Source organism: Ceratotherium simum, chromosome 19 (genome assembly GCF_057802395.1).
Source record: "Ceratotherium simum simum isolate JZ-2026a chromosome 19, ASM5780239v1, whole genome shotgun sequence".
Classification (NCBI taxonomy): Eukaryota; Metazoa; Chordata; class Mammalia; order Perissodactyla; family Rhinocerotidae; genus Ceratotherium; species Ceratotherium simum.
In genome coordinates, this window is record NC_141918.1 from 10,753,767 (window position 1) to 11,015,000 (window position 261,234).

Consider the following 261,234-nt stretch of genomic DNA (forward strand, 5'->3'; position numbering starts at 1 on the left):
AGCATGGTACTGGCACAAAAACAGACACACAGATCAATGGAATAGAATTGAAAGCCCAGAAATAAACCCACACATCTATGGACAGCTAATCTTTGACAAAGGAGCCAAGAACATACAATGGAGAAAAGAAAGTCTCTTCAACAAATGGTGTTGGGAAAACTGGATAGCCACGTGCAAAAAAATGAAAGTAAACCCTTACACAAAAATTAACTCAAAATGGGTTAAAGACTTGAATGTAAGACCTGAAACTATGAAACTTCTAGAAGAAAACATAGGCAGTACACTCTTTGACATCAGTCTTAGCAACATATTTTCAAGCACCATGTGTGACCGGGCAAGAGAAACAATAGAAAAAATAAACAAATGGGACTACATCAAACTAAAAAGCTTCTGCACAGCAAAGGAAACCATCAACAAAACGAAAAGACAAGCTAACAATTGGGAGATGTTTTCAAACCATACATCTGATAAGGGCTTAATCTCCAAAATATATAAAGAACTCATGCATCTCAACAACAACAAAACTACCAACCCAATTAAAAAATGGGCAAAAGACCTGAACAGACATTTCTCCAAAGAAGATATACAGATGGCCAACAGACACATGAAAAGATGTTCAAAATCATTAACTATCAGGAAATGCAAATCAAAACTACAATGAGATATCACCTCACGCCCGTCAGAATGGCTATAATTAACAAGACAGGAAACAGCATGTGTTGGAGAGGATGTGGAGAGAAGGGAACTCTCATACACTGCTGGTGGGAGTGCAAACTGATGCAGCCACTGTGGAAAACAGTATGGAGATTCCTCAAAAAATCAAGGATAGAACTACCATATGATCCAGCTATTCCACTGCTGGGTATTTATCCAAAGAAGGTGAAAACACCAATGCGTAAAGATACATGCACCCCTGTGTTCAGTGCCGCGTTATTCACAATAGCCAAGACTTGGAAGCAACCTAAGTGCCCATCAAGGGACGAATGGATAAAGAAGATGTGGTATATATACACGATGGAATGCTACTCAGCCATAAGAAATGATGAAATCCAGCCACTTGTGACAACATGGATGGACATTGAGGGTATTATGCAAAGTGAAATAAGTCAGAGGGAGAAGGTCAAATACTGTATGATTTCCTTCATTAAGTAGTGGATAATAACAACAATGAACGAACACATAGAGACAGAGATTGAATTGGTGGTTACCAGAGGGGACGGGAGGGAGGGAGGATGGCGAAAGGGATAATCTGGCCCATGTGTGTGGTGATGTGTTGTAATTGGTATTTGAGTGGTGAACATGATGTAATCTATGCAGAAATAGAAGTATAACGATGTACACCTGAAATTTATACAATGTTATAAACTAATGTTACTGCAATAAACAAAAATAAAAATAAAAAAAAGACCATCCCCCAATAGCTATGGAGTCAAAGCCAAGACCCCAAGCAGGCGCGTAAAGCCCTGCCTCCACCCTCTGGCCCCAGCGGGCTCCAAACACTCCTCCACCATTTGGTCTTCCAACCACAACCAACTGGCTGCTGCTCCCCAGGGCTCAGTACCCTCTCACTTCCCCAGCCTTGGCATCCACCCTTCTCCCTGCTTGTCACACCCCTCCCATCTGGTCTGCCTGACCTTCTTATCCCTTAAAACACAAGCATCAGATCCAGCAATTCCACTTCTGACTATATAACCAAAAGAACTGAAAGCAGGGACTGGAAGAGATATAAGTACACCCTTTTTCATAGCAATATTATTCTCAATAATCAAAAGGTCAAAGCAATCCAAGTGTCCATCAACAGATGAATGGGTAAACCAAATGTGGGGTATACATCCAATGGAATATTATTCAGCCTTAAAAAGGAAGGAAATTCTGACACATGCTACAACCTGGATAAACATTGAGGACATTATGCTAAGTGAAATGAGCCAATTGCAAAAAATCAAATACAGTATGATTCCAATTACATGAGATATCTAGAGGAGTCAAATTCAGAGACAGAAAGTAGAGTGGTGGTTAGGGGCTGAGTGGAAGAGGGAATGGGGAGATCTTGTTTATTGGGTACAGAGGTTCACTTTTGCAAGATGAAAAGAGTTCTGTGGATGGATGGTGGTGAGGTAGCACAATAATGTGAATGTACTTAGTGCCGCTCTACGCTTAAAAATGGTGAAGTTGTTAAGGTGTTGTGTTATGTTTATGTTATGTGTATTTTATGACAACTTTTCTAAAAATTTAAAAATCAGAAAATTTAAAAATAAAAATTTTTAAATCTCAAGCATCAGCATCTCTGAAAACTTTCCCCACCTCCCAGCACCAACAGAATTAGTCCTCTTCCTCTGAGCTCCTACTGCACTTAGTACCCACTTAAAATGATTTGTCTCAATGCCATTCCTCCCTCCAGACTGGGCGCTCCTTCAAGTCAAGACCATGCCCTTTTCATCTTCATCTTGTGTGGTTGTCATTAGGACGGTTCACAGAGAGTGTGACTCTCTCATTCCTGGCACATGGTAGGATGGCACTTCCCAATTGTGAATTTCTTTGGCCAGTTAATCAATATGCATTTGCCACGTACTCTTCTTTCCCCTTTGCCAGATTGTGGCCACTCCATTACCATGGGTCCCTGAGTGAAGACATAGATTGAGACCAAGAAATAAACTTCTGTTGTTTTAGGCTACCACAATTTTACAATTGTTTGTTACCACAGCTTAGCCTTACCCATCCAGACTGATAAATCCCTGATGCTTAGGACAGTGCTTATGATATGGCAATTACTTGAAAAAATGTCTGTAAAAGGAATGACTAATGGAATTAGTAAATTAATGAATAATAACAAACTATCCCTACAAGATAAAATCAAATATATAGAATTTACATCCATTGGTAATTCGTTTAAACTTAATTTGTAAATTGTGATCACATTGGCAACCAAGAGCAATAACGTGATATAGAATCTGCAATTCTATCTCCAGCCGGTTATATCATTATTTTTAATAATAATAATGGCTACCGTGTATTGAGTTCCTGTCACTGTTAGAGATTATGATGTGAGCTTTAGGTGTATTATTTTATTTAATAACTGCAACAATTTTACAAATTGCAAAACTGAAAACTAGAAAAGTGAACTAACTTTCCCAAGACCACACAGCTAGGAATTGGCAGAGCCAGGATCTAAACCAGGTCTATCACATTCCAAAGGCTGTGCTTGGAACTAGAGCCCAGGAGATTCTTTCTTTCTAAAGCCCAGGAAAGTTCTTTAGGCCCACAAATGAGAAAAACAAATGAAATTAGCAAGGGGAAAACATCATTCATCCCTCTATTGGCAAAAATTAAAGAGTGGTATCATCCAGTGCTGGCAAGGTTGTCAGAAACAGACATTCTTGCACCGTGGATAGGAGTGAGAAACGCAGTCATGGTTTTGGAAAGTAAACTGGAAATATCCATTAAAACACACATACCCTTCTGCCCAGGGATCCCACTTTGGGAAATCTTATGCTACAAAAGCTAAGGACATCAATATGTACAGATGTAGGTACAAGGATATTTTTAGTCTCAAAAATTTGGAGGGGAAACAAGTGTCTATTCATAAGGAAGTGATTGCGTAAAGTTCAATAAGTCCATACAATGGGATGTTACGTAACTCTTGAACAGAGTGAATGAGATCCACATCCATGTTGCCTGGAGAGATGTCCATGATGTAAGATTGAGTAAGCAAAAGCAAGTTTCATGAAATGTGTATAGTATACTCTATTGTTGTAAAAACAAACCAAAAGATATCATCAGTAAAAAAAAAAACCCAAATGTGTATATATGTTTATGTGAGATGTGGAAGGATATTCACCAGCTGTTGATTGGTTAGTTACCTTGAGGGGGTGAGAAAGGAGAGAACAGGGAAATATTCTTCACTTTTTGTTTATGCAGATTTACAGTGTTTCATTATTTCTGAGATCTAAAAAGTTAATCCAGACTTTTTTAAAAAGACATGGATGACTAATTTTTTAGATCTCAAAAGTATGTGAAACACTGTAAATCCACATAAAGAAAAAAAGTGAAAGACATATTGGTCATTCCTTTTTATTCCTCTCCTGATACAACTGACGCTGAGTGACTGGCCCAATGTAGCTCTCCTCACCTTCACTCTGAGTCCTCAGCGTCAGACCAACTCTCTGACCGTGAGATTCACCTCCCAGTCAGTACAGCTGGACCCAGTGCCCACTCTCCTCCACCTGCCTCAATTCCTTAAAACTGGACCCTGCTCCTCTTTACCTTTACCTCAGTTCATTGACTGACACCCCCTATCCCAAGGCCAGTGCCACTCTGGCTCTCCAGTAGACCAACCCAAGCACATCAAACACACTGCAGCATTCTGATGAAACTCCTTGGTTTTTAAAGATGAAGCATTAAGGATCATTCCAACCTTTCAGGGGCTGGAAATAAGGCAGGTAACAAATTAAAACTATTCTCTTAAAATGCCAATGTTCCTGGGTTATGAGAAAGTCAAGCATTCATCTATTAATGTAAATTAGAAGTAATCTGATTAACCACATCCTAGAAAAGATAAACTGCACAGGGAATAGACTTTGTTTGGGGGGGGGGGAGTGTTGCTGATAGTAGCAATTTTAGAGCATAGGGTCCTCTCCGGAGTAGGGTAGGGTTAGGGGTTAGGCACATGAGGAAATCGTGTGCCAAGTAGACTAAGGAGTCAACAAGAGGGAGGAGGATGTTGAACAATCTTTATCTATTTAAAAAAAAAATTGGCCTAGTTGGTTCTGTGTCCTAGAAAGGGGAAATAACTTCTCTTTTCCTCTGTTCTGCACCAAAGAACTAATCCAGAACCCAGGGCACTGCTGTGAGGTGTGCTGTGTTACGAGTTAAATAAGCCCTTGTGAAAATATTTCTTGACTCACAAACTTTAGGAATACCATGCACGCGTGTGTATTTTAAATGAATAAATAAGTGAATGAATGACTACCTTAAGAATGTAGTCACTATATTTTCATTAGTAATCTATTGGAAAATGTAGCCAATTTGTTCAATAGAAGACCCCCTGTATTGAATGAAGTAAATGAGTTGTGAGCTAAAGAAAAATTTAGGGAGAAATACCAAGACATATCACCCTCTGTGTGAGTTTCCACAGAAAAACTCACTGCTGGCTGCTCCAACAAATTACTACAAACTTGGTGGCTTAAAATGACAAAAATTTATTCCCTCAATCTGAAGGCCAGAAGTCTGAAATTGAGGTGTCAGCAGTGCCACACGCCCTCTGAAGGCTCTAAGGAAGAATCGTTCCTTGCCTCTTCCAGCTTCGGGTGGCTGCCAGCACTCCTTGGTGTTCTTTGCCTTGTAGCTGCATGGCTCCAAGCTCTGCCTCCGTCTTCACATGGCCGTCTTCTCTGTGTCTCTCCTCTGTCCATATCCCCCTCTTCTTTCTTCTATAAAGACACCAATTATTGGATTTAGGGCCCACCCTAAATCCAGAAAGATTTCATCTCCAGATCCTTAACTTATTTTTTCTGCCAAAACCCTATTTCCAAATAACATCACATTCTGAGGTTCCAGATGGACATGAATTTTGGGGAGACGCTATTTAACTCACTAGTCCCTCCAAATGTGAAGCCAGTAAATGTGAACATAAAAACAAAATGAGTCATCTACAGGAGAACCCCATTAATACCACTGGGAATGAGATGCTTCTCACATCTCACAGAGGGAGAAGAATAGCTTCCAAATCTCAGCAAGGAAACCATAACGTAAGCTGCAGAATATCAATTATTTTTATCATTTAGACTTGAAGAAACAGAAAGATAGAGATGCTCAAGGAGAGCAGAGAAGGGAGATTCTGGTACTTTTGGTACCGTCTAAGAAAGAGAATATTCTGATTACAACTACCATTATTAGTTACCTAGACCACAATTTCTCAAACTGATTTTCACAAAAAACTAATTCCGTGGGATGTTAATAGAATTAACATTGTACACGCACACAACACACACATACACACACACAGAGTTTTGTGCTCAACGCTCACAAAATTTCATTTGTGTGAGCAAAGCTAAGGACCTGTCTTTGTCCCATGTGACTCACCACAGGGCAGTGGTTTGGGAGCTGCACTGTCTGTCTCCAACCCCACCCTCTTTCTGTAGCCCTCTACTCCTGCAAGGTGTGCACACATTCCACATGTTTACACACTCTTAATGACGGATTGAAAATATCCAAGTGTTTAGTCTCTCTCCATCAGTGAACTGGAGGGAGCAGCTGTTCTCCTAAGTAAGAGAACATTCTTCATCCTAATATATAATTAAATTGCAGAGTATACTTCAAATCACACAATGAACTTCTTAAATAACTTAAAAATCCTGAGCCAGCCCTAATGGCCTAGAGGTCAAAGTTCAGTACTCTCACTGCTTCGGCAGCCTGGGTCCATTTCCCAGTCATGGAACCACACCACCCATCTGTCAGTTGCGATGCTGTGGCAGCAGCTCACATAGAACTAGAACGACTTACAACTAGGATTTACAATCATGCACTGGAGGGGAAAAAAAAAGAAGATTGGCAACAGATGTTAGTTCAGGGCAAATCTTTCCCTGCAAAAAAAAAAAAAATCCTAAACATGGCATTTGATAATGTGGGTACACTCTGAAGCATTCTGAACTTCCACCTCTCTGAAGATTCATTAAAGGTCAAAGAGATTTCTATATGTAGCTCATATAAAAGTTGGAACTCTGGGCTTCTTGCACACATACACATGTGCACTCACACGCATGCATGCACACATGCCATACACTCCTGGCCTGGTTCCACACCCACCTCCCCACTGCCAGGCACACCTGTTTACAAGCAGGAAGACACAAACAGTGCATCAGAACAGAAACCAACGAAGCCAGGTTGCAAGAACAGAGCAATAGGAATGGGGCAGGAGTGAAACATGGTCAAAGCCTGCCACTACTGAGCAAAAGTCCATTACATTTGGGTGCACTACTGTGTTTCCACAGAGTGTTCTCACCTATCATAACAAACTAAATCCATTCTCATCACTGACCGTAAAACAGGCCCCAGCCCCTTGAAGCCGTCTGCATCAGGCAGAGTAACAGCAGGGACAAACTCACCATTAGTGGTTAGTTTGATCAAGTAAGCTGATGTCTGGGTGGGATGTGTTTCAGCAAAAAGGTTGTCAGCTCCAGGGGCGGGAGGGAGATTGACATACTAGGCACTAAATAAATGTTTGTTGGATGAATGGAAGGACAAAGGGAGGGAGGGGCTTGTGTAAACAATCCCAGGCAGACAGAGGAAGGTTGTTTAAACTTTCAGTGACATCATAAAGTGGTTAATGAGCTCTGCGTTGGACAGTGACCTACACGTGTTTACTTTTTAGAAAATTAGAATAGGCTTAACGCTATTAATTACTAAAATCATCAGCTAACTGGAACAGTATGTCTTCCATTTCAACAAGTCACTGTGTGTGTGTGGACTCAGGACCTAGATCTATTTCTAAGTATATTACTATTCCTTAGAAGGTGATTAAGATCCAGGATGTTCCCAAATTGCAGAAAGTTACCTCTAACTTGATGCCCCCTAAGAATATTTCGATAGCTGGTTCCCTCGCTATTAACTAAGCTTAGAATATTTTTAACCTCACACTCACGTAAACTCAAAAAGACGCTGAGAACTACACTTTCTGTGCTTTAGGTAAATGGGATAACAGATTTCAAGGTCACAAAGCCAAGGTTGGGCCCTGGGGGTTTGGTCCTGACTCTGGGCCTGTGATTTTGGGCAAATGGCTTTAGTCTATCTGGATCTTAGTCTCCTCACTAGTAGAATACAGTGTGGTAGCATAGAACAACTTCTTAAATTATATTAAGAAATATTTCTATACAGTGAAATAAAAAGTAATATAATAATTATCATGTACCTAAGAAACCAAGCTTCACAAATGTATTGGTAGCCCTGTGAACTGGGCTCACTGAAAAAGGCCCAGACTTATAACAGGAGGCCCAGAGGTGAAACCAGCCCTGAGGAGCAAAGATGCACAGGCCGAGGGCTGGCAATTACAGATACAGGATTCTAGACAGAGGTCTGCCACTTGCAATTAGGTTTTTGAAATGGCACAGACACCTAGCCAAGACGTGACTAAGCGGTTGTTCAAATGGGAGCGTGAACTTCGGCTGAGAACAGAGTATTAGGTGCCCACCCATTCTAAGCAGAAGTACAGGGTCATAGAGACAAGGCTTACTGAGAGTGTCCCAAAACATGTTCTGCCATCTTAATCCCATCAACCTCCAGGTGATAAGAGAAAGAGCTAAAATTTCCTTCAGATTGGTAGAGAGGATCCCTGTGGAAAGAGATGTGGGAGGGCTGAGCTTCCTCCTCTAGCCATGGGTGCTAGGTGTCCCCCCGCCCCCAGAGCCGGCAGGTTCAGCTTCCACAGACAGCTTGGCACGAGCCCCTGAAGTCTAGAGGATATGCAGACTGGTAAGGCGACAGGGTGTCTGTGCTGCCCCTGAGGTCGAGGGAGGAGAGAGAAACTCCATGAGGCAGAAGGAGGTGACAATAGGGAGGTATGTTTTCTGTAGCGGGAGGGACCTTGCGGAAGATAGCAAGACTTTCGGCGTCTGGAAACCACCCATCCAAGAGATCTGTCCGCCTGGCTGGGTGACCCCAACAGAAAGGCTCTGTGCAGGTGCACGAGCAGAGGACAGGGCCAGAGAAAGGTACAGGGGGAGGTTCCCTCACGGAGGAGAAGTCTCCAAACAGCCCAGGAAGTGCCCCCACATCATACCGGCATCTGCCACAACCAGAGGGCACCAACCCAGAGCGCAGACTGAGCCCGGCGGGTCCGGTTTTTCTGCTCTGACCTCTTCTTCCTGCCCCTGCCCCTGCTTCCTGCTTCGTGTGTGTGTGTGTGTGTGTGTGTGTGTGTGTGTGTGTGTGTGTGTGTGCGCGCGCGCAGCAGTCTGTGCCGTCCCTGTGATGGAGGGAGAGAGTAAGGAAGAGAAGAGGCTGACACCACAAGGTCCAGAGACCAGGTACAGTGGCGTATGCTTGAAGGAGAGAATAAAGCCTTTGTTTAGAACAGACTGGGCTTTTTAGGAACTTTTAAAGGAGACTATGCACCTAAAAGTGACAGCAAAAGCTCTGGAATCTGCCCAAAATATCATCCAGGGTTGGGTAAGGGAGGTTTCCACAGGCACATGTAAAAAAAGTGGCGTGAGAACATAAAATTATTTTGTGATATCTACCCCACCAAGCCCAGATGTTAAATAAATATTTTGCCATATTGTCCTCAGATCCTTCCTTTTAATAAATAAAACTTTATAGGTACAGAGTCCCCCCTTTCCAATACCATTTACCTACCTCCCTCTCTTCCCGGGAGCAACCTCGATCCTGAAGTTGGGATGTGTCCTTCCTGCCTGTGTTTTTATATTCTTACAATGTAATTATGTATTTGAAAACAGTTAACTTGTAATTATTTGAAATTTTTGGCATGCTCTCTAAGGTCCCTTGTAACTATAATTTTATAGTATAAAAATTTGGCTTTTGTATTTTAATGAAATAGAAGTGAAGGGACTTTTTAAATTCCTTCTCTACGCTTATGTCTCATTGATCATGAATGAAATACTGCAGTTCATGACATGATAAGACGGAGGAGCTCGGCCTGAGCAAGAGGCTGCTAATTAAATGAAGCACAGCAACGCGCGCGCGTACGGGGAGAGGCAAGAAATGACAGTGCAGATACAAAGGCGTCCAGGAGAGGGCGATATCATCTAACAAAAAGAGCGCGCGCCAGCGTGGCTGCTGTGGATAATTAATCTGGATAATTAGCCCTAGGCCTCTAACAGAACGTCTACGAACGAGAAGGTAAAATTAGAAAACACAAGCCTGAGCATGTGAATTATTTGCCAAGGTCACAAAGCTGGTTAAGCTACTTCTGCTTTCCAGCCCACCACTGGGATGTCTGTTAGCCCTGCAAACGATCCAGCAGACACAAGAAATCAGAATAGTCCAAATCAGATCACGGATGGTATTTGTACTTCTTATTGAATTTCTTATGATCCCTCGCGCCAGTTTCAAGCTCTCATGGTGTTCAATGGGGCACTCATCATCAAGATATTAGGGCTTGAGGAAAGGACCTGAGATGAAGAATTTGCAAACTGGTAAAATTATAAAAACATGCAGAAGCAGGGGTATTTTTAACCCAAAAAAGAAACTTTAGGCTCTCATTCATTACATTTGTTCTAAGCACATGTTGATAATGTTTCACGTGAAACTTTTAGAATGATATCTAAGGAACATTCTACTGACCACCCAGTTGGGATAGAGCATTAGTCAGATTAGGACAGTTTATGCCGGAGTCACAAGAAAGCCCACACGGCAGGAGCTAACCTTATAAAGCTGGGCTCAGCAAACAGGCCCAGAGCCTATTTTCATAAATAGTTTTCTTGGAAGACAGCCATGCACGTTTGTTTACATGTCATCTGTGGCTGCTTTAGAGCATTGAGTAGTTATCACAGAGACACATGACATCTTCAGTTTGCCCTCTAGCCTGCAAAGCCTAAAATATATACTACTTGGTCTTTTATAAGAAACATCTGCCGACCCTTCCCATAAAGCAATGCTGACCAATAAAACTTCCTATGATGATGAAAATGCTCTATCTCTGTGCTGTCCGTATAGTAGCCACCAACCACCTGTGACTATTGAGCACTTGGAAGAAATGTAACTAGTGGTTCTCGTAGTGGACAGCAAGTGAAGAACAGAATTTTTTATTTTAATTTCAATTAATTGAAATTGAAACAGCCACATGTGGCCAGGAGTTTGAGGGGCTAATAGTCTAACGGCATTAATCAATCTCTTGCCTTCCCGCAGTGCTGGGAGTGTGTTATTTACAGAAACCGGCTGTGGGACAGGTAGGCCTGAGGGAAGTCGTTCACTGACCCTGGCTTTATCCCCAGTGTAAGGAACTGGGATGTTGGGCTTTCTTTGTGACTTCAGCATCAACTATCTTATCCTGCTTAACTTTCCCACAACACTTCCTTCAGAAAGACCACCACTCAAAAGCTCTTCTGAGGAAGACACAGGGAAAGCATGTAAAGTGGCTCCTCGTTTCTTTGTCTTATATTTAGCACTGATACGTTTGTATCAGTGTATCATTCAGGAATACCTTGGCTGCAGGTAACACAGTACCTAACAGTGGCTTAAGCAATCAGAGTTTATTTTTTCACGTAACAAGCAGTCTGGAAGCAGACAGTTTCTGGCACTGGTGCAGCAATTCGACAGTGTCAGAACCGGTGTCTCTACAATGCTCTTGAACTTTCTCTCTTGGTTGTAAGATGGCTGCTGACACATTTAAGGAAAAAGAAGTGGGAATGGGTGTTGCACCCAAGACATCTGTCCCTTTTATCAGGAAAGTCCAAGATTTCCCAGAAGATATAAACCCTTACCTTACTGGTGTCTGGGAATAAACAGCCCTGGGTCCTACACCTCCCAGAGCTCTGAGACAGGCTGAGGAAGCAGGAAAACAGCATTGTCCTGGTTGGCTTAGCCAGTAATGGTTGTCAGCTAGGGCTGGGCACCCTGGTCCCAGGAAGAGGGGAATGAATATTAAGTAGATGACTAGCGGAGTCTCCCAACTGTAGTATGGCTTAGGCCCCAGGGGTGTCCTCTGATGTTAGTTTTCCAGGATTTCATGAATAGGTATGTGTTCTTTGTACCCATTCCTTAGTTCAAGAACTATTTGTTGACTCTTTGTTGGATGTCAGGCATCAAGCCAGAGGGCAGGAAGGGACAGAAGATGAGGTTGGACAATACTGGCTCAGAATATGGAGGATCTGTGTAAAAGTATAAATGGGAGATTTTGTGAAATAATATAAAGATCTATGCCAAATAAGCCACAGATTCACATGTTTACTTAAGGGTCTCAGTATATCTAACCTGCAAGTGGTTCCCGAGTGACTTGGCTCACTATGACATTTCGCTGCATCTCCCTAGACACAGGTCTGCTGGGTGATTATTTTGATTGTTTTTCAATCTTCTAGTAGATACAAATCTCAGTGACTCCATGTGTAAGAAATGTGCTAGGGTTTTGTTATTTTTCTGTGTAAATCCTCCATTCTGCTGGGGTGGCAGAAACTTTCTCTCAGTGAAGTTGTGGTTCTCTAGGGTTGTACATAAGCCTAGGGAGGGGGGGCACCTTTGGAGGGAGAGAAACAGTCTGGTTGTTGACCGCATCTGACACACCAGCGACAATTAACATGGGATCCCATCAGCCATCTGCTTGTTGAAGACACATCCTTCATTCCAGCCTCGTGGTCCCTTCAGGGATGATGCATGGCTTGTTCTGTCCCTCTGTCTAGTGAGGTCATTCTGCCACTCCTCCCCCCACAGTGCAGTGCAGGTGACTCTGTGAGGCTGCTAAGGCCCCTCCAGGCTCAACGGTCAATGTGGTCATTTCTGCTCTGAAGTCATGAGGCCTCCATAGGCTCTAGTAGGAGAATGAGGTACAGCCTCCGCCCCATGTTCTTGAATCCTACAGTTCAAACTGAGGACTTTGTTGCCCCCTGGGACTCAGGCCAGAGGGTGGGCATGGGGCCACTTTCTGTGAACCCACTTATGCCTGTGTTCTTGAGGCATCCTTCCCTCTTCCTCTCCCTTGGAAACATTCAGCCAATTATTTGCTGCTGTTAGTTTTTCTATATCTATTTATAGTAATATATTTTGTCCTCAAGTATTTTCCATCCTAAATCATTCAAATTTCCCAAGCCACCCTATTCCCAAAAGAGGCAGAAGAAACTACAGAAGTGTGTGGGAATTTATCCAAAAAGGAAGAAGAGGAGAAGAAGGCTCCCTTGTCAACCTGTCCCTCTCCTCCCCAGGAGACCTGCCTCTCCGCCACAGCAAAGCCATAAGATTGCCCCTCCCCCCACATTAGCTCCACCCACACGTCTGAGATTATGTTTCCCCTTGAAATTATCCTTCAACTTCCTATGAAAATAATTCATGTGAATATTGACAACGAGTTGTGGGTGAGGCACACTCTCAGTGAAGGGAGGAATGAGTTAATGAATTATGCCTTGAAAGATGAAAAGGGACTGGCAGATTGAGGACCTGAAAGAAAGCTGCCAGACGGACAGATGAAAGAGGATAGCCACAGGCAGATACAAGCTGGCACTTGGCGTATTTAAAGAATTTCATGTACTTCACACACAGTCAATTCTCGTTATTTGCAGCAGTTGTGCTCTGTGAAGTCTCTGAGAACACTGAATTAGCAGATACAAAACCATTGCTCCTAGGAGAAAATCCAGGGGTAGGTTCCTGCGAGCTTGTGGACCTTAAGTTTCTTTTATCTATGTTTCTCTTTAAAGACACTTTATTTAATATTCATTATTGATTCAGAAGTGTTGAACTCACAGCCAACAGCACTATAACTCACACCTGAACGAAGCTTATCTAACACGTGTATTTTCTCCATAAGGCACTTCTTGCACTTAGGAACACCTTCTTCTTACACCTGGGTGCTGTTTTAAACAGTGAAATCACCAACAAAAAGTGCAGAAATGCAGAAAACATGGCACCAAATAACCCATGAAAAGGACACTTGTTTACAATACAAGCACTGAAACAAGAAGGCAGAGGGTCACCTTGTTGGCCCTCAGCTGGGAACAAGCACATGGAGCAATTCAGATTTTTCAGTGCTTTGCACATGTGCATGTCTGCACCGACCACCAAAGCACAGCAAGTATTGATTTGGGGGCTAACAATTAATATTATCCAGTAGGCAAATTTGCAAATATGGAATCCACGAATAGGGAGGGTTGACTGGAGCTGGGGCAAAGGGTGGGTGCTAGCATGTGCAATTGCTTTGGGATATGAGGCCAAAGAGGCCAGAACACAGGTCGCCAAGGGTCTTGTGTGTCAAACTACTGAGCATGCTCACTCTCAGGATGGGGTGTGTGGAAGAAGCAGGCGAGACAGTGAAGTGAGTCACTGACCTCAAGGAAGGAATTCCCTGGTGTGGGGAAACTGGACGCTGCTGGTGGCTGGTGGGGAGACATTATTGTGAGTTTACCCTAATGCATGCCATTCAACTATGCCCTGACTTCAAGATCCTAGGGGAGAAAGCTAAAAGAAGTATCAAGATACCTTTATATGAGGCATTAAAAACTGGTGAGTTCTGCATTTGTGAGGGGAATGCTGAGTGCAGCAGGACAAGCAGAAGTAGCAACAGCTCATTTGGGCCACAGTGTGAAACAGTTAACATGAGGCAGGAAAACATTAGCAGCTGCCCAGAGTGAGGCCGCCTTGGAAGCCTACCAGTGGACCAGAGATGGGTTGTGACCTCACCAATTCCTGTGAGTTCAGACGTAAGGGTTATCTGATGTCCTGTGACTGTGACCCCATCCTTGATTGTGCTTCCTAGACTTAAGCTTGGGGACACAAGGATACTTCCTGTAAACCATCATAAATCATTTAGTAACTCCTGCAAGACTTCTTTTGGAGTTTCCATTTGACGACTGATGTTACAATACAGATATTTTAAAGGGTTTTAATTCCCAAAGTTAGTTTTCCTGGAAAACAACTGTTGAATGTGGATATTTTCCTGCAAGACTCATTATGTTTTAATTCTGAGCTAAAAAACAAAATGCCAAAGAAAGCTATATCATTTTTGGAAACCGCTTTTGGGAAACTTTTTTTTTTTTAATCTCCTTGGCACTATTAGTAGTTGCTAGAATTACAAATTTTATTCACCTCATTTCTGCAGCACACACATCTCTTCCCTTTTCTAGAAAGTAAGGAAAACTGCTCATGCTTGAAATAACTCCCTTAAAGTATAAATCACTTTCATTGACCAAATGACTGATGAGTCCTTCATTTTACATCTGATTCCTCTGGCTAGTTAAGAGCTATTCAGACAGCACGGCCACCGCTCTAAAGCAATCAGGGTCTAAGTCATCTTCCCAACCCCACTTTGGGCATCACTCTCTCCCATTTTAAATACCAACCTCAATTCTCAACTTGCTCAGCAAATATGAATTACCTGACCTCTGAGAGCCTGAGACTGTTCCAGGCTTTGAGGATACAAATTGGTATGACCTTTCACATCCATGAGGACAGCTTTTGAGCACATAAAAGGTTTTTTATAACCTGGTTACTCTGTCCTTCTTAAAAATTAACATTAAATTTATTAAAACTACAAATTCAAAAAACAGTTTTTTCTTAAGCTTTTGTATTCAATTTCAAAATCCTATTGTTCTACTTATAATTTGGTAAATTTTAATATTAACTAAGGGGAATTTTGATTCATGCTTGGTCCCATTCATAAATATAATTTATTAACACTCAAATATTTTAAACTGAATTTACAAAAGTAATATATTCAAATTTTTAAGCTCTTCAAATGTCTACTAAGCAAATGCTTCCCAAGTACTGAAACAATTTTAGTAAAATCTAATAATCATGAATGTATGAATATAATTCATCTTACGTTCTTTTAAACACTGCCATGCTGTTTGTAAACTTAGTAAAATTAACAAAAAATTATAAATCAAAAATCAAGTACATGCTTTAAATTGGAATTAGAAAGCTAATCTGATAGAATGCTAATACACTGAATTCTCTTAAACATTAACAACACGTTAAATACCAGATATACACAGATTTTTCTATTTATTTTTCTGCAACTAGAAGAACAAACTGAGCCGCTTTCGAGCCTCTTTTGCAATGGGAATTCCACACTGGTGTCTCAGCAACCCTGCACCCTGGTGGTTTATCCATGTGATTCAGTATTCATAGGAATAGGCTTGGCGTCTGTCAGGCTCTCCTACGGATGGAAATGTTATATGATTGGACTCTGCCCACCTCGGCCCCAGGACCACAACCTCTGCCAAGCTAATGACAGAGAGACCTACACCCCAACCCAGAGAAGCTCAGAATACCACCTGGGGCCAAGGAGAGATAAACCCAGTGCCTCTAATGCCCCCAACTACTGGTCCTCTCAGCCCCAGAGCCCAGGCCCTCCACTGGCTACCACCCCCTGCCTGCTCCTCTAAAGCCCCATCCACACCCCCATTCCCAAGCTGTCCTGTCCGCATACAGGTGGGATCAACTATTTCCTCATCTCATAATGCTGAGACTGGTAAAATGACCTCAACATGTGGTCTCTTTCAAGGGCTTGAGTCTCTTAGCTGGTTGTTCCTAAACAGACTTTGCAAACTGACAGCTCACAAGGCCGCTTAGGTCAAAGACATATTTGTTTGACCCAAATAATGCTGATCCAAACATCTGATGACACAGAAAATCAGAATATCCAGCACCTCTTGAAAACTTAGACAATCCGGTAACCCTAAACCCACATTCCAGCATAACAAAAACTGGCTGGGGGTGAGCAACAGTTCCCTCCTTTGAAAAGGACATTGCTCTCCTCTGTTTACCCAGATCCATCCCCACCCCACCCCCAACTCTCCTCTGTTCACATTTCCCTCCTGAGCTGGGAAGTCCATTTGAGTTTTCTCATCTTTCTGAATAAAGGCAAGGTCAATGGTGGAAATTTCAGGCACCACAGATATTTTTGGTAGAGTTTTCACAGCTCTTGGGAAGCATACCCTTGTTGCTTATTATGCTGACATGGGACCAGCCTGCATCACGGATTCCAAGAGCCACTGCAATTTATGACTGTCACTTTAAGAATGACAGATGTTGTTGCTCAAAATATCGTATGGACTGCAAATATTCTTTGAAGCAGAAGATTAAAGCTGGAAGAGACTTGGGGATCATCTAATCCAGCTCCCCTTTTTTAATCAATGTTTGAATCAAGGCCCAGAAAGACAAAGCAAATTTCCCAAAGTAACTTACTTTTGTACTTCCTATATTTTACTGGGTTTATTCACTTATTCTTAGGTTGCTTCAAAGAATCCACAGTAACTAGTACTTGAGAAATTAAAAATATGTTGAAAAAATAATTTTTCTTTGTCTGAATGTAGAATAAAAGATAGGCAAGAAAGAAGAAACTCACCAGAGGTAGACATTCGTGAGACCTCCAGCTCTAGCCTACCTAAAAAATTTTTAAATGCAAGTAAGAACTGACATCAAAGGAAAAATTAAAACAGCAACATTACCATTGTTTTTGGCTTGATTCTGAAATACCAGTAAATGAATTCTCTATGTTTAAGCCTCCAAGCCCCAATTTACCAACTCAGTCAACAGACTTATTTAAAGGTAAGATTTTATTTTGATTGGTTCACTCTCAGTCACAAACCTGTAGTCTGAACGCATTCCTGCCCGCTTCACATATAATCTACCCACTAATTTAATTCACTGTCCTTAAACCATGCCACAGTTCTCCTGCGATTAGTGTCTTATGTTGACACTAGTTTACTGATCAGTTTGCCAGTTAATTACTTGGATGCCAAACTCACACAGAATTTCCTGCTGTTACTTTTCCCTCAGTTCCATCACCTCTCGTTTCTGGATTCCTCAACTTTCCCTCTTAGAGAGATGTCTCTCTTGACATCAGTTCAACTCACCCACCCAGGGAAAGCTTTGCTATGGGCTACCCAGTTGTAGTGACCTCAGTTTTGAAAGAATGTGGAGAAAGGAGGTTCCAGATGCATAAACAAATATGTATTAAGGATTTATTACGTGTCAGGCATTAGGCCATGCACTGCCACGTATTATCTCATTTAATCTCTCAGTAGAGAATTAAAAGGAATGAAAAATATATCCTGTTAGGAAGGGGCAATAAACTTGGTGCTATGCAACCTAGAAAAGAAAATGGTTTCTCATTTCAAGAGGGAAGGACATCATGACTCCTAAAGGAGACGGAATCCGTAGTCCCCATGCACACTATCTATAACACTCAGCTCACTCAACCATGGGCAACCTGTCGTTGTATTGTCTCCCTAGGCTGGTCATCTAAATGTGGTGTATCTTCCCGCTTTTCTTATGCCTGTGGCTTGTCTCCAGACTCTCTTAAAACTCTTTGAGGGCTGGAACTGTGCTCTAATCCCTGCTCCCTCCCATAGCACTAAGTAGATACCCTGATCCCAGTAGCAGCTCAATCAACACTCACTGGAAGAAACTGCAAAGGAGGTGCAAGGAGACTCGAGAGGAGAAGGTGGGACTAGCAGTCCTTGGGAAGCACTCTACACAATTACCTCAGCAATAATTGCTTAATTGGAGCAATGGGGACTTAACAATTTAATTGGGCTATTTAAATATACTCTATGAGACTGTTGTAGCATCTTTCCTTGCTACAAAGCTAAAATAACTTCTTATGACCTAATTTCCAACATGTTCCTCAACTCAGGAGCTGCTTTTGTGCAGCTCTGAATCTAAATTCAACTCACGAGTTCTACCAGGGGTTAATCTAGGCCTGTTGAATCTGTGGCTTTATTTTTCCAAAGGCTTGTGGAGCCACATAAGGATATGCTCAGACTTGTCCATGTTTTTATTTGTGAGCTAGATCTGAACTAATCCCTCTACCCTCACTCCTTTCTATCTCTGAGAGGGCAGCTAACTTCAACCTACAATAAGTTAGCCACTCCTCAATTCAGGTGTTGGGGAGCTGGAGGCTGTTAGATTTGAATTACACGTAATTCTCTTAAGCACTACAATTAAACCTACTTATAAAATATGTTGATAATACAATGTCATAAACATTGCCTAGTTCTTTCACAATTGTCAAAGATTTAAAAACAGAAATTCTAAATGTGGGCTTAGATTTACTGACATTGAGTTTTATTCATTTATCTTAGCCCTTGACATTTAGGATATTTCTTTTCCTAGGAATGATAAGTGGGGGTAGGTGGAACTGTGATAAACGAGACCTGATTTTTTTTCTAATATACATTTTCTTCTGATTGCAAAAGCAAACTATTCATTTGTCCATTCATTCATTCAACAAACATTTATTGAGTGCCAACTGTGTGTTAGGCATTGTGCTAGTGGAGGATACTATGGTGAGCAACAACAGACATGTCCCTGATCTTCTGGAGCTTGGAGTCAGTTATGCTTGAACTGTAATCTCAAGGAGAGGAGGAAGTAACTGGGGGATGGGGAAGGGGTATATGGAAGGGACAAGAAGGACATTTCAGGGAAAGTAAACAACATAATGAAAAGTCCTGTGGCACTTCTTCAAGATGGCAGTTGATTAGATGCAGGAATCGCCACTCTTTTTCAAAATACAAAGGAAATATATATAGTCATTGTTCCATGTTAAAGACACAGCTGAGCTCAAAAGAAATGGACATCTTCATAAGCCAGAAATGAAGAGGGAACACATAACTATGAAGATAAGCAGTTTTTAAAACCACACAGTCCTTGGGAAAAAGTGGACCAGTTATATATCTTAAGGGCTGGCACATTCATACCTTTGTGAGAAAGAATTTAAGCCTCACACCCTACATGCATCCAAGAGTAAAAATGGGCATTCTGCTTGGCACTGATTGTCAAAAAATGAGCTGAAAAGCTCAAAAAATTACCTAAAAATCTCCTCCAGCATACTCAGAGTTGCAGGAAAAAGTGAGCCAACTTTCTCAGGCTCTCAATAACAGAGGTTTCAACAGCCACTCACACACACACTGAGAGGTTTGAAGCTTGAGCCTGTACCATGTACCGGAGCAGAACCAACCACGTTTCCACTACCAGTGCAAGAAGGGCATCTGGAGCTGGGAACCCAGCATGAAAGCTGCTTTGGAAGCAGTGAACTCAGTAGGACGTGGGCAATGGCAATGGTGAACTTCTGTCATTAAGAGGCCTCTACAACCAAAAGCATGGACGGGACTGCCCCCAAATAGAACTCCTCCTGAAAATGAACTTGTAGACATAAATTATAAAACACATGAAAAAATACAAAGCAAAAATGGAAAGTCAAAAGACCCTAAGTTAGGAGAATTTATTCTTAATAATGAGTATTGTTAAATATATTTTTAAATGAGTAATTCACTAGAGATAGCAAAGACAGAAGAAAATCTTACTTTTTTATATATCTAAGTACATACAACCATTATATTCATGTTTTCAAGATAAAATTGTGAAGTTTATCATATCTTTATGATTGGAAATAAGGTTTGCCATTTGGAGTCAGGGGACAGCTGAAGTCAGGCCCATCTTCTCCAGGTTACCAGAACCTGGGGACCAGAGGCATTTTTGTCTTTGAAGGCCTTTCTGATCACCCCAAAACCATACCTTAAAGTGATTAGCCTCTCCCATTATTCAAAAAGCCATTCAAGTTTAAATGTTCAAATTAGTATGTTCAACTTGTATGTTCAAAGCATTTTAGACTAGTAATCAGGAGATTATCGTCCTTGTCCTGGCTGTGTCACTAACAAGCCGTGAGAACTCCAGCAAGCTATTTCATCTCTGATCTGAATGCAAATTACAGAGTTCCCAGGTGTCTCAGCTCCCAGTCTGCATGCCTCTATTTAGGATGCAGTTCCATTTGGCTGTGTGTGATAGACTCCTATTTCTGTTCTTGAAGAGCTTTAGAGTACTTCCATCCTGGAGAACAGGGCTCCTTTCAGTCCAAATGCAAATAATAAACATGAGAGCGAAAATAAATGAGCAGCTGCCGCCTATTCACCCCACTGGGTTGTGGCAAAGCACTGAGAAGGCAAGATCATAGACTCTAGTTTGATTCCAGAATAAGACATTGAGGTTTGCACAGAGAAAAACCATCAGTGCATCAAACCCCAAAAGTTAGTGTCTTAAGACAACAATCATCTTATTTGCTCACAATTCCATGAGTCTACATTTGGCCTAGATTTAGCTAGAAGTTCCATCAGCTGGTCTTGCCTGGAGTCACTCACACAGCTGCAGTCATCTAAGAGCTCACTTGGGCTGGACAGTATAAGATAGCATAAGTCACATATGTAAAAGTTGGTATTGTCTGCTGGACAGTCCGTGTGTTCCCAAGAGGCTAATCAATGCTTATTCATTTGGCAGCAGCATTCCTGGATGGTGAGGGGGTATAAACTCGTTTGCAGAGCCTCTTGAGGCATAGCCTTGAATGTTGAATGTTGCACATCATTCCCTTGCATTCTATCCATCAAGCAAACCAGGAGCCCAGCCCAGATTCAAGAGGAGGAGAAACAGACTCCACTAATGGACAGAAGGAGTGGCAGAGTCCCATTGCAAGGGGGAGTGAGAGAGGGAATGGGAGGTATTTTGTAATCAGCTTTGTAAACAAGCAACCACATTCATCACAGGCAGCATCTCTAGCCCAACATGAATCAGGCACCCAGTAAACACTTGTCTAAAGGATGTATGTCCTTAGTTGCAAAGGCTTCTGGGTCCTTCCCTCTCCTAGGAGAAAGCAACAGTGATACAGATTAGATGTCTTACTGGTGGAGAATCAGCTGAGTCACTGTTGAGTAAAAATTCTGGTGCACACCACTGGGGGAGTGGGTATTTTTTTCTTTGGTTTGCAGTGAGATTGTTATTTCCCTTTGCTCTGTGGATATAAAACATACTGACATAGAATGTTGACCCCATAACACCTTTATAATGATGGTTACATTTCTATAAGAGAAATACCACAGGTGAGATTTGATTACCATAGATTCAACCAGGGTAATGAAGATTAATGCAAATAAGATATGTATTGCAAGATGGCAGCGTAAGCAGACTCGGAACTCACCTCCTCCCGTGGACACAGCCAATTTACAACTACTCATGGAAAAATTACCCCTGAGACAGAACTGAAAACTGGATAAGAGGAACTCCTGCAACAACGGACAATCCTAACTGAGGTGGAAGAGACAGAGACTCCCTTCTGGAGAGGAAAAGCGCCGCCTTCACAAGCCGCCAGCTTCACGGCCGCCGGGAGCAGCTCACAGGTACGCAGCCTCCCTGGAGGCGCGGGGCCCTGAGCCGGGGAGCGCCCCCGCAGCGGGCATATTGTGGACCCAACACAATCGAGACCAGTGGCATAATATCTGACTGTACCTGCTACTAAAACACTGGGGAGCACCCCCAGAAAACCCGGTTCACAAAGAAACTAAAACTGGCTCTTAAAGGGCCCGCACGAAAACTCACCCGTTTCAGGAAGCACCCTAAAATCACCAGAAAGAAAGGTGTACAGTGCTTTGGTGACAAGAGACTCACCTAATAGGCCCTGAGTGCATCTCGGTGAGGGGTGAGACCTCTCCAGGGACTGGGACATTGGCGGCGGCCATTGTTGTGGCCTGGTGTGAGCGTGCTGACACAGATGCCATTCGAGTTCTCTCTGAGGCCTGCTAGCCCAGGGTCTGCCCCAGCCACTAGAGCACCGATTTAATCCAGCTCAACCAGGGCAGGCAGCCCACCCTAGAGACTGGCCCCACCCAACAACAAGCCCTCAGGCAACTTGTGGGCCTGCATAGATTGCTGACTGGATTCTCTGCAGCCTGGCAACTGAGCCTACTTGAGCAGGGCAGGGTGTGCACAAGGAGTGGGTGGAGAGTGTGGGGCGGTGGCAGAGTGTGTGGGGCTCCCGCTGTGGAGAGTCTGGGTCCGCTTGGGGAGGTCGGGGCACTCACACGGGGCAGGACTGTGTTGACTGTGTGTGTGGACCTGTGGGCGGCAGGGCTTCTCAGCCGCAGAAGACTTGTGCTTCTCAAAGACCCACATAGGAGGTTTGCCCCACCTTCCAAAGCCTGAAACAATTGGGTGCTCCTGTGCCTGAGGCCAGCCCCACCCAGCTGCAATCCTCAGAGAGCTGACAAGAGACCTAATAGGCTAGAGGCTTACAGCAATTGTAAGGCCCTGAGCCTAACAACCTGCCACGCTGGGGGCCTACTGACTTAAAAGAAATACTGAAACACAAATGTGGTATTAGAACTTGCAGCCAACTGTGCTAGGGATCCCCACACCTGATAAAGAGACTGAAGGGCCCACAACAACTACAAGCAGCTGAGCATTATAACAGCTGGCCAGGAGCATAACTCAGCCTCCCTGGGCACCTACAGGGAGAGCAAACAGGCCACAGCGGAAGGATACACGTAGCCCACATAGGGGCCACCCCTGGAACATTGAGAACTGAGGGAAGCACACTGGAAGCCTCCTAAGCCATCACTTACATAAGGTCACCTATCCAAGAGCAGGAGACATAGCTGACCTACCTAATACGTAGACACAAGCACAGGGAAAGAGGCAAAATGAAGAGGCAAAAGAATACATTCCAAGTAAGGGAACAGGACAAAACCCCAGAAAAGGAACTAAGTGAAACAGAAATGAGCAACCTACCCGACAGAGAGTTCAAACTAAGAGTGTTAAGGATGCTCACTGATCTGGGGAGAAGAATAGATGAACTCAGTGAGAATGTCAACAAAGAAATGGAAGATATAAAAAAGAACCAATCAGAAATGAAGAATACAATACTGGAAATGAAAAATTCATTAGAGGGACTCAAAAGCAGAGTAGAGGATACAGAAGAACGGATCTGTGAGCTGGACGAAAGACTAGAAGAAATTACCCGAGGTGAACAGGTAAAAGAGAAAAGAATTAAAAAGACTGAGGACAGTCTAAGGGACCTCTGGGACAACATCAAGCGCACTAACATCCGTGTTATAGGTGTCCCGGAAGGAGAAGAGTGAGACAAGGGGTCAGAGAAGCTATTTCACGAAATAACAGATGAAAACTTCCCTAACCTAAGGAAGGAAACAGACATCCAGGTACAGGAGGCACAGAGAGCCCCAAACAAGATAAACCCAAAGAGGCCCACACCAAGACACATCATAATCAAAATGTCCAGAATTAAAGATAAAGAGAGAATCCTAAAAGCCGCAAGAGAATGTCAAGTTACATACAAAGGAAACCCCATAAGGCTATCAGCTGACTTCTCTGCAGAAACCTTACAGGCTAGAAGAGAATGGCACGATATATTTAAAGTGCTAAAAGGAAAAAACTTACAGCCAAGAATACTCTACCCAGCAAGGTTATCATTCAAAATGGAAGGAGAGATCAAAATTTTCCCAGATAAGCAAAAATTAAAGGAGTTTGTCACCAAGAAACCAGTGCAACAAGAAATGTTAAAGGGACTGATTTAAGGGGAAAAGAAAAGACCACAAATAGGAAAAATTATCTATTTCCATGATTAGAACGTAATGGATACAAATGCACAACAAAGAGGTTAGATATGATATCAAAAACATGAGGGAGGAGGGGAGGGAAAGAGTAGAGGTTTCAGACAGAGGTCAAACTAAAGTGACCATCAATTCTGTATAGAAGAAGAAAGGAACAGAGAAGGACTACTAAAACACTGAGAAAAAAAAAAAAAGTTAAAAATGTCAGTAAGTACATACTTATCAATAGCTACTTTAAACGTCAATGGACTAAATGCTCCAATTAAAAGGCATAGGGTGGCTGACTGGATAAAAACAAGACCCATATATATGCTGCATACAAGAGACACACTTCAGACCTAAAGACACTCACAAACTGAAAGTGAAGGGATGGAAAAAGATACTCCACAAATGGCAATGAAAAGAAAGCTGGGGTAGCAGTACTCATATCAGATAAAATAGACTTTAAAACAAAAACTGTAAAAAGAGACAAAGAAGGGCATTACATAATGATCAAGGGAACAATCCAACAAGAGGATATAACACTTGTAAATATCTACGCACCCAATGTAGGTGCACCTAAATATATAAAGCAATTATTAACAGACATAAAAACAGAAATAGACAGTAACACAATAATAGTAGGGGACTTTAACACTCCACTTACACCAACGGATAGATCATCCAAACAGAAGATCAATAAGGAAACATTGGCCTTAAACGACACACTAGAACAGATGGACCTAGGAGATATATACAGAGCATTCCATCCAAAAACCGAAGAATACATGTTCTTTTCAAATGCACATGGAACATTCTCCAGGATTGATCACATATTAGGCCACAAAACAAGTCTCCATAAATTTAAGAAGATTGAAATAATACCAAGCATCTTTTCTGACCACAACGGTATGAAACTAGAAATCAACTATAGGAAGAAAATCAGAAAAGCCACAAATACGTGGAGATTAAACAAAATGCTACTGAACAACGACTGGGTTAACGAAGAAATCAAAGAAGAAATCAAAAAATACCTGGAGACAAATGAAAATGAAAATACGACATGCCAGAATTTATGGGATACAGCAAAAGCAGTTCTAAGAGGGAAGTTTATAGCGATACAGGCCTATCTCAACAAACAAGAAAAATCTCAAATAAACAATCTAACAATGCACCTGAAGGAACTGGAAAAAGAAGAACAAACCAAGCCCAAAATCAGTAGAAGAAGGGAAATAATAAAAATCAGAGCAGAAATAAATGAAATAGAGACCAAAAAAAAAATAGAAAAATATAATAAAACCAAGAGCTGGTTCTTTGAAAAGATCAACAAAATTGACAAACCTTTAGCTAGACTCACCAAGAAAAAAAGAGAGAAGGCACAAATAAGTAAAATCAGAAATGAAAGAGGAGAGGTTACAACAGACACCTCAGAAATACAAAAGATTATAAGAGAATACTATGAAAAGCTATATGCCAACCAATTCGACAATCTGGAAGAAATGGATAAATTCTTAGAATCATACAACCTTCCAAAACTGGATCAAGAAGAAGTAGAGAATTTGAATAGACCAATCACCAGTAAGGAGATCGAAACAGTAATCACAAACCTCCCCAAAAATAAAAGTCCAGGACCAGATGGCTTCCCTGGGGAATTCTACCAAACATTCAAAGACTTAATACCTATCCTTCTCAAACTCTTCCAAAAAATTGAGGAGGGTGGGAAGCTCCCTAACTCATTCTACGAAGCTGACATTACCCTGATACCAAAACCAGACAAGGACAACACAAAAAAAGAAAATTACAGGCCAATATCACTGATGAACATCGATGCAAAAATCCTCAACAAAATACTAGCAAATCGCATACAACAATACATTAAAAAGATTATACACCATGATCAAGTGGGATTTATTCCAGGTACGCCGGGATGGTTTAACATTCGCAAATCAATCAACGTGATACAGCACATTAATAAAATGAAGAATAAAAATCACATGATCATCTCAATAGATACAGAGAAAGCATTTGACAAGATACAGCATCCATTTATGATAAAAACTCTGAATAAAATGGGTCTAGAAGGAAAGTACCTCAACATAATAAAGACCATATATGAGAAACCCACAGCTAATATCATCCTCAATGGTGAAAAACTGAAAGCCATCCCTCTAAGAACAGGAACCAGACAAGGATGCCCACTGTCACCACTCCTATTTAACATAGTACTGGAAGTCCTAGCCAGAGCAATCAGGCAAGAAAAAGAAATAAAAGGGATCCAAATTGGAAAGGAAGAAGTGAAACTGTCACTATTTGCAGATGACATGATTTTATATATAGAAAACCCCAAAGAATCCACCAGAAAACTTTTAGAAGTAATAAACGAATATGGTAAAGTTGCAGGATACAAAATCAACATACAAAAATCAGTTGCATTTCTGTACACTAACAACGAAGTAGCAGATAGAGAAATTAAGAAAACCATCCCATTTACAATTGCAACAAAAAGAATAAAATACCTAGGAATAAACTTAACCAAAGAGGTGAAAGATCTGTACACTGAAAACTATAAAACATTTCTGAAAGAAATTGAAGAAGACACAAAGAAATGGAAAGATATTCCGTGCTCTTGGATTGGAAGAATTAACATAGTTAAGATGTCCATACTTCCTAAAGCCATCTATAGATTCAATGCAATCCCTATCAAAGTTCCAACAACATTTTTCACAGAAATAGAACAAAGAATCCTAAAATTTATATGGAACAACAAAAGACCCCAAATAGCTAAAGGAATCCTGAGAAAAAAGAACAAAGCTGGAGGTATCACACTCCCTGATTTCAAAATATACTACAAAGCTGTAGTAACCAAAACAGCATGGTACTGGCACAAAAACAGACACACAGATCAATGGAATAGAATCGAAAGCCCAGAAATAAACCCACACATCTATGGACAGCTAATCTTTGACAAAGGAGCCAAGAACATACAATGGGGAAAAGAAAGTCTCTTCAACAAATGGTGTTGGGAAAACTGGATAGCCATATGCAATCAAATGAAAGTAGATCCTTACCTTACACCATACACAAAAATTAACTCCAAATGGATTAAAGACTTGAATGTAAGACCTGAAACTGTGAAACTTCTAGAAGAAAACATAGGCAGTACGCTCTTCGACATCAGTCTTAGCAACATCTTCTCAAACACCAAGTCTGACCGGGCAAGAGAAACAATAGAAAAAATAAACAAATGGGACTACATCAAGCTAAAAAGCTTCTGCACAGCAAAGGAAACCATCAACAAAACGAAAAGACAACCTAACAATTGGGAGAAGATGTTTGCAAACCATATTTTCTGATAAGGGCTTAATCTCCAAAATATATAAAGAACTCATGCATCTTACCACCAAAAAAACTACCAACCCAATTAAAAAATGGGCAAAGGACCTGAACAGACATTTCTCCAAAGAAGATATACAGATGGCCAACAGACACATGAAAAGATGTTCAAAATCATTAACTATCAGGGAAATGCAAATCAAAACTACAATGAGATATCACCTCACGCCCGTCAGAATGGCTATAATTAACAAGACAGGAAACAACATGTGTTGGAGAGGATATGGAGAGAAGGGAACTCTCAAACACTGCTGGTGGGAGTGCAAACTGGTGCAGCCACTGTGGAAAACAGTATGGAGATTCCTCAAAAAATCAAGGATAGAACTACCATATGATCCAGCCATCCCACTGCTGGGTATTTATCCAAAGAACTTGAAAACACCAATTTGTAAAGGTACATGCACCCATGTGTTCATTGCAGCGTTATTCACAATAGCGAAGACTTGCAAGCAACCTAAGTGCCCATCAAGGGACGAATGGATAAAGAAGCTGTGGTATATATACACAATGGAATACTACTCAGCCATAAGAAACGATGAAATCCAGCCATTTGTGACAACATGGATGGACATTGAGGGTATAATGCAAAGTGAAATAAGTCAGAGGGAGAAGGTCAAATACCACATGATTTCCTTCATTAAGTAGTAGATAATAACAACAATAAACAAACACATAGGGACAGAGATTGGATTGGTGGTTACCAGAGGGGAAGGGGGGAGGGAGGAGGGTGAAAGGGATAATTCGGTACATGTGTGTGGTGATGGGTTGTAATTAGTATTTTCGTGGTGAACATGATGTAATCTATGCAGAAATAGAAGTACAATGATGTACACCTGAAATTTTTGCAATGTTATAAACCAATGTTACTGCAATAAACAAATAAGCTAAACCGAAAAAAAAAAAAAAAAAAGAGATCTTAGGTTCTTCAGTTCTGTAGCTCTTTGTAGAGTTCCCAGGTTCCTAGGCAGGGAATCCATAGCTAATTCCTGTCATATAGGTACCCAGGGAACGGGTATGTTTCCAATCCCTGTGCCCTCTTTGGGCTGTGATCGGGAACTGCACTTCTCTGATATCCTTACTCTAGCACAGGGCCAGGCACATAGTAGGTGTTCAATAAATATTCATTGAATTAATTAATGGCCCAAACAATCAAATCTATCAGTCCCAAGAGCTCTCCTAGTGAGTCTGGTACAACTCCTCCCTCTCCAGGGCCCTAGATTCTTTCCAGAAGCAGTTTTGCCTTACTGAAATGTCCCAGAAGAGGACACATAAGGTAGTGTTGGGGAAATGTAATTAAAAACAAAACCTTCTCCCAACCTAGAAAACCTCTGCACAAGGTAAAAGAGAAAGAAAACAATTTTATTATTGAATAAACATTAAACCAGAATGTGATGCTCATTACAGGCAATTAGCTAAAGAGATTGCAAAGACAGAAGAAAATCTCTCATATAGCTAGGTGGATACAGTCCATTCCCTTCATGTTTTCAACATAAAATTACTAATTCTATCATATCTTTATGACTGGAGGCAGGGTTTGTCATTTAGAGTCAGGAGACAGTTGAAATTAGGCCCACCTTCTCCCAGGAAACTAGGAGATAAGGCCTTATCTTCTTTGATGATTACATTTCAAAGACATGGGCTCTCAGGCCCATGAGGGAACATTCCTGAGCTGTAAGACTGGCAAGAGGTTTATTTGGCATTTGAACTTGTAGTAACAAGGCGACTCAGTCCTCCCAGAAGCCCATGCCCATCAGAGTGTCCTTTGGACTGGCCTGCCCATGAGCACACGGAGCAGCCCCTGGGATTGCAGGTGTTCTGTTAACCAGGCCATGGAACTGCAGCCTAAGCCCAACTCTTAAGACGGAAAGGTGAGGAGTCAGCCCAGTGGTGTGGTGGTTAAGTTCATATGCTTCGTTTTGGTGGCCCGGGGTTCACAGGTTCGGATCCCAGGCATGGACTGGCACACCACTCCTCAGGCCACGCTGTGGCAGGCATCCCACATATAAAAAGTAGAGAAGGATTGGCAACAGATGTTAGCTCAGGGCTAATCTTCCTCACCAAAAGAAAAAGACAGAAAGGTGAAACCACTTTCTGAAAAACTACTTGGTAACATCTTTTGACCTTGAACATTATGCAGCATAGTACTTAAAGCCCAGATATTGAAATTAAACAGACTTACGCTAAAATCCATGTGCCATCATCTATGTTGTCTGATCTTGAGCTAATTGATCAATTAATTTTTCCAAAACTCAATATCCTTGTCTGCAAAATGGAGACAATACCTTTCACAGAGAGCACATAAGAAGAGTTATTGATACCGGATCAACACAAGGTTGATGTAAGGGAAGCCATATTGTAGAAAAGAAACCCTGTTGTAACTTTGAATGACCTCTGATTAACTAACCCAGACATGCTCTGTAGATTTTATGGCCCCTCTCAGCTGCTATAAGTTGATAACTTTGTTCTTTTGAGTTCCTTAGGAATGTGATCACCCCCTAGGCAGAGAGTCTATGCTGATAGCCATCAATGACAACTGAAAGATCAGGGTATAGGGCCTTGCTCTGGTCTCTGATGAATATCCAGTAAAACAAAAGATTACCAGCAACTAAGACCAGATGTCTGCTCCCACTCAGAGGTCAGATGGATGCCTTCATCCAAAGACCGGCTGCCTCCCCAACCTGGAGACCAGCCCTCTATATAAATGGCCTGTAGTCTTTGTTCTGGAAAATGGTTCTTTTGGACATTAGTCGGCCATCTTCCCCCTTGCTAGCCAGCTGCAATAAAAAGTCCTTTCTTTCCTATCACCATGCCTCTTGACTCTTGGCATGTCTTGCGGCAGGCAGACGACCTCACTTTGGGGGGTAACATTATTAACTACTCGTATTACTATTATTGAAGCCAGAGAGTGTAGAAGTTTAGAGCATGCAATCTGAACCTGAATGCCTGGCTTTCATCCCAGTTCCACTTTAGGCAAAATCACTTATCTTGTTCCTCAGTTTCCCTGTAAGTAAAGTAATGAGAAGAGTGGCTAGCCTGTATAAGAATGTAATAGATGTTAGCTATTACTTTTTTAATTCTCACTGGTGTTTCCAAGGTGCTAAAGCAAACCTCCTATATCACTCCTTTGTCTTTATCTTCTACTTCTCTCTTCATCTTCATCTCCCTTCTGCCATTGGGGATTGGAGAAAGAGTGTTATATCATATTCCACCACTCTTTCAAGTTGTTTCTTTCATTTTTAATTAGGTAGAACTGTTTGAATTGCATTATCTCTAGATAAATAATTATCCAGATTAAACCCATTTAAAAGCAAATGGAAATAATTTGAAAACCTAAAGAAGCACAAAATTCCAAATTGCAGTAGAGAGAAGGCCTCTGGCTTTCGTCCTTATTTAATACTTATTGCCTTCCCTCTTTATCTTTTTCTTTTCTTGGCAGTTTCTGAATTAAAAGAGAAAAACTTAGCCTTTCATGCCTATTTAATACCTATTTAACAATTTACATCACTTTTAACAGAGCCAACTATATCTCCAGCAGGAGAATTACTGCTAAGTGCTCTTCAAATAGGTAACAGTCATAATTCTCTTCTATTACTAGGTTAAGATCGGATCTGGAGGCAAAGTTTAGTTAAATAAACAACCCTAATCAAGTCTACCAATAAACTACAGTATTAAGTGAAGAATATTTTTAAATATCTACATTAACTGACTAGATGCAAGCCATTTATTCTAACTGAAACTAAATAAAAATCAAAGCCTTAATGCCTTTTGTACTGTCTATTGAGATGGGAATTAACTGTCTCTCCATCTAAAAAATAACGTAGTGTCCTGGAACTGGTAGTGTTAACTCCCAGGTCTTAGACTTTTCATCTGTTGAGTAATCATGACTAAAATTGCCTATCAAGTTTGATTTGGTCAAATAATAAGCCAGAAAATGGGGGACAGGGTAAATAGTGAATATCATTTTTGGCACTATAGTCCAATGGAACACTGTTTAATTTAATCTTTCACTTTTCAACCAGCTGTGTTGGCATCTACCTTCCAAGACTGGTGCCATATAGATTTGGATTCTATATCTTCTGTTTACTGTCTGTGTCACCTTGAGCCAACCAATTAAACTCTCTCAGCCTCAAATTTCTGTTTTATAAACTATGGATAATGATACTGCAATGGACTGAATGTTTGTGTCCCCTCAAAATAAGTATGTTGAAACCCTAATCCTGGAGTGATGATATTTGGAGGTGGGGACTCTGGCCAGGAGGTCATAATGAGGTCACGAAGGTGGGTCCTCATGAATGGGATTAGTGCCCTTATAAGAAGAGACCAGAGAGCTAGCTCTCTCTCTGCTGTGTTAGGATACAAGTAGTCAGCAGTCTGCAACCCAGAAGAGAACCTCACCGGAACCCAACCATGCTGGCACCCTGATCTCTGGCTTTCAACCTCTAGAACTGTGAGAATAAATTTCTGTTGTTTATAAGCCATCTGGTCTACAGTACTTTGTTATAGCAGCGCAAGTTGACTACAGCAGATATCTTCGTCATATGGTTATTTCAGGGAATAAATGCGATAGTGTATGTAAAATCTGTGTTCCTAATCACTGTGCCCCTTTAGCCTGTGACTCATAGCCTACACTCAATAAATGTTAGTTCCCTTCCCTTTCCTGTCCCCTCTGGTCAAAAGGTCTATTTCTCAGGCCCAGACCACAGGTTCAATGCCACACTCCCAAACCTGTAGGAAAATAATTTAATTCTGACTCATTCTTCAAGTCCTAACTTTATCCTGCTTCCTCTACAGTCCTGTTTATCCCACACTGAAACTCTCTCTCCTTCTCTGACTTCCTCTGTGGCTGTTACTTTTGTACCATTCATAGTACGTAGGCACGTTCTGCTGGTGAAGCATTTTTGCTTAGTCCTTTCTCTGTCTCCATTACCAGATCTTTGAGAGTGTCTCTGTTCTAACATGGTGCCTTAGTCACCTTAGTCACAACATGTGCTTGTCTACCTCTGGATTCCTTTGAAAGGAAACCCTGAGGCAATCCTGGGTTAGGCAGTTTATTGGAAAGATGATCCCAAGAAACGAAAGTAGGAGAAGCAAGGCAGGGGAGGGAGGAGTGCCAATAAAGTGTGCATCAGAGAGCTGATTGCCACTGTGGGAAGCTAGAGCTCTGTCTTACTGAGGACCCTCTGAGAAGCATCCTTCAGAATTATCCCACCAATGGGTGGCAAAGCAGAGTATTTATTCACTGATTCTCATCCCTCATTGCTTACAAGTTGACCCTGGAGCATTAATTTTCAGCACTTCTAGCAGCCTTGCACATGAGCTGAACAAACTCTTTTGGTTGCAAGAAGAGAAGCAAAGAGACACGGATGCTTAAGGTAGGAAGTTTCCAGTGTGCACAGGAGCTGTTCACTGTGGCTGCAGGTGAGGTCAGAGATGGGACATCCACACCATCTGCTATAGTGCTCAACAAAAATCTAGCTGGTATTGAATGAATGGAAAAATAAATATTGCATAAACATTGCCTATATCTTAATATAAAATCATCTATCTAGAAAAGTTACACCTATTTTTTTAATCCACTACTCTATTTAACCCATTTAACATATAATGTTCTAATTTCTAATTCTGGAGTGTTCTAGAATAGAGATCATGGGTATTTTGCTCTGATTCTGCTTGGGGAACTGTCAAAGTCCCCGAGGATTATAAAAGACAAAGAGGAATGTGGGAGCTAATGGCTATCAAGAAAGTTTCTCAACCATTTCTCAAATATTCTTTATGAAATGTACAGTGACTTGTCCAGATCCAAACAGTAAGTCAGCTCTCAGGCTAGAAAAACAACTTGGAATTTCTCAAGTTTTCCAAAAGCCCAATCAAATGAGACAAGTAATTATCCACCCACCCAACCCACATCCTTGACTCTCCACCTAGCTAACCATTCCATTCATGTTTCCATCGTATTTTCTTTCCTCCTACAAATACCATGACTTTATGTTTCCACAGAGCCACTGTTCCAGGAAGACCACAGGATGGTACAAACAACTCCATGATTCTCAAAAGCTTCTCTTTTTCCCTCACTACTTTCCCCAAATATTGTGGGTGGTAAAAGCAGAGGCTCATAATTTTAGAGCCAACATGTTTAATCAGGCTGCACGATTCACACAGGAATTTCTTGGAGAAATGTCAACCGTTACATCTTATGTTTTTCCACATTAATAATGATAAGTATGCCAAAATCAACTAATAAATAAATGTAAAAGCAGTACAAAACCTAGAGTTGCTTATTAATTTTTATCAATTCCAGTCCTCTTGTTTTGTAGTATCTCCAATTTGATACCTTAAATCAGAGCAAAGATTCTCAGATCAGGCTCAGAGTCTTCGAAGATGCATTAAAACTTGACCAGAGCTTAGCACAGACACTTGCTCAGAATAAGGCCTTGAATAAATATAAGCAACTCGGAAAATTGTGCATATCCTCAAAACTGAGCTCCTTACCAAAGATGACCATCTTTATGAGCTACCATTCTGTGGCAAAATAGAAATGTGAAAAGTTTCTTCAGAATTTAACTTTTAAATTATTCCTGTTTGAGCTATTTCTTTCTTTATTATTTTTTAACTTTATTATGGTGCTGAGCTAAGAGGAGGTCATTTTATTCAGATAAGCTGTGCTCTCCTACCAGTTTTATTCACAAATATAAAACTGCCTAATTAATGCCAAATATTCTCAGTACCTATGTTTTACAACTACCGTCAAAGAACAGAATTTTCAAAGTCACATGAAAACCAGGAAGCCTTGGGCAAAGAGCTTTCTAACTGCACCTTTTCCCTGGCTACATTTTTAAGAAACAGAAGAGAAAGGGAGGGACCTGAGAGCACGAAAGAAGAAAAACAAAAACAAAAAATTGTCTATGTACCAGGGGCAGACTCAGGAAGACCCGAGTGTGATTAAATCAGGAATATGGATTGATCCTCAGCAACCATGAGGATCTTTCGAAGTGCTTAAAAATAGAAGTTGTGGCCACTAGTAAGCAATGTGTTCATAGCCACTGAGGGGAGCAAATAGCAAATATTGCATTGAATAGACTCTAACACTTACACATGTAGATTTCTACCCCATGGCATCTCTCTCTGTTTCCTCCTGACCGTACCAACACCCAGTACTGCCTATTTAGAAATCAATAATTCAACCACCCCTAAGTATGTATTGCCTCTTTTCAAAACACCAAGTTAGTATCTGGGGAGGCAAAGAAGTTGAAGCTCCTGTTCTTGCTCTCAAAGCAGTTCTAGCCTGGCTGGCGACTTGATTGATACATTCAGAAGGAGAAAATGAACACCTCCAAGCAATTCCACCTGCTGAACTTCCAGACTGAAGGTAGCCTGGGGCCAAGGGGAGGGTCAGCTGCCCACGAGACTTTTTCCAACCTCTGGGGGAAGACTGGCTGCCGCTTATTTATCATTTACCTTCTCCGAGCTTCCATTTCCTTACAGTGAGGAACCTAGTGTCTCATGAGACGTTTGTTTTATAAAGCTGATAGTGCAGTGTAAGTACTAAATAAATAGCTACTTTTATTATTATTATTATTATTATTATTATTATTATTATTATTAAGTAATGTCTTCTAGAAAAAGAGCTTCCTGGAGGGTAGGACAATGTCTTGGAAGTCCCACCTTGGAACTGAAATGCACTTTCCTACTCTTGTCAACAGATACTAAATACTCCATGAATTAAACAGAAGTTTATTATTTACCATCGGGCTATGCATACCACAGATAACATTCTTGGAGACTCTGAAGCCGAGTTCCCGATGAAGCCAATGTTACTCATGGTTGGCAGACAAACAAGCAGACATTTGGAAGTCACCCCATGTATAGCTAGTGTCCATCAGTGGGATAGGAAGCAGACTAATGAAATAAGCAACGTGTGCTCAGATCAGTCACCAGCAAGTGGAGGGGGTTTGCATTATGTGGGCCCCACACCACTCCCGAGACAAGATTCTGGCTCTGTGATTACAAGAGCAGCCTTATTTTTCTTTGCTTGAAGGAGCTTCTGAGAGAGAAGCCCGTTGTCCAAGGGGCTATGCTGCCTGCAGGGGGAAACTTGCTCTAATTCCTCTGCCCTGAGAAGGCACCTTCTCATAAGCTTCACAAAGAAGGGAAATTGCTTCCACTAGTTCATCAATGTTATTTTTTTTGAAAGGTAAGAAGAGAGAATTTCAGTGATGTAGATGCTCATAACTTTGCTAGCAAAATGTCAGTGATAATGCCTTATAAATGTTTGAGAGTGTTTCAAATATGTGAATTATCTTCATGAAAAAGTTGTAAAAATAGTGAACAATAAATTGCTGTGGAAACCTCAAAACAAAATTCTAATTCCTCTGCCCTGGGAAGGCACCTTCTTTTAATTAGCACAAAAACTAGCAGCCACTTGGTTTGATGAGCAAATACTCTGGGGTTCAGAGGAGGGTGGGATCCCAGAGAGGGCTGGGGGTCCAGGAAGGTCATAAAAGGCATAGGATTTGAACTTAGCCTTGAGAAATGGTTTGTATTCAGCCACATGAGAAGAGGAGGGGCCTGCCTGAGAGAAGGGATGAGCAGGATGGAAGTTCTGCTGCCTTAACCAAAGATTTCCCAAAAAACCATCATTTCTGTTGAGGATTAATTAAGCCATGTACCTTAGTAGTACAGTTCAGTCCGAATATCTGATATACACCTGGCTGTTTACATCTGTCTGCAATATTCGTCTATCTCAAGGAAGTACTGAGAGAGAAGAGAACTTGTCTAACTAATCCTTGATGATAATCCAGAGCTATGAAACACTAGGAGTACATGAGTACTTACTAAAAACTTCTGTCTCTCAGGGCAGAAAGATACACAGCCAATATGAACCACTTGACCCAAGTCTAAAAATGATTCCTATGATCTTGTTATATCTCTCATAATTGAGGTAAAAATGTTCAGGCCTATCAATTTCCCACTTTGTCTTCCAAACCCTCAGCAGGATCTCCAAACTCAGGCTCTTTACACGGTGTGGGTGATGGATCTCCAGCCTCTAAATGTTGGAATAACAAAACCCTAGGACTGCCCAGTGCTCTAAGTTGTCTCTACACGTCTCCTCCCATTTCTATTCTACTTCTTCCTCAAAAGCAACACCAGCCCCGAGAATTCTGTCAACCCCGCTAATCCTCCCCTGACCCCCCCAGAAGCCTCCATCAGGTATCTGAGCCATGCTGGGACTTGCTAGAGCCATTCCCAACATCCCACTCCCTTCCTCCTTGTGAGCACAGGGCCTTGGCCACCCACTCCTCATCTTTATGATGATGGATCCTCCAAATGATTTCACTCCAAAGGTATGGACTATGTAGCATTTTTACCTCATTCCTCTCTATTGCTCCCACCATTGGCCCAATTTTATTTATTCATCCCATCACACATTAGCATTTACTACATGCAAGCCACTCTGCTTGGCATCCAGGGAAATATGAGGCAATCTAGGACTCAGAAACATTGTCCTTAAGGAGTTCCCACCCTAGCGGGATTTGAGAAAACATTTAAAGATGACAAGAATCTAAAAAGACAGAGCAGGGGCAGAGAGGGTAGGAACATAAGCACAGGGAGAGGAGAGCAGAGTGGACACTCAGGGAACAGCTATTTCAGCCACCCGTCTGTAATGCTGAACTGGGGAGGTATCCTGCCAAGGAGCACTGGTCCTTATGTCAAAGGAAAGCTTCGGAATTTCTAACCAGGAGGGTCTTAGGTGTAGCTACTGACTGGGGGCTTGCTTGAAGCTGCTGCACACACCATTGGACTTAGGTTGTAACTGATTTTAAGACACTTAACGGAGATGCGAGGAGCAGGCTGAGGTCCCACCACAAGCCGCCCTGTGCGGCCTCAACAAAATACCTGGATATGAAGAAACTTTCTGAAAAAAAAAACGCCCTCTACATTGATGTTTTTCTAACGTTTCTTGGGACAAGAAGCATCATATCCCAATAATTTTAAGTCCAAATACTTCCCCAACTCTGAGTTGGCAGATGGAATTTAGGTTTGGTAAAATTCGAAGCTTTCTTTAAATGGGAGTTCAAAATGGCATTTGGGCTGATCTCCAAAGACTCAAGTGACCATCACAATAGAAAAATATGTGGCCATTAAAATAAATACAAGGACTTTTATTACATATACAGAAGAATGGTAAGTGAAAAGCAACAACAAACCAGAAGGCAAAAGAGTGTATACTTATCAACTAGAGTCCTGGGGCAAAAGCATGCCCTGAGTTGGATTAAGAGTCATATAATCAGCTGGCATTTTAAGCTTATGGATTTTTTTTCCTCTGTGAAGCAGTTAATAATAATATGCAACTCATAAGCTTCATGAGCCAAACCCTTACCCCAATATAAAGGGATACCAGCTTAAAGAAAAGAAGCCAGAGGACGGTGGGCTGCCTGAGAGAATGAACTCCACTAGAAACTTGATTCAAATGATCATATCAGACTCCAAACTGAATTGACATTTGGTTAAGTTTTTCCCCACTATCTAGTGGGTAGGGCATGGGCAGAAAAGAAGATCACTTATAGTCAAAGAAATTAAATCTCTGCACATCCCAGTTGTATTGTGAGTTGACAGTTTGTGACCTCTTAGATCTTAATGATGAAAAATGGAAACTAACACCTGTGATGTACTTCTGCCCAAACTCTGGGAGCTATATTTTGGGCCAGGTTGCTGCCTGTGTCCCTTCAGGTTACAGTGAACGCAGCCATGCCTCCTTGGCCGGTCCTCCCACCTTGGTGGTGGCCCCTTGTGTCAACTGCTGCCATGGGTCTCTCTTGCTTCAGGACCCCATCACCCTCATTGCCACTAGTGAGCCCGGCTCTGTGACCACCTCTCCTAGTCAGCGCCAGACTGCAGAGGAGACAACTACTGAAATTCCAGGGAAGTGGGTGCCCCTCTCACCAGCACGTTCTCTGATGACCTTCCAGAATGGATGTCCTGTGGGCCCTCCCATAGAACCTGTGTGGGTCTTCAGGCCTCATATAACATATCCATTTCAGCATGCCCACTTTCCTCACCTTCTGATCCCTTTCTCTACTAACTGCCATAGCAACTCAAGCATTTCAACTTCACTCAACATAGACCATTGCTTTCCTCAGGCCTCTAGAACTACTCTAGAAGTGAGCTTGCCCCATCCCCAGGGGGCCTCACAAGGATGTTAAATCACTTGTCCTGAGAGAGTGCCCCCCAAGTCAACGAACTCTTGCTTATCAAGTTTTACATACCAACTCCTTGATCAAGTGCCCCCAAAATCCAATCCAATGAGTACTCCCCTGCTACTTATTGGTGCATGCTAATTCCTAAAGCTCCTCTAGAGTGTAATCTCCTCCCTTAGAAGGGCCAGCAAATGCCAGTTGGGCTATGCTGGTATTAACCCTACTTATTGGCTTTGGAGCCGGGAGCGGGGCAGGGGGCAGCTCCTGAGGAAGCACCTGTGTGCTCGCTGGGGAGAGGCCTCAGCAACGTCTTCCACATGGGGAAAGTGCTTGGTCCTAATAGGAAGGTACAGAGTCACAATTCTCAGGGTGACCAACCAAATGTCCTCATTCCATGCCCCAGGGTCTCAGGTTTTCCCCTCTCAGGCCCTGATCTTAATATAACAACAGACCTGCCTTGGCTGAGCATTCAGTGGTCTGAGTTTGCTCCTCAGCTATGTCAACTCCCTCCCTGCGGGAGATAAGGATTTTTTTGTAAGCTACTAAGGAGACCCTCTGGCTCTCATACTTAGTTTTTAACTGTCTTTTGACTAGTCTTGGTTTCTTATTACCCCGATGTAGAGCATCAATACAACTTAGTAATAACTCACCAATTCCACTGTTCTTGTGCGTCTTGTTTCCCCCATACCTTTCAAATGCTGAATCATGGTATTTCAAGGGCATTTTTCTCCACCAAGATGTTTTTCCAAGTCAAAACAGGCCGCCACCTTGGGCCAGAAATCACCTGTACCCCACACACCACTCAGGATAGGGTCCTTCTGGTCAGTTGAATGATTCAGTCTCCAAACCCATCTTGCTACCAGATTTCTCAGACTGTTACTGGTACCAACCATGTCAATTCAGGCCCTCTGGCAAGCAGCTGCAAGACAGAGCTGGAGAGACAAGACATTTGTTGGGAGTGAAGCCTGGAATCTATAAAGAGGAGCAGTAGCAGGAGTAGTCAGGAAAGGCCTCTGACCACAACGCAGGTCTGACACTTGTGAAAGGAGAGGAAGAAGGAAGGAAGAATTGTGTACAAAGAGCCTGAGACTGAGGGGCAGCTGCAGGAGAGTCTTGGCCAGTCCAGTGATGAGACTGGCTCTGGAACAAAGATTGCCTGTTAGAGGAGTCCCTGTTGGGCAAAAATCACCAGGCCCTGGTACTTCCACTGTGCTAGTCATTAGTGGGAGCTTCTCAGGGAGAGCATGGCTTCAAACAGCAGTGGATCCCACAAGCACTGCAACTGGAGGCTGTCAGCTAAGTGCACTTCTTCTAGCAGCTTCTCTCTTGAAAAGAGATCTGAGTGGTATGTCTTCATGGCTACCACAGAGGAAATCCACAAAACTTACCCATGAGTTTCCCACATGGATTCTCACTCCAGGAATCTTTGTGAGGTTGCATTTCACAGCTGGTTGTGGCCTTACTCCTTAAATTTGCACTCATAGCCCTACTGAATTTTATCAAAAGGCTCTGTTTTTGTACTTGCTGTCACCTCCACCTGGAACAGCAGTTTCCCTCTCTTTACCACCTGTCAGGTGTCTTAGCAATTTATCCCCCAACTCAGATGCCACCTTCTCCATGAGCCCTTCTCAGAGCCCTTCAGATATTTAGCTGCTTCTCCTTGGGAGTTGTAGTATTTTCATAACAAATAGTATGTAACATTAAGCTTTTTCGTTTATGTGTCTTTCTATCCAGTTAGAGTGTGAAAGTTCATGATGGTATGGGGCTATAACTTGTATCAAAACTTGTTGAAACTCAGAAGATGTCCCTTAAGGATTTCTTTGCCCCCAGAAAAACCAGATGAACCTGACTCAAGCCTCCCAATTGCACCATCTTGAATGAGTCTCACGTCCTCCCCATGAGAGCTGTGACATCTGACGCTGTTTCCTTGAAACATCCTTGGCTCTGCTCCTACCTCTGTATAGGTAGTTCCACCCCTAGGCCAATCTAGAAGCAAAATCCATGCCTTTCATTTTTCCCAAAAAGAAACCCAGTCACACTGAGCATATCAGAATTATGACTGTTGGGTTGAAGATTAGTGGAACCCTAGGAGTGGAGGTACTTGTCATAGTACAACAGAGACCCAGCCCCACCTCCTCTCTTTCTCAATAGCCAACCCACGCCCATGCCCTGGTCTCCAGAAGCCCTGGCTCCAGCCTCCATCCTGCCACCTGTATACTGAGCTCTGGGAAGTCCAGTCCAGCCCTGTCCTCCTCTGCCTGCTTCTCTCCTGGAGGCCAACCCATCATTCCCAGTCCCTCCCAAAATCCCAGTCAATAAAATGTATCTACATAAATGAATAATTGAGTGAGCATTTGGCACATAGCTGACACTTAATAAATATTGGTGGCATATGGAGGGAGTGAACAAATAAATGAAGGAAGGAAATCTTGTCATGTGTGACTCTAAATTAAGCTGAATTCCAGGTTGAGGTAGAATCAAGCATTCTTGAAGAACACATCAAAATGGACAAGGCATCTGTCTCCCATCAAACTTCCTGATCAGAGGAAATAAAAGCCTATATGGCTCAGAGGTGACCTGCGGACTAGAATGCTTTCTGAACAGAAGAATATAGATATCCTGCCTGAGAAGGAAAAGCAAAGCTGGAGCCAGGAGCCAGGGAAGATTCCTTGATAAAGAAGACCAGAGCACTATGCCTGTTACAAGAAAGGAGACAACGAAAAGACTGGATTCCTGTCACGGAGTAGGCCCCCTTCCCTGTTTCACTAGCCTTGGAGCAAGGCACAGAAATGCAGCATTAGCTGTTAATCCTCACTGTCAGGACACATATGTCCCCAATTCCAGAAAGGGGACCTATCTTCACCAAACAGAAAATCCCTCTTTTCTCAGAAATGAAGAAATGAAGCTGGTTTGGTTGACTCACTGGGTTGATGCAGCTGTAACCAAATACTTGAAGCCCTGAAACACGTATGCTCTGTTAGCAACTCGAGATGGGTCACATTGGTGCCAGGTCTTTGTCCAGGCAAAAGGCAGGCCGGCTTAACTTAGAGCCCGTACTCAGTGGGGTTACGCGTTTACCTGAGTAAATGAAGCAAGCCGGAGCAGTCGGGGAATCCAGCTTCAGGGAGAGCATGGCTAAAGCTACCCTTAAACCATTCTCCCTTCAAAAGAATGATATTAGGGAGCTACCAAAGAGAGGCTGTGTATCTTTAGAGCATCTTTTATCAATGCACCAGAAAAATTAAAGAGATTTAGACTCTGAGTCCAGAGATAACTCTGAAAGAAAGAACAATACAATCCTTTATGTCCGCACAATTTACCCCTGTAATCCAGCCTTGATAGAGTAAATGGGCATTACTGGGGGAGATGAGTCAAGCTGGTGACAGTTCAGGAAATTGGGTGAGGCCTGTCTGTGCTATGCAAATAAATAATACTCCCAGACACAAGTGGCATTTTCGTTTATTTCCCAAAATTGGAATGAACTCTTAGATCTAAAAATGATGGGCTGCGAAGTGTAGTCACAGTAAGATCTGAGGCAGATGACCTAAACCCAGTTACTTCCTCCGGTCTTTTGTTTGTCACAGCCAAAAGAGATATGACTGCAAACGTGAGTGAAGGGGTGGCAGGCAACAGAACACAGGTGAGAGCTCCTTAGCGCCCCCTAATGGATGGAAGGGAATCACAGGTGTCAGTCCTTACTGGGCACAGAAAACCCTCATGCGAAGTTACAAGAGAAAATTTCTTTCTCTAAGCTAAAACAATACATCCCTCCAGACCACACTCCCCTAAATTTCATTCCAATCCATATCCTTTTAGTCTAGTTCAAGCTGTGGCTAGAAACTCAAAAAAAACTGCTGATTTTGAAAGCCACACAGTTTTGCACAGAAAAAAGAGAGCCAGTTGTTATTGTTAGGGAAAAACAACACACATTTTTGACTCAAACCAGAGGAAGGATGGGACTAAAAGCCAAGTGGTGTAAAATGTGAAAACTTCATCTTTCTAAGGGCAGCCATGGTCGTCTTAGTAAATTAATGCCTGATAAGCCTGTGCAAAGTCCAGAGTGGATGGCTGCCCCAGCTCTAACCAAATCAAGTCAGCCTTGACTCTGACTTGGGAAAATCTGTGACCTGGGTGGACCCTGCTCTTTCGAGACAACCCCCAACATCCCTCCTGTTTTCTGGTCTTTCTCCATTTGAACCACCCACTCTAATGCTCCTTTATCCACCTGTTCTCTCTTCAACAAGATGCTCCCTTACAGGAAAACCACCAGCCTTTTCCCCTTGTGTGAGATATGAAAACGTACCTCACAGCCCGACTGGCAGATGGCACCTCTGAGGGGCAGGGGGCAGCCCCTTGGAAAGCCATGCAGTGCTCCCCTCGCCCCCGGAGGGGCACAGGCTAGCACAGATACACGCCCCATGGTGCTGTCCGCATGCTCCTCCTCAGCTCTAACTCACAACCACTGTGGGAACCACCTTAAGCCGTGTCCCAGATCATCAGGAGCTTTGTCACTTCCAAAGAGCCTCAGGTGACAATTTCCTAACCTCATCAGTTTTAGAATGCTCATTGAAAGTGGCTAAGAAGAAAGCCTTAATCAGGGCTCTCCTTTCTCAGACATTGTTTTTTGTGTGGTTTGTTTACAATTTTAAAGCAATATCAGTTTATTGTAGAAAGTACAAGAACCGATTCTACTCTTTTTTTATTTTCTGTGAATTATTGAAAAGAAATTTTGGGCTTTTTTGCAGAATAAATCATACTTGTTTTCCTATGCCATTAAAAATTTTTTTGAAACATGGTAATGGATGCATAATATTCCCTTGCATGGAAGTACCTTTTATTTTCTTTCAGCTTTATTGAAGTATAATTGACAAATAAAGTTGTAAGCTCTACATTTTTACACCCCTCCTCATATTTTATGCTTTTGATGTCACAGTTTGCATCTTTTTACACATGTACCCATTAACAAATTATTATAGTTATTTGTAATACTTTTGTCTTTTAATCTTCATACTAGAGTTATGTCATTTACCTACCACCATTACAATATTAGAATATTCTGAATTTAACTATGTATTGACTGTTACCAGTGAGTTTTATATTTTCATGTTTTCCTGTTAATAATTAGTGTCCTTTCATTTCAGTTTAAAGAAATCCCTTGAACATTTCTTGTAAGGCCAGTCTAGTGGTGATGAACTCCTTCAGCTTTTGTTTGTCTGGAAAATTCCTTATGTCTCCTTCAATTCTGAAGGACAACTTTGCCAGGTAGAGTATTTTTGGTTGGCCATTTTTTTTCTTTCAGTACTTTGAATATATCATCCCATTAGCTTCTGGCCTGCAAGGTTTCTGCTGAAAATTCTGATGATAGCCTTATGAGGGTTCCCTTGTATGTAACAAAAATTGCTTTTTTCTTACCACTTTAAGATTCTCTCACTGTCTTTCACTTTTGACAATTTAATTATAATGTGTCTCAGTGTGAATCTCTTTGGTTCATCTTATTTGATACTCTCTGGGCTTCCTGGATCTTAATGTCTGTTTCTTTCCCCAAGTTAGGGAAGTTTTCAGCCATTATTTCTTTGAAAAACTTTCTGGCTCTTTCTCTCTGGGACCCTTATAATGCATGTACTGATCTGTTTAATGGTGTCCCATAAGTCCCTTAAGCTATCTTTTCCCTTTTTTGTTCTTTTTTCTTTTTGTTCCTCTGATTGGATGAATTCCTCTGCCATGCCTTCAAGTTCATTGATCCTTTCTTACACTTGATTTAGACCCCTCTATTGAATTTTTCTGTTCAGTTATTATATTCTTTAGCTCTGTGATTTCCATTTTGTAATTTTTAATATTTTCTATCTTTTTGCTGAAATTCTCACTTTGTTCACACATTGCTCTCCTGACCTCAGTGAACATCTTTATAACTGTTATTTTGAACTCTCTATCAAGTAAATCACTTATCTCTGTTTCATTAAAATCTGTCTCTTGAGATTTACCTTGTTCATTTGTTTGGAACATATTGCTTTGTTTCTTCATTTTCCGTAACTCTCTGTATTGGTTTCTGCACATTAGATAAAACAGCCGCCTCCCCCAGTCTTGACAGTGTGGGCTCGTGTAGGAGGTGAACCTCATCAATCAGTCCTGTTTGAGCTCCTGATTGTGTCTCAAACCTTTGTGACTGTCCAAGCCATCTTCTTTGTTCTTAGAGGCTCCCAGTGGTTGAGGGTGTGCCAAGACCCATCAGTGTCCTGAAGGGGAGGATGGCATTCAGCACCTAGATGCAGGCTGATTGGAAGCTGGACCCTCAGGCAGCAGCTGGGATACTATGTAGTTAAACCCCTTTCAGAAAAAAACTGGGAGATAAGTGTTTTTGCCTGCTCCCTTTGTGCTGGATCTGGGTTTATAGGCACAGGAGAGTGCTCTTGTAACTATTAAGAACTACTGTTTTGTTTGCTACAGCACTGTAGGACTTGTGAATACAAGCCCTGTTGGCTATCAGAGCCAGGTGATCTGGCGTGCCAAAGCTGTGGTGCCAGATGTGTGTACAAGCTCCTTCCAGGGGGATACTGGCAAGTTGGAGCAGGCGAGAGGGAGAAGGCAGAGGAGGTGTCTGCCAGTTCCCCAGTCTCTGGAGAGGATCACAGCCAGCAGCTAGATGTGTTCTAAATTAGAAGCCTGACCGTCAGGCAGAAGCTTTCAAAGTATGAAGATGGACCCCTTTCAGGGAAAGACGAAGGTGGGCGTATTTGTCTGCTCCCACAGCTTTGAATCCTTCAGAGGATATCTGGTTAAGAACTGTTTGCTTCAGTCTTTGGTACTCATGAATGGAAACCCCACTGACTATCACAGCCAGGTGATCTGGGTACCTGTCCCTCAGGTGGCTATGCAAAAACTGGGGCACATATGTGTGTACAAGCTCCTTCCAGGGAGATACTGGCAACTTAGAGTGGGCTAGAAGGAGAAGGCAGGGGAGGTGTCTGCTAGTTTCCTAGGTCCCCAGGAAGGATTGCAGGCAGCCAGTAGGTATGTGCTAAATTAGAAACCTGACCCACAGGCAGCAGCTTTCAAAGTATGAAGATGGACCCCTTTCAAGGAAATACTGGGAGGTGGCTGTTTTTTGCCTGCTCTCTCTGTGCTGAGCTCTCGGGAGATAGCTGCCGTGAGTGATCATGTGCCAGTTAAAAACTGCTTCTTTGTTTGCTATAGTATTGTGGATCTCCTGGATGCAAGCCTCTTTTGCTTTCAGAGCTAGGTGTTTTGGGGGCCCATCCCTTGGGTGGAAGTCTTAAAAGCTGGGGCACTCGATGTTGGATCCAAACCCTTCACACTCAAGGAGAAGCTGTGAGTTGTGAATTTCCACCCCATTGTATAGTGCTATGCTGGTGGTGTGGTTTATGGCAAGAGTATGTTCAGCCTCTCCTACCTGTTTCACTGTGGATATTTTCTCATTTGCCTGATGTGTAGGAGTCACTCAGCTAATTTCTACATTTCTTCCAGAGATAGTTGCTCCCTGTGTAGGTGTATATTCAGTGTGTCCATGGAAGGAGAGGAGTTCAGGAGCCTCCTATATTGCCACCTTGGTCGACCCCCTCTGGAAGCGTTACTGCATACAAACACAGGTTCTTTACCTGCCACACAAGAGGGGCCAAATAAAAACTGGAATGCCAGGCTTATGGTAGGGAAAGGGTTTTTACTTGGGGTGACATCAGCCGGGAGATGAGAGTGAGCCCTCAAATTTGTCTTGTCTCCCCAAAAGATGGGAGGCAAGTGGTTTTAAAGGTTGTAAGGACTGCAGCTGCTTGTAGGGAGGGGGAACCTGTGGCCTTGCTGGTCAGCGCCCTCCCACCAGTCTGCATTTGGCCTCATGAGGCTGCTTGAAGGGAGGGTGATGGTGAGATAAGGGAGTCCACAGGTGAGTGTCCTTGGTTGTCTGCCTCCATGGTGGATGGTAAAGTCTGGCACCAGGAAGCCAAGGAGTTGGGGTCTGGGAAGCTTTAGCTTCTTGGTATTCTCTGGATATCAGTTTCTCTGTAATAAAACTTCAAAAGACCCAAAACTAGTCAAAACTTCAGTGTAAGCCCAGTGTGAGGCTACCCAGGCTTTTAACAATTTGTAACTTCTATTTACCTTGTGAAGTTCAGGGATACAAAAGTTTTTTAAAAAACAATATTTACATATGAATGCAACTTAGAAAAGCAGGGAAAGGGGATGAGTGTTTTTGGTTTTAACCTTATATATGCTGGGTTTAATGTAGGGGAAATGATATCAGGGCTGGCATCAATTCCCCCCCATTTTTATGTTCTTTCCTCAATCTTGAGGGATTCAGGGCAACAACTGATTTAGCTACTTCCTGCTGAATCGGAGCATAGATCTGGGTTAGAGAAACGAGACCGCTTCGCACTTATTTGGAAATAATTTCTTGTTCCTGGCTTTAGGTTGACATTTGTATTATTAGAATTTTTGTACCTTGTTCAACAGTTTTGGAACATCTAAAGGCACAGGAAGTATCTGACCAGAATGATAAGTATAGACAACCCAAATTTTAATAGTCCCTGAAAACTAGACTTTATCCCTTGAGGAATCCAAGAAAACAGTCCTGAAAACCAGTCTGGACCTGGTAACTCTGGGGATACCAGCTGAAAGGGGCATAGGTTGATCTATCTCATTGAACCAGTCTCTTAGTAAGGCGGTGAGGCAGGTGGGCTCCCAAAGTTAGGCCTATATTTTGTAAGCAAGTAACCAGGTATTTAATAAGTATTTCTAGAGAAACAAAAAGATAAACAAGGTTAATGATTGGAGCAAATTATAAACCAGTTCCTGAGCCCAGGGGGCAGCCAAGCAAGATTTCTAGAAGTCATGGTCACAGCATCTTTTGCAGTTTGAAATGTCTCTGATGGTGTTATTGGGTGTTCAGGTATCTTTCTGAATGGCTTACACAGCAACAGGCATGAATCTTTCTTAAGTACATATCAAGATGTCCAGCTTCAGCTTGCAGGGCTTTAGGAAAAAGGGTAATCTCAGTTTTCATTGATTCCAAATGAAAATGATGGAGGGCCGGCCCCGTGGCTTAGCAGTTAAGTGCGTGTCCTCTGCTACTGGCGGCCCAGGTTCAGATCCCGGGGGCGCACCGATGCACTGCTTCTCTGGCCATGCTGAGGCCATGTCCCACATACAGCAACTAGAAGGATGTGCAGCTATGACATACAACTATCTACTGGAGCTTTGGGGGAAAAATAAATAAATAAAAATAAAAAATTATAAAAAAAAAAAGAAAATGATGGAAAATGTTATTTTGGAGATTTGTAGCCAGATATTTCAGGAGACTAGAAGAATTTGTGATCCAGTCCAGTTAACAAAAACCTCAAGACAATTAACAGAACCAGAATTCAACATCCACAAACGTGTATTATAGTTTCTATTGAAACATAATTTTTTTCTCTAAAATTATCCTCATTTTCACTAAAGATATCCAAATTAAGACTAACTAGTTTGTAAAATAAGTCTAGTTTTAATAAACTTGGCTCAATTATTTACATAAGTACAGCAAGAATAAGAACTGATCATATAGGCTCTTTTAAATCTTCTTTGCTGGAACTTTTTATAAGGAATTTTAGATTGAACTTTAAAGGGCTCTCAAGGCCAGGAAAGCCAAGCCAAGGACTTTGTCATCAGACTTGCCTATCATACCTACAGATTTAGATGAATTCCTCTCTTTTTTTGAGGTTCCCCAAAATATTGAGGTTCCAGGCACCTGCCAGATAAGTGACTTTCCTTACTTACCCAGTAAGGTTGCTGTTCAGAATGCTGTAAACAAGGTACCAAGCCAATATTTCTAAGTGGCTTTATTCCATAAAGTCCAATCTTTGTCTCTCAAAAGATGTCTGGTCGTATCTGAGTCTATGTACGTTTTTCTCAAATATATTCCAGTCAAAGCTTTGGTAATATAACCAATGTTTCCAACTGTGTCCTGTTATAAGGAGAACAGATTCTTATTGAACTTATGTAAATAAGTATATTGCCATGAAATAGATTTACTTACTAAGAGTTTCCAAATTCTGGAGGGATCAGGTAGAGAGAAAAAAATAAATGTTTCAATTCTGCTTACAAATGTATAATTTACCAAATTGTTATTAAGTCATAATTAGTTTAAGATAAAAGAGAAAAAGGTTTTCTTAAATCTGAAAAAAAAACACCAAAAAAATCAGCAATATTTCAAACAAAAAGTCATAAAAATTATAATCATTCTTGTCAGTTTACTTAGTTTCATGTAACCAACTCTTGATCTTCTGTTAGCAGTTTCGTGAGGCCATCAGTTTTTCAGTTATAGTTGTATAATTTCTTATCCAGCTCAATTTCATAATCTGAAAGTTTATCAGAAACCTGTATTCTAGAGTAAGTGTCAGAGTTCTTTCCCTGAATCTCTCTGAAGATGAAACATATTTGCAAAAACATCATAATAAAACAACTGTCTGGGGGGCTGGCCCCGTGGCATAGCCAGTTAAGTATGCACGCTCTGTTGCTGGGGGCCCAGGTTCGGATTCCAGGCGCTCACCGACACACCTTGTCAGGCCATGCTGTGGCGGCGTCCCACGTAAAGTGGAGGAAGATTGGCATGGATGTTAGCTCAGGGCTGATCTTCCTCACAAAAAAAAGAAAAAAAACTGTCTGCAAATAGTAAAAGACTTTAAAATGGCAATTGACAAAGAAATTTGGCCATTTTGGTAACATACAACACTTTGAGATAATAACTAGAATTATGACTGATAACCAGGTCAGATCAGAATTTTAGGAATATTATATAATTTTAAAACATTTATATCAATAACATTTAACCATATAATATCATAGGTCTCTACGAAATAATGCTTAGTTATCCATCCAATCAAAGTGACAACAGGAACAGTCAAGGGCAGACAAATTATGCCCAATAATTAATTTTTAATATTATATCTTGGTAAATGACCTACATACTCAATAAATTTCTATCATTTAACTTAAGTTAGCAAAACTCTAAAGTTTTAAGTTACCAAAAAGATTTTGAAAGTTATTTTTTAAGTTTTATATACCATAAAACATAATATTGCACCCAAAAATTCTTACTCATTTTTATTTATCTAAATTATTTATTTGTTTTCAGAAATTATGTTTAGGTTACTCTCAAAAACTTTGTGTGACATTAAAGCAGTAGCCATCATCTTAAGTTGTTTTAAGTACATACACCATAACACATAATTATTGTTAAAAAGTTCTCCAAGAACCTTTATCTATTCTACATTTATTTAGTTTACTTGTCCTCAATAATTATATTTAAGTCATCTACAAAAACCTCATGAGACATCAAACAAAATCAGCTATTATTTTAAGTTATTATTTTTGCCAACAAACTTTGTAACAGAGATAACACGTCTGCATCATAGCCAATGTTGATAACTCTGAAAACATATTTATTTTAACTAAACCAACAAACTTAAACAGGCTTTCATTTACCAAAGATCATTTTATACCATGTTAAATAACTTTGTCTTTTAGAAGTTTCTGCATATTAATCAAAGACTGCATTCCATCCTGAGAGGTTTTGAATCCTCTCTTTTAAGGGTGACCCTTAATGTGGACTCATCTGAAACAGAAGTTCCCCAGAATGGCCATTACAATTCCAAATTATCTCAAAAGTTTACTTACTTCTACTTGCTTAATTTTAGATCAGGACCTTCAGAGGAGGTGAAGTGGGGAAGCTCAGCAAGAGAGGAGAAAAGAGCAGCAGATTTGGCTCAGCGGCTAGAATGTTTAATTATTTAATTATTTTCTTTTAAAGAGGCAGTAAAGTATTCTTGATTTCATTTAGAAGGCTCAAAAGATTAAAATAAGGTTTCTGATGGTTGTTCAACTTTGTAGCTGCCTTTTTCCAATTGTATATGTAAGAACACCAGTTTAGGTAAACTGAAATTGCCCCATTTTGGCTACTTTAAAATCTCCTTTAGCATGTTTAATTAATATTGCCTGAAGGGTGGATTTATATGCTTTTACAATATCGGGCAGGGAAACGTTCCACAGTGAGACATAATGTTTATTCCCATAACATAGTCTATAATCCAATCAGAAAAAGGAGATGCAATCATTTTTGTTAAAGCCCATTTAAATATACTAATTTTTACAAAACTTTATCTTAATTTTATCAACCCTCATACCTCTAGTTACATCTTATATTAGAATTCCATTAACGAGTTTTGCTTTTACAATACTGTGTAGGGGAAGCATTCCCAGGCAGACATAACATCCATTTCCAAAAAAAAACATTCAGGCAAAGTTGATATAACATCTTCATATATTACCTTGAACATTTTAATCTTTATAGTCTTATCAACCTGAGCAGCCTAACTGTTGCCCCAAACAATTGTTGGTCAGATTTCTCATTATGATCTCTGCCTTCTGGCTTTTTAAATTTTTCAAGCTGGAGTGAATAGAACAGGCTTGTCTGAGGTCTTTTAAGGTGGGGAGCAGTAGGGGGTCCCTTTAGCCCACCCAACCTTAGGCAGTGTTTTATTAAAACCTGTGTTTTAACTTCATTTGTGTCTGTTCCAATCATCCCATTTTTCATTTTAATACCTAAAGATCTCCATTCTGCTGAGATGAGTCCTGTGACTCCTCCCCTTCTGACTTTTCTTTGTTTTTCCCCCTTCAATATTTGTCTTATTTAATCCACTGTCTTATTTACCTTATTATTATTTTTTAACTCCTCTAAAAATTTCCACCTTGTTGAGAGGAGTCCCTTTTTTCTCTCCCAGCTCCCTTTCACTCCTCTGTTAACTCAATGCCTTCATTAGCATCTGTAAGACCATGAAAGAAAGCTGAAACCCCAAGTTTAATTAAGTATTTAAGACCAGTCATTATATTTTCCTTTTAATTTAATCTTTTCACAGGTACCAATAAAACAGCTATTTATGATGAGAGTTCTCTAAGACTTTTCCAACTTAAGGATCCACTTTTTGGCCATTTTTTTCTCTGGAGTCTAAAGAATATTGTGGCCATGTGGTGTTACAAAAGAAAATCATCCCATTTTAGACATTGGCTTAATAACTATAATTAGACCATCTACTCAGAATCAGCCCCACTGGGCTCTGCTTGGGGACAGACAGCACATTCCCCATTCCAATACACAGAGATGGACAGACACACAGATCCAGACACAGAAAAACCAGACACCGGTGAACTGGTTCCCAGATTTAGGGTAGAAAGTCCTACAACTGTTCTTACTCTGAATGTGTGCCCAGATGGCCCCTCTGCAAGTGGAAAGGACCCCAGATGGAGGGGAAGGGAGTTCACAAGCATCCTCGAGGTGATTTACCCTATTCCAGATTGAGTCACCAGAAGAAAAAACAAACAAACAAACAAATCTAGAGCCTGTTTCCTTGCCATAAGAAAATGTGCCTAGGGCCAGCAATGCCAGGTCAGACAGAAAGTGTTGGGGACAGTCCCTAGGTTAAATCACCTAGGCAGCTGATGGACTGTTTCCCAGGAAATCCTAGTCAGCCCAGGGCTACAGAGCCACACACAAAGAGCCTGCTGGCTGGCTCACCAAATTGTTACCAGATACAAACACAGGTTCTTTACCTGCCGGACAAGAAAGGCCAAGTAAAAACTGGAATGCCAGGCCTATGACAGGGAAAGGGTTTTTATTTCAGGTGATGTGAGCCAGAAGACAAGAGCGAGCCCTCAAATTTGCCTCATATCCCCAAAAGTTGGGAGGCAAGGTGTTTTAAATGTTGTGAGGAACGCAGCTGCTTGTAGGGAGGGGGAGCCTGTGGCCTTGCTGGTGGGCGCTTTCCCACCAGTCTGCATTTGGCCTCATGAGGCTGCTTGAAGGGAGGGTGATGGTGAGATAAGGGAATCCACAGGTGGGTGTCCTTGGTTGTCTGCCTCCATGGTGGATGGTAGAGTCTGGCACCAGGAAGCCAAGGAGTTGGGGTCTGGGAAGCTTTAGCTTCTTGGTATTCTCTGGATATCAGTTTCCCTGTAATAAAACTTCAAAAGACCCATAACTAGCCAAAACTTCAGTGTAAGCCCAGTGCAAGGCCACCTGGGCTTTTAACAATTTGTAACTTCTATTTGCCTTGTGAAGTTCAATGATACAAAGGTTTTAAAAAAACAATATTTACGTATGAATGCAACTTAGAGAAGCAGGGAAAGGGGATGAGTGTTTTAGGCTTTAACCCCATATATGCTGGGTTTAATGTAGGGGAACTGATATCAGGGCCGGCATCAGAAGTACCTTAAATGTCCCATTGGGCCTGATTGTGATATGTTCACTTATGTATTACCCATTATTGCTTGTGTGGTTTGGGTTCTTAGCCATTGTGGGAAAAGACAAGGTGTGTATAAACAAACAAAATGGGCTTATCCCCTCTCTACCCCTGATACCAGCTCAACACAAGGTTGACATAAGGAAGCTATATTATAGAAAGGAAGCCATATTGTAACTTTGAATGACCTCTGATTAACTAACCCAGCTGAATGTGTACCATCCAGGAAATACACATGCTCTGTAGATTTTATGACCCTTGCTTGCATATGTACCTCCCAGCTGTGATAAGAGGATAACTTTGTTCTTTTGAGTTCCTTAGGAATGTAATGACGCCCAGACAGAGATTCTACACTGGTGTCTATCATCAATGACAGCTGAAAGGCCTGGTGTTGTGACTCCCAGTCTGTAACACCAGGGGGTCATGATTCCTGACCCCCTCCTCTATAGTCCACTAGTCCTACATACCTGCTTCAAGATTCTGTACCCCTTTAAGATGGTTTTTTAGGATGCTAGTCCACTGCCTTCTGATCAGCTAGTTCATTATTTAATAAAAGTCCTTTCTCTGCCACCATCTTGCCTTTTGACAGATTGGCTTTTGTCTTGCAGCGAGCAGATCATGCCCTTTGTGTGGTAACACCCCGAGACATAGTTTAATAGGCTCTTTTGGAGATGACTAAATTTTCCAGACAAGTCAGGAGATTGTCACTTGTCCTGACAGGCCAATGAGGAAGGCAGTGTGCTGAGACCACCTGTCAGCACCTCCAAATCCCCTCTCCCTTCTCTTCTCCTTCTCTTCCCAGGGGGCTAGGTGATGGGCCATATCAAAGGGCCGCCTTTCCCTCTAGCTATTAGAGGACTTGGTGAATGGGGATGGCAAGAGATCAGAAAGAGGAGGACAGGGAAGTACAGGTATTTATTTCCCTGGCTTCCTTCCTGCAAGGTGGCCTCCATCAAAGAGCAAAGCTCCTCAGGTCCCAGCTCCTCTCAATGCAGCCTCTCCATATGACTCTCTCCCCTGATACCCTCTCTCCCTCCCTGGCCCCTTCAGGCATAGGCTATTTCTAGCCCCATACTGAATTCCCCAGTAGTTCCACCAAACCCTGCCCACAGCTTTGTAAATAGTCCCTTAACTAAAACCTTCTTAAGTTATCCTATTCTGTTTCCTTCTGGGGCCTTGACTTATATAGCAGGGATGACAAATGCTCCTTTAACTACAATGGGGCTGTGTAATGCACCTACAAGTAGAGCCAGCCCCAGGTTTCATAGACCATTTTTCTTTTTCAGGTCCTTAAGGTCCCTATCATGAAAGAGAAGGGGGAAAACTGGCAAAACAAGTAATAAATTGTTTCAGCCCATGATATGTGCTGTGCAGATGGGGAAAAAGTGTTCTACAACACACGTGAGAAGGACCCACTCAGGACAGATCCCTGAGCACGGGGAGGATTTTATTGGGGTGAGATAGCCCTCACCTGGATCAGAGAGCCTCCCCACCTATATCAAACTATGCCAGACACTGCCTGCAACTCAAAGCTTGTTCTGGTTCCAAAGCAACTCATGTCAAGGGGAGGCATATGAGACCCAGCACCTCATTCATTTATTTTTTATTTATTTTGTGTGTGTGTGTGAGGAAGATTAGCCCTAAGCTCACATCTAATGCCAATCCTCTTCTTTTTGTTGAGGAAGATGGGCCCTGGGCTAACATCCGTGCCCATCTTCTTCTGCTTTCTATGGGACACCACCACAGCATGGCTTGACAAGCGGTGTGTCAGCGCGTGCTCAGGATCCAAACCTGCGAACCCCGGGCCACCAAAGCAGAGCACCCTCACTTAACTGCTACGCCACTGGGCCAGCCCCTCATTTATTAATTGAGTGCCTGTATTTGCCAGTTTGTGTTCTAAGAGATGATCTCACTTGCAAGCATGTCTTTTACTCCTATATTCTCCGGTCACGAAACTAAAGGCAAGTCACTCATCAACATCATCATCATCATCATTATCATCATCATCATCTCTTAGCTGCCATTAGACTTTGTTTTCTCATCTTCAGAACCACATCTCCAATCTTCCATCATCGAGGACTCTTCTTCCTCTCAAGTTTTACATAAGGTACCCCAATATCCTACTCTCTAACAAACCCCTAACTTTCAGCTGGCTAATATTCTCATTCCCATAGGGTCTTCTCTTCCACCTCATAGAGATATCTAGGACTTTAACCTTCCATTTGCTTCCATTCATCTTTTGCCTCTTGGATCCCCTGCCTTCCTTACCATTGCCCCAAGTTGCTAACTGGAATCCCTGCTTTTAGTGTCTCCGTCATTCAAATCATTCTCCACCTTGCCATTAGGGGGATGTTTCTAAAATTACCTCTGCTCGTGCCAATCCCCAAAATCTTAGCAAGGTGTAACAAGCCTGAACTATTTCCCCTTCTTTAAACATCACATGATCTCTTTGGCCTCGGATACTTTGGCTCATGTTGTATTTTCCAACTCAGGATGTTTTTTCCTCTTCCTGCCTCAGTGTAACCACAGAATTCCAGTCTGTCATCACCTCCTCACCCTGGTGGGTGAAGCTGAGGAAGAACTGAGAAGAAACAAAATATACAGCGGAGATTTCATGTTTTTGCAGTAAGATGATTAATGAAACCCTCTTTTACAGATCACTACCTTGTCTAATATGCTTCTGTGAGCACAGAGTATTCCAGGAATAACTGTGATGGGTCCAGGGTTCTGCCTCTGAGCTGGCACAGGCTGACATGGCATATTCCCAGGGATAGAGGACAAGTGATCTCTGTTGCCTCTGCTACATTCCTACTCTCATTGCCCTGGTTCATAAGCCCACCATCACTTGCTATGTACTAGGGCAGCCACTCTACCTGAAAATCCTTTATGTATTTGTTTGCTTACTTATCATTGGCTTTCCCCACTAGAGCAGGGATTTTGTCTGTCATTTAATTATTTACAGCACCTAGAACATTTCCAGGAACTTAATAGTTCAATAAATATTATCTAAATGAAGGCAGGAAGAAAGCCTCCTAACCCTTCTTATAATCACTAAGTCATGTATGCCTCCAGGTCAGAAAGGCAAGGGAAATTTGGGTTACATAGCTAAAGCTCAAATTTGCCTATGTCACTTTGCTTCTCAGAAGTTTCAAATGCTTCTTTGCTTCTAATTGGGTATGGTATAAATGCTATAAAATTCAACCTCTTATCATGGCAGGGGTGAAGTGTCTTTGATCTGGCCCCTACTTGCATGCTGATCTCATCTTTCACCATTCCTGCTGTCATATTTTACCCTTCATAAGCAATTAGGAGCTTGTTGCTTTCCCCACACATCATGATGTCCCTCCCTCCATGCCTCTGCTCACACTGTCCCCTCTGCACATTTCCCCATTCTCTTCATCAATCTGAGATCTACTTGCCCTTTGAATATTTACTCAGCTCTTATGTCTCCTATCAATTCTCCCTTCTCACCCCAGCCCCATCAGATTCGGGAACATGCCCCAGGCCTTGGGACATGTCTGGGAAACTTAAACAACTGGGTAGGTTGTAAGAGTAGAGATTCACATATGAAAAATAAGGTAGCCTTAATCACTGAGGAAAGGTGGAATCCCAGTGCAAGTGGTCAAAGAGATCTCAATAGCAGAGTTGGTTTTATCTTCACTGTTAACATTTATTGAGCACTTATATGACACACTCTTTGCAAAACACTTTATGTATTTCAGTTAACTTAATCTTCACAATGATGCTATGAAGTGGGGACTATTATTGTTTTTATTTTATAGATGAGGAAGCTGAGCCACAGAGAAGTTTCAGGACCTAAGTTTCATAACCTCTCTTAGGTCCCTCAACATGTAAGTGGTGAAACCACTCTCTGGTGTCAAAGTCAAGCATCTAGCCAAGCCTCATAGCTTCCTGCACCATGGTTTACAATCATGGAACTGGTCAAGTTGAACATGACAGCACCTAGACTCATCAGCTCAGCCAAGAGATGGGCTTGCTCCTGAAAGTTGTCTCTATCCCATAAGACCATGAACTTTTCTTTGCTCTGACATCCAAACTCATCAAGCAACCTTTTAATTAATGCTGATACCAGAAAATACCAGGACTGGGAGGAGGCCTGGATCGCAGATATAAATATTCATGTAAAAAAAAATTATACCATACTGTAAATAGATAAAGTGGCTTTCTGATTTACAGATAGTCTCTCTTGTATCTGATCAGGGTGACTCAGCTCAAGATCAAGTCTGAGTTCACTAACATTCACCAAGATAGACCATATTCTGAGCCATAAAACATACCTTACCAAATTTAAAAGAATATAAATATGTTCTCAAATCACAATGGAATTAAACCAGAAATCAAAAACAGAAAGATAGCTGGAAAATCCCAAAATACTTGAAGATTAACAATACACTTCTAAATAACACATAGGCCAAATAAGAAATCTTAAGAGAAATTTAAAAATATTTTTAACTAAATGAAAATACAACTTATCAAAATTTGTGAGATGCAGTGAAAACAGCGCTTAGAGGGAAATTTTTAGTATTAAGTGTGTATATTATAAAAGAAGAAAGATCCAAAATCAATCATGTAAGCTTCCACCTTAGGAAACTGGAAAAAGAAGAGCAAATTAAATCTAAAGTAAACAGAAGAAAATAAATAATAAAAATTACAGCAGAAATCAGTCAAATTGAAAACAGGAAATCAATATATAAAAATCAATGAAACCAAAAGTCAGTTTTTTGAAAGGTCAACAAAATCAGTAAGCCTCTAGCCAGGCTAACTAGGGAAAAAAAAGAGGACACAAATTACTAATATCAGAAATGAAAGAAGGGACATCACTACAGATCTCATGAACATTGAAAGGACAATAAAGGAATACCATGAACAATTCTATGCCAACAAATTTGACAACCTAGATGAAATGGAACATTTCTTTGAAGGACACAATCTGCCAAAACTCACACAACAAGAAATAGATGATCTGAATAGACCTATATCTGCTAAAGAAATTGAATCAATAATTAATAATATTCCAAAACAGAAAGCACCAGACCCAGATGGGTTCACTGGTGAATTCTACCAAATATTTAAGGAAGAAATTATACCCATTCTCTATAATCTCTTTTAGAAAATAGAATCAGAGGGAATACTTCCTAACCCAATCTGTGAGACCAGCATTACCCTAATACCAAAACCAAAGACATTACAAGAAAAGAAAACTACATACTGATATCTCTCATGAACATAGATGCAAAAATTCTCAACAAAATATTAGCAAATCAAATCCAACAACGTATAAAAAGAATTATGCACCACAACGAAGTGGGACTTATCCCAGGTATGCAAGATTGGTTCAACACTATAAAATCAATTAATGTAATGCATCACATCACCAGGCTAAAGAAGAAAAATCACATGATCCTATCAATAGATGCAGAAAAAGCATTTGACAAAATCCAACACCCATGCACAAGAGAAACACCTAGTAAACTAGGAATAGAGGGAAACTTCCTCTACTTGATAAAGAATATCAACAAAAACCCTAAAGCTAACATCATACTTAATGATGAGAAACTTGAAGCTTTCCCACTAAGATCAGGAACAAGGCAAGGATGTCGCCTCTCACCACTGCTTTTCAGCATTAAACTCAAAGTCATAGCTACTGCAATAAGACAAGAAAAGGAAATGAATAGTATACATATTGGGAAAGAAGAAATAAAACTAACTTTGTTCACAGATGGCATGATTGTCTATGTAGAAAATCTGAAAGAATTGACAAAAACACTCCTGGAACTAATATGCAATTATAGCAAGGTTGCAGGATACAAAGTTAATATTCAAAAGTCAGTTGCATTCCAATATACCAGCAATGAACAATTGGAATTTGAAATTCAGAACACAATACCATTTACATTAGCACCTCCATAAATGAAATACTCGGGTACAAATCTAACAAAATATGTACAAGATCTATGTGAGGAAAATGACAACACTCTGATGAAAGAAATCAAAGAAGAGCTAAATAAGTGGAGAGATATTGCATGTTCATGGAGAGGAAAACTCAATATTGTTCAGATGTCAGTTCTTCCCAACTTAATCTATGATGCAATGCAATCCCAATCAAAATCCTAACAGGTTATACTGTGGATATTGACTAACTGATTCTACAGTATATACGGAGAGGCAAAGACCTAGAACAGCCAACACAATATTGAAGGAGAAGAAGAAAGTCAAAGGACTGATATTACCCAACTTCAAGACTTACTGTAAAGCAACAGTAATCAAGAAAGTGAGGTGTTGATGAAATAGACATATATATCACTGGAACAGAATAGAGAGCCCAGAAATAGACCCACATGAATATAGTCAATTGATCTTTGACAAAGGAGCAAATGCAACACAATGGAGAAAAGACAGTCTTTTCAATAAATGGTTCTGAAACAACTGGACATCCACATGCAAAAAAAGGAATCTAGACACAGACCTTACACCCTTCATAAAAATTAACTCAAAATGGATCACAGACCTAAATGTAAAACATAAAACTATAAAACGCTGAGAAGATAAGACAGGAGAAAACTCAATGATGTAGGGTTTGGCGATGACTTTGTAGATACAAAGCCAAAGGCAAGATCCATGAAAGAAATAGTTAATAAGCTGGACTTCATGAAAATTAAAATTTTCTGCTCTGTGAAAGACACTTGCAAGGAGAATAAAAAAAAAGGAGCCAGGGCGAGCTTGGTGGCATGGTTAAGTTTGGCATGCTCCACTTTGGCAGCCCGGATTTGGGTTTGGATCCCGGGCGTGGACCTACACCACTCGTCAAGCCATGCTGTGACAGTGACCCACATACAAAGTAGAGGAGGATGGGCATGGATGTTAGCTCAGGGCCACTCTTTCTAAAGAAATAAAAAAAGGAAGATTGGCAACAGGTGTTAGCTCAGGGCCAATCTTCCTCACCAAAAAAAAAGAAAAAAAAGGGAGCCACAGACTGAAAGAAAATATTTGCAAAAGACATATCTGATAAAGGACTGTTATCCAAAATATACAAAGAACTCTTAAAACTCAACAATAAGAAAACAAACAACTTGATTTAAAAATGGGCTAAAGATCTTAATGGGCACCATACCAGATATACAGATGGCAAATAAGCACACGAAAAGTTGCTCCATATTATATATTATTAGGGAAATGCAAATTAAAACAGCAAGGAGATACCAGTACATACCTATCAAAATGGCCAAAATCCAGAACCCTGACAACAGCAAATGTTGGTGAGGATGTAAAGCAACAGGTACTTTCATCCACTGTTGGCGGGAATGTAAAATGGTACAGCCACTGTGGAAGATAGTTTAGTGACTTCTTACAAAATTAAACATACACTCACCATACAATCCAGCAATCACACTCCTTAGTATTTACCCAAATGACTTGAAAACTTATGTCCACACAAACACCTGCACACAGATGTTTACAGTAGCTTTATTCATAGTTGCCAAAACTAGGAAGCAACCAAAATGTCCTTCAGTAGCTGAATAGATAAATAAACTGTGGTACATCCAGACAATGGAACATTATTCAGCACTGAAAAGAAATGAGGTATCAAGCTATTAAAAGACATGAAGGATGTTATCAAGTGAAGAAGCCAATCTAAAAAAGGTTACACACTTTATGATTCTAACTATATGACATTCTGGAAAAGGCAAAACTATGGAGACAGTAAAAAGATCAGTTGTTGCCAGGGGTTGCAGGGAGGAAGGCAGGGATGAACAGGCAGAGCACAGAGGGATTTTAGGACAGTGAAACTACTCTGTATGACACTATAATGATGGATAAATATCATTATTCATTTATCCAAGCCCAAAGAATGTACAACACCAAGAGTGAACCCCAATGTAAACTATGGACTTTGGGTGATAAAAATGTGTCAATGTAGCAAACGTACCACTCTAGTGGGGGAGAGTTAAGCATGTGTGGGGACAGGGAGTATACGGGAAATCTCTGCGCTTTCTGCTTAATTTTGCTGTGAACCTAAAACTGCTCTGAAAAAATAGTCTATTTAAAAATATCTAGGTTCTGCATCTGCTACGTTGAGGAACAGATCTGAACCCCAGGGACTCTATCCCTCTGACATCCCTTGGGGTCATACCATCTGGCCTTTCCCTCTAATATTTTGACATGACTCTTTAACCTAATCAAATTTACTGAGAATGAGTTTTACTTCACCTTAGCTACTGACATTGAGTGTCTTAAAATACCACTCCCTCCTTCCACCCCCCACCACGTCCATATGCCTGGGGTAGAAGCAGCCCCAGCTTAGGAGACTGGAGGGTTACTGGGCAGAGTCCAGGCAGAGGAATTACATCTGCATCTCTGCAACTCTTCATCTTGTCAGCATTTATCTAACATACTTCTGAACGTTTAGGGGAACACCAGAAAATGGCAGGCAGAGCTTATGTTTCAATAAACTAATCTAATCGTCAAGGCAAGTCACTCTCTGGAGGCAATGTACAAATATGTTTGCAAACCAACATACAAGCAACTGCAAATAAACCAAGCAATAAAGCTTGTGTGGCAAGGTTAGAAAGGGTCAGTCCCAACAAATGGAGAATGTTGTTGCTTCTGAAGTGAAATTAGGCATATCCAGAATGTTCACGATAACAGAGGATGGGGTAGATAAAGTTGTGTTTCCATACCTACCATTCAATGAGTTATGAAAGTGCCTGGGAAAAAAACGCTGAGAATTGAAAACAGGCAACAGAGAATCGAAAAACAAAAACAAAAACAAAACCCTCTTTTATCAGAGCAGAAAGGTCTATTTCTTACATGGTGCTGTGGACTGAATATTTATGTCCTCCCCAAATTTGTATATTCAAACCTTAATCTCCAATGTGATGATATTTAGAGATGGGGCCTTTGGGAGGTAATTAGGACATGAGGGTAGAGCCCTCCTGATGAGACTAGCACCCTTATAAGAAGAAAGCTTTCCTCCTCTCCCTCTCTCCAGTGTGTGAGGATAGAGCAAGAAGGCACTGCAAAACAGGAAGAGGGCTCTCACCACAACCTAACCATGCTGACACCCTGATCTCGGACCTCCCAGCCTCCAGAACTGTGGGAAATAAATGTCTGTTGTTTAAGCCACCCAGTTTATGGTGGTCTGTTACCGCAGCCCAAACTGACCAATGGCATTTATAAAATATCAAACTGTTACACACACAAAGTTAAAAATTAAAAGCAAGACTAAAAGCTATAGCATGATGTGGCCATATGCCCAGCTCCAGCCCTCAGAGTCCGTGTCTGGGCAAGCCATGGGTCTCGGCAAGGGCCATGATGACAACTTATTCCAAGGAGCAGTGCAACCTGCTGGAAACTCTGGAGTCCATCCTCTCCTACTTTTTTACGGCTTGATTCCACAGTGATCCCTCCCTTCTAACAACTAGCCTTCCAAAACATAAACGGACTTTCCAGATTCCACATTCTCTTTCAGTGATGCCTCACACGACAAGATCTTGCTAAGTATTATCAGAAGATCTGATCAGTTTCACCATTCTTTAACATCTAAGGCTAGAGAAAATGGCAAACTGTCCAGTGATGCTCAAGTTTACATCCAGTAAAAAATTTCCCACATATGAAGTATTATTCCAGAAAAAATAAGATTTCTCAGACATTTTTAAATTATTAGTGTTACAAGTAGATGAAATCCTTGATATGATAATGATCTTTGCTGAAGTGTTGGCTGTGCAAGACAAAGTAAATGAAACAGAACAAATAAAAACTGTAACAGAGAAAAAAAGAAAAAAGAAAGGAAGGAAAGCAAAAGAAGCCAAAGAATGACTAATCCGTGGCATTTCTGTTACTACTGAGAATTTCTTAAGTTGGAAGGCAAAATTTGCTACAGAACTCTTGGGAATTAAGAAGAAATAGACAAACAAAGAAGAACAACTGGGAAAAAATAAATTAGTCAGGGGGAAGCTACTTGAAGCAGATAATTGCCAAAATCTGGAAACAACTGATATCCAATTCTTGACACACCTAAAATCCTAATCTTAGAGGATGGTGGAGACACAGATGAATCTTTGCTTCAGGAACTGAATGGCTTCAAGCTGAGAACGAAGAGGATGATCCAGAGAGACCCAGACAGCAACTTGACTGGTGTTGTCCTCAGGCTCACGTCTCCATCTGAAGGCAGGGTTGAAAGCCTCAGCAGCTGTGGCTATGCTGAGACAATTTTCGTTTTCTTTTCTTTTTTTCCTAAGAATAAATAATTTTCAGGAGAATATTCTTCTGATGACTTTCATTATTGAACTTAATAAACTGACTTTATAAGTAAAAAAGAAAAAAAGATTATAACAACAGCAATAAAAACCATTTTACTGGGGCCAGCCCAGTGGCATAGTGGTTAAGTTCTTGTGCTCCACTTCAGCGGCCCTGGGGTTCACTGGTTGGGTTCCCTGGAGGTGGACCTACACCACTCATCAAGCCATGCTGTGGCAGCATCCCACATACAAAATAGAAGAGGATTGGCACAGATGTTAGCTCAGGGCCAATCTTCCTCACCAAAAAAAAAAAAAAATCACCTATCCTTCCCTTCCCTATCCCAAATAGATTCATGTTACCACCATCTCAACTAGTATACAGGACAGTTCCATCACTAACCAAAACTCCCTCGTGCTATCTTTTTATAGTCACACCTTCCCCCAACGTTTACCCTCTAATAATCACTGATCTGTTCTCCACACTGTAGTTTTGTCTTTTCAAGAATGTCATATAAATGAAGTCATCTGACATGTAATCTTTTAAGACTATCATCTTTAGTTCAACATAATGCCTTTCAGACCCATCCAAATTGTTACATGTGTCAATAGTTCGTTACTTAGTATTGCTGAGTAGTATTCCAGTATATGTACATACTACAGTTTATCCATTCACCCATTGAAGGACACTGGAGTTGTTTCCAGATTTGGGCAATTATAAATAGAGCTGCTATACATATTTGTGTACAATTACTTCTCTCTAGACTAAATACCCAAGAGGAGGATTATTGGGTCATAAGTGTATGTTCAACTTTATGAGAAATGGCCAAACCCAGTTTCTGCCCTCGCTGTATAAGAGTTCCAGTTGCTCCACATCTTTGTCAGTACTTGATATATCAGTACTTTTTATTTTAGCCATTATAAGGGGTGTATAGTGGTATCTGTCATAGCTTAATTTGCTAATGAGGTTGAACATCTTTCATGTGTTTAATTCTATCCTTATATTTTCTTTAGTGAAATACCTATAGGTCAATTTGGAGAGAATTAAAATCTTTACGATGTTGAGTCTTCCAATTTATGAACACGTTATGTGTCTTCCTTTTTTTTTTTTTAAGAGAACATACCTAGAATTTTAATTCTTTTAAAATTGTTAAGGTTTGATTTATGACCCAGGATATGGTCTCTCTTGAAGAATATTCTGTGTGCACTTAAAAAGAATGTGTGTTCTGTGCTTGGATGGAGTGTTCCATAAATGTCAGTTAGACTCCATTGGTAAATGATGTTCAGCTCTACATACTCGCTGATTTTTTGTCTATTGGTTCTACCTATTACTGAGAGAGGAGTGTTGATCTCTCCAACCATAATTTTTTATTTGTCTGTTTCTCTTTTTAGTTCTATCAGTTTTTGCTTCAAGTATTCTGAAGCTCTGTTGTAAGGCACATACACATTTAGAACTTCTGTCTTCCCGGTGAATTGGCCTTTTTATCCTTATGTAATCAATATGTAATGTGCCTTTTCATCCCTGGTAATTTTCTTTCCTCTGAAATATACTTTGACATTAATATAACCATTCCAGCTTCCTTTTTATTAGTTTTTGCATGGTATGTCTTTTCCCATCCTTTAACTTTTAACCTACCCATATCATTATATTTGAAGTAAATTTCTTACCTACAGCATATACTTAAGACTTTTTTATCCATTCTAACAATCTCTGTTTATTAATTGGTATATTGAAAGGACTTACATTTAGTGAAATTATTGATATGTTTAGATTTATGTTTACCATTTTATTATTGTTTTCTGTTTGTTTTCTGTTTCTCATTTCTCTGTTTCCCCTTTCTTGCCTTTTATTGGGGAGGTGGGGTATATTTGAGCACGTTTTATTCTATTCTAATTTATCTGTTATGATTTTGACAGTATCTCTTTGTATAATTTTTTTAATAGTTTCTCTAGGGATTACAAATACATACTTAACTTTTTACAATCTATTTAGAATCAATATTTCATGACTTCACTTGAAATATAGAAGCCTTAATGCCATAAAGTTTCCCTTACCCTGCCCCTCCTTATGTTAAAGGTGCTGTCTTAAATATCACGTCTACATATACTGAAAACTTCCTCAATGTCATACTTTTGCTTTCAACCATAAAACATATTCTAAAGAACTCAAGAGGAGAAGAATAGTGTATTATATTTACCCAAATATTTACCAATTCTATTGCTCTTACTCATTCTTGATGTTTCAGGTTTCTTTCTGATACTGTTTCCCTTCCATCTGTAGAATTCCCTTTAGCAATTCTTTTAAAGCAGGTCTTCTGGGTACAAATTCCCTTAGTTTTTCTTCATCTGAGGATGCCTTTATATTACTTTCACTCCTGAAGGATAGTTTTGCTGTACCCAGAATTCTGGGCTGACCATTCTTTTCCTTCAGCACTTGAAAAATGTTGTGCCATTTCCTCTTAACCTCTGTGGTTTCTGATGAGAGAATCATTGTCATCGAATCATGGTTCTCCTGTAGATGAAGGATTGTTTCTCTCTAGCTGTTTCAAGAATTTTTCTTTGTCTTTGATGTTTCAGAAATTTGCATATGATTTGTTTGGCGTGGATTTCTTTGATTTTATCCTATTTGGGTTTGCTCCACTTCTTAAATTTGTAGGTATGTGTCTTTCTCCAAACATGTGAAGTTTTCAGCCATTATTTCTTCAAACCTTTTTTCAGCACCACATTCTCTCTTCTCTCCTTCTGGGAGTCTGATGACACAAATATTAGATCTTTTGTCGTTGTCTCACAGGACCCCAAGGTTCTGGTCTATATTTTTTTCAATCTTTTTTCTCTTTATTGTTCAGATTGGATAATTTCTATTGATCTGGCATCAAGTTCACTATTTCTTTCCTCTATCATCTTCATTCTACTATTGAGTCCTTCCAGTGAATTTTTAAATTTTGGTACTGTGTTTTTCAGTTTTAAAATTTCCACTTGGTTCTTCTTTATATCTTCTATTTCTATTCTAACTTTCTATTTTTGCTTTGTTTTAAAAGTGTTCATAATTTCTCCTTTGAGCATTTTTATAACAACTGTTTTAAAGTCTTTGTCAAATAATTCTGATATCTGTGTCATGGCATCACTGACATCTGTTGATTGTCTTTTCCCAAGCAAATTGAGAATTTCATAGTTCTTCATATGCCAAGTAATTTTAGATTGTATCCTGGACATTTTAAATATTACTTTATGAGACACTGGGTCTTGTTTAAATCCTATGAGAGAATGTTGATGTTTTTGCTTTAGCAGGCACTTAACCTTTTTTATTTTTTTTTTTTTTTTTATTTTTTTTGGTGAGGAGGACCAGCCCTGAGCTAACATCCAATGCCAATCCTCCTCCTTTTGCCGAGGAAGATTGGCCCTGGGAGCAGGCACTTAACCTTGTTAGGTTCAAATCATAAGTTCCAGCCACCCTCTGCATGCTGTGGTTACAATGTCAGTTCAAGTTTCAAAGGCTTTAAGTGCTATTCAGATCTATCCTGTGAGTGTGTCACCCAGTGATTAATCAGGGACCTGGGAAGAGGTCTATCTCTTAGCTAAGTTCTCATAGCCTCTGGAATGCTAATTAGGAGCAGATCCACATGCACAGGTTGGAGATCAGCCCAGGTATTCACAGTTTTATGGGATCCATTTCCTGAGCTCTTCCTTCCCCGCTATCTCCTCAGTACTTTCTGGCTCTTTGAGCCTCCATTTTTCAGTCCATTTTCCAAGAATCACTCACTTCTGTGATTGAGTCACATCTGGGGTCCAAATGGTAATAGGACAGAGAAAGGTTAAAAAAAATAAATGTGTTCTGGGCATAGCTCCTCCAGGATTCTGACTGGTCTGTGTGGCCGGGGACTTACAAAAGGAAGCCTGGGTTTGACCCTGCCTCTTGGAACTGAAGCTCCATGAATGGAAAATGAAGGCTCCCTCCCTCAGAATTTTGGCTCCTGAGTTTTCCACACTGGCTGTTTTGCTGCCACCACTCCCCTTCCTCTAAGATTGCCTAGAGTCTGGGGCGAAAGTGAATGGAGAAAAAGGAGAAGGAAAAAAAAAAAAACAGTTGTGATTCCCTCAATCTCTGACCTTTAAGAATTCTCTTTTCTCAGAGGAAGACTGGCACATGTTAGCTTAGGGCCAATCTTCCTCAGCAAAAAAGAGGAGGATTGCTCACAGATGTGAGCTCAAGGCTAATCTTCCTCAAAAAAACAAAGGGAGTTCCCTTTTCTGCTCTTCAAGCCAGAATTAAAGGGATTTGCCTGGGTCTCTGTCTGTTCCATAATGCTTACTTCTGAATTTTGACTTTGTGGACATCAGGCTGGAGATACCAGAGGAAAAAAATATGGCAAACTCACTGCTAGTCTGGTGGTCCTTCAAGTTCTGATGTCCTTTCCCAATCTGCCTACTACTGCAGGTGGATGTGAAGGGCAGTAGTGCCGTCCTTTGAAGAGACTAACCAGCCACTTGTTGGCAAGTGACTTTATTCCACCCCTTCAACCCTCAAAGGAGCAGCGAATCATCCTGACAGGTAACCTTTATTTTGGAAGTTTCCCAGGAACACAGACCAATCAGAATCCTGGAGGAGCTATTCCCAGAACATATCATACAAAGAGAGTGGATCCACATGGACCAAGAGATGAAACATAATGAAATGTAATGCTGCGGTGTGTGGCCAGACCCCCCCACTGCAGGACTGAAACACCCCTGCCCCACTTGTTAGGACTATTGGAAATTTATGGTCTCAGCTGCATTCCTCTCTAGGAATTTCCCTGAAAAGACAAGCCAAAGAAATCCACCCTACCCAAGGCCACACAATATTCCTGGAGTCAGCTCACACCCAGTGATGGGTCAAGGCGAAAGTATAAAGCTGAGGCAGGCTTAATGCAAGGAAGACAGCACTGAAGGGCCGTCTCAGCTGGAGAGGTCCCCACGGTATGGACAGTTTTTTGACTCCTTCCTTTGCCCAATCCTACTTCAAGGGTTGACAGGAGGGCACTCTCCAATAAAGCTCTTGTACACAAATTGTCTCCAAGTTTGCTTCCGGGGAAACCTAAGATACCAGGTCTAAGCATAATGCTCTTCTTGTGACAGGAATTGGTTCAGAAATGGGCACATGACTCAAATCAAGTTAATGTGATGTGAGGGGATTTGCTCTGGGATCTTCTGGGAAATTTTCCCAGCACTAGAGAGAACCATAGGAAAAGATGATCTCTCTGTAGAACTAAACCTGAACAAGGACTTGTATGGCTCCAATTGCTACTGACAAGCATATTTTGATCCCAAGAACATTCAGCCTTTTCAACAAAATACTAGCAAATCGCATACAACAATACATTAAAAAGATTATACACCATGATCAAGTGGGATTTATTCCAGGGATGCAGGGATGGTTCAGCATTCGCAAATCAATCAACGTAATACACCACATTAATAAAATGAAGAATAAAAATCACATGATCATCTCAATAGATGCAGAGAAAGCATTTGACAAGATACAGCATCCATTTATGATAAAAACTCTGAATAAAATGGGTATAGAAGGAAAGTACCTCAACACAATAAAGGCCATATATGACAAACGCACAGCTAATATCATCCTCAATGGTGAAAACCAAAAGCTATCCCTCTAAGAACGGGAACCAGACAAGGATGCCCACTCTCATGACTCCTATTTAACATAGTACTGGAAGTCCTAGCCAGAGCAATCAGGCAAGAAAAAGAAATAAAAGGGATCCAAACTGGAAAGGAAGAAGTGAAACTCTCACTATTTGCAGATGACATGATTTTATACATAGGAAACCCTAAAGAATCCACCAAAAAACTTTTAGAAGTAATAAACGAATGCGGTAAAGTTGCAGGATACAAAATCAACATACAAAAATCAGTTGCATTTCTAGACACTAACAATGAAGTAGCAGAAAGAGAAATTAAGAATACCATCCCATTTACAATGGCAACAAAAAGAATAAAATACCTAGGAATAAACTTAACCAAAGAGGTGAAAGATCTGTACACCGAAAACTATAAACCATTGCTGAAAGAAATTGAAGAAGACACACAGAAATGGAAAGATATTCTGTGCTCTTGGATTGGAAGAATTAACATAGTTAAGATGTCCATACTTCCTAAAGCAATCTATAGATTCAATGCAATCCCTATCAAAGTTCCAACAACATTTTTCACAGAAATAGAACAAAGAATCATAAAATTTATACGGAACAACAAAAGACCCGGAATAGCTAAAGGAATCCTGAGAAAAAAGAACAAAGCTGGAGGTATCACACTCCCTGATTTCAAAATATACTACAAAGCTATAGTAACCAAAACAGCATGGTACTGGCACAAAAACAGACACACAGATCAATGGAATAGAATCGAAAGCCCAGAAATAAAGCCACACATCTATGGACAGCTAATCTTCGACAAAGGAGCCAAGAGCATACAATGGAGAAAAGAAACTCTCCTCAATAAATGGTGTTGGGAAAACTGGATAGTCACCTGCGAAAAAATGAAAGTAGACCCTTACCTTACACCATCCACAAAAATTAACTCAAAATGGATTAAAGACTTGAATGTAAGACCTATGAAACTTCTAGAAGAAAACATAGGCAGTACGCTCTTCGACATCGGTCTTAGCAACATATTTTCAAGCACCATGTCTGAGCGGGCAAGAGAAACAATAGAAAAAATAAACAAATGGGACTAATCAAACTAAAAAGCTTCTGCACAGCAAAGGAAACCATCAACAAAACGAAAAGACAAGCTAACAATTGGGAGATGTTTTCAAACCATACATCTGATAAGGGGTTAATCTCCAAAATATATAAAGAACTCATGCATCTCAACAACAAAAAAATTAACAACCCAATTAAAAAATGGGCAAAAGACCTGAACAGACATTTCTCCAAAGAAGATATACAGATGGCCAACAGACACATGAAAAGATGTTCAAAATCATTAACTATCAGGGAAATGCAAATCAAAACTACAGTGAGGTATCACCTCATGCCCATCAGAATGGCTGTAATTAACAAGACAGGAAACAACAAGTGTTGGAGAGGACGTGGAGAGAAGGGAACTCTCATACACTGCTGGTGGGAGTGCAAACTGGTGCAACCACTATGGAAAACAGTATGGAGACTCCTCAAAAAATTAAGGATAGAACTACCATATGATCCAGCTATTCCACTGCTGGGTATTTATCCAAAGAACTTGAAAACACCAATGCGTAAAGATACATGCACCCCTGAAGATACATTCTTTTAAAAAATGAAAAAAGGAGACCTAGTTGAAAAAATATATTTTACATACAAAAAATAAAACAACAGCAATATTTGCAACTTGGTTGAGAAAAATTACCTTACATTCTATTTTTAAGATCAAAGTACAATCTAGGCCATGATCTGAAATCTGGTATATAATTGGAATTTCTGAAAACTACCTCTGTAATAGACAGGTGAAGACAGACACCTGGAAATTGCAAAGGGTATTTATATGACTGTGGAGGAGGAAGAGAGAGATTTTTGCAAAATTACTTCAGAAGGAAAATGCCTGTAAAAAAGACCACAGTTCCAAAAGTGATTCAGTTTGCATTTTAAAAGACAAACAATCCATTAGGACAACCCAAAAGAAAGTTACTTACTGCCACACATGTAGTATCTTGACTCAAACTCTGCAGGTCAAAAAACTACAATTTTGGCAGACCAGAACGGAACAAGTTTTCAAGAAGCAAAGCACTCTGCCCTTTCACAGAGAATGCCACATTTGCCATGTTTCAAGATTCAAGGATACGGCAGCAGAACACTGATGTGATTTTAACTACTACGCGAGTCTCTCGTGTCTGCTGAATTACTCATGTTCTCTTCTTCCCTAGCACTTGCCATTTCAGGACTGTTTCCTCAGGCATCTAAACACAAAATCTAATAACTCCACCACTGTGGATGGCAGACAAAGCACAGAGCTGGACTTGGGAGACAGGTTTTAATCCCAGATCTGCCCACCAGCAAGCTGAGAAGCACTGGGCAAATCACTTTTCTCTCTCTGGGTCTCCGTTGCCTCATCTGCAAAATGATCCTTCACGCCTCCATGACTAGGCAAGTGAGAGGAGCTGCATGAATGCTGGAGTGGCTTGTGGCAGAGATAACCCATTTTTCCACCCACTCCACCTACCTGACATTTCACAACACAAAGTCTTAGCCCAGTTTTCAGCCTACAGTATGTCAGTCTGTTATGGGCAAGCTGGAGAGAGAGAAGATTTCTTCGCAAACACCCAAGACGAAAACAACAAATCTTCTTCTTCCAAATCTGCCTTCAAGCTCCACTTTACTTCTGCTGCCTTGAGAGTGAGCCCACATCATCACTGCAGAGGAAAATTAAAACACCCTTGGCCCTTTTCTGCTTCACATTTTAGAAATGACTCCAGAGGTCATGGTATAGTGAGAATGACTGATTTTGTGATAAACATAGGTTAAGGTGGTGATGAGTAGGGATTGAATGAACCTGGAGTCCTTCAGAGGCATTTTAATGAGGTTAGACCTTCAAATGTTTACAAAGATTTACTCTAGTTCTGTAAATGCTTACCCCAAACATCTAGCAAGGCCCTCAGGCTACAACATCAAAGCTAACCCCATGACTCATAAGACCAGGCCTAGAAGGGCTGGCTCAGAAATACAACCCAACAAGGGAAAAGTGCCAGGACCCCATGGAGTGCTTTGCAGGACATCTGGCCTGGACACTTCAAAGATTCAATAAGAAAGAACAGAGGAAGCAGGGGAGGTGGCTCTGGTCTGAAGTCTACTAAAGAAACATAGCAGGCAAATGCAATGCATTAACCTTGACTCTAATGACATTCTGGAAACAATTTAGGAAATCGGATTATTGACTGTGTTGGATATTATTGAATTAATTTTTCCTTAGATATGGAAATGATATTATGATTATTGAATAGGAAAGTGAAAGTGTCTTTGTTTATGGGAAATGCACTATTTAGAATCATATAGGAAGGAAGCATGACAATGCCTGCATACTACTTTCGGATGGCTTACAAAAGGAAGGTGTGTGTGTGTGGCAAGATGCTAATAGCTGGTAAATCTACGAGGGCCATGTATGGGTGTTTGTTAATTATTCTGTTCTTTCCATTTTTCTGGGATTTGAAACTTTTTTTAATTTAAGGAAGGTATACAACCTAACCAAATTTGATCAGAGAGCATGTGGGGTTGCAGGGGGTCTCACGGCTGCAGGCCCCCAGGATGTTTCCCTTTGCCAGGGGCCACTTTGCTTCCCAGACTCCTAGCAGAAATCATTACTGACTCTTGTCATGGCCAAACATATAACTTACAATTGCTAAGAAAAGGTATAGGGGGAAATATTATAATTCCCACTTTACAGATGAGAAAACTGAAGCACATTCAAGTCAGCTAACTTGCAAGAAGTAGCTGCAGCAGCCACACTGCTGTTGTACCCAGACCCCTGGCGTCTCTTTGCCAGTTCTATGTCCCCAACTCCTAGCTCTGTTTCTTTCACTCCCAACAGCTCTCACCTGCAACCTTCTTCAAAAGATTAACCTTGGGCTACTGGAGCCACTGCACTTGAACTCCAATTTCTGGAGGGCCAGAAGAGCTAGGAAGTTTATGTCTGGAGTGACCCATAGCAATGGCAGCCTCATCGTTTCAGGAGACTAGGAATTCCTCCCATTTCAGTTTAGTCCCAGCAAAATCCTCCCTTCATTGTTGTCCTTCTACTTACGAAGCTCAACTGCTTATTCCCGAAATCAAGCCACTGTCCTCCCAAACATCCTGATATCCCACACATATGCTTGTCATTTCATCCCACGTTGTTGTGGTTGCCTTGGGGGAGCAGTGCTCCAGGATGAAGTCCCATAATTACAGGCTTGCTCTGTGTTCAGTTGACTCTTGCAGTCACCACATGTCAAAACCCAGGACAGGCAAACAGAGGCCTTACGGTAGCACCTGGCTCTTTACCTGCTTAGCTCTTATGAAGCTCAGGTAACATACTAGGTATGCACTTTGTGGAAGAATTTGCAATGTTCACTATTTTTTAAATATAATTTGCTTGGAAGGGGCCTTGGAGGTTGTTCAAGTTGCTTCTAGTGACAGGATTTCAACAAGATAGCTGGGTCTGTATAGTGACCATCTAGGTTGTCACAAAGGTCTTCCTTATGAGGAAAGTGTGTGATCATCAGTGCCTGGACTTTGTGGACTCTATGCTCACTGCTCAGGGATTTCTTGCGCTTCCTTTACAAATCTTGTCTGAATTCCAGAACTAAGATTGGCTGAATAGCCATGTACTCCTGGGTTAAGCACTGTTATTTTCAGGAGGTGATAACCAATATGTAATAACTGGTACAGCACAGAAGACACCAACTAGGCAGAGTGGGTGCAGGCAGGGGTTCACTGAAGCAGGATCCCAGAGGACTCCCCAAGCTATGCCAGGTATGGACCCTCCAGTAACTGGATTGTGGGGAGGCCTAGGGGCTCAGTTGGCAGCAGAGGAGCACTCAGGTGGGGTTTGTAGCAACTGTTGCTTGCCATTGGGTAGAGAAGTATGTCCATCTTTGATAACAATGACAGCCATGACACTGTGGACCACCCAACCAGTTCTGGTTGCGTTTTAATGGCAGGAGTAATAGAAAAAAATATTGAAACCATGTAAAAGAGAGCGAGTGAGAACGAATGAATGAATGAATGAATGCAAATAGTGCATAAAAGCCAGACCCTACACACGGTCACATACAGACTCTCTCTCTCTCTCTCTCTCTCTCTCTCTCTCACACACACACACACACATAAAATCAGAAAAACAAGTGAAGCTCCACATCCGTGGGAACAAGAATTTGTGGTCAGCCTGTGTGGGCACTCAGCTTTAAAACCTCGATCCCCTCAGGTTCCGTTTTGAGGACTTTTAATGAAAAGACTGTTCTGCTGCTGAGGTTTCTGGCCAGTCAGCCAGGCATTGACCTCAGGAAAATGTGAAACATTATTCAACAAACAGGGAAGAAACTGGTCAGAGCCGGGAGAAGAACAATAAAGACAGTGATAGTATTATTCAGGAGAACTCAAAACGGGAAAAAGTAACATGGGCAAGATACGCGAGGAGGAACACAGAGGTTCAGAGAACAGGGCTGTCCCTCCCAGGCTATCTAGAAAACTTTCCAAGTCCTTGGGCCCTGAAATCACCTCAGTCAGCAGAGTCTACACTGACCAACATTAACAAGTTACCCCTTCATCAGCAGCTGCCAGAAAAAAGCAGCACCGAGGGACCAAACGGAATAAGAACGTTGGCTTCAAGAGACAAATTTAATCATGTTTCCCAATTCAAATTAATAAGGAGTTTTACTTTGTTACTCACCCTTGGACAATTTAAAATCCACACCCAGTGAGAGATGAGGTTAACTAAACAGAGAATGATCTATCTGACCTCGAGGGAGAAAATTGCTGAAAATTCCATGTGGGGATTTCCAACCACCGGGTCAACACAGAATGCAAATCCACACAGAGAGCTCAAAAACTGCCCAGAGGTGAGAAATTTAATATTTATCTTTTGTGACTCTCCATCACACCATCTATTCACAGGGATCTAAGATTTATCTCCAACAGAACTTGTCACCAGAAAGGATTTCTTGATTTAATTACGATGCTAGCATGATAAGAAAAATGAAATGACGGCTACAAGAGATGTTTGTTTTTCTTGATGACCTCAGAGACAGGATAATACCAAGTGCAGATATCAAAATGTGTAGTTAGGGTGACTACCTTAACAGAGAGTAACCTGCACAACTTCAATGGTGCCGGTAGTTGTGTGCGTCAGTAATTAGACAACCTGGAAATGACAAGTGTAGGAAAAAGAGCTATGACCCCATGATGAAAAATGGGAGTCTTTGACCGTCTAGCCTTCTTCTCTTCCTTTCAGGAAAGTGAAGTGAGGTTCATACCTGAGGAAGAAAATCAGTTGTTAAAGAGAAAGCCATAGAATCCAGGGTCAGAAGAAGAAAGGGCAAGGAGAAGAAAGGCTTTCAAATTTGACTCCAACTTCTGAGATACAGAGGCCATGCCAACACTTACACAGAAAGGCAAAAGCTGAGCATTGACTTTGGGGAAAACTCTTCACAGCCCTGGTGATAATGAGATAATTGCAGTGGAGCCTCCCCCCCACACACGCACACAATATTTACCCTTGTTTCTGGGGGGTTCTTACAGGAGAACAAAACTGCTCTGATTTGACAGTAGGTCCAAGTCCTAATAGGAAGATTAGGTACATAATCATTTCCAATATTTTAATTTAATATAACCAAGTACTCACAACTTCAAGACATTTTGTTTAGATTTAGATAAGAGGGAACAGTAGGGTCAATTACACAACTAACTTGGACTTTAGAGAGGATGCTTCCAACGTGGGCCAATGTGAGAAATTCAAGCGAATTAACATATGCTTGAAATTTAAGTTAGATACTCAATTTGCCATGAAAATTACTAATGCTTATAGATAGCATTTTCAAGAATATTTATCCTGTAGACAGTATGTTCATAAAAATTCTAAACATAATCAAAATCTGTTCCAGAAATCCAATATTTCACTTTGGACTGTGAAGACCTTTAAAAAAGTATAGATCCAGGAAGAACTAGTCCAGGGCTCAACAACATTTCTTGTTTTTCTTTAAGAGACATCAACAGGGCTATCTTATCTATTGATTCCTCATTATTCTTCAAGTTTCACCTACCCTGGAAAGTCTTTTCCCCTGACCATCCGGACAATGGTGATCTCTCCGTATTCTGAATTTATTCTATAGTATATATATTTGTAGCATAGTATGTGTGAGATCATCTTTATGTGTGTATATGCTTGTTTCTCTAGCCAAGGTGCAAGTTCATCAAGGACAGATATATGTTCATCTTTGTATTCTCCACAGTGCCTAGCATCATGCCTGGTGCATAGTAGCTGTCTTTGGATAAGTGATTGATTAATGCTACTGGGGCTCCACAGCATAGGCCAAGGAGGAATAAAAAGTACAACAAGAGGTGGAAGACAAGAGAGGGAAAGAAGAAAGAAAAGGGGAGAGAGGAGGAGGAAAGCTGTATGTGGCAGGGCCTGATGTAATATCCGGAATGCTGTCTCAGGCATCCGTTTAGTGACATCAATGGTACAGGAGGCTTAATCCAGTCCAAGGCAATCCCCTGATTCCAGGAAGGTGTGACTGTAAAACAACCCAAGAAACACCTATCTAGTTGATAAGAACTTAAAGGAGTTAAATTAGTCAAAACCTGTTCTCGGAACTTTTCAGATGTCTATGGAACAAGGCATTGCCAATTTCTCAAATACATGCCAATCGAGTAGATTTTTCATGCCCAGCTTTATCAATATGAGAATTCAGGCTCATCTACACTAGTGATTAGACCAAGAATCAGCATTTTTTTTCCCTGAGATAGGCGAGGTTTACACTTTGCTGAAGTGCTCCTGATCTGTACACGATTAAGCTGCCTGATCAGGTAACTTGACAGGCCCTGCAAGAATGGGCAGGCTGCTGTGGTCCATCCACTCCCTGCTTGGCTTGAAATTCTCCACTGCCAGAGATATCCCCAAAGTTGTTAGTTATACAAAAAGGAAACGCAACAGCTAGGAAACCTAGAATACTTGCCAGGTTTTTAAATGTTAGGCAATTCCCTTAAGAAAGGTCCTTGTGGCCTGCTGTGATGAGAGTGTAACAAATTCTGATGAATCACATCTGAAAAGCCCTAATTCCTAAAATGCCTAGTACACTGCTGGCTTGACTTGTGCCCAGTCCTCACCCTGTGAGCTCCTCAGTGGCTACCAGGTTGCTGGCAGCCCTCCACTTCCTAAGGTTTTCCTGGGGTCACTGGGCTGCAAGAGAGAAAGAATGTACGGCTTGTTTCTTTCCGTCGTTGCTCTGCACGACGTCTGGCACTGCTGCCTGGTGGCTTGAGCTCAATCCTGAGCTTCACAGAAAAACATGCAGAAAAAAATATTGTTATTACACTTGATTTTGCAGTCCAGTGGGAGTGTGACTGTGTCTCCCAGGTCTGCAGAGCCAAAATCCTTGTGTTCTAATCAGTTTCGGAGCAGTAGGAGGGAGGATGAGGGAGGAAGGGGGTAAGGAAGAAAGGATGATATCAGAAGCCAACCCCAGCTATAATCATATCCTCAGAAAAGTGGCAGCAATTTTACACCATATTCAGTGTCTTATAAAACTTACTTTTTGTTAGATTTTCATAAAAGATTCAATTGACTTAAAAAGGGAAACATTAATAAATAACATAGGATTTGGAGAATGATCATAACTAAACTAAATGTTATAATTTAAAGTATGAAATTCTCTAGAATTTTAATGTGCACATGGATGACCAGTGGATCTTGTTAAAATGCAGATTCTGATTCAGTCAGTCTGGGATGGGGCTGGGATTCTGCAGTTCTGATGAGCTTCCTTGCCAGGACAGTGCTGCTGGTCTTGGAAACCACACTTTTAAGCAAGACTGCAAGACTCTAGACTACATTGGTTAAGAAAGAGTATAGACTTAAAAGAATGTGGCCTGCTCCCAAAAGCATTTAGCATTTAATGCCAAAAAGGAATATCCTTCAGCAAAGAGTTTAAATCATTTGCTCCCGAAATATTTACAAAAATCAGTCCTATAATGGCCACAGATAAAAGTTCAATAAGTTCCAAAAGTAGAAACAGTACAGATAACATTCTCTAATATCAATGTAACAAAATTGTAAACTAAAAGCACAAATACACACAATTAAGGAGAAAGTGAAAATAACTACCAGGAGTGAGGCAATTTAAATTCCTTGTTAATAAGTTTGAAAATCCAGAAGAAATTCACGACTTTTGTGAAAGATACAAATTACCAAAAATAACTCAAGAGACAATCTAAAGAAACTTACATAACCCTGGAAAATATTTTTAAAGTTGCCAAGGACTAAATTTCCCCCAAAACACAAAAACTAGAGAGTTTTAAAGATGAAGTCTTTCCAATCTTCAGGGAATAAATATTTAAATGTTTGTTAAATTTTCCAGAGGAAAAAATGTAAAGCTTTCCAATTTTTTGTACAAAGCTATGTAACATTGATTCCAAAATTTAACATAAAACTATATCCTAATCTCTCTTGTAAATATTGATACAAAAATGCTAAATAAAATATTAGAAAATAAAATCAAACAAGATTTTAAAAGACCACAACCCCATGATCCAGGGCAGTTCAGTCTGGGAATGCAAAGTTGGTTCAATATCAGCAAATCATCATGTTTAAAGGTCAAAAGAGAAAAACAGTTAATTGCCTCAATAAATGATGAAAAAATATTTGTAAAATCCAACATTGATTGTGGGGTTTTTTAATTAGAAAAGTAAAAATAAAAGGATTTCTTAACATAAGCAAATACCTTCTTCAAAAGAAGGTAACACCATGCATGAGACCGACATTCTAGGAGGATTTACGTTGAAGCAATGATGCTTATCACCATTATTATTTAACATTCCTCAAGAATATTAACCAATTTAATTAGACAAATTGATTACTAATATTATTAAATATGATTAGTAATATTGGAAAGGAGGGGACAAAATTTCATTAGTTTCAGATATTAAGATTTTATGCATGGAAAACCAAGAGAATCAACCGGGAAAAAAAAAAAACATTAGGAATACTAATATTTACCATAAGATTGTCAGTGCAAAACTAAGATACAAACATCAATAGCTTGAACAACAATCAAAAAATATAATGGGGGGTGCTGGCCCGGTGGTGCAAGTGGTTGAGTGCGCGCACTCCACTGTGGCGGCCCAGGGTTCACCAGTTCAGATCCCGGGCATGCACCGATGCACTGCTTGTTAAGCCATGCTGTGGTGGCATCCCATATAAACTAGAGGAAGATGGGCATGGATGTTAGCCCAGGGCCAGTCTTCCTTCAGCAAAAAAAAAAAAGAGGAGGATTGGCATCAGATGTTAGCTCAGGGCTGGTCTTCCTCACAAAAAAACTATATATATATATAACAGGGGGCCTGCCTGGTGGCGTAGTGGTTAAGTTCGAGTGCTCCGCTTCGGCGGCCCAGGGTTCACAGGTTCAGATCCCAGGCACAGACATACGCACTGCTTATCAAGCCATGCTGCAGCAGGCATCCCACCTATAAAATAGAGGAAGATGGGCACAGATGTTAGCTCAGGGCCAATCTTCCTCAGCAAAAAGAGGAAGATTGGCAACAGATGTTAGCTCAGGGCTAACCTTTCTCACTAAAAAAAAAATATGTATATATAATGGAAAAATATCCCATTCCCATTAGCAACAAAAAAATGAAAATAATACTTGGGAAAATATAAGTTTTTTTGTTAAACTATAATCCAATCATTACCAATTATGTCAGATAGCGATTATCTCTCAGGTCCAAATTCATTCTTCATTGACTGCTCATCAAAAATGGATCTGGGCTCTTTAAATATTTTTTCTTTGCCGGCTATTACTGTGTTTAAGCTTATCAGTAGAGGGCACTTTGCAAAAGACATACTGCGTGAGGAAAAGAGTTCTTGCTTCCTGGTTCCCATGTTGCTTACTCTCCAGACTCCTGCAATGTGTACAGCTTCTCCAAAACCTGGATCCTGCAGTGCACCACAGGCAAAACTTTCCCCCGTACCACCCCTCTCAGGAGTCTCTGGTTCACCTCCCAATGAACAGTTTTCGTTGGCACCCATCAGTGCATATTTCCAGCAAGTTCCACCAGCTCAGCATCAAAGCAACTTCTCTGCCATCCAGTGAGCCAGTGGTCCCTACCAAGGTCTGGATCCTAGCCTGGAGGTTCTTCCTTGGGCATCTATCTTAGCCATAGGAGTAGCGGCCACTCCTTATGTCTGCTATTCCTATATTCCTTAGAGTTCCGTTTACGTCTTACTAGCCAACGCCTTGTTGTTCTAATCCTCTATTGTAGTTAATAATCATTTATATTAAACTTTCCCTGTTCAAATTACTGTGTGGTTTCTCTCCTTTGACTGATACACTAATCAAAATAACAAATAAGATTTTTGTGAATTGGATAAAATTATTCTTAAGCTCTCCTGAAGCAATAAACAAATGAGAACAGCTTAGAGATTTATGGAAAAGGAGAGTAATGTACAGAGATAGATTTGCTATGAAGCTAACAAAGCTTAAGCTTCAGGGCCCCACACTTGCATGGACCACTTTCAAGGCCCTGGGAGGGGTCTAGCAATGTACTCATGTGGTCATTTCTTTTCGTAAAACTTTCACATGTAAGGTGTCTTAACCACAATTGCTTAAGACCTTTGACTCTTTTCATTCCAACTTCCTCTTCATCACACTTTCCCATGGCATATTGGGAACCAGCTAAGGGGAAGTTGACTTGAAGATTCATTTAGTTTAGATTTAGCTGTATATAGTTATGTGGTATTCAGTCACTCCAATGTATAGTTAATGTATATGTTAGCCATCCCAGTACAGGAATGGCTGCTAAAAATATTGCTACTGTCTATTATGCCAACTCCCTCAGATTCAGGATATGAAGGTACAAGATGACTATGATGATGATATCCACAACAAATTTGTTAATGAGTGCCACCATTTCAAAGAATATATAGGATTAGTCACTGAAAAAAAAGAAAAAAACTTAAAATGCCCTGAGATCTTACAGCTTATATATTAAAGAAACTTCATAGAAATTTATAGAGGTTGAGAGGCCAAACTGGACTTTTTCCCTAATTTAGATGACATTATCAATGACAAGCTGTGAAGCTGAGAGAAATTTTCTCAAAATTATAAACTTCAATTATAAAAATGTTTCAATTATAAATAAATTTCAACAAACCATAATAGAAAAAACGCTGAATTATTTTTCCCTTCTCTCTATAGAAAATTATATTATAAAATTGTTTGATATCAAGAGACAACCAAAGAGTGCACAGCCAAAAAAATAGGGGAAATTTTTATAGAGAGGTGAGAGGCAATAAATAAATATGTTGATTTTTCCCAGATATTATGATGTTTGCAATATTTAATCATCTTTTAAAACTCTGTAATTTGTGATGGTTTTTTTCTCTTTCTAAAACAATAGTCCCTTTTGTACTAATTTTGTTTTCACAACTTTGTATTCTTTTTCTTAAAACTATATCAGCTTCAGGTCACACAAAACCTGGATTCACCTTGGTAATGAACTGATAGATCCACTAGATTTTACCAGCAACGGTAATTGACACCTCTATCAAAATAGACAGGCTGATAGATGAAACATAACCAAGACTACATATAGAAATGTCTTTTGATAAAAAGTTGCATTATTTATAGATTGGGGAAAAGATAAAACTATTCAATGATAGAATTGAGTTGCCTGGCAAATCATTTGGGAAAACAATAAAAGTGAATTCCTACCTCCCTCCTTAGACCAAAATAAATTCTAGTTAGATCAATTATTAAAAATGAAACTATAAAGACTCTGGAAGAAAGTACAGGAGAAAAACTTGATTTTTTTTCTAAGTATAACATGAAACCCAGAGAGCAAAATGGAAAAAGAGGTAAACTTGACTATGTAAAAATATAAACTTTTGTATGCCTAAAATCACCAGAAACAAAGTCAAAAGATAAGAACAAACATGTAAAAAAATATTTTCAACACACATTCTTTAATAAACAAATAATACTAGATAAAGCACACAAATAGCCAGCTCACAGAAGATGAACAAAACACCAACAAATCTATGAAAGAGGCCTCATCTCCCTAATAATTAAAAGAAATATAAATTAAACCACAATGAGATATTGTTTTCTCATTATAAAGTTGGAAAAGATTTTCTAGCATTTGGCTAAGATAGGAAAATACAGTTTCTCTCTCACACAGTCAGTAATAGTGTAAATTGATATAAAATGGTGTGGGAGGCTGGGACTTGGAGTAAACTGAAAAACAGAATCTGTTTTAACCCAGATGCATAGATATGCATGTGCAGGTTGTTTAGGTTGACGGAAACATTGTTTGCAAAAGTGAAAAATTGTAAACAGCCCAAGGATCTATTAAGAGAAGTAAATTAAGATGCTTTTATACTATGGAATGCTAAACAGCTGTTTTGGTTTTTTTATTAAGCTAGAATCTCTATGTATTTATATGGAAAGAGGATCAGGATACAAGTTAAGTCAAAAATGTAATCTGATGTATGATATATATATTATATATGGAGAAAGTCAAGAGGAGTATACACGAAAATGCTAACAGTGGTTATCTCCAAGAGGTGGGATGACAGGGTACATTTCATCATCTGTGTTATATGTTTCTGAACTTCACACCTAACATAGTCCTGTGAAGTCAATACCTCCTGATTCATTCATGTTGGCCCTCTGTTCATTGGGTCTGATCACTCTTGGCTTTAGAGGACAGGTGAATCCTCCATCCAGTTCCAGTTTCTGTCTTTAACCATCCTGTTACCTATATGCATGCAATTTTGAAATGTAAGGGTCCCTCTTTTTGAAACCATGGCAAACTTCTTGTTGCCCCAGAATTGTTTTCTGACTGTGTATGCTGTGTGTGTTCATTGTCTCTTTCAACTGGAAGGAGAATTTTTTCTAATAGCTCTTAAGTTTTGGGATTTTGGTTTGGGTTAGAAGAAAACAATTTCCAGACTGAATATAGTTTGAGCAAGACTCATAATCCAGGAGTCATCAGCTCTAGGACATTTCCTATGTATCATTGTCAGATACTTTCTACTCTAACTCCCCCATATTTTACAACAATTTCATGTTCTCCAAGAAACATGCTTAGTGCAGTGGAGAAGACAGAGAAGAGTAAGACAACGCCCAGAGGTTATGCTGTCAGATCTGGGTGTGTAATTTAGGGAAGTTCTCCAAATCTTGGACAATTTCTATAGTCTAGGACAGGCTGGGGAGAAAGGGAAGAAAAGAGAAAGGAATGAATTCAGAGGAAGGCTCAGAGCTGAAAAATGCCAACATAGTAAATAAGAGTATAAAAGAACTTACAATACTCTAATGCTTGGTCTAACACAGACTTGGTCAACATCTTGACTGCTCCTTCACCGTGAGTTTTCAATTCAGATTTTTTTTTCAATTAAAACATAAATCTAATGGTTAAAAAGAAGTAAAGAACAAAGAATTCATTATGCTGAAAGTTCCTCCCTTGGTCCACTCTGCTGTAAGACACCTATTCATCAAAGCAAGTGATAAGTGTATTAACTTGTTCTGTGCAATGGTTACATATTAATAAACTTAGGAAGGAGGAGTTAAATTTAAAAGTTTTATCAAAAATTAATGATATACAATAATCCTCTAAAATCGAAACTGAAGTCATGGAAAATTTATTAAAATCCTTAATTATCAAACCTAAGGGGACATTGACACTGAAACTCCTTTCTCTTTAAGAGTTAAGTGATTCAATGGAGGATCAGAAAACCATGCGACTCCTTTCAAAGACAGTTATTGTGATCAAAATTGAACAACAGACATGGTGGGCAGGGAGATGAATAGGAAGTAGAGAATTTCTGTTTCTCTGCTTGACAAATTTCAGTATAATTGATTTTTTACTGCAAAAAATAGATCTGGAAAAGCACTTCCAAAATGGCAGAAAATGATCTCCCAAATCCACTTCTCCATAAAAATAATAAGACCACTGGCAAAAATTGTCAAAATAAACTTTTTCAGAATTCTGGAAGTTAAACAAAGGCTTGCAACAATCCAATTACTTGTTTCCTCAAGAAAAAATGGCTGAATTTCTGTAAGAAAAGAAAGCATTGTGGAATTTTAATTTGCCCTATTCCCATCCCCATGGTAGCCTTGAAACCCAATGGTCTTGCAATCACATCACCTATTAATACCAGCAGCCTAGAAGTCACTGGCAGTGGCAGAACAGTTTTGGCAATCCCTAACAATTGTTATTTGATCTCTCTGGCAGCTCCCCAGAAACTTCTGCTCACAGGGCTTGTCTTTATTTGACCTAACGCAGCACTTACTAGCTTTTTCCACAGTGCTTGTCAAAAACAAGCCGTGGCAATTATTTAACATTACAACTGCCTAAGAGAGCAATAACAGTTGGGAAAACAAGAGGCGGACCAAAAATATTTAAAAGGAAAAGTTGATGAATAAAAAGTCCATAAGAGGCTTTGAAAAGCTCAACATACTCCTGGGAATTTAAAAGGCCTCATGCATGTATAGGGCTATGAGTATGCCTCGGAAAGATCTGAGAAGGTCCTAATTTTTTACTTCTGGCTATCCTTGAGATTCTGCACAAGCAGAAAGTGAAGGCTAAGGTAGAGTTGTAAACTGCCTGTCAAAGCACTGAAATCATGACCCAACATGCACAGAGAATCCCCTTGGCAAAGGCTAGGAGACAAACTGGCTCAAGGCATTTAAGGACATGTCTTTCCAATCATTAGCTGATCAGTAAGTTAACTGAACAAAGACTTCAGTGGCCATACACAACAAAGAATATTGACTTTATAGAATTAGTTCAGGAAAGTCACTAAGCAAATAAACAGCAACAATGAGTAACACAATCACAAACAGCAACAACAACAAACCCTGGTGGGAGAGGGTGGTCTGATTTTCAGAGTTCCAACATCATACTATTTTAAATGTAGCATTTAACTAAAAAATTATAAGACGTGCAAAGAAACAGGAAAGTATGATTCATACCCAGAGGATAAAAAACAGTTCATGGAAACTGCCCCTGAGGGGGATCCAATGTTGAACTTATTAGATAAAGACTTCAAATCAGCTATTGTAAATACATTCATAGAAGCAAAGGAAATTATGTCTAAGAAGTTAAAGGAACATATGAAAACAATGTCCCATCAGATAAATAATACCAGTACAGAGAAATTATTTAAAATAAGTAAATAAAAGAACCAAATAGAGGGACCAGTCCAGTGGCCTAGTGGTTAAGTTCAGCACACTCCACTTTGGCGGCCCAGGTTCAGTTCCTAGGCACAGACCTAACCACTCGTCAGCAGCCATGCCGTGGCAGCGACCCACATACAAAATAGAGGAAGATTGGCAACAGATGTTAGCTCAGGGCCAATCTTCCTCAAGCAAAAAGAGGAAGATTGGCAATAGATGTTGGCTCAGGGTGAATTTTCCTCAGCCAAAAAAAAAAGAACCAATAGAAATCCTGAAGTCAAAAAGGACAATAACTGAAATGAAAAATCAATAGAGGGGCTCAACAACAGGTTTGAGCTGGTTGAACAAAGAATCAACAAACTTGAAGATAGTTTAAGAGAGATTATCCAGTCTGAGGAACAGAAAGAAAAAAGAATGAAGAAAAATTAACTGTTCCTCAAAGACCTGTGAGACATGGTTAAGTGTAACAACATTTGCACAATAGGAGCCCCAGAAAGAAAAGAAAGAATATTTGTAGAAGCAATAGCCAAAAACTTCCCAAATTTGATGAAAACCAAAAATCTACACATCCAAGAAGCTCAATGAACTCCAAGTAGGAAAACTCAAAGAGATCCACAAACTATTATAGCCAAACTATCAAAAGACAAAAACAAAGAGAGAGTCTTAAAAGCACAAAAGGAGTGATTCATCACATACAAGGGAGCTACAATAAGATTAACAGCTGACTCCTCATCAGAAAATATGGAGGCCGGAAGACAGTGGGATAACATATTCAAAGTGTTGAAGGAAAAAGACTTTCAACCAAGGATTTTATATTCAACACTCTATCTTTCAAAAATAAAGAAGTTAAGGCATCCCCAGATAAACAAAAACTGAGAGAATATGGCACTAGCAGACTGTCCTATAAGAAATACTGAAGACAGTCCTTCAGGCTGAAATAAAAGGACACTAAACAGTAATTAAAATCCACATAAAGAAATAAAGAGAACCAGAAGAAGTAACTACATAGACAAACATAAAAGATAGTATAAATATATTTTTGGTTTGTAAAAGACAACTGCATAAAGCAATACTTAGATTGGCCTATAATGTATAAAGATGTAATTGTATGATAATAATAGCATAAAAGATAGGTGCTGGAACAAACTTATATTAGAGCAAAGTTTTTGCATACTATTTAAATTAAATTGTATTAATCCAAACAGATTGTTATAAGTTCTTCACATAATTCCCGTAGCAACCACTAAGAAAATAACTCAAAAAGTGTAGTTAAAGAAAAAGGGGAGATTAAAATGGTACACTAGAAAATATCTACTTAACAAAAAAGAAGGTAGTTATGGAGGGATAGAGGAAGAACAAAGACATAATAAATATATAAAACAAAGAGCAAAATGGCAGATATGAATCCTACCATTTCATTTATTATAAATGTAAATGGATTAAACATTCCAATTAAAAGGCATAGATTGAAGAATGGATTTTAAAAAAATGTGATCCAACTATATGCTATTTACAAGAGACATACTTTAGATTCAAAGATAAAAATAATTTGAAAATTAAAAAATGAGAAAAGAGATGTAATGCATAGAGTAACCAAAAGAGCTGGAGTGGCTGTACTAATATCAGACAAAACAGACTTTAAGACAAAAGAACATTTTATAATGATAAAAAGGTAAATCTATCAGAAAGAAATGACTTTCTTTTTATAATTTCAGAAAGAAATTATAAACATGTATGCACATAACAACAAAACCTAAATATTCATGAACTAAAAACTGACAGAATTGCCAGGAAAAATGGTCACTTCAACAATAACAATTAGAGACTTCTATACTTCACTTTAAATAATGGGTAGAACAACTAGGTAGAAGATCAAAAGGAAATAGAAGACCTGAACACACTATAAACCAACTAGACATAAAAGACATCTAAATAACACTCCATCCAACAACAACAGAATACACATTCTTTTCAAGTGTACACAAGACATTCTCCAGGATAGACCATAAGCTAAGCCATAAAACAAGCCTTCATAAATTAATGAAGATCTAAATCATACAAAGGATGTCCTCCAACCATAATAGAATAAAGTTAGAAATAAATAAATGAAGGAAATTTGGGAAATTCACAAATATGTCAAAATTAAGTCCTGTATAACCAATGGGTCAAAGAATAAATTTCAAGAGAAATTAGAAAGTACTCTGAGATGAATGAAAATGAAATATACCAAAAATGGGATGCAGTGAAGGCAGTGTTTAAAGGGAAATTTAAGCTATAAATTCCTGTATCAAAAATGTAGAAAGATCTCAAATCAATAACCTAATATTTTGGGGCTGGCCCTGTGGCTTAGCGATGAAGTGCGCGTGCTCCGCTGCTGGGGGCCCGGGTTCGGATCCCGGGCGCGCACCGATGCACCGCTTCTCCGGCCATGATGAGGCCGCATCCCACATACAGCAACTAGAAGGATGTGCAGCTATGACATACAACTATCTACTGGGGCTTTGGGGGAAAAAATAAATAAATAAATAAAATTATTAAAAAAAATAATAATAATAACCTAATATTTTAACTTAACTAGAAAAAAATAGCAAACTAAGCCTAAAGAAAGCATAAAGAAGAAAATAATGAAGGGTAGAGTAGAAATAAATGAAATAGAGAATAGAAAAACAATTTTTTTCTTGATTCTTCTACAAGATCCACAAAATTGACAAACATTATCCAGACTGACCAAGGAAAAAAAAGAAGACTCAAATTAATTACTTAAATCTAGAATGAAAGAGAGGACATTACTACCCACCTTATAAAAATAAAAGAATTATAAAAAAATACTATGACAATTGTATGCTAACAAATTAGATAACCTAGATGAAATGACAAATTCCTAGAAAGGCACAAACTACTGAAACTAACTTAAGAAAAAAATAGAAAATCTAAATAGACCTATTAGAAGTAAAGAGATTGAATTAATAATCAAAAATCTTCCCACAAAGAAAAACCCAGACCCAGATGGCTTCACTGGTGAATTATCCCAAATGTTTAAAGAGAAATTAACACCAATCTTTCACAAACTCTTCTAAAAAATAGAAGAGGGAAGAAAACTTCCCAATTCAATCTAAAAGGCCAATAATACCCTAATAACTCAACCAAAGACATGACAAGACAAAACTACAAACCAATATCCCTTATGAATATAGACACAAAAATTCTCAACAAAATACCATCAAACAGAATTCAAAAAGAATTATATGCCATCACCATGTGGGATTTATCACACTCTTTTTAAGGCCTGAGTTGACAGGCACAATGGAAATATACCTCTCTGGAGACTGGTTCTGGAACAGATTAGCGGTTAAAGGACTAAGACAATAAAAGGTTAATCCAGGTTAATCCTGTATTAGTAACTCTGATGAAAATGGGATTAAGTTCCTCAGAGAATTCCTGACCTATTTTAAAGCTTCTCAACCAGAAAGCCTCTCAGCTCAAGGATTCACAATTTTATAAAAACACACAAAAGCCTATGGAAGTTGTATAAAGGAGTTAGTAATTAAAGGCAGGTATATGTCTTTACCTACTAGCTCTGGGATCTTAAGCAAGACACTGACACTCTCAAATCCTCAGTTGCCCATTCTGTAAAACAGAGACAACGATGTATTTACTTTGTAGGATTATTGTGATAATTAAACGAGATTTAAGAGGTAGGTATACAATGCTCGGCACATAGAAAGGATTTTTTGGGCATCGGCTGCTGCTGGCTGCCCTCAAATATCTTATTAATTATTCTGCAAAGGGAAGGGGGAGCTCAGGCATGCTAATGTCAGTCTTCCCTACATAGCAGCCTGGTGTCCTTTAATGGAAGTGCTGGGGCCTCAGCTCCCCACAGAAATGTCCCTTGAGTTCCAGTTACTGCCTACCACTTCCTCTACCACCTCACTGTCAATCATTCTAGGGGTAGAGTGTTGGCTGCCCAGCTCTCCCACTGTCCTGCAAGGAAGTCCTGCTCCCAGGCCTGCATCACCCACCACAGTATCACCATATGGCAATCTCTCTGGAATCTGCTTTGCAAGCTTTGAAGAGTGGATTATTACATCATTTTCTTCTTACATAAAATGAGAAATTATACCACAGGGGAACCAAGTGTCTTGCCCAAGTTCTCAGATAATGTGCTCTTTTCAAACCATGCTGCCTCCCATTCAAAAGAGATAAAAATGTGTTCACTTTTAAGTCAACAAGGCTAGATAGCCAGATAGACCCAGCTATGCTGAACTAAACAAATTGTTTCATCTCTCTATGCATTATTATCCTCAGCTTTGAAAAGGCTGCTGTGAGAATTCAATAAAATAGCAAAGATAAAGTGTCAGTCAACCACAGGGCTTGCCACATAGAAGGCCTTCCCTAAATGCTTACCTCCCCTCATTTTTCCTATGGTTTAACAACTATGTATTATTTGTCTTTTTTTCTTTAAAACATAGCTACAAATATATAGCTATGTTTTTCAAACAAACGGTTATACTTTTCAAAATTTCAGGTTTTCTGATGAAAAAAGGGCATTACAGAGTAAAAGCCAACTTCACTTAGACATGAGTTGGAATATTCATAATTATTAACATAATAACATGATAAAAACTGCAGAGGTGTCGTGAAGACAACCTTCAGTCTGACAAAATCCCCAGGAAACTCACCCTGGTGGAAAGCAAGGGAGTGACCCAAAGGTAATAGCAAAAATGCAACAGCATTTGGTCCACATTGGTGTGGGAATCCCAAGGTGTAGGAGCAGGTGCTGAGCCAGGAGGTGGCCTGGCCTATCCTTGGAGCACTGGATCCCTGATGACTATCTCCAGAACAAATGGAATCATAGTTTTTCCACCATGGCTTTGGGGCAGCTTAACTTGTAAATTTATTTTCAAATAATTGTTTGAAACAAAGAGTTTTACATTTGCTGGGCAGCGTGGCCCACGTACCTATCCTTGGGATAGGAGAGCAAGCTGTGAGTGGCCTCTAAAGCTCTCATACGACGTCCCAACACAGTGAAATAAGGTTTCTGAAATCTTTCCATTTCTACTGAGGAAAAGGCTAGAAACAGTTCTGTCAAATATGTGATGTTTGAGAAATGACATTTCTTTTTGACATCTTGAAGCATATCATTGAAGAATTAGTAACCTTGAGGTTCCCCTTCAGCATGTGACCAGTGGAAACTCCAGGCCATCTCCTTAAGAGAGCCATCTCCTTGTTCTGTTCACTATGTGCTTGCTGGTGCCATCAAAGAAAAATTCCTTTTTTTTTTTTTTTTAGTTCTTTTTAGAAATTACAAAGATCATGAATGTTTGGAAATGATTTTTTTTTAAAGGAAAGAAAAGAAAAAGAAGAAAAATTGCCAAGTAAAACTCTGTCAGAAAAGAAACACTTCATGTTCTTTGCACAGAGGAACTCCTGCCATGCTTAGTTGTACATCTTGTCCTGCTACTTTCCTGAAAAAGGAACCTCTTGGGTCATCAGCACTCATTGCTCACCACACAGACAGGCATTGATAACAGACACTCCTCCTGTTTCCCTGAAGGAGTTTTTCTACAGCCATAGAGGCAACGCCCCTTTCAGAAGCAGATCTCTGAATCATGGCATTTTTAAACGATTTAGTCAAGAAATGGGAACATCACGGAGAGCACTTCTCTACCACTCAGAAGAGGGGAAACCTTTAAAAGCACTTGGAACTATGAGCAGAAGTTTCACTTCTTCTAAGAGAAATAAAAACTCATTCTTGGTTTACTTTGGAAAAAATATATATATCCTTTTATTGTATTACCTGCCAGTTATGCATACTTACATGGATAAAATAAATCTGTCTATTAAAAATCCTACAGTTGCCATTGTGGATACTATTGAAAAGTAACATGCTTTCTTCTTGGCTAAGCTGCCAAGATGAGAATAGAGAACAGGACTGGCATCCTCCTAACTTTTTTTTAAAAAAAACAGGCTTCATTTTTTCAAGCAGTTTTAGGTTCACAGCAAAATTGAGCAGAAGATACAGAGATTTTTCCATATGCCCTTGCCTCCACACGTGCACAGTCTCCCCCACTATTAACATCACATATGAGAGTGGTACACTAGTTATAATCAACAAACCTACATTGACACATCATTATCACCCAAAGTCCATACTCTCTATTAGGGTTCACTCTTGGGGTTGTACATTCTACGGATTTTGACAAATGTATAATAACATATGTCCACTGTTATAGTATCATACAGAGTAGTTTCACTGCCCTAAAAATCCTCTGTCTTCGGGCAGGCCCCGTGGCACAAGTGGTTAAGTGCCGTGCACTCCACTGCAGGGGCCCAGGGTTCGCAGGTTCGGATCCCGGGCGCACACTGATACACCGCTTGTCAAGCCATGCTGTGGCGGCATCCCATATAAAGTAGAGGAAGATGGGCATAGATGTTGGCCCAGGGCCAGTCTTCCTCAGCACAAAAAAAAAAAAAGAGGAGAATTGGTAGATGTTAGCTCAGGGCTGATCATCCTCCCCAAAAAAAATAATCCTCTGTCTCCACCTATTCATTCCTCCCTCCCCACTCAACCGTCACAACCACTAATCCTTTTACTGTCTCCATAGTTTCGCCTTTTCCAGAATGTCATATAGTTGGAATCATACAGTGTGTCGCCTTTTCAGATTAGCTTCTTTCACTTTGTAAGATGCATTAAATTTCCCTCCATGTCTTTTCATGGTTTCATAGCTCATTTCTTTTTAGCACTGAATAATATTCCATTGTCTGAATGTACCACAATTTATTTAACAATTCATGTACCAAAGGACATCTTAGTTGCTTCCAAGTTTTGGCAATCATGAATAAAACTGCTATAAATATTCATGTGCAGGGTTTTGTGTGGACATAGGTTTTCAGCTTGTTTGGGTAAATACCAAGTAACAAAATTGTTGGATTGTATGGTAAATTTATGTTTACTTTTGTAAGAAACTCCCTGTCTTCCAAAGTGACTTTACCATTTTACATCCTCACTAGCAGTGAATGAGAGTTCCTGTTGCTACACATCCTCATCAGCATTTGCTGTTGTCAGAGTTCTGGATTTTGGCCATTCTAATAGGTGTGTATGGCATCTCATTGTCATTTTAATTTGCATTTCCCTAGTGACATATTATGTGGAGCATCATTTCATAAGCTTATTTGCTATCTGTGTGTCTTTTTTAGTGAGGTATCTGTTCAGATCTTTTGCCCTTTTTTTTTTTTTTATACCAAGGCTGTTTTTTTTTTTTTTTTTTTTTTTGAGGAAGATCAGCCCTGGGCTAACATCCGTGCTAATCCTCCTCTTTTTGCTGAGGAAGACCGGCTCTGAGCTAACATCTATTGCCAATCTTCCTCCTTTTTTTCCCCAAAGCCCCAGTAGATAGTTGTATGTCATAGTTGCACATCCTTCTAGTTGCTGTATGTGGGACATGGCCTCAGCATGGCCGGAGAAGCAGTGCATCGGTGTGTGCCGGGGATCCGAACCTGGGCCGCCAGCAGCGGAGCGCACACACTTAACCGCTAAGCCACGGGGCCAGCCCTCTTTTGCCCATTTTTTAATCAAGTTGTTTTCTTACTGTTGAATTTTAAGAGTTCTTTATATATTTTGGATAACAGTCCTTTATCAGATATGTCTTTTGCAAATATTTTCTCCCAGTCTATAGTGTGTCTACTTATTCTCTTGAGAGTGTTTCACAGAGTAGAAATTTTTAATTTTAATGAAGTCGAGCTTATAAATTATTTTTCTCATAAATCATGTCTTTGGCATTGTATCTAAAAAAGGCATCACCATACCCAAAGTCATCTAGATTTTTCTCCTGTGTCATCTTCTGGGAGTTTTGTAGTTTTGTGTTTTACAGTTGTGTCTATGACTCATTGTGAGGTAATTTTTGTGAAGGGAGCAAGGTCTGTGTCTAGATTTTTTTTTTTATGTGGATGTCCAGTTGTTCCACCACAATTTGTTGAAAACACTACCTTTTTTTTTCTCCATTGTAGTGTCTTTGCTCTTTTGTCAATGATCAGTTGACTATTTATATGTGGGTCTCTTTCTGGGCTCTATTTTCTCTTCCATTGTTTCATTAAGACCACACTGTCTTAATTACTGTAGCTTTACAGTAAGTCTTGAAGTTGGGTACTGTCAGTCCTCTGACTTTCTTCTTCTCCTTCAATATCGTGTTGGCTGTTCTAGGTCTTTGCCTCTCCACATATTCTCTAGAATCAGTTTGTCAACATCCACAAAATAACTTGCTGGGATTTTGATTGAGATTGCATTGCATCCATAGATCAAGCTGTGAAGAACTGACATCTGAACAATATTGAGTTTTCCTTTCCATGAACAGGCATATCTCTCCGTTTATTTAGTTCTTCTTTGATTTCTTTCATCAGAGTTGTGTCATCTTCCTCATATAGATCTTGTACATATTTTATTAGATTTATACCTGAGTATTTCATTTATGGAGGTGCTAATGTAAATAGTATTGTGTTTTGAATTTCAAATTCCACTAGTTCATTGCTGGTATATAGGAAAGCAATTGACTCTTGGATATTAACCTTGTATCCTGCAACCTTGCTATAATTGCATATTTGTGTTTTTGTCAGTTCTTTCAGATTTTCTACATAGACAATCATGTTATCTGTGGACAAAGATGGTTTTATTTCTTCCTCCCTAAGCTGTATACTCTTTATTTCCTTTTCTTGCCTTATCGCAGTAGCTATGACTTTGAGTTTAATGCTGAAAAGCAATTGTGAGAGGGGACATCCTTGCCTTATTCCTGATCTTAGTAGGAAAGCTTCAAGTTTTTCATCATTAAGTATGATGTTAGCATTAGGGTTTTTGTAGATGTTCTATATCAAGTTGAGGAAGTTCTCCTCTCCTCCTAGTTTACTGAGAGTTTCTATCATAAATGAGTGTTGGATTTTGTCACATGCTTTTCCTGCACCTATTGATAGGATCATGTGATTTTTCTTCTTTAGCCTGTTGCTGCGATGAATTACATTAATTGATTTTGTGTGTGTGTGTGTTTGTGAGGAAGATCAGCCCAGAGCTAACATCCATGCCAATCCTCCTCTTTTTGCTGAGGAAGACTGGCCCTGAGCTAACATCTATTGCCAATCCTCCTCCTTTTTTTCCCTTTTTCTCCCAAAGGCCCCAGTAGATAGTTGTATGTCATAGTTGCACATCCTGCTAGTTGCTGTATGTGAGATGCAGCCTCAGCATGGTTGGACAAGCAGTGCATCAGTGCACGCCCGGGATCCAAACCTGGGCCGCCAGCAGCGGAGCCCGTGCACTTAACCGCTAAGCCACGGGGCTGGCCCCCATTAATCGATTTTTAATGTTGAACCAGCCATGTGTACCTGGGATAAATCCCACTTGGTCATAGTGTATAATTCTTTTTATGTATTGTTAGATTTGATTTGCTAATATTTTTTTGATCCTTTTAACTTTTAAATGCTGAAGGTTACAGGTTATATCAGAAAAGAAAGGATCGTGAATCCATGGTTCAACTTTAATGTCATCTAGACAGATATAACCTTTGATAGATCTTTGAAATTTTCTGGGGGTTCTCAGATTTCTCTTTTCAAAGAAATTAACATGATCAAAACCTCTCAGCAAACTGAAAATAGAAAGGAGCTTCCTTAATCTGATAAAAGTACATTAAAAAACCCTCAATAACATCATACTTTATGGTGAAAATAGTGAATGCTTTCCATCTAAGTTTGGGAACAACATAAACATGCCTATTATCATCATTTCTATTCAATATTGTACTGGAGATCTTCTGTGGAAAAAATATTTCCTATCCCAGTGGCTATTCCAGGTCATCTACAGGACACAAAAAGTGCTAAATATAAAAGAAATATTGAGAAACTACATTGAAAATAACGACCTAGCCAAAGATGAACTCATTGATATTTGGACAAAAATTTGACTACAACTGGCATTTATCTAAAAAATTGTGGTGTTGTTTGGAAGAAGTCTGCTTTCTTGGCCTTGTAAAGAGAGCAATGGCAGTTTTAATTCCATTCAAAGCAATATATTTTGAGAGCTGTGATTTTCTTTTTTTTTTTTTTTAGGAAGATCAGCCCTGAGCTAACATCCATGACAATCCTCCTCTTTTTGCTGAGGCAGACTGGGCCTGAGCTAACATCTATTGCCAACCCTCCTCCTTTTTTTTTTCCCCTTTTTCTCCCCAAAGCCCCACTAGATAGTTGTATGTCATAGTTGCACATCCTTCTAGTTGCTGTATATGGGACGCGGCCTCAGCATGGCCAGACGAGCGGTGGGTCAGTGCGCGCCCAGGATCCGAACCTAGGCCACCAGTAGCGGAGCGCGCGCACTTAACCACTAAGCCACGGGGCCAGACCCGAGAACTGGGATTTTCAACATCTGTGACCATCCAAACAAAAGATAAAAGTCGATTGGATATCCAACATTTTATGCTTGTTGCCTTGTCAAAGGCCACCCCATAGTTTAAGTCTCTTAAGCTAAGCAACTACTGCCTTCACGTTAATGTCTTTAAAAAATAAAATTTAACTTACTTTGCCAATATTTTAAATGATTTTTGTTATTTAATGTGTTAATAAAGGATATATTTTGATAACTGTATTTCACTTTCTAGTTTCCTTTGTAACCCAATTTATTTTATTTTATGCATTTAAAAACATTGTTCTGAGAAGAGTCCATAGTCTTCCCCAGACTGGCAAGAGGTCCATTGCACAGAAAACCTTAAGAACATCTGAACTGGAAAAGGTGTGGAAAAAAGAGTAGCCTGGAAGCTCATAGTTTTTCTGAAAAGGAAGTTGGAATAGAACTGTCTTTGATGAAGACAGCGATATGCCCTCCAATCTCCTTCTCCTCCTCAGGAGATTGCTTATGATCTGAATTTCTCATTATAGCAATTGGAAGACCACTTCTTTCTTGTTTTAATGCCAATGACCTAATCTATTAGCAGTGATTTAGGCCAGGAAGCTACCTGGACTCGTCTATTTGACTCTGATAGGATGCCCGGAACCCTATTTATAGTTATTGTATCAATGATTCCATACTTTCAAGAGGAGAGTGATCATCTTGGCCACTTCCTTGGATTCATGTTATGTGCATTGCCTAATTCTTATGTTTACTTCTACCTTTTGATCCCAGACATGGAGTCAGCTATTTCTCCAAGGATCGTTAGTTCCTTTTAGTGGAAAATAGTATTAGATACCATAGTACTGGACAATAGAGTGTGTCATGGGGTCAGATTGCTCCTTGGCTCTTTCAGTGAGAGAGCTTAACAGGTTTTTCTTGTAAAGGAATGATTTCATATTGATATTTCTAACTCAGTTGTAACAAGTCAGTTCTTCTACTAAAATTCTGGATTTCCCCTCGAAATAGTATCTGATATTGATCCCTTTCCCCATAAAATTAATATAATTATTTATTTACTTTATCCCAGAATTTCAGTTAAAAATAACACAATATCAATACAAATATCAATTCCGAATATAGTTCAAAACTTTCTAGTAATTCCTTTTGGTTTTAGACAGTAGTTGTTTTTAGCAACTAATAAAAAAGATCTCCTCTCTTTTGAGATAATGGGAAAACCCTAGCAGATCTGTTTCCATACAATAGTTTATTTGTCATCACCCTCTGGTCCATCTATAGTGACTTAATGGATAGTTATAAATACAAGACTCTTAAATGATTTCTAGCTAATTAAGCCAACTCTGGCTCCTACTGTTTAATTTATAATGACATCAAAATCCTTATATTCAAGTATATATATTTTAAACTTTGTTAAATCTTGGCCTCATTTTAAATTTTTGCACCCTTTTCATGTCTGTGAGCTCTTGTCATTTTAAATGTGCAACATTCTCTTATAAACTCAAAATATAAGAGATTGTTATTCTAAAGTTTGCAGCATATACATCCAAATGACTCTCCTAATTAGTATTATTTTGACCAATGCTGGTCAAAGTTCTTAATTTCCCTGCAGTAAGATCAAGGAAGGACCTAGTACTTCATAATTCCACCAATTAGCAAAATCAATAGAGACAATACAGGCTTTTGAGGTTTTGTTTGAAAGATTCTTGACTCCTTGGTAAATTTCAGATTATTAGGATCCTTATTTTAATTACAGATAGTATAGAACTGCAAATTCTCAGAAATTATTGGATAAATAAATACAAATATCTATTACTTTAATATTATAAGAATTCAAATTTCCACAGACCAATTTAAAATATTATAACATATAACCAGAGTATACGAAAAGGGACAAAAAAAAAAAAAAAAAAGACTGGAAAATGAATCTTACCCAGAATGTTAAAGAGGAAATCTTTTATAGATTCACATAATTCCAGATTAACTGAGTCCCGCTAGAACTACTTCCTAAAAGATATCATTTTTTCCCATTATAATACATTTTAATTGCAACTGAAATCTCATGTTTTATCACATTTGCATAGGCTTTAGCTATTTTGATTTTAATGCAGAAATCCAAATTCATCTTTTGAAACTTTTAAAAATCATCTTTTGAAATTTAAAAGTGATTTAATACAAAATCCCCATATTTGGAAAAAATATTTTTGGCACAAAAAGAAATATCACTTAAAAATGAATATATTACTAAAGAAAGGGCTGGTTCACACTCTTTGCTCCCTTTCAAAATCTAGACTTTTTTGCTTTGGAAGATTTTAAGCCATGGCCTCCAACCCAAGCTTCTTATCAATTCCTTTTCTGCTTCTTATCAGCCCAAACATAAATTCTCCTCTTGAGCTTTAAACTCTGCTGAGGGTGGGGGGAGGTTATTGGCTTAAAAACAGTTTAATTCAAATAATTTTTACAATTTCATTCATAGACTTTCTGGCTAAACATCAGCAAGTAAAGGAAACGGAAACAGCCCCGTCTGTGGCCTACTTCCCGCGCGGTTGGGCGTGGCCTGGGCAGCATCTGGGGCAACACGACGGGTAGGCGGCTGGAGGAGGCCGTGTGCTCAGGCAAAGACCCCTCAAGACAGCTTTCACATCCTCTTCACATTCCCTCTGCTGCCAAGAATCCTGGGCCTTTGCTCCAGCTCTAAGCTGCTTCCTGTTGAGAAAAATCTGTATCCTGTCAGAAGCAAGAGTTGGGGAAGGGAGGAATATATCCTCTTCTATGTTTAAAAAAGTAAAAGTAAGAAGCCCTCTGTGCCTTCTGACAACACTCCTGTCTTGTGTGTCTAGTATCTTCCCTCCTTTGACCCAGGGGCAAAGCTAAACTCCTTACATTGGCTCATAAGGCCCTGTATGACGTCGCTCTGCTCACCCCTGAAGCATCACATACATGCCCCATATAGCGTGTCACGCAGTTTTGTGAGTGCTTCATTTTGCCTTCTTAGGCCTGCCATAATAAAATGCCACAAACGGGGTGGCTTAAACAACTGAAGTTTATTGGCTCACAGTTCTGGAGGCCAGAAGACTGGGATCAAGGTGTCAGCAGAGTTGGTTTCTTCTGAGCGCTGCAATGGAAGAATCTGCTCCATGCCTCTCTCCTACCATCTGGTGGTTGGCTGGCAACTTTTGGGGTTCCTTGGCATCACCCTGATATCTGGCTTCAAGTTTACATGTGTGTGTCTTGTTGAAAAACAAAATTCAACTAAGTTTTATGATCCAGCTATCCCACTACTGGGTATTTATCCAAAGAACATGAAATCAACAATTCAAAGATATTTATGTATCCCTATGTTTATCACAGCATTATTCACAATAGCCAAGACATGGAAGCAACACAAGCGCCCATGAACAGATGAATGGATAAAGGAAATATGGTATATATATATATATAATGGAATACTACTCAGCCATAAGAAACAGACAAAATTGTGCCATTTTTGACAACATGGATGGACCATAACGGTATTATGTTAAGTGAAATAAGCCAGACAGAGAAACAAAAACACTGTATGATTTCACTTATACGTGAAAGATACACAAACACATGGATAAGGAGGTTACCCGATTAGTGGTTACCAGAGGGGAAGGGAGTTGGGGGAGGGAAAAGGGGGAAAGAGGCACATTTGTACAGTGATGGATAAAAACCAGACTATTGGTGGTGAATACGATGCAGCCTATACAGAAACTGAAATATAATAATGTACACCCGAAATTTGCACACTGTTATAAACCAATATGATCTCAATAAAATAATTTTTAAGAAAATAAAAAAGTTGTACCAGGCACAAAAGCAAATTGTTTATTGCAAGGTTACTTTCTTTATAGAGGATGGCAGGGGTCTATCAAGGTAGATTATCTAACTAATGCTGATCAGGTGATTCCTGATTGACTGCTGTAAGATTCCATTTCTGGGAGCCGAAACTGTAATGAAGTTAAGTCTCAGTCTGGTTACAAGGAGCTTAGTGGTCCTGTTTTTAATAGTCTTCACATTGTGTTCCTTCCACTTGTGTCTGTCTGTGTCCAAATTTCCCTTTAGAAGTACACTAGTCACATGGATTAGAGCCTGGTTTAATTTTTTTCATTCTTTTCTCAAGAAAAGCCTTCATTTTTTCTTGATTACCTCTATAAAGACCCTATTTCCAAATGAGGTCACATTCTGAGGAACTGGCAGGTAGGACTTCAGCATATGTTGTTGGTGGGGCACAATTCAACCCATAACACTTTGGCCTCCTCTGAACAGTAAGAGCTTTAAGGACAGGTCTGTCCTGTTACCCATTTTAGCCCCCGAGACTTACTGAATGCCTGTCACATTGCAAGTCTTCAGTAAATATTTGCTGAATAAATGAACAAGTGAGAATTCCAATTCCTTTGGCCTTTTCTCAAATCAAAGAAAAGATGAACTATGTATATATTACAGGGAAAGTACTGAATACAATTTTATTTGTTACTCAATGATCTTAACAATTCTGTTGGGAATTCTACCTAATCCTAAAGTGAGTGTCTGCATACTGGGAAACAGACACCAATGTACGTTACAAGAATTTGGAACAAAAGTTAGTTTTTACCCCAGCACATATGATTTCAGATGAAAGTAGAGTAAACACCTTAGAAGTTTTTCTGAAGAGCTAGGAAATAAATATCTAGGGCTCAAGGTAAACAGAAACTGCTGAGCAAAAGCAGTTCTTAAATTGTACCCTGCTAACCAGAGAACAAGGCTTCCAGAGCTTTCCCTTGAAGAATTATAGTAGCTCTCAAATTGATTCTCCAGTATAAAATGGAGTAGACTTACATTTTTCTGTGCACTATTCTTTTTCTTCCTGTTGATTTGGTGAGATCTAATAGAATGATGTATTTGATTCGTTAGACTTAGAATCGAGCAACGTGGCACTAAATAATATAATAGCAGAAGGGGGCTTAGAAGGAACCGTAATATTCAGAACTGTCCACTCAGGGGCAGAGAGTATTCTATCCCAGGAGTGCCACAGATCATTCTGCCTGTGGGAGAAACATTACGATCCCACCTGGAGGGAGAGAGACCCAAACTCCATGTCACTTCTGATGGAGGCTGAGGGCAGGAAGGAACTCCACTGTGTGAAGCGGCAGGGTCCAATGGGAAGGGGGGAAGATATTGCTGCTACTCCCGCTGTAGGGGGTTGAGTGAACTGCGGCAAAGAGGCTGCAGATCGAACTTCTGTCTGCCTCCACGGTGCTGGAGAAGGAGGCAGCTCTTAGCTGAGGTACCAGAGTGGGTGTCTCCTTATGCCCTGTACATGTCATGGCCCATGAACATGTACATTCTATGTGTCCCGGGTTGACTCAGACCCAACCCACTCTACTCCTTGTAATTTATGAAAAGGGCAGGTACACACTGACCGTCCTGCCGGGGCCACAAAGAGACCACGGCAAAAGCTGCAAGAGATGATCTCGAGCTTCTTGAGCCTCCTCAGAAATCCCAAGACCAAGAACCACTCCCCGGGTGTCAGAAACGCCAAGATGGGGGATAGCAGGATAAGAACATTGTGAGTGGACACAGAACTTGTGTGAAATACAGTTAGATAAATAAAAAGATAAAATACATGTCCACCTGTGGAAACTTGGGCAATTAATTTAATATGTAGAACCCCAGTTTTACATGTCTACCCTTTAACACTTTTGTGAGGACTTAACAATGTAACCTGAGTGTTGGAATTCAATTGTATTCAACATCTGTCTGCCACCTACTAGTGGAATGATCTTGGAAAAATTATTTAGCCAGGTTAAAAACCCCATTAAATTTTCTCACCAGTAAAACCAAAGTATTAATATCAGCCCTTTAACAGTGTAACCCAAGTGTGACAGGAGGCCCACGGGCAGAAAGACCCCCTGCTTTCATCTCAAAGCAAGTCTCAGATGTTTCATTCAGTTCACCTAAATAAATGTAATGTCTCAGCACATTTAAAGGAAATGGATATTTTTATTGAAGACTTTGTGATAAGATATAAAACAGGTTCACATCACAAAAGAAACTTAAACAAATTACCCATTAGATACTCCAGTGTTGTGTAGTAAATGTACAACAGCTGACGCTCAAAAAAACCAGCATGCATATATACACACATACATATTTATTATAAATTTTACTGATATGAAGGATTGTAGCACACAATTTGCAAATAGCAATAAAATATGTAATACTCTTTATTGCACGTGTCATACAACTAATTGGTTCTCACAGAATGCTTTCATTGATTCTTGCAAAACTTTTGCATCCATAGCTAACCTATGGTTCCAATTCAATGGTGGTTTGACAAATGGAGTTGTATCTCAATTTATTTATTTTTTAAATTATTTTATTGGATCATACTGGTTTATAACATTGTGCAATTTCAGGTGTACATTATTATATATCAGTTTGTGTATAGACATTGTGCTCCCCACCAATAGTCTAGTTTTTGTCCGTCACCATACATATGTGCCCCTTTACCCTTTAGCCCACCCCCCCACCCTGTTCCACTCTGGTAACCACTAACCTGTTCTCTTTATCATCAAATAAACATGTTTGTTTATCTTCCACATATGAGTGAAATCTGAGGTATTTGTCTTTCTCTGTCTGGCTTATTTCACTTAACATAATACCATCAAGGTCCACCCATATTGCTGCAAATGGGATGATTTTGTCTTTTTTATGGCTTAGTAGTATTCCATTGTATATATATACCACATCTTCTTTATCCAGTCATCAGTCAGTGGGCACCTGGGTTGCTTCCACATCTTGGCGGTTGTAAACAATGTGATGAACATAGGGGTGCATAGGTCTCTTTGTATTGTTGATTTTATGTTCTTTGGATAAATACCCAGTAGTAGCATATCTGGGTCATATGGTATTTCTATTTTTTATTTTTTGAGAAATCTCCATAGTGTTTTCCATAGTGGCTGCACCAGAGGGCATTCCCACCAGCAGAGTATGAAGGTTCCCTTTTCTCCACGTCCTCTCCAACATTTGTTATTTTTTGTCTTGGTAATTATAGCCATTGTGACAGGTGTAAGGTGATATCTCAGTGTAGTTTTGATTTTCATTTCCCTGATGCTTGGTGATGTTGATTATCTTTTCATGTGTCTGTTGGCCATTTGTGTATTGTCTTTGGGAAACTGCTCACATCCTATGCCCATTTTTTGATCAGGTTGTTTATTTTCTTCTTGTTGAGTTGTACTAGTTCTTTACATATTTTGGAAATTAACCCCTTGTCAGATATATGATTTTCAAATAATTTCTCCCAGTTGGTGTGTTGTCTTTTCATTTTGTTCATTGTTTCCCTTGCCATGCAAAAGCTTTTTAGTCCGACGTAGACCCATTTGTTTATTTTTTCTTTTGTTTCCCTTGCCTGAGTAGACATGGTATTTGAAAAGATGCTGCTAAGACCCATGTCAAAGAGTGTAATAACTATATTTTCTTCTAAGAGTTTTATGGTTTCAGGTCTTACATTCAAGTCTTTAATCCATTTTGAGTTAATTTTTGTGTATGATGTGAGATAATGGTCTACTTTCATCCTTTTGCATGTGGCTGTCCAGTTTTCCCAAAACCATTTATATTTTATTTTATTTTTTGAGGAAGATTAGCCCTGAGCTAACATCTGTGCCCGTCTTCCACTATTTTTTATATGTGGGTTGCTGCCACAGTGTGGCTGAGAAGTGGTGTAGGTCCAAGCCCAGGATCTGAATCTGCCAACCCAGGCCACCAAAGCAGAACACACCAAACTTAACCACTACGCCACAGGGTTGGCCCCCGAACACCATTTATTCAAGAGACTTTCTTTTCTCCATTGTATGTTCTTGGCTCCTTTGTCAAAGATCAGTTATCCGTAGATGTGTGGTTTTATTTCTCAGCTTTCAATTCTGTTCCATTGATCCATGGGTCTGTTTGTGTGCCAGTACCATGCTGTTTTGATTACTATAGCTGTGTAGTCTATTTTGAAGTCAGGAATTGTGATACCTCCAGGTTTGTTCTTTTTGTCAGGATTGCTTTGGCTATTTGGGGTATTTTGTTGTTCTATATAAATTTTAGGATTCTTTGTTCTATTTCTATGAAGAACGTCATTGAGATTCTGATTGGGATTGCATTGAATCTGTAGATTGCTTTAAGTAAAATGGACATTTTAACTATGTCTTTTCTTCCAATCCATAAGCATGGAAAATCTTTCCATTTCTCTACGCCTTCTTTGATTTCTTTCACTAATGTCTTATGGTTTTCAGTGTATAGGTCTTGCACCTCCTTCATTAAATTTATTCCTAGATATTTTATTCATTTTGTCGAGATTGTAAATGGGATTGTATTCTTGAGTTCTCTTTCTGTTAGTTCATTATTAGTTATGGAAATACAACTGATTTTTCTAAGTTGATTTTGTACCCTGCAACTTTGCTCTAGTTGTTGGTTATTTCTAATAATTTTCTGGTGGACTCTTTAGGGTTTTCTACATACAGAATCATGTATCCACAATCAGCGAGACTTTTACTTCTTCTTTTGCACTTTGGATACCTTTTATTGCTTTTTCTTGCCTAATTGCTCCGGCTAAAACCTCCAGTACTATGTTGAGCAAGAGGCGAGAGTGCACACCCTTGGCTTGTTCCTGTTCTCAGAGGCTTTCAGTTTTTCACCATTAAGTATGATATTGGTGGTGGGTTTGTCATATATGGCCTTTATTATGTTGAGGTACTTTCCTTCTATGTCCATTTTATTGAAGGTTTTTATCATAAATAGATGTTGGATCTTGTCAAATGCTTTCTCTGCATGTGATTTTTATTCCTCATTTTGTTAATGTGGTGTCTCACATTGATTGATTTGTGGATGTTGAACCATCCCTGTGTCCCTGGGCTAAATCCAAATTGGTCATGGTGCATGATCCTTTTAATGTTGGCTGTATTTGATTTGCCAATATCTTATTGAGGATTTTTGCATCTATGTTCATCAGTGATACTGGCCTATAATTTTCCTTCTTTGTGTTGTCCTTGTCTGGTTTTGATATCAGGGTAATGTTTGGCCTCATACAATGAGTCAGGGAGCACTCTGTCTTCTTCAATTTTTTGGAATAGTTTGAGAAGGATAGGTATTAACTCTTCTCCACAGAAGCCTACTGGTCCTGGACTTTTGTTTTTTGGGAGGTTTTTGATTGCTGTTCCTATCTCTTTACTTGTGCTTGGTCTACATACATTTTCTATTTCTTCTTGATTCAGTCTTTGGAGGTAGTATAAGTCTAAGAATTTATCCATTTAGTCTAGGTTATCCAATTTGTTGGCTTATAGTTTTTCATAGTATTCTCTTATAACCCTTTGTATTTCTGTGGTATCTCTTGTAATTTCTCCTCTTTCATTTTTAATTTTTATTTATTTGCACCTTCTCTCTTCTTTTCTTAGTGATTCTGGCTAAGGACTTGTCACTTTGTTTATCTTCTCCAAGAACCATCTCTTAGTTTTATTGATCCTTTCCATTGTCTTTTTAGTCTCTATTTCATTTATGTCTGCTCTAAATTTTATTATTTCCTCCTTCTGTTGACTTTAGGCTTTGTTTTTTCTTCTTTTTCTAGTTCTGTTAGGTGTAGTTTAAGATTACTTATTTGAATTTTTTCTTGTTTGTTGGGGTGGGCCTGTATTGCTATAAACTTCCCTCTTAGCACCACTTTTGCTGCATCCCATGAGAGCTGGCATGTTGTGTTTTAATTTTCATTTGTCTCTAGGTATTTTTTGGTTTCTCCTTTGATTTCTTCATTGATCCAATAGTTGTTCAGTAGCATGTTGTTTAATATCCACATATTTGTGAATTTCCCAGCTGTTTTCTTGTAGCTGATTTCTAGTTTCATAGCATCATCTTCAGAAAAAATGCTTGATATGATTTCAATCTTCTTAAATTTATTGAGGCTTGCCTTGTTTCCCAACATATGGTCTATCTTTGAGAATGGTTCATGTGCACTTCAGAAGAATGTGTATTCTGGTGCTTTTAGATGGAATATTCTTTATATATCTATTAAGTCCATCTGGTCCAGTGTTTCATTTAAGGCCACTATTTCCTTGTTGACATTCAGTCTGGATGATCTACCCATTGATGTAAGTAGGGTACTGAGGTCCCCTACTATTATTGTGTTGCTGTCAATTTCTCCCTTTAGGTCTGTTAGTAGTTGCTTTATATACTTTGGTGCTCCTGTGTTAGGTTCATATATATTCTTAAGTGTTATGTTCTCTTGGTGGAGTGTCTCTTTTATCACTATGTACTGCCCCTCTTTGTCTCATTGTCTTTTTTATCTCGAAGTCTGCTTTGTCTGATATAAGTATGGCAACACCTGCTTTTTTGTGCTTGTCATTTGCTTGGAGTATCATTTTACATCCCTTCACTCTGAGCCTAAGTTTGTCTTTAGAGCTGAGATGTTTTTCCTGGAGGCAGCATTTTGGGTCTTGTTTTTTAATCCACACAGCCACTTCGTGTCTTTTGATTGGAGAATTCAATCCATTTACATTTAGAGTGATTACTGATACATGAGGGCTTAATATTGCCACTTTATCTCTTCTTTTCCAGGTGTTCTATATTTCCACCATTTCTTTTCCCTTATATTTCTGACTGCCATTTCAGTTTGGTGGTTTTCTGTGATTGTTTCCTCTTTATTTATGATTTGTGGCTCTGCTCTGATTTTTTGTTTAGTGGTTACCATGAGGTTTGTATAGAAGATCTCATTTTTGGATAGCCTCTTATCATCTTTAGCCCTAGCAGGTTCCATCCCTTTCCTCTTCCCTTTCTGAGTTATTATTGTCACAAATTGTTATTTTTTGTGTTGTGAGTTTGTGACTAAATTGAAGTATTTATAGTTATTTTTGATGCTTTCCTTCCCTTTGACTTTTATGCTATAATTAAGTGTTTGCTAACCTGTTCTGATAGAGAGCTGTAATTTTCTGATTTTGTCTATTTATCTCTTTGCTCAAAGCTTTGTAAACCTTTTCCTTTTTGTTACTGGCAGGAGGGCTTCCTTCATCATTTCTCATATAGGAGGTCTAGTGGTGATGAACTCCCTCAGCTTTTGTTTATCTGGGAAAGCTTTTATTTCTCCCTTATATCTGAAGGATAGTTTCACTGGATGGAGTATTCTTGGCTGTCAGTTTTTCTCTTTCAATATTTTGAATATATCATTCCATTCTCTCCTAACCTGTAAGGTTTATGCTGAGAAATCCACTGAAAGCCTGATAGAGGTTCCTTTGTATGTTATTTTCTTCTGCCTTGCTGTCCCTAGTATTTTTTCTTTGTCATTGACTTTTGCCATTTTTAATATTATATGCCTTGGAGAACATCTTTTTGCATTGATGCAATAAGGAGTTCTATTGGCTTCATGTACTTGTAAGTCTATTTCCTTCCCCAGTTTTGGGAAGTTCTCAACTATTATTTCTTTGAACAATCTCTCTGTTCCTTTCTCCCTCTCTTCTCCCTCTGCAATACCTATAATCCTTATACTGCTTTTCCTAATTGAGTTGGATATTTTTTAAAGAATTTCTTCATTTTTTTAAAATCTTTGTTCTGTCTCCTTCTCTACCTAAAGCATCTCTATATTTCTGTCCTCTAATTCACTAATTCTGTCCTCCATAACATCAGCTCTATTTTTTATGGTTTCTAGATTACTTTTTATCTCATTGTGTTCTTCATATCCAGAATTTGTGTTTTTTTTAGCGTTTCAATCTCTTTGGTGAAATATTCCTTCTGCTCATTAATTTTATTCCTGAGCTCATTGAACTGTCTTTCTGAGTTTTCTTGCAACTCATTGAGTTTCTTTATGACAACTATTTTGAATTTCTTTTTTTTTTTTTTTTTTGCTGAGGAAGACTCACCCTGAGCTAACATCCACTGCCAATCTTCCTCTTATTGTATGTGAGCCAATATCACAGTACGCCCACTGACAGATGAGTGGTTTAGGTCCACACCCAGGAACCAAACCCAGGCCGCCAAAGTGAAGCATGCTGTATCTAACCACTAGGCCACAGGGGCTGGCTGAATTTCTGTCATTTAGATTGTAAATTTCTGTGACTTAAGGATTGGTTTCTGGAGACTTGTCATTTTCCTTCTGCTCTGAAGTGTTACTGTAGTTCCTCATGGTGTTTGATGAACTGATCCTTTGCCAGTGCACTTGTGGTAGCATCTGATCGCAGATTCCACCTGGCACCAGTGGTGGGGAGCAGGAGCTGTGTTTTCTGATCCCACCCCTTCTGCTGGAGGTTGTGAAGGTAGGGCTGCTCTGCATTTGCGCAGGTTGGCTGCAGCCACTCTGCAGGTTGCGTTCACATGGGCAGGGCCTCTGCCCTGGGCTGGTGAGTTATGCACTGTAGGCTGGGCCTCTGTGCTCAGCAGACTGGTCACTCTCACACTGGCAGGGCCTCTGCACTTGGCAGGGGCTGGCTGAGCTGCTGTGCTAGCTGGGAGGGGCACCTACTTGGGGGCTGATCCACCACTAGGTGGGTCCCACAGGCTGTTGTGCTCTGCAAATGGGGAGTCTTCTGAGTGGGCAGGGTGCCTTCTCGCCTTTGAGGGGGCTGAGCCACCACCACTTGGTGTAGAGTGTTTCCACTGTGGGGGCCACTGTAGCACTGTGGGCACTCCTGCGGGCCAGGTTACATCTCTGAATGGATTCATTCACATCGGCTGGCTTGCCCTTGCCTCCTCTTACTGTTGTGCCGGCCACTGTGTGGGCATCCACAACCTGGCTTGCTGCTGCCACAGGGGAGGGGGAAGGGTGCGCTCACCTAGTTTCACTGCCTCCTGGGGATCTAGTCCACCCACCTTGAGATGCACAGCTGCATGGATCTCTCAGGCATCCTGTTGTGCCATGCAGGGAATCCTCTGTTGGTTAATGAATGTCCATTGAGTTGTAACTTAGAGGGGAGAGACAAAAGGAACAACTCCACCATGCTGCTGATGTCACTCTCTCTTCTCAATTTATTTTTCAATAAATTTATTGTTATTAAATCTGACATGTGATCTACTGTTAAAGTATTTCTCACCCTATTGCAAACTATACTCATTAAATTAAAATTTTTTTAGCTTCAGCACTACATGAGTTGTTTGTCAATGATGTGACCAGGGGCCAACTTGCTTTAACTATACTCAGTTAGTTTCTGTTTTCAAAAATAGTTAGATAACTAAAACCCACACAACAGATAACATCTCTGACACTTGGGTCACATGGTCATGACTGCTTGAGTTTTTTCAGGAACTGAGTTGACTTGTTGTCCAGTTCAGGCTGGTTAAGACCACCGACTCATCAACTAGGCCTGTGTGGATGACAAATAGGCTATGTTTTGACATCAAGGAGCTGAAAACTGCATCCTCAGATCATAGTAACACCTCCATTTTGTGAACATGCACCCTGTGAAAAGCCATGAAGCTTGACTGCACTTGCACAGATCATCAATTACCTCACTTCTCCTTACCTCCAATCATCTATTCCCACACTTCAGACCATCCCACCCCTTTATCTCATAAATATCCCTAATCCCTATTTTTCAGGGGAGGCCGACTTGAGATTTGTTCTCCTGTCTCCTCTCTTGGCTGCCTTGTGAGTAAACCCTTTCTCTGCTGCAAACTCGTCATCCCAGTGATTGACGTAATCATGCAGCAGGCAAAACAAACCTGGTTGGGTAACAGTGAGAGAGCTCTTTGCTGAATTAGATAGTTTCAAATACTGGAGGAATATTTCCTCAATTTTTTGTGCTATTCCCAGTATAACGGCTACTGATACCAGACACTTTTAAGTTTATTCTGCATTATTAACATTTTTTCTATTACTTTCTTAAGTCTAATTAACTAATGAAACAATAAATCAGGCCCTGATTTGTATGTAGAGCTACCTGCTCTGTAGGAGAAATTCATTGTCTATCTTTCTTTTCTCATTGATATGGGAAATCCACAACCCTGGTGGCTTCGCAGCTCTTTGGACCTGTAGCCCAGCCTTGTCTACAGTATTATCAGCTCCAAGACTGCTGAAATCCTTCTTGGTTCTTCTTTTACATTATCACTCACTGTCCCTAAAGTAGATTTTTAAGTTAGTGCTACTTGAATCCCACTACTGAAGCAGCTACTCTGTTTCCAGCACTTGGAGAGAAGACAAGATACACACATTAAATACCTGGGGGAAAAAGTAAAACTACATGAAAGTGAGACTGTAGGAACAGATCAGGAATTTAGAGAAGAGAAAGCTCACTGCTGTCTGGCGTAGTCAGACATGAACTGGAACATAAAGGCAGCCTGGGCCTTGGCTTGAGGGCAGGCTGAGAATGGTGGTTTGCAGGGAAGGAGAGAGGAAGCATCAATGTGGGAGGCACAGTGGAAAGTAAAGTTGGCCAGATAAAGTGAATGTTTAAAAAGACCATATTGGGAAGATTGAATTTGATACAATAAACACACAAAGCCATTTTAGATCTGTATGCAAATGAATGACAGAGGAATGATGTCGAAGGAGAAGTCTGGTAGCATCCTCAGGACAGGAATTTTGAAGGCTATTGCAGTGGTCCCTGTTTAAAAAGCAAGAAATATCAGTTCCTCAGTGATCAGTGATAAGTCATGTTGACACCCTGTACCCCGAGATACAGCACGATGAGAAGGCATCTCACCTCTGTGACATTCTCCCTAAAAATCCATAACCTTGGTCTAATCATGAGAAAACATCAAACCCAAATTGAGGGACAGTATACAAAAATCAGTTCTCTTCAAAAGTGTCAAGGTCATGAAAGACAAAAGAAAGATGGAGAAACTGTCACAGATCAGAGGAGACTAAGGACACACGACAACTAGATGCAGTGTGGTACCTGGACTGGATTCTGGAACAGAAAAAGCGTATTTGTGGAATAACTGGTGGAATCCAAGCAAAATCAGTAGTATAGTTAATAGTTTCAATTCAGTGTTAATTTTTTAGCTTCGATGGTTATATAAGCTGTCAACATTAGGGGAAGATGGGTGAAGGGTATGCGGGAACTCTCTGTACTACCTTTCAACACTTCTGTAAGTCTGAAATTATTTTCTTAAGTTAAAAAAAAAAAAAAAACTACTGAGTCAGCCCAGTGGCATAGTGGTTAAGTTCACACACTTGAACAGTTCAGATTCTGGGCGCAGACCTACACACTGCTTATCAAGCCATGCTGTGGCAGGCGTCCCACATATAAAAAGTAGAGGAATATGGGCACAGATGTTAGCCCAGGGCCAATCTTCATCAGCAAAAAGAGGAGGATTGGCAACAGATATTAGCTCAGGGCTGATCTTCCTCACCAAAAAAAAAGAAAGAAAGAAAGAAAGAAAGAAACCTACCAGTTTCTCTACCTGCTTCTAGCAGGGTACTGAAAGGTGGGTGGGACAAAATCTGGCAAAGTATGAATTAGAGGGTGTTTCAGGGGAAAGGGTGTTGTACGAGCCCAGGCTCTGCTGCTCCCAATCTGTATGGCCTTTCCTGGGCAAGTGATTTACACTCTCTAAGATGGTTAATTTTTTTTTTTTTCTGGTGAGGAAGATTGTCCCTGAGCTAACATCCTTGCTAACTTTCCTCTTTTTGCTTGAGGAAGATTGTCCCTGAGCTAACATCTGTGCTGATCTTCCTCTGTTTTGTACATGAGATGCTGCCACAGCATGGCTTGATGAGCAGTGTGTAGGTCCAAGTCTGGGATCCGAACCCGAAAACCCCAGGCCACCAAAGCGGAGTGCGTGAACTTAATCACTATGCCACCAGGATGGCCCCTTTATGATGGTTAATTTTATGTGTCAACTTGACTGGGCCACAGGATGTGGTTAAATGGTATTTTGAGGCGTGTCTGTGAGGGTATTTCTGGAAGAGATTAGCATTTGAATGGATGGACTGAGTAAAGCAGATGGCCCTTCCCAATGTGGGTAGGCACCATCCAATCCACTATTCACTGCCTGACCAGAACAAAAAGGCAGAGGATGGTTGAATTCGCTCTCTGCCTGACTGCTGGGCTGTAACATCGATCTTTTCCTGTCCGTGGTGTTCCTGGTTCTCAGGCCATCAGACCCAGAGTGGAATCTACACCATTGGCTCTGGCTCTCAGGCCTTCAAACTACACTAGCGGCTTTCCTGGATCTCCAGCTTGCAGATGGCAGATCGTGGGACTTCTTAGCCTCTATAGTCACATAAGCCAACACCTTATGATAAATCTCATATAGATATAGATATAGATATAGATATAGATATAGATATAGATATAGGTATAGATAGATATATATCTCCTATTGGTTCTGTTTCTCTGGAGAATCCTGATTAATGCACAATCTAAGCCTCAAATCCCACATCTTAAAAACAGGGCTGGCAAGGACTGCCTTTTCTACATCTGGTGCTGGGAAAACTGGATATCCACATGCAAAAGAATGAATTTTCACTCTTACCTTACACCATATACAAAAATTAACTCTAAATGGACCAAAGACCAAAGCCTAAGAGCTAAGACTTTATAAAACTCTTAGAAAAAACATAGAGAAAAAGCTACATGACATCAGATTTGGCAATGATTTCTCAGATATGACACTAAAAGCACAAGCAACAAAAGAAAAAATAGATAAATCAAATTTCATCAAAACGTAAAAGTTTCTGCATCAAAGGGCACTATCAACAGAGTGAAAATGAAACCCACAGAATGGGAAAAAATATTTGCAAATCATATATCTGATAAGGGATTAATATATAGAATATATAAAGACTCCAACAACTCAACAACAACAAAATAATCCTATTAAAACATAGGCAAAGGACTTGAATGGACATTTCTCTAAGTAGGATATACAAATAGCCAATGAGCACACGAAAAGATGCTCAACATCACTAATCATTAGGGAAATGCAAATTAAACCACAACGAGAAACCACTCCAAACCTCTTAGGATGGGTATTGTCAAAAAACAGAAAATAAGTATTGGTAAGGATGTGGAGAAATTGGAACCCTTGTGCATTGCTGGTGGGAATGGAAAATGGTGCAGCTGTTAGAGAAAAAAGTATGGCAGTTCCTCAAAAAATTAAACATAGAACTACTGTATGATCCTGCAATTCCACTTCCGAGTATATACCTAAAAGAACTGAAAGCAAAGAATTGAACAGGTTTTGTACACCATGGTCATAGCAGCATTATTCACAATAGCCCAAAGGTGGAAACAACCCAAGTGACCATCAATGGATGAATGCATAAACAAGACGTGACCTATGCATACAATGAAATATTACTCAGCCTTTAAAAAGAAAGAAAATTCTGACATATGCTACAACATAAGATGAACCTGAGGACATTATACTAAGTGAAATAAGTCAGTCACAAGAGGACAAATATTGTATGATTCCTCTTATACGAAATACCTAGAGTAGTCAAATTCATAGAGACAGAGAGTAGAATGGTGGTTGCCAAGGACTGAGGGAAGGGTGAATGGGAAGTTACTGCTTTATGGCTGCAGAGTTTCAGTTTGAGAAGATGAAAAAGTTCTGGAGATGGATGGTGGTGATGGGAATGTACTTAATGCACTAAACTGTACACTTAAAAATGGTTAAATGGTAAATTTTGTTATGTATATTTCATCCCAAAAAAGCTTTAAAAAAAACAGGACTGGCTTGATGCATTTTGGAGAAGCGTGAAGACTAAATCATGGGACACCTAGTAGGGACTCCAAACTAATTCCCTTCTCCTTCCCTTCCCAAAGCTGCTGACTGATCGCCTAGTCAGGAATGAACCGTTAGACAGAGGGAAATTCTGCAGCAATTTTAAATTCGATTATAACGATGATTTGTTTACCGTACTATACATTCCAATTATTGCTTTCCTTGCCAAAAGCTTTGCCTTAAAACATACACACACACACACACCATCCTTCAAACATTAAAACCTCAAAAACAGGACATAAAGAAAAAATGCCTAGAAAAGCAACAGAAGGCATCATCACGTCCTCACAGCTGCTGATTTTACCCCGCGTTGAGGTTTAGCTAAACGTTTTAGCTTCCAAGAGCCGTCCACGCACCGCTGCTGTTTTGTCGCTAAGGTTTTAATCGTGAGTAAACGCGGGACGGCATTCGAATGATGTCTTAGCTTCTGAGATTCTACGTCTAAACAACGTAGACTTGATGCGTTCTCAAACTGGAGAGAGCAGTCGGTCACATCTCACCACGCGTTTTTGGCTCCCACAGCCCAAACAGCAAAGCGTGCCTCTCTCCTGTCTCTCTCTCCCCCACCATCTTGCCCATCTTTCTTTCCACCTCCTCTCTTTTCCCTCTTGCGCTCTTGCACGTGATGAGCTCGCGCAACCACAAGCCCAACACAAACCTCAAAAGAGGCGAGAAGCAGCGAGGACCTATACGCGGGTGGACCCTCCGACTCCCCTCTCGCACCCCGGAAAGAGCAGCCCCCGGCAGTGGGATGGCGGGCGCCCAGGCTCCGTGGTCGGGCCGAAATCGCGGCCGGTGCCGGCTCCCCGCCGGGAACAACCTCCGCACTGTTCCTGCAGGGAGCGGGTGCCAGCCGCCAACCGCGCCCCCGCCGCCCCGGGTGCCAGGGTCACATCGGGTGACCGCGCGGGCGTGCGCCCGGCCGTGGGGCAGGCCTCGGACCAGAAGGAGGGCCCGCCCCGGCCCCGGCCCCGGCCCCGGCCCCGGCCCGGGCCCCGCCCCGCCCGCCACGGCGCCTATCCCGGGCGCCCGCCGCGCTCGCCCGCCACGCTGGCCCGCACTCATCGCCTCTGGCCGCCACTCGCCCGGCTCGCCTGCACTCGCGCCCACTCCACGCGGCGCCGCCATGTGTCCCCAAGCCGCCCGAGCGCCGGCGCTGCGGCTCCTCGCGCTGGGCGCGCTGCTGTGGCCGGCGGCCGGCGCCTGGGAGCTCACCATCCTGCACACCAACGACGTGCACAGCCGGCTGGAGCAGACCAGCGAGGACTCGGGCAAGTGCGTCAACGCCAGCCGCTGCGTGGGCGGCGTGGCGCGGCTCTTCACCAAGGTGCAGCAGATCCGCCGAGCCGAGCCCAACGTGCTGCTGCTCGACGCTGGCGACCAGTACCAGGGCACCATCTGGTTCACCGTGTACAAGGGCGCAGAGGTGGCGCACTTCATGAACGCCCTGCACTACGATGCCATGGTAAGACGGCGCCTGTCGGGAGGCTCGGGAGCCCCCGGGGTAAGAGTCCCGAACCGAGAGAGAAGCCGGGTGGAGGAGCGGTCGATGGCATGGCGTGGGGTGGCAAGCCTGGGACCCGGGCGCACAGCCATGTCGGGGGGAAGCAAAACTCCAGCCAGTGTGCCAGGGCGTGCAGACATAGAAGCCCCTTGGATGGTTTGTCTTAAACGGACTGATGTTGTGGGGCCCCTACTATGAGATGGGGTATTTAGAGAAGTGGGACCCAGCTTCAGTTGGGGTGCGTGGGAGCACTGGCAGTTATCCAGTGCCAAGGACCGAAGTAGACCTGTTACGTCTCTCTCTCATTTACTGCTCCATTTTTAGAAGAATGCTTTATCTCGAGTTTATGGGAAGGGAAACTCCGGGTCAAAGAGGTTGAGTACATTATCCAGGTTACCAGCTCCCAAGGGTCAAAGAGGTTGAGAACATTATCCAGGTCACCAGCTCCCAAAGATAAGAATGGACTCCAGATCCGTTTGACCCCGGAGCTGGAGCATGCTTAATGAGCTCAGAGCCTTGGGCTAGACTGGAGGCTCAGCTACCTTCTGTGTGCAAGTTATTTCCTCTCTCTCTGCCTCAGTTCCAGCCTCTGTAAAGTGGGGATAATAATTGTATCTAACTCAGAGCGTTGCCTGGCACATAGTATGGCCTCTATAAATGTGAGTTCTTGTTATTACCAGACACTACTGTATAGGTTTAAAAAAAGAAACTTCCAGAGAGGACCAAAATGCTGAAACACTGGAGTTTCAAAGGATTTCAATAAAATCAATTTGGCAGCAGAGATTTAGGAGGAGAGTCCAATTTAAGAGTTGAGAGGCTCTTAAAACATGTGCAAGAGTTTAACTGCAAGCTTCCAAATGCTCTGTTAAAGGTGATGCCCTATTTGTTGCACTAAATGCTAATAAAGGAGCAAAGAGGCATTACACAGTAATAAGTATGACCACAACGTATATATGGTTTGTTTGCTTTTTTAAGCAAACCACCACCCAAGTTTAACCCTGTGTAAAATCCTAGTGTAAAGGGATTTTGTAGAGAAACTAGGGACAAGAAATTCTAAGAGCTTTAGAGGAGGAAGAACAGAGCAGCCGTCCAGGGAAATCAGGGTAGTCCACGTGGGTGGAAGGGAAGGAAAGATGTGGTCCAGGCCAGGATGCAGAGGGCCAACAATGCACTGGTTATGGGAAGAGAGTACATCAGCAAAGCACAATGCTGTATTTTTTTCCCCAGGAAATTTGAAGAAAGGAGGACAGGAAAAGATGATGAGAGAGCAGAGTTGTTTGGTTTTTTTCCCCAACAAGAAGGCTCATTTTAGAGAGATTGGAGAGGGGCAGAGAGCTCCTCTGCCTTCAGATTGTTGGTGTTAAGGTTATCAGGACTGCTGGAAGCTGCAGCAATTCAGACAGATCCCTAAACCCCAGAGTTCATCCGCAGGGCTCCCTAGCACCTGGACTCCACAGAAGGACCGTGGGTCTCAAGAACTCTGTGTGGGCTCTTAGCATTGGCGTCTCCACAGCTCCACCTGCCTGATGTTTTGCACGTGGAAACGACAGAATAAATATTTATTGAATTGTTACTAGCCTACTTCTCTGTTTCTTCCCAGAACAGTAGAATAAACATTACATGAGTTTGTTTTGATTTTACATGTACCCCACAACTTTGTAAACTTTTCTTTTTGTGACGTCCTTTTATCCACAGTTGTGTAAACTTTTGGTGAAAAAAATATGGAGAATTCCTAGTTTTCCCTAATAATGATGTTTTCTTCTTTAATTCATATTGAGCTCATGGCGTTTAATCATCGTCTCGAGTGTTTATGACAGGACTCCAGGGGAGGCTGGAGCAATCTGCTGCAAGTTAGAGCCCATCACCACCAGGAATGTTTAGGAGACTTTTTGTTGGATGGAATTGCATTCTTTTAAATTTTCCTTAAGATAATTGGACTGAGGCCTGAGAAAAAATCGGCTACTTATATAATGCGGGCAGGGAGTAAAGAGAGGGCGGAGAGCCGATGGTAAGGCTGATGGCCATGCTCCTGATAGCATCTCTCCAGGACTTACTCTGCAGTTCTGGGGTTTCACAAACATGATTTGACCTGCATGAAATCATCGTGCTTGTAATGCTTTAGCATGTGCTAGAGCTCTGCCCTCTTCCGGTTTTACAGAGATTGTTCACTGTCATTTTGCTTATATTAGACTCCTGTCTGGAAATTGATTGCTGTTCTGCTATAAAGCTTCCCCCACCACTCCCATCCACCCACCACATCCTGAATCCCAGGAAACTGGAGAGTCACATCACGGTGGACAACAGATGTGGAGGGGCATCTCCAGTTCTCTAGAAACTGGACCTGGTTAGAGGAGCCACCTCTAAGGGCTCGAGGGTGTGGAGGGCAAAGAGGAAGCTACTAGAATCTAGCTTAACTCCAGGAGTCCCTACAGCAAGAGCCTCTGAGGAGGTGTAGACTTTCTAGCTCTGCATGTCCCAGGGAGCTGCTGGAGGAGTTCTGAGAGCTCTGGAGACCCAGGGCAAGCCTGGAGACCCCTTGGACCCAGCTGTAGGGCAGAAAACTCTGGAGGGAGGATGTCAAAATACAGCTGGTGTAGCTGTCTAGTGAGTGTCCCCCGATGCACGAGGAAGACAGCATGGATGCCGTCACGTGTGAGCCTGGCCAGGTTCCTTTCTCTGAGCCTCCTGTTCCCTAATTGTGAAACAGGAGGGATCACCCCGACCGCACCGTGTAGGATTTTTGTGAGCAATATATGAGGTAAATGTAAAATTCCCTAGCACCCTGCTGGCTCGTAGCAAGTGCTCAGTAAAGGTTAGTTCCGAGTGCCCTGCCAAAGAAAAAGAAAAGGTTGTGAGGAAGGGTTTTGCGGCTGTCGGTTTATCTGATTCTGACTGCTCAGCCTCATTGCCGAAACTATTCTTAATGTTAACTCATTGAGTGGACTTAGGAAATCCCCCCAAAGCACAGAATCAAAGGGGATTCATCTCCAGAGGTGGGATTCTCGCCATCGATGTGGGCTGTGAGGAAGACAGCTTTGGTAGAGAAGGGGCCCTCTGTCCCCTAGGCCTGCTTGTGAGGCCCTGGCCCCTGAGCCCACTTTCTGTCCAAAAGTCCGCAGCCTTAGCCTTAGCAAACAGCTCCCAGATGCCTGAGCTGGGGCCCGGGGTAGGGACCGTGGTCGCTGCCTTGAACCCCCCCAGTGCCCATTAGTCAGGTCCTCTTTTGTGGACATTCCCCACCTCCCACACAGGCAACAGTGCTAACGTGTGTGATGTTGATGTTTTGTTTCTGTGTGTACTGCAGAAACTTTATTATTGTTTTAGGGCCTGTATGTTTAAATTATGTAACACCGCCTGTCACTCAGCTCATTCTGAGTCTTACTTTCATCCTAAACTGGTGTTTTTACAATTTGTCCATGGCGCTCTGTGTCAGCCATGCATGTCTACTGTGCACCGTGCTCCACGGAGGTCTCCGCAGACTTGACCATCTGCTCCCCCTGGGGTGGGTTTGGGGGTTGCACAGATTATGCTGCAATTCCATGGCTGTTCTGCCCCGAACAGCCCCCTGCAGGTCCCACCTGTGAGGGTGTCTTTGCGATCCATCCCCAGGGGCAGAACTGCTGGTCACAGGGATGCGGGCACTTACTGTGACAAGGACTGCCCGGTTGCTTTCCTGAGTGACTGGAGCCTCTTCGCTCCTGCACTCCCCCACGCAGTGTGAACCCCTGTGTCCTTCCCCATGCCTTGCAGCATTGTCCAGCTTGCCAGTAGGTGCACAATGACATCTGGTTGTTTGATCTTGGATTTTTCTAGTAACTAGTGAGTTTGATACTTTTGTTAACTTTTTGGGTTTCCTCTTCCCGAACTGCATGTTCCCATTCTTTGCTCTTTTATTAAAATTGGGTTTGCTCTATTTTTCTTGATTTTCAGGAGTTCTAGGTATCGATCTGTAATCGATTTTAGATAATGCAAATATCTTCTGATTATGTTATGTTTATTAACTTTGTCCATAGTGTCTTTCATTGAACAGAAATCCTTCATTTTTGTATAATCAAATTAATCTTTTTTTTTTTGCCTTGTGGTTTGTGCTTTTGAAAGTAGACATAAGAGTTTATTAATTTGAAGCTTCTCCTCCCCAGCACTCCTCACGGAAATTCAGAGATTGACGTTGTTCTCTCTGCCTTCTGAGAGATAATAAATCTATAATCTGTGCCATTCACCTCTCTGGGTCACCAGTTCCTCATCTGTAAAACAGGAGGTTTGAACCAGCTCATCTCTGAGGTTCCTCACATCCCTAAACAAATGCTGTCCTAAGAAATGTTTTGATTCAATTTCGATTCAGTGAAATGTTTCAATTCAGTGAAGGGGCAGGAGGATGGGGCAAAGGTGCAGAGGCAGGAATCTTTAAGATGGGCCAGCCTGGACCAGAGTGAGGTGGCAGGAATCATGGGAGATGAGGTTGTGTACGGCTTAAAGGCCACCCTGAAAAGTTTGGGCTCTTCTCTGTTTTTGTGGGGAGTCACTGGAGGTTTCTGAGTAGAGGGCAACTGTGGTATAAAAAAAAGTAAATATTTTGTCTTTGTCCCCAGTTCCTAGCACACAGCTCCCAAAACCCTTGGAATCTCCTGAATGATGAGTGTCTTTTGTATGCTAATGAGGTGATTGATTCTAAGTAAAGCACTTTCCCGAGTTCTGTGAGTAGTTCTAGCGAATTATCAAACCTGTGGAGGGCACGGTGGGAACCCCCAATTTATAGCTGGTCGGTCAGAAGTGCAGGTGGCCCAGGACTTGCAACTGGCGTCTGAAGTGGGGGGCAGCCTTGTGGCACTGAGCCCTTAACTTGTGGGATCTCACTCCAGGTAGACAGTGTCAGAATTGAGTTGAATTGTTGGACATGCGGTTGGCAATCCCAGAGAACTGGAGAGTTGGTTGACGTGAGAAAAAAACCTCTCAGCGACATAGGGAAATCGCAGTTTTGGAAGATGAGCAGAAATGAATGGGAGGGGGAAGACGCCAGAGAAGAGGCTGGGAGAAGAGGCTGGGCAGTAGGAGTGAGATGCCAAGGACTGAACTGTGGTGACAGGGATAGAAAGGCTGACTCCATGGGAACCAGTTTCCGTAGGCAGGCAGTCTGGCGTAGGGCTAAAAGGGTGAACTCGGGTGTGACTCTGTCTGGGATCAAGTCCCCTCTCTGGCACTTGGAATCTATGGACTGTGAGCAGATGGTTTAATCTCGTGAAGCCTCCGTTTCCACATGTGTAAGGTGGGTGTGATGGTAGTCTTCCCCCCATGGCTTGTTGTGGGGTTTAAAGGAGATCATAACACCTGTAAAGTGCTTAGCACAGTCCCGGCCCACGGTGAGGGGTTATTAAGTGCTGGCCGTGCTCACCTTCTGCCAGCAGGGGTGGCTCAGGAGAGGGTATGATCAAAGATGACATAAAAGGGTTCAAGCCCGGGGCCACCAGGACAGTCAGCAGAGTTTGCCAGCACTACACAGGAGCGCGGATTCTCCTACTTAAGCTTACCCCCTGGCAGCTGAAGCCTGCTATTGGCAGCACAGAAGTGCAATCTAAAGGCTTTTCTTGGGGTTAAAGGACATGGTTGGACCCTGTGGGGCTGTGGCAGACAGGGGCAGTGGAAAGTGGGGCATTAGGACACCCGGGTTTTACTGCTTGCCTCTTCCAACTCATTAGCCATGTGAGTTTGGGCGGCGGATTCCTCATCTAGACGATGGGGGCAATGGAGAGTGTGGTCTGTGCATGTCACTTCTCAGCACTCAGCCCCTGCCCAGCCCTCTGTCTTACCTCTAATCTGCCTACATAACTCGGTTCGCCCCGGGACTTAATTTTACACACAAGTCTGTTTGCTTGACAGCTCTCTTATTTCTCCCTCACAGTTCCTCTCATGGCAGCCATTTCCTTGTGGAGAGGTGGCTTGGGTCTTCTCCCAGGTACCATCAGTTGGCCACTGTTTCCAGACCAAGAGGTTCCCGGGATTTTGGATGGAGTGTTCCTCTCTTAGTAATAGAAATGATGGCCTAAGGAATGGGAGGGGGATGAGCCCAGTTTCCACCTGTGGTCTTTGAGGCTGACTTATTCATTCAGTCCACAGACATTCACCAAGCCCTACATGTGCTAGGTTCTGTGCTAAGTGCTGCAGACGGTGAACCTGACCTGCCAGGGTGAAACTTACTGTTCAGTAGATAGAGGGGGAGATGCCCATTTGAGCACTTCTTAACCATGTGGAGAGACTGGGTAAGACCCATAAAGGAGGGGGGATAAGCAAAGCAAAAATGACCGAAATTCTAACACTTGTGCATGGGGATTCTAGAGCTAAAGATCTGGTCTGCAGAAGACACAACGTCAGGTTCCCATATGTACCCTACACGCCCAAATCTACAGTGCACAGGTTTCTTTTCCTCCCCAGAAAAAATCCCTTAACAAAGACAAGTCACCGTATATTCAGGTGCTTACAAAGTCTCATATTAAAGAAACTCTCAGAATTACTTTATCTTCAATAACAAAGCCGTGTTCAAGGAAGACAGATAGCAATGCTACTTTGGGAAGCTTGAAAAAGATAGCCTGACAGCAATGATATTTTGTAAAAGACCAAGGATGTTGGTAGCTATTCCCAGAGTTCAGGCCTCAGAAGTTGCGAGTGTCTGGGGAGTTGTGGTTCCCAAGCTTCAGGGATGTGAACAGTTCCCACCCCATCCTGTGGCTGTGGCCGCAGCCCTTCTGCTTCCTCTTTCCCAGGCCGAGGTCCACACCAGAGCTGGGCTGGGTGAAACTGGCCTCAGGCACAGAGGGGAGGAAGCCAAGGCAGCTTCTTGGCTTGTCTTGTCCTTGTCCTAGCATCTGTGTTTTTTTAACTGAAAATTAGAAAGAACCAAACAAATCACACGTCAAATTGGTAGCTTTCCCGACTTCACTCACAGATACGTCTGAAGGCTGTGTAAACTCCCTCCATGTCTATTTTCTTCAACCGCATAACTAGAATTTGAAAATTCTCTTGACACTTCCTTTCCTCACTTGAATAATTGGTTCTCTATAGAATCCAGACATTAGCTGGAGCCCACTAGCCCCTCAGAGATGTAGTTAAACCCTCCTGGACCCTAATTAGTTGAGCAGGTAATTCTAAATGTAATACTGATATGCGTATTTTGCATGTATGGAGTGTTTGGAAATGTTTCCATCTGATAGGGAAAATATGAAATGCTGTCTGTTCGGTACTCATTCATTCAACAGACACTGAAGTGCAGGTGAGCTGCGTTGGACCCCGGGGATCTTTTCTGTCATTCAGTCAGACACCACATTTATCTGCCAGGGCCAACATGCCTTGTCCCAGGATTGGGTGGGTGGAGCACAGCCCAACACCAGAAATGGTCCACAACTCCAGAAATGTCTCAGCCAAACCAAACATAATTTGTAATCCTCCCTCTGAAGGTTGTTGTTGAGTCTCTCTGAGTGAGGCCACTGAGCCCCATTGTATAATAGACCAGGCTCTCCCCTCATCCGTAGATTGTAGGGTGTACTGTGACTTCCTGACCTTAACAGGTTGAGCTAGTTTGTAAATGACTAGCTAGATACATGTGTTGCAAATTTCTGACACATGGCTTTTTGACATTATTATAATTGATTTCTGTGGATTAAAACAAAAATTCTCTTCTTCTGTATCATGCATACTGCAGTGCTCTTAAATCAATTATTCTTTCCTTTGTTTTTCTTTTAACATCATGGTTAAGCCTTTTGTCTTCACTTGGAACATTTTGGCTACCTCAGCCCTCATGTTTTCATTCCCTCGCCTGTTTATACAGTTGATTTCATTTGCCTGTAAGCGTCTCCTGACCGACACCATGGAGGTGAACCTCACTCTCTGAGCCCCCTTGGTCCTTAATGAGCAGGGTGTGCCTGCGTCTGTGCTGGGCTATCTCACACATGTCCCTCTCTGTGTTTCCCACATGTTTTATGTATGCATGCATGCATGGATGGATGGATGTGCTTAGGTCTTGCTTGCTTCCTGTCTGCCCTATCAGCTTTCTGAAGAGAATGACCAGGGCCTTGTTACTTGGCACTCTAGAGCCCTGTAAGAAACTAGTGGGTTGTTGAATGATACCCTTCCTGTGTTTACATCAGTGGCAGTTTGGAAGAGTGGTTAAGGCCATGGATGCTGATGCTTCACTACCTTTGTTCAAGCCCAGCTCTGCTACTTGCTAGTGCCTCAGTTTCCTCATCTAGGAAAAGGACAAATAATAGCACCTACTTCATAGCATTGTAAGAATTAAATGAGTTAATATGTTAACAGGGCCTGGCCATGTAGAATGAAAGTCATAACTATTAATATTTCTTTTTGTTGTGTTTTTTGTCTTTAAAAAAAATCTGCTCTTTCTTGAAATTCCCTTATGTCAAGTTCACTGGTAATTTTCCAGTCCTCTATGAACAAAGCTGAGGCTATGAAATACCCCCTTTCTAATTCAGATAGAGGTATCCTTTGACAGACCAAATAGTTGATCTCCTTAGTAGATTTCCAATAGAAAGCAACTTCAAAAAGTTCCATTTTCAACCAGTGACATCAGTATCATGGCAGAGTGAGTTGTTTCCTTTGTCTTGCCCCTCTAAGTTACAACTAAATGGGCATCCATTAACCAACAGAAGATTCCCTGCACAGCACAACAGGACATCTGAGAGATCCACACAGCCATGCATCTGAAGGTGGGTGCCGGATGCTTGGTAGGCAGTAAACTAGGTGAGCGCACTTCCACACCCTCCCTGGTGGCAGCGAGCCAGGTTGCAGATTCTCACACAGTGGCTGGTGTGACTGTAAGAGGAGGTGGGGGCAGCCAGACCCACTCAAACGCTGTGGGAGTTGTAGCCTGGCCCGCAGGAGCACCCACTGTTCTGCAGCGGCCCTGCCAGTGGGAAGGCTCTACACCAAGGGGCAGCAGCTCAGCACCCATAAAGGTGCCCACCCGCTGATCATAGCACAATCAAGAAGGCACCCCGCCCACTGAGAAGGCACCCTGCCTGCAGAGGACAGCAGCCCACAGGACTGACCAAGTGGCAGCTCAGCCCCCACATATGCGTCCCTCCTGCCCAGCACACCAGCTCAGCTGGTCCCCTGCCAAGCACAGCAGCCCCACCTGGGCAAGAATGACCTGTCCCAAGCACAAATGCCCTGCCTATGGTATGCAACCCACTCATCCAGGGCAGAGGCCTAGCCCATGTGAGCACAACCTGCAGAGTGGCTGCGATCAGCCAACGCAAATGCAGACCAGCCCTACCCTCACAGCTTCCAGCAGATGGGGTGGGGTCAAAAAACACAGCTCCTGTTCCCCCCAGCAGTGGCAGGTGGAATCTGCAAACTGATACTACCACAAATGTGCCAGCAAAGGATCGATTCATCAAACACCATGAAGAACTACAGTAACACTTCAGAGCAGAAGGAAAATGACAAGTCTCCAGAAACAAATCCTGAAGTCACAGAAATTTACAATCTAAATGAAAGAGAATTCAAAATAGCAGTCATAAAGAAACTCAATGAGTTACAAGAAAACTCAGAAAGAGAGTTCACTGAGCTCAGGAATAAAATTAATGAGCAGAAGGAATACTTCACCAAAGAGATGAAAACTCTAAAAAAAAAAACCAAACAGAAATAGTGGACATGAAGAACACAATTAATGAGATAAAAAGTAATCTACAAACTGTAACAAATAGAGCTGATGTAATAAAGGACAGAATTAGTCAATTAGAGGACAGAAATATAGAAATGCTTCAGGTAGAGGAAGAGAGAGAACTAAGATTTTTTTAAAAATGAAGAAATTATTTGAGAAATATCTGAGTCAATTAGGAAAAGCAATAAAAGGATTATGGGTATTCCAGAGAGAGGAGAGAGAGAAAAAAGAGCAGAGAGCTTGTTCAAAGAAATAATAGCTGGGAACTCACAAAAAGTGGGGAAGGAACTGAACTTACATGTGCATGAAGCCAGTAGAACTCCTAATTACATCAATGCAAAAAGACCTTCTCCAAGGCACATAATATTAAAACTGGCAAAAGTCGATGACAAAGAAAAAATATTCAGGGCAGCAAGGCAGAAGAAAATGACCTACAAAAGAAGCCCTATAAGGCTTTCAGCTGACTTCTCAGCATAAACCTTATAGGCTAGGAGAGAATGGAATGATATATTCAAAATACCGGACAACAAAAACTTTCAACCAAGAATACTCTATCCGGCAAAACTATCCTTGAGATATATTGGAGAAATAAAAGCTTTCCCAGATAAACAAAAGCTGAAGGAGTAGGAGTTCATTGCCACTAGACCTCCCTTGCAAAAAATGATGAAGGAAGCCCTCCTACCTGAAACAAAAAGGCAAGGTTTACAAAGCTTTGAGCAAAGACATAAATAAACAGACAAAATCAGAAAATTGCAGCTCTCTGTAAGAACAGGTTAGCAAACAGTTAATTATAACATAAAAGATAAAAGGAAGAAGGCGTCAAAAATAACTATAAGCACTTCAATTTAGTCACAAACACAACACAAAAAATAACAATTTGTGACAACAATAACTCAGAAGGGGAAGAAGAAAGGGATGTAACCTGCTTTGGTAAATAGAGACAAGAGGTTATCAGAAAATGGAGTATTTCATCTATGAGATCTTTTATACAAACCTCACAGTAACCACTAAACAAAAAATCACAGCAGAGCCACAAATCATAAATAGAGAGAAAACTGAGAAGACCATCAGAGAAAACCACCAAACTGAAGTGGCAGTCAGAAATACAAGGGAAAAGAAACAATGGAAATATAGAACACCCAGGAAACAAGAGATAAAAGGGCAGTGTTAAGCCCTCATATGTCAATAATCACTCTAAATGTAAATGGATTGAATTCTCCAATCAAAAGACACAGAGTGGCTGGATGGATTAAAAAACAAGATCCAACAATATGCTGCCTCCAGGAAACACAACTCAGCTCTAAAGACAAACATAGCTCAGAATGAAGGGATGGAAGACGATACTCCAAGCAAATGGCAAACAAAAGAAAGCAGGTGTTGCCATACTTAAATCAAACAAAGCAGACTTCAAGATAAAAAAGACAATGAGAGACAAAGAGGGGCAGTATATAGTGATAAAAAGGACATTTCACCAAGAGGACATAACACTTAAGAATATATATCAACCTAACACAGGAGCAGCAAAGTATATAAAGCAACTACCAACAGACCTAAAGGGAGAAATTGACAACAACACAATAATAGCAGGAGACCTCAACACCCTACTTACATCAATGGATAGATCATCCAGACAAAAAGTCAACAAGGAAACAGTGGCCTTAAATGAAACACTAGACCAGATGGACTTAATAGATATATATATATGTAGAACATGCCATTGAAAAGCACCAAAATACACATTCTTCTCAAGTGCACATGGACCATTCTCAAAGATAGACCATATGTTGGGAAACAAGGCAAGCCTCAATAAATTTAAGAAAATTGAAATCATATCAAGCATCTTTTCTGACCACAATGCTATGAAACTAGAAATCAACTACAAGAAAAAGCTGGGAAAGTCACAAATATGTGGATATTAAACGACATGCTACTGAATAACCATTGGGTCAATGAAGAAATCAAAGGAGAAAGTAAATAATACCTGGAGGCAAATGAAAATGAAAACACAACATACCAACTCTTACGGGATGCAGCAAAAGTGGTGCTAAGAGGGAAATTTATAGCAACACAGGCCTACCTCAACAAACAAGAAAAATCTCAAATAAGTAATCATAAACTACACCTAAAAGAACTAGAAAAAGAAGAACAAACAAAGCACAAAATCAGCAGAAGGAGGGAAATAATAAATATTAGAGCAGAAATAAATGAAATAGAGACTAAAAAAGCAATAGAAAGGATCAATGAAACTAAGAGCTGGTTCTTTGAGAAGGTAAACAAAATTGACAAACCCTTAGCCAGGCCCACTAAGAAAAGAAGAGAGAAGGCACAAATAAATAAAATTAAAAATGAAAGAGAAGAAATTACAAGAGATACCACAGAAATACAAAGAATTATAAGAGAACACTATGAAAAACTATAAGACAACAAATTGGATAACCTAGACTAAATGGATAAATTCTTAGACTTATACAACCTTCCAAAACTGAATCAAGAAGAAATCTGAATACACCAATCACAAGTAAAGAGATAGAAACAGCAATCAGAACCTCCCAAAAAACAAAAGTCCAGGACCAGAAGGCTTCTATGGAGAATTATACCAAACATTCAAAGAAGAGTTAATACCTATCCTTCTCAAACTGTTCTGAAAAATTGAGGAAGATGGAACACTTCCTGATTCATTCTATGAGGCCAGCATTACCCTGATACCAAAACCAGATAAGGACAACACCAAGAAGGAAAATTACAGGCCAATATTGCTGATGTAAACAGATCCCAAAATCCTCAACAAAATAATGGCAAATCAAATACAGCAATACATTAAAAGGATCATACACCATGACCAAGTGGGATTTATACCAAGAACGCAGGGATGGTTCAGCATTCACAAATCAATCAGTGTGATCCACCACATTAACAAAATGAGAAATGAAAATCACATGATCATCTCAATAGCTTCAGAGAAAGCATTTGACAAGATCCAACATCCATTTATGATAAAAACCCTCAATAAAAGTGGGCACAGAATGAGGCCAGCCTGGTGACATAGTGGTTAAGTTCATGTGCTCCACTTCGGTGGCCCGGGGTTCACGGGTTCGGATCCCAGGTGCGGAACCACACACCATTCATCAAGCCATGCTGTGGCAGCGCCCCACATACAAAATAGAGGAAGATTGGCACAGATGTTAGCTCAATGACAATCTTCCTCACCTCCCCAAAAAAAAAAAAAAAAGGCATAGAAGGAAAGTACCTCAACATAATAAAGGCCATTTATAACAAATTCACAGCCAACATCACACTTAATGGAGAAAAACTGAAAGCCGTTCATCTGAGAACAGGAGCAAGACAACAGTGCCCACTCTTGCCACTCCTTTTCAACATAGTACTGGAGGCTTTGGCCAGAGCAATTAGGCAAGAAAAAGAAATAAAAAGGATCCAAATTGGAAAGGAAAAAGTTAAACTCCTCCTGTTTGCAGATGCTGTGATTCTATATATAGAAAACCCTAAAGAATCCACCAGAAAACTACTGGAAATAATCGACATCCACAGCAAAGTTGCAGGGTACAAAATAAACCTACCAAAATCAGTTGCATTTCCATACACTAGTAATGAACTAGAAGAAAGAGAAGTCAAGAATACAATCCCATTTACAATGCAACACAAAGAATAAAATATCCAGGAATAAATTTAATCAAGTAGGTGCAAGACCTATACACAGAAAACTATAAGACATTATTGAAAGATATCGAAGAAGGCTTAAAGAAATGGAAAGATATTCCGTGCTCATATATTGGAAGAATAAACATAGTTAAAATGTCCATATTACCTAAAGCAATCTACAGATTCAGTGCAATCCCTATCAGAATCCCAATGACATTCTTCATGGAAATAGAACAAAGAATCCTAAAATTTATGTGGAACAACAAAAGACCTCAAATAGCCAAAGCAATCCTGAGAAAAAAGAACAAAGCTGGAGGCATCACAATTCCTGACTTCAAAATAGACTACAAAGCTATAGTAATCAAAACAGCATGGTACTGGCAGAAAAACAGACACACAGATCAATGGAACAGGATTGAAAGCCCAGAAATAAAACCACACATCTATGGACAGCTGACCTTTGACAAAGAGCCAAGAACATACAATGGAGAAAGGAAAGTCATAAAAGGTGTTGGGAAAACTGGACAGCCACATGCAAAAGAATGAAAGTAGGCCATTACTTACACCATACACAAAAATTAACTCAAAATAGATTAAAGACTTGAATGTAAGACCTGAAGCTATAAAACTCCTAGAGGAAAATATAGGCAGTACACTCTTTGACATCAGTCTTAGCAGCATCTTTTCAAATACCATGTCTACTCAGGCAAGGGAAACAAAAGCAAAAATAAACAAATGGGACTAGATCAGACTAAAAACCTTCTCCAAGGCAAAGGAAACCATGAACAAAATGAAAAGACAACGCACCAACTGGGAGAAAATATTTGCAAATCATATATCTGACAAAGGGTCAATTTCCAAAATATATAAGAAACTCATACAACTCAACAACAAAAAAAAACCAAACAACTCAATTAAAAAATGGGCAGAGGTGGGGCCAGCCCAGTGGCATAGTGATTAAGTTAGCTTGCTCCGCTTCAGCAGCCTGGGGTTTGCAGGTTTGGATCCTGGGCCACCACTCATCAAGCCAGAGTGTGGCGGTGTCCAACATACAAAATAGAGGAAGATGGGCACAGATGTTAGCTCAGGGCCAATCTTCCTCACCAAAAAAAAAAACAATGGGCAGAGGATGTGAACAGACATTTTTCCAAAGAAGGTATACGGGTGGCCAACAGGCACATGAAAAGATGTTCAACATCACTAATCATCGGGGAAATGAAAATCAATACTACAATGAGATAACATCTTACACCCGTCAGAATGGCTATAATTTACAAAACAAAAAATAAAAAATGTTGGAGAGGATGTGGAGAAAAGGGAACCCTCATATACTGCTTGTGGGAATCCAAACTGGTGCAGCCACTAAGGAAAACAGTATGGAAATTTCTCAAAAAATTAAAAATAGAAATACCATATGATCCAGCAATTCCACTTCTGGGTATTTATCCAAAGAACATGAAATCAACAATACAAAGAGATTTATGCACCCCTGTGTTCATCGCAGCATTATTCACAATAGCCAAGATGTGGAAGCAAGCCAGGTGTCCATCAACTGATGATTGGATGAAGATGTGGTAGATGTATACAATAGAATACTACTCAGCTATAAAAAACAACAAAATCATCCCATTTGCAACAACATGGATGGACATTGAGGGTATTATGTTAAGCGAAATAAGCGGGACAGAGAAAGATAAATACTGTATGATTTCACTCACATGTGGAAAATAAACACAGAAATAAGGAGAACAGATTAGTGGTTACCAGAGGGGAAGGGAGTGGGAGATAGGCGAAAGGGGTAAAGGGGCATATATGTATGGTGACGGATAAAAACTAGACTATTGGTGGTGAGCACGATGCAGTCTCTACAGAAACTGATATATAATAATGTACACCTGAAATTACACAATGTTATAAACCAATATGATCTCAATAAAATAATTTTTAAAAAAAATGTGGAACATCCTGTCCTTAAGGTAAAGGAGTAGATTAAAAAGGTACGGGTTAGTCTTACAATGGACTGCTACACAGCAGTTAAAATAAATGAGTTAGAGTTATATTTACCAATATAATGAGTAAAAGAAAGCAGCAAAAAAAAAAAGTTCAATTTTCTCCCTGTCATCATGAAATCTCTGTAATGTTCATGCAGAAGACACACAGAACAAATAGGTCAACAGACTATTTTTAAAAATCTGTTCCGTTCACAAACCAGCGCCAATAAGCTACTAGTAGAAATATGAATAAAAACGCAGAGAATGAAAACGAGAGAGGCAGGCGGATCGCTGTGAGAGGGGCTGCCGAGGGTCAGCCGTGAATTGTGATGCGTTGGCTAAGCTTTTCTCTTGCTTCCAAGCAACTGGGTTTCTCTCACCTTACAACTAAGATATTAATTACCGTTTGTTTTTATATCCTGCTTTCTTCTGAAAAGTTTGAACGTCGCCACATACCAAATAGTAGAGAAAAATGGGGCCCGTTTAAAAGGAGCAGGTGGAGTGGGTGGTTTTATTATTCATTCAGTAAACGTCTCCTGGGCACTGGTGCCAGGTGCTCACCTGGTGTCACTGAGGATACAGGGACAGTCAACACCACTCCTGCCTGTGGGAGGAAGATGTGTGAACAGACAGCCGCAGCTAGGACAAGTGCTGTCGAGACGTGCGTGCAAGGCGTGACAGACGCACGAGCAGAGGGCCTGGGCGTCCACAGTGAAGCCGTCACGACGGCTTCTCAAGGAGGTCACACTTGAGCCACATGCCCAGCAGCTCATTGCGTGTGGGTGGTTTAGTGTTCCTGGAACTGAGGGCACTTGACGTTTGGCAGAAAACGTGAGGCCCCTGAGGGGAGATCATGGGGGGTCCGCCTGGGATCCGGGAGTCAGGGCTGTGATTGGGTGGGAGGCGGGAAGCCCTGGAGAGGCTTACAGCGGAAGCTAGAAGCAGTCAGGCGGGTGTTCGGATGAGTGCAGTCTGGCGTCTGTAGTGAACAGGTGGGAGGTGTGTGAGCCTGGCGGCCAGGAGACCGGCTAGAAAACTCTGGAAAGGTCTGGGTGGGAAGTGATGAGGCAGAGTGGGGCAGTGGGAGTGTGGGGGAGGAGGAGACCACTTGAGGGGAGGGTGCAGGAGAAGCAGCAACAGGACTGCATGGCTGGTTGGCCATGCGGGGAGTGGGGGGGGGGTGCTGCCCTGGTGTCGCGCTGCTTCTCCAGGTGTTTCTCCGTGGTTTGGAGGCTCTTTCCCAACACCTGGGCCCACACACATCCTCATAAGTGTGTCATTCACGGGTTACTGGGGGTCAGCGTCCTTCTCTGCTGGTGGGCAGAGCGCTCGGTGGCCAGCAGATGGGGAAGTGGGGAGCCGTGGGGAGGAAGGGGAGAAGGGCAGTGACCAGCAGGTCACTCCCAGACAGCTCCATATGGTGTCTCTGAGAGAGAAATGGGAGTGATCTAGGCCTCTGCCGCATCGCCCCCTCCCAGGCCCCGGGGGTTTTCACGGTGTCTGTAACCCACTTCTTCTGGGTTCCAGCCCGGCAGGCCTGAAATGGAGACGAGGAGGGGTCATTTCAAAGCTTGGGAAAAATCTAAATGTTCTGGTAGCACTTGGAATAAAAATTCTGCTGCAGGCCGAGGCCAGCGAACCAAGGATGCTGTATCAGGAGCTCGTGAGAGCCGGGCCACCGTGACCTCCTCGCGGCTTTCTTCATCTGGGGCACGTGTCCTGGGTCAGAACCCGGCCTCCGTCCTGGGTGAGGGCGGGTTCTCGGCCTGTGCAGCCTTTCAGCTTTCAGGGCTTTGCGGCTTGCCCGCGTTTTGTGGCCCAGTTTCCTGCTGGGATTATCACTCTGTGGCTGCCGTGTCCAGTCGTCAGAGGCCTCCGAAACAGAGCTCTTGACCAGTTTGGTACCAGAGGCCTGAGAGACTGTCTTGTCACCCTTCTCCCGTTATAGCACAAGTAGACGTGATGACCCTGGTACAGAATTCTAGGTGATAGCTGGGCCCGGGGCTCAGGACCAGTAACTCCAGCCTTGGGAACTAATTCGCTGTCTCTTTTTTTCCTCCCCTGCACCAATTATTTATTTGTTCACTCAGTAAATATTTACCAGGTATTTCCTCTGTGTTAGGTAACTTTTAATGGATTGGCCAATTAATGCATATTGTTTAATAATAGGGAGTGAGATTGCTTTGTTAATCACCTGTAACTGGGGAAATCAGAAAGTGGAAAATTTCTCCATAGAAACAAAATATTCCAGAATAATGAGAGGCCTTCCTGGAAGGCCGTCAGATGGCCTCTGACTTCCATGTCCCAGACTAGGAGTAAATACCAGTGTCAAGGCTCAGGCCTGGGCCCCCTTCCAGCCACCACCGCTGACCCACTCTCACACCAAGTGCTCTATTTTTCTTACTCTGACCCTGACAACTGTTCTCGTTATTTCTTCTATCCATCCATTTACTCGATACCAATGAGAGCATTTGTTTATACGTGAAAAGAGGAAATGAATAAATGGCAGCTCCTCCTAGGAATCGCTTTGGGAAAACAAAATATGGAAGTTGGCTCATAGCCTCAGAGGGCAGTGCGACTGTCGGCGTGCCTGCTGAGTTCAGTTGCAGATCCCATCCACACTGTGGAACAAATATGGTAAAGAGAAAAGTCAGAAAGGATTCTTTACTTGAAAGTATTGTCTCTACCATCTGTTACTCACTGAAGACATACTTGACTGTTGTTAGAAGATGATAAATAGATTCCACACTTACAATTATTATCATAGTGCAAGCATGAGAAGCAGTTTCATCTCAAGTATCCCATCTCTAGCTGATTGACTAACTCCCTGCAGAGCCAGGATAAGAAGGATTCTGAGGCTCAGTCCAAACTCAGTGGGAAAGCCTGACAATCAATTAATTGTCATCTGCCATGGACAGAGGAATAGGTAGGGGAGAGTGGCATTATGACATCATACATTTGTTTGCACTTCAGCTTGGGTGGATACTACATACATTCCATTTCATTTGGTATCCCAGACATGATACTTGAATTTTAAATTCTTTTTAGCATAGAGTGCATTGGAAATAAATGAGTAAAGATGTGATCACCTCGTAATTACCTGAAAATGTGTCTAAGTAAGGAAATTGCTGATCCCCAAAGGGAAGGTAGACTTTGGCCTGTATTCAGAATTCATGAGAATTATAAACCCAAAGTTTAGACACAAGCTTTCCCTCACTTCTAACTGCAGTGTTTTTTTAATAATCAAAACAAGAAACTTGGAGTCAGAAGTCTTAGAATATCACCGTTCTTCCATTGCTGATTCATATGACCTGAAACGCCTCTGGGCCTTAAACTTAGTCAACAGAAAGTTTCTCCAAAGCCACCGGACTTTCATTAGCTATCCACATCTATGTAAATATTAACAAATACCTGCCGAAGGTGTTAAAAAATATCAGACTGTATTCCTCAGAGTTCATTTAACAGCAAGAGGATTTTGAGTCACAGAAGAATCAAGTCTCCTATTGTGCTTACATTTTCGTTTGTTTTTAGCTTTAAACGGCAGGCAACATTTCAGCTGTTTGGGTGGCCGAAAATACTGGGCTGGGCTAGATGGAGAGTGTGGAAAGTTTCATCAGGTTTTTTGTTTGTTTGTTTTAATAGTGTTTTATGTTTCTCCTGCATGAAGAAAGCAGTGTGGGTGAGGAGCTGGAGTGGACCAGATGCTCACATTATATTTCTATGATTCTGGGGTTGGAGACACTGCAGAAGGTCATTTGCTAGGCTCAGCTCTCTTAAATTACAGAAAAGTGCATTCGGTGAAATTTGGTGTTTGCAGTAAAAATATACAGGGTTGTCATAGGGCTAGAATTAGTGAATGAATAGGATTAGCGAATGAATGAGCCCAATATTAGAAATGAAATGTTTGGAAAGCCAAAAAACAAAAGAGAGAGAGGGCGAGAGCATAAGAATATGATTCCGGGTCGGAGAGATCACTTTCCTGACGTGAGGGTTATAGCAATAAGTGCAAGGAACAGTTCGGCTCAGCTTGGGATAGGTGTTCAAGGCATGAGGGAGGCTGTGGGCAGAGCAGCAAAAAATTGACCAGCACACAGAAGGAAAGGTGGATGGGAATTTTCGGAGAGGACCAAAAAAGGCAGAATAATACCACAACATGAGTTTTTCATTCTCTTAGGTTTGTGCTACAAATGCTCTATAAGATGTAAAGGGGGTGGGAACATAATCCCCTCTGTTACGTTGTCTTTTATTGCTCTAAGTTCTTCTGTTGGGCAGACTCTTCGTGAGGTATTGTCATGTTACTTATAAAACTGATAGAAATGAATAAATAATCTACTTAACACATTTCCTGAGTGCCTGCTGCGTGCCCGCAGTGTGGTGGGAGTGCCATGTGCCCAGAAGAGTGGTGCGCTCCTCCTCCTGAAGAGCTTATGAATAATGACGTTCTAATACATGCAATGGAAGAGACATGGGTATGAGAAAGGCAAGGTGGGAAAATGAAAATGTGAGTTTCTAAAGAAAATAAGTATTTACAAAGGAATTTTTCGGCATTAATTTTTGTAGGAAAAGTTAGCTGTGTGTAGAAGAAAGAAATGTGTTAGAGATTCTTCTGCTCGTTCGTGTAGTCATTCCATGGGGCTTCCCTGCTCTGCTCCAGGGACTGTACTGGGCATTAAGGGGGCTCAGTGGGCAGGTGCTGGGTCTGCTAGGTGCACAGAGGTGACCATTGGAGCAGAGCAAGCACATCTAACTCAGGGAGTGCAATGAAGTGTTCTTGGGAAGTCTCTCTTCAAGGATCATCAGACTTCAGGAGCTAAAGCCATTAGTTGAATAAGATAATAAAGGCATGGCATGAAAAAGGAATAGTCTATTCTATCTACCTATCTATGTATGGATCTATCAATCATCATTTATCTACTATATTCAAAGGGACAAAGATAAGCGAAAGCATAGAAAACTACAAGTAGTTAGGATTTTATTTGAGTGCTCACTATATACTAGGTCTTTTGCAAAGCCCTTTACATGCAAGCACAGAGGTTAAGAAGGTTGGAATCAAACAGAAGTGGTTCTACTCTTAGCTCCACCACTTACTAATTGAGTGACTTTGAAGAGTTCATTTAATGTCTCTAGATCTGAGTTTTTCTCATCTGTCGAACGAGGATAGTAATAATGCCAACCTCACAGCGTGAAACCAGGTGTTCTATATAAAATCACTTGGCGTGATGCTGGCGTGTGGCAAGTAAATGGCGGCTCATTTTCATTACAACTTTTTATTCATTTACTGCCCTTCCAGAGGAAGCTGCAGTTTAGAAACGTGCCCAGGTCACTGCTCACGAGGGTGGAGCCAGCCCTGCCTGGTCACCTCGCACATTAGGGGGTGGGTGTCAGACATGAGGCTGGAGGGGAAGGTGAGACCAGATCTCAAAGAGCCTTGTGGCTCAAAGAGCTCAAGAGGCTGAATTTTATCACAAAGGCACTGGAGAGCCTCTGTAGGACCTCAAGGTGGAGACTACAAGATCCGATTTGCACTTTGGAAGATTACTTTGGCAGCAGTATAGGATGGTTTGGAGAAGGGAATGACGGCGGCTGGAAGCCCAGTTAGGAGGCTGCTGCAGTAGTCCGGGAGAGAACGGCAGGACTGTGGGCAGGTAGGAGCAATGGGATGGACAAACGGAGCGTTGAGGCAAAGGGGAGGGATGCTGGTAGGAGGAGAGGGAGAGGGAGCAAGCGGGAGGGACGCTGCTGCTCCAGGGTCTCTGGTTTTATCAACTGGGTGAATGGTGGCCCCTGGGCCCAAGATGGGGGGTCCCAGAGGAAGAGGCTCTGAGCACAGTGAGCTTGGGGTGCTTGTGAGATGTTGGGGGAAATGTCCACGTGGCTGTTGGATATACAGCTCTAGAGGTCAGGAGAAAAGTCAGGGCTGCAGGTGTTCAGTTTGGAGTTGAAGACAGGGGTGCGAATGAGATCATTCAGTCAGTCCACACACAGCAGTGAGCACCCAGATCAGGCTCCTCTCCCCACAGGGGCAGGGAGGTGAAAAGACAGCCCATGTCACCACTTTCAGGGCATTACACTCAAGTCTGGGGAGGAGACGTTAAATAGGTAACAAATAAATGAAAAAGACAACTCCAACTATTGCCAAATGCTAGCAATATAATGCAATTGGTAAAGGCTGGATAATCTTTCATGAAGAACTATAGAAACACTCATTTTAAAAAACTTTACAGTTAAGCAAGGTAGTTGTCACCTCATAAGGGAGACTTATTTCACCATAGGAAGAAACCATGGCTTTTTAAGAATAGAAGAGAAAAAAGACAATTACCCAAGACTGAGGAAATCTTTAAGACTAGGTCAGCCTCCAAAAGGGAAGTAATTAGGTGAGAAGCCAGCCTGGTGGTCTAGGGGTTAAGATTCGGTGCTCTCACTGCCTCGGCCCAGGTTCATTTCCCAGTCAAGAAACCACACCACCCGTCTGTCGGTTGTCATACTGTGGTGGCTGCCTGTTGCTGTGATGCTGAAAGCTATGCCACGGGTATTTCAAATACCAGCAGGGCCACCCACGGTGGACAGGTTTCAGGGGAGCTTCCAGACTAAACAGACTACGAAGAAAGACCTGGCCACACACTTCCTAAATAATTGGCCATGAAAACCCTGTGAATAGCAGTGGGGCATTGTCTGATACAACAACAGAAGGAGAGAGGGTGCCGCAAAAAGACTGGGCAGGGTTCAGCTCTGCTGTGCACAGGGGCACTAGGAGTTGGAATCAACTCCACAGCACTAACAACAACAGAATTAGATAAGAGGAAGAAGTAAAAATGAGTAGATACTCAGAGATTGGGGGAAAAGGCAAATTCAGAAATTCTGAGTTTAGTTGGGGAGACAGATACATGGGAATGTGAAGACATTGTGTTGCTTTCTCTGTGTAAACATATACACGTGAGGACATAGTCTACACAGTCCTTTGAGCTGCAGATACTCAGGGGGTGCCTGCGTGGCAGGTGAGGGCCTACAGTGCCAAGCAGGGCTGCAGGACACAGGGGCCCAGGGAGTACCCAGTCTGGCAAGGCCCCCACGAACATGCCATTAGAGTGTAGAACATTCCAGGAAGAAAGAGAGTGGGAGCTATGAGAGAATAGGCCCTAAATAGATTGAGGGGTCACCAGCCAGCACATCCAGGTCTGTTCCAAGATGACCCACAAAGTGAAGCAAAATCTGGTGTGGTATTTAGAAAGTTTGAGACTCATTGGTTTAAGTACGAAGTTGGCAAAACAGCCTTGGGAGCCAGAGCGGGTGGGAGGTGCCTAGAGGAAATCCACTCATTCCAGGAGCCAAGGGAGAAAGGAGTGGAAGGTTTTTCAGGGGAGGTGGCTGGCGTGTCATGTTTTGTCAGTGTTACTCCAGGGGAAGCTGCCAGATGTCAAAGTGGCGGTTGTGCACCCAGAGCAGTGAGGAATGGGTGAGCACAGAGGAGGAGGGAGGCAAGGGTTGCGTGAAGCCAGGCCAGCCCCTCACAGAGCCCTGTGCTCAGAGCAGGTCCAGAGCGCCCAGAAGATCGTGTGATCATTTCGCCATCCTGTTCTTCCTCAGACAGGAAACTGCTGGGAATGGAACACAGGGTGCCCAGAGCTGACAAGAAACCAGTGCCACCCTGTAAATGCAGAGAATGCTATCTCCTGCCTGCCTTTGGGGAGAAGAATCAGAGGACCACAGAGTCCTCTTGGGAAGAAACAGTTGTGGGAACATGAGGGAATAATGACCGAGGAGATGCGGACATGTGAGGAGGAAGAGAGGCCTCTAGTGTCTCTATCAACAATGCCTTTCCTGTCGCCTCTTGCTCAAGTCCTGTTGATTTGAACAGTTCCCCCAGCAGATGGTGGTTGGAACCGTTGGGTTGGTGGATTGAAATATGGGCTTATGAAAGAAAACGGAAGCTGAAAGGGCTGGGCAGAGCCTAGTAAATGCAGACTCTCGATCCTGCCCCAGATCTGGGGATGGCAGGAGGGCGGACATCTAGCCAGCTGTCCAGGTGACTCATGCACATTGATGCTGCCTTCGGTAGGTGGGGTGGGACCTGAGAGCAATTCTTAAACCAGCCTGATGATCTGGGTGTCCCTGGGCCTAACCCCAGGGCCACTGAGTAAAATATGTGGGGGTGAGGAGGACAGAGCACATGCAGGCGGCCCCCTAGAGCCGTGCCAGGTCTCGGAGATGCTGGTCTAACGTAACATTCCTTCAAGTATGCTTTTATTAGAAATTCCAGGGTACCTAATTCTTTTTCTCTCTTCCCTTTCCACTAGGCACTGGGAAATCATGAATTTGATAATGGTGTAGAAGGACTGATTGATCCACTCCTCAAAGAGGCCAAATTTCCAATTCTGAGTGCAAATGTTAAAGCAGAGGGGCCGCTAGCATCCCAAATATCAGGACTTTATTTGCCATATAAAATTCTTCCTGTTGGCACCGAAGTTGTGGGAATTGTTGGATACACTTCAAGAGAAACCCCTTTTCTCTCAAATCCAGGTATTTTCTACTTTTACAGCATTTGTTGTTTGAAAATAGATGCACTAAATCAGAGCTTGGCGTTACTTTTATGGACTATGGGTAAAAGGAGGAACAACATGTGGTATTGGGCAAATGGTGAACTTAGGATGACATTGATAAGCCCGTCTGGTGGCTTCCATGTTGTTCTAAGCTACTTCTTAAAGACATTCGCCCTTTTGCTCAATGAACTTCTTTGTTGACATAAACAGTATCTTTGTTTAAATCAGTGCATTCAAAATTGGACGAGAAGGCGATTGATATCCAGTGCTAAACAGTACAGAGTCATTTACTCAAGAATGAGAGCCATATAACTCACTGCCCTTCTTCCTGTGGAGCCAGGGGGCCCAGAGCGAGGGTTTTTCTTCAACTTACCTTATCTTTCCTTTTCTATTATGATTTTTACATGTCTAGTTAACTTTCCCTTCTCCCTTTTTGTTACTTATCTCTTGTGGTTTTAATGATTTTGTTGTATCTGGCTTTCTGGGAAATATGTACATTCTTGAATGGTCTTATGATATATATCTTGATATGTGTCTGCTATATCTATATATAGATATATATACACATACATCCATATATCATCTTAAGACTATTCAAGAAACATTTTTGAACCACTTTTACAGGAACGCTTTCACTGAAACACTTTGGCAGTGAGAACAAAAATGACATTTTCTCTAAATTATCCAATTAATTAATTTTCTTTCCATATTTGAAGATAAAAGGGAAAGTAGGAGCTAGCATTATCCAGAAACAAGAGTTTTCTTGAATAATTAACTGATAAAAGACATATAATTATTTAACAATTAGAAAAATAATATATTTGTTGTTGTTGTTATTAAAATAGGTCCAGGCCATTGGAAACAACAGAAAGGTCACCTATACTTGACCCTGAGCAGCTGGGCTTGGCTCCTGAGCAGGGAGGGTCCTGCAGCCACGTGGAGGCAGGGGTGTGGGGCTTCGCTGTCTCCACTGGTAGGGGAGGTGGCCGTTGTCAGGCACTCCAGGCGTAGGTAGACATCTGTCCAACGGGTGACCAAGCCTTTGCACACTGTGTGACACTTGGGCAGTAGCTGCTGTTGAGGTCATTTTGGAACAACAGGGCGGGTTATGGACCAGTGGGCTTTTGAATTATTTTGGAGGTGCTCTTCTGAGTAAGAGGGATGTGTTCACACCAGAGGGACCCGAGTGACAGCCTCAGGCTGCTCTGCCCCCCAGCCAGCCTGCCCATGGTCCTCCCTCCCTCCCTCTGCAGACTGCATGCCATTAGAGTGTGCTAAGGGGACACTGCTGTTTTTTGGGCCTCCTGGGGCTTGTCTGCAAAGAGGAGAGGGCGGAGATCACAGGGTGAACCAGGCTGCCTGACTCCCGACACACCAGTTGCTAGCGTGGGTAGGGCTGGGGTGACTGGCCCAGTCGCTGCCTGCCCCCTTGGCGCCGGTCCCCATCGGGTTGGACGTGCCTGCTCTGGGTCCCCTCCCCCTGAGCACGTCCCCCTTATTGCCTTTGTCCCTTCCTGTCAGCTTCCTGCACTGGCCTTAGCAGCCTGAGGACAGAGCCCGGGCTCCTCTCAGTGACCGTCTAGAACCTCAGATAGAGGCCAGCTTGGGATCTTTGGATAAAGATGCAGACTTGTTGAATAATTGAATAATTATGTGTCTCCATAATTTATATTCCATCCACTGGTTTTTGAGTTCATTTAACATAGAATGTAATTAAATGCCATAATAGAGTCACAAAGTCAGGGATGGGGGAAGGGCTGGGTGAGGTGAGTGAAAGGAGTGATGGCCAGCTTGGGGGTCAGATGGACCTGAGGAAAGTCCTCCCTGGCCCCCTCAAGGGCCGTGTAAAGCATCCTGGGGCAAAGGGCGTTCCAGAAGAGAGGTCGGACACAAGCTCCCTGAGTGCAGGGACCTTGTCTGTCTCAGCCACTGCTCTGTGTTCCGCACAGTGCCCGGCAAACGGGAAGTTCTCAGTACATGTTGCTGGAATGAATATGTGAGAGCAGGGAAGTGTGGGGGTCACAGTCACAAAACAGCAGATAATTCAGTTTCCTAGAACACGAGTTCTAAGTAGGGGAAGCTAGAAAGTAGGGTGAGGACTGGACTGTAGGGCCTCGTGAATGCCTGCCTGAGGAGTTCAGGCATGATTTGGAGAAAAGTGTTGTCCCTTCTTTAATAGTCACCAGTAAGAAAGGGGGTGTTGGTGTTGGTGGAGAGCCACAGGGCTCCAGAAGTCAGACCGCCCTTGCTGGGCCTCTGACAGCACCCCGTATTAGTCCTTTACCAGGTTGTAACAGAAAAGGCATCTGAAGGGATGATGCTCTTCCCAGCGGCTCCAGGAGAGAAAGGCTGGATTGTGTAGGGACTGGTGCAGGAGCTGGGGGCATGGAGCGGTGTTTCTGGCGACACTTGCTTCTTCCAAGACCACAGGACAGCAGCTGGCATGGGCTCTTCCTACAGATCTCTGGCCCCTAATCCAGCCCCATTCCTCTAGTCCTGGTGGCCTGGGCGCCCACAGGAATAATTTGTATTTCTAGCACATTTAATTTATTTTAGCTAGATAATGAAATTCCTATAACTCCCCACAAGATACCATGAAATACTCCCCAGGCTTTCTATATGTGTGACAACTGATCCCGAGAGCTTCCTGATGTCTTAGGAGAATACATTCCTTTGTCCTCAGAGGCGTTTCTCTGAACTTTTTGTTCTTCTTGCCAGCCAAACTAAAGCAGGAGATGGTAGCATTCTTTCAAGGTCTCCACATTCCTTCATTCATTCATTCCCCTGAGTACCTTGCTATGTGCCAGGCACTGTTCTAGGCACCAGGGATACTGACCACAACAATCCCTGCCCACTTGAGCCTACGTGTTTAGTGGGAGAATAAATAAATGAGTAAAATGTTTGCTGTGTCAGAAGGTGGTAAGTGCTGGGGAGAAAAATTAAGCAGGATGGGGGAGGGGCAAGTGTGGCATAGGAGAGGGCGCACCTTGTCAATCTAAAGGGAGGCTCAGGGAGAGGCCCACAGAGAAGGTGACAATGCAGTGAGGGGTAACCGGGAGCCCTGCGCCAGTAACCAGGGTGACTGGCAAGAAGCAGACTATCCTTGACCTTCTCATGGCAGACAACGGTGGCAAAGCCGTTTACAACTCCTGATTTTGAAATGCTGCCTGTGACTTACTCACAACACTGCCATCCAGTCCCACACATCTGTGAGCTGCTGATTCTCAGGCCGTCAGTCCGCGGTCTCCCTGGCGCTGCCTGCAGCTATGCTGTTTATCTTCTGTGCTCATTTGCACGCGTTGAGTTGACTAATGTTAAGGACTCCAGAGTTCCCCACTGGAGCACAGAGAGACTCCTAAACATCAGTGTCACAAGGGATGTGTTCGTCTTCTTGCTCTTTGGAGAGGTGAATACTTTTCAGACTGGAGATGGCAGACTCCTGGGTGCTGAAAGTTCTTTATGAGATGTTATTCATGTTTTGAGATTTTCATTTTAGCGATGGTTCTTAGAAATTTAGCATAAAGGAGTCTAGATCATCGGGAGGATGCCCTTGTCACAGATACTGGACATGACTTCAGGGCAGCACCTGTGTTTGCTGTCACCTCTCTGCCAGTAAAAGCCATAGGACCTCAAGGCTTGCTGAGGTTTGGCCACAGAGACAGGGAGAGTCTGGTGTTCTTGCCACACTGAGTAGCACGTGCTTGCGGCACACAGAGCACCAGGCTGTGCAGCCAGCCTGTACCAACGGGTCATCGTCTGATGCCACTGTAAGGGATAAGCAGCCAGTGCAGAATGTGCACACGCCAGTGCCAGCAATATCTGGGTAAGACCCCTCTCTACTGCAGAGCTCAGGGATGCTCCAATGCTGGCCTTATCCAGTGAACAAGACAGAGTTGTCAACTGGCATGTTAAGATTGGCGTTCAAGGACTAGTTGCTGACAGAGTTTTAAGTTTGAACACTGATTATCCTGAACTTGCAAACAAAGCCTTAGAGTTACTAATTTTTTTTGTATTGAGCTATAAGTGACATACAGCACTGTGTACGTTTAAGGTGTACAGCATAATGACTTGACGTACATATAGCGCATCATGCTTATGTGCTCAGGCATTTTCTGCATTGGCATAATGGAGGTAAATATAAAAACAGATAGGCTTTCAGATCTGAAGCCTCCTCGCAGTTTGAGATTGAATTTGAGCAACATAATATCATCCACAACCTTAAACTAATGCAACCTTAAGTGAATGTGACGGAGGAGATTGATGTGAGTTTTTATGGGCTTTGTAGGGATTTTATATTTAATTTATAAATATATTTTGGTCTTAGTACTTTAAGAGCTTTAGTAGATTAAGGTGTTTTTACTTGGCATGTTAGTATGTATAATAATCAATATAATAAAAGTTATTGTTAATAAATGTCTATTTTATTTTTGCTTCTCAGGAAGGAATTTAATATTTGAAGATGAAATCACTGCACTACAGCCTGAAGTAGATAAGCTGAAAACTCTAAACGTGAACAAAATTATTGCACTGGGACACTCTGGCTTTGAAATGGATAAACTCATCGCTCAGAAAGTGAGGGGCGTGGACGTCGTGGTGGGAGGACACTCGAACACGTTTCTCTATACAGGTGACTGTTCAAAAGGATTAGACCAGCCAGGATGTCTAGATAACACTCTCTCCCTCCCACCCTCCCTCCCTCCTCCCTCCTTCCCCCTTCCCTCTACCTCCTCCCCCTTCTCTCCATTCCTCCCTCCCTTCCTCCCTCTCTCTCTCTCTCTTTCCTTGGTGTTAAGTATTTTTAGTTAGAAAACCTTTTTTTTGTATTTTGAACCTATAATGTCCCCAAATTTTTGAGACTGGCTCAGTGAGTCTGTCCCACCATGCCCCCCACCACTACCGTGAGGAGCTTTGAAGTATTTTCAGGAAAAGGAAGAAGAGGAGGGGGCCTGGCTAGTAACTGACTTGATGAGCAGCGGGGAGGAAGGCTTTGGTGGGGAACAGCCCTCCCATTGAAGAGGTTGCTGCTTCGCCCGTCTCTGTATGGGCTATCTAAGGTGATCCTATCTTTATAAAAGCAAAAATAAAAAATACCATACCCCAAACAGTAAGAAATACCCAAAAATGTTAAAAGGGGTTGTCACTAAGAAGAGCACACAGGTAACTTTTACTTTCTTCTTAGCACTTTCGAGTATTTTCAAATAATGAACGCATGTTGCCTTTGCAATCAGAAAAAGCGACACAAATTATAAAAAGAAAAGAAAGAAAAGCAATATTGGGTCAGAAGTCCTCATTCCTGATTCACTTGGAAGACCTTGAGCAGGTCACTCACCCTCTCTGAACCTGTTAGCTTCGCTTCAGGGGGGGATGATACTGCTCCAAGTGTCACATTGTTGTGAAGATTAGGTCAGATGGGTATGTGGAAACATTTTATAACTGCACATATCTGCCTCCACCCCCTCATCCTTAAGAGTAGTGGTTGCACACTTTTTTGACTGTGCTCCATAATAAGAAAGGCATTGTACAGGAGGACCCACACACACTCAAAAACACACACACAAACTGAAAGAAAACTTTCACAAAACACTTGGAACGCACCCTGATATTTTCTGTTCTACTGTTTGATTTTTTTTAAGTGCCAGTTACCACCTGTTACATAATTTCCTCATATTGTAGTTCGCCCATATTTTGAAGAACTCAGCTTTAGCGGAGGCATGACCAGAACAGTGCATGAACAATCCCAGCATCCCACCCCTCCATTCGGGTGCTGCCGCCGTCCCGTGTTCCTCATGGCTCGCCTTGACACCGTTCTGATGGATGCCGTCTTAAGGCACCAGTCGGTCATCCACAGCCTTGGTGCGTGGCCATCAATCAGTGTGCCCTGAGGGGCCTGAAAAGCTTCGGCGACTATGCCTGGCTTCCCACTTGTTCTGCAACCTTTCCATTAATTCTGCAGCCAAACTGTCCTTTCATTCCTGTCACTTTGTTCCTGCAAAACAGTATGTGCCTTTTGCTAAGCACATGAATTTAGTTAATGATGAATGACTAGATGAAAGAAAGATGTAGAGATAAAAATTATAATTTGCTTATCCATAAATCTTGAAGTAGATTATTACAGTCTGAAACAACTGAAATAAAAGTCTTAGTCTTTTATTTCACATTTCATGATTGCTTGCCAAGATTAAACTTGTTCTCATGAAAATATTTAATCCTGATACTCATCATTTTGAGGAATGAGCTTAACAAAGGTAGTTCCGGGACATAATAGGGGATGAGGCTTATTTGCTTGTTTAAATAAATTTTCCCAGCCTTAAAAAAAAAAACAAAAAAACCTCCACTGAATTGTTTGAAGTGAATTAGCATAAAGTTAAGTTAAAGTTAAATATTATTAGTTAATAAAAATATAGTTAAAAATAATGCATCCCTTGGAATTTTAAGTCTTGCTGAGAATCATTTCAGCACACACACACACACACACACACACACACACACGAAAGAAAATGTCACAGAGCATCTGGATTGCACCTGATATTTTCTGTTCTATTATTTAATTTTTTTAAATGCTGGTTACCACCTATTAATTTCATTGTATTGTAGCTGGCCCATATTTTTAAAAACTTGGCTTTAAATGAGGTGTGACAAAAACAGTACAGGAACTGCTCCTCTCCAAATGTTAAACATCATTCCAGGTTCTTTTGACTACCATGCACACACGCAGATAACCTCGTAAGGCCTGACCGTTCTCACGTCGGACTGAAGAGTCTGAGAGGACTTCCCCCTGACCAGGCTTACAGAATGATAAAGCTGCAGAGATGAGAGCTAGTTTTCAAATTACTTCTCTAAAGAAATTAAATCCTAGAGTCTTGAACTGGTCCATGCTGTTACCTTTGGAGAAAAAAGTAGTCAAGTGCGGGCAGGTTGAAAGTGGCAGCAGGTAGGCCAGGGGGCTCTGTCCTCTGTGCGACCCATGTAGGCAGACAGACTCCTAGAATGCTGTCTCTCTGTTGGCCTCCCCCTATTGTAACTGAATTTTGGATTGTGCAAGTCAGTCTGGCTAGCTGTGGCCTTGGGTGAGTGTAAACATCAGTTTCTATATCTGCAGAGTAACGGGGTTAAAAGTGTTAAGTCTCTGCCCCCTTCCATTCTAATATCCTGTTCCCTAGCAAGTCATCCATGCATAGAACACCTTATAACTTCCTTAGGTTACTGCAGTGAGTTTAAATATACTCTAACTTCTTTGAGGCTCATACCTGCTGGCAATCCCACCCTGTCCCCTCCTTATCACTGTCAGCTAATGGCCTCCAAGCCACTCCCCAGCATCACCCAGAACTGAGCGTGCCACTTCCTGTCCTCCTCTCCACTCCAGCTCCTGCTTCCATCCAGCTCCTGAGCGTCCACATGGATGGCTCATCCAATACCCAAAGTTCAGAGTCCTTTGATCTTCTCAATTCATGACTGTCACCTCCACTCCATTTCAGCAACTTCACTTCTGGGGCCACAGGCTGAGACTGTGTCATCATCCAGAATTACTCCATCTCTGAAACCCCAATATCTACCTCCCTCGTCACAGCCTCCTAGCCTTAAAGCCTTCTCCTCCCTTATTCCTTTGAGAGCTGGCCTTCAACCTTATTGAACTCTCAGTCTCGTGAACTCCTCTTTCCCTGCCAGTCCAGCAGGCTTCACTTCTCTCTCCTTGTTAGCCTGGAAGTGTCCATTAGGGACTCTTGACGGAGTCTGTGGCTGACACATGGAAGGCAGGTGCCCAGAATTGTTGAATGAATATTAACAGGTGCAGCTCCTTTAAAATTAAGATTCCTTTATTTGGTCAGTTTTTTTAAATACCTAATTTTCATTGCTTCTGGATTTAGGCAGAAATGACTTTGAAATTCAAATTCTTTCATATATTAGAGAACATAAATGATTTTAATGGCTACAGAATTTCATTCTCAAAACAAATGGAGTTCACGATGTCATTGTAGATAAGACAGACTGGAAAAGGTTATTCTTCACGCTGCAGCCAGTGCCAGGTGCGCAGTGTGAAGGGATGGACCGTCCCTGCTTGACTAGAATGTGGGAGGGAAGGCAAAAGACTGTTGTTGTTTGTGATCATTGTTCATCTCTGCATTAATTTTCACTCTTGTAGTTTAGATAATCTTGCCTTTTAGAACAAGAAAACAGTCTTATTATTTTCCAAATCCACAGGACACGGAAACACTCCAACAAAGAACCTTTCTCCTGGGCATCAGTAAGGAAGCTGATGCCTATGGTTTATTACGTGAGCTGAGAGAATCAGCCAAAGGGCAGAGGTGTGGCCAGTAGCTTGAAAGATGCTATCCTTGGCACAGGGACAGACTTGTTCCAGTGGTCACTCACTGGGGACCTTTCAGTCAACTTTTAGCCATACCCCAGCCTCAGCACCAGCTTCCTTCACGGAGCAAAGCCAGAGCCTTCTGGTTAGCAGTCTTTGCAGCCACATGACACTGATCAGTTTTAGCTACATCTCATGAAACTGCTTTCCAAGATGAAGTGGGAGTATCCAAACTCCAAATCTAAAAAGAACAACCGTAAAATACGGTTAGGGTCACTTGGCAGGTTGAGTTGCTGATGGCCAACCATTGTGAAGTCTTGAACCCACTCCCACCACAAGGCGACATCTCTTCCTGGGGCTACAGTTCATGTTGCCTTAATTATGCTTCTTGATGGTCTTCCGAGAAGGATCTCATCTCTCCCACCCTCACTGGGAAGCAGCGTGGGGTTGTGGAAAGGGCTTTGGACTCTGACAGACCCAGTTGCCTCCTGGGGTTGGTCACTACTGGCTGTCTGACCTGAGACAAGTTACTTAATCTCTCTGGGCTTTAGCTTTTTATTTTTAAAAATGGTTACAGTAATATGACTACCTCAGAGAGTGTCATAGGGATTTAAAAAATGAGGTAATATATGAACAGAGAACTAGGCCTTAGAGAAAGTAGGTCCAAAACAAATATGTCAGTTCTCTAATATTCTCCAACATGGCAAAACACATATAATATTAAATGAAAAAGGGAAGGATACAAAAAAAATTTTTTACAACTGTATAAAAATTTATTATCCACACTGTAATCACCTGAGAATCACAAATCCTCAAGCTAATTTATGGGTCCCTCCTCCCTTTAAAAAATTAAAAGGTTCTTTATCCCACAAAATTCAGGGAACACTGAGGCTCTTCTCAAGCCCTCCTCCCAAAATCGGATAATTCCTTGGAGAATCTATATTTGTCCTGGTCCCCTTGATCCTAATTTTTACTTTTGTTGAATTCTCAGGCACCTCTGGTCTTGCCTCTTTCAAACCATTCTTTTCTATCCATGCAACAAAGACCCAGATATGGAAAACTGACCTTCCTTCTTCATCTCCCCAAACTCCATCCATACAAGGCAGTTTCCCTCCAAGTTTGCCACAGAGTCACCCCAGGGGAGCTTGCCACTGCCCAGCACAGCCTGGACCCTGGAGTGAACCCCTGTCGTCAAAGGCCTCCACCACGGCCACCCCCGGAGCACAGGGCACGTTTCACTGGTTGACTTTTCCTTCTCAGCCCACCCATCCTCCCAGTCTCCGCCCATCTTCCACTTTGAGGTTCTTTTCTTTACTCCTGTCTCCACCCGCTTCACCCAAGTACCCCTGAAACTCAGAATTTCTCCTATTTTTAAATTTAAATAATTAAGCGCTGTCGGCCTGCACCCCCAACCCCCAGTCTGTGTCAGGGAGCCCGTCCTCCCAGACAGGTCTGCCTCGCCTCACCTCAGAGAAGAGGAAAGGAGGGGGACACTTCACTGACATTAGGGTGAGCCTGCTCTCCTCCTCGCCCTCTTGGACCTTTGTCCTCTCCAAGGTGTTTTACGAAACAGAAAGTGGTTTCTCCCTAAAATGTATTCTGCCACCCATTTCCCCCTCATTGCTAGCCATACATATATATTTGTTAAATTCACAGAAATTACATTGGTCATTGCCATAGGGTGGTGGGACTACAAGTAATCTTTTTCTTCGCCATTCACCAAATATTCTGTCATGCTAGTTGTACTTTTATTAAAAATTTTTTTTAAAACTCTCTAAACCTTATAAACTTAACCATTAATCCTAAACTTTGTTAAAAGCAACTTCTCCACAGACAATTTACTGGTCTAGCAGGCTTTTATTCAGTGCCTCATGCATCGGGCAGCATCCCATCTCTCAGAGAAAGGACCTCTGAAGAGCTGTACAGGCCAGAAAGTTTTCTAGAGCAAAGCGAGAAGGAATAAGGAGTTTACACTGGGCATTGCTGGTTGGTTAAAGCAGGCTTACTTTCCTTCTGGAGCAACGGGAAGTCTTAGAGGCAGGTCAGGTAACAAGCTGAGCAGGCAGGTGCTCCCTGGCGGGCTGCAGGCTCACCGAGGCCTGCCTTTTCTGAGAGAGCTGAGCATAGAAACATAGTTAAGTTTTGGTTTGCTGACATGGGGCTTAGCATGAGCGACTCCATCTGGGGCCTAATCTGGTTACTTTAACAACTTGAACTATTATAAATTTTTTTTTTTTTTTTTTTTTTGCTGAGGAAGATCCGTCCCAAGCCAACATCTGTTGCCAATCTTCCTCTTTTTTTTTGTTCGTTTGAGGAAGATTTGCCCTGAGCTAACATCCATTGGCAATCTTCCTCGTTTTTTTTTTTGCTTGAGGAAGATTAGCCCTGAGCTAACATCTGTGCCAATCTTCCTCTATTTTGTATGTGGGTCACTGCCACAGGGTGGCTGACGAATAGTGCAGGTCCACACCCAGGATCCCAACCCATGAACCCAGGCCGCTGAAGTGGCGTGCACCAAACTTAACCACTAAGCCACAGGGCTGGCCCCTATTATATTTTTTTCTTAATTAAAAAAAGATATATACTCAATTTGAGAATCTGAGTTAAATACACAAATAACCAAATTTATCTTCTTACGTTTAAAGATAAGAAACCAGGAATGCAGTGCTTTCTCCCAAGCAGCCTGGCTGTGTCTCACTCAGTTCTCTTGTCCTCAGTTGATGAATTTCCCCCAGGCCTAGAAACACATACGGTTGTGAATTCATGACAGCTCCATTGCAGTTTGGAAGTGGAGCTTTGTTCTTCCATGCCAGATGATCTCCAGGGTCTCTTAGATAATAAGTTTATTTAAATTGTGTGCTCCATGTCCATTGCTCACCAGCGAGATTGAAATGAATGATTTGTGGGAATCAGCCATGAAGAGCCCCCACTGAATACAACACACAGCATTTCCAGTGTACGTAACCACTCTGGTAATGCCTTCTCCACCTAAATGCTGATTTTCCCTAAAAATATATTAGGTTTACATCAATTTATGGTCATGTGTACCTCTTTTTAATCTCAAGAAATAAAGTTATTCTTTCTGAAAGGAGCACTGTTAGTAAATCGGACTACAGGGCATGTTAAGGTGACAATCAACCTCTCTCTCCATCCCTTTCCTCTGGACTCTGCATTTTAATAGGCTGTAGGGATAGAACCCGAGGATGGCTGTGTGATTATGACATTTTTCTCAGTTGTTATATAAAACCCTGTTCTATAATGTAAAAAGGGAATGGGAAGTCTGGTATCTGGAAGGATCCTTAGCCATGGGGATGGCCAGATCCTGTGTGGAGAGAAGAGGGTGACGGACAGCTGGGGGTATCACTCCTTCCCCTGCTCTGTCTCCATTGAGCAGCCTCTCCTGGCCTCATAAAGATGAAGCAAGGACCTGAGGCCCAGCCCCGTGGGCCAGTGGAGATCCAGAACACTGGGCACTTGTTGGAGCTCTGAAAATGTTTGTTGAGTGAGTGAATGAATGTGTGGTGAGCCTGCTCCCACCCCACAAGGCTCCCTTATTTGCCCAATCTGTCAGGACTGGGTACAGGCAGACAGCCCGGATTGGATTTCATGAGGGTTTTGTACCCACTCTGGGAACTACTTGAAGATGTATAATCTCTTTTGGACCTCCCAGTCATCACTGAATGTTCAAGAACAAGAATTTGAGCAGTAAATCAAAGCATGTGCAAAACAAAGGGACACAGTCTGGATATGGAGAATACTGCGTGGCCCCTTGAGTTCCCTAAAGGAGACATGACAACTGGTGCATCACGGTTGGGTACGGAGATGGCTGAGGGACCGTGACTTGCCTCTTTGGTCGTGAACCGCCTCTTGACTGTGCTGTGAAGCCAGGAGAGAGCTCTCTGTCAAGGCTGCTCCTGTACCAGAGGCAGGGGACATGGCAACTGGCGTGACTGCCTGGGCATGGAGGGCATCTCGGCCAGTGGTCTCCACACTGTGCCCTGATGAGGCAGGGGCTCTAAAACTGGACTCCAGCCCCAGCCCACCTCAACCTGCACTGCCTGAGCAGCCTGCTTTATGGCTCGCACTGCCCTGATTTCCTGTGTGCAAAAGATGCTCATTGCTTTAAAAAGAAAAGTTAAACCTCTTCTGGTTTAAACCACTAATCAAATCTCTTATTTTACAAATTTAGGAAATAAATTTAGGCCCCAGGAGGTAAATGTCTCTCCTGAGGTCAGGAAACCAGACTGAAACTGAGCTAGCACCCAAACCCCATTCTCTTGACTCCCAGCTCTGGTTAGCTTTACGAGCCCCACCCAGCTCATCGGTTGAGGAAATTGAATTGAGGGGAGTTGGGGGAAGGGGTGGGCACCCAGGCATTGCTCCCCTCTGCATATGGACTGCACCACAGGGAAAGCACAAAAATCCTGTCTGATCCAGGCAAACGTGCTGGCTAAACTACTTGAGCTTAGTCATTCAACAGTCATTTATCGAGTACCTTCTATGTGCTGGGCAGACCTGGAGACACAGCAGCCTTGCTCGCACAGAACTTACAGTCTAGAAAGGGATCTTGATTTTTTTTTAAGTATGCAAATAAGTCAATCATATTCTATATAATTACAAAGTGTGTTATGAACGGAGAAGTACAAGATGCTGTGAGAGCACATATAGGAGGACCTAACCAAGACTGGGGCATCGTCATCAGAGATGGTCTCCTGCGGAACCGACCTCGGGCTGAGATCAGACCGACGTCCAGGCGTTCACCTGGTAACTGTTTACGGCTGATCTTTCTTGAGCGTTTTCCTGAGCTGGCTCCACTTGCTGCACTAACTTCTTTAATCCTCTCAACAACCCTGTGAGGCAGGTATTGTTATTGTCTCCCTTTCACAGATGAATAAACTGAAGCTAAAAGATGTAACTGATTTGCATGTAGGCCTCTGGCTCCAGGTCTTACCCCACATTTGAAGGCTCTGGGGGTGGCTGTTGTCTCAGGATGAGAGAGGCTACGATTGCCGAGGTGTAGGGCAGATGGTATGGATGAAGCTGGCAAGAGAAGAAAGGGCCACATCATGTGGGTCTGATGGGTTATGAGAGTCACGTCAGAACTCGTAGTGTTTTTCCTAAGGCCAGTAGGAAATATTTTAAACCAGGGAGTCCATGATCATATTTATGTTCTAGAAAGATCACTCAGGCTGCTGTGTGGAGACTGGATTAGAAAGAGGCAAAGAAGAGACATACAGAGACCAGTTAGGAGGCAGTCGCAGTAGCCCAGGCACGAGATTGGATCACGGTGACCAAGACTGCCTGCCTGAGGACCTGTCCTGACGTAGACGGATAAAAGCAGTGTCTGGTGGAAGCGAACACTTCCAAGTAATTTAAAAGAGAGACTCAAGTCCCTTAGAAGTAATGATGTGCAATATGCTAATTACCAATTATTTTTATCCAGTCCTTTTGTAGAAAGTTGGGAAATTCTTATACTGGTTCCCATATACATTAAAATCATAGCATGGACTGCCTTAAAACATTCTATAACTCATTCAGCCAACTGAAAACCAGGTCAAAGGCCTGCTCCCTGGCACCTCTGTCACCACGTGATCCCCCCTCTCGGCCCCTTCTGGCCACTGGAGGGCAAGTGCCTAGGCCGCACTGGAACCATCACATTCCCAAGGGGCTGCACAGCCAGGGCTCCCAGGGCAGGACCCGTTAGGTTTCCGGAGGCACCGGCACTGCGTTAGGAAATGCCCCGTTCACCAACTCTAAATGTGAGCCCACAGCTCCACGGCTTCTCCAGGTTTGGTTCCCAGATTATTTGGTAGAAGGCTAGAATAGAGTTCTGGTGAATAATTGCTCTCTCGCCAAGATGACAAGTTGGGTTTCTAAAGACAAATGTGTGGCTCCGCGTGGAGAGAATATTTTGGGCATGAGCATCTTTGGCTGAATAGATGGAATTTGGTGTGGAAAATGTGAAGCCTGGATTGCTTTCTCTGCCAGTGGTTTCTGGGGTTGCCGAGTTGAGGGGAGCAGAGAGGACTCAGCTGTGGAGAGGTGGACATTACTCAAACTAGACCAGCTATTGCCTCAGCCACATGGGAAGCATCTTCCTTGTTCCTAAGTCCGTTTAAGATGCAAATGACACGTCTTTTGTTCTAACAGAAGGAACAGCAAGGCCTTTCAGAACTGGAGCGTGTCCCTGTCACGGGAGCTGGGGGGTGGCTCCTGTTTGTAGAGTGCAAGCTGATCTGATGTGGCATTTGACCGAATGGGTGGATTCCTGACTTTTACATTCTGTTTACAAAGTTTGGATATGTCTATGGAAGGTGGAAAAATAAAGGCTAAAAAAAGTCAGGCTTTCCTGTCTCTTGGGTTTCCAGGAAAACTGCCAGACTCCGCCTTTTCTGAAACAGATTTAATACCTTTCCCTCCTGAACGGGCTGCTCTGCGCCACCTTATGGACATATTGGGAACTGCACCTCCCCAGCTTCTCCTGGCTCCTAGGAGGAACCACCTTCCCTACGTTTCGCCAGCTGAGAAGGAGGGAGGGGGCTACCACACTCCCTGGTCCCCTGAAGTAAAGACCAGTCTCCAGGCTTGCCCAAACGAGGACCAGCACAGAACGGAATGGGGATGATGAGAATATTAACCTTCCCTGCTGTTCTGCAATGCATCAGATCATCTGCGACTGTCATAGCCAACATCCGCCCGTCGCCTATGAGGCTGTACGCGGCAAATGAAGATAGGACAACGCCTGCACTGGATCTCTAGTCAGTGCTTTTGTAAAAATAAAGTTCCAAGACTTTTTTTCCCAGAGGGAGCAAGAAAATGGGAAGTTAAGGTTGGCAACAGCTCTTTCCTGCTTGTGAAGTGTTGGTGTTTGCACACTTCTGCTGTGTGGTCATGGAGCTGGAAGGGGGCTGCTCTTGGCATAGGAGCAGAGCAGAAGTGGGCTTTTCAGAACATTCACCCCAGCTTGTATTAGAAACAGCATGGGGCACAAAGGAGCAGCCCCTGGGCTTGCATTTGATTTGGGAAGTGGCCTTTGGCAACCAGCTGTTGCAGCTTCAGGAGACTAGCACATTGTGGGCTGTGGGGTAGTGGAGAGGACATAAGCTCCAGTGTCTCACAGCCCTGCTTTTCAACCCACTCTCTGGCACATACTAGCTGTGTGACCTGGGGCACACTGCCTGTGACAATCAGTCTTCTCGTCTGTAAAGTGGGGATAATAATAGGACCTGCCTCATAGGATGCTTGGAGGGTTAAACGAGATGTAGCCCAGGGCCTGGCTCTTGGCCGACTCTCATGACGGTTCATGGGAGTAGCCAGCACGTGCCGAAGTCCCTAGGCCCTTTGTAAATGTCTGATAGGAAGGACTGGTCATGAGTGTGGGGAGGGAGATGATAGAAGCAGTAATGGGTCAAGAGGATCTGCTCTATAGTCTCTGATTCAAAACAGCCCGCACTAAGTCATCGTCTCTGGAGGTAAGCTATGAACTGCAGGGCACCCGAAGGAGGGGAGCAGGTGCAGATCTGAAGCGTGCCGAGTGGTGGGAGGCCAGGGCCCATGCTGCGTGTGGCCGGGCTGGCCACCCTCATGCAGGCGGGTGTCCAGGAGGTGGTGGTGGGGTGGGCCTATCAGCCTCTGGGTGAGTGGCTCCCACACTCTCCCCAGGGGTCCCCTGTGAGACAGAAGCCAACAGGACTTGGCCAGTGTGAGGTCTGGCTGGGGCGGGTAGTGTGCGTGCTGGTCGGTCGCCAGGGTGAATGTGGCTCTTCCAAAAGGCACCTGAGAATTGAGCAGCAAAACCTGAGCACAGCACTTTGTCATTTCTGCTCATCTTCCATTAAAGATTCTGAGCTCTGGAGTGTGTGTGTCGAGTTTCTAGAGGTTACCATCACCTCATAAGGGAAAGAAATATACATTTACTGAGTATCTACTGTGCGCCAGGCACTACACTAGGGAGTTTAGACATCTGATCCTCTCAACAGCCCTGTGAAATAGGAATTGTGACTTCGCCCATTTTACAGGTGAGGAAACTGAAGTACAGTGAAGTGAAGTGGCTTGGCCCTTCCACCTGGCTAGTGAGAGTGGACCCAGGGTCAGGACGGAGACAGGATAATCTTAGCAGTAGTGCATCTGCATGTCCCCCACGGCACCAGGCACAGGGCGCTGGATTTAGGAAGAGCTTAGCAAATGCCTGCTGACTTGAGAATGGAAGGATTCGTGTGCCAAAAGGGCATTCGGAAATGGGCAGATGCCCAAGCAGGGCTCTGAAAGACCAGCTATGTAGAGCAGCAGCTGGCAAGTCATCAATTCAAACTCACTGTCATCTGGCCAGTGGCCAGTGGCCTGCACCCAGCCATGTACAAGGGCTGACTTGATCAGCTTCGGCTCTTTTATTTTAGGCAATCCACCTTCCAAAGAGGTGCCCGCTGGGAAATACCCATTCATAGTCATCTCCGATGATGGACGAGAGGTTCCTGTGGTCCAGGCCTATGCTTTTGGCAAATACCTAGGCTATCTGAAGGTTGAGTTTGATGGAAAAGGAAATGTCATCACTTCACATGGAAATCCCATTCTTCTCAACAGCAGCATTCCTGAAGGTACGTGAGATTCAGGGCAATGGTCTACCAATCCAAAAATTAGATGGCTGGATTCCCACCCCCCATCTTTTTTTTTTTTTTTTTTCGGTTAGTGTTTCAGGACAAGCCTATAATACTTCTGAAGAACGGAGCTTCTTCCTTGAGTTGACCCTCTTCATGCATAACATTTAAAACACATCCAAATGCCCCAAATCCCCATTTGCTTCTCCAAGTCCTGTCAGCATCAGACACTGTGTCACTGCTTCTGTGCCTTTTCAGGCTTTCCCCTGCCATGGGAAAGCCACCTCAGCTCATGTCCAGAGGGTTCATGACTGAAGCAAAGGGGTTCAAACTGGGTGGAGCAGGGCTCCATCCTGGCCCCGCCACCAGGAGCAGTGCGCCTAGGGCAAGTTGCCCAGTCTCAGTGGGCTTCAGTTTCTTCATTTATCAGAGGGAGTGTCTGTCCTACCTTTTGCTCTGGGACTCAGAGTAAAAATACATTTTTGTCATTGATTTTTATATAGTATGAACATGAGCAGACATCTACGCTTCTCTCTCACCTGCCCTTTACTGCTTACCATGGTCAGATCAGGGAAGTATGGGCAGCGAGGTCCACAGTGCCCTGGAGAGCCTGTGGTCACAACACAGGCCTCTGAATAGCCAGAGGGAGGGACCACACAGGCAGAGAACCTCAGCAGGCCCTTTATGCCTGTCCTTGGGCCTTTCAGCTCCCCACCACCACCAGTGCTATCCCAGGTGGGCCAGAGGCACTCGTACAGATGTCATGATGTTAGGATACTCAGCACGCCTTTAAGTTAAGATCCATTCCAGGTCTTATCACCAAGAAACAGAATAGAGGTTGCTAAGGAAATTTCACAGTCAAAACCAAAATGTACACAAATATGGTAAAGAAATGTATATTCACAACAGGTAGGCTGAATGATGTTTGATTTCTTCTCCAAAATTTAGGCCAATGTGAGGTCTGCCTTCACTGCAGGCTTTTTTTTCTTTCTTTTTTTTTTTGCTTTCTTTTAGATCCAAGCATAAAAGCAGACATTAACCAATGGCGGATAAAATTAGAAAATTATTCTACCCAGGAATTGGGGAGAACACTTGTCTATCTGGACGGCACCACTCAATCATGCCGCTTTAAGGAATGCAACATGGGCAACCTGATTTGTGATGCTATGGTGAGTGGTCCTCAGCAATGCACGGCCTATGCCTAGGGAGGGAGGAAAGGGAGAAGGGGAGAGGGAGGAAGGATGCAAGGACGGACAACTTGATATAAAACTGAGGATTTTAGAAAATTAGTGCCCAGAGAAAAGCTTGGCGTGGATTCATACTGACTACCTTGGGAAGGAGCCTGAACCAGACCAGCTGACCTTCACTTTTTTGCTTAACAAGAACTAAGCCTTTATTTTAAGGTGTTCATCTTGGATGTCTGAATTTCGGGTGTTGCTTTCCTTTTGTAAGATGATCTGAATACACAAACTCTCCTACTCTGAAGATATAGACATAGTAGATGAAACACGTCTGCTTGGGCCTAACTTGGCCTGATTGTTTCACTGATGTGTCCTCTTGGATCCAGAGAACTAGGCCTTGTGTGACTGGAACCTCCTTCACAAGCGGAGAGTGACAACATGCAGTTATAATGACAATAATAAGTCCTGTGGCGCAGCAAGATCACCCATGGAAAGCACCCCTCTGTCCACCTGTCTGCAGGCAGACTGGCCCTGGCAGCCCCCCAGGAGCCATGCTGAGCCAAGGTCTCCCAGGTCAGACCCACCACTCCCATGGGCTCAAAGCCCACACCAGAGGGGCCATTTCTTTGTGCTCAGTGCCCAGTGCCTGGGATATAGGCACACTCAACAAATGTCTGTCAGGTAGATGACAACATCCACGCTTTCCAAGGTGAGACCAATGCTGGCTCCTCAGCATCATGCAGTCAGTGCAAGAGAAGTAGCTAAAGAGAAGCTAGTATGTGAATGTTTAGAGAAACGTCTGGAAGGAAACACTCCAGGCTGTTAGCAGTGCTTACCTCTCTGTTTAGAGGCTGGGACCAGTGTAAGAAAACTTTTGCTTTTGCACTATTTTTTTTCAAATGAGAATGTATTCATTTTATTTCTTGTAACTAAATATATATTTTGTAAAAGAAAAGTAAGAATGAAACTGATTCTCTCCAGTTTTAGGAGGTTGTCTCTGTACCTCCAAAATTGCCAACTTGGGAACTGGCCTGGGATCCAGATGTGGAGGCCAGGGTTCTTGTTGACCTGAGGTCTGGAGTTGACAGGCTTTTGGGTCCTGCCCTGAGGTGCAAGTGTGGGCTTGCCCTGGAGGAGGCCAGTCTGCACGGAGGCCCCGTCCTGACACCACAAGAGCTGGCTGTGCTAAGGCCCACCGGCCTGAGAGTACAGTGGTCTTAGGAGAGGGGGCTCAGAGCTCCTTGCTTCTAAAGGTCTGACATAGGACTGGTCACAATATCTTACTTTTGCTTCTCAGAGCATAAAACTCATTCTGACTAATTATACTTGAGAAATCTCTGGGAACACAGGAGCAGGGGGAAGCAGCTTTATTTCCTCGGTAGAGCTATCCAGATTCCTGGAAGTGATCCTAAGGAAGAAGACCCAGCATAACTAATGTAAATTCATGCTACTGAATTCAATCTGTTTATAATTTAATCTGGATTAATCTGTTGTTGCAGATTAACAACAACCTTAGACACTCGGATGAAGTGTCCTGGAACCATGTGTCCATGTGCATTTTAAACGGAGGTGGCATTCGGTCGCCCATTGACGAGCGGAACAATGGTATGCTTCCTGGGCTCAGGGTCCTTGGCTCAGCGTGTTCTCCCTCTGACCATGGGCAGCCTCAGCTCATCTCTACTGCCAGCCACATATCACAATGTCAGTCCCTTCAATGTGTTAACTGCCATTCACGTCAGTGCCTCCCCGAAGGGCACACACACGCTGGTGTGTTCTCGTATGTATGCACACACAGGCGCAGCACCAGGGTTAGTGGAACCCAAGCTTACCTAAACATCTGACTCACAAAGCTAAACCGTTGCTGATTTATGCAAAATATTGACAGCCTCCACCTTGATATCTAGAAAGAGAAAGGCAAAATTGCCAATCTTCTGTGCTGAAAAAAACATTCCACTGGATTGAATTCTTTTGGTGCATTTATAGATATCCAGGATTATATCATATGGAAAAACAACCCAACTAGACAGATACTCAAGACATTTTTACGGTCTCCGCTGACACATTGCCAATACCAGTCAGTCTCAGTGTACGCCCAAGCTCGTCTCATCGTCAAATGGGACAGGCGGCAGGGACACACTGCCTCTCTGGTGGAACTGAGCAATGCTTAATTCAGCCTCAAGCCAGGAAATCCAGGGCAGAGCACAGGTAACTCTGAAGCCACAGCCATTTAGAAGGTCCCACCATCTTGCCCATTGCTGGAGGGCACAGCTGAAGGGCTCGCGAATCCATTCCCTCCCTAAGTGTCAGGAACCACTTAGACACAGCTGATGCTGTCCTTATAGCCCCCAAAGGCCCCGTCTCCTGACTTCCTCCGCCAGTCCTAAGGGAAACTAGTCTTGGGGTAAGCTTGTTCTCAAGCTGTTTTCTTTCTTGCCTCATCTGTGACTACCCTCAGGCACGATTACCTGGGAGAACCTGGCTGCTGTGATGCCCTTTGGAGGCACCTTTGACCTGGTCCAACTAAAAGGCTCCACCCTAAAGAAGGCCTTTGAGCACAGTGTGCACCGCTACGGCCAGTCCACTGGAGAGTTCCTGCAGGTGGGCGGTAAGTCACCCTCCAAGATGAGGTGGGATGTCCTGCTGGTTGGCTCAGCTCCCCACTCACCAGGACCTCCCTGGCCAGGCTTGGTTGGGTTTTCCCCCACCCAACAACAGTGCATAGTCTTCCAGTGGTCAGGGACTCCCAGACCCCTGAGATTAGGTCAGGGTCAAAGCCCCAAGGCCCTGGCAATGAGCAGTATTTGCCAAGTCTGACTTGGACATTAGATGGACCCTCTGCAGAAACTGGCCCTACAAACCCTAAGCAGGTCAGCTGCCTTAAGGTCTAGTTTCTGTTAAAATCTTAGTAGTTTAAACATTCAGTATTGTTTGTAAAAAAAAAAAAAAAAAAAAAATTCCTCCTCTGTTCTAGTCATAATTGCCTGGAACCGTACAGAGGTTCAAAGGAGTGCAGTGTCCAATCAGTATTAACAAGGATGATTTCTGGGAGGGGCAGCCTGCTGCATAGATGCATTGGAACACCTGGTTCTGGTTCCACTGTGACCTGGGGCAAGTTTTCAACCTCTCTGAGTGCTGTGAGAAAACCTGCTGTGCTCATCTCACAGATTCCAGTGAAAATTGAATGAAAATAAATGCTTCACAAATTGCCAAGGACTTTGGAAATGCTTTTTTCAATAATTAATTCCACAGTCCAATGAATTAATCTCTAAATTAATATTAATAAGCTTATTTGACTCTGACACCATATTTTGGCCTCATCTTTTGACTGTGGATGATGGGCCCCACTTGATGGGCGTGATTGCTGTCTAGTCTTCCCTCTGTAGAACACCCCACTATGGGGATGAGGGGCTGCAGAAGGTGGTGGGGCCCCAGCCTGCTGCCTGTGGGTAACCCAAGCATTCTGCATTTTTCCAGGGAAGAGTGGAGGGAACAGCAGTGTGTTGATGCTCCAGCACAGTGCTGGGTAGCTGTCTGTTTTGTCAAAGTCACCCAAACCCAAATTATTACCATTTAGTAGTCTTCAAAGCTTTAACAAATGTGCTGCACCTCTTTTCTATTTCTCATTTTGCAAAGCCCACAGAGCAGTGTTGCTGGACCAGCTCATTCAGGATTTTAAGAAAATGTGGCTTCTCCCTGCAGAGTCACACCTTGCCCATCCTGGGCCAGAGCCAGTTCTCCCCCCAGTGGTTCTCAGACCTCCCAGAAGGACACAAGGATAAACCTAACCAAGAAAGGGTAGTTGCAGTGTCACCTCAACTCTCTTGCTGAAATTTCACTCAAGCTCAAACTAAAAGAAAACCAAGCCTAGTGCCCCAATTCCAGATTCGGGGCAACATCCCTTTCATAGAAAACAGAAATTTCCCTTTGGATTCCAGTGAAAACATAAGACTCATTTCTTTTCTAGGAATTCACGTGGTGTATGATCTTTCCCGAAAACCCGGGGACAGAGTGGTCAAGTTAGATGTTCTTTGCACCCAGTGTAGAGTGCCCAGTTACGAGCCTCTCAGAATGGATAAGGTCTATAAGGTGATCCTCCCGAACTTCCTTGTCAATGGTGGAGACGGATTCCAGATGATAAAGGACGAAGTGTTAAAACATGACTCTGGTAAGCACACGTGTCCCTTCCTCTCCCTGCCCAAAAGGAACTCAAGAGCAACAGAACTGGTCTGAGGAGGGGAGTTACTCACAATGCCAGGAGGGCAAAGCTAGAAACCAGATCCTGCTGCTAGGTTGCCAACTCCCTCCTGCTTTGTTTGCTGGAAAACAGCAGCACAGCACTGGGAACTATGTGCCCCGCCCTTCCCTAGCACACATAGCCCTCCATCAAAGCCCAGGGTAAAAACCGTTTTAAATAAAAATGTTTTAAAACTCTAGGTACATATAAATAGCTATTTAAATTGTGAAATATAAATGAGTTTTGCACTTACAGAAGAACCACACCTCTAGAACTTTAGGTTGGACATGGAAAACCATCACATTAAATCATCTAAACTTTCTTGAGGAAGCTTTTAGCGTGAATAGGTCAGGCAGGAGTGGATGGGATATGCACCCCCCCTTTCAGCACAGTGGGTTGGAGGAGCAAATCATGGGAAGAACCACACTTGACCCCAGTTGACATTTTCAGCAGGATTGAGGGTCATTATACCCCAGCCTCAAAAAAAGTGCAAGTGAGAAACACCTCATGGGCGTAAAGTCCACTGACAGAATACACTACCCCTTCCTCTTCTCCAGAGCAGAAACCAGGCTACTTACAAGACACAGGCACAGCTGCTCTGCATCTCCAGGAAGGAGCTCAGCCAGGTTCCTCCTCAGCCTTACCATAGTGGACCTGCCATCTTAGCTGCTTATTCCAAGGCGGGCAGAGGGCAGAGCCAGGGCAAAGGAGGCAGCCCTTCCAGGGAAGAAAGGTGCTGGCTACTTCTGTCCGTTCCACGATAGAAGATGGAAGAGCAGGCTTAAAAACATGCCCTCTTGGGGCCGGCCTGGTGGCGTAGTGGTTAAGTTCGCGTGCTCTGCTTCAGCAGAGCAGGGTTCACAGGCTCAGATCCCAGGTGCGGACCTATGCACTGCTTATCAAGCCATGCTGTGGCAGGCGTCCCACATATATAGTAGAGGAAGATGGGCACAGATGTTAGCCCAGGGCCAATCTTCCTCAGCAAAAAGATTGGCAACAGATGTTAGCTCAGGGCTAATCTTCCTCACCAAAACAAACAACAAAAAAAGGTATCCTCTTGAGCCCCACATGAGACAAAGAGGCTGATGGCTGTGCATCAGCTGAGCCCAGACTGATGGGTGTTGGAGAGAAAGAACTCACACAGAAGGCTGAGGAAGCCTCAGCCTTAGGGTTCTCAACCCTGGCTATACAGTACAATCACTTGGGGAGCATTTTTAATTAAATACCAATACCTTGGCCCCAACTTTTAAGAGATTCTAATTTAACTGGGTTGGGGCAGAGTCTCTTCCAGTGATTCTAACGTATACCCGTGGGTGAGAACCACTGCAGAGAAAAGAGTTCTTTTTTAAGTATTAGAGTGATATATATATTTTTTGATTGAGGTATAATTGACATATAACATTATGTTAGTTTCAGGTATACAGCAGAATGATTTGCTATATGTATATATTGTGAAATAATCACCACAATAAGTCTAGTTAACATCTGTTACCACAGTTATAAAAAAAGTTATAAAAATATAGTTATAAAAAAATTTTTTCTTGTAATGAGAACTTTTAAGATCTACTCTCTCGTAGACACTTTCAAATATGCAATCCAGTATTATTAACTATAGTCACCATGCCGTACGTTACATCCCCAGGACTTATTTATTTTATAACTGGAAGTTTGTACCTTTTGACCTCCTTCACCCATTTTGCCCACCTCCCACCCCCTACCTCCGGCAAACACCAATCTGTTCTATCTATGAGCTTGGTTTTTGTTGTTGTTTTTTAATTCCACATATAAGTGAGATCATACGGTATTCATCTTCTCTGACTTATTTCACTTAGCATAATGCTCTCGAGGTCCATCCATATTGTCGCAAATGCAAATAGCAAGATTTCATTCTTTTTTAAGGCTGAATAGTATTCCATGGCATATATATATACATATATACACCATATTTTTAAAAATTATTTTATTGAGGTCACATTGGTTTATAACATTGTGTAAATTTCAGGTGTACATCATTATATTTCAGCTTCTGTATAAATTGCATCATGTTCACCACCAAAAGTCTAGTCTCCATCCATCACCATACATATGTGCTCCATTACTCCTTTAGCCTTCCCCATACCCCGTTCCCCTTCCCCTCTGGTAACCACCAATCTATCTCTCCTTATAGATGTGTTTGTTTATATCCCACATATGAGTGAAATCATACAGTATTTGTCTTTGTCTGACTTATTTCATTTAGCGTAACACCCTCAAGGTCCATCCGTGTTGTCACAAGTGGCATGACAGCATCTTTTTTATGGCTGAAGAGTATTCCGCTGTATATATACGCCAGATCTTCTTTATCTATTCATCCATCGATGGACACTTAGGTTCTTTCCATACCTTGGCTTAAATAATGCTGCAGTGAACATGGGGGTGCATATATCTTTTTGAATTAGTGTTTTCGTCTTCTTCGGATAAATAGCCAGATGTGGAATAGCCGGATCATATGGTAGTTCTACTTTTAATTTTTTGAGGAACCTCCATACTGTTTTCCATATTGGCTGCACCAATTTACATTCCCACCAACAATGCACAAGGGTTCCCTTTTCTCCACATCCTGCCAATACTTGCTATTCCCTGTCTTTTCAATGATAGCCCTTCTAACAAGTGTGAGGTGATACCTCATTGTGGTTTTGATTTGCATTTCCCTGATGATTAGTGATGCTGAGCATCTTTTCATGTGGCTGTTGGCCATCTGTATATCTTCTTTGGAAACACATCTATTCAGATCCTCTGCCCATGTTTTTTTTTTTTTTTTTTGAGGAAGATTGGCCCTGAGTTAACATCTGTTGCCATTCTTCCTGTTTCTTTTTTCTCCCCAAAGCCCCAGTACATAGCTGTATATCCTAGTTGTAGGCCCTTCTAGTTCTTCTATGTGGGATACCACCTCAGCATGGCTTAATGAACGGTGTGTAGGTCCATGCCCAGGATTCAAACCTACGAACTCTGGGCCGCCGAAGCTGAACGCGACAACTTAACCGCTATGCCACCGGGCCAGCCCCTGCCCATTTTTTAATTGGATTGTTGGGGAAGTTTTGCTATTGAGTTGTATGGGTTCTTTATGTATTTCGGATATTAACCCTTTATCAGATATATGATTTGTTGAGTGGTATTTTTAAAACAAAATTCTCTTGGGTCCCAGTGAGTTTGATGTAGTTATAGGCAATTAGTATTTCTTGATCAGCTCTCCTCTCTTTTGGAAACGAAGCCTCCATTGTCTCACTATCAATTATGTGAAAATGATTCTTGAGCAGGCAAGCAAAAGGAAGCCACTTTTATGTCTCAACTAATTGCTCGTGACCCAGTTCCCTAATGCCCCTGTTCTGGAGTGGTTCAAAGGCAAGGATGTCAACGGTCTTTTTCTTGAGTCATCTCAGACCTGAGACAACTCTATTTCCCCCAATTATTCAATATTGAACAATGGGCACATTTCACATATGGAACATGAAAAAGCAAATTCTTTGCACTTATGATCACCACTATTCTTGTGTTCTGTGACACTTTATCCCTGCTTGTGAAAGGAGTATCTTCCCTCTTATAAATACATAGGACTTTAGAGAAATACATTGGTTTTCTCTCTTCTTGTTAATTGATATTTACTTTTTCTGTAGTTAAAATAATGTATGTATTTTTATAGGTGACCAAGATATCAACGTGGTTTCTGGATACATCTTAAAAATGAAAGTAATTTATCCAGCAGTTGAAGGTCGGATCAAATTTTCTGCAGGAAGTCATTGTCATGGAAGCTTTTCTCTAATATTTCTTTCATTTTGGGCAGTGATCATTGTGTTATACCAATAGCCAAAAATTCTCCTTGCCATTAATGTGTGGAACTGCATTTTTTCTCATGTGAGATTCAAGTCTGCCTTTTAGGAACTGGCTTTGTGATGGTGTAGACCATCCTCGCAGGCTCCTACAAGCTGAACTTAGAGGGTCATAAATGAAGACATTGACATTATCACTCAGGATCAGCAACTTAGCAAGCGCACAGGAAAAGAAATGAAAATGGGCCCTAAGAGGGGAAGGCCAACCATCTTTAGTTTACATGTACAAATTTTAATAACTTTTTAAAAAATTTTAAACCATAGAAATCATTTTCCTCCTTTATATCCATTCTAATCCACCAAACAACTTATGTTTACATAGAATTTCATCATTTACAAGGGAGTTTTCAGCACATTATCTTACTTAATGCCCATATCTTTCTTTGGTAGGCAAGACATGTACTGTTTTTCCCATTTGACAGAAGAGGAAACTAGAGCTCAGAAAGAGTTGACTTGTTCAAGTCATACAGCTAAAAGTGACAGATCCGAGACCTGCACCTAGGTCTTCTGACCTCAAGCCCAGCACTCTTTCAACTATATCCAATCAATCACTGTTCAGAATGATACTCAATGGTCTCCTCTATTCATAACTATCGATAGCCACAAGCTCATGGATGACAAGTCTGCTTTATTTCTGGTCTCTATTTTTTTCCTTTTTAGCTCCTGTTGTTATAACGAGTTTAATGGACTAAACATAGGGCAGCATTCTGTCTTGCACCCATGTGCCTTTGACGAATCAGGGAACAAATGGTGCCGCAGATAATGGGAAAGGCCGGAGACTGCAAAAGGCAGTCAAGGGGCAGGGAGGAAGACAAGGGAAGAACAGGCCACTCAGGACCGATTTACATTACAGAAGAGAAAGAGCTGAAGGGCATTTAGATTTGTTAAATAGATTTTTGCTGAGGAGCAGCATAGAGCCTGACACATGGTATTAGCTGTTAATAATTTTATGAGATTCCATCAGTCCTGCCTTCCTTCTTCTTAACGTGAAGATGTCATGAGAAGAGAACCTTCTAAGACAAGGTGTAATTCTAAACCTGCACCTGTTCCTCCCCAGCAAGATGCCAGCACTGTACTTATCCTAGTCACACACACACTCTCTCCCCTCCCTATCCTGGTTATGGAAAACCCAGAGGGGAGACAAGGGTTGACTTTTGAAAGTGGCATACGTAAGAAGTTTGACGTCAGCTCTGCCGCCATGTCCGAACAATCACTCTAAGTCCATCTCAAGTACAGATATGAGATCTCCTGCCCGGGAGTGGGCCCCTCAGAATGGGTGCTCAGGGAACACCTAGACTGATGAAATGATTTATGCCCAAAGATCAAATCCTTGCTTAAGGTAGTAGTGATACCATGTGAGCCTGCTCAGCACTGCATAAATAATTCAGCAAGAAATGGGAACCTTCACCTTAAAAAACAGTGAGCAAACAGCAGCTAGAGGTTTGGAGAAGGAATATGTTTGTTTCTTAATGGTTACAAATATTAAGTTCTCTTGATACAAAATATACTTTTAAATTTCATAACCTCTTTATAAAGGTTGCTGCAGTAAAATAATGCCCTCAGTTCTATGCATATACAGATTAGTTATAAATAAACAAATGTCAGTAAGATTGTAAGAGGAAAATTAGAGAAAGGTGTATTTGGAGTATATTTTTTATGCTTGGTCAGTAAAATAGGATAAATTCTATTGGAGCACAAATTTTTAAAAAACATTTTTGTAAGTTTTCTAAATATGTGTGCATGTATTGTGCACTGGTTTAAGAAATGACCTCAAAACACTTTGCAACTGTTGATTCCAAACAGTAAAATTAAAGATATGCTCCATGTTTTTGGTGGTTATTTCTTCTCTCAAGAAAACACCTATAACTCAACACACTATGAGTGAAGGAAAACTCTTTGACAGTTTATCACTGGTATCGTTTCCCTTGACCATGAGCCCCTTGCCATCTTATAACCCTCCCTATCCCCCTTCTCATCCAAAAAATGAGAAGAACAATACATGCAATTTTTAGGTAGAACAGTAAATAAAGGGTGTTTTAAGCAAGACAACTAAATTTTCTGGCTTTCACATACAGAATCTAATATAGAAACCATTTTGAGGCCTGTAGTGGTTTCCTAAAAATAAAAATGTCCACGCTAGATAGTGTTGGCGATTTTAACTAATTTATCTGAACTGGCTGTGCATCTAAGAATCTTCCTCAAGCATACTGTTGACACAACAGACCAGTTGTTACATCTTGGTCAATCTCACACCTTAAGTCCATTGGTGGCAGAGCTGCCTTCAGCAGTTTGCAACAAAGAGTAAGCTGGGTTTCTCAGAAGAAAGTTTAGGCTGCTAATAGTTGTCTATTTGCAACAAAGAGTAAGCTGGGTTTCTCAGAAGAAAGTTTAGGCTGCTAATAGTTGTCTATTAGAAGAAGTTGCTCCCTCAGGGACTGTGTGATCCCATGGATGCATGTCTAGGCTTGCCAAAATTAGGAAAGGCCCCTGATTAGTTTCCTGGGGCTGCTGTAACAAAGTGCACAAACTGGGTGGCTTTATACATCAGAAATCTACCATCTCACAGTTCTGGAGGCTAGAAGTCTGAGATAAAGTTGGCAGGGTTGGTTCCTTCTGAGGGCTGTGAGGGACAATCTGTTCCAGGCCTCTCTCCTACTTTCTGGTAGCCTCAGGCATTCCTTGCCTTATAAATGGTATTCTCCTCATGTTTTTACATCCTTTTCCCTCTGTGCATGTCTGTCTCTGTGTATAAATTTCCCCTGCTTGTAAGGAAACAGTTATACTGGATTAGGCCCACTAATGACTTTATTTTAATCATATACAAAAACCCTATTTCCAAGTAAGGTCACATGCACAGGTACTGGTGGTTAGGACTGAAGTCCTGCCACAGGACCTCAGCATCTTTTTGGGGGAAACAATTCAACCCATAACAGTCCCCTGGCATGATCAGCTGGGCAGCCCAGAGGCAACCAGCAGCTTCTGTGTCCAATATATTCTGCAAATGAAAGGTTATAATTAATATTATTTTTGTACTGGTAAAATCATATACATTTTTGAAGTTGATTTGGTTCAACTATAGCAAATCAAAAGGAACCAGTTTTCCTACCTAATGCAGTCAAAAGGAGGAGCTTTAAACTTTTGTAACAAATTGGGAGATCACTAGTGAGTAGTACTGAGGCCTCTATGAACCTGAATGAAATACTTTATGAAAACATTCAGTTAACAAATAAGCTAGTCAGGATATGAAAACAGTTTAACTCTGATCCATGACAAGGATGCCTGGCGTATTATAAACAACAATGGAAATTTATAGACTCATTATTCATGAGGATTCTTGGTTGCAAAAAACAAGAAAATGTCTGTAAGCAGAGATATATCAGAAGGATATTAGCTAGCTCCCAGAAGCATCAAGAAGCATGGAGAGTGAAGCCCAGAAAATGGAGAGCAAGCAAGGAAAGTGAGGCACTGCCACAGGAGCAGTCTTCCTCGGACACCGCACTGGTGCTGCTGGGTTCACCTCCACCCACAAGGCCTTTGACTTCCTGTGCCTCCCTTCACATGGATCACCTAATGAGCTGAGCCTGGTTCAGGCCCAAACTTTCATCAAGATAGACGGCTGAGTGAGGATTTTACTCCAGCCTTTTGGCTTCCATAGTGAAAATCGATGCCTTCTCTCCCAATTACCTTGGAATTCCCCCAAATAAATATGTTCAATTCTGCACAATCAAAAATGACAAATGGCTCCTATGAATACTGAGAATTTTTAAGTACAACCAATATGTATGAAATGATACGTTAAAAACAAAAACATTACCTTCTGAGTTTGTCTTGAAAATTATACTGAGTTCTTAACTTGCTCATCAACAATGTACATTCATGTGTGTGATATTCAGATTTTTACGAAAGCCAAAAATGCCATAAAAGTAAACAACACCGCAACCTTTTTTTTGGTAAGACAATCACTAAATAATTTGTAAGCATATTAGTAATGAAATCAGCCTCTAAGATATGTTGATATTATTTTATAAAGAAAAATAAATGTGACTAATCAAATTTCTAATTGAACTTGAAGTTTTTAATTTGATGGGGTTTTTTTTCAGACCTATACTCTATAGATGAAGTAAAGAAATCTATACATTTTAAGAATAAACATAAGTTTTATTTTACTGGTAAAATCACAATGTATTGACTTTATATAATCAGCATTATCACAAATAGTGTTCCTGAAAATTTCACTAACTTATCACGTCGTGAAACTATTTTGTGATCATAACTTTTGTGTCCTACCTAAGAAATAATTATAGCATTATGCCTGCTCCTCCACAACACAGGTATGTTATTACTCTGCTCAAGTTTTTTTCATGTAGCCTTGCCTTATTCTTTATTGAATAACTATCTTTGGGTAAAAGTGAAAAGAAAAGATGGAACTATAAAATCAGAGACCCCAGACACTACTGTAGAATAAGTCATAATGAACAAACCAGTAATGGAACCTCAGTAATTACTGCTCTCTGGAACTACACCACAAACAGGTAGGCTGCTGGCCCCTTGAATATCTGACAACTGCTTAACTCTACCCTTCCCTCTCCCATCCAGGAAAGGCCACAACAATGCAAGTGAATGAGAGCAGCATTACAGGGCTAACATGGAAGCCAATATAATTCACATTTAAAATATAAATAGAAAATAAATCACACACAAACTTCAGTACTTAAATTTTATTCACTGTAATAAATTACTAGTCATCTGCTTCAAAAAGACTAATCAAGGGACACCAGTGGGCTCAACACCAGAGCTGAGACAACTGCTAATCTCTACTAAACAGCAGCCATAATCTTAATGCCAGAGGTACCTCACAGAGGGAGAAGAATGTGTAACTATTAGAAATATTAATAAATTATAAAAATTAACACAAATCCACATCATTTACAAAAGATCATTAATCTATTTATTATAAGACCACATGAATATCTTACAGCTTTTCATCAATATAGAAAATTGAAAACAGAATAACTCTCAGCATGTGGTGCAATTCAACAGGCTGCAGTGCTTTCGTAGGGCTGTTCTCTGTCCTCTGGAGCTCAGCTCACTGCCACCCCCAACTTACTGCTATCTGTCAGTGTCCACACAGCTGCATCTCCTGTACACTTAACTTCCTTTAATTATTCAATATTTTGGCCACATTCAGTATAACTTTTCTTGTTTTTGTGGTTATTTGAAAAAAAAATCACCCTCAGTCTTTGTGCTCCATCCTAACTTCTCAATGGTTACACCCCTCCTACATCCCCTTCCCTTCCTCTCCAACATCCCTCTCTGCTTCCTCCTTCTCTGGAAACACCTCTGTTCTTACCTGATTCAGAAATCTGGGAGTCTGAGTCTGCGTCATCAGTATCCTAAGGTTAGCTGACGTGATCACCCAGCCTGCAGCACTGGTTCAGGATCGTGCATGGAGGCATGTGCCCTGGTCTCTTCAACACTTTTCACTCTGGCAACAGTCATATAAAAAGGTGAGGGACCTAGATCACAGCCATATCCCTGCCTTTTAACACCCTCCATGGACATTCCACCTCAGCATCCCCCACAAACTAATCATTTTGTATCAATCACCTTCTTAGTGCCAATTGCTGCTGGGCTATGCACGGGTGACAGAGGGATGAGTAAGACACATCCCTGCACTTAGACTCTTCACAGCTGAGTGGAAGAGACAGATAAAATTAACATCTAAAAACAGAAATGCATGCTTGTATTTGTCTATCCAGCCTCTCTTCCTACTTCTGGAAAGAGCCCCCACTCTTTGGGAGACACTGCACCTCTCCTATTCCAGGTAGTTCTAGTGGGACAGCTAATTACAGAACCAATCGCCTAGCCTACCTGGAAGCATACGACCTAGGCCTCACAATTATAGCGTCTGATCATCTTGGTCTGAGTTACTGGCACAGGGACAGGCATGTGACGGAAGCCAAGACAGTAAGAATCGTTCCAGACCTTTTACATGTGTGTGGATGGAGAGAGACAAGCTCCCTTTTTTGCCCCTCTGTATCCTCCTGTGATTCCACTGTGGCTTGTAACTGTCCTCCCCACGTGCAGGCATATGCAAGACTGACAGCAAACAAGGTGGAAGCTGAGGCAAGAAGTGGACATGTGTCCACAGAGTCCTGAGACTATTGAAGTGCTGGGTACGTCACACTGAGGACAGTTCCATTACTGCCCTTCCAGAGTTGGTTTACATGAACAAATACGTTATTTCTCTCTTCTTTTTTTAAAGCAAAGTTGAGTTCTGTCACAATCAAAAGCTTAAACCAGCCCAAACTAGGAGAAAATTTCAAGTTTCCCTGAGCACGTGTGTGTGTGGAGGTGAGGAGGGAGAGGAGTTAAATAGGAAGAACACTGTAGACAGTAAGTAAACGGGTAAACTCCCTCAGGCAAAATTATGCAGTTTTCATTCTTATACCACTAAAATGGATCTTAAAAACTTTAGAAAATTACCTAAAACACATTTCCTTACAAAGAAATTTCAATGTCACCCATTTTTTCAGACTTTTGAGCCACTTTTTAAAAATTAAGTCTCCAAATAAAATAACTAGGCAGCGCCCTCCCTATTTATAAGAGTTCTTGGGAGTTGCTTACATGTCCCAGTTGCTGCATATTGCTCTACACTGCTCAAGGCTTTTCCGAAATTTCTTTAAGTAACCTCATTATCACTCTCCATGCTGTACTAGTTTTCTGCACTTTCCATTGTCCCAAAATATGGATACAGTACTCCCTTCACTCCCAAGAGCAGCTAGCATGAAGTTGTAGTGTAAAAACAAAGCTTTACTAAGTGGGCATCAATTGGAGGGACTTACAATGAAAAAGAAAACTTATAACCCAATGTGTGATATCAATGCTCCTGAAAAGCACTGGCCAAACCCATCACATGAAGTCCCCTTTGGGGTCCCTCCTCAGCTCCCTTCCTGTTAAGCTCTGGAGAGCCCAGGGCACAGTCCTTGGACTGCCTCTCTTTTCTATTTACATTTAATCTCTTGACGGTCTCATCCCCAGTTTCATTACTTTGCATCTGGATGCTGGTGACTCACAAATTTCTATCTCCAGCCTGGATCTCTCCCCTGAACTCCAGACTCATTAACTACAACTGCCTACTTAGCATCTCTAGTTGGGATGGTTAATAGGCATCACAAACTTTACATGTCCAAAAATGAATTCCTGATCTTTCCCTCAAAACATGTGCTGGTCAAAATCTCATTTAATGGACCCTTCAACCTTCCTATCACTCAGGCCGAACCTTGAGGTCATCCTTGGCTGCTCCCTTTTTCTCAGACTTACAACCTGTCCATTGGTAAATCTTGTTTGCCTAACTTAAAAAGAAAAAGTCTTCAACTTCCTGACAACTCCACAAGTATTACTCTGATTCAAATCACTGTCATTTCACCTGAATTCCTTCAACAGCTTCCTAAATGAGCTCCTTGTCTCTACTTTTGCTCCACTTTAGTCCGTTCTCAACATTCTCAATATAGCAACCATTGTGATAGTAATACCAGTTTGATACTATAAGCAAGAGCATGTTGATCACCTGCTCAAAATCTTTCCATCATACTCCAAGTAAAAGTGACAGTTATCACCATGGCCGACAGGGCTCTTTGTGATCTGGTTTCCCATGACTGCTCTGACATTATCTCCCTCACTCCCCATGCTGTAGCCACACTGACCTCCTTGCTGTTCTCCCCATGAGATGGGCACATTCCCACTCAAACCTTTGTACTTGCTATTTCTCTATTGGGACGTGGGCCCCCAAATACATGCACAGCCTGATTTCTCCCCTCCTGCGGGTCTTTTCTTCAACGTCCCAGACCACATTATTTAAAACTGCAACCCTCCATTCACACCACTCTATTTCCCCCGAGTTTATTTTTCTTCTGAGCACTTATTAGTTTCTAACATACTATACTATTTCCTTATTTATTTTCTTTATTGTCTATGTCTCTGAGCTTGAATGTAGGCTTATAAATGCACAAATATATCCCTACCATCTAAAACTGCCTGGCACATAGTGAGTGTTCAATACACACTTGTCGAATAAACTGAATAAATCAGGCATAATTCCTTCTCTTGTACCTCTCTGCCACCCTCCTCACTCAGTCCAAAGCCACAAAGCCCTTTTCTCCAGCATCATCCCTCCAGAGAAAATAATCAAGTAAGAAAACCATTTCTCTACCTAAAGAAAATATCCTTTTCATTATGCAGAACAGTTTGACTCTTCGTTATTCTAACCCCTCTGCAACCAAAAGGCCAAGTAAGTCTTCCCCAAGAAGGACAGCCGCCTTTCTCCAAAGACTAAATTTGTGGTCTCCTCTCCCTGCTCCCTAATGGGAAGGTGATCACCATTTATCGAATGGTGTCCCTTTTCCCTCCCCGCTTTTGTTCTTCTGCATCAGGGATTAGCAAACTACAGCCTGAGAGCCAAATCCTGCCTGCCACTGCTTTTTGTAAACAAGGTTTTATTGGAATACAGCCACATCCATTACCTGGAATGAACTAATTCTTTAATATAATTTGATAGAAAACAATCATAAATGTCAAATTAACAAAAAATCGTGAAATAAAAAACTATTTTTCACTGGATTTAACAATCTTCTAGGGGCCCATAGGCCTCAGGTTAAAGACTTCTCCTCTGTGTTTCTAGCACAGTTGAAGAGATTACTGGATAATAACAGAGAGCATACTCTTTGAAATTGAAATATAGTGGACTAGCAAGATCTGTTCATTTGCTCATTCATTCAGTCAGTCATTTTTATTCTAATACTGACTATATCTGAAACTAGAACTTGTGTATATATCATTACAAAGTTATGTGAGAAATAAATTGCTGTTGTTTAAACCACCCAGTCTAGGGACCTGCCCAGTGGTGCAGGCGGTTAAGTGCACGCGCTCTGCTGCAGCGGCCCTGGGTCCGTCGGTTCGGATCCGGGGCACGCACTGACGCACCGCTTGTTAAGCCATGCTGTGCGGCATCCCATATAAAGTAGAGAAAGATGGGCATGGATGTTTGCCCAGGGCCAATCTTCCTCAGCAAAAAAGAGGATTGGCATCGGATGTTAGCTCGGTGCTGGTCTTCCTCACCAAAAAAAAAAAAAAAAAACATACCACTCAGTCTATGGTATTTTGTTATGGCAGCCCAAGCAGACTGATACATTCATAACAACTTTTTTCTCATCTAAATAAACAGAATATCACAAAAGTCTGTTACAAAGAACATTGGCAAATTAGACTTCTGTTTATATTTCTATTGTAAAATATAATGTTTTAGTAAGTCAATAAATGATAATTTAAGTGCTTGCTATCAACCATTTCTCAGAATCTTCTGATATCTTTAACTAAATGATTATAACACAATCTTATAATGTCCTTGATAAATTTCAAAGTGCCTTCCTAACTATCTACTTTCATTTTATGCCCACAACCAGAAACATTGATAGTTTTTTCTATAAACACATTTCAAAATGTGAAGGTTACGCATTAGAGGACACACATAAAGATGGAGAGAAAGGAGTGTACAAAGTGAAATATTTGAAATACACCAGGGGAACATACTTTTGAAAGGGATCCAGAGAGTGACTACTTTTAGAAATAAAAGCTCCTTCCATGAGGAAACAGTGACAAGAACACGAAGACTAGAGACAGATCTAAGTTTGAATTCTAACTTCACGACGCTCTCTGGCTTCCATATCCTCACCTATAAAATAGGAATAATACCATCTCACAGTTACTGTGATGGATGATGAAATGTGATAATGTATATAAAATGCCTGGTCAATAGAGATTGCATCTAGTTCCTTTCCCTTTTATAATGTAAATGATTAATTTTGTACGTGTAGATTTTTACACATCACATTTCCCTTAAACAGAGCTTACCCACTGCTATGGATTGAACTGTGTCCTCCTTCACATGTTGACACCTTAAACCCCAATGTGACTGTATTTGGAGAAGGGCCTTTAGGAGGTAATTAAAGTTAAATGAAGTCATCAGAGTGGCCCCTAATCCAAAAAGACTGGTGGCCTTAAAAGAAGAAGAGAGAGAGAGAGAGATTGTTTTTTCTCTCTCCTCCCACACACTCACGCAAAGAGGTCATGTGAGCACACAGTGAGAAGGCAAGCTGTCTGTCTGCAAGCCAAAGGAAGAGGCCTCAGAATGAAACCTACCTTGTCAGCACCTTGATCTTGGACTTCCCAGCCTCCAGAATTGTGAGAAATAAATTTCTGTTGTTTAAACCACCCAGTCTATGGTATTTTGTTATGGAATCCCAAGCAGACTGATACACTCATAACAACTTTTTTCTCATCTGAATAAACAGAATATCACAATTCATACAGAAATAGGTGAGGATGGCATAAAAAGGGCTATAAAATATTTTATTTTCCAAGTTCACCATGACATTTTAAATAATAGTGTTCAAAATGCTATGGATTTAAATGGGAAGAGTTAGACTGATTAATTTTCTACCTGTCCTTGAGAAATTAGTCAATGTTTAAGGCTTAGTATTAAAGCATTGGTTCACAGAAACTCATAGATATTCTAGAATTTTCAAGCTATTAAAAACATAATGGAACTACTGACAAAATCTTTTAAAAAATTTGCAACACCTAATGACCATTTTTAAAGACCTTGGAAAAAATAAGTGAAATGGTATCATTAAATGGGTTAGTTTTCCAAATTATATTTTAGACTTCCCACATTACCCAGGTTAGTGCCTAATACATAGTTGAAACTCAATAAATATATTCTGAATGAATGCTACAACCAATAACCAAACACAAAATGCTCAATTTTGAAAGACAAATTTGTTTCAAGGAGAAACGTATAGCATGGGAAGGAATTATAAGTAGAATGCTAAACACTGAATCTTTAAAAATAATCATTTAAATAACTTTCCTCAAGGAATACAGTTAATCCCATATTTTTCTTTTGGAGAGACAACAAACAACATAAACCAAAAATCTACTTGACTAAATCGTTTATATAAGCTTTTAGAATATAGTTACACAGATTCAGTGAAATGTCGTTGCAATCACACAATCACAAACATCTGTATGTACTCAGTTTTCACACCCAAAACGGCTATAACCTATCAATCATCCAGTAAGAGTAAGGAGAAGGCCTTTGTTTGTTATTAAAAACTCATAAAAAAAAGTCTTCTTTATAGACAGTTAACTACATAGACAATTTTTAAACAGGGGAAAAAAATCTAACAACATGTACTAACTCTAAATAAGAAAGCGAATCAGATCTTACGCCTGTTTTTCCACACCAAACATAATTACTTTCAAAGTGATTACAATACAAAGGTTATTGATCTTATCTGTTTGCTCTAAGGGAATTATGAATTATCCCTATAAAAAACAGCAATAACAAGTTATGTATGTTCTAATAAAATCTGGATAACAGGTATAAAATGAAAGGCTATGAAACTCAATCAATTTTAGTCATTATTAAGTATGTTAGTCTTTATTAAAACAAAAAAAATCATAATTTCACACACTGAATTACATGATATATACAAGAATATACAAAAGTAAAAGAAAAAAAAGTACTTATCTACTACACTAGCACAGCAGAAATTTCAACTGGTTATTCTATCCCAAATCCAAATGTTTACATCCAAGACGTCACAGAGGTAACTTCCTTTTGTACCTAAAGTAAAAATAAAACTATTTAGGCGCCAGCCCCGTGGCGTAGTGGTTAAGTTTATGCACTCCGCTTCAGCGGCCTGGGGTTCACAGGTTTGGATCCCGGGCGCAGACCTACGCACCACTCATCACACCATGCTCTGGCAGTGTCCCACATACAAAACAGAGGAAGACTGGCACAGATATGAGCTCAGGGACAATCTTCCTCAAGCAAAAAGAGGAAGATTTGCAACAGATGTTAGCTCAGGGCCAATCTTCCTCACCAAAAAAAAAATATAAATTAATCTATTTAATAGAAGACAATAAAATAAGGTTCACTTGTGAATTGCCTAACAGTTCCAGTGTATTAAAATTCTGACCTAAGATATATATATATAAACAAAAGAAATTAGCTGGCATATGCCATAGATAATATTTACATTTTAGAGATGAGAAAAATGGCAAGGTATACAGATGTTATAAAGTCTCCAATAGAGAGCTAAAGGTTTCCTAGTACTGATTCCCATGAAACTTGAACATAAAATGTCCATAACTGCCCCTTTGTTTTAATATACATTTTAATGTTATTATCACTTGAAAGGTTATAATTAATAGGTAAATAGTCCAAATCTGGTTTTCTCTACTCTATGAAACTAACATTTCATTGCTATACCACAACCTTATGGAGTAGTTATTTCATCTGACCAAAATATAAAGAGTTAAAAATGACTTAAATCTTTGCTCAAAACTCAAAATCCTCAAGACTCAATATAATAATAGTATTACCATCCTCCAATTCCAATTCATTTTGTACACTTGGGTTCACATAAGTTTAACTGCTTCAAAACTACTCCAGCCTGACTTACAGAGCCCTCAGTGCTCCAGATGACAGCATGAAGAGCCTGGCCCGTTCTAGTGCTAGGACTTAAACCATATCTTTCTCTGGAAAGACTACAGGGTATAACGTCCCTGCCTGCTTATAATTGGGAAGGGCTGAAATCAAGGCAGAGGCTACTCAGTTCCTGCCCCTCAAAATCCACTCTATGTTTGAGCAAGTTGAATAAAGAAAATATAAAGAGCCATTTGTTAAGGTTATTCATTTTTAAAAGGATCACAGTCACAAGGGTTTCCTTAATTTTTGTGTCCCTAATTAAAATAAGCATCAGCATACCATTAAAAACATAAAGAATAAAATTGCTGCTTTTCAGTTACCTTATTGAGCTCTGGAAACAGTTCTTGTATCACAATGTCCAATAAAACATAAGTCAGCTAAAGCACCAAAAAAAAAAAAAATTTGTTTTAAGATATTATACAAAAAAACCATAAAAATGATAAACACAATTCAGGACTGTGGTTACCTCTAAACAGGAAGGCAGGGAATAGAACTGACAATATGAAACAAACACAAAAGTAGCTTCAATAGCATCACACATAGACATTTTATTATTATGCCTCATAATTCACTTTATATTAAATATTTTATATGTAACAAAGAACTTTAGCAGGATACAAAATTGTAACTGTATTAAGATCACAACAGAATATGTATAGACTTGGTGTATAGTATATGTATGACCTATGTATAGGTTTGGTGTCATTCACCAAATCTAGCGAACACCAGTCAACCTGCTTTAATGAATTTTACCTGCTTGTTGAGAACTGGTTGCTGCAAGCCATCAAACAGAAGTCTGATGCTTTCATACTTGGCTTCTTCACCAATACACTTGACTATCAGATCTAAAAAAGAAAGCCACATGTGAAACATTTTTATATTATAAAATAACTCATCATTAACTGGATCATAAAGCAAAATCTCCATCCTGTTTTCCAGATATTATGCAAAAACCATAAATCAGCATTTCCTAAACCAGTGCGTCTGTAAGAGGCTCCTGGAAAAAAGAGTTCTGTGGTCACGTTGAGAAATGCAGTATCGTATCCTCCTTTTGGAGATTCATGATGTACAAAGCATTCTGCAAGATCTGAGGAATGCTGCAGTAAAGGAATCTGCTTACACTATGAAGTGATCAAAGACAGTTGGGAAATAATACATATTGTATTATCCCATTTGGGTAAAACAAAATAAAACCCTAAAATTACATATGTACATTTGTACATACATGTATAGAAATGCATAAAAAAAAGTCTGTGAGGATTAACACCAACCTGGACCATGTGGCTACTTCTGCACAGTGGGGAGAGGATGGCTTCTACTTTTTACTCTATATATTTTCATAATGTTTGAATATCTTAATATCAGAAAAAAAAAGTTTCCTTAATTTTTTAACATAGACTTTCCTCAATGAATATGACCACTTGAATTTACTTCCGTACTTTTTGCATAATTACTATTAACCGTCTCACAGAACAATCCTTTTGGGAAATGTTTAAACGTTAATTTAGAGTCCAAAAAGTTCCGATTCATATTTGACTGCATAGCTGTCATGTATCACTCTTGTTACCAAAAAGAGTCAGTCCTTATTAAAATCTCTGCTGAATGTTTTCCCCCAAGAAGGAAAAAAAATTACTCTTAAGGTACTCAAATATTTGTCCTTTCCCTCCAATCGTAATGAAATTCTTAATGCTGTTCATGGAAAATTCTCACTTTATGTTTGCTTCTACGAGGTAAATCTAATCCTAAGAGGCAAAGGCCAAATTCAATTTACAATAAGTCTCATCGATCCTTGGTATTTTCAAGATATGTGGCTCAATATTGATCTTTGTGAATCCTCTAATGTACCAATACTACTCAGAATTTCCCAATTAATATGTGTGAAGCATAATGGACAAAAATAAGTGATCCTTTCAGATCCTTCAGGAGACACTAAGGAAGAAACGAGGAGTAGAGGACAACAGAAAGGCTGCTAAGCTTACTCACTAGCTAAATTACTCCTTCCCAAATGAAGTCTTGAAGTAGATAGGATTCAAATTCATGCCTCAGCAAAATAACAAATTATTACATTCACTGGCTTTCCACGTTGTTCCTGAACAAAGCTAAGACTGTTGAAACTATGAATGCTTAGGATCCTATATTACAAAACAGGTAAGAAATCATTTCATCATTTTCATACAGAAGACTTATTCAAAAATAGCTTTGGTTCACCTTTATATTCAGACCAGGGATTTAACTTAATTGTCTTCACAGGGAGCAGTAAGACTATTCTAAGACTAATTTTTCAACGATGAGAATTCCCTAAGGTACAGTCCTAAGCCCTCTTCAACTCTTACACTGTATTTTCTCCCTGGGGATTATCATCCACTCACACATGACTCCCATATCTCTATTCTGTACCACTGTTCCTTCTATTTCCAAACCTGGATGTCTAATTGCTTACTAGACATTTCTTCCCGAATAATGTAAAGGCCCTTCACACTCAAAGTGTCCCAAACTAAGTATCCTCTGCTTTGACCTCTTGACACTTTTTCCTTGTATTTCCCATCTCAGTAAGAGGTTACTACCATTCATTTACTTAGTGGACCCAACGCTCCCTCCTTTACAGGAGAGGTGGTCATCCTCCTCCTTTGAGATACTCTATAACTTGAACATGCCTCTATTATCACATGTATGTTTTATCTGTATGTCTGTCTTCCTGCTACACTGAGCTACCCAAGTACACTTTTTATATCCCTTGCACTTTGCATACTGCCCGGCACACACAAGGTGCTCAATCAATTTGTAATGAATAAGTGAATTCTGATCTTTTAGTCACACAAACTAGTGAAGCTCTTCTCATGGTACAGTGGGCAGCAGGCCTACAGTTGTCCCATAAACACAGTCTGATTGTAAGTTATCATTGAAAGAATTTGGCTAATGTGTGAGCAGAAACAGCCTTGTCAAAGTTTTTAGTGCTAACATCATAAAAACCAAATTTTATTTAACTAATGAGTTAACTTTAATTGGTCCTTATAACTATTTCTAAAATGAAAATTCACAGTAAAAATTAACCTCAATAACTATTATACATTGTGACCTCAAAGGAGTGCTAATATATATTAAACGACCTCTTAAATACTACACCTGGAATGTAATTCATCATTTCTTCAAAGGTCTGTTTTGCTCGTTTTTGCTTATCTTGGAGAGAACGAGGTTCAGAGTTTTCACAGAATACAGCATCTAAAAGAGATAAAATGAAATATTTGCTGGAATTTTCACCTATTATACACAAAATATTTCCTCATAGTAGAAATACTAATAAACCAAAGAAAAACAAGACTTCTCACTCTTTTAGATCTGATTAAAATCATTAAGAGTACATAAAACATGAGAAAATACAAACCTCTGAGAAGTGTTATGAGTGACACCAGACGGTGCTCCTGAAATAGCTGTTCTAGCTTACAATGAAGATAGTAGTCAGTATACATTTCCAGGGTGTTTTTAAAGAGGATTCGAGCTCCCATTAAGAGATGATGAAGCCAGTCAGGAACTTGGAAAACCACCCGTCCTGAGAAGGATCACATGGATATTTCATTATTCAGATAAATAGATATTTTGAACATTTTCCAATATAAAAAACACAAAAGGTCAATATTTTATTTGTAAACACTAGTAACTTTACCATATTCAAGACCAATTGTATTCAATTCTTATAAAAGAAGTATCTTCAATTAAAAAAAAGTTACAACAGGGCAATATTCAAGAGCATTAATTGGCATCACAGAAGAAATATGATACATGAGTGAAAATAGGTTTTAACAGTAACCACGTAGATCTTACCTACGTACATCAGGTAATCATAGACTCCTTCTACAGTGATCATCTCCATAAAATAATTCTGATTTTGCTTTCTTTCTGTATTCTCAGCACGGTTTGCATTATTCTTAAACAGATCATTGAAAAGCTAAGGTAAAAGTTGAAATAATAAGGAGATATATAGTTTATTATACCTGCTGATAATAATCACTATGGCTAAAGTGACACAGAGTAAAGGCACTTAAACTTTTTCCAATCAAAACAGAATATCAGATAGGTTAAGATCTGCCTCCAAAATTCCACATTTATACCCAAAATTGAATTAAAAAAATACATGTTCTCTCAAAATATTACATAAAAGTCCACATTCATTTTAGACATAATACATAATTCATTATCCATAAAGAACCCCTTTGTTTTTTATACCAAAAGGAGCAAATTAACATATAAAGATATATAAATATATTAATGATAGCTAATTTTAAAACTAACATGATTTAAAGGGTGTGTAGAGGTGAACATTAGCTTTAAGCCAAGTTTATTTAGACAATATCCAAAGAAAGACCTAATCAATGTGAAAAAAAACAAGATATGAAGAACTACTTATAGTAAAAATGATGAAATGCAACTAAATCTCTTTAGTTACCTACTTACCCCCAAAATATGCAAAAAGAGTCAATTATCAATAATAATAATCAAATAGCAGAAATTAAGGAACTAAAAAAAGTCTGATAGAAAAGATCAACAACGCCAAAAGATAAAATGGACAAAAGCTTTGGCAAGATAGATTAAAAAAGAAAAGGAAAAAAAAAAGAAAGAAAAAGAAGCTACAATTCAGGAATAAAAGGGGACATAACTACAGATGTCAGAGAAAATGAAAAGAGAAGAGGGTATTACTGAAAACTTCAGACCAAAAACTTTTCAAATTTAGATAGTGGCAAATTTTTTGAAAAATATAACCTAGCAAAAACTGACTCATGAAATAATAAACCTGAAGAATATCATAATCATTAAAGAAATTAAATTGGTTGTAAAAAAAAAACTTCCTACAAACAAAACTCGAGGACTAGATTACTTTACCAACAAGTTCTATCAATTATTTAAAGAATAATTCCTATTATAATTCTACCAGCAAATAGAAAAAGGTTAATATAACCTTGATACCAAAACCTGAAAAGGACAGAATGAGAAAAAAATTATAGGCCAGGTCCACCCATAAACATGGATATAAACTTCCTTAACCTCATAAAGGATATCTATGAGAAAAGCAATACTATACTATTTAATGATGCAACACTGAAATCATTCCCTTTGTATAGCAGGTCCTAGCCATGAATAAAACTAACCTGCCATCATTTGCAGATAAGTGTATAAATCTAAAAGAATTAATAGATACATTACTCAAATTAATACAAATCTAGCAAGATTATTTCTGTTTACCAATAATAAAGTTATAAAGTAAAAAAAATATTAAAAACACCTTTTAAAGTAATTACAAAAATGAAGTGTTTTTTTGGTGGGGGGGGAGGGCTGTCCTTTGAGCTTACACAGCTCCCCATGCTGGGCACTACTCTGGCACTAAACTGAGCTTCTTGCAGACAGGGAACATATCTTTATATTCCCGGTGCCTAGCACTCAATGGTAGGCATACAATGAGATACTTGTTTAATGAATGGATGAAACATTTTATTAGCCATTAAAATTAGGTAATACCATCAAATAAACATAAATATATTATAGCAATTAACTCCTTGATTATTGGAAGTTGGTGATTTACAGCCTAAAACCACTTAAAAAAATCCGCAAATACAGAAATGGTAGATGTTTGCAAATCAACATCTAAAGAAACATTTACCCCATTAAAGCAAAAAACCCAGCAACTAGATACAGTACCCTCTTTACACTGTACTACCACTTTCCATATAAAGGAAATACAGAGTCTCATCCATTTCATTAATATAGGATTCTCCCTATAATGGAAAAGTCATCTCAAGTAGGACAACTTCAAACTTAAAGGCTCTTTAAGGGGATGCACAGTACCTTCTTGTTGTTTTCTGAAGTAGGGCTGAGAATGGTCAGTTCCGGTTTACTTGGCTTAGGCTTTGGAGATTCACAAGAATTAATGAAATTCATGATGAAAGGTTCCAAATGTTGACCTTTCTGTTGTGACAGACCATGGTATGAAAATTGAAAATCAAGATTATGATTTTTAGTATCATATAATCCATTAAAATTCATTGATATTTAAATATGCTTATAACTATCATGTTATAGAATACACATAAATCAGTTATTCACCTCTTTTATTAGTTTTCCAGGAACAGACTTTATAATTTTCCCTGCAATTAAAAGTAAAATATTAATTTTATGAAGGCATAACATACCTCATAATTGCTCATATTAATACATCATTAGGTAATTTTAAATACTAAACAGCCAAGTAAAAAGTAAAATAGTAAACAATATTTATAATTGACCATCTCACACAACAGAAATTTACAATATATATGGTATTCTTAACTATTTATAGATTCAACATTGGGGATATACTTTAAAATAATCTAGTGGGGTAGGAGGTGGGGGAAGTGATGAAAGAAGCCAAGTGTTGATAACTGTTAAAAGAGAGTGAGAAGTTCATTACACAAATTTCTCTACTTTTGTGTATATTTGAAATTATCCATAAGAAATGTTTTTAAACAATGGTGAAAATACAAAGATATCTAAAAGTATGCAAAATTTACTCAAAAGAAAAAAAGTTTTAAGAATTGCTACAACATTTAAGTTGGCTACTTTTTAGTTTACATTCTGAATTTTAGATTAAGAATATATTTGCCAAAATTTCTTCTTCTTCTTATCTCCAGGTTCCCTTATTATAACACATCAAACATCCTGAGATTTTCTCAAGTATTTAGAAAAGACTGCAAAATTAGTCAAAATCGATAAATATAACTTAACTTTCTTTCAGTTCAACTTAGAAAAAAGTAGACATAGAAGTAGCAGGAGAATTAAGAATAAAAGATAAAAATAGAGATTGTTTTATGACATGCAAACCACCCAACCCTTCCACCACGCTATTTCTCTTTTGGTACCCGCATAAACTATTCCTCCCTCCTTAGAATTTCCCAGGTTCCTTAGATTACAGAGTTTCATCCTGTGCTTTTCTCTCTTCTACATGCTCTTCCTGAGCCAAATTATTTGCTCAATCTGATTTCAAATAACACTCAAATCTCCACTCCTTGCCTGTCTCCTGGCCTCTGCTGCCTTGTAAAACTTCTTCAACCAGATTCTACAAACTCAGTTCAGAACTGCTCTTAATTTATTCCCTTGTCTCAGCAAGTAACAGCATTCATCCAGTTGTTTAGATAGAAACCTGGGTCATCTCTGATCATTTCTTCTCTGTCAGTCAGTCCTAGTCAGTAACCAAGTCTACCCAATTCTATCTCCTAAACACCATATATAACTGAATATAAAGTGCCCTCACATTTTCCCCTGATAAGAAGACCTCCCCACACACACCAAATATTTTGGCTCAACTAAATCTATTAATTTGGAGAGATTCAGATAAAAACCAAATGTCCACTTGTAATACTTACTTCATTCATTCAGTTCTACATATACTTAAAATTACCTTATATAAAATATATTTAGAAATATTGCTTTTCTTCTATTATTATCTTTAACAATTTTATTCAAACTTTTCCAGCTTAGCTTGGTCTGTATTAAATGTAAAGGAATCATGCTATACATAGTCTTTCGTCTTGCTTCTTTCATTTAACATCGTGTTTTTAGGATTATCGACATTGCTGCAAGTAGCTATATGCTATAGGTATTCACTGCCATAGGTATGCATCTTATGAATTTACCCCAATTTATCTATCAATTCTATTGCTGATGAATATCTATATTATTTCCAGCTTTGGCTATTATAAACAATGCTGCTATGAAAATTCTTAAATATGAATGCAAGATTCTCTAGAGTATATATCTCAGAGAAGAACTGCTGGGTCATTCAGTTTTATACCAAACTGTTTCTCCAAGTGTTTTCCAATTTATATTCCTACTAACCGTGTACAAGAAGTCCTTTAGAGTTTGACACATGGCTTCACTATATAAACTATTTTTCTAAATTAATCTGAAAATGCTGATTCTTTTCTTTTCAGTTTATCCTCTTATACATGATTCTTTAAATTGACTTACCAAGATTTACATCTGGTAGTATCTTATCAAGAAATTGTGTTTCCCCACCATTGGGGGAGAGAAAATCTGCCAGAAGTTGACTATTACTCAGTTCTGGATGCTGCAGAAGTTTCTTGAATGCACAAAAAAAGAAAAAAGGAAAAAACAGTTTAAAACTCTAGAAGGGTGATTAAAACTGTATTAAATCAAGAAAACAACTTTAAATCCTGAAAAGCTATTTTATATTCAGAATAACAAAACTACATTCACAGAAAGAACAGTATCGCATAACAGGTAAGACACCAGCCTCTGCAGTCAAGCACGAATGGGCGTGAATTCTGCCTCTTCCACTTGCTAGCTAGGTGTCCCTAGGAAAGTTTCCAAATTGCCTAAGAGTCAGTGTCCTCACGAGTAAAATGAAGACAACACTACCTACTTTATACTGTTGTTATACAAATAAGCATTTAGCACAGTACCTGATACACAGGAAGGAAGATTAAACATTAGCTAATATTATTTCTCAGTTTCTCAACTATAAAACAAGTATTATAATATCATACAACTTTCTTGATAATTACAAAAAGTTGGCATAAAGGGTTCTGCAGAAAACTAAATGTGGAAACGTGAAATAACATGGACAATCTGCTGTCTGTTCTTCTTAGAACACTATTTTCTTACAAGATAAACTGACTTTTTAAAGCCAAAAGTAACTTAGTCTTACCTAATATTCAGTTTTTTAACTATGAAACAGTTACAAAACTTTATGAGCAGAAATCTGTATAAACAAAATACCAGTACTGCAACCTCTAACTCCACGTGACCAGAAAATATTTCTTTTAGAATGAGGTACTCTTCTTAGAAAGAATTAGTCGGTTCTAATAATGGGTTAATGCATCAACAAAGACACAGGTTAACACCAGTATATTCTGTGTTCAAATATCCTTGCAGTAGGTAATAGTTATTTCATGTTTCAATTTTCACACCACCAAAAAATTATATAAAAAATACTTTGAGTTGAATTATCCGACAGACAGTTCAAAATACAGGAAATAAAATGTAAATACCCTTTTTACACTGCTCAATACACTTAATTTAAAAAGTACTTATTTTTGGCTAGGAGGCATCCAAATTTAAATGAATTAACACTTAATAAAAACTACAAAATTCCATGCCCAAATAAAAGAGATTTTTTTTTTTAAATAAAAGCATCCACTCTTTGGTCTTAAGTACTTGATTAAAGAAAGATGATCATTAATTTTAGAGAAGTCTCAAATAAGTAACTTTTAAGCTGATTGTACCAACAATGGAAATAATATACTAATTACATTGTTTACACAACACAACACACACATGCTGAGAAAAATGGAATTCAATTCCATGTGGCGAGTGGCAGAGAGTCAGGAGATCCCAAGAAATTGGAAAAACATCTAAAAATTGCAAAAGAAAAAGGACTGAGGGGCCAGCCTGGGGGCATCTTCACGCGCTCTGCTTCGGCAGCCCAGGGTTTGCTGGTTTGGATCCCGAGCAGGGACCAATATACCGCTCATCAAGCCGTGCTGTGGTGGCATCCCACATACAAAATGGAAGAAGACTGGCACAGATGTTAGCTCGGTGGCAATCTTCCTCAAGCAAAAAGAGGAAGATTGGCAACAGATGTTAGCTCAGGGCCAATCTCCCTCACCAAAAAAAAAAAAGAAAGAAAGAAAAAAGAACTGAGGAACAAACAGGAGGGAACATTCCAAAATTCAGAAAGTGTTAAACATAAAATCAAACAAAAAATAAGACAAAAATAACAAAAACTATCTAGTATTCTTAGAATGCATTTAATCTTTTACACCTAAAGTTTTTCTTTCTTTAACTTCCCACACCAAAAGTTAGGCTTAGGTTAGCCCAACACAAGACTTTTTTTCCTCTAAGAAAATATCTGGTATTTCATTGGTTATCAATTTTAAAAAAGTATATTCTTGACAATAATTTCCACATGGAAAAAAATTTTTAAACAAAAGAATTTTAGAAATCCACATTGACGAGTATTTGTAAGGCAAAGCACATACATACAAGAGAAAAAGACAAATTAGAGAATGCTATGATTAGCAATGCTTTAAAATTAAGTTGGTGCTATACCTGTAGATATTCCTGAAACTCTTCTCTCTTCGACTTTAAGAATTCATAATTTTTGGGGCCAATGATCCTTTTAGAAGGAAGCTGGGCATCAGGAAATGTGCCTGAAATTAATATATATGAGAGTTATTACTATAGTCCACTACTATTTTAAAAATCTAATATATAATTTACTACGGCAAATTCAGATTCACAATGCTGCCTTGTAGACATGTAGCATTATCCTTTAAATAATCTTGACAAAATCAAAGAGCTTCAAGTCAGAAGTCCAGACCGAAGAAGTTGAGTCTAATGATATCCAAATATCACCACTCTTCACTGACACAGATTTATTTAGACTTCTATACTGGTAAAAAAAGCTTCAAAAATTTATCATGAGATTATTCCGAAACTGGTGAGATTCTATTAGACAAAATCTTACTAAAGAAATACCTACTCTCTTGTGGGAAAAAAGACAGCATTTTGCCAATGCTAGACAAGCTTAAAAGCAAAATTTAAAAACCATGGACACGCTTTTTCAGATAGGGTTGACTTCAGAAATTTTAGCACCAAAAAGGAAAAATGTTGTTGAGAATCCAGCCAACTTTGGTTGATACAAGATTTTAAAGTATGGAGATAATGATCTTCTTTCAACTCTAAACAGAAAGGAAAAGTTCTCAGAGAAAGAACAAGACAAGGATGGCATTGTACCACACTGGCAGAGACAAAGGGAAAATCATTTAAAGACAAGTACAAACTCAAAATCTAGGCAAAAAGTATGGAGTGGGACCCTGTATTTTTTATCTTCCTATAATCTTTTTATCATGGGCTTTGCTCTTATAGGCAGAGTAAAGAAGCCTCCTTGCCCTTCTCAATTCAGAAACAACCTGAATTTGGATCAGGGGACATGCCACAAAGCTTTTCAAAAATAAAAAGATTCAGAATACACAAATCAAAATCACCAATCTATGTATAAAATGACTGGAAATACTTTATAACTATATCCTTGATATTAACTAAAATAAACGGACAGATAAGAGAGACTGAAAGGTGAGAGGAAGACCTTTAAAGGAAAAGTGCTCCCCTTTTCTGATTGACCTACCCTCAAAAGAAACATTCAACCACAAGTTTTGTTTCCATATTTAAATCTAAGAGCCAAATCAAAACATTCACCGTGATGCATAGCAAACGCATTTACCAAGGAAGATGATAGTAAAGCAACAGAGCAACTCTGAAATGCCTGGTTTAAATTCTCTGCCTCATCAAGATAAAACAAAAATTAAATTGGAAAGAGAACCTTTTCTAAAATATAGTTAAAGAAAAGCTATCTTTTAAATTTTAATATTATTATTTAAAAAGCAATAAATGTGTACTGTAAAAACTTAAAAAATATAAATAGGCAGAAATAACATAAAAAGAGTATGTTTCTATTATCAATAGCAGGGTACACAAGTGTCACTGTTACATTTCCTTGGTACAATACTCTAAATCAAAAAAGTAATCTAGTTCAATAGCTTTTAAGAAGGCTAATGCTGAAATGTAATGTTTTATACAAAAAGGACAACATACCATGAAATTCTGTTAGTTTTGATTCAAGTACATAGAATTCAAGATATCTTCTATAGACAGACCAATGTTCAGGCTCATGCCCAACTGTAAATTAAATGAATACATACTGAGTAATAAATAATTTTACAAACTTCTAAAAGGATGCAGTATTTAAAATATTAAGTAATACAAAGCTGGAAATTATTCCAGTCTTAATGATTACTTCTTGGCATCACATTATTAACATATTTTATTCCATATTTTAATTTTAAATTACTTAGATTGATAAACTTCACCTATTTATGAAGTTATCTCAATAATTTATACATTATTCTACAGAATTATGGAGCTGACAGAAACTTCAAAAAACTATGCAATTATGGTTATTTTTTAAATGTCACAAAAATGATGTATATCATAAAAATCTGTAATTAATTTTGGGTCTCTCAAATACTTACCAATCGTCCTGATCTAATACAGTATAGAATAGCGCTATCCAATAGAACTTTCTACAATTCTGAAAACATTCTATATTACCTGCACTAATATGATAGCTATTAGCCACATATTGCTACTGATCACTTGAAATGTGACTAGTGTAAATAAGGAACTGAAATTTGAATATAATTTAATTTTAATCGCCACATGTGGCTTAGTGGCTACCAAAATGGACAGCACAAAGTCATGGTCTAAAGAATGAGTTGGGTCAGACTGCCTGCTCCAGTCCCAGTTCCCCCACTACTAACTATGTGGACTTGAACAAATAACTTAACCTCACAGGGCTTTAGTTTGCTTAGAATAAAAATAATTTTACCTATTATATAAAATAATCCACCTAAAGCACTTTTGTATAGTGCATAGCACAGAGTAAGCACCATAAAAACGTTAACTGCTATTATTAGCATCTCATTCTAGCATAGATTTGGAAAGCAATGGATTAAGTCAACTAAAACCAAAACAAGTCCAAAAGAATACCTGTATTCACACAAAACCAACCTGATATAGTCACAACCTATAAAGCAAATCCTATTTTTCTTCTTCAACATTGGTCTTAAAAGTTCTATATTATATTTGGTTTGGGTTTTTAAATTCTGAAATCACTATTTTGCTACATATATAAAATCAATGTAGTATTTAAATGATACTCTTCTTCCCTCATAGGCTATGGCTTCCTAAGAGCATATTACATTGCATGTTACATTGACAGTAAAAGTCTGCAGCGCTGCTGACAAAAATTATCCTTAGAACACAAGTTTTAAGATTTTTTGGTTTTAATTTTATGGTTAAATTATTGTCAAACTTTTTAAAATAAAGCACAAAAATTAAAGATGGTTGTCCAAAAGGCAAAAACAAAAGTATATTCTCAAAAGATTTAAAAGTATATCATACATAAATCTTTCAAAAGAAGACAAAAGTTACTACATGCTCACATAAATTTATTTATCTTGGTAAGGATTTATATCCAAATAGTCAGAAGTTTTAAATAATTTCCTGAGAAACAAAAACAGTGTGAGAAGAGCCAGATTTTAAGTACTAGGCACAGGAAGGAATTGAAACCAGCAGCTAACTAAGATCTTTCTTTTCAATTCTTTCCAACACTTAAAATGCCAATCCGTAGAAACAGCAGACAAAAGATGCAAACTGTTTGAAACTGAAATCAGACTATGATATCGACGACAATAGTTTGTACACCTATTAAAAGTGCTGAGATAAAAGAGCAACTAGTAGGACTGATGGAGCAAGTACAGCAAAATCACACAGCACTGACTCAGAACTGGCCAGAACAAGACGCTGCCTGGTACCCGGCTACAACAGGAAAATCACAGCTAGCTACTCTGAGCATTCTCCCTTCCCCATTCCTATGCTGTATGTATCAGCTTCTGAGAAAAATCAAAAAACCTAGTACTTTCTGAAAAACAAATAAGGGGAATTATTAGCACTGACCTTCCCACTCTCACTTAGCCACTCCTCTCTGGAAACCAGTTTCTAACACTGCCACTTTTTTTCCTTCCTTCCTCACAGATAGCTCCCTCTTCATGAGCTCAACTTTATTTTTCTGCTCATCATTTTCAAAATGTGCACAACTCTGATGTGCTTTTGCTTCCACCAACTGCCCATCCCTTGGACACAGCCCAGGGTGGTGACTGTTTATCTCGCTATGGATGCTATATACCCCCTGTCTTTATAACAGTCCACACCTGAAACAACCAAGAGAAAAAAAGATAGCAAAACATGAAGAAAACTTGTAAAGGTGTGTTTGATCATATTTTTATCAATTCTAATTAGTCCACAACAATGGAGGAGGAGAAATGCTGTCTTAATTAAATTGGTATAATACCTGATATAGTGCTATATGCATTAATAATAGTCAGTTAAGTATAATGGCTAATGATGGTGGCAGCAAAACCATTAAAAGAACATTATATAAAATGCCTTGCTGGACTGTCAGGTGTCTGGCAGGCATCTACTCAATAAGTGTTGGTTGAACAAATTAATCAGTTAACTAATAATAGAGATAACCTAGAAAATCCTAAGCTTTCATTCAATTTTCTATTCTGGACAGATCTTTTGGATATGCAGTCTTATTCAATAGTTAGAAATAACAAAATGTTTATCATTCCTAATAAATACAGACTAATGGGCATCTTTTCATAAAGGTATGCATAAAGCTTCCTACCTGCTCTTCTATCATTTCTTTCAACATCAATACAAAACACAGGTATTCTCTCCTTTTTCTCCTTCCTTTCAGAGGAGGGATCTTCAAAAAAGTCTACATACGGAATGCTAATTTTCCATGCAGCAAGGTTTCGAGGAGTATTAGGTGTGCTCACAGCTTCCACTGGCGAATCATCTTCCATTACAACAATACCTTCTTCAATCTGGAAAAAAATCATCAGGAAAAACTTAATATTTCCAGGACCTTTAGAATTATAGCATATGAGATACAACTATAAAGTAATATGTCCATATAAATTCTATAATTGGTTAATACTTTTCAAATTAGGTGATATCAAATTTTCTTCTGAAAATGTAAACATGGAAAATTAAAACTAACAAGCTACTAGCATCAATTCCAGGTTTCGTTACATTGCCTATATATGAAAATTCAATAGAAACCAGAAAACAGACACTTCAGAGATTACTGAAAAAGATATTAAAAATATACAAATAAAGAAAAATATTTAACTTTGGTAACAAGTAAAACAATGCACAATTTTTCATTTAAGAACATGAAATTTTTTAAATCTTACAGCCATTAATGGAGATTGCACAGATAAACTGGATCTGTGCTATACTGCTGGTTACAAAATATACCATCACAACCCTTCTGGAAAGTGTTTTGGCAATATGTATTTATAAAGAGCCATAAAACAGTTTTGACCAAGTAATACCATTTCTGGGAATTTATTCTAATGCAAGTATTTATTCAAAATATTTTTCTTTAACTGTGAAAAAGGCACAAGTACAAATATATTCACCGCAGCATTAAATAATATAAAAGTGGAAAAAAGGGACCCACCTCTACAGTATTAAGATCATTTTTTCATCTCCTGGCTTCTAAAATTTTAATAATATAAATGTTTAAAATAAAAAATATTTTTAAAAATATTACTTGAAGAACAACTATTTAAAAAAAAATTTAAACACTCTAGAAATATACACACAGAAAGAAAGAAAAAACTGTCTCTACTTCATTAAATTGGAAGAGAACCTCTGAATTGGCACATTATAACACCTGGTCACCTAGACATCTCTGATTCATGTTAAAGGGGGCAAAATATTACAGATAAAACACACCCATCTTGAACACACATTTTTTTTTTTTTATTGTGAAATTGTTGTTGTACATTGATGTTTATCAGTCACCATATTAAGTTGAACACACATTTTTAAGGCAATGAGTCAAAGGTTGTAGCACTTAAGAGATTTCTGAATAGCCTAGTCAGAGCAAACCAGTAGTGGAGAGGAATTTCCTTCCAGAATTCTGGTACCCTTCTTCCCACACCTGGTAGCTACCTCTTTTAAGTGAATTCTTTTCCTTCTCCACCAAGTCCCTTTGCAGTTACCCCTTTTCCTGTTCTTGTCCTAAAATGGCTTTCCTTACTCCCTAATAAGACTGTTAGTGATCTTAGGAGGACTTCTTAACGCTCTGTTGAAAATAAAAAAGTCTTCAAGGCCTAAAAAAATTAAACTTAAAAACTACAAAATGATAGGCGGTAGTTTTTGCTTTTTGGGGACAAGGCTCTCTCCTTATACTCCGGGAAGAAAAGCAGAGAGTCATGTGTGAGGGAAACGCCCACTCCACTGCTTGGAATCTGAGGTACGGGGTAGCATTTTCCATGGTTATCACAACTGTATTTTTGTTAATGGATTTGGTTTCTGAAACAAGAGGGCAAAATGGATCACAAAATGATAAGGCAATCTGTTTAACAAGCTGACTAAAAGCCAAAAAATTGGACATCCTGAAATAAAAAGAAGTTCCACAAAATCAATCTAAGAAACAAAACAGGAGAACAAAATTCTTAGCAACGCAAAAATATCAATGAAAGACAAAGGACAAAGTATTATAATTTATTATTGTTACCATTTAAATGGTATTTATATCAAAAAAGTCTAATGAAAAATCTTTAGGGCAATATTTCTCTAAGAATTTTGAAAGTAAGTAAATATTATAAACCAAAATTTTATAAAAAGGAAAACCAAGTACTTTTTTATTTTCAAACAGATGCTCCCTCTACAAAGAGGATGGGGAGTAAGGGAAGCAGAGGATAAAAGGCAAGGAGATGTTCCCCCTATTTCCTTGAGAAACACTAATGCTCCTCATTATTATCTTTTCCCATATGGAGATAACTGCCAACATACTAATGGGCATATTACGTTTCAGAAGTTTATTTGTAAATCAGTTCTGAACTTGGACAGAAATGTATTTTCAGACAGACCCAATCTTATATAGTGGACTTTGGTTCCCAGGCCAGCACACATATGCCAATTTATCCATAATTTACATTCATATAGTCAGGAGAATTGATGGTATTATGATACTGTATAGTGCTTACTGTGCTCACTATGTGCTAGGCACTGTTCTAAGTGCTTCACATATATTATCTTGTTTAATCCTCACAACACCCCTCCCTCTAAAAGCTAGATACTATTATCCCCGTTGCACATGTGAGAAAACGAAATCACAGAAAAATTAAGCAATTTACCCAAGGTCACATAGCAAGGAGGGACTGCCACCAAACGATCACATCAAAGTTTCTAAAAGAAAATGTCTTCCAGGTCCCACTTTTGGATCACAAGCCACTTTAGCCCTGGCAGTAAGATTGGCACTTTCCCTTTCCTCTACTTCTCTTTCCCCTAAACTTCCTAAACAAGACAAAGAAGATTCCCAAGGTCCACAGCTTAGAACTAGCACAGTGCTCTCTAAGTCCTAAGTGGCACCATCTTGGTCGGGGTCAAAACCCTGTTTGCCCCGCCTTTTCTTTTCAGAGTATTAGAGATTAGTTTGCCTTCTTCTCCTACTTTCCATTATTACTATCTTTGCTTACAGTCAAGAATTTCCTGGGCCGGCCCCGTGGCTTAGCGGTTAAGTGCGTGCTCTCCGCTGCCGGCGGCCCGGGTTCGGATCCCGGGTGCGCACCGAGGCACCACTCCTCCAGCCATGCTGAGGCCGCATCCCACATACAGCAACTAGAAGGATGTGCAGCTATGACAGACAACTATGTACTGGGGCTTTGGGGGAAAAATAAATAAATAAAATCTTAAAAAAAAAAAAAAAAAGAATTTCCTGGGCTGGCCCCGTGGCTTAGTGGTTAAGTGCACATGCTCCGCTGCTGGTGGCCTGGGGTTCGGATCCCGGGCACGCACCGATGCACCGCTTCTCCGGCCATGCTGAGGCCGTATCCCACATATAGCAACTAGAAGGCTGTGCAGCTATGACTTACAACTATCTACTGGGGCTTTGGGGGGAAAAAAAATAAATAAAATTAAAAAAAAAAAAAATTTCCTTCTTCCTTGGGCCACTACAAAACAGAACAAACTCTCTCAGCTTTTAAAAAATATCCTCCTGGGGCCAGCCCTGTGGCCAAGTGGTTCAAGTTCTGCGCATTCCACCTTGGTGGCCCGGGTTCTTGGGTTCAGATCCCGGGCACGGGCCTACTCCACTCATCTGCCATGCTGTGGAGGCATCCCACATACAAAACAGAGGAAGACTGGCACAGATGTTAGCTCAGGGCTAATTTTCCTCAAGCAAAAAAGAGAAGAAGACTGGCAACAGATGTTAACTCAGCGTGAATCTTCCTCACCAAAAAAAAAATATATATATATATCCTCCTATTCCTGAAGCAAGAATATAGCTCACATTTCAAGTAATTGGGGAGAACAAAAAATAAAAAGTACATCTTCTCCCACAAAAGTTATGTTTTGAAAACTTCAAAACAACATGAGTAAATGCTTTTATTATAACATTAAGTCAGGAGAGAGTGGGATAGGAAACTATATATTTAATATAGCTTAATCTATGAGGGTGGGAAGGGAAGGGATTTTCTTAAAAAAGAAAATCACTAAAATGTTAGTAGAAGTGGTTATTAGGTGGTAGGAATATGAGTGGTATTTTAATTTTTTTCCACTTTCCTATATTATTAAAAAACTGAGACTATGATACGCTTAAAGTTAAAAAACATAAGTAAACATTATTTTGAAAAAAAGACTCCCTCCTCTGGTCTACTGTCTTCTACTCACACTTTTTAGGAAAAACAGGGCCATAAAGAGAAAAAAATGCTACATTTGGATTATCTAAAAAGGAAAAAAATAATTAAATAAGATCTTCTTTCATTTAAATTGTTAAGAAGAAGCAGTGAATCTTCTTAATTCATCAGTGCAATGGGACAAAGGTCAAAGGAAGAGGTAAAGAGGAAAAATGTGTTTATTTACTCTTCTCTCTCCACTCTCCTCCTTCTTGGTCAATGCCAAGCCAATCACTACTATTCATCCCTTTTTATCCAGGTTAGCGTATTTCTTAAGGGCAAAGTCTATATCTTAATCATCTTTTTACCCCAGTGCTCAGAGTCATTAAAAAGCAAAATAAGAATCCAGGGTCTCTGTTCCAAAAAGATCTGTTAAACAAATGAAAAGTACAAATGAGACAATATCTGCCTTTATGGAACTCACTAATTGGTAGAGAAGACAATCATAAACATACAATTTCAAATACAATATGGTACATGCTTTAACATATGATCTAACAGGGGCACAAAGGAGGAAATGTTCAATTCTACTTGGGGACTCAGGTAAGGGCTTATGGGGAGCAGCTGGATTTTGAAAGATAAGTATGAATTTTCTTGGTAAACAAAGGAAACGCATTTCAAGCAGGACAGCACATACAAAGATACAGAAAAATAAAAAAGCATGGTGGGTGTAACGTGCATATAAATCAACCAGGGATCTGATTAAAATGCATATTATGATTCAGTCGGTCTAGGATGAAGCATGAGAGTCTGTATTTATAATAAGCTCTCAGGTAATGCTGATGCTGTTGATCCACAGATCACAGTGAGCAGCAAGGGGTTAGAACACCTATTAACAATTTCCTATGCCTGGACCATATGGTGGGAAAGAGATAAGATCAGGCTACGAAGTAAAAGCCTAACCAAAAGATGATAGATTGTTTGACCATTAGTGTTATCTCAGCTTAAGAGAAACCATTCTGGCCTTAGTAAGCAGTAACTTTAGTGCTCAGGAATTTTAAAAATTAGATTAGCACCATGAAACTATAAAAAGCAATGAAAGAATGGGGAATATAAAGGAAGTCTGAAGTAAGAAATAAGATAAAGGAGAGGGAAAATAACAAGTGAGCACATCCAATTTTTTATGCCGTTGTAAGTCTGAAGTTATACATACATCAAATTGAAGAATTTTTACTTACAAAGTCATCTTCACCTTCAGCTACACCATAATTAGGCAACATAGCTCCCTCCATTGTGGTGCTCTTGAATACTCCTTTAATTTTGCTACCTATTCTGCTGATTCCAAATGATTCTCCTCTTTTCTGTGTGCTCCTAAATATTAAACAAAAATGTATCAATAACATAGCAAATTATCATGATAGTCTACTTTACTGTAAACAGTAATAAAAATAGTTGTGAAAAGGGTAAACTGAAGGTATAGCTAAGAACTTTTTGGACTTCTCAGTCATAGATTAAGTCTCAACATCTCAGAAGCCAAATGTGACAGAACATTTAAAGTTTAAGTTTAGAGGGATGAATAAATAGGATAATATTTATTAACATTTGAAATCTACCTACTATTTAACTTTAAAACATTAACTGAACTACAATGTTTAAAAGATGAGAGACCCCTAGTGGTACATAGTTCTTACTGCCATACCTATTTTGAAATCGATAACGTGGTAAAACAGAATATTCATTTGGAACTGTACCACTAAAATAATACAGTGTAACAGAAAAAAATATAAAACTACGACCTTCTCAGTACTTCATTTTTAGATAGAACTTAACAAAATTTCTGTCCTCTATGACATTTTTAAGCCAAATTCAACTTTATAATCATAAGAATATTCAAAAGAAGAACGAAGTATAAAATACATCTTACTTAACATCAAAGTAATAAGAAGAAAATATAAAATGCCAAAGGGAAGGGTTAGCAATGAGCATAGGGACAAAAGCAAATGTAGCCTGAGGAAGCAGCCTACTCTGCCATATACACAAAATGCTGCTTTTGTAATTTTTTTCAAAAATTAATTCCTAAACGCAGAAAAAGCTGGAAAACAACAAAAAAGCCAAAAAGCAGCAAAAATTTCTTCCATTACAGCTACCGCCCCATGTTTCAAAAAAAAAACATAACTTTTACCCAATTTAAAACTCATGCTCATTCTGTAATATTCCCCTTGTAACAGATACTCAAAGAAAAATGACTATTTTAAAATCCAAGAAAGTTTGTTTTGAATGCTTAACTTAATGGATAGCTATTAATCCTACAGGCAAATTCATTTACTGAAATAATGCAACAACTACAGAAATCAAAGTAAATTGATCAAGTCTCAGATACACCAGGTATATTAGTGACATGTGCATTTTATATGCATGTCCAAGGAGCAAATGAAATTTATTTTAAAACTGGAAAAATTCTAATAATAAGTACTAAAAAGGCTACTTAAACTAGATTATTTTATTTAAACAAGCATGCAATGAGTGTTTTTTAAAAATCCAGAATTGCAAACACAATTCTTTCTGATAGAAGAAATGTTTCCAAAAACAAATACGAAAGTGTTGACAAAATATTATTAAAATCTCTAGAATCTAGATAGATTATTCTAGTCTCTACAACCTAGATAGATTATAAAACAATTGAGCTTTTTGTTTTTTTGTTTGTTTTTTGTTTTTGTTTTTCTTTTTTTTGTGAGGAATATCAGCCCTGAGCTAACATCCATGCTAATCCTCCTCTTTTTGCTGAGGAAGACCGGCTCTGAGCTAACATCTATTGCCAATCCTCCTCCCTTTTTTTTTCCCCCCCAAAGCCCCAGTAGATAGTTGTATGTCATAGTTGCACATCCTTCTAGTTGCTGTATGTGGGACGCAGCCTCAGCATGGCCGGAGAAGCAGTGCGTCGGTGCGCACCCGGGATCCGAACCCGGGCCTCCAGTAGCGGAGCGCACGCACTTAACTGTTAAGCCACGGGGCCAACCCCAATTGAGCTTTTGAAATATGACATTTTTAAAAAATATCTCACTTGTGATTATACTCAGAAATACAGAAATATTGTACTTTTTCCTTAAAAAAGTTATTTAAACATAAATAATTCTAAAAGTAATTTAGCAAAATCAATAACAACAAAACAATGAGTCAATAGCCTTGAAAAGCTAGATACTAGCTTTTTATTTTTATACTGACATTTTTATTTTATGATGACATATATCATGCTATTTCAAAAAGAAGATATCTAGAATCAAAGTAGAGGTTAATTTTAAAGGGATATCCCAAATAGGTGATATAAAGGCAGTAATAGCATATTGTTTCATTTTTTTTCTTTTTAGTTGTACTTAGGTTGTTTTGGGTATACTTTCTGGACTTAAACAGATAATTTATACAGAAAAGAACCACATGCTGTCTCAAGACTTACCGAAAATCATCCAAACTTAGGCTACCTCTGCAATAACAGATATGTGAAATTATGTAAGAAAAGGAGAGAGAGAAAGCCCAGATATTAAACAAGTTACACTTTAGAACACAAAACAAAATTTAAAAGTTTTAAAAGTTACACAGGTGGATAGCATTCATCTTTGCAAAGGGAAGGAATTCTTATGAATAACATGATAGAGGAAAGGGAAACAAAGCACAACGGATAACTGTTTTGGGGGGTTTGGGAGTATGAATTCTAGATCATTATAAAAAAATTCTTAAAAACTCAGTATGGCAGGAAATAATTCTGTATTTTTTGCCCTCCTTTAAGCATACCATTTTTTTGATACAGTGGAAAGTATGCAGAGACTAAGCCACCAAAAACTTGGCACAGAAAACAAACTCGTATTTTCCAGCATGGAATTCATGTCCATATTAAGATATAATTATGTGTGCTTCACACATTTTTAGTTTGAGTATTTTAAAAAGCATGTTTTAAACTAAGAAGCGAGTTAACAAATGATCCCTAAATATTTTTTTAAGTTATGCTTTGAGTACGGAATAAAATAGAATAATAAATTAAAATTAATATGCAATAAAATTTTATTTTTAAAATACAATTAAATAGAATGTAGACATAAAATGTATGAATAAATATTTTACATATTTTAAGTCACTTAGCAAATTAGCAATGCTACTCTAAATTTTTAATGAAAGAACGTTAAGAAAGTCTTTTACTTATTTTACATAGGTAAATGAATCATTAAGTATCATAGAAGCAGAGTCCTGACAAGATTGATAGTTAACATTAAAGTCAGGTCAATATAAAGAAAAATATACTTTAAAAGACCATAATCAATACCCAGAATGAAAACCCGTATTTTCTTCCTGTTTATTTTATATTTTAAAGCCAGCAAAATTAGCGCCTTAATATGTTGAAGACAACTAGGTGTTTTCAAAGTGGCAAAGAAAGCTTTCTATCTCTGAAGTTATGACCCTGACTTAGATTTAGCTACTCAGCAGGCTTATAAAATCAAAGAACCGCTTACCCTTACACGGTCCTATATAGGAGTTGCATTAAGCTCAATATCCTAGTATGAGACTCCAAACATCCTAAGTCTATAAACAGGGATAAATTCCACCTGTTTCTCAACTGATGCTTGGAAATTTGATAAAAGTCTTGAAAAAATATCCAAATGAGAGAAGAGGTGCATAGATTGGGTGAAGAATGCTATTTTAAATAGCATGGATGGGATTTTTGTTAAATAAAGTCAATGTTTCATGGCTGTAATATATAAATTCTTAGGAAAAAGGAGTGATATTTTACAACGAATCATAAAGATATTTTCCACCTTTCAGAGTAGTTATTACATGCATACAACTTATAATGAGGCACTGTGTAAGAATTAATATTTAACATTCAAAAAAATTCAAATCTATTTCTACAACTTTTGGTTATGTCAGAAAACACAATATATTCTCCCCATGACTAAGGCTTTCACCTTTTTCCTTGTACTAGCTATCCAAACAACTACTCCATTTTCTGACCTATCTACTTCTCTCTCTGTACCACATCTCCAATTTATTTATATATTTATTAGATCCTTGCTCAGACCAACTGGAAGGTATTGAGAGCAACGTGAATATCTATTCCATAGATTGAAAAATTTGATACCTGTGTCAATTTTGTACATATAACAATGCAAGGACAAATTAAGACATTAACTATCCAGTTTATAAATGAATAAAGCTTCTCTTTTCTGTTACTGTTCTTTAAGTCATTTAGAGAGCCAGAAGGGAAAGGGAGAAAAACCCCTCCACTTTTGTAATCAGTAATAATAAAAAGTAATAATAGAGTAAAAGTACCCTAATAAAAAATACTCTCCAGAAAAAAAAAATTACTGTCTACAATTGAGTCACCCGTGGATATCATTTATGCATGCAGCCCACAGTCTCCAATAAAGCAGGTGATCAAGCACTGGTATGTACTCACTTTGAGATTAACAAGGCAATGCTGTATATCTTGGTAAATTTTTCTAAAAGAATTTCAGGGATTTTCAGGTTGCTATAGGTAGTACAGTTCTACAATTCCTGAGTAAAATGTCTTATCTACTTATGTAGCAATGGAACCATATATTCACAGAAAAATAGCTAATAAAGACAACAATGCTATCACAAAATGATTAGCATCAACAAGTACAAAAAAAACATACATATGATTGAATACACTTACCTGTTGAATTTTGAATTGCGTGTTGGTGACTCTGCACCTCTTAAAAGCTGTCTGAAATACTTCAAAAATAATTATGATTTATTAAACTAATATTTGATATTGAAACAGGCTACTTTACCTTACTATTTCCCAGTTTAAAGAAAATGTTACTTAAATCAAGTGAATACAACCACAGTCAAAGAGAGTAAGGATTAAAATATTGGAGATATGGCAAATGGAGATATTCAGGCCAATTGATTTCCACAGGTCTGTAAATAAAGTATATACAAGAAGAATGGGGTTTCTGCATCACCACAGTACTACAAAGCCACTCAGGCATATGGCAAATCAGGTAGACCAATTTGGTCACAATCTACCTAGTCACATATATACAAACATAGTTTTGGTATTGAGAGTTGTTTTTATAATCAACTTCTAATCTTCATCAAGTTACGTAGTAGAAAGGAGTATTCACTTGCTTAATTAATTATGTTTTATTTTTCTGTTTCTTTTGTTATTTGAATCACTCATCTAACTATATCAAAGCCACTATTAAATTTTGAAGAAAAATCCTCAAACAAGATTAATACTTTGACTTACCTCATCACTGTGGCAGAACATAGGAGTAAACACATTCTCCAAGAGAGAAAGTACATGTTCATATGCTTCGAAGAGACATCTCATAGTCTGAAGTTTCACAACATCCATATATGGGCCTTCAGCAACTATTAAAAAAATTATTGCAGAAATTGTTTGTGAATATCATAAATACATTATATATTAGTTTAAAATTCATGACAGTGAAAGAGCATACGAACAGTCCTAAAACTATGTTTAGCAGAAAATACACTATAAGGTATAGAAATCACACTAGAAATAGGAATTACAAACACCAAGTCCAGTTGTGGCAAGTATTAGTGATGTGAATTGTGAATAAGTTTCTTCATCAAACCTTTCATCATGTTAGTAAAACAGGATAATGGCTGCCTGTGTATCTCACATAGCTGTTGCAATAATAAACCGAAAATACATGAGAAAATTCTGAAAACTGTAAAGGGGCTACAGAAGTCATTCTCCTCATCATCTCTGACTTACTTTTTTGAATCTCCTCTACAATGAAGGGATCAAATCGAATTTTGTCAATACTTTCATCCAAACAATATGTTTTATAAATCTTCTGCAACTCCTCATGAAGAGATAGCATTTCATCATTTGACAGCTCTGGTCGCAAAATTCTATCATTGAATTCCTCTGGAAAATTAGTAAAGAGTAATAAAAAAATGAATTATTTTAATACAAAACCATTCATGAAAACTTCATGTTCCCAGTTTAATTGTAATCAACATTAAAAGCAGCAAGTATAAACAATCTATTCATCATTGCAAGCTTTTTAAAAAGATTTAATTGGGAGTAAAATAACTACTCAGTGAAGGAGAAATTCAGTAAACCAAATATTTTATATACTAATATTAAATATGTAAATACAAATTTTCTGACATTTAGAATAGTAAACACACTTGTAAAATTTTCTTTAAAGAACATATTGGATTAATTTCTTATATCAAAGGTCTTTAATATTTTGAAACCTGATTCACTAAATAATAGTGAAAATTAAGGCTTTTGAGTTCCAGTGAATGTTTTTAAACAATATTTCCTTCTATCATGGAGGCTACTGCTACAGAGCAGTGAGGGAGCTGAGAGTCTGAATAAATGAACCATTTTTCTAAAATGACAGATGATAGCACTTAGGAGAGCCAAAATATTGACTGCTTTTTTTTTATTACAAGAGGTGTTAATATGGAGTTTACTCCTTAATTCTTAATTATCCAAATGTTTCCAAGAGGAAAGGAAGGAGTTTAAAAAAGAAAAAAACTTGAACAGAACATATAAGATCTTTGGGACGATAGCAAATTCATATACTGGAGTCTCAAAAGGAAAAGAGAAAGAAAATGAGGCAGAATATTTGAAGAGATAACAGCCAAGAATTCTCAAAAATGATGAAAGACAACAACCCAGATATCTAAGACTCTTAGTAAAATCCAAGCAGAATAAACAAAAAGAAAACTACACATTATAGTCAAATTACTGGAAACTAAAAATAAAGAGAAAATTGTAAAACCAGTCAGGAAGAAAAGGAATATATTATATACAGGGGACCAAATATAAGAATGGAAGTTAATATCTCATTAGAAACAACAGCATTGTCCAAAAGACAATGGAAGAATGACTTTAAAGTGCTGAAAGAAAAAAACTATCACCCTAAAATTCTATATACAGTGAAAATATCCTTCAAAAATTAAGACAAGGGGCCGGCCAGGTGGTGTAGTGGTTAGGTCCCCACACTCCACTTTGGCGGCCCAGGGTTCATGGGTTCAGATCCCAGGCGCAGAGATGCGCACCACTCATCAAGCTATGCTGTGGTGGCATCCCACGTATAAAATAGAGGAAGATGGGCGCAGATGTTAGCTCAGGGCCAATCTTCCTCACCAAAAAAAAAAGAAGACAAAATAAACATCTTTTCAGAGAGATAAAAGCTAAGACAATTTACCTCCAGCAGATTGGTACTATGAGAAATGTGAAGATGATTTCTATCAGCAGAAGGGAAATGACAACAGAAACTTGGTCATGACGACAGCAGAAAGTAATAAAGAGCACCAGAAAGGTAAATATGCCAATAACTATAAGGGCCAAAATTTATATATGTGTGTGTGTGTGTGTGTGTGAGACTGTTGACTATTTAAAGAAGAAATAACAGTGTACTGTGGGGTTTATAGCCTACAAAGAATTAAAATATATGATAACAAGTATAACAGGCAGGCAGGGAGAAATCTGAGGTAAACATTGTTCTTGAAGCTGTAAAGTATTTTTAAAGGAAGACTGTGATAAATGAAAAGATGTTTGGTGTAATCTCTGAGCAACCACTAAAAAAACAAAGAAGAAAACAGAAGACACATAAATAAAAAGTCAATAGAGGAGACAAAAAATGCAATACTAAAAAATATTCAAGCAGTGCAAAGAAAGGCAAGAAAGGAGAAAAAGAAGAACAAAGAATATATGGAACAAATACAAAACAAACACCAAGACGTAACAATAAACTTACAATAATTACATTAAGCATAAAGGTACTACAACCCCCAATGAGAAAGCAAAGATTAACAAACTAGATTTTCTTAAAAAGCAAGATTCAACTATATGCTATTTATAAGAAATACATTAAACACTTTAATCAAATGGAAAAAGATATACAATGCAAACCCAAGTGTAAAGAAAGATGCTGTAGCTGTATTAATATCAAACAAAGCAGACTTCAAGACAGAGAATTATCAGAGATAAAGAAGAGCATTTTAGAATGATAAAAGGATAAATTCATTAAGAAGACAGCAATTTTAAATGTGTCTGCACCTAATAATAAAATTCAAAATACATGGAAAAAAATTAAGAAAATTAAAGGGAGAAAAAGCAAATCCATTAAAAAAATGAGAAAGAGTATAGAATATTTGAACACAATCCATCAATTTAACCTAATTGACATTTATAGAACACTACCCAACACAGCAAAACAGACGTTCTTCTAACATGCACATGGAACATTTATTAATAAGACAGACTATATGGATGGGCCATAAAACAAGTTTCAATAAATTTCAAAGGACTGAAATCACACAGATTACGTTCTCTGATCAGAACAGCATTAAATTAGAAATCAATCACAATAAGATATCTCAAAAATCCCCAAACATTTGTAAATTTAATAATACACTTCAAAATAACCCAAGGGTCAGAGAATAAACCACAGAGAAATTTTAAAATATTTCAAACTGAGTGACAATAAAAAACATACCATCAAAAACTTTGGAATTCAGCTATAGCAATTCATAAGAGAGAAATTTATAGTTTTAAATGCCTATGTTAAGAAAGAGGACAAATATACAAATTGATCATCCGTGCTTTCACCTTAAGAAACCAGAAAAAGAAGTGCAAACTAAAGTCAAGGTAAGTAGAAGAAAGGAAATAATAAAAATAAAAGCAGAAAATCAGCAAATCAAAAATATTAATAGATTTGATAAACCCCAAGTATTATACACTAAGAAAAAAGAAAGTACAAATTATGAACAAAGAGAGGACATCACTACAGCTCCATAATAAAAGAAGGTGAGGAATAACTTGGTAATAATAAAATAGGTTACTGAGATGCGCTAAAAGCATTCAAAAAAATTCAATATCCCTTCACGATAAAAACTCTCAGAAAACTAGGAACAGATATCTATAAAAATCCCAGACTAATACACTTAATAGTACAACACTAAATGATTTCCCCCTAAGATCAGAAACAAAGCAAGGATGTCAGCTCTCACTTCAATTCTTGTAGTGAAGGTCCTACCTATTGCAATAGGCAAGAAAAAGAAATAAAAGGGATAAATATTATAAAGGAAAAAGTAAAACTGTGTATTCACAGATGACATGATTGTGTATATAGAAAATCCTAAGGAAATCTACAAAAAAGCTACTAGAACTAATAAGTGAATTTAGCAATGTCACAGGTACAAAGTCAATATGCAAGAAATCAATTCTACTTCTGAATATTAGCAACAAATAATTTAAAAAATTATTTTAAATACCACATACAATTACATCCAAAGACATAGAAACCTACCATGAAAACTACAAAATATTATGGAAAGAAATTAAATAAGACTGAAATGAATGGAAAAATATACCATGTTCATGCATTGGAAACCTAAATACTATTGAAATGTCATTACTCCCCAAGTTGATCTATAGATTCAATGTGATCTCAATCAAAAATCCAAGCTGGCTTTGCGCATATGTGTGAGAGAGAAAATTGGCAATCTGATTCTAAGAATTATACAGAAATGCAAAGAACCTAGAACAGCCAAAACAATCTTGAAAAAGAACGAAGTAGGAGGCCTCAGACCACCTGATTTCAAGTTACTATATAACCAAAGTAATAAGACTGTAGTACTGGCCAAAAAAATGGCCAGTACTTATCAATGGAAAAGAAGAGAATCCAGAAATAGACCCACACACACATGGTCCAATGATTTGACAAAGATGCCAAAGTAATTAAAGATGGGAAAGAAATGTCTCTTCAAAAAATGGGTATTGGAAAAACTGGACATATATGGGAAAATATGAACCTCTACCCCTACCTAAACCAAACAAAAATTATTTCAAGATAGATCACAAACCTACATGTAAAATATGAAAGTATAATGCATCTAGAGAAAAACAGGCAAATATCACCTTGACTTAGGGTAGGCAAAGATTTGTTATGCAAGTCTTAGAGAGGACTAACCATAAAATTAAAAATAGATATACTGAATTTCATTAAAACTAAAAAGTTCTACTCATCAAAAGACACTATTCAGAAAAATGAAAAGACAAGCCATAGTCTGGAAGAAAATATTCCTAATAGTTATATCTGACAAAAGACTAGTATCTAGAATATATAAAGAACTCCTATAATTTAATGACAAAAAGGAAAACAATTCAACAAAAAATAAAGAAGTGTTAAAAGACGAATACTTTCATAGAAAGATATTCAAATGGCCAATAAGCATATGATGAAGTGTTCAACACCATTAGTCATTAGAGAAATGCAAATTAAAAGCATAACAAGATACCAACATACACCCACTAAAATTAGAAAGATAAACACCATCAAACTTTGGTAAAGATGTGGAGCAACCAGAACTCGCACACATTGCTAGGGGGGTAAAATATTACAAGCAGTTTAGAAAACAATTTGGCAGTTTCTTACAAAATTAAACATATATCTACCCTGTGACCCTGCAAGTCTACTTCCAGTTATTAAATTATGCCCAATAGAAAGTCTTCTACAAGAATGTTCATAGCAGCTTTATTCATAATAGCCCAAAAGTGGAAATAGTCCAGATATCGATCTACAAGGAGAATGGATAAAGAACCCATGGTATACTCATACAAAAGAATACTACTTAGCAATAAAAAAGAGCAAACTACTCATCTATACAACAACATGGATCAATCTTAAAATACACTATCCTGAATCAACGAAGCCATGCACAAAAGAGTACATACTATGTGATTCCATTTATATAAGGAAATTGTACAGGCAAAACTAACCTGTGGTGAGAGAAATGAGACCAGTGATTGCTTTGGCAGGAGAGGGAGCAGGGGTGGATCATTTGGGAGGGGCCCTAGGAGAATTTTATGGGGTGACAGAAATGTTCTGTATCTTGATAAGGGTGCAGGTTACACAAATGTACAGATGTGTCAAAACTGATCAAACTGCACATTTCAGTTCTATGAGTTTCACTGTATAAATTATTCCTGAATTTTTAAAAATTTATAAAGAAATTAGGTGCATTAAAAAATTAATCTTTTCACAGAAAGCCCATCAAGTGTCTCATAAATCCAATAATGCAAGATGTTACAGAGCTTATAATCAAAATAAAACATTTTTATATCTGATTATTTAATCAAAATAATCCTTAAAAACTGTGACATAGTGCTATTAATATGGGCTAATGATTGGATCTTTAATATATTTTCATTATACTGAAGTTTTAGTAGTTTTTTCCTGCTAATAGGATTTGGTTGAAGTCAGTTATAGATTATGTCCCAATGTGGAAAGGAGTGGACACTCAAGAGACAACCCATAGGTGCTCTTAGAATATCTACTAAATGCAAGTCCAATGATAGATAACAACTACAACATTGGATGTGATCTCAATAGTCAAATATATTAAAAAGTTTAAAATGATTTTGGTGAAGTAGATAGGTAAACCTCACCCACAGTCAGACAAATTTGCAACACGTGCACGGCTCCTTCTTGTTTCAGGAAGTTCATAAAACGAAATAAGAGATCTTGCTGCTCTCTGATTTGCTTCAATTCTAACTTCAGCACCTTGACACAATAGGAGAGGAAGAGTAAGTTAAGACTATATAAATACATGATAAAATTGTCTATATCAAAAGTAATATAAGTTATTGCTTAAAATACTTACAGATGGCTTTTTATTTCTAGGTTCTGCAAATTTCTGCAAGAATGGAACCAAAGGGGAAGGTGGTTCCGTTGCTTTTTCAGGCTTTGAAGAAAGAGAATTAATTAATTCAATAAAATTGTCATTTGGTTTGACAGATATGAATCCAAATTCAATGCAATCTGAAGTGTTTTCTAATATGTTCAATACTCACTGGACTGTCATCTATGAAGATGATAAGCAAATGATTCACAGTATCCTAATGGAAAATAATAAACATAGGTCAAAATAATTAAATTACTGTATTCTGTACAGAATTCTCAAAGCCTTTATCATATTATGAAAATTTCTGGAAAAATGAAGAAACAAATGGAGCAGTGGCAAAGCATCTGCACTTTTGTAATACAGAGGTATTTTTAAAAATCTACAATGCAGGGTCTCACCTTTTGTGAAAATGGGCAAAGAAAAGTTATTCTGACTTGGGCATTTAAAATGTTTATAAATTATTCCTGTTTCTTCAAAATCTTACTGGATTAAAAGTAAAAGCAACTCAAGTGTCCATCAATAGATGAATGAATAAGCAAAATGTGGTATATACCTACAATAGAGTATTACTCAGCCTTGAAAAGGAAGGAAATTCTGATATATACTACATCCTCAAGGATGAACCTTGAGGACATTATTCTAAGTGAAACAAGCCAGTCACAAAAAGACAAATACATGATTCCACTTATAAGAGGTACCTAGAGTAGTCAAATTCATAGAGACAGGAAGTTGAGTGGTGGCTGCCAGGGGCTAGGGAGGAAGGAGGAATGGAGAATTATTGTTTAATGGGTATAGAGTTTCAGTTTTGTAAGATGAAAAGAGTTCTGGAGATTGGGTAGTGGTGATAGTTGATCAACAATCTGAATGTACTTCATAGTACTGAACTGTACATATAAAAACATTTAAAATGGTAAATCTTATGTTATATGTATTTTACCACAATTAAAGAAAAAAATTTTTTAAGTCTTACTGGATCAGCTAGGAAATCCAAAGAAGGAAGGAACACCGAACCAGAGAGGATCTCTCTTAAAAGTAGGGTCAGGGATCTGGAAAAAGAAATAACATTCTATATATTTAGTAATTTACATTAATTCTTCCCTGGGAATCTTGCTAAAATGCAGACTATGATTCAGTAGGTCTGGGATGTGCCCCAAGATTCTGCATTTCTAACAAACTCCCAAGCAATGCTCATGGTACTGGTACACAGACCACACCTAGAGTCCTCTGGCTAAAAGAGAATACTATTTAAGAGAACAAAACCATTTCCTTAGCAGGAGGGACTCCAGTGAGCATTAGAAAACACTTCCCATCTCAGAATATTTAAAATGTTTAATGTATTTTTAAATTAACATTTAAATGTTATATGTTTAATAGTATAATAAATTATTGTTTATTATACTAATGCTAATATGCTTAATAGTATAATAACTTATTTTGTAATTATAATATTTACACTAATATTATAAATGAATTTGTTTAAAATAAAAGTATTTTAATTAAAATATTAAAATTTTTAAATAAAATAAAGTAATATTTAAAGTACATCACTAAAAATAAGCCACGGTTTCTCCTCTAAGGATTATGAGGGTAAGAATAATGAGTTAACTTTAGGAAATAATCCAAACACTGTCCTGCCAGAACAAGGGAGGATGGACTAGACGACCTCTAATTATTCTTCCCAGGTAGATACCTTAAAACTCAAACTTGTCTATATAGTTTATTCAAAGCGTTTCTGCCAGTGAGTCATAATATGCATGTCTTTAAAAAGGTACACCATGGAAGTAACAAAGTATAATGATATCAAATAAGAAAATTAATTTTATTCATATTTATCTTTGATTTCCCAAGATCTTAAGCAACACAACCCATCATGAATACTTAGCACCTAAAATGACACTTTAAGACCTGACAAATAATATTTCTTAAATGAAAAATTATTCACATCATAGGCTAACCTCAAGTTTTAGTGTACCCCTATTACGATCAAGAATAGCAATATACATATGGCATGGTATGCAAATACTGCTATGACATTTTCCAGTCTATTTATACCTGCAGTCTGTTGCTTTAGGAGGCAAAATATAAGGAAAAAGTAGTTCGGTAAGTTTCCTTAAATAGTGTAATTCATCTCTTCGACTCCTCAAAGCCACATGAAGCTCTGGACCATATTCTTCTAAAGCAGCTTGCTGTAAAAACTCTGTATTTTCTACTATAAATAGACATAAAAAATAAATATTTAAAGAAGTTAAGCAACACTAAATCACTTCAGCCATTTTCACTAACAAATAGAAAATCATTTGTTAGTAGTAGTCATTCCTTTTCTGGCCTTCCTTTCTTTCCAATATGTATTCTACTGGGAAATTTTTCAAAAACAGGATATAAGAAGAACAATTTTCCTCTTTGCTGGAAGTTTTTAAATTTTGCAATAAATTGATAAAAAAATCCTTTCCCCCTTGGCAAACAACAATTTAAACTCATGTCACTACTTTACAAATTATATTAAACAAAACCAAATGTTTAAAAAAAAGAGTAGAAAAAACTATAGAAAACACCTAAGCACACACAAAGCTTTTGTTATCAGATGTTACATCTTGTTCATCCTCTGTAAATACAAAAAAAACCATTCTTAAAATTCTTTATTGTCTCTGCTTTCACATCAAAATCATTCAGGTAACCTTGTAAAGCAATTATAGTATTGGCTTCCTTGAAGTTCTGTATCTTCTGCCCAGAGTATAGGACACAAGAGGTACAGAACTATGTAAGGTGGAAGTCCATGAACAGATACATTACTTAATAAATATCAACTGATGATAAAAGTTATATTAACAGAAAGTTTTCTTAAAACACCAAGCACTAAACTAATATTTTAGAACTTAAAAGTAACAGTATTGCCACTCCTTTTTATAGACCTCCAAAGACTAGGAGAAAAGTAAGTCATGCTTTGCCCTAACTGCATTCTGCATCAAGTTTTAAAATCATGTAGTCTGTGAAGGGAATCTTAACCCTGATTTAAGGGCATTTATTTTTGACTATTTCTATTTTTACTGAAAGAGAATGCAAGCACGTTTACCAAAAAACAAGCCAACATATGCATTCTAAGGGTGTGAGTACTAAGAAGGTAAATAAAGGCTATCTGCCCCTAAGGTACAAAAGCAGGATTGGCAGGGGCTGACCCAGTGGCGCAAGCGGTTAAGTGCGCGGGCTCCGCTGCGGCGGCCCGGGATTTGCCGGTTCAGATCCCAGGCGTGCACCGACGCACCGCTTGTTAAGCCACGCTGTGGCGGCGTCCCATATAAAGTAGAGGAAGATGGGCACGGATGGTAGCCCAGGGCCAGTCTTCCTCAGCAAAAAAGAGGAGGATTGGCACTGGATGTTAGCTCAGGGCTGGTCCTCCTCACAAAAAATAAAATAAAATAAATTTTAAAGAAATTTAAAAAAAAAGCAGCATTGGCAAAGAAGGAGATAGTTTTTACAAGAAATGCATTTTATTTTATAATTATGCAATTATTTGCCAAGCATTTTTTCCCCAAGAATTTGGGGCACAAGTCTTTTAAAAATTCATATCATGAGCAAGGATTTAAAATAAGAAGCCTAAGCTACGCTAAATCCCAGCTTTACTTCTTTACTAATATGATCTTGAACAAATGACATAATCCCTTTGAGCCTCAGTTTCTACTTCAGTAAACAATTATTAAATAGTTATTAACACTGAAAAGTCATCATGCAAAATGCACAATTATAATATTTGTTGTGATTAAGCATTCACACAATTATATAAATTAAATCACTAGATTGGAATCTACCTAACATATGTCAGATGTGAGAGATTTTTGTAGTCCTAGATAATGAGAAAATAAAAGGGTCAGGCAAAAGACAAAAAGAATATAGGGGAAAGAAACCTTAATTGGGAATAGAAGCAAAATATAGATGCTGGAAAACAAGGCATGGATTAATCCCCACTAATCACCAGTATATCTACTGTCTAATCAGTCAGCAGTTTTCAAACCACAAAAGGAAAGGTCCCCAGAATCCATGACAAAGAGACATCTTTAGGATGAAAGACTGGAGTAAGGTCTTTCTGCATAATTATTATCAAATTTAAATTAAACCAGTGCTTCTAAGGTATATATATTCAACATTTCTAAGGGCTATGGAAGTACTTACAAAGCCAGAAAACATCTATATAATCTCTTTTCTCAAGAGGCAGATTAAGGAGAGAACACTGAGAGTGTAAGGATGAATATGGATGAAGAGATGAAAAGATTAAGTATTTCCTGAGTTATGCACAATTGCGGGGCCAAAAATTTAGAAAACAAATTCATGCATTAAAGAAATGAAAAATCAAAAATCTGAAAACGTTTTAAGTAAGTCTATCTAATTCACTGTCATAATATTTTGAACACCAGGACTTTTAGATAAAATAAGAGTCCTCCTAATTCTCTGGCCTTTTAATTCTATGGATTTCATTAATTACAATGTTATTAATGAATCCAATCTAGCAGTTTATGATAATTTACAATTGAGGATCATTTTTTTGTTTGTTTTTGGTAAGGAAGATTCACCCTGAGCTAACATCCATGACAACTTTCCTCTGTTTTGTATGTGGGATGCCTCCACAGGATGGCTGATGAGTGGAGTAGGTCCACGCCTGAGATCCAAACCCATGAACCCGGGCCGCCAAAGCAGAGCACACAGAACTTTAACCATTTGGCCAGGGGTTGGTGCCATTGAGACCATTTTTTATATGACTACTAGCAAATTAGCAACTCCTTTCTTGCAAAGACTCAAAATAAATTTCAGTCAAACTGGTCTGTCTATATATATAACTCTCATAGAGACAAAATAATTTGGGGATTTTATTAAACTAATCAATTCTACTAAAATAAAAGATGACTCCATTTACTCACAGTCTGAGTTCAAAATGTTTGTTTTTAGAACAAAATAAAGACTATATTAAAAAATACTTTTCCCACACAAAAACTTGCACACAAATGTTTATGGCAGTTTTATTCATGATTGCCAAAACTTGGAAGTGACCAAGATGTCCTTCAAGAGGTGAATGGGTAAATAAACTGTGGTATGTCTATACAATGGTATATAATTGAGCAATAAGAAGAAATGAGGGGCCAGCCCGGTGGCATGTGGTTAAGTTCATGCGCTCCGCTTCCGCAGCCCAGGGTTTGTAGGTTGGAATCCCAGGTGAAGACCTATGCACCGCTCATCATGCCATGCTGTGGCAGCGACCCACTTATAAAATGGAGGAAGATGGGCAGACATGTTAGCTCAGGGCCAATCTTCCTCAGCAAAAAAAATGACTAAATAAACAAAAAGAAATGAACTATCAAGCCACGAAAAGACATGAAAGAGCCTTAAATGCATATTTCTAAATGAAAGAAGCCAGTCTGAAAAGGCTATAGTATAATTCCAACTATATGACATTCTGGAAAAGGCAAAACTGTAGAGACAGTAAAAAGATCAGTGGTTGCCAGGGGTTCACAAAGGAAGGAAAGAGAAATAAACAGGTGAAACACAGCAGATTTTTAGGGTGGTGAAACGATTCAGTATGATATTGTAATGGTGGATACACGGCATTGTGCATTTGTCAAAATCCACAGACTGACTATACAATACAAAGAATAAATCCTAATGAAAACTGTGGACTTTAGTTAATAATAATGTATCAACGTTGGTATATCAATTGTAACAAAGGTACCAACTAATGCAAGATGTTAATAATAGGGGAGGGGGGATATAGGGGAACTCTCTATACTCAGCTCAATTTTTTCTGTAAACTTAAAACTGCTCTAAAAAGTAAAATTTACTAATGAAAAAAACTCCTTTCCAGTATTTTTTTCTGACAGTAAAGTAGATTTAACAAAATGGCTACAACAGTTACTATGTTCTAACGTGTTTTTGCCAGTGACAGAATAATAATTTTAAAAGTTAATTTTTTATTTAACAATTAAATTACACATATTCAAACTCTTCTACTTTTAACTATGTTGAAGGTAAAACTATTTTTACTTGTTATAATATTATAAATAAGATGAACACAGAAAATTTTTTAAATATATAATTTGAAATGCTTCTCACACCTGAGGAATTATTCATACCAAAGGACAAATAAACTGATAATTTGATTTAACTTCAACTCTACCTAGAACATAATTTCCCCAAATGTACTCTGATTATATTAATTGATATTATGAGGGAGGGAAAATTGGTTCCATGCTCAAATGAGTTTGGGATGTACTGGTTTAAACAAAGTTAAAGCTATTTGTTTGCGGCAGGACTACTCAGAGATTTTGGTATGCTGGCACTTACTTGGAATTTCCAGAAGGAGAATACAATATCTAGTAATTACCAGACAATACGACCATGAAACTTCTTCTATGTACATGCTTATCTACATAGAGTAGTATTCTGCAGAACATAATTGCAAAAGCTTTGACAAAGAAGAATATCAAACGTAAACACAAGGAAAAATCTCAGTTTCGCAAAGAACCAAGTACAGAGCATAGAAGTAACTTTGTTAAAAAGGAACATTTCAGGGGGCCGGCCCAGTGGTGTAGCGGTTAAGTGCTCACACTCTGCTTCAGCGGCCCGGGGTTCACGGGTTTGGATCCCAGGCGTGCACCAATGCACCGCTTGTCAAGCCATGCTGTGGCGGCGTCCCTTACAAAATAGAGGAAGATGGGCACAGATGTTAGCCCAGGGCCAATCTTCCTCAGCGAAAAAAGGAGGAGGATTGGCATTGGATGTTAGCTCAGGGCTAATCTTCCTCACAAAAAAAAAAAGGAACATTTCACCTTGATCTAAGAGCAAGAGAAGTGCCAAATGAAAATTTCATTCATTCAATCAGAAAATATTTGCTGAACGTATGTGCAAATCATGACAGTATAAAGACCAGGACACACAAAAGAAACTGCAAATAGGTCATCCTAGCTAAAGCATAATACACAGTAAAAGACAGTGTAGATAAAAACGTTTGACTAGATAGGAAAGTGTTTAAATGTACAGTTTAGACACTATAGCAGAGTCATTACATTGTTTTTTAGTGGGGAGGTAACAGGAGAATTGTGGTATTGTGAAATTAACACGGTAGCGGTATATAAGATGGGCTAGAATAGGTCACAACTCTTGAAATTGTTAAGGAAAAAGGGAAGAGATGTGAGAGATACCTCAGAGGAAGCAATGAAAGCAACAGACTATCATTCAAAAAAAAGATGAGTCATCAATATCTAATTATACTTAATTAACTAACGATATTTTAGTTTTCATAGATTCTTGAGTTTTCACAATCACTTATATGGTTAACAAATTACTGAAAAGAATTTCAGTTGAAAGAGAACACTTTCATAGCATTTGTGAATATATTAGCTAATGTACCAATACTCATACTTAGATATTTAAGGTGAAAGTTGGTATATAAAAACAAAATCACTCAAACTTTGTAGTAGAAAATTGTATTACCTTTCTGACTGGCTTTAACTATCACTTCTATATGCTTCATTGCTGCTTTTAATAGTTTCTTGGTTATAATAGATGGAATATCCACCTAGAAAAATTCAACATTAAAATAAAACTTTTAAAATAATTACCACTAAGTTACAATGGCAGGAACACTATATTTAAGATACTGGAACATATGATCTTAAAAATTAGAGGTATTATTTGCAGTCTTTCAAAAAACATAACTTAAAAGCACTTTATATTCTTGGATCATACTAACTGTAACTTGAACAGTTTTTCTACCACAGTAATGAAAATATATCTCAATATGCATAACCTAAATACTAAATTTTTCTCACATATAATACCTTTATTCTTGACTTATTTCTTTAATATGTTCGTTTTAAATGCATTCAAAAAAGTTCTCAAGTAACACATCCCTTTGAGGCTGTAAATCTGTGTTTACTAAGGTTACTTGAAAATGAACGTTTTCATTCAACTTACAAGACAAATCCTGTTTTAAGATATATGGAAGCATTCTATTTTGGAATAATATTAAGTTCATCATTCCCCACAGATATTTTTCAACTTAAAGGCTGGAAACTGTAGTGACAATCGTAGGTTAATGAGAGAGGGTTGAGGGCTTATATGTACACACATAAAAGAGAGAAAAAATAAAACTGAAAATAAATGGCAAATAAAATAAATCACCAAAAAGCATGTTTATTGGACTTCAACAGGCTTATCTTCCGCCACTAAAATCAACACATTATGTTTTCCCTTATCAAAAGCATAAGAAAATTGCATCATAATACGGTTAAGTTCTGTGTTAACTTTTCTATTCTTTTTAAATTCCATATTAAGGAAGAGAAAAAAAATCACAGGCTGATAAATCTAAGTGTGATGGATCATAAGCCCCCAATTTTTAGTGATTTACTAGTAAAACCAGAGCAGTTTACAGATATCTTTTGACTGTATAAGATCAAACATGTTCAATAAGAGGGGATATTTTTGCTAGTAGTATGTGTTACAAAATAACATTACTCTCCATTTATCTCTGGCCTCTTGGTACTTGATGATTATAAATTACTCTCATATTTATCAAATAAACAATATGTTTTAGTTTTCAAACATTAAAAAATCTTCTCTGAATACTCATGAAAATTTTCATTTGTAAGTTCCATTTTACAGACTTCAGGTCAGAATCAAAATGTTAAAATAATGGGTTTGTCACTAAACTCTGATTTAAAAAAAAAACACTGTGGACCTTAAATGACTCTTTGTTTTCACTATCCCCAAACTGCCAATTTACATTATCCAGGCAATGGTAACAAGGATAGAACACTGTACTAGAAATAAGATGACCCAGGCCTAATCCTTTGCCCATTAACTACCTCTGACACTTTGCCAAAGTTACTAATTTTTTATAAAATGGTTATGACAATGACTCATTTATCTCCTACGATAATGATGCAGACAAAATGTAAGGAAAGAATATACAGCACAACAATCCAGAAAATGGAAGAAAATATTTGTAAATTATATATCTGATAATGGACTTGTATCCAGAATATATAACGAACTCTTGTAACTCAACAACAAAAAGACAAATAACCCAGTTAAAAAATGGGTAAAGGATTTAAACAGACATTTCTCCAAAAAAAAAAAAAAAGGTATACAAATGGCCAATAAGCACATGAAAAGATATTCAAAATCATTAGTCATCAGAGAAATGCAAATCAAAGCCACAATGAGATACCATTTCACACCTACTAGCATGGTTAGAATCAAAAAGTGAGATAACAACTAGTTCTGGCAAGGATGTAGAGAAATCAGAACCCTCATACACTGCTGGTAGGAATGCAAAATGGTACAGTCACTTTGGAAAACAGTCTGGTAGTTCCTCAAAAGGGTAAACACAGAGTTACCATTTGACCCAGTAATTACACTCCGAGGTATATACCCAAGAGAAATGAAAACATATATCCCCCCAAAAAAACTTGTACACAAATGCTATAGCAGTATTATTCATAATAGCCATAAAGTGAAAACCAATCCAAATGTCTGTCAACTGATGGATGGATAAACAAAATGTGGCATATCCATATAATGGAATACTATTCCGACATAAAAAAGAATGTACTGATACATGCTAAAATATGACAACATGGATGAAACTTGTAAACATTATGCTAGGTAACCAGTCACAAAATGCTACATATTATATGATTCCATTTATATGAAATGTCCAGAATAGACAAATCTATGGAGACAGAAAGTAGACTGGTGGTTGGCTAGGTCTAAAGGGATGGGAGAACAGGGGTTTATGGCTGAAGAATATGAGGTCTCATTTTGGATAATAAAAATGTTCTAAAATTGATTGTGGTGATGGCTGCACAACTCTGAGAATATGCTAAAAACCACTGAATAGTATACTTTAAATAGGTGAATTGTATGGTATGTAAAGTATATCTCAATAAAGCTGCTAACAACAAAAAATATATATATAGCACACTCCAAGTATAAGGTACTATAATTTTAAAATCCACTAGGCTATTTCAAAGCCTAACATAGATAGCATAGGTATTAACTAATACCTATAGATGAATTCACTGTAATGAGTCAGCTATTTGGTCAATTATTTTAATTTTCTTATGCTAAGTTGTAATTTAATAGTTTATCATCAAACAATTGATATTTCTTACTAAATCTTTTATTCCACTTAAAAGTCTACTATGAGATAATTGCCTCAGAACTTTTTTTTTAAACAATATGGTTAACATTTATCAACTTCTTTCTATTTACAAAAATGAAAATGCTCAATGCAAACAACACATGGTGAACAGAAAGAAATGCATGCAAAGAACCAAAAACCAGCATCAACCTTCCACTGTAATAAGAGTTAACAGTGATAAAAATATATATGTCCTTAATATACATATTAACAAGCTTTAATATGTGAGCTTTGTTTTCAAAGTGGAAAAATACCACATATATTATTTTCCAGCCTCTTCCACTTAACTATGTAAGATAAATAATTTCCCATGTAAATAACTACTATTCTACAAAATGACTTTTCTTGGCTGCATAGGATTCTGTAGTTAGCATGTATTATATTTAATCAACCAACAATCCTATCACTAGACATCAGCTTTTCTTTTTTTTTTTTTTTTTTGAGGAAGATTAGCCCTGAGCTAACATCCGTTGCCAATCCTCCTCTTTTTGCTGAGAAAGACTGGCCCTGGGCTAACACCCGTGCCCATCTTCCTCTACTTTATATGGGATGCTGCCACAGCATGGCTTGACAAGCAGTGCGTCGGTCCGCGTCTGAGATCTGAACCTGGGAACCCCAGGCCACCGAAGTGGAGCGCACCATCTTAACCACTACACCACCAGGCCGACCCCTCAGCTTTTCTTTTCAGTTTTCCTTATTATAAATTATACAGCAATGAATCTTTGAACATACATTTCTGATTATTTCTTTAAAATATATTACAAGAAAACGGAATTAAATTTGGGAGTAGAGACATTTTTAAGTCTGTTAATAAATATTACCAAACTGCCTTCCAGTGTAAAAGTTATACCAATTTGGATTTGTACTTGCTTTGCCTATTTCCCCACAATAACCATTAATAGATATTATCATTCTTTTTTTCATCTTTCCCAATCTGATAAGCAAAAGAATTGCATCTCATCAAAAAACTGTATACATTTGATGTGAAAGAACATAATTTTCAAGTATTCATTGGCCATTTTATATTTTCCTTGTGTGAACTACTTATTCATATTTTTTGCATATCTTTTCTACAGTGGTTGATTGTATTGTTCATTTCTTGAATAGGTAAAGAAACATTTACTAAGATTTATTTTTATTTTATTTACTAATGGCAGAGATATTATATACCAATTTATTGTCAATATGTTCAATTTTACTGCATTGACAGGGCAATAGACAAGTATGTGTCTATAGCCAACACACTGCAAGTATAGATAGGCAAAGATTCAAATGTACACAAAACATGGCTTAAAAAAAATTTTTTTTAAGTAGATCATAATCATTACCATTTACTCAGTAAATTCATCTATTTATTTATTTTTTTTTTTTTTAAGATTTTATTTATTTATTTTTTCCCCCCAAAGCCCCAGTAGATAGTTGTGTGTCATAGCTGCACATCCTTCTAGTTGCTGTATGTGGGACGTGGCCTCAGCATGGCCAGAGAAGCAGCGCGTCGGTGCGAGCCCGGGATCCGAACCAGGGTCGCCAGCAGTGGAGCGCGCTCACTTAACCACCAAGCCACGGGGCCGGCCTAAATTCATCTATTTAGAATAGGACATTTTTTCCTATAGTTGTCTTTTTATTCCTAATTGTCACAAACCAAGATATCCAAGCATTAAATTAAAGAAAGTAAAACTGAACAATGAATCAAAAGTGACCCGTTCGTCTTTTAATCTAAAAAATGAAAAGTGAAGGAAAAAACAAATACACACAGTATATAATAAGGTGAAAATAAGATTTTAAAGAATCTCTTGAGTAACGATAAAGCCTCAAATTTCCAAATTTCTCTTATAAATATATACCTTGTGAATCCTTCGAATTAAGACAGATGCAAAAAACCGTAAGGTAATTCTCAGTTCATCAACAAAGGACTCATCATCTGTTACATCCCTTCAAGTGAGGAGAAAAGCAAGCATTTAGAAGTTCAGAGAAATACACAGCTTCATCTTCCAGAAACCAAGGGAAGTCCAGAATTTCCCCTTTTTTCCATTTATTTATGCTATTTTTCTTTTCATTTTTAACAAATCATGCATTACATTATAGAATCATACACAGACATGTATAAATAAGAAAATAAATCTCTCCCACAATTTTAGTACCAAGATATAATCACTATTAACTAAATTGTAGTATATATTTCCCTATAGACTTCCCCATGTATGCAGTCATATTTTTACAATACTAAGATCATTTTCTAAGCATCATCAAAGAAATTTCTAAGAAACAAAACAAAGAATAATCTGGGAAAAGCAACATAATTAAATTAATACAAAATTTTAAATCAGTTTAAAATATTTATAGATGAATAATTAAATCAATTCTTTGTGTGTGTGTGTGTGTGTGTGTGTGTGTGTGAGGAAGATCAGCCCTGAGCTAAAATCTGATGCCAATCCTCTTTTTTTTTTTTTTTTTTTTTTTTGCTGAGGTAGATTGGCCCTGAGCTAACATCCGTGACCATCTTCCTCTACTTTATACGGGACACCACCACAGCACGGCTTGACAAGCAGTGCGTCGGCACCCACCCAGGATCCGAACCTGCGAACCCCAGGCTGCCAAAGTGGAGCACGCGCACTTAACCACTTGCGCCACCAGGCCGGTCCCTAAATTAATTCTAAAAGTAAAAAAGAAACGTGTATTCTATTTGTAAAAGAAAATAAACTGAAACTCAAACATTTTTAAACAGAAATTTTGACAACATTCTTCTCAAGAGCTACTTTTCATTTTCCTGAAGTCTTGCAGTCCCTAGAAGAATTAGGACACTTCCCCAATCAAAGCAAGAGAGAAAGGTATGTATAATGGTGATATCCTGAACTTGAAGATGGTGCTGTTAAGTCCTTTGGTAGAATAAGGAAGATAATTGTATCATCCATGCTTCCCACTATTAACCCAGGGAAGGAGATATTACAGGATCAATAGCTATACTTCAGAGAAAATACGTACTTTAACATTCAGAAATACAGCCAGATTTTACATCTGAAGAGTCGTAATGTGGGGTGGGGGTGGGGGAGTCTTTACAACAGTATTCATTTTATGAAAGGCCTCACTTTATATATCAGCTTTACTTAAATGGCAAATGCCCCATATTTAAGACAGAATCCAACATAAAAAGTTAATTTATTTGGCTTTTCAGGAAAATGACATACTATAAACTGGATATTACATTTGTTTTAATACACTACAGATCAGCTTAACTACCAGTATTTTTTAATTAGAAAATTCAAAATATATTGAATCAATATAAAATTAGGGTAAATGTCATTAAATACTACATCTGTAAGTCAGACAGGTGTAAGTGTTCAAAAATATAACTAAATACATGATGCTATGTAAGAAAACATGTATTTATTAAATGATATAACTTGGATTTCTGATTCTCAAACTAGATTTTTTTTTCAGATCTAGAGTATTTTCTACATCCTGCAAAGCATAGGTCACTTAACACATCCATCGCAGATACCAAAAACAAAGTTACTTGGGAAAAAAACATATTAATATTCAAGAAAAATTCTACTGAAATTACCTTTCAATCAGTGAAACATCTGGGTATAAATTTTTCCTCTAAATGTACAATTATTTCAAATGCAAAAAGGGCATACAAAATATTAAATCACTACATTTAGGAGTAATGAGAAATTCTGTAAGTTACTTTTCTTTCAAAAAGCAGCCTAGGTTTTTTTCCTCTTTGCTATCACTAAACTGTTAATTGATTACCTACATCAATGGTTCTTAACTGGGGCCAATTATGCCTCCCAGGTACATTTTTGGTAGTCACAACTAGGGGGAGGAGAGTGTGCTACCAGCATCTAGTGGGAAAAGACCAGGGGTGCTGCTAAATATTCTAAAACGTACAGTACAGCCCCCCCACAACAAAGAATTACTTGGCCTAAAAGAAAATGTCAAGAGCCATAAAGTTTAGAAATCCTGGCCTACACTGAAAAAATGTCATTAGCATGCTTAACTTTATGGTATTCTCTATACTAAAGAAAAAAGGTCTTATAGAAAGAACATACCTGTACCACGGATAAACAAAGTTTTCCAACACTAATTCAAGAACCTGCATAAAAATTATTTTTTAAAGAAAAATCAAATTAATTAACTAATTCTGGGAAAATAAACTGTACTACTAAGTAATATACAATATTACCAAGAACCACAGAGTTGCCAAAGTGATCTAAAACATCTATTTGACCACATCATTCCCTTGCATGAAACCTTCAATATATCAAACCACAATATATCAAAGTAAGAAAGGGGAGCTGCACTGATTTTGAAGGGGCGGGAGAAAGTTGCATGCCAGCAGCTGCAACCGTTTATTCCTTTTCATCTCCCACTGCATCCTGTGAGTCACATCTGAAAACTCTAATTACAGACCCAATTTGAAAATCACTGACTTCCATGATCAATTAAACTCCTTCAGCATAATTCTTTAAATCTTTTGACGATCTGATTTCTACAGAGCCATATAAAAACTGGTTAAGAACTAAGCCAGACCTGGGTTTTAGACTGAGTTCTGCTACCAACCACCTATGAAACTTGAGAAAATTATTAAAACTCTCTAAACCCCAGTTTTGGTAAAATCATCAATAATAGCACCTACTTCACAGGTTGTATGATTACATGAAATAATGCAAATACAGTGATTAGCACAGTACCCAATATAAGTAAGTGATCCATAACTATTAGCTACTAGAATACCGTTGTCTCTTCATTGCCCACATCATCCCTCACATTTTACCCTTCAGCTTAGAGAAGGGTAAAGGGTAAACAAGCTCCACCTTGTTTCAAAGCTTCTTTTTCCTTCCATAAGGTCTTTTCAAACCCTGAAATACCTTTCCCACACTATCAGTCTGGCAAACTTGTAGTCATACTTCCTGAATGCCCCTCTCAACAGCTGAGCACCTCTTCCTCTGCATGAATAATACACCTTGTACGCTTCTTCCATTATTGCCTGCATTACATTATATTGTAATTACCTGTTTATATGTCTACCTCCCCTCCTAGACTGACGTTCTTAGAAGAAAGGAATCATATCTATTTCTCTTTTTTATCCAGTTCCTGCCTATAGCAAGATCTCAAAAAATGTTTTTATTTTTATTTATTTTTTTTTTTTTATTTTTTTTTTTTTTAAAGATTTTATTTATTTTATTTTTCCCCCCAAAGCCCCAGTGGATAGTTGTGTGTCGTAGCTGCACATCCTTCTAGTTGCTGTATGTGGGACTCGGCCTCAGGATGAACGGAGAAGTGGTGCCTCGATGCGCACCCGGGATCCGAACCCGGGCCACCAGCATCGCAGCGCGTGCACTTAACCACCAAGCCACAGGGCCGGCCCTCAAAAAATGTTTTTAAATGTTGGAGCTAATATTTATTGAACACCAACATGTGCCAGGCACTAGAACAAGAGCTTTACATTGAGTTCTTTCATTTTTTTAAAAAAATCAATGAAGAATCAAAGACAGGCCAGCCCTGTGGCTTAGCGGTTAAGTGCGCGTGCTCCACTGCTGGCGGCCCGGGTTCGGATCCAGGGCGCGCACCGACGCACCGCTTCTCTGGCCATGCTGAGGCCGCGTCCCACATACAGCAACTAGAAGGATGTGCAGCTATGACGTACAACTATCTACTGGGGCTTTGGGGGAAAAATAAATAAATAAATAAAATTATTAAAAAAAAAATCAAAGACAAAAAAAATCTTGCTAGAGGTCTTGTCTTCAACAGACCTCAAATGAGCATCCTCCAATAGAAATATAATGTGAGCCACAAATGTAATTTTAAATTTTCATAGCTACATTTTTTAAAAAGTAAAAAGAAACGAGTGAAATTAATTTTATGATATATTTATTTAATCTAATATATCTTTTTGTGTGTGTGTGTGTGAGGAAGATCAGCCCTGAGCTAACATCCATGACAATCCTCCTCTTTTTGCTGAGGAAGACTGGCTCTGAGCTAACATCTATTGCCAATCCTCCTCCTTTTTTTCCCCAAAGCCCCAGTAGATAGTTGTATGTCATAGTTGCACATCCTTCTAGTTGCTGTATGTGGGATGCAGCCTCAGCATGGCCAGAGAAGCGGTGCGTCGGTGCGCGCCTGGGTTCCAAACCTGGGCCGCCAGAAGCAGAGCACGCACACTTAACCACTAAGCCACGGGGCCAGCCCAATCCAATGTATCTAAAATATTATCATTTCAACATGTAATCAATATAAAATATATAATAGGATATTTTACATTTCTTTTTACTTGCTAAGTCTTCAAAATCCAGTACATATTTTACATATACACCCCATCTCAATTTGGACTAGCACATTTCAAGTGTTTATTAATGGCCACATGTGGCTAGTGGCTACCATATTGGACAGCACAGTCTTAAATCAGGGAATCCTGAGGATGAAAAAGGCCTTACAGAAAAAAATGAAAAAGAAAAATGCCAAGAGTTTGGCATTTATGCAGCATACTTTTAACCAAAGAAGGATACAAACTAAGAAAAAAGACAATTAGGCAGGATTCAGATGTCTAATGCTATTCCTCAACTAATTCAGGACTTGTCTATCAACTACCAACAATGTGTCTGGCCCTACACTTGCTGGGAACAAATGAGACCCCATTCAAGCACTGACTGCTTTCTCAGATCACTGGAGAAGACAAGTCTCTAAAAGAAATAACTAAAACATATGATATGTTACCAAAAAGGTACATATAAAATATGACTGGAGCAAAGATAAGAGAACATGCTTACAGTTCCTACATTATGCAGAAAGAGTAAAAAGTATCCCATTCTCTGCTCTACCTTTCACTTAGTGTCAAAACTGGAGTGAGATATACATTTGCTCCTTGTAGCTCAGGTCTCCTTTTGAAATCACAAAATGATTATTTCCAACAGCCTTATCATAAAAATGACTATTTTTATAAGAGTTAAGCAATAATTCGGTAAAACAGTGCTTTCTTTGGCTAAAATATCCATTTAAATTAGACGTGGGGTCCAAAAACATTTCTAGCCTACCATTTAAGTTGCATATTTCATAATAATCAACTACCTAGAAAGAACTGATTAGCTGGCATATATTAAGGTGCTCCATGATTAAATTTTCCATAGGTATTTAATATTTTCTGCTCGGATATATTTGACAATACTAATTAAATCAGTTACCTCTGACAGAGATGCATCAACCTTGGAAGAAATTTTAAGGTCTAGCCAGGGCTGGTAGTTTTCAAGTACCAAGGCAGGCCTAAAGGAAATCATACAATTAAATTGCTTGAAATCTAAAAGGTAATTAGAGGGATGAAAAAATAAAAAATGTTTAACTTACCTATGTCGTTTACATTTCACTTTACCACAAACAGCACAGCTACGACCTTGAGGAAATAATTCTTGAAGTCCTAATTGCTAGAAAAAGGGAAATGGGGGGGAGATTTGTCTTTAGGTATCTATACTAAAGAGAATCAACTTTTCAAAAGCTTGTTAATCAATGTATTAATTCAGAGGACTTTTTTTTATTATTATTGTCTGCTTTAACAGATACCATTCTTTGTAATAAATACTGCTTACTAAACTGTCGACTAATGGAGGAAAAATACCTGATGAAATGTTTTACAAAACCTAAGTCAAATTTCCAAAATTAAAATTAAAGTCAATTGTTATGTTCACTTATAAAAAAATTCCAATCTATATTTGAAAATGATACTCTACTGCAAAAGTATAAGAAAAAAACTATTTTCTATTTCTCCAAAACCTTGAATTCAATGACAGAGAATATGTGATAACTAGTAAGGTTCCTGACCAAATAAGGGGCACCACTTTCAGCTATTTTCCCTCTGAGTAGAAATACTAACAAACCAACAAACGAGGGACAGTATCAACTTGAAGAATTATCAAGTATAATTCCAGATATCCCACTAAATCCTGATCTACACACTAGGGACTTTGCCTGCCAGAGACAGATTCCATACACTACCACCTTTATCAAATTTCACAAATATAAATTATTTTGGTTAAGCCAACTGCCGAATTATTTCTCTGTTTGTTTCTATAGAACAAATAAACATTTAGGAAATTAACAGGGTTAGATAATTTAACCCAGATTTCCCTAATTGTGTCTGTCCCTCAGAATCACCTGGAAAGCTTTTAACAAGTACTGATTACAAGGCCCTAACCCAGAACTATTCAATCAAAATCTGGTGACAGGTCCCAGGAAATTTGTAGTTTTACAGATTTCCCAGGTGATTCTACTGTACAGACAACTTTGGGAACCTCCATTTTAATTTACTGTCCTCATAGTTAATACATAGAGGACACTCTAAAATTGTGGATCCCAACTTTCTAAGAATTTTGTATTTTCTTTTTATAGCTCCTCCTAGGAGAAGTGTATACCTTAAAAATATACACACGTGGGGCCGGCCCGGTGGCGCAAGCGCTTAAGTGCGTGCAACCCGCTGCGGCGGCCCGGGGTTCGCCAGTTCAGATCCTGGGCACGAACCGACGCACCACTTGTCAAGCCATGCTGTGGTGGCATCCCATATAAAGCGGAGGAAGATGGGCACGGAGGTTAGCCCAGGGCCAGTCTTCCTCAGCAAAAAAAGAGGAGGATTGGCAGAAGTTAGCACAGGGCTGATCTTCCTCACAAAAAAAAAATATATACATATATATACACACACACATAAATTTCACTTCAAAAATGTTCTGTCTTCCATTATTAAATAATAGCAGATGGATTTTTAAAAAATCACTGTTTTAACATGCTTTCAATAATAAAAACATAATGAATTCTAATAATTTATTATATGTGTCTATAATAAATAAACATAATATTGATTATTAAAACATAATAATAAAACAGCATAGAGTCATACATATTGACTCTTTTAAAAATAAGAACACAAATTTTACCTTGGGTTTATATTTTATTGTGAAGAATATATTTGGTAAGAGAGAATCGGGTCCTAATGAGCAGTAGAATGTGACAGCTCCAGCAACAAATGACCAGAAGATCATTAAAACATGAAGATACCTTAGAAATAAAGAAAAATAATTATTAGAACCAAAAAACGTATAACACTAAGTTGTCCCTTCATTGATTTAACAAGTATTTATTACCATATCAGACTGAAGCAATTTCTCCAATCATGATTTTCTGTAATGTATTTATTAACTAAAGAAATCACAGAATGTATGCTATCAAATGTACATTTCATTTCAAGTAAAAGGGAGTATAAATTTTCAATATTTCATAATTTGGAACCTAAGTTGCTATGTTTAACTACCCTATACTACATTCTTCCAGAATACCTTCTAATGATACTGTAGTATTCATACCCCACCAAAATTCTGATTATTTTTCATTAAACCAAAAAAAAATTTTTACTGAGTGCCTATTTTGTGCTACACAGTACGAGGTGAGGGGGATACAGTAGGGAGCAGCACTGCCATGGTCTCTATTTACATGGAAAATACAGTCTGGCAGGTGTAACAGGTAAGTAAATGAGGCCAATACAGTATTATGACAGAGAAAGTACGCATGATATGAGAACACCTTAAGCAGAATACACAACCCAAACTTGAAAGGACAGAAAAGCTTTTTTCACAGAAAGCAATGTCTGTGCAAAAACAAAACATGGGTAGGAGAAAACCAACAGAAGAGGATACAGTAGAGGAATGAGGGACTCTGGAAGAGGCAGGGGAATTCAAACTTGAGAGAACTACCTGGGCTAAGATCTGAGCATAGTTCCAAGGAAGAAGTGGCCTTGAGATGAATCTAAAAAAACAAGCAGAAGCCAGATGATGTAGTGTCATACAAAGTCATGTTAAGGTGTCTCACAGGCAGTCGTCATATTGCACAGTTCTGATATGCACAAATTTCAGTTGCCATAATTTTGTGAAACACCGGCCCTCTAACAGCACAGTTCAAATTCCAATTACCACATGATGTTTATAAACTGTGAGTAAATGCATAAAGTACAAACTTTGGTGCTGGCTCTTCAGTCCACAAATCACTATGCAGTGAGAAGAGAAAGAAACCAGTCCACAGAGAGAAGGAGAAAAACGGAGGTGAAGAAAGTATTGGCAGTGTTTTAAATCCTGGTTCTACATGCCTCTGAGGCCCAGCTACACTCCAATTCTTTCTGCATTTACATAACCTTCCAATGATTCCCCTCTTTGCCAAACCTAGTGTGAGGTGAGTTTCTGTTATCCACCATCAAGAGTCTTGACTAACATCCAGGAGACAATGGAGTTTAAGAAGGATGGTAGTATCATTAGATTGTATAATCAGAAGACCACTCTGGCTGCAACATGGAGAACGGCTGAAACCGGAAACACACAGGCTAATCAGAAAGCTGCTGAAGTACTCTAGAAGAGTCAAGGGATGGCCTGTACTGGGGAAGACACTTAGAGATAAAAACCTGATTGTTTTGAGACATCTAGGAGGAAGAATTAAGAGGACTAAGTAATTGATTAAATGTGAGCAGAAGGGAGAGGTAAAAAATCAGTTCTCTTTGGTTACCAGAGGAAAGGGAGTTGGGAGGTGGGCACAAGGGGTGAAGGGGTGCATTTATATGGTGACTGACAAATAATAATGTACAACTGGAAGCCCACAATGTTATAAACTATTATGACATCAATTAAAAAAGTGTAAAAAAAAAAAATCAGTTCTCTTTGGACATGCTAAATTTCAGGTATCTTAAGACATGTCAACCAGAAATGTTCTATAAGCAGCTAAATATTGGGTAGTTCAATCTCTGCAGAAAATACGGGCTAAGGACAAAGGTTTAAGAATTATCAGCATAAAGATACTGAAGTCATGGGAATAAAAGACATGACCCAGGGAGAAGCTGCAGAGTGAAAAAAGAAGAAGGCATAAGACGTTTAAGAAATAAGCAGAGCAAGAACAACCTATAAAGCAATCCAATAACTAGAAAAGGTGGGGAAAAAAACAACAGTCAAGTCATAAAGGCTGTCAAGGTAAAAAGAAGAAAACATTTCAACAGGTTTGAAGTAGTTAACATGATCAAATATTTGTAAAATAAAGAAAGAGGCAGGGCCGGCCCGTGGCTTGGCGGTTAAGTGCGTGCGCTCCGCTGCTGGCGGCCGGGGTTCGGATCCTGGGATCGCACCGACGCACCGCTTCTCCGGCCATGCTGAGGCCGCGTCCCACGTACAGTGACTGGAAGGATGTGCAGCTATGACAGACAACTATCTACTGGGGCGTTGGGGGAAAAATAAATAAATAAAATCTTTAAAAAAAAAAAGAAAGAGGCAGATTGAGAAGCATCCATTAGTTTTAGCAACAAAAGAGGCACTGATAAACCAGGCAAAAGCAATTTTAGTAGAATGACAAAGGACTACAGTGGATTGAAGAATGAGATGGAAGTTAGCAAGTGGAATTGGTAAATGTGGATAATTCCCTCTTTAAAGAAAAGAAGCCTTGGGGTCGGCCCAGTGGCGTAGTGGTTAAGTGCGCACGCTCCGCTGCTGGCGGCCCGGGTTCGGATCCCGGGCGCACACCGACACACCACTTGTCAGGCCATGCTGTGGCGGCGTCTCATATAAAGTGGAGGAAGATGGGCACAGACGTTAGCCCAAGGCCAGTCTTCCTCAGCAAAAAAAAAGGAGGATTGGCATGGATGTTAGCTCAGGGCTGATCTTCCTCAAAAAATAAATAAATAAATAAATAAAATAAAAGAAAGAAGCCTGCAGAGAACAATGAGGAAAAGAGTTTAGTAAAACCTGATCACATTTAAATGTTGATAGGAGAGGAGATAAATGAGTAAATAATGTCCTAGAGAAGATAGGAGTAGTTGGGATTCAGAGCCTAAACGGAAGAAATAGTTATAAAAAGAAGAGATATCTCTTCCCTAATACCAGAGAGAAAGAGTAGATGGATGAGAATGCAGCTAAACCTGTAGATTCATTAACAAAAATTAAAAGCAATATAATGGCTTTTAAGTGTAACAGGAGATGCTGAAAGTAAAGGGCAAAGGTGGCATGATGTGAAGTTCTAGAAGATTGGGGAAGTTCTGAAGCAGCTGCGGCGGAAAAGTAAGGAGAAGGGTATCATAGGGAAATGCTGGGCAGTACTGAGGCTGAAGAGCTAAACTTACAGGTGTGGGAGTTTCTCTCCAGCATTCAGTAACCAGGACATAAATATTAAAGAAGCAAGCAGCATCACTGATCCAAGATTTGGATTTTGTCAGGAGAGTGGAATAGAAGGGAAGCGAGTTAAGGATACTGATGACAACAGAGTAGTTGAAGTGATGGACCATGGAATCTAAGCTAGACTGACTCTAAACTGCACAGGAAAGTAAGTGACAACAGAAGAGGGACCACGGATAGAAAGAAAGCAGAGGAGTCAGGAGGCTGAGAAGTCAAGAAGCAGGTACAGTGTGACTGACTGAATGAGAGAAGCAGACACTGGTCAGCAAGTGGGATACCTGATTTTTAAGATTTCAACGGTAGACCTCTGTCTGGTGACAACAAGGGCCACCATATGGTGATCCAACTAGGAGATTGAGGAGGAGTCACCTTGACAAAGACTACAATGTTTGATAGGTTACTCACACAAGCACTGAAGTCACCTAGAATGATGGCAGGATTTCAAGGGGAGATAAAGTCTATAAGCCAGAAGCCAAAGTCTTCTATAAATGAGTACAAATGACCCGGAGACTGTTATCAGTGAGAAAACGGACCAATGGCATATGTTTCAAAGGAGTAAGAGACTTCTGCTTCCTTGACAGAATAACTGGTACCAGACTTGCCTTCCCACCATAAACAACTATAAAACTGGACAAAACCAGCAGCTGTTCCCAGGCAGTGGACAACAGGCAGTACAGAATTCTAATCTTTAAGAGAAGGGAGAACACAAGTGAGTTCCCATCCCAATTCTCTGACTGGGGACAATTTCCCAAGTGCAGCACACAATAGAAAGGGTTACAGAAGGTACTGTGAAGACCTGGGAGTTCAGAACTGGGGAATACCGCACCAAGTAGTAACAAGAGGTGAAGATGGATTAGAGGTATGTACCTATTACAGACAGTGACCAAGTAAGTACAAAAGCTGTGAGACAAAGGCTGAGCCACCCAGCCAGATGAAACTGCCTCATCTCCAGGCTCTCAGGGCAAATCTATACTTGAGAGACATCCACTGCATACCTATTATTAAATGCTCTCACTCAGCACTTAAAACATAAACATGGTTACCACCTACTGAAAAAACTATGGCTTAATGTTGCCTGCAGAATGAAATGCAAACCCCTTAAACTGTTATGGTCCCTTTCAATCCGGCCCCAATTCACCTTTCTACCCTTATCTCTTCCCCTTCCTTTATACAAAGCTTCATTCTAACCAAAATAGCACACTTGACACCAAGCTTTAAAAAAACCCTTATGTCTAGAAACTAACTCGGGTTATAGAAGTATTCACAGAGGAAATTATGAAATTTATGTCCACAGCTGCTTACCAAAAATCCTTTTCAGCCAGACAGATACGACACAGAACTCAGAATTTTTAGGATTCTAGAATAGTTATATAGTACATATTTCATATATAGCTTAACTCCCCCAATGAGGTCTGATGCAGTACTCCATAATCAGATATTAATATTTCTGCAGCAAAACATATGAACAATAAGAAATAAGTAAGTCAGAAATAAATACTGTAATAGTCTCACGTCTGTTCAGGTCACATTTCATCATCAAACGTAAGTGGTGCTAAACTTAGGGAAAAAGTTACTTCTTCAGAGCTTTTCGATTTCAGAATTACAGATTAGGAATTGCAGACCTGTACTTAGACTGAAGGACAATAAACACTACATGCAATATGTGTGGGCTGTAACTAAGGCAAGCAATAACTAAGGCATTATTTAAGAAGGAAATCTATAGCTTTAAATGCATTAACCCTGTGGTTCTCAACCAAGGGTGATTTTGCCCCTCAGGGGACATCTGGCAGTATATGGAGGCATTTTTGATTGTCACAACTGTGGGGAAGGGGAACAGGGGAGTACACTACTGACATCAAGTGGCTAGAGGCCAAGGCTGCTGCTAAATACCCTACAATGCACAAGACAGCCCCCAACAGCAAGGAATTATCTGATCCAAGTTATCAATGGTGCTGAGGCGAAGAAACCGTGCACTAATCAGAGACAAAGAAATGCTGAAAACCAACAAGCTAAGCATTCAGAAAGTTGGGGGAAAAACAGCAAATCCAAACGCATAAAAAGGAAAGAAACAGAAAAGAGAAGAACAGAAACCAATAGAGTAGACAAACGAAAATAAAATATAAGCTGGTTCTTTGGAAAAATTAATAAGCAACCTCTAACTGAATACTAATGGAGGTTACTAGGGCACCAATTATTACTGTAAAAACTAATAATTAAGAGAAAAGAGGGGCCGGCCCCGTGGCTTAGCGGTTAAGTGCACGCACTCCGCTACTGGCGGTCCGGGTTCGGATCCCAGGCGCGCACTGACGCACTGCTTCTCCCGCCATGCTGAGGCCGTGTCCCACACATACAGCAACTAGAAGGATGTGCAACTGTGACATACAACTATCTACTGGGGCTTTGGGGGGCAAAAAAAAAAAGGAGGATTGGCAATAGATGTTAGCTCAGAGCCAGTCTTCCTCAGCAAAAAGAGGAAGATTAGCATGGAAGTTAGCTCAGGGCTGATCTTCCTCACAAAAAAGAAAAAAAAGAGAGAGAGAGAGAGAAAAGAGGGGGCCAGCCCCACGGTGTAGTGAATAAGTTCAGCGCGCTCCACTTCGGCAGCCTGGGTTCATGGGTTCAGATCCCGGGCACACACCTACACCACTTGTCAGCCATGCTGTGGTGGCGACCCACATACAAAATAAAGGAAGACTGGCACAGATGTTAGCTCACAGCTAATCTTCCTCAAGCAAAAAAAGAAAAAAGAGGAAGATTGGCAACAGATGTTAGCTCAGGGCAAATCTTCCTCAACAACAAAAAAGAGAAAAGAGTAAGCATTTATCCTACTTTTCCATTCTGAGCTGTACTTCATTGTAACTAAATAGACCTAATGGAGGGAGTAAAGCAATTCTACAAAAAAAAAAAAGAAAGAAAAAATTCAAATTAAAAAATATAGAAGAAATGAAAGAATGAGAAAATCATCATGTTGCAACCTATAATGAAGTAACTGATTCAAGGAGTAAATAAATGGTAAACTCAAAGAGAAAGTTTGTTGGGAAAGGTATCAGCTATCAACACCTGAATCCACGAATAGTGAGGCAACTCCACTTATGTGGAGTTATCCTCTGATGTGATGTAATAGAAGGTACACAGTATCACTGAAGTATTTTTGCACCAAAAGAAAAAAATCTAAATCTAATTGAGCCTATTAATCTAACTCCCTGTCTACAAAAAATATGAAGGTGAGGATAAAAAACAAAACACCATGAGGAAACCATAGGCAAAATCCAGAGTGTGAACAAATGACCTAGTTTCTTCAACAAGTCAACAACAAGGAGGGAAGAAAAAAAACAAGCCGGTGAGGAAGAACGTTCTAGATCAGCATTGACAAACTATGGCTTGTGGGCCAAATGTTTGCTGCTTTGGTACAGCCCTCAAGCTAAGTAAAATTTTTACATTTTAAAAGAGTTCTTTAAAAAAAAAGAATACAGGACACAGACCTGATGTAGCCCAAAAAGCCTAAAATATTTACCGCCCGACACTTTACTGAAAACGTTTGCAGATTTACAAAAGCTTAAGTGATGTAGCAACCATATACAATGAGTGGGCCTACTTTAGATCCTGATTAGAACAAATGCACTACAAATTTTTACACAATTAGGCAAATTTGATTATAGACTGGTTATTAGATGATATTTATTAATTATTGTTAACTTTAGAAGGTTATGGTTTTGTGAAGTGATTTTTAAAAAGGAAGAAGATTAGATTTTTTTAAATATGCAAAATACTGATGGTTGTCGAAGTTGAGTGATGGGTGCTTGGAGGTTCCTTGTACTCTATTTTTTCCATGTATGCTTGGAAATTTTCAAAATCAAAAGTTAATAAAAAAGACAAAGTTTTAGCAAGACAAATCAAAGAATAAAAAAAGAGAGACTACAAATATACAAAATATAGAATGAAAAAAATAATCATAACTCTAAATGACATGAAGAGTAAGACTATGAACAACTAGATGTTCATAAATTAGATAACCTATATGATATAAATTTTTAGAAAAAGACAAAAATGCTAGAAATCAGTTAAGTGAAGAACTAGATAACCTGAATAGACCAATTATCATTAAAGGAATTAAAATAGTAATCAGAGACCTGGCTGCAAAAAAAGGCCCCTGACCCAAATGGTTTTCCCAAACTTTCATGAAACAGACAATCCCTACCTTATACATACTGCTTCAAGAAAGAAAAAATGAGAAAAAGCTGACAATTTAAAAGGACCGACCTAATTTTGTGTGTGTGTGTGAGGACTGGTAACATCCATTACCAATCCTCCTCTTTTTGCTGAGCAGGATTGGCCCTGGGCTAACATCGTTCCCATCTTCCTCTACTTTATATGTAGGACACTGCCACAGCATGGCTTGATAAGCAGTGTAGGTCCGCGCCCAGGATCGGAACCAGCGAACCCCAGGCCACCAAAGCAGAGCTCGCAAACTTAATCACTACGTAACCAGGCCAGTCCCGGACTGATCTACTTTTAATTCCCAAATCAGATAAACACAATATAAGAAAATCATTAGGTCTATTTTACCTATAAATATTGATATTAAGTACTAAGTAAAATATTAATTAAAACTAGAAGTATATCATAAAATAAAGAATATTACATCATAAGTACAGTATATATTTTATGTAGTTCAATATCTTTAAATCTACACCATCATGGACTAGAGAAAGAAAATCAAAACAATGAAGCTCTTGACTGTATAATTACTAGTTTACAGGGAACACAGAGGGAAAGGAATATGTTCAAAAACACTACAGGGATGCAATCAGCAAAAGCCAGACTGTGGAAAACTCTACAGAACAAACGGCCAAGTTTCTTCAATAAATAAACTGCAAGGTGAAAAAAAGGGGAGGAGGGTCAACTTTCAGATTAAAAGCTCATATTTGGATCTTAATTTGATTAACTATAAAAAACTGTTAATAAATAAGACTCATTATGGACAGAGTAATACCACATGATAAAGTATGTGTAAATACAGTAAAATGTTAATGGTAAAATCCAGGCAGTACATAATTGGTCATTTACTGTAAATTTCAACATTGCTGTATGTTTAAAATTTTTCATCATAAAACGTTGGGGGGAAAGTTCTAACAAATTCAGAGAAATCTGAACACTGAATAGATATTTGACGATGTTAAGAAATGAGCTTTTTTTTTTTAAATGTGAAACAGTATTGTGGTTATGTAAGGAAAAAAAGAACTTGTACCTACTAGAAATATATACTAAAGTGTTCAATGTTTATAGATAAAATATGTCATGTCAGATTTGCTTCAAAATAATTGTGGAGGATATTTGACTTTGAGCTGATAATTTTTGAGCTGGGTGAGAGGTACTTACAGGTTTCATTATATTATTCTATTTTTATTTTGTATATGTTTGAAATTTTCCATAATAAAATTTTTAAATGGAAAAAAAACTATTAAAAGGACATAAGAGTAGATCTGAATGAATGGAGAGATATTTATGTTCATGGATGAAACCATTAAATATAGTAAAGATATCAATTCTACCCAGATTAATTTACAAATTAAATAAAACTGTGGTAGTATTAAATATGACTACAAGTTCTTTCACGTTCTTCATGTCAAAAGCAGGAATCTAATTTCCTTCCCCTTGAACAGGTGTTAGCTTTAATAACTCACTTCTAATCAACAGAATGCGGCAGAAATGAAGTTGCCTAACTTCCAAGGCTAAGCCATAAAAAGGATATAGCTTCCACCAGGCTCTCTTTCTCAGGATGCTCACCTTTGTAACCCAGCACCATGTTGGGAAAAAGCCACATGTAAAGGCCATATGTACATGTTCCAGCCTATAACCTAGCTAAGCTCACAGCCAACAACCAGCATCAACTGTCACACTTGTGAATGAACAGCTAACAGATTATCCTAGCCCCCCACCTTTATGGTGCCCAGATGATGCACAGTGAACAGAGACTAGCCGTACCCACCAACTGCTGCCCAAACTGCAGTTCTGTGAGCAAATTAAATGTTGTTGTTGCCTTAAACCACTAAATTTGGGGATGGTTTTTTATGTGACAATATATAACCAAAATAGAAACCACAATCAAAATTCCTGCTCAATCTTTTGAGAAATTTAACATATTCATTCTAAAATGTATAAAGAAAATAAACGTTCAGAAAGAGCTGTGCCAACTTTGGAAAAGAAGGGCCAAGAGGGAGAATTCATCCTAGCAGATATAAAAACATACTACAAAACTGTAACACTACCATTAAAAAAAAAAATCTAGTACTGTTGTAGGATGAGAAAAATAGACAAAGGAAAGAGAACATACAGCGAAACACCCATGCAGTTTGGGAACAAAATATATGACATTCTAGAGTCTGACTGTCTGAGTTCAAATTCTGGCTACGATACAATGCAAATTACTTAACCTCTCTGACTCTTGTTTGGTCCTGTACAAAATGGGGTAACAATAACACCCAACTCACAGGGTTGTTATGATGATTAAATAAGTTCATAAAAGTGCTTAGAATTGCCTGTCACATACTAAGTTAAGTGTATGTAAGCCAGTTGTGGTAATTTAAAAAGTAATAAAGAAAATAATAATAAAACACGTTAAAAAGCAGGCTCCAGGGGGCCGGCCCCATGGTGTAGCAGTTAAGTGCACACGCTCCGCTGCTGGCAGCCCAGGTTCCGATCCCGGGCGCGCACCTTGTCAAGCCATGCTGTGGCAGCATCCCACATACAAAATAGAGGAATACTGGCACAGATGTTAGCTCAGGGACAATCTTCCTCATGAAAAAAAAAAAAAAAAAAAAAAAAGACTTTGGATAAGTGTATCCAAAGTCACATAACTGGTTTGGAGGAGTCAGAATCAGATTCTTACAGTCAAGCTTCAGATTCAAAACTTTCAACCACAACAATAAATTACCTCAACAATAAATGAAAACTCTTTCATTTATTGTTGAACACAATACCTAGGCCAAATAAAGCACTCACAAAGTGTTAGCTATTATTACTATTACCATTGTTGTTATTAGGATTAACTTAAAATATTCTTTATTGTAACACTCAAATACTCAATACTATGACTGGCAAATAAATCTACATAATTGTATCTATGCTCCTAGTTTATGCTAAGAATACTGTAAAGGTGATATCATAAACAATTTGAGGGGGCCGGCCCGGTGGCGCAAGCGGTTAAGTGCGCGCGCTCTGCTGCGGCGGCCCGGGGTTCCCTGGTTCGGATCCCGGGCGCGCACCGACGCACTGCTTGGCAAGTCATGCTGTGGCGGCGTCCCATATAAAGTGGAGGAAGGTGGGCACAGATGTTAGCCCAGGGCCGTCTTCCTCAGCAAAAAAAGAGGAGGATTGGCGGATGTTAGCACAGGGCTGATCTCCTCACAAAAAAAAAAAAAAAAAAAAAAAAAACAATTTGAAATATATAAAGTATGTTACTCTATCTTCCCACAAATCACTTACAATGGTCCAAAGGTTATATTCATTTATTTTTCCATAGATAAGATTCATAATCTTAATTCATATTGAAAAGAAAAATTTATATGCTAAATAACACCTTGAAAGATCTTCAGGAGTTCAAGTTTCAAGATTATAAGACAAAAATTAATTCCAAAAAAGAGTATTATTCTAAGTTTAACCATACAGAGAGAAAGCTTCAAATCTCCATACTAACCAGAGGAGACTTCAAACTGAAAATTTCTTTTAAAGTTATTTCTAAAAATTAAGTGGTGAAATACCTGTGTAGAAATCATTTATTGAAAGCATGTACTGAGCATATCTTCCCACTTCTTCTAATTCCATTGTTATGCCCCCAATGTTTTCTATATTTTATACACATATAACTTATTTTAAATTTCTGAACATATGTACCTAGTACTCCCCTCTCCCAGAAGGTACCACATTTTCTTTTTTTTGAGGAAGATCAGCCCTGAGCTAACATCCGTGCTAATCCTCCTCTTTTTTTGTTGAGGAAGACCGGCCCTGAGATAACATCTATTGCCAATCCTCCTCCTTTTTTTTTCCCCCCAAAGCCCCAGTAGATAGTGGTATGTCATAGTTGCACACCCTTCTAGTTGCTGTATGTGGGATGCAGCCTCAGCATGGCTGGAGAACCGGTGCATGGGTGCACACCCGGGATCCGAACCCAGGCCGCTAGTAGAGGACCACGCGCACTTAACCGCTAAGCCACAGGGTGGCCCCACATTTTCTTGTATAAAAACCTTCCAGAGACAAGCTAAGCATACATAAGCATGCATACGTGTTCGTATGTACATGTGAATATACAGGCATATTTTAAAGAAAATCACACAATACACTGAAAGGCACCCTATATACACTGTTCTGCACCTTCCAAAAGCCTTTTCCTGGAGAAAGGGTACCTAACCATTCTTTTAGTCAAGACAGTCCTGTTATGTTTAGAATCACGTCTGCTGATTACAACAGTAACAAACAGAAAACGCCATAAAATGTATGCAAAAACAACTTCACTCATAAAGCCAACCAATCAGAGATAACATTTATGTGTTATTTCCTTCCTTCTTTGCACAATACAAATAAAGATACAGGTACAGATCAGAAGGTATCCTACAACTTCTTAACAACATAGAGCACTAGATGCTATAATTAAGTAGACTTCAGAAATCTATTTCAACCTGCTCCTACATGGTTGTCCTACCTTGGAAACCTAAACTGACCCAGCTTCCAAAGGAGATAGCTAAGAATCTCTGGACAAAACTTAATAATCGTGTAAAGTTTACATGTCTTTCATACTAAAGCTGTTAGTCTAGCTTCAATACCTTCCAGATGACAGAAAGCAAGTACTTAATAATTAGCTTCCACTCTGTTGAGGATTCCACTTCTTCCATACTCCTACAAACATCTTATTATCACAATCAAAGCACATTTTCCAGTAAAATATCAATCACTACTTAAACCTAATATATAAATCCAGAATCAAATAACAAGAAAGCAAAGCGGCTGGGCCGGCCCCATGGCTTAGCGGTTAAGTGTGCGCGCTCCGCTGCTGGCGGCCCCAGTTCGGATCCCGGGCGCGCACGGACACACTGCTTCTCCGGCCATGCTGAGGCCGCGTCCCACATACAGCAGCTGGAGGGACGTTCAGCTGTGACATACAACTATCTGCTGGGGCTTTGGGGGGAAAAAATAAATAAATAAAACTATAAAAAAAAAAAAAAAAGAAAGCAAAGTGGCTAGGGAAGAAACCCAACCCAACTTCAACACAGTCACAGGAAACGGTTACCTTAGAGCAAAATTAAGGTACCAAATCCGTTGCGAATGCTTCCCCATTCCTATCCTCGGGATCAACTATCTCAAGATAAAGAGTGAGGATGGCTGCATGTTCAAAACATCAAGAGAAAACACCACGCAGATGCTGTCGCGGACAAGCGTCTCAGAAGTCTTTCGACCAAAAGCAAACCTGGAAACAATCTTCAAGGAGTTCTCCTCTACTTCCTATTTCTAGAATTACCATTTCCAGAAAGAGCAAAATGAAGGAAATCTACAAGTTTATTTCAGGGGCAGAACCTTCCGATTTCAGAATGTCAACTGAATTTACCCATTTTAACTTTCAGTCTTTCCTTTAGGAATATTCTAGCGATGTTGAGACAACGTACTATTTTGCTTTCTGACTTGGTTTCAACAAATCTTTGTCACCGTCCGTTTTAACCAACGACACTGCAAGGAAAGCTTCGGCTGTAAGATTGTGTGTGTGTGTGTCGAGAGGGAGGAAAGCTTCGGCTATACGGGGTGTGGGGGTGTGGGTGTGGTGAGAGGGAGGACAGTCGACCTAAAATTGCGGCTGCGACAGGACCTTGACCGATCCTGCGTCAGCTGACTGGACCGCCCCTGTACGGTCTCAAATTGAGCCAGACGTACAGATTTCACTCTTGTGAAAAACATCGATGATGGAGGACCAGGCTTTAAGAAATGAGTGAAAAGAAGGTAAGAATGGGGGCCAGAGGTTCAGGAGACGAAGCCTTAGGAAAGGGGACGCTTAAACTCAGCCCTCCGCCCGCACTTCCGGGCCCGGCGCTCGGCCCGGCCCCCAGAGGCCGCCCTTCCCACAGGCCTGGCATCTGGCCCCCAGTCCCGCAGCCCCGGCGGCCCCACAGTGAAGCAAGCCTGCCTGCGTCCGCGGCTCCGGAGGGAAGCGGCCAGCCGGCCGGCCAGCCCGGCGCCACGGCGTTACCTGTTGAGGAGCAGGGAGGCGGCGCTGAGGCAGAGCAGCAGGAAGCAGAACAGCGGGTACTGGCGGCAGATCTCGCGTCCCACGTCCAGCCGCAGCCACTGCTTCAGCTTCTCCCACGTCGTCCGCACCCACGGCACCATCTCCGCCGTAGTGGCTGAAGCTAGGCTACAGACTGAGGCCGAGATCGAGGCGACCCCCATGGACCTCCAGCGACTCCGCCCCGCCGGCCCGGCGGCAGACCCGCACAGCAGCCGACCGGCGGACAGTCCGCCGACTGCACTTATCAGGCCCCGCCCAAGGTCCCCGGCGCGCGTGCGCGGCCACCGCCCCCCGCGGGCCAAGAGAACGGCCGCACGACGTACACTAGGTCATCATCCCGCGCGACGCCGCTCGGGTCCCGCCGCGTCGCCGTCGCGGCCAGAGCCGCGCACCGGCCTCCCAGCGGGAGCCAGACTACACCCGCGACAGGCGTTTTTCAGTAAATCGGGCGGAAGCTGCAGCACCCAGTAACCACCAGTATTGCGGAGAGGAGAGAGAAGGTGGTGCCTGAGCACAGGAGAAACTACAGCCGCCCGCAGCCGCCGCACCCTGCCTGACGGGACACCCCCACTCGCGGGGCCCGCTGGGGACTGTAGTCTTTGTGACGCGCGCCCGGGAGGGGGTGGAGCGCGTGGTCGCGCCCCCAGCCGCACTCCACGCCTCCTCAGCCTAGGCTCAGCTCTGGGTGGGAACAGGTCCGAGCTTTGCCCGACGCCCAATGAGGAGGAGGGAGGGACGCCTTACTTTGCGCGCGGGGGCGGGGGGGTACCGGTGAGTATACCAACTCTGGAATACTGAAGAGTCAAACCCACCGCGCCGCCACCCCTGCGAGAGAGAGAGCCTCTGTTACGCGCTCACAGGCGAGGTAGAGCTCGGTTCACAACAGCCCCGCGGGCCTAATCAGAATCCAAGTAGTTGGACAAGGTGGGTTGGCAGGTTAGATTATGCCTCTTGTCAAGTTTCGTGGGGCTTTCGCTTTACTAAATCACATTTCTGAATTTTAATTTCCGTATTCTCCGCTACTCTGAGAGATGCAGGAAGACATTATTGTAATAAGTAAAATTTCTTTAGGCGGCGCGCTAAGCACTTTCATTTAACCTTCACACATTCACTTCTTGATGTGGGTACGGTACTCTGGTTTCTCGGATTTTACAGCTAGATTACTGAGACGGAGAGGAACTTGCTCAGAATGGTACAGCTAGCGAAACCGGGATTTGAAGCCTTTCTGACCCCAGAGCCAGCGCTGTCGTGCTGCCTGTTATTTCTCTTCCCTAGGATCTTAGCCTCCAAAGTGCGAAGACAGACATGTTCAGAAATGATTTAAAAAAAAATATGGTTTATGTACAGTTTCATGAATATTTTTCCACGTTATTATTCCGAATACATGGATGACCTTTGATGATGCATTATTTTCCTTCAGAATGTGCCATCCTTTATTCTATTAATACTATTTAATTTCATTGATATTATAATGATTATTACCATCCTTGATAATAAATCTATATACATTTCTAATCATTTCTTTAAGATCCACATCTAATGCAATTGCTGGATCAAAGGGTAAGAACATAATATATACTGTCAAATTTCCTCTTAGAATGGTTTACCAGTTCTACAGTGGTATATATAAGTACCGTTTCACTGATCCGCATCATTAGGTATTGTTTAGTTTAAACAATTAACAATGTTAGTTTAACATCACAAATATACTCATGTGGTAGCATTTCTGATGAAACCATTTAAAAGACTACTGTGTAACATCATGGGAAAGATTAGTGGTTTTTTTTAATGACTTGAGGTACACATTTAAAAATTTCAGTTTTGCAGCCTTTTTGTTTTTTTAGCGTCTTTGAGTTATCTATAACCTTTGTTTATGTGAACACTCTAGGGCTATACTGAAGTATAAATAAAAGGTCTATGTTGAATTACTCTACATGTATCAAGTGCCCACTGTGGACATGAGTACTTTATATTTGGGTAAGTTACTTAGTTAAACTTTTCCCAGAAGTTATATTGCCAATCTTTTTTTCTGCTTAAAACTTTTGCTTCTTTAAAGGCTTATTCTGAAATTACTGTTCACAGTTTCACTGAGAGCCAGTACATTTTAAAGATAAAATGTTTCTGGTTCTGTTCAAATTAGACATCTTTACAACATCTAAGACTTCTTAGCAGAGGCAATTAGAATAAGCTAATTAGACAATAGGCAATTTAAATTTTCATATTGCTCCTAGGCTCAAAAAAGGAAAAAAAGTAAAAATAATTTCTGCTACAAGAATATTCTTTAAAACCCACACCTAAAGCAAGAAAAAGAAATTTTCCTGTTGATACACACCTCATCTAATGAAATACTTATTTCATTAAATGTTTTCTCTTTAACCTTATGGTCTAGTATCCACCTTAACACTGACACAGAGAGGTTGAAATTTTTTTCCCAAACTTTCATTAACAGTTTTGAACTTCCTAGCAGGGATATAGGATATCCACAATCAATCCTGGTTCTGAAACCAGCTCCACCTTCTACTAGCAATATTTCATTGAGTAAGGTTAACTTGATCTATCTCAACCCCTGCATCCTCAACTCTAAAACAGATTTTAAACCTTCGTAAGTTAGAGAAGATTAAACTGGGTGAAAAGTGCCTATTGAATGTCTTTGTACAATGCTTAACACAAAAAGCTTTCTCATTTTATGAGTTTATGAACGTGACAAAAACCAGCCAAACCAATTAGCTTTATTTGGATAACAACCTAAAATGATAATGACATGAAATCAAAGCTATGATACCTTACAGGAAACTGAGATCCAAAGAGGTTTATTGCCTGCCCTAAAGTTCTAGACCTGCACTGTCCAATACAGTAGCCACTAGCCATTATCTAGCTACTGAGCACTTGAAGTGTGGCTAGTTTGAATAGACTTCTAAGTGTAAAAATACACATCAGATTTTGAAGACAGCATGAAAACGAGAATATAAACAATCTCAATTTTTAAAACGTGATTACATGTTAATTGATATTTTGGAAATAAAGGGCTAAAACTATTAATGTTTCTTCTGTAATGTGGCTACTAGAAAATTTAAAATTACATATGTGGCTTGTACTATATTTCTACTAAACAGTGCTGCTCCAGGATAATGTTAGCTGTGGAGAGCCAGTACAATTAAATGTGTAAATTTTTGATAAATGCCACAATTATCACATGGGCTAGGGGTACATTTTCAAACTTTAATAAGTAAAAAATAGTTGATAATGCATTCATCTAAAGGGCTCATAAACATCAAACTGCAATCCGATAATCTCTCCATTATTTTAATGAATATTTATTGAATTAGCAAATAAGTGTAAGGCACTGTACTAGATATGGTGGCAGATACAATGGTTTAGATGCATTTTTCTGACCTCCAAAGGCTTACAATCTAGTGAAGGAGACATGTCACACATGAAAAATAATGTATAATACAGGGAGAGTTTTTAAAAAATGACCGATGATGGGAAAGCGAAATTTTCAACTGGTGAGGATCTGGAAAGACTCCAGGGAAGACAATTTGAGCAAAGACTAGGATTTATCTCTTTGCTTTCACTTCATTTTCAGAAGTCATGCAGCACTAGGCAATGTTAAGTAAAGTATTTCTTCTACCGAATTAAACCTGATTCCCCCTACCCCACCAGCAAACTGCACAAATTGCTTTTTATGTTGGTACAGGAATTTGAAAAGATGGTGTTGAATACCTGAATGCCAGTAATTAGGCCTACTAACTCTGATGACCCAGAATATACACCAAATTTTAACTGTTGAGGGCTGTTATTTGTATGGCACGAGTATGTCTGGAAGATAGACGAATACAGCCCGCCCTCCAAATCCCCGGGTTTCGCATCCGCAGGTACAGAGGGCCCACTGCATGCATTGCGGTACTACGCCATTTTATACAAGGGACTTGAGCTTCCTCGGATTTCAGTATCAGCGGGCATTCTTGGAACCAATCCTCCGCGGCTACCGAAGGACGAGTGTACATACAGACTACCCCTACGAGCCATTTCAGTCCCTCCCTCTTACAGATGTCTCTTATAATTTGGTGCATGCTCTGCATGCTCTCCTATCACAGGTTCCCTGCCCCGGACCCCACCCCCACCCCCACCATGTCTCAAAGCTCCAAGATTCTTATTTTACCTTTTGAGGCATCTGTAGTTATTTTTAGTCTTAATTTTACATTTCATAATACCCTCTCCTCCTCACAACCCATCCCTTTGTATCAACCTCTGGATAAAAGAACCATCAAACTGCCTTCTTTACTACAAGAAATGTTCCCTTTCCTTGGTTTTCAAAAAAGGAACTCATTACAATGGAGAATATGTAATTCAAGGAAGAGCATTAAGGGATGTTTTATGGGTGGGAATTTGAGATGTTCAAAATGCAGTTATTTCATGTTTAACCTCCCCTTTTTTTTTTGGCCATGAAGTAAAACCTTCAATAGGAAGATATGAAGAACTACAACTTTATAGAACTAGTGGCTCAAACACATACTCACTGGGTAAAAGCTGTTTTGACAATGTTCTGGGTGGTCTCATTATCTTAGCACCAAAAAATTAAGCATTTAATGTTTGTCATCTTATTTCTAAGATATGACGGAATAACCATTCTCGCAAACCTAACTTTCGTGGAAATAGGTAGTTTGATCAGAACTTCAGAAAATGTAATTTACTAACTGATGAGAAACTGAGAATATACTCACCTGCCTGCTGATAAATATTAGATTGGTAAAGCCACTTATAATCTACTACCAGAATTATCCTGTATAAGATGGCCCATGTTTTTCTTGTCTACTTTTTAAAGCTACCTTTTAAATAAGTAAAACATTCTGCCTCATTTCTTTTTTTTTTTATTAGATATTTATTTATTTATTTTGTGTGAGGAAGATCAGCCCTGAGCTAACATACATGCCAATAGTCTTTTTGCTGAGAAGGACCGGCCCTGAGCTAACTAATCTATTGCCAATCCTCCTCTTTTTCCCTTTTTCTCCCCAAAGCCCCAGTAGATAGTTGTACGTCACAGTTGCACATCCTTCTAGTTGCTGTATGTGGGACGCGGCCTCAGCATGGCCAGAGAAGCAGTGCATCGGTCCTCAGCATGGCCAGAGAATCAGTGCGTCAGTGCACGCCCGGGATCCAAACCCGGACAGCCAGTAGCGGAGCGTACGCACTGAACCGCCAGGCCACGGGGCCGGCCCCAATTTCTTATGTTAACTATAGAGACAATGGCTTCCTTTCATAAAAAGAAAAATGCTAACTATATTCAGATGTTTAAATATACTTTCAAATAACCTAAGTAATTTTGAAAATATTTTGGAAAGGCTTTGCAATCCTTCCTCTTACCTCTTGGGAAGCTGTTTTCTAAAATATGAAAGCAAAGCACTTTGAGATGGTACCTACAAAGCACCAGGCAACTAGGCTTGGTTCAGAATTGTGAAAATTACTAATACTGGTACTTCAATTGCAATTCTAGTAAGGTTGCTACCAAGTAACTAAAATCAATTTTTATCGTCACTAAAAAGAAACTTTTTCTATTTTGGTAAGCTGATTCCAGCTATAAGAAAATAAACTGAATACAGTATATCCAAGTAGAAATCTTAGTAATTTTGGAAATTTTTATTGAATAAATTTTGGAAAATTTCCCCTATATATTGAAGGACAGTGTTTAAATTTAGGTTTCTTTAGATCAGATGAATACACGATTTTAAGTCTGAACTTTGCACATTATCGGAAAGCCATATGGCCTATACTCTTCAATTTTGTGAAAAGTTCAAGATATATCCTTATTCAATATAATTGAGAACTTTATCCCAGATGTTGAGAGCAGTTCTATTCTATTTTCAGTTAAAAACAAACAAAACGTGTAATTTAAAAGATTAGCTTTCAGTTCTTTATGTCTTGGACTAAGAAGAAAGCTTTTCCAAGAATGCTCACAGAAACACTGATGGCAGGATTGGAGCAATTTTTGTAGAGCTTCAGAGTTAAGAGACCAACAACAAACATCCCTATCTAGTCCTTTTCATATACTGGCTTTTCAAACATTGATAACACGTCATGTATTATTCTTAAATTGGTGTAAGCCTATTTACATATTCAGCAACTGCCAAGTTTCATACTTTTTTTCCACAGTGTAAAGCAGCATATGAAACTATTAGTGGTCATGGTGGAGATGGGAAATTGTAATTATCACATACACTGTTGACAGAAAATGAATTTGAAGGGTAGCAGCCATAATGAAGATAATTTAAATGGTTCTTAAGATTCTTGCAGTTAGAAGCATGGAAATAGATTTTCAAATGTTGCCAGATGTTTTAAAACCATGGTTTTGGCCCGGCCCCGTGGCTTAGCAGTTAAGTGTGTGCAGTCCACTACTGGCAGCCCGGGTTCGGATCCCGGGCACGCACCGCTTCTCCGGCCATGCTGAGGCTGCGTCCCACATACAGCAACTAGAAGGATGTGCAACTATGACATACAACTATCTACTGGGGCTTTGGGGGAAAAAAAAGGAGGAGGATTGGCAATAGATGTTAGCTCAGAGCCGGTCTTCCTCAGCAAGAGGAGGATTAGCACAGATGTTAGCTCAGGGCTGATCTTCCTCACACACACACACACAAAAAAAACCATGGTTTTGCTCCTAAAGTTAACTTTAAGCAGCAGTTGATAAATTTTGAGTTTTGATTCATGTAAATAGCTATGTTACAAACCTATAGCACAAGCAGTAAAGGAAGAAAAATCAGCTAATAACCGTATTTAAACCCTAGAAAGCCACAGCTAGGACTTTTATCTTGATGTTCTCCTGATTGTACATGTTCTTCAGGGATACTCTGTTGATGGTTTTAATACACCTACAGCAGAGAGACTTTACTATTTTGGCTGAAGAGGATTTTTGGTTGAGAGGTTGGTTTGCGATGGGAACTCTTAGACAACAGAAATGTCAAGTAAGCCAAAGACAGACAGGACAAGCAGTTTCTTTATAGACAATATCAATGAAAGGTAAGACTAGGCTAGAAGCATAAGCTGGGGCCAAATTGGAAAATTTTAAATCATACGTGTGGCTCACAATTTATTTCTGTTGGATAATGCTGTTGTAGACTTTAGAGACAGATATATGGAGAGCCTTTATAATTAAATGAGCCACTTATAAATTTGGTCTTCAGGAACCATTTAAGATATTTGTAAATATGAAGTTCAGCCAGACCTGAACTTCCTAAAGAGTAGGGTAGGACTTGGATAGAGGACATTTCAAGCCTATTCAGTAACAGTAAATGATCAAATGTAGCTGGATGTGATAAGAGAAATTAACAGGACATAATCACTGACAGAGCAAAACACTCTAAAGCCTACAGCAAACAGCTGAAATGCAGACCTGCACATAACACAGATCAGTCAAACCCTGACATTAAAAGAGGAGTGCACATAGATGTGATATGCAATTGAATGTAAACAAGATCAAGGAGAAATGTACAGAGGAATAAAGGGAAGGACAGAGAACGGGGTGGTCAGAGAAGACTACAGAACCAGCAAAGTGCCAAGGGAACTTTTCAAGGAGAGTGAGTCAATGTAACAAATGCTTTAGAGAGGTTAAATTTTTAAAAAATATATAATTTTCCTATCAGGCTGTTACTAGTATCCTGTGAACTGCTCTTGAAAAGAGAGGGGAAGAGGAAAATCAACTTAAAAGGGGTATCATTCCTAAACCACCAAGCTGCCTAGGAAAAGGTGCAATAAAATGCTTTATCTTGATAACAAAATATGTGGGGTTACAACCTAAAGACAGTTTACTGGAGCGGGGAAAGATTGCTGGTGCTTGGTGTTATTTTGGATTACATGCTGGCCCTATAATTTTTAAGAAATATTTGAATTATTAATAAAGCAAATTTAGGAAGTTGGTTTTGCAGTTAGCCTGCCTTTTATTTCCTAACCAGGTTCATTAATATATTAGCATTATACCAAGAGAGTTTTGCCTAGAATTCAAGAACAGAGAGACATGAGATAAATGAACACATTCTCAAGATTAAAAAACATGGTTACTACCACAAAAGTAGATCCATGTTGCTCATATATTAGTTGACATCTATTATTCAGGTTGACTCCCAACTAGTGCAGTATTAACACAGTAATTTAAGAATCACTTGAAAATGTACAGGCTCCAATGTTTCCTTAACTGTAAGAGAAATATTTGTCCTGCTCTCCAAATATCACAAAAATAATGTACCAGGAAATGTTCAAACATGTAAGGTATCACAGGGTGAATGAACAGTCTTTCTATGTAACATTTCCTGTATTTTGTGAAACTAAGCCTTCACAACAAAAGTATGAATGAAATGAAGCAAAAAATCCTCTAGGCAGAATTTTACCAAAAACACAAGCTTTATCTCTTAGAATGTTGAGAGCTGGAAAAATATCAGATTTTAATATAATCTCTTTTTACACGCAAGGAAACTTGGAACCAGAGGTTATATTTGTGTTTGCACAAAGTTCCTTTCATTAAATGCCTCAATGAATAAGTATTTTTTTTCACCTAGAACTACTGGGGAAATAAAATTATGAGACTGTATTAAGGCACATATTTCACTCGAGCATTTTCAATTTATATGAAAAGTGCATATATATATATAGGCTACATCAGGCTTATTAAAGTGGGAAAGCCCTATGAATACAAGAGATTAGCTGTGCCTTATGTCCATCAATTTTAATTGAATGGGTCTAGGTATACTACTTAATAAGCTTTATTTTCCTCGTTAGTTTCCTGGTATGTGTGTGTGTGTGTGCCCTCAGATACTATTACCATTAAAAAATTAGCCAAGGGGCCGGCCCACTGGCACAACTGGTTAAGTGCGCACGCTCTTCTTTGGTGGCCCGGGGTTCGCGGGTTCGGATCTGGGGGGCGCACCGACGCACCACTTGTCAATCCACACTGTGGCAGCATCCCATATAAAGTAGAGGAAGATGGGCACGGATGTTAGCTCAGTGCCAATCTTCCTTGGCAAAGAAGAGGAGGATCGGCATCAAATGTTAGCTCAGGGCTGATCTTCCTCACAAAAAAATAAATAAATGAAAAATAAGCCAAGATTTTTGGTACCAAAAACCTTGGAAGTCAGTTTCTCCCTTGATATCAGCTAATTAATATTTAATATCACAAAGCTTTAATACCTAAAAAAAGTCCTTAAGAATAGCCAGAATGATCTAAGATGTTTGAATTGCCTTTATGTGGTAAAATTTTAAAGGATTTAGACTCTCTCATCAGCAAGACATAGCATATGACAAAAGTGTAAAAATATATTCTACCAGTAGATTAACATGGACTCATCAAATCCCAGAACATCAAATCTAGAAACGGTAGGTGTGAGAGATCCCTACCAAAACAAGGAATGTAGTAGTTTCATTACCTAGTAAAACAGCTTACATGAAGGTAGCTGTATCAAATATAAATGGAAGAAACAAAACAATGCTCAATGGTTTCTTAATTGTTTAGAAATTATATGCTAAAACAAAGCCTATTTTACTATTCCCAAAAACGCATTTCAAAATAATCTGCTTTGCCCAGTCAAGAATGCCACTTTGCATCCTTAGTCACAAAACGTCTTATGTACCCTTTTAGCATGCTAGGTGCTGTTCTCTTTTCAAGTAAGATTTATTCAAACTTTCCCTAGATAATTTGTTTTAAATAAGCTGTGTCATGAATTTTAAGGTGGTTTCTTCTAATAAACCCAAGATAATGTACACCATATTGTGATATTTTACAAGCCAGTTTTATTTAAAATCTAGCACTTTTTATACTAATTCAGGCACAAAAGATGGAAGAACTGAGGCTTATATCAATTTCGCACTCACAAAATTGAGGGCTACAAGGAACAGGAGCCATTTTTCAAGGGAGGGATGAGTGGGAAGGAAAAGGCAAGACCTTTGGAAGAGTGGAAGAAATTTAAGTGACTGAGGGTTGTAAAGCTGCTTTCAGGGTCTACCCCCCTGCACAAGTGAATAACCTGCCTGGGAGGAGTCAGGACTCCTGCAATTGGACACTTCTTTCTGGCACTGGAAGGGGTATCCTGCTTGCCCGGCTGCTCCCAAAGAAGCTAAAATAAAGCCTGTTAGTCCTTATGTTCTTACACACACATAACTTAGAGTCAGCCATCTCAGTGGACAAGCCCAGTAATAACACCAGACTACTTTCACCAATACCCTTCTTTCATAAATACAAATAAAGAATCACGAAATATTGGAGAAAAATCAGGAGTACAACAAGCAAATAACCAAAGTGAACTAAAAGTCAATGCATCTTATAAGAAACTGGTAACTTTTTAAAAAAATCTCCAGAATTCAAGAATGAGCGAGACAGTCCATATATAAAGACTGCTCTACTGCTGAAATTTAAAGTCAATATATGCCCTAGAAGGAAAAAAAAAAAAGTGAGATTTTCTATAAAGTATAAAAAGCTTACAATGATGGAGGAAAAAGTTTAAATATGAGAGAATCAATCCAGTCCAATTCTTCCAATCCAAGCTCCAAAACAGAAAGCAGAAAAACTGAAAAAAGTGAAAATCAAAATTCTCAGCAAAGAAACCCTTTAGACTTTGAGTTAAAAAGCAAAATAAATGAAGACCTATGCATAGCCTCTGATGAAACTTTAGAAACGCAAGTAGCAAGAAAAAAATCTCAAAACACAAGAAAAAAGCAGACTACCTACAAAAGGAAGAATGGCATTCAAATCAGACTGTTAAAAGCAACACTGGACACTACAGAAACAATGAAGCAATACCTCCAAAGTTCTGATGGAAAATGACATTGCAGCCAGAATCTTATATCCAAACTGTCAATCAGGAGCAAGGGTAAAACAAACATTTTTCAGTATGTAAGACTATTTATACAGTTCATGTACCCTTTCTGAAAATATTACCACAGAACATAGTGCAGCAAGAACAAAAAAGAATCTAAGAGGAAGCTATGGAACCTAAGAAACAGTGGAATCCAGCCATGGAATGGAAAAAAGAATCCTACAATGACAGGAGTACACAGAGCATTAAATATTTAATAACCAGAAGAGTTCAGTAAAAAGAAACGTAATTAGAAAGTCAAGAAAAAAATCAAAGTCATGGTTCATATTTTAGCAATGGCATGAATCTAAGCAAATGAAAGAAGATAAAAAAAATTCATTTTATCTCTACTTTAGAACCCTGCCTTCTGAAGGGCACAGGTTTTGTCAAAATAGGATTATCTATCAATCTAAGTACATTATCCATTTTAAATGCTATGTTTTGGTGTCTTCAGTCTAGAGGCAAAATAAAAGATAACCAGTTATAAAATGTTATAAATCTGACAGCAGAAAAGTAAAGATAGAGCTAACAGGAATTGGGAGATCAAGAAAAAGAAACAAAATATCGAGTGTGCTCCTTCTCTTAGGAGCAAATATACTAAAATTGGTACAAGTAGAGGCTTAAGTGTAGTTTGAGAAGTAAAGGTAATCAACTGAATTTAAGTTTGGCAAAAGGAGAACAGGACTAGCATAAGCTATATTCCTCACAAGGGGTAAAGAAATACTGCTTAAATTTGGTAATTAAAAGACATGTAAGAGGTAACCTCTCCAACTAAAGAGACGAGTCACCTCTGAATTGAATAGGATGTGAGCCAAGTAGACGTCCCATATCCTGTGCTATTTGAATGCTATTTCATATCCTGTGCTGTATCCTGTTTTCCATTTATAGGCTTTTTAAAATTTCTTTAAAGTACTATCAACTTAAAATATCAACTAAGCATATATACACATAAACAACACCTTCATCCATCACTACTCAAACTAGGAGATATTACGTAACCGCCGTGAGACAATGCCTTAAATTCAGACCTCCCTTTCAAGTGATTTAACTTCAACTACCTACCTACTGAAAGGTAAACGTGCGACTATTCATATGGATGCAACCATTGCTCTAAGTTATTTTAAAACATAGTATGGATTTCTCTTAGAAATAGCTGTTTTCAGGACTTTAATTCATAGTTACCTAGAACTTCACGCTTTTCTCAGGCATCATTACTTATCCTCTCCAAAGTGCTGTGCAAAAGAACCTTATACAAACTTCACAGATTCAAAACCACTAGACTCGTATCAGCAAAACAAGAATTTAATCTTCAAGTACTGCTTCCTCATAAAGAAATGAATACAGACGGAGTCTGTAGGTGGATACTGTTTTGTTCAGCAGCTTGGAATTAAGCTGAACATCAGCATAAAGGAAAATTGCTGGGCTGGTTATTCTAATAATTATGATATAAAAAACATAAAGCAGTCTATAAATCCAAGGCCAACTGTTCCCTTAACTTCAAGACAATTTCGACTTTTTTAAAATGTCAGATGGACAATTTAAATGTGGCTCTTCATGATCTTAATTTACTTAAAACATTAACATTTAATGGTCATTAATTTTTAAAAGCTTTCCAATGTTGTAAATTAAGTGGTTCAAAAATTCTGATTCCTTTTTAAAGCTAACATGTCACAATTAAGCCTAATTCAGCAAATAAACTGAATTTCCACCAAAGTGAAAAATATTTTGAAGAATATTTTTAAATGCCTGCCTAGTACCATTAGTTCGGTTTACCTGCCCTGGCAGAGCTTCCATTCTAAAATGAGGCAAAGAGAAAGAGCAAGACAATCAGTGCATGATTTCACTCTTATGTGGAAGATAAACCAACACATGGACAGACAGAACTGTTTGGTGGTCACCAGGGGCTGGGGGTGGGGGGGCTCAACGCGACACAAGGGGTGGATGCACTTAATGTGGTGACTGATAATAATGTACAACAAAAATTTCACAGTAATAGATAAAATGAGGCAAAGAAATCATATAGAAAATAAAGTAACTTTAAAGAACAAGTAGAAGTAGTCACTTAAATAGACTAATCAAAAGACAGGCACTAAGCAGGGATAAGCCAAGGACACTGAAGTAACTACAGTATCTGCTGCTGGGCCCCTAACTTTAATGATGCAGTCCTAAATGCGAAATGGATCTTCAGGAAACCAAGAGATCAACTACTATTTCTTTACTTTTAGAACAGAAGCTTTTTCATCTTGTTTTAATTCTATTTATAAATAAATCTGAAGTTAGGCAGAGGGCCTAGAGGAAATTGCACCTGTCCTTACTGTTGAAGAATTCCTAGGAATTCAATTTCTGTTAATTCTTACTATTTCAAGAAAATAAGGAAGACATTAGGTTCTCCTAAAACTACTTTTACATAGGCATGTAGCTGCAGAGAACTGAAAAGTGTGCTCTATCAATTTTTATAGATGACCTTTGACATATTACTCATTATTTCTGGTTTTCCGCCAAGCTCATTCCAAATATTAAATATACTGAGAAACACAATTAGCATATATGCTTTTCTAATTTTTCATGACGTTAAGTTAGCTAAAGCAATTTTAGAGGCCTAATTCCTGAGTCTTCCAATTAGTTACATGAATACCAACACATTAAAAATATTCTCTTAAAAATGAAGTCATAAGGGTTTCTTTACTCATGACACAGATATACCTACTTTTAGCAATTTTGTGTTCAAATGATGCAGTACTAGCATTTTCTAATTCCCATAGGAAAAAAATCAGGACACTTAAGTTCAAAAGCAAATTATGTTACACAAATGCCATGATTATTCAAATTTCATCATCTAAAATTAACAGCATTAAGAGCCACACCAGATATGTTAGAACTCCTCTGGTACATCATTTTATGTTTCTACACTTTTAAGACCAGATTTTGGAACCTACAGAACTCTTTTCTATAGATTTTAGATTACTGTGAACAAGCCCTAGTCATATTCTTTAATCCGTGGTAATGGCTTGTCTACATCACAACCTTTGCCCTTCTGCCTTGAGAAAGTAAAAACTGGCTTTAGTTCATAAATGACAGAAAATGTCAACTCCCTTAGGTATCCTAACTTCTTCTCCAAAACAAGTTAATATTTTGTCTCAAGAATCTTTTCAGAATACAGACGAAAGCCTAAAAAAAGTCAAGAAATGACAATTCACAGACATTACTGATAGTACCTCTTATACCCCTCCTAGGAACTTGTTTTAAACTCCTTTACAAAGGAAAAAAAATCAAGATGAGATATTCACTGAAACTCATAAATTATTCTAAAATAATCTTATCTTGAGCCTACTAAATTTATTGCTTGTGTTAGAAACACATTTTAGCAAACCTGAATACTTGAAGACACTAATTTCCAAAATGGTTTATTAGGACTTCTCCCTCACCCACAAAGTCTTATTCAGCAGTCTTGATTTCAACAAGAAAAAACGTACTGGTTTGGCATCTGCACAGGGAGCCAAATAGGCAATGTAAATGGTTTTCAAAATGCCTAAGTGTTGCACCAGAATTTTTCAGGTATAAAACTTCCATGACTGTTCTGAAATGACGAAAGCTTGTTTTCATTCATCAGTATAAATTCTGGTTATCCTAAATACAAACTAAACTCTGCACCAAGTAACCTAATAGGATTTTTGTCCTGATGAAGTGGCCAAAGCTACCCCTACCCACCCCACCCCGCAAGAAATCCTAGGGCTATGGGCAAAAACCCCCCAGAATGTATTTTACAAGTTCTCCATTCTTTGATAATGATTTGCCAACTTAGCTTAATAAAACATATTTTGAGTTCACCTACCTAAACTCACTTGCACAGTCATCTAAATGTGCAACATCTTATTAAAACAGATCCATTTGTTTCACTCCCCTCTCCTGAATTACTTGCAACCTCAATCTCTCATTTCCAAACGTTCAGAGAAAGCTAGTGATAGAGAATGGAAGAACACTGCATAGTGGGGCATGTTCTCAGAAAAGGAGAACCAGATTACCATTAACTTCATCAAGTCCACTGGCATGTGCATGACCGCAGAATATTTTCATCATCAATTAAAATTTTAAGTGATGGCCAACACTACATATTCATTCTATATATCTCCCCATCGTGTGCTTGAATTAGGGATCTTGGGGAATGTTTTTACCACTGGCTAGTTACTTTGAATGTATGGATAATCAAAAGGTAAAGAGCTCTGAAGATTCCAGTGTCTATTTAAAGCTGTTAAATGAAAAATGATGAAATGGAGGACACCCACAATAATTCTTGGACTCCTGGAGATCCTAAGACATGCTACAAAAATAGGTCTTTATTCTTAGGAAAATATAGTCAGAGCTAGCTTCCTTATGCTATACATAAAATCTTAACATCAGAGGCAGTACAGATAGTACAGATAGTTTTTGAACTGATCTCCAAACAAGCACAAACCCACTACGTTGAAAAGAACAGGTAATTTGAGGTTTTTGGCAAAAGACAGTACTTCACACCTCTAATCCAAATCAAAGAGCCTGCAGACAGTTTTCAGTGAGATGAAAGGAATGAAATAAATATAAATTCTATGGATAAATAAATGTAAGAGAATTTAAATAAGCTAACAGAATATTTTTTAAATAAAAATACTAGTCAGGTACAAGCTTTTGTTTCTCAATGCCAGACTTCTAAATGTTGTCAGACTACTGTTAATATCATTAAAAACCTAATCTTAGAACCAGAGCATTAGTTATAATACTGTTTTGCATTCGTATAAAAGATTTTTTTTCCAACTGAATGCTTCTGTTCCTGAACAATATTTTAGTTTTATTACTGAAGGCAAACTGTGGTGCTAATAGAACTTATATCTTAAGTACTTTTTAAAAAAGTGACAGACCAAAAAGTCCATCTACTAACTTGCCCACAGTTAAAAAATGACTTTTAATATTAGTTGGTAATTAGCATCTTAAGAAAAGTAGTGGCATGCCCTATTGAGTGGTGTGATTAGAGTAATTAATACTACACTTTGAAACACCAGCCCCACAAGTCTGTTCATTGTATGTGTTATTACCTAAGTTCTTTATTCAATTTATACCCACCACTGAATTCCTATGGTGCGATAAAAATTTGATGGTATATACATCATTGGGGAGAAAACGGTCATGGTGGGTATTATTGGAAGTTTTAGGAACCTGACGAATCACTTACTCTAGGGTTAGCTCCCTCTCCTAAATGCATGAAATCCTTCTACTTTTTAAATTTCTCCCCTTAAAATACAGACTACAGGTCATACTCTGTAATAACAAAGTGATCTTTTGCTATGTTTTTGATCAACGTCGCCTTTTGGCTTAGCAGTCAAAAAAGCTGTCCTGACTGTGACAATTTTGCCCATCTAGCATGATGTTCACCCTGATATTAAATAAGTCTTTTCAAATATCTTATATACAAGTCAATACCCGAGATCATCCCATCAATCCATTCCCAGGTTGTTCCAATTTTATCATGAGGCAAATGTTTCTATTTTGTTAAATCAGACTTGCAGTAATTGGTAGATAAATTTCTCATGATGCTGTAATAACCGCCATCATGAGTGTGCAACTGCTTTTTGCACTCAATCCCTACTTCGTTCTATCATCTAATTCAGTTGCAATGGCTGAAAATCTTCCACAAAAAGCATGTTTGGGAGAATATATGCAACACAATTTTCTCACAGAGCAACTTTCTGAAAACTGATTAAGTAAACTGATGATCACTTTTGATTGCCAAGTAGTCTGCAGAAACAAAATCTTGCGTCTGTTTTGGTTAGGTAACTCAAGTTTTCTTTTCTAACAATCAGAATGCTTTAAGGATACATTTTTCACCCCAAGGAAGGGACTTGACTCTTGGATTTAAGACCCAATCCTTGACAATATGTACCAAATTTCTTTAACTTGTCATCTGTCCATTCTTTGAAGCTGTCAAAGCCAAGAACCCATAAACAAATCACAAATAGCAATAACCTACATTAGTTAACATTCCCCTTTAAACATGTTGACATTTTTACTAAGGATTAGTTATTTTTGCATTTCCATTTCTCATATCCCATGACATTCCATATAAATTGCATTATTGCTTTATAGGCCACACAACATTCAAAAGTATGTTTATATGCATTGCCTGTTTTCCTTGATATCTGATAAGAGTCTGATACTGATTTTACTACAGAAATTTAAGTTTGAAAATACCAGTTAGTATTTCTTCTCAGAACTTAATTGTTCACATCACTAATCACTACATGCATATTTAGCTCTGATTATATTGCTCAAAAACTGCACCCATTATCAGAACAGTGCAAATAATATTTAATTTTAAAATTATAATGGCTTGAATTCAAAGTTATTCAAATGAACACTGTCAAGTAATTTCACTTGTGTGTGTATATTTCATCACCACTGTTTACATTTCCCATCAATTCTTCACAATTTCTTGATATCAGTTTTCCCTCCCAAGCCCCCAAACTAAGGATGCCAAATAGTCTTGGAAACCCACAGCTCCTTATTTTAATGTTTTCTTAAGAACACATTTGTGAACTCACAAAAATGTTCATCTTTCAACTTTGACAATGCAGTTCTTACTTAAATTAAACAAACCCATCCTAAAATCCCAACAAATAATTCTGAGAATTAACTTAAACACCTTGACAGTGTCCCTTAAAAAGGGTATGACAGTAAAGTGCCAATAGGCATGGCAATGACCTCTTTGATGGGATCATTTAACTCCTTGGAACTGGGAAATGCCAGCACCAAGGATTACACTGAGATTCAATTTTACTGAAGGCTACATTTAATTTACCCACTTTCCACAACCTATTACACTCATTGTATGTTAGAATGAAATGTAAATGCTTTGTGTAGCCCTCAAACTTACACTAAGATTTGAGAGAAATGTACTTTAAAAAAGCACGGGGTAATATATAAAATCAGTGGCAGAAAGTTTCATTAAGCACCAGGAACTAATTTTTTTCACCCCATAATCATTTTGTAGGTAAGTTTCAATAACCGGCAAGGCACATTTACATATATTCCAATGAATACTTATTGACAAATTTTAAATTACACTCTATGTCCCAGCTATCCCAGTAACTGACATACAACATACTAAAATGGTTTATTAAGATAACATAAAAGAAACCAATTAATGTGAAACATACAGGCTATTGGCAACCACTATTCTAAAATATGTAAGTACAAATAAACATACTGAAATGTGTGCAATTCTAAGTTTTTAAACCAGAATATTTCTACACTAACACACATTTATATTAATGACACATAAAAAAAATAAAAACTTTATTACAAAAATAAGTTACACTCGCCTCCAGCTTACAGTATAAAACAATTTTATTTGCAGGAATGCAAAATGATTGTTTGCCATGAGCATTTTGAACATATGACATGTCTAATTTTCTTGTTAAGTTTGCATTTACTGGGGGAACTGGTGTGTATAAAACCTTAAGTATAATAAGCTCTGATCTTCATTGTGGTGCCTATTGGGTATGTGATATAACTGCAGTATCCCTTTGGGGAAGGGGAAAAGGGATTTCTTTATACCAAGTCCTAATTAAACTATAATTTCACTTTTGACTTTAAGCTATCAATTTAGGACTTGGCAAAAAATTTTGAGGGTGATTCAATAGAGGATGCTTCACCACTGAACACTCACTGTCATCAAGGTGCTTTAGAAAATTAAAAACATAGCACAAATGATTGTACTCTATTCTACAAGTTATCATGACCTGCATAAGAAATGGAAAGCTGATTCACACTTTTGCAGTGATCAGCAATAAGAAATGCACTAATGAAACATACCTTTTACCTAAAAAGCTAAACTACAGCCATGTACTAATTTCTATGATTTATGAAAAACTTCAAAATATCCAAATGTCAGGCTTTGCTGTACAACTGTCAGTTTTAGTCTGACTTTTTATAAAGGGACACTGCAGTATTTAGTACAAGTTCGGATGCACTTTTTTTTTTGAACATCTGATGTCTTACAAAAGTAACATCTTGCTAAACTATTATACATCCAAATAACTACAATATCTGAAGAAGCAAGGCTGCTTTTTCAGCCACAAAATACGACAAAAGCAAGGCCTGTTATGATGGTCATGAGGAAGTCTTACAAGCCTCTGAAACTAAAGGCAACTAAGAATGTTACATTTGGTATATTAAAATCTTACCCTCATATCATTTAACAAGCCTTGCTTTTATCTACAAAGATTTTCTATGTACAGTACAGACAGGGTATAGTTCAATCCTCTGCTACTGAGGTAGTTAACCAACCCTTTAAAAAAGGTTCTGAAAAGAACCACTATCTGGAATGCCTGACTAACCAGCTCTGATGATTACACCTGAAACTGCATATCTGAACACAATTCAAAAGTGATTACTATAAAAAAGATATAGACAATCATGATTAACCTTGGTGAGCAGAAATAAAATTTAAGGATACCAACAATGGCATTCATCTATACCACTGCAATAAAATTTAAATGCACAAATTCAAGAGAATATTTCAGAAAACCACTGCTGGGATCCTTAATTTAAAAAAACAGGGGAAAAATCTACTTAGAGCAGATTTTTTAAAGAGAAGAACTTTATTCTTTATTAAGATACCATGCTAGAAGTTATGAAGGATTTCTGTTGGAACACATTTGGAAAATAGAGTAGCTTTAGTTTAATAACTTGCACTGCAGAGAAAATTGTTAAAGAAATTCATATCAAAGTCCAAGTATTAGTTCAATGTCCTGTATTTGATTCCATGATCTTCATAGGAAGGTCTTCTGCAATAGAATATGCTCCTATACAGCCGAGATATTTAAGGTTGCTTGATTTCCTTACCATTACTCCACTGCAAGCTTCTGGTGTAATCCCACATAGCAAGTCAGTCTTCATTGTAACAGGTCAGGACCGGCCTCGACCCCTTTTCCCTGCTAGCCAGGTAACAAAAGGAATCAGTTAGATAAATCATTTTAAATTAATAATGTGTACATACATAATGAAAACATTAAAAAATAAAAGCTTTAATACAGTAATTCTTAATATAAATTCTAAGCAAAGTTTCCTTTAATAACTATTAACTTCTTTCCACTCGTTTTGAGTTGAGGTTTTTGGTTTGGTTTTTTGCCCTTTATGGGGGAGAGGAAGGAGGACTGGATTGAGGCTTGAAAACCCCATTTTGTTTACAAACTGATTTTATTTAAAAAAAAAAAAAAAAAAAAAAAGTAAAAGCTAAAGGAAAACCTAACAGAAGTTACACCTTAAGGTATTTGTCCCCATTAACTTTCAAGAAATTCCTGTTTTTGAGACATGAAGTAATCATAAAATATGCTGATAAAGCAAACATCTGAGATTTGTTTGACCATGACATTTGAAATTCACTGATTAACATTTTTTAAAAAGCATTCTGTCTTTCAAATCATGTATTTCTCACATGTAGCCTGTCACGTGTAAATCTGTAAATTTAGGGGGAGTAGCTTTTAAATGTTTTCATTGTTGACACAGAGTCTACCCTTCAAAATTCTAATATTTAGA

The 261,234-nt window shown here is 39.6% G+C and overlaps 3 protein-coding genes and 1 long non-coding RNA gene across 15 annotated transcripts in view; 1 reads left to right on the forward strand and 3 right to left on the reverse strand.

Annotated features, from left to right (window-relative positions):
• Positions 1 to 5,178: 5,178 nt before the first annotated feature.
• LOC147914498 (uncharacterized) lies at positions 5,179 to 22,628 on the reverse strand. The gene is made up of 2 exons (XR_015555218.1): positions 22,093 to 22,628; positions 5,179 to 5,429 (listed from the first exon to the last, which is right to left on the reverse strand). It is a non-coding gene; the product is annotated as an uncharacterized LOC147914498 (long non-coding RNA).
• Positions 22,629 to 113,551: 90,923 nt separating this feature from the next.
• On the forward strand, positions 113,552 to 168,706 carry NT5E (5'-nucleotidase ecto). Of its 2 annotated transcripts, XM_004422084.3 has the most exons (9): positions 113,739 to 114,572; positions 138,224 to 138,446; positions 142,905 to 143,093; positions 155,168 to 155,365; positions 156,380 to 156,534; positions 158,046 to 158,151; positions 159,002 to 159,151; positions 160,511 to 160,711; positions 164,460 to 168,706. In XM_004422084.3, exons 1-9 carry the CDS (start codon positions 113,859 to 113,861, stop codon positions 164,621 to 164,623), a joined length of 2,100 nt encoding a protein of 699 aa, XP_004422141.2. In that variant the 5' UTR covers positions 113,739 to 113,858; the 3' UTR covers positions 164,624 to 168,706. The 2 variants fall into 2 exon arrangements, with proteins under 2 accessions (XP_087299969.1, XP_004422141.2); XM_087443843.1 differs by lacking the exon at positions 138,224 to 138,446 and having other exon boundaries at positions 113,552 to 114,572.
• A 7,408-nt stretch (positions 168,707 to 176,114) lies between these two features.
• On the reverse strand, positions 176,115 to 241,077 carry SNX14 (sorting nexin 14). 6 transcript variants are annotated; one of them, XM_087443844.1, is made up of 29 exons: positions 240,794 to 241,077; positions 227,302 to 227,422; positions 225,725 to 225,801; positions 225,565 to 225,643; positions 222,436 to 222,479; positions 220,228 to 220,315; positions 215,671 to 215,755; positions 210,250 to 210,406; positions 209,168 to 209,243; positions 208,367 to 208,411; positions 208,177 to 208,257; positions 207,962 to 208,076; positions 202,262 to 202,417; positions 201,767 to 201,891; positions 201,188 to 201,246; positions 198,956 to 198,982; positions 196,743 to 196,875; positions 191,496 to 191,697; positions 188,840 to 188,923; positions 187,295 to 187,395; positions 185,192 to 185,303; positions 183,293 to 183,333; positions 183,035 to 183,154; positions 181,019 to 181,121; positions 180,582 to 180,746; positions 180,323 to 180,418; positions 177,953 to 178,044; positions 177,520 to 177,576; positions 176,115 to 176,332 (listed from the first exon to the last, which is right to left on the reverse strand). In XM_087443844.1, the coding sequence occupies exons 1-29, from the start codon at positions 240,991 to 240,993 to the stop codon at positions 176,294 to 176,296; spliced, it is 2,880 nt and encodes a 959-aa protein (XP_087299970.1). In that variant the 5' UTR covers positions 240,994 to 241,077; the 3' UTR covers positions 176,115 to 176,293. The 6 variants fall into 6 exon arrangements, with proteins under 6 accessions (XP_087299970.1, XP_014636583.1, XP_004422143.1 ...); XM_014781097.2 differs by having other exon boundaries at positions 181,019 to 181,142; positions 210,250 to 210,403; positions 240,794 to 241,076; XM_004422086.3 differs by having other exon boundaries at positions 181,019 to 181,142; positions 240,794 to 241,076.
• A 17,707-nt stretch (positions 241,078 to 258,784) lies between these two features.
• The window catches only part of SYNCRIP (synaptotagmin binding cytoplasmic RNA interacting protein), a 27,029-nt gene continuing 24,579 nt past the window's right edge, over positions 258,785 to 261,234 (reverse strand). For 3 of the 6 annotated variants that reach the window (XM_004422092.3, XM_087443849.1, XM_087443851.1), the window contains one exon: positions 258,785 to 260,630. In XM_004422092.3, coding sequence (XP_004422149.1) covers positions 260,592 to 260,630 — 39 coding nt within the window. In that variant the 3' untranslated portion in view covers positions 258,785 to 260,591. Of the gene's footprint in view, positions 260,634 to 261,234 lie in introns of all 6 variants that reach the window. The other 3 variants (XM_014781098.2, XM_087443848.1, XM_087443850.1) reach the window with 1 other exon arrangement.

Bases quoted from the DNA above. Each gene is read 5' to 3' on its own strand.
- NT5E (XM_087443843.1), top strand. From the start codon at position 113,567: ATGCGTTCTCAAACTGGAGAGAGCAGTCGGTCACATCTCACCACGCGT. The intron at 114,573-142,904 runs GTAAGACGGCGC...TTTGCTTCTCAG, and splicing joins CCCTGCACTACGATGCCATG to GAAGGAATTTAATATTTGAA. The intron at 156,535-158,045 runs GTGAGTGGTCCT...CTGTTGTTGCAG, and splicing joins ACCTGATTTGTGATGCTATG to ATTAACAACAACCTTAGACA.
- SNX14 (XM_004422086.3), bottom strand. From the start codon at position 240,993: ATGGGGGTCGCCTCGATCTCGGCCTCAGTCTGTAGCCTAGCTTCAGCC. The intron at 220,316-222,435 runs GTATGTTCTTTC...CCTCACTTGAAG, and splicing joins TTTGTTTATCCGTGGTACAG to GGATGTAACAGATGATGAGT. The intron at 202,418-207,961 runs GTGAGGTTTACC...CTAATTTTCCAG, and splicing joins GCAAATTTGTCTGACTGTGG to AGGAATTCAATGATAGAATT.